Genomic DNA, 288,358 nt, shown 5'->3' on the forward strand with positions numbered 1-288,358 from the left:
TTAGTTCGGTCACTGTTGTGGTAAAAGAAGGGGTAGTGAGCTCTGACCCTGCACGTGTGAATTACAGGGATTTACTTTTAATCCTGCAAAGCAGAAGGATGCCCAAGACAAGCTGTTGAGTTCTCTTCCAGACTTACTATGGTGTTATCCCCCATGGCATCAGGACTGAATACAGGGCAGAGATTCTAAGTGTAAACGACATATGATGTTATCTTGGCCAACAAAGGACCTTTCCCTTCAGTGTTTTTCCTGTGCTTTGTTTACCTTTTGCTGTGTATCTCCAGAGCTTCCTGCTTGTTGTAACAGCCCTTACCAAAGCCAGTTTTTCATTACATGCTTTCCCATAGACTATCTGTTGCCTAGAAGAATAGTCTGAGAAAGTCAGGGGACTGAAAAGAGATCTAAAATTAAATCCCTGCAGAGAAACTGCCTTTGTTCTTTCCCAGAGAAATTAAATAGGAATATATCCTTGCCAGAAGCAAAGGAACCTGTCCCATAGAGAAATGACACTGCTGCTGTCCCTCACCAAGGGAACACAAGGGCCGAATGCTGCTCTAGACTGTGAGAGACTCTGGTATGAAAAGCAAAGTGACCGTGCCATGCTCTCTGCTTCCTTGCTGGGCACTCAAGGGAGCTCAAGAGCCGAGTGGCCATTACCCTTATCCTCAGGACATCAATCAGAAAGCACTGCTTCCATTTTGAAGCTCAGGTTTATTTAGGTTTTTCCTTTCTTTACATTTCTAATTCAGATCCCAAGCTTTTCCATAGCATGAGTTTCTTTGTTATAGTGATGTGCATACCCAGGCTGGTAGACTGCACAGGCCACTCTTCTGCATATCAAATAACCATGCTGTGAGAACTGTTAATTTTCCACACAATGTTCCTCCTAAAACAGCCATTTTTCAACAGCTTGGCAGGGAGTGAGGCCAGCCCATTTTTTCCTCTGGCTCCTCCTCTCAGAAGACCCAAGGTTTTTGACAGAAAATAACTGAGAAGCCAAAAGCAGCATCCCGCCTTCTCCCTCCCAGAGCTCTGTAACTGAAAAGCACCGGCGTACAACACGGACACAGACACTAGGCTTGTCTGCTGCCATTTCAGTGCCCGTGCGCAGGGCAACGCCGAGGTGGGCCGCATGCCAGGCCGCGGCTGCCAGCCGTGCAGGGAGGTGGGGGGGCTGCCCCCCAGCCCGCCTCACCCCGGCACGGCCACAGAATCTTCCAGATCCTGGTGCGGGGCAGTGCAGGCACTGGTCTGCTCCATGTGCCGGTATTGGGGAGCAGAGCCGGGCAGGGCCTGGCTCCTGTCAGTGGTTTTTGCCTGGACCATGTAGCAGGGGGAGCAGACAGGAGCATGCTGCCTCAAATGGACTTCCAGCTGCTCCTGGCAGCACAGCATGCAGGTGCGTGGGCACTAGTGGGGCTGGGGCTTTTAATTGCTCACTTGGGGCATTGGCGGTTTGTGCTCATTTTGCACAGCTGTGAGTAATCAGGTGTACCCTAGGAGAGAGGTTTCTTGCCTCCTAAATCTGTGGGTTTAAAATTCTGGGTGTGTTTGCTGTGGAAGGGCTGATGTGCTGGAAGATCACTCAGGGCAGAAGATACTTTTAGGGGTACTGCAGACTTCCATGAGTCTAAATTGCACTAATCTGTGCAGGAAATGAGTATTGCTTTAACTAAAAATATTGAATCTTCTTGAACTGGTCTGGGTAGGCTTCTCATATTAAAGTCCAGTAGCTAAGTTGACTTCTGATATCACTGACTTTGCTTCCTTCATTTTGCCAATACAGGGGTTTTCAGTTGGGTAGAACCAATTTAGCACTGCTATTTTAGAGGCAAGAAATTGGATTGGTCTTTGTGTTTGAATCAGTAACTTATCTCTGCACAAGAATAAGTCTAGCTCTCTATTGCAAAACTTCAGCTTGGTGCCTGTAATAATTTCCTCTGTTCACAATGGTTATGGACTCAGTGGAGTAGCAGTTCTGAAAAACGTGCAAGTCTGAGAGGTGTCTCCAGGTAAGGGCTTGCGTGGCTCTCTGCAGAGGTAGTACTGGGATCCAGTAGGACTGATTTGGTCAGTGCCTAAACTGTAGGTTTTGGTCCTAGCTTGGTAATACTGTAAGTGATTTGAAATTCTTTTGTCATTGTCCAGAATCAACATCACCTGGCCTTTTGCCCTTCTGGTTGTTTCAGAAGCATTAGGAATATATTGCCGATGTCCAGGAAGCAGTGCATTTCAAATGAAAACAAAATAAGGTTGTGTGTCCTGTCCAGTTTCCCCCTCCACACCCAAGTTTCTAGATAATGTTTGACAAATTATGTAGGAGAACTAGGTGTCTCTGTGAATCTGAAGTAAAGAGTTGGGCATATAAGTTATGTTCCCTGCAACTATACCAATGTGGTTGCTTTCATAGTAGTAGAAGTCACCTTCCTGGAAACTCACCTTGTGATAAGAATGTGCCTGCCATGCAGTGGAGATACTCTCAGGTGGTACAAAACTGGAAAATCCCATTTTTTTCTTACTTGGTTTTATTGCTTTACTTCTGGAGTGTTCTGCTACCTCTGATTCCACGTTAGTTGTCTGCTGCCCTTACTGATTGTTACACATTAGAAATTAAGGGAGAACCTTAATTCACCCGTATAAGGCCAGGCTGCAGTGCAAATTAAAAGTTGCTGTGTTTTGCACAATGTTTAGAGAACTCGTTGAGAAACTGTGAGACCTGGATATTAGCTTTTGTTTCAAACAGGATCATAATTCCATTATTTCAGGCTGTTAATTTGTGAGAGTGGCTCTTCTTCTAGAGATATTTTTTTCTTTAAATGGGTTTGAAAAAAAAAAATGAACTTATAAAACCCTTTCGTGAAGACAGGGAAAAGCCCAGAGACTGATGTCACATTGACTTCCTTCCAGCTTTTTTCTTTTCCAGGCACATCCTGCCTGGTAGTCTTCTATAGCATGGTAAATGTGATCAGAAAATGTCTTGAGCCAGAACAGGCCTTCATTGCCTTACTGCTACCTCCCCTTATCTTGGGAGCTAAAAGGAGTAAAACTTGGAGGGAGAGCATGTATGAAGACTGTTTCTTTTTGATATTGGCCCTAGCTGTTACGGGAGGCCTGTGGAGGTGTGCTGACAGGTGAGCTGCTCAGTGTAACAGCCAAAAAGTATTGTACAATGCTGACAGGTAGATTTTTTTTTTTACTTAAGCTTGGACATCACATATGATGATGCAATATGAAAATACAGGGTGCCAGGCTTTGTTGTAACATTATCCTTCTCAAATTGACAGGTTTCTCTATGTCAAATTCCCCATAATTTCCCACTGTTTTTCTAGGGATGGGGAAACATGTTGGAGCAGGATAATCAAAAAAATGTGTTTGGAAACTAAAAGTGTCTTAGCAGATCTTGTGGGATTTGAATTGAAGCTCTGATGAGGAGGGGAGGTAGTCATTCTCTCCCACGGAGAAAAGCAAAAGACCTGTTAAAAGCTATATGACACATTAGGTGATTTATACTTCATGTATTTATTCACTTTGTACCTTTTTTGCTCATCACCCACGATGCTGCTGGTGCAAAGTCATTCTGGTTAGCTGTAGGTTTGCTCCTGCTGGGTACAGCAGTAAATTTGAGGAAGAGAGCTTTACTAGCTATGTATAAGCTGGCAGAAAATTGGTACCTCTTGCTATGGGAAGATCAGGAGAGATTGAAATGAGATGAACCCCTTCATCTAGTTTCAGGGAAAAGCAAAGTATGTAAGAATATCTTTGTGCCACCTGGGAGTACTTTAGCATCCTAGACTGTTCCGTTTGTACTGGACGTGACATCTTGGTAATTCTTATATGCACTACTGCTACAACAAAGTTCTTTCTTTTTCTGATGGTACTGTTTTACAATTCCTTTTAGAAACATTTCTTTTTATTATTTGAAAGAGACGACCTCTTGAAGTATTCTTGAGAGAGCTGAAACAAGCAGTAAAAGCTTGCTCTCCGCTTCCATCTGTCGAGTTACGGTTAGATCTCTAATGACCGGTACCATGAGATTTAGTCATTTTTGTTTGGGTTCTGATCTCATGCTTTTTACGACCTACTGTAGCCTGGAACTGGCACAGATATATAAATTAAAGGATGTGCTATGAATTTATTCAGACTTTTGTCACCAAGTACTCCTGTGATGGCAAACCAGCCTACAAATTCCTGATGTCAGCTGTTGCTCTTTTGAGCTATGACAGTACTGATCTTTGGCAATCTCTCAAGTGTTTTTATTCAGAGCAAACAGTTCCTAATCTAGCAGGGTGGAATATAGTCTCACTGAGGCTTGGAGTTACTGTGCACGTTGTCTAGGTCATTTGGGCAACTGGGACTTGTTTTTGAATGACTGATGCTCCAGAGATCTTTGGCTTGACCTCAGAGCTAAGCTAAAGTGTTAAAATGGTTACTTTTAGTAATAAGTTACTAGCCACGAGATCAGATTGGCCTACTTACAGGCACAATGTCTGTGAAGTCAGGAAGCCTATATATAGTTCTGAGGAAAGATGTCTCTAAGAGACAAATAGATATTAAGTTTATGTGGAGTATACCTCTTGTTTCAGGCTACACTACCAGACACCACTGCTGCAGGAGGACAGGGTTCTGCCTCTGGAGGGGACCGTTACTGACTTGCACTTGTCTTCCGGCCCCTGCCTCTCAGGAAATGTGCTTAATGGGGCTCAGATCACTTAACACTACAAACTAATAATCTGGCCATTGGCCAGTCTGCAACTGGTGTCTCATGTGGCCCTTTGTCACAATATGTGGTTACTCTTAAGCACCCATCCAGAATTGCACTGTGATACCTGACTCTGTCAAGTGAAACCTTTCTGGTCCTTGCAGAGAATTTCCTTTGCTGCTTGTAAACGTTTATAGGTCCTGTGGAAACACTAATTGATGTTAGGCCTAATCTGCATACTTCTTTCCTCAGGTCTTGGCTTTGTTAGAGAATTTGCTTTATGCTGAAGGAGACTTTTGTGTACAACAGGTGCACAGTATCAGATGGGAAGAAGACCAAGAGTGATCACTTGGGCAGTATCTTTATATTAATGCTTCTCACTTCCAGATGGGAGCTCCTGATTCTCTCATTAATTCATTTGCTATTAATATCATTCCTGTTCAGTTCCTGTATGCATTCCAGAAGCCATAATGATAGTAAACCCCTCCTCCACATTATTCATCTAAACAAATGCAAAACAGGCTAATAAAACTTGATGGAATTGCAAATAAGCACTTTTGTAGGGTATATAAATAAAACTTGTGAGAACTGATTTTTCTGTTTTTTCTTTATAAGAATGGCAACAGAACAAGTTCCATCTTGTTTGAACTTCTAGTCCTGGCATTTATTATTAATGTGATGTAATCTGGCCACAGTGTGCCAAAGGCAGAAATATGCATTCCTGACAATATAGACTTTAAGAACCAAAGATCATGATTTTACTATTTTGTTCCTTTTTATGTTTTATTTTTAGATTTTTCCAATATATTTTTTTACCCTAGGTTCACCGGAAAACCAGGCCATTTAAAAATGTCTTCCTGTAAAGTATACCTTTTAGTGACTGTTCTGATCCTTTCATTTAACTATTTAAGGGTAAATAAGGCAATATCTTCAAATTGTTTGATCCTTATCAAAATTTTAAGTCTCTACTTCATCTTTTGTTGTATTGCAGATATGGTTGTAGTCAAAATAGAAGACTAAGTGCCTTTCGTAGCCTGTTTCTTACTTGGCTTATTCTATCCAGTGTTTTTAGTTCAAGAGCTTTCAGGAAACTTAGAGAAGGCTTAGGACTCCAGGTATGTTGGGACTCAAACCTAATGGCAGAGCGAATACCTGAAGTGTTTGCTGGAGCCTGCCAAAACAACATTACCAGGGTTGGAGTGGCTGCTGTCAGTTCATTACGCTAAATGTTACTGCTCCTGTTCTGTAGTTGTGGGGCCCCATCTTGCAGTGTTTAGTCTCATTGCTGCTGCTCCTGCTATCAGGCTCCCAGCATGGGAAGTCACCGAGAGGAAGGTTTGAAGAAACCTCTGTCCTCCTAAAACTTGCTGGAAGATCAGGCAGACTGGGGCTAGGAATTCTAATGAGTCAATTTTTCCTCTAAGCTCATTATTTTCTTCCACTTTCCTGTTTATGCTTGCCCACCATACCCTTTGCACTTACAGTGCAGTTTAGGATTCAGCTTATTTTCTTGGATTGCTCTCTCACTGGAGTACAGTATGTTTGTCGCCCTATAACATACAGGTTTTTTACTTGTCCTCTGGGTGTGTCTTTCCTCAAGTCACCACAAAGGAGGCATGTCAAGCAGCCCCCTCTATCGTATACATAGAAAACATGGTGGAGGCATTAATTCTGACAAGGCACTGTAACAGCAGAAAATGTGGGACCTGGAGATAACTTTCACCCTTCAGTGTGGAAACTGACTCCTGCTGCATAGTCTTAGGTCAGCGTATAGACCAGTTTTGGGGTACAGGCTTTTCTCTTTTGCACCATTTCCTTGCAAACACTGAAATACAGATCTAATCGGGTCAGGTTGCAGCACGTGGCTGTTCTGGGGGTTCCACGACATGGCTCAATAAATTGTATTGATTTAGAACCACCTTTTTCTCCAAGTCAGGTGATTATGAAAATTACGTTTTTAAGAGATGGTTCTGCTGAAGGCTTGATATTTAAAACTAAAGCTAGGGTCTTGTGACGGTCCGATGAACACACAGTTGGTATTTCCAACATCCGATGAAGAACTTTGGCGGCGGAGGCGGCAGCCTGCAGCCTGGGCTGCGCGGCCGCGCCCTTGTGAGGCTGGGCTGCCTGTCGTGACTGACACCTCAAACAGCCAATCGAGCAGCCGCTGCCACCACGCATGCGCCGAGAGGAAAGGTCAGCCACCGGTCACATCCTCGGAGGGGATTGGGGGGGGAAATAACTGCCTGTTTCCAGAAAACTCTGAGGATACAAACTGCGCATGCGCTAAAGCCAAGCGCCCTTTTGAAGCACAGGGTGTTTAATTAGCCTAATGATTTTGAGCACCTGCCGAGAGGAGGGGCAAGGCACTATAAAAGGTTGCGTAACCGAAGCCCTGCGTGGTGCTCCCTCCTGGATTCGGACCCCGGGAAGCACTACAGTGGAACCAGGGCTGGTGAGAGCTTAATTTTTCATCTCTCTCCCTCACTCTGTCGCCCTCTTTACCTTTCCCTTGCTCTTTTTTCTCTCCCGCTCTGTGTCCCTACATATATACGACAAGGCTTGTCGGGGCATGTTAACTTTGCGGTTTGTCGGTGTTCGTTGTGGGGTTTTACCGCTTGTTGCAGAGGTTGCAAGGCTTACTGACAAGGTTTCTGTGCCGTTTATCTGGTGGCAATAAGCAGAGTCTAGGTTTTGAGATGAAGAATCCCTAATGTTGTTGTACCTTAATCGTGATTTGGGAATCAGTGAATCTGAGTTGCCATCCCGAGAATTGTGGATGTGAGATGTGTTAGGGTAGCCACACTTTGGAATGCTGTTTTAATTGCCTGTATTTTTTTTTTTTTTTTAATTTGCTGGTGCCACAGTCTTACCTCACTTTTCTGTGCTTGTAGGTCAGAAGACATTTTTGTAAAACTGAAGGTGTTCAGGAATGTATTCTTGGACTGAAAAATCACTGGATGTAGACTTTGCTGCTTTACTTGTCTGTAAAGTATCTGCTGCGCTGCTAATATACCCAGTGTCCATCTTGAAAGGGCTGTGCCCAAAGTTTTGAGTATTTGCAACTCTCCAAATACTGTATCACTATGAAAAGAAATTAATACGCTGATCCTTTGGTGCTCCCTGGAATTACCCCATTGGTTTAAATGGCACTGTTGATAAGCAATGAGTTTGTATGACCAGGTCTGTAACTTTTAAGTGTGGCCCTGCAGATATTCTTGGACTGTACTTTATGACAGTTCTACATGAGCTGAGATGCTCTAACTATTTATAAGCCCTTAAAATGTGCTTATTAAGCTGGTTCTGCTACAGAAGACATGACCTTTCTGGTAGCTCATTAACCCCTTGGAGAAGTTGTGTTAGCATTCCGTTCACAGGGTGAACGTGGTCTTTAGGAGTATCATATTACTCCAGTGTTAAAATTCATCTAAGGACTTAATGCCATTCTGGTTTGAGACTGGCTATAGCCATGAAAAGGCTACATGTTGGTGACTGGAGCATGACTCTTTGGTACTGAACTGCCATTTGTGGTTTCATCTTTGCCTTATCTAGCATATGTATCTTGAAAGCGTTTTAAATTGCAGGCTGAACAAGGCTGTGCATGGGCTGAAGAAGGGTATCCCTTCTCTGTCTTCAACTAGTACTTTGTTCGGAGGAAAAAGTTGAGATGCGAGAGCCCTCTGAAGTGGGTCATTGCTGCTCAATGATTCCTTTGCACTATTTTTAAACTTCCTGTGCATCATATTGGGGCACTGCTTCGCCATAGGTTGTGAGACTGTAGGAATTCATTGATTTGGAAGATGTATTGTAATAAGCCAAACAGTATTTTTCTGGCTGGATTACTTTAGCCTGAAGAAGCAGCTTAAAACCAGGGCTACATTTAGCAGAGTTTTCTAAGTGGACCAGAGTTTTGTGGTGGGGCAACAGGTACATGCACTGCAGGAGTCATAACCAGAGACAGACAATCTTGGCATATTATTAGTGCGTTACGCCCTTCAGCTACTTTAAGGAGCGTACTGTTAGGAAACCAGTATGTGGAGGAAAAAAAAGACTTTTTTTTGAGTTGGAGATGTCAGCACCCTTGGGGGTCAGCGTCCTACTTTTAATTGATAAAAAATTTGCGCTGCTTTGGACATGGAGATCAAGTCTGAAAAGGATGTATCCTGCGAAAAACATTATAGTATTGTAAGTAAGCATCATCTGTTGTACTTGAAATGTGGCCTGTTTAGGACTAGGCAGTCTTGTAAAAAGCAGTTGTTCATTATACCCTACTGCATATGATTCTGAGTAGAGAGGGGACCCGTCCATGTCACCAGCAGAGTCATCTCGTTCTACTGGAGCACAAACCCGGTTGGATGCTATCAAAGGCAGGGAACAGAATAAGATCCCTTCCTGCTCAGTAAATCTGTCCAGTGGTAGTGGTCTGTGGTATAGGTGAGACACTGCAGCTGGTTTCTTTTCAGTTACTGGGATTGAAATTTTTTTTGGTCTTCTCATGGAATGCATATGAACATTTCCATGCATCTCTTTCTCTAGAGAGAATAAATATTTGGAAAGGAAATTTAAGATTAAAATAGATGTTGTTAGCTGAATTAAAATCTTGTATATTTTGCAAACTACCTTGTTTGTGATACGGTTCTTGGGACATGTGAGGGGACCTGGGCTATCATGTTACAGATCTTTCCATTTTGTGCATTAAGTTTTCAAAGTCTGCAATTCAGATGTGGTGGGAGGTTGGAAACCTTACTTTATATAGAGTTAGAACAGTAAATAAAATTCTGGGCCATGTAGTGTAATACGGCATACTTTAACTCAGGCTGTGCAATCATTTACAGCTATATCTAGAGCAAACTACGTGGGGATTGAGGAAAACAACCGGGGGTGGGGCATTGGAACTGAAAGCATGAGAGGGTGGGGGAGAGACATACACACACACACATCCACTGAAGTGGAACAGGCCAGCAGGCCTCTGTATTCGGTGATAATCAGGGAAGGTTATAAGGTTATATACATGGCGGGAGAAGAAACTGCTTTCCCTTTTAAAGCATACTATGGAATATTTGGTACATTTTTACACTTGATGTTTCTTGCCCGTGTCAAAAGTGAATCTAGGCACTTGCGGTTTTGTAGGCTAGGAATTATTCTGTACAAGAATAAATACTTGTTAACATAGTAACTGTATCACTGCTGTGTTGCAGAAACAGCTACTTTCAGATGAATTGTATAGTGTACAAAACCCAGAAGACTCTAAGCCATATTTAGCTGTCCTGGGTTTGAGTGAGTGGTGGGGTTTTTTGGTGGCAGGGGAGGGGGCAATAGGGGTGGCCCCCTGTGAGAAGCTTCTCGAAGCTCCCCCAGCTCCAAGTCAGCTCCACCTCTGCATGAAAACTGAGCCAATTGACTGCACCTCTGCGATAATGTATTTAAGAAGGGACGTGGTGACAGCAGTGGGACTTGTGAGGAGGAGTTGCGGCAGCTGCGTGAACACCAAGGTCAGTGAAGGAAGAAAGGAGGGGGGAGGAGTGCCAGAGCAGAGACCCCCTCTGTATCCTGTGGTGAGATGGCAGGGTGGCCCCCCCTGCCACCCATGAAGATCTACAGTGGAGCAGATGCTGATTTATGGCCTGTGTTTCCCGTGGATGATTAAGGTGTCTGTGCCTTAAGAAGGCCGGGGTCTTGTGGGGAAAAGGTAGCCCCGCTGTTGTAGTTCAGCGCTGGGAGGATTGCAGCATGCGGGGGAGTCCCATGACGGAGCAGCTTGGGAAGGGCTACAGCCGTGGGAGGGAATCCAGTTGGAGAAAGTTGGTGACCCACGATGGAGCAGTGTAAGGAAGTGCTGAAGCCTGTGGGAGGGACTAATGTTGGAAAAAGTTTGTGGAGGACTGTCTCCTGTGAGAGGGGGACCATGTTCTAGAAACTCCCCCTGCTGAAGATGGAGAAAGCGGCAGCACTGACTGCACCCCCTATTCCCTGCCCCTGCGCTGCTGTGGGGAGGAGGTAGAGATATTGGGAGCAGAGCTGAGCCCGGGAAGAAGGGAGGGGTGGGGGGAAGGTGTTCTCAAGATATGGCAATGCTGTCCTACTCTGTTAAGTGTTGTTAGTGTCTGTAATAAATATATGTTCGTTTTTTTTTCTTCTAATGAGTCTGCCTTTTGCCTGTGACCACAAAGGGTGATTTGCTCCTCCCGGTCCTATCTCGAATCCCAAGCGTGGCTCATCTGTCCCTTCTCATTGCTGGAAGAGAAGGGAGAGTGACTGGTTGTGTGGTGTTTGACTGCTGACCAGGCTCAAACCATGCCATTAGCTTATTGTTATCTCCTATTGGTATCAGCTGATAAGCTGAGCTACTCATGTAACTTAGTGCAGCATCTGAAAATCACAGAATCCTAGAATGGTTTGGAAGGAACCTTTAAAAGCTCATTTAGAGCAATGTGGCAGGGACATCTTTCACTAGATCAGGTTGCTCAAAGCCCTGTCCAGCCTGACTGTGAACACTTCTTGGCATGCACAGCTTCTCTGGGCAACCTGTTACAGTGTCTGACTACCCTCATAATAAAAAAATATATTTTTATGCAGTCCAGGATATGACTGGCTTTCTGGGCTGCAAGAGCACATTGCCAGCTAATGCCCAATTTTTCATCCACCAGTGTTCCCAAGTCCTTCTCAGCAGGGCTATTTGCAATCCATTCATCCTCCAGCCTGCTTTGATCTTGGGGATTGCCCTGACTCAGGTGCAGTGCCTTGCAGTTGGCCCTGTTGAAGTTCCTGAGGTTTGCATAGGCTCACTCCTCAAGCCTGCTGCAGTCCCTCTGGATGCAGCTTCCCTTTCCTCTAGCAAATCACCTGCACCGCTCAGCTTGGTGTCATTTGCAAGCTTGCTGAGGGTGAACTCAGTCCCACTGTCTACATTGCTGATGAAGATACTAAATAATATTGGTCCCGGTATGGACCCTCAAGTGACATCACTCCTTACTGGTTTCTGCTTGGACTTGGTCTGTAACTCCATCCAGCAGTTCTTTATCCATCTAACAGTAATCCATCAAGCCTGGATCTTGCCAGTTGGTGGCAAGAATGTTGTGTAGGACTGTATCAGAGGCCTTACAGAAGTCCAGGTAGATGATATTCATAGTTCTTCCCTGCCCATTGATGCAGACACCCCACTGTAAGAAGGCCACCAGATTAGTCAGGCTTCAGGTGCTTCAATCTTGTTACCATACATAAAATCTTTTTTTCTTCCACGTTTCTACTTTGCATCCTGCCTACAACCCCAAGAAAAGGTTGGGGCTCGAAGTGCAGAGTGAGGCCTGAGCGAGGCCTTGATTTTGACAGAGCTCAGATTAGACAGTTTTTATTTTTTGTCTTCTAGAATTCAACAGACACTGGTAAGCTCTCTGTCTTTTCTTTTAGCTTTTTCCTAGTATGACAAGATCTACTCTGTTAAATACTGTTTTCTCTGGTCTGAGTAATAGGACGGTGTTTCCAATAGCAATTGGTCCTGGTCAGCCAGGGAAGAATTGGAAATGCAGAGGTGAATGGAGTTCCCTCCTGGGTTCAAGTGTTCACATGTAAATTCTATCCTGGAGAACACTGCTTTTGTCTGACACTAAGACTTGCTGCTAAGGTTCAGATTTGGAGTGTGACAATTTTAGGGGTGTGAATAGTTGAATCTAAACAAGTAACGAAGCTAGGACCAGTTCCTTGTTAAGTGATGCAGCGTGACTGACATCCAAGTGCCTAACCTGTCTTTTTCTTCTTTTTTCACAGAGTAGCTGTGGCCAGACTGTGTTGAAGATGAGTACTAAGACAGCTTGCCCCATAATGCTGCACCGGGGCACTGTCTGGGAGAGTGCTAGTTGTTGTGGGCCAATGTGAAGGACAGCTATGCTAACAGGTAATTTGGGTGACACTAGGTACTGTTCAAGCTTGTACCATGCCTCTGCTTTGTTTACAAATCCAGTCAGCAAGACTGCTTTATAGCCCGAGAGCCTGTTTAATGTGAACATGCAGGATGGATACAGCCTGAGCGATGTAGAGATGTGATGCGTCTAAAAGTGGGATTTAAGCTTAATGTGTCTGAAGCCTAAAACTGGGATACAGAAGAAGGCTTGTGTTCCAATAGCTGTGAAGTTCGCAAGATGCTCAGTCACCCGGTGCCAGCGCTGCTCAGACTTTGCAGAGCTGTAGCTGGAGGCACCAGGCAGTCTGTGTGGCTGGGCATGACTTCGTATGTGTATGTACAGAAGACTGGGGCTAGTATCTGTCATTTAGTGCTCATAGAAACAAACACTGACAAGAGACAGACCAGAAAGGATGAGAAGAGCATTAGGTACTGAAACAAGATTCGTTTATTTCAGTGCAGTACAAAGAAATAGGAGTGAATTTGCTTTGAATGAAAGTACTGAAACTAAAAAATGAAGCAGATGAAATACATTCATGTAGTACTAGGAATCCTTGGGTATCAAAGCAGTGAAAAATTATAGCTATGATGCTGCAGCATTAAAATAAATATATACATAGCTTTAAACTAATGCATTACTTCCTTGATTTAGTGTTATGTTATTGGTTATATTATATAGTTTCCAGCAGTATAAAATACTACCACTGACAGTGCTGTCTTTAGCCATCAGTCCTTCAGCCAGGGATTTCCTTACACTTAAAACGCACTGGTACAGCAGCAACCCTCTGTACCAAGCCACCTCTTCAAAACCTCAGCAAAACCAGAGTCAGCCTCATTTTTATTTTTTTCTTCAAAAAGAATGAATCTGCTCAATTCTGTTAATTACATTGAACTTTGGTTACCTATAATAACAATGCAAACAGTGGGCCCAGTTCACAATCAAATAACATTAACTCATTGTGTTAAGATCTTGAGAAAGTATTGTTTAAAGAAAAAAAAAAAAAGATTGCTACATAGTCATCCTGCAGCACCAAACACAATAGTTGCTCAGTTTTGGAGTTTTTCACTTAGAGCACTATTTTTCAACTTGAATCAGGACAGGTAATTTGTTTTCCTAGTAAATGCAGATGAGTTACATTTTCAAAGGTATCAAAACATACTGACGTAGTGGTTTGCAGCAGTCAACAGCCCCGTTTACAGACTCAGTGATTTTCTTTTTAATAAGTAAACATTAATTACACAGGTATTGCTGTGAACCAAGCCCATTGTCTAAAGGAAGCACATTTCTTGCCAAATTAAGTCTTTACATAAGAACATGTTTTTTTTATAATGGATTTGGATAGCTGCTGTGTAAGTTATTAAAATCATGTGTCTTCCTGCTTGCACTTTGTGCCAACACAAAAAATGCATAAACATGCAGTAAAATGTAGCATCATTTAGAAAATAATGTGTAAAAAACCCATTCAATATTTTATATTAAAGCATTTTACACTGCATAGGCATTCATATAAGGATATAGTATACTAAAATTCATCAAATATACAAGCATGCAGCAGTTGCCTTATATTCACAGTTCTAGAAATGACCACACATCGATTTCTTCAAATATAAATTGGAATATCTAAAATAGATTTTGCAGCCACTCCCCTTTGCAGTGGCTAACTATGTTCTCGTGTGCATTGCAGATGCTGACCTATATAACAGGCCTAAGCTATGCTGCTGTATTGTACACATCTGTGATAAATACTGTGTTTTGAAATAGGAAGGATAATGAGAAGTTACCCAAACTTCTCGTAGTAGAACTTGGAGACTACGCAGTGCTTGAATTGAACAAAATATATAAGCATATTTATTGTATTCTCCTTAGAGAGTAACACTGCAACCTTGCCACATATCTAGCTACTGCATAAGCTGGCCATGCAGTTTTCAAAATAAGTTTAGACAGATTTTTCTATTTGATATTTTATTCCATCAGCAGAGGTATAGTAGTAAACTTAAATAATACCTATCCTTTTTGCTCTGAAGACTTTACAAAGGACTCCTGCTACTTTTAGATTGTGTAAGGAAATGCAGTGCAGTAGCAAAGTCACAGAGATTTAAAATATGTTTGCAGAGAGGTCTTCTTTCTTCACTTACTCTTCTGAAGGTGGTGGTGTTATACAATGGTGAGCTTGGACCACCTTAACTGTCACAAGATCAGAGTACCCAGATAGACCCCCCTTCCTGTGGCCAAATGCCACCTGGAGGGTAAAGTTGAGGTCATGTGGCTTGAAGTTGTGTGTGGTTTTGACTTGCTTGTTATTGCCTAGCTTGGCAGGTTAACCTGGTGTGTGATTCCAGGACAACAGTGAACAAAATACCTGGGGGCAAGGCTTGTGTTAGTTGTGCAGAGTTTGCAAAATTGGGTTCTAGATCCTAATGCAGGTTTCAGACATGCCAAGGAGAAGTCGGATTGAGGAGTATGACTTAAAACCCTTTCCCCATCTAGGTATTTTTCCAGGAGTGCCTGCGTTCTGCTTTTTCCCTGGCTCCCCTTGTCTTCATACATAGTAGTTTGTGTGTCTTTAAGCAACATGTGTGGGTACGCCCTTCTGAGAACTTCAAGTAAAGCTAGCAGAAGTAACCTTGTCGGATGTTACAGCACCATCCATGCAAGTTGCAGGGATTCATCCCCATGTACAAAGCAGCAAGGGATTCAGAAACAGTATTTAGGAAATGGCTTGAAAAGCAAAGAAAAGGACAAGAGGCAGAGGGGGAGAGAATACAAACGTTTGCCAATGAAAAAAGGGAGTGAGGAAGGGGAAAAGAGAATTGGGGCAGTGGTTGCTGTTCTCTCTGTTTAAAAAAGAAAAAGTACAGTCCTCTCTGGAATGTTCAGTTCAGAGAGAAACATTGCCCTTTGTTTCTTAAAAAAGTGAACTTTGCACACATGTAATGTGGGAATGAAAAGGTGAGTAGATGGCTTTGGTATGTGCTGTCAGAAACTGGTACATTAATGGACTTCTGTGCTGTGGCCAGGAGTTTACTTTTGTAGTTCATTATTTTGAGTCTTTGCGCATGTTCCTGTTTCTTAGCAAAGGCTATGTGGCTGTTTCTGGAAAGAGCTATACTATTTTCTGTCAGTCCTATTTAAGAGTAGGACAGTAGTGGAACAAGTCATTGCACTAGAGAGGTTCCAAGCTCTTCGGCACAGATACTCATTTTTCCTTTGAGGATGTGTCTATCTGCATTACGTGTGTGTGGAGCCTCAGCTCTGTATTTGGAATCTAATATCAGGACATTTGGAATCTGAGATGGATAGGGGGGCATCTGAGTGCTTTTATTGTATCAACTGGCACTTGGAAAATGGGCTTGCAGTTTATTTTAGTTGGCTTGCTTGCTGCCACAGATGTTGCTTTTCTGCCTTTCTCCAGATTTGTTCCCCAAGATCTCTGTGATGACATCCGAAGACACAAATGCTGTGAGAAATGACTATTTTTTAATGACTATTTGGCAGTAGGGTCTGTATAAATATATGCAAACCCCCAGGTTTTTTTGCCTACCTTTTAAGCTGTATACATCCATAGATGGACATAAGGCTTTGAAGGCTGAAAACTTTGAACAACATGTCAAAGCTAATGATTTACAGATTCTTGACTGCATCTCGGTCATATTAAGAGCAGCAGTTTAGATGTGGGGACTGTCCACAAATGTAACAGTGTTTTGGTTTATAAATTTCAACTTCATTAATCTGAGGTCCTGCAAGTAGCCTCTCATTCTTTCCCAATTCTCATTTGTATTTTTAAATGTTGGCAAAAATGGGAATGCGTTCTGGTTTTGATCGTGATTTCTTACGCATTTTGATATTTGTACTAGGTTCTTTGGGTTCCTCGATCTACCATTAATTTCTCTTTCCACAGGGAAAATTTTTATAACCTAGTTTGGAAAGGTCTTTGAAGAATCTGGAGATTGTTAAAAGTAGATGTCACAGCTGTCTTGAGTATAGTGAGAAGGAGGAAGAGGAGTGCTCTTGAGAAGCCTAACAGTTTGCCACAAAAAAGTTGGTACTAAGCTTTGAGCCCCAAGTTTCCACAGGTATGTAGCAGCTTTTCTGAATTAATAGAAGTTGGATGCATGAGATCTTACATTTTTTTTTTAATTTTTTTTTTTTTTTTAGAAACATTATCAGCTCTATTTCTAGTAGCAACCTGGGCTATTCCTTGAAAAGAGGAGACAGTGCATTTTCCATTTTTTTACCTGCCTCTTCTACCCCTCCTACAAACTGAAGAAATTAATTCAATTCCCAAAGACAAAGAGTGTTTGACCTCTTACCTTTTCTTGCTAAGGTTAGCTGCACGTATCAGGTTGTATGGTAAAGAATTGTTTAGAGTAAAAAGAGGCCACCAGAAGAGGTATTTATATCTCCAGAAGAATATCTGCCTCATTGAAAGTTTGCCAAATGTTCTTACCCCCCAGCAGTCTCCTCTTCAAGACTTTGTATATGTGTCTCTCCAGGTGAAGAATCATGTCAGGCACCTGGAATTATGTTTGACCTCCTTTATTATGCTTTCTCTGATAGCACATTAGGTGAGGGATCTGTCAAAGGGCAAAATCACGTTGAGCAGCAGCAAGTAAAAGTGTTTTGTTTTCTTTGCTCCTCAGGCAGTGACAACTGAAAACCTGGATTGCGTTGCTGAAGAAGCAGGAGACAGTGAGAGGACAAGTGAGATTCGGAGAACAACCCTCTGACCTTTAGAAGGAAACAGCTGTCACTTCCGGAAGCATCCTGCTTTTCTGTCAAGTTTGAAGAAAAATGTTGAACAGGTACAGTGTCATTTGAAGAAATACAAATAAGGAATAATGTAGAGTAATTGAATAGTGAGCAAATCCACTTGAAAACATTTGCTAGCAAGTCAGTCAATAGAATGTTGTTCCACACGTTTCCATTTGAAGAGATTCTCATTTTATGTGTTATATGCTGTCTTGCTTAGATAATGCTACATGTTTAATCTTTCATATAAAGATTCCTTCCCCTTTAAAATCCCCATTAAGTCCATCAGAGTTACATTTGAAAATAATTCCAGCTTCTAAGTCATTCATGAACTTCGTATAGTTAACACTCTCAGGGAGGATTTTTTTTTTTCATTTGAGTATGATTAATTTGTCAAATTTGATTGCCTCATACTTGGGCTTAGTTTTCACCAGTGTAATAGGAGTTCAGAATGGTATCTGACTTGACTATATTTGTATATTGAGAGAATATAGGCAAATGCTGCATATGATGTGAAATTCGCAGGCATGTGCCACGTTGTAAATCCTTACTTACACAGCACTAGAAACTTCTAAAGCATAAGGAATAGCCTCATTTCAAAACCTGCTTTAATTGTCAGTACCTGCTACCTAGAAATTGATGGGCTTTTATTCATGCTTATTTCTTTCTGTTAAGCATAAGTTGGTGGCTGTTAAAGGTTCCCTCCTCAGTCTGGAAACAGTCATGGGAGTTCACTCGTAAAAAGAAGAGCAAGGTGGATGCGTAAGAAATATGGGATTTTGCAGGGAAAGGAACAAAATAAGAACATAGTCCAGAGCTTGTAGGCCAGCACTTGGTTTGATTCAAGCTGATTTGCCTCTAGCTACTTTTGCCCCTTCCTCTCTGCCCTTATTACATTTGATGGTGTTGCAGGAGGCACGGATATTACTGTGTGAGATGCAATGCCCACTATGTGTTCATGCAACACCATTGCAATACATATAATTTGTACTATCCATGTTTGTGGACATGCAACATAAAGGAGCACAAAATAATCCTCTGGAATGCTACAGTTGTTGGCCATTTTGTTATATTTTGTTCTATTCTGTAGCCTGAATCAGCCATCAACCTTATTTCTGTTCTTAAAGGGAAAATGACCATGTTCATTTTACAGGATTAAAAAGATTGAGTTTTCCTGTAAAATTGCAGTGTAGAATTTGTTGTGAACCAAATAGAGCTGACTCCATTGACTACAGCAGAATAATTTGCAGCCAGAATTGAATTGTGCTCTTAAAATCTAATTTTAACAAGGTTTTCAGAAATAGGCTGAAGTAGCTTGTTTTTTGTCCTCTGTGCATTTTGAATTTTAGGGAAAACCTAAACTTAGTGTGTTAATGCAGTTGTAGCATATGGTTATGGAATAGAAATGGTTTTTCATGAAAACCCAGTTTAAGTTACTGTGTTGAACCTCTCAGTACAGCTGGATTCTTCATTCAGATTCTCTGTAAATTCCTGATCTCAAGATAATTCAAACACACAATTATCACAGAGGTTTTTTTGAAGCCCATGCGGGGCTACTCCAAACAGGAGGTGCAATAGGAAGCTCCGCTGTATTATAAAATGAGTTTATCTACTGACTTCAGCATCCACAGTGTGTAAAGCACGTGAGTTCTTCTTTTCTTGTCTAAACTATTTTGAACAAGGTCTCTTCTACATGCTAGTTTGGCAAGCTTCTAAGGCATTTGTGCAAAGTGATGATGCAAGAGCAACCTGATTCAACAGTGAGAAATTCATAAATAACATTCAGCAGTAATTAAAGTGAAAAACTACAGCTAAGAAAAGCGATTACCCTGCAGTATCAGTTGAGCTACTATACTCTGCAGTGTTAAGTGGAATATGTTTACTGGTGCCTTTGATTTAGGAGGTATTGTCGTGAATTTTAAATATACCAAGGATTCATTCTGTTTTTTACATAGATTGAATTGGATTAACAGTGATTAAAAAAACATTACTATATACGTAAAGAAAGGATAAGAGTGGAAGAAAAACACAGTGCCAGAAATTACCATCTGGAAACATACTATACATGTAGTCAGTATTTTTGTATTAAAATGAAGAGTTAATTTTGAAGTCAAAATGGTTTCAAGATAACCTAGTGCTCTCTGTAAGGCCATTTTCAGGAGTCAAGTGCATGATATTCAAGATGGGGATATTTATAAAGGACTTCAGTTTGAAGAACTGGAATAGCCAGCTGATGTCTTTAACATCTTGATGAGAAAGTCTGTGCTATTTTCAGTAAGTACACACTAAAGTCACAAAAAACCACTATAAACTATTTGTCTGGATTTCTCCTTAGTTGAGGGTTAAATGGCAGGTAACATTAACACAGCTTAGTTTTTCAGATTTTATGTATGCAAAATTTAACAAAGTAGTAGAATTTAGGTAGCTAGTAGTATAGCAAATAACAGGTAGGTCTTAAAAGTATCATCCTGAGACTTTTTTTAACTTGTTTCTCAAGCTCTCTAACCACCTGCAGAGCCTGGATTTACTGGAAGGAACACTTGGCCCTGTATTATGTAAAACTTCGTACAGCATAGCCTCAAATTAAGTTCAAAGATGCGTGCTTTGGTTTGTTTTTTTCTGTTGTTGTTGTTTTGTGGGGGTTTTTTGTTTGGTTTTTGTTTGTTTGTTTGTTTTTTAGAAGAAGGTGAGGAGAAAAAAATCAGACAAAAACTTAAATCTTTTCCTGTCAGGGTACAGCTATGGCCGTTGTGCTGTGGCACATAATCCATGCTTTTCTGGCCTTCAAAAGGGAAGGTGAGAGTAGTTGTGGATACTGTCTGTGCTTCAGGCAGAAAAAAGTGGTAGCCGGCCCAAAGCAACTTGAGACTTAACATAAAAGATCTGTAAAGTAGCCATTGCATGATTTTTGGACCACCCTGTGCTTACAGGAATTTCTGTGGTTGTGCTGTTGGTATCAGCCAAGCATTGGGGCAATTCAGACTTTATTTTTGTCTTGGCAAGACAGAATAATTCAGCTGTGGTATGGATGAGTTGATAATGCAGACAGGAGTAATTTGTGAAATTTAGTTCTAGAGCTGGGCTTGGATAAAAATGCGCAAGTTTGGATGTGCTTATGGTTTGGACCAACATCTCACATTCAATTTTTGTCTTTTTGTGACTCTAGTTTTAGGTACTGACCTGTAAACATCACAAGATGCAGTCTTCTTAGAAAGTTAGTTGTATGCCTCAGTACTAGATACAAGATCTTTAGCAGGACTTCACGTGAGGAACAGTTAAACAGAAGCTTGTATGAATAAGGCACTAGTAAATGTTTGCAGCAAACAACAATTACAGTCTATATTCTTTAAGAATAAAACTGTTCTGTTTAAGAAATTGCCTTTAATATGACAGAGTTACCAATGCCGGTTAGAAGTGGGGTTAGAGAAAGTGCATCTTTTGGATTATGCCTGTGAGGTCTGAGAAACCAGTGAATGCAAATCCCTGTTAAATTTGGAAATAGCCTGTGCAGTGGTTATACTCAGGAGAGCTAAAGCAAGAGGAACCTGGTCTAGATTCTGCTCCTGACTAAACCAATGTGAAATCACTGTAAGGGATTTTGCTCTGGATTTCTTTGCATTGCTGGAGGGATCTGAAGCCAGAATCAAGGCTGATGTGGCAAATCTAGTTAAACAGTAACAATGCTAACTCAGACCAAATAATCGCCTACAGTCCCCTTAAACGGCTTCAGAAAAGAATCTGCTGTTTTAAAATTTCCTACTTGCTGAAGTCCAAGGATGCACTTTGTCTTTTAGCTAATGAAACAGACCATAAGCCTTCCGTACTACTTTGGAGCTGCTTCCATTCTAAACAGTTACTAAAATACCAGTTCTTACTTTATACCAAATGAAACTTGAGTCAGCCGGTCAATTTGCGGGATGGCTGACTGCTACTTTGCATTAAAAGTTGTTCAAAAACCTCCAAACTCTTCCATGCATAAAACCAGAACATACTGCCCCTTTTAAAACATACTTTTATGTATCAGCTCTTTTGGGGTATGGGGGTCATTTAATCACCAGAATTTGTTTATCGAGCCAATAATAATGCATTTGTAAACTAATGGATCTGGTTAACATTCATGATTGTATTTCCCTAGGATCTGTCCAGTAAAACTACTACGTCCAAATTATTCATTTGGTATACAAAATAGAATGTCAGTGGTAACTCCACAGTCTGATTTTATCACTAAATCTTGCTTTGTCAACAGACAACTTAGCTTTATCACCTGACAAATTTCTATTCCACTCAGATCCTCCATTATTTGTACAAGATGCCATTTAAAAACTTAACACATTTCTAGTATCCATAATGCAACAAGGAAAAAAATACATTGATTCATTCTTGTACGTTATTGCCATCAGGTGCTACAAATAACAACTCTGAACAGTGGGGTTTTTTTGTTTGCTTGAGGTTTTTTGTATCTTATGTAAGGACTTCATACGAAGTTTATCTCAAGCTTTAAGATCACCCATCCGTGGACACCTCAGAAGCTTTACAAATATCTCAAACAGCTTTTTAAAATGTGGTGGTTTTTTTGTTTGTTTTGGGTTGTTTTAGCTTTGACTCAAAAGACTAAATTTCATTGGTGGTACAATTTAGCTGAAATTGTCACCAGAAATTAATCTGGACTAATATTTCTTTCTTAGACAAAACAAAAAAACCCCCAACAAGTAAATTAATTTCTAGGGATCTCTCTCCCATACTTGCTATACATATTCTAAATTGTACACAGAAGGAGGAAAATACAGGAATTTCTCTTCACAAAGATCTTTCCTTCATAGTAACTCGGGAAACTTTTTTCTTTTCGATATTTGTTTCTTAGATGAATGTCAGAACATGTGCGTGTGTGTGTGTAGGCTAATAAATAGCATGTGTTTACCTGAATACTAGGAAATGTTATTGAGCATGACAGCTGTACAGAATCTTTTCTGTAAAAGTTGACAGCTTAAAATTTTTTTTTATGTCATTATTTGCAGTAAGATGATGTAAATTTTGGCAATTGCAAAAGAAATATTCTTTGTCAAAAGTGTGCCTTTTGTAGTCCTAACTGCAAAAACTAATTTTATTGTGTGTCTCTAGTTGGAATTGGAAGTTGTGCATATGCTACTTATTAGAATTTCCTAAGCTATGCTTCCTTTAAAATAAATCTGATTTTTTTTTTTTTTAAAAGTAAAAGAAACCTGTGTTTTGAAAGTCAGGGTTAGTTTTTAACTTGTTCTTAAGATTAAAATAGTACGTTGGGACATGGTTGGTTTTCCTTCCCTTTTTGCCTACTGCTTTTGAAGTGTGCCTTCAGTATCATACAGCCAGGTGAGAAAAATCTGCATTTTGGAAAAAGTTCTGTGAATATTTAACAAAATGCAGAAAGCAGTTTGTTTTCGTGGCTGTATTTCTTCAACAGAAACAAAGGGATAGTAATGAAACATTTTTATTACAAAACTAAGATATTACAGCCCTGACTGAAGAAAAATCCTTTGTCACACAATTTATATGGACTTTTTAAAGAGCAAATTCACACTTCTACAAAACAGTTGCTTCTTGGTACAACTGAGTTGTGTTTGTAGAGGCACACTATTAACACCAACTAAAACTGTGGCCTAAATGAAGGCATCACACTTGGGTTTGTGCTGATGGATGGCATATATTGATGACATTTTAACAAAAAATGCCATTTCACAATTTTTTTTAAAGTAAAAGTTAGGAAAGAAAAAACTTTCCGTTGTAAAACTCAACCAAATGACTATTTGATAATTTAACAACAACTGTTTCATGATTTTGCATCACTCTTGACCTTCCTAAAAAGCAGTAATTGATTTTTTTTTAATATATGCAGTGGTTTGATAATGAGTCATCATGCAACTGCTGACTCACACTTGATAAATACTTTACTTAACTTGGGAGAGAAATTTTCTTGAGTACAAAAAAAAATATAAATCAGTCCTAGGTCTTTGCTATTAATTCAGAGATTTTTACTGTTAGCTGAAACATGTATAATTGGAAGTAACCGTTCTGTTGAAAGGAATCTGTGTTACTTTGATTAAAAAATCCATTTATCTGAGAGGCATTAGGGATTATGACAAATCTGATGAGGCCAACCCCACCGCCTCAAAACAGTCTACTTTTTGGAGATGAATGAACTACCAGTCATTTAACTCTAGTGTATTTTAAGGCTAGTTAGAAGACGTGTAAGAGTGTTATCTCAAACTAAATGCTCAAAACTAGGAAGTATTTGCATGACTGGGTATTTAAAGGGAATGATTTATATGGGTGAAAGTTTGTTTCTTCCTTTATGTTTGCTAATACAGTAAACCTACCATCTACTTGTACATCAGTAATAACTGATCTTAGAATGCCATTTCATAGCTTGAATCTTGGGTTTACCTCAAGGTTTGTTCTAGCCAGGATGGCAGTTAGGGAAAGTCCTAAAACTGAAACACAAAAATTGACACATGCTGTTAAATTCAAACACAAAACATTAACATGGAAGCAGATATGACATTCAATGTCAGAAGTAACAAATTTGAAAGTCTTAAATAAGTCAATATAGAGAATATAGTTCAGATATTTTTTTATGTAAGTGTGCTTTTTCCTAAAAACACCCCCCCAAACCAAACTTTTTTTTTTTGCTTTTTCTTTAAGTCTTTTGTCTGTAAGTATGAAAGAGGGCTATACCCCACTGCAATTTTTCATTGCCATACTAAACAGTAAAGCAGTCTTTCTAATTCACATTGATCACGGCAGTCTTATTTGATGTTGCTTTATTAAGTTTGTGATTAAAGCAGTTTGGGATTTTTGTTGGTTGTAAACTTTTGGCATAGTGTGAATACCAGTCCCTTTCAAAAACAGCCTTGAGTTGCTTAATGATGCTTGTGCTGTTCCCCGCGTCTGCTTGGTTGATAACAAGGCCAGCTCCAGCATTCTGCGTAAAAGCATTTCCTACCCAATCAAAATTACCTACAAGTAAAGGCAGGAATATACAATGAGTTTCTAACATTAAAAAAAAAAAGTGATCTCCCTAAAGGCAACCCAGCATGACACAGTATCATTTTCCCCAGTGCCTGCCTGGGCAGAGAGAGTTTTCTAAACTAGCAGGAAAGAAAAAACGCCCATTACGTACCAGTGTGTGGTGCAGATTGTTTCTGGAAGTTGTAACAGCTCTAATCCTTCAAAACTACCTTGCTCTTCCTTTTGCATATATCGTATTATTACTCCATTTACTTTCCTCATCAGCCTTTTCAGTGCCAAGAATGAAAATATTTTTTTTGCCATATAAACAATTTAAAGTAGATAGGATGGAGAGTGGTCGCTCTATAATGCAGAGCCAAATCAATAGATCTTTTATAGGTTACCCACTGACAGATACTATTTCAGGAAAGAAAAACAGGTTTTACTGGTTTATGCCAGTTATTACCACCTTTGAAATCTAAGGTAATGAATGAGCATTTCAGATCCTGATGATCGCAAGGCAAAGAGGGTATAACTGGATTAATAGAACACAGGTAAACCAAGTATTTCAGTTATTTCTTTTTATTTCACTAGAACTATTAGCTATTTAAGTTGTACATTTATAACACATTCAGTATTTTGGAGAGAAAATGCTGTTACTAGAGGTCATCTTTTAAAGCAATATTGGAACATACATAAAACATGAAGGTATATGAGAAATTTATACCCTTTTTTCAGTGTCATTTCAGCTACTTCAGCAGGAAATGTTAAGGAAATTCTGAAGTTGTCAAGGATGGTAGATTGAAGCCTCATCATAAGGGACATGTTTTCCTATGCTTTCAAGTAAAAGATATATCAGATCCTTAACACGCATTTGTATTTCACACAGCTTTGATTATTTCTTTCTTTTATTTATATATATCTGAGGATATAAGGACAGTGGGGAAATTAAAAAACCAACTCAACTAAATCCATGCTGTGTAGACAAGTTATAAATAACTGAAATTGGATCAGGCTATTGGATGGAATTTAAAAGGGAGTTAAAAAAAAACTATTTGTGGGGGGCTTGTAAAACATTTTGGAGACGAGAGGAATACAGTGCACTGTTTGAAATGAAAAGTAAGATTTGGATGGGTTGAGAGGTGTGTGTGCTTAGACCCCGTCAAGGTGAGCTTTTCAGAGTAGCTCTTGGTTGTATCTCTACGCTATTTGAGATTGTCCATTCTTCATGTGTGCATGGGTCTGCTGCTGAGTTGCAGCCTCTGTGATCTCTGGCTTAACAAGCATATCAGCTGTAGATTTCTCATGGTTATTTCAGGCTTTTGGCTACAAACTAGAATTTCTTGAGGTGTGGTTACTTACCGATGTATGCAGCTCCATCAGTCACCATATATTTGTTACGATTTAATTTGGGAAGGGAAGTGTTCTTCTGTTCTTTAAGAAAGCATGCACTTTCCTCCTCAAGGTCAAAGAATTTCTGCCATAAAATAGAATGGAGTGCAGGTTAATAAGACTTGTTCTACAATGGACAGAAAAAAATATGGTCTGTTCTCTATTGAAAAGGAGTTTGTGCTACAGAACAACTTGAGCCAAGCATTAATTTTAATAAGACACTACACGTTGCATTTCTTACTACATTCTCATAGTTTGTGATACTCACTGTGCCTTGGCATTCTGAACTATACAAAATACATGGCTACTGCATACTAAAGGCAATGCAGGGCCAGGTAGTAGAGGCTATGAAAGGAACAAAAAACCCCTATCTTTGTGTTCTGCACGCTAAAAGCTAGGAACCTTTCTTTAGCTCATTTCCTCATTCATTAAGGGACACTGAGGTTTGAAGTCTGCTTCGGGATCTGGATTGGCAGGCCCACCAACGGCTGAATTAACACCTTTATCCATGTTGCATAGTTTCCAACAGGAAACCTGCTGATTTCAGAAACTTAGAAAATTCTCAGGATTAAGTCTGATAGGGAGAGACCAAATTTAGCAGACAAGAGGAAAATGCACCTGTCTTACCCTGAAGGGTGAAGTCTGAGTTAAATTTTTTGTTGTTTTGGGTTGGTTGGTTTGTTAAACTTTGGAGCTATATGCACTCCTTGTCTGCATCAGTGCCAGACAAAAATGAGATTTCCAGTACAAATCTTAAGTATTGCTTGTTTCATCAAGGAAGCTAAGAGCAAGACACAGATTCTAAGGCCACAAGTAGAGAACAACATGATGAAGGAAAAATTAAATATTTACTGCATGACTAGGAAAATTTGATTGAGGTGATAGTGTAGATCCTCAGAACAAACCTAATTCACAGTTTATTACTGATCAAAGTAGCTGGCTACGTACTGCACCCACTTTTAAGACATTGAAAATTAGTATTAAAAAAACCCACCTCAAAACTCCTTGATCATTCTGGGGAGTCTGTTTTCCATAATGCAAAATTAATCTCTTGAACCAGTGCTCTTTTTGATACAAACCTTGACCAAATCCTTTTACGTTATGGAAATATCTTTTCAGAATAACCCTCTGCTTTGAAAACCCAACTGTAAAATACTAAATTCCTTCTTGAAATGTAGTGATCTCGGTGGTAGACTACATCATTTGAACAGTTTGATTAAATCAAATAAGCGTGTACGCTCAGCACACAGACAGTTTTATAAAGCATTCTTCACCCAGCCGATGATGTAGGTGGGTTTCAAGCAGGTTTGCAGTAAACTGCTTGACTATTGCCAGCTGTGTTGTTGCTGATTACCAGGAATGCCAGCTTTAGGTTTTATACCACTGGTTGCTTCAGAACTGCATATACATACTCATTCAAAAAATTTATCTTCTTAATCATCAGTCTTGATCATGACAGTTTGGTTTTCCTTGGAGAACTCTCCTCTCAGCTCTGACCAGGCTTATCTGCAATTAGATTTACCAAACCTAATAAAAATGGTTGAGTCTCAAACAAAAGGTAGAGTAGCCCAGCGGCTGCTGTTTATCTAATGCTTTATGCTGTGGACTCTTGTCAGAATCTCTCTTGCCCAGTGGAAAAAGTATATTGGGGTGAATTTTATGCTGTCAGAGGTTGTACCAAAACTGCTTGGAAGAGCTCTGTGCAAAATATCAAGGCTGGTTCAGGCTCCTGCTGATTCCAGCATTGAAGAGTCTCTTTCCTTGGACTGACCCACACCCACTCCCTGTAACAATGAAAGTTTATTCGGGCTGAAGCGGGTTTTTAGTGCATTAGAAATAAGATTCATAGAGTTTGTGTTTTTTCAGTGCACAGATACCGGATGGTACTGCGGTGCAGTTTTACAATCAATAACTAGCACAAAGTTGTTTCCTTAAACAGTCTCTGAATTTTACATGTCACCACATGCTTACTTACCTGTGCAAGGCATTGTTACCTTCCACAGCTTAATTTTTGTAAGGAGTTCAAATATTAACAAAATTCCAAAGGTAGATTTTTGAATTTAAAAACAAGCATGACCACCCAAACTTTGAGTGATTGCTTTATAAAGGGCATTTAAAAAGATTATTCTTTGTAAAACTCTAGTATCTGTCCTTTAAATGAGATTTATGTTGTGTATTCATATCTAAGCTGTGTGGAGAAATCATAGCTTTAATTACAGATTTTTAACATTGCTAACAATTATAACATTACACCTTTTAAAAAATTAGAACAAACCATCTTAACAGCTATGAAGGAAAGTTTACTAGATACTAGGAGTTAGTGCTTAGACAAAATCAAGAGTGCTGCTCTGTGCCAGAGGAACTGCTCTACAAACACACCACCACCGAAAGTAGGTACTTAGCAAGCCAGAGATGGATCTGAATCTATCTGAAAGGGTCTTGAATTTTTGGAGCACACTGTTAAAATTCAGTGTTCACAGCTACGAAATTGCATCTTGCAGTCCCTGCCTTCCTGACCTCAACAGCAGACTGAAAAATTACATGCATGGCAGTCAGCAGCTGGGTTTGATCAGGACACTGCTTTTCTAACGCTATACTCGCAGTTAGGCAATACCAAAACTTCCGTTAGTCTGGTCAGAGACCAGGGGAAATGAGGAAGAGATTCCCATCTAACAGAGAAATTATATCCGTGCAGCCTCCTCCAAGATGACCGTGGAACTCGGGCTGCTGCCATTGGCAAAACAGTGTTCCCTGCAGCTGCAGCAAGCTGTTGGCACTTGCAGGAAACTTCCCAGCTGAACTGGTCTTTCCATAGGCATTAAAAAAAAGGGAAAACAATCACAATAAGGCATATTGCAGGGATCAAAAGCAAAATGAAAGAAAAGAGGTACCAAATATACTCCGATGGACTTGGGTATATTATCCCCAAGAGAACAGAAGTGGGGCGGGGGTGCCATTTCTGGCAGAACAGTATTGAGGCATTGGGACACCCTAGCAATTTTAAGTATAATTTCAACTAGAATTTGCAACTTAATGTTCCCTTAAAATGTCAGTGTTCTTGTATGCAAACACAATATGTGTCTGCGTGACACTATTTTCTGTACTGAGTTTAGGTTGACATTTGGTTCTGCTTTGGGTACGAGGAAACAAAGGGAAAAGCAGAATTTTCGAATAATTAAAAAGGTTTAAGTTTAGTTTTTACCTTGTCGGCCTATTCCTTCTCCCCCCTACACACACACACATAATTTTGTTTCACTTTGATCCTGGCTACAACAGATGAATACAAAAGAAATGCGGTTGTGAAAAAACAGTGCTCATCTGCCATGTTATGTGAAGTAAAGGTGTCACGATGGAGCCTGTGGCACAATTTCAGCCAGAATCAAGCAGATACCAGTACACTCGGAACCTTGGGCCCTTGCTCCTCCCGAGGCTTAAGGCAGCGACTGACTCGGCCTGTGGAGCACGTGATGCGCAGCACAGAGGTACTGGAGGTGCGTTGTACCTTCACAGCTCTTCAAAGCTGGGCCGAGCTCATTTTTTTACTGGAGGTTGTATTTCTATTAGCTAACTGCAGATATTCTAGCTAGACTACCTCCCTGGAATGGATGCCTAGAATTGTTTTTTGTTTTTTTGTTTCCCCCCCCCCCCTTTTAGCATTTCGTTCTTGACAAGATAAATTCTGTACTAAAGATTTTACCTGCTGTAAATAGATGGAAATGGATATAAGTACATAGAGCTTTAGATGTCACTTAAATAAAAAATAATCTTAAATGCAAAAATGGAATTTTGATGATAAATACACAACAAGCTAGAAGTTACTCAAAATTGAGTGTAAACAGTGTCAGCCACATAAGGGATTTTTGTCTTACAAACCATACTTTATGCTGCTTCTTACCTAGGAAATTTGTAATAACAGTGTACATTATAACAAAAATCCATATTTCTAGATATGAGTAAATATCACTTAGTGTGTATAACACAAATACTATTGTTTTTTTACAATTGTTACCAATTTTAAAAAACCAAAATGATTTAGTGGATTAACAATTTAAATAGTCAAAATAATTCAGCAGATTATTTAAGACAGTTATCTGCAAAGAAAAACAAAAAGAAATTGATCTAAGATGGCTGATTTCCAGTGCGCCTCAATTTCATACAAATGAACTAGATCAAATTGAAAGTAGTACTTACCATACACTCTGGTCTCTAACACAAATGTAACATATATGGTATTTCTGACTTTCCTGTATTGCATGTCTAATGTGGTCACATAACGGTTGTTCTAGTTTTCACAATTCTGAATTTGTAGCCTGAATTTAATGTAAAATCTTCATTGTCTTCTCTTGTACTTTGTACTTGACTAAAGGAAAAGCAGATGCTTACGCAGGTGAACAGTCAGGTTACATGAGTCCAGACTAAACCATGATTTTGTGCTGTTACATTTACTCTTATCAGCCAGTATAAACAAGACATAGGACTGCGGTTTGCTCCGTTAGCTTTGCTGTGAAGGACCAGACGTAGTGTTTTACACAGGCTGTCCACCACACAGACTGCCTTTTGGCATCGTTCTGTTTTTCTGTCTTAATTTCTATGTCTGTTCCTACTAGGAATAAATTCAGTTCGTTAGTTTACATTTCCTGTGTTACCTAATGAAATTTAAAGACTTTGAGAACAGAAAACAGTTGTCAGTTGTGAGGTTTTCTAGATTTTGGGAGGAGAGCGGGGTGGGAAATATTTTAGATTTCAAAGCAATATGGATTATACTTACAACTTTCAAGCTACAGCTTGGAACTTCAGTGCAAATAGCTTTCAGAGATGAAACAAAGTTAAAAGTAAGGGGATCTGTGTCTCTTGAGAAACTTATGAGAAGTCGCACTTTAATACTTCGTAAAACTAACGCTTCTCTTATCTTCCCATCTAAATATGGCCAGTACCTGCGGAGAAAGAATACAGTATATTCAGTTAACTTTAAAAACTTCTGGATTTTTATGCAGCCAGTCTGGACACCATAGAGAAAACTAAACACATGGGAATTTCATTTTCTCTGTTGAAGGAATGCTGTTCTCCTTTAAAGGGATCTGCCAGCATCCTTTCCCGTGTCATTCCGCCCTGCACCAAACCTGTCACTGTGGGAACAGCGAGGCTGCGGATGGTGGAGCACATCTCCCACCCGTGATGGAGCACGGAGAGCTGCCAGACACTCGTGTAGAAGACGGGCACCTCGTCCCCCCGTGTCCGGGAGCATTGCTCCTGCGGCGCAAGCGGCGGAGCTCTGGCAGCGCCTGACAACCAGCAGAATGAGCTACAGCTAGAGGGTGCTGCCTGCCCGGGACGGGACGGGACAGGTAGGATTTTCTGTTGGTTGCACCAGTAAGGGAACAGGAACACTGGATCCCTGCCTGACTGCCACCCGTTCTTCCCTCTGTACTGGGACCGTACAGGGTGGGGACTGGAATGCCTCCTGTAATTTCTTGCTTGGGTAAAGGAGAGCTGCTGCTGTGCAGGGTGCCTGCATCCTTCCGTAGCAGCTGAAGATGGGTTGTTTAAGGAGGATGTTACTTTTTATCCTGATGAGGATTGCAGAAATTCTATGCATGGGATGGTGGCTTCCAGGGTGCTATTCTCACAATTGCTAGTGAGCTTTGTGTTTCTGACCTTTGGTGGGAGCAGGTCAGGGCAGGGAGAATCGGGCAAAGAAAATGCACATTTTCTCTATTCCAGCAGCATCAAGGTATTCAGCCTAATGAAACCTGAGTTCTACAATGCCAGAAAATAACTTATAAGCGAGAACTGGGGAGCTGACTAGGTAGAGAAGCTGTGGCAGTGCCTCAAATGCGAAGCCATGCTGTAAGGAATATATTGAATTCACACAACTGGCTTCCCTGGATCTTCCTAAACCAGTATGTTTTTGAGTTCTTCAGAACAAAATAAGGAGTATAGGAAATAACATCGCCTGCAACACTGTAATGGTTCTACATACTAAGACCTAGTCCAGCATATAAAGGAGAAACACAAGGGATGCGTATTGTGAAACTGAGCCTCCTACAGCAGTACTTGTGATTCTTTCACTGAGATGGAGGCTGCTCATAATGAGTTAATTGGAAAAACCCTCTTTACAGAGTTGAAACAGCTTATGCTTGATATCAATCAAATGCTAGTTACTTTTTAAAAAATTTGAACGAAACATCTTTAATTATGCAAAACTGGAAAAAAGCACATAACCAGATGTTTAGTTTGGCTTAACTGTGTTCAAGCAAAGTGCATGGATGGAAGGGTGAGCTTTGCTAGATGCTCAGTTCATTGTGATATCGCGAATCGGAAGGACCACTGGCTGCTTGCCTTCTGAGTTGGCAGGTTTTACTACACTGTGGCTCCAGTTTTGGGTCGTGAGTGCTTTTTAATGATCCATACAAACAGGGTGTTTAAAAATTATTTGGTTTTGTTTGTTTTTGGAAACTCTCAGTTAACCAAAATGTGATATAATTCCAGTGTAATCTGTGTTAAATTTTGGAATTTTCATGTATCTGTATATTTCGATAAAATAATGACATCTCCCATGTTGTATATGAGAACTCACTTGTTACTTCTCTCAACATACACACACTCACACTCTCTCTCTCTCATGTTGAATATCTGTACGATACTCATGAAATGCCAGTAGCTGTGGTATCAAGATAGTGAATATAAAGTGTAATAGGATTGATGTATAAGCAGGTTCTTGTATTCCTGAGTCCCAGTCACTTGCAGATGGTGAGACTAGACAATTTCTGATCTCCTCCGATAGGCAGATCCAAAGCTTAGGACCCAGAACTGGAAATGTCTTCTTGGGTCCCAATTCTGCTCCCATTTAAGTCAATGGCAGAACTCTCACTGATTTCAATAAGAGCAGAATTGGGCCCCAAGAAATTGGTCCACAGTGGTAACTAATGTCCTGTGGGTTCATTCTCTCCAGCAGACCTCATTGGCATTGTGGTAACCTGCTAGTCCTGGGCATGGACACTCACCGTTTAGCATTGGTGTCAATGACGATCGGCAAGTAGTCCATGACAGCTATGTATACAAACTGTTTGGCATCATCGATAACACTGTATATAGCTTCAATATCCAGGACTCTGTCCTTTGGGCAGAAGAGTTTAGGTGAATTCTGTGAAAGGAAAAGTTCAAATACGGCATTTAAAATACGTGATTTATTTATTTTCTCTTCCCCTCATTCTTCTTGAGATGGCAAGTAGTATCCTTTAATTTAGTAGAGAATGTTAACTGATGTGGCACCTGTCCTGCTAGAATACTCAAAAGGTACAAAGCAGAGCCGTTTGCTTCATTTCCCTTTGAAAGCCTTACCATTTAGATGTAACTGTGGGTAAAATGCAGAAAACACAAACTTCAAGAACTTCAAAACATCCACGGGCATCAGAGAAGCTCCAGTTGAAGTTACATTTCAGTGAATCTTGTTCCAAAGAGTCCCAGGGCTGGCTGCTATTAGATGAAGAAATATCTGTGATCTTGCCCTGTGAGCCTGATCCATCAGTCGGGACTTGGAATTAAGTCTGTTATGTCAGTTCTGTTTAAAGGCCCGTGCAAAGTCACCATTTGCTCAGTCACTGTTGCAGGGAGATGCTGCGGTTTTGCAAGAAACTTCTCTGTAAGACCTAGCTTCAGGTATAAATGAACTCTTCAGCTGGTACTGAGCTGGTAAGCGGTAAGCCCGGATTTCAGCTTTTCTGCATCTTACCTAGGGCCATCAACTGCATCAGTCAGGAAGGTGAAGCCGGCAGGAATCGCCCATCCGTGGCAGAGCGGCCCAGGACTCTCTGCCCGAGCAGGGAGAGGGAAGTGGCAGCTGGTGGCAGGTTGCTGGCAGGCGGCTGGATGGCGCCTGGGAGCAGAGGTTGTTACCAGCACTGTCCCGAGCAGCGGGCCCTGCCAGACCGCTGCCTTCCTGAGGCTCTGTCGCCTTTGTTACCCGCTTGGTTTGCAGCTGACATCTAGATTAGTGTGTTCTCGTTAGGGACAGACCCTGCGGTTTTGACCAGTTTTTTTCTCTCAATATGATGCCTATATCACAGGTTTCTTAGTCATCAACTGGTGTTCTTAGGGATTTACTACAACCAAGTTCAGAAAATACTAGAAAATAAAGTGTAGCAAGATTTCAAGACCAGTATTCCAGATCCATTCCTGAACACTAAGAAAACCAACCAAAACCTCTTACATTTTATCAGCCAGTCTGGAAGACAATGTTGTTGCCAAGCAACACTAAGCCATGATTCCCAAGTATAACAGAAAAATTCAGTGACTGTATGTTATGCTTGTTTTATACAGCACAAACATTGAAAGTAAAATATATTCTCAAAGAATGAGTTTCAACTCAAGAAAAAGTAAAGTGATACAATTTATGTCTATTATTTGAAACTTCTAGGAGGCTGCTGCACTGAAATTTTCTTGCACTCTTACTATTTCCTGAATAGAAGTTTTAAGTTACAGAACAGCTAAAGAAAGGAATTCTTATGCATTGTCTTTTTCAGATGCATTCAATATAAAGAGCAGAAAGTGAAAGACATTTAGAAGATAATTAGAAGAAAAACTTCTGTTAAAGCTCCCACTCTAACACTTGTGCTTGGGCATTCCACTTGTTACCCTGTGGCACAGGTGATGCTCCCACAGTCACAAAATATTTTAGTACTTTTCTCCGTATTAGCTGTATAGTGCTTGCTGTTCTGATCAGATACCCGCCTGATACTTCTCTCCACCTAGCAGAAACAGGTCTTTTTCTCCCTGGGCAGGAGTACCTTGCCATGCTACCTGCTCGGGGGGGTTTGCCCTCCCAGGCTCTCCCGATGGAGACGATGCTCCCAAAGGGAGGCGACACAGGGCTTTTGGGGGAGGGAGGGGCACAGCACTGGGCAAGGCAGCAGCACCACCCCTCCTGCCCACAGGCAGAGCAGTGCTGGCAGCCAGAGAACTGCCTGGCTTGTGGAGATTTTCCTCTTATCGTTAGTTCGGGAGCAGACAGAAATGTTAATGCTGGGTCCACCACACCGGTGCAGTGTGGCTCCAGGACTGCCTTTCAGAGGGGCACACTGGCAAACATTAAGAACCTGCTAGTAGGTGAGAAATGTATTGAAGAGCCTGTTTTCAGGAAGGAAGGACCAGCCCAACTGGCTGTGGCTATAAATTCAGGTAGCTCTTGGAGCGGGACTTCACTGATCTGAGCTTCTGAGTACCAGTGACTCCTTCCTTTTGTTTTCTGAAGTGGACATTCAAGAGAGGAGGCTTTTGTTGACCAAACAAAGGGAAAATACAAATCACAGGGAGGAAGTGAATGTTCTGCAAACTGCAGAAGAGCAGCTTTTGTAGAGCCTCTCTCCACCTGTTTTTGTCCAGGATCCCAGATTCCTTAAAGTTGGCCTTACCCAGCTTTCCTTACTGTGTGCCCCTCCAGGACTGGCTTTCAGCAGGATTTCTCTATTTCTTACAGATTCCTTGGAAGAGAGTAGGAAGGAGTTAATTTCACAGCTCCTTAGCTAACTGTCCCAACAGTCAGTCTCTAATCTAGTTCTTAAGACTCTCCATAATCAATGGAAGCCTGTGCCTCTTCAGAGGGCTATTAACTCTGGCTGTCTTAGGCACTTCCAGGTTTTGTCTCCAAAATAGCTCATTGTCTCTCCACCAATTGTAGGAGTGTAAGAAGTCCCGGACACCTGACTGTTGCCCTGCTCCCAGCAGGTGCAGGTAAACCCTGCCCTCTATAACCACTCATCTGCACCATCCTCCTGTGCTAGCAGCTGTACAACTTGCCTTGGGTTGTTTCCGCCATAACTGGCATTAAAGCAGTGGGGGTTTGCCTCTTGTTTTCTACACAACAGTAGATAACTCTTAGCAACTTCGTTATCTTCCTGATTTTGAAGGGGTTGTTTTTACTCATGTAATTACCTCCAAAAGGAAAGACACTCCACATCTTTCATCATCTCACTTTATGTACTTTTTTCCAGTTTTGCTACATCACTGCTGAGATGGAGGACTGCTCCATTTCTTCCCATTAAAAATACACACACAGACAGTGCTTCCATGGGGATTGCCGCTTGAATTTTAGAAGTTTTAAAATGTCATTTAAAAATAAAGCTAAAGTAGATAATGTTCTACAGAAGTATAGATGCTTTCAGTGGTACAAGGTGAGGAGGATTAATCCTTATAAATTATATTGATAAAAATGCAAGCTATGATATCAAGCTTATTCTGTATCATTTTAGATGTCTGATCAACACTTCATTTACTCCCAAGACCTCTACCTACTTCTATCTACTAGTGTAAATAGATAACTTAATTCGAAGGGCCTCCTTATCATTATTTGAATGCAAGAGGAAGAGCAGTGAATGTTACAGAGAACGGGAAAAAAGAGCAACGCTCAAATGAAATCCTGCAATGCTCAAATGAAATCTTCAGTCCTGGCAAATTGCATGTATAAACAATGTCACAGAAATCAGAATTAAAAAAAATAAATATTGTGATTTGTCCATTCTGTACCACAGGAAAAGACAAATAACTTTTTAAAAATCTTTAAATTACAGACTTCCCCACAGAAGTATATTGGAATAATCTTTTTCCCAGGCAACAGAATGATTTGGTTTTCCAGCATTATGAGACTATCAAACAAGTTCTATCTTATGTAGGTGACGGTGTAGTGGTCTTCTCTCTATAGTTGTGTTTCCAGTCACTCACATAAATCTCAGTTTTGCTTTTAGTCATGGACATAGCAGTAATGTGCATCTTCCTCAGTTAGGGACAATTTAGAGAAATACTTAAGTACAGGCTTAATTTATACCGTATATATTCCTATTAATGGAAATTACTTTCCATGGTAATTTCTCCCTGACAGATACAGGGCAGAATAATGATGGACTTACTGCAGGGAACTGTGAAAAGCCTTGAGATTCTTTGATGGATGCTACAAACACCAGCCTGGCCTGGTCTCACTACTACGTAGTTCATAAAGGACATTATTAGGAGAGTAAGCAGATGTTGAATTTCCAGGTCTTCCAAAAATATGGTGGGTTAAATAAGTTTCTTCCCTTCCCTCCCTCCCTGCAACTCATTTCAGAACTTACCGATACAAATGCTTCTGATTTTGTCTCATTCAGCTGCAGTGTCAGTTTATTCTGAGTATCGTACACGCCATATAGTCTCTTAGACCAACTCGGAGGTATTTTATTCTTGTATCTTAATGAGCTATACAGCGCAAATATCCTTTGTAAATCCAGGACCAGGCAGCTACAATTGTATACGATGACGCCAAGTTCCTTCATCTGTGAAATTAAGAGTTCATGTCATTAGTGGTGTTTTGGCTGATGGCTCTGTGGAAGTACGCAGGAAGAACATAAGTGTCTGAGGGTCATCTTCCAGAAGGTGCTTTGAGCGCAGCGCTAGTACTGTTGGCTACAAGAACGTTCCTAACAACACTCTGTTAAAGGCAAACACATAAGCTAAATCTTCAAAGGCTGTAACAGGGTTTGCACGTCAGAGCTGTGTGTCCTGAGAGAATACAACACACCTTATGGACGGACACAACTTAGGGGTGATACCCATTTGTCATAGGCACCATTTCTGTTACAGGTGTTGCCCAAGGTTTACTATACCTAGCTAGAGTGGGGTTTATTTATTTATTATTTTTATATTATTTTGTGTTTGGGAAATGCATCCTTTCTGCTGGATGGTGTAGGACCACACACTGCTACCAGGGAGTTTCTTCAGGAGGAATTTGCTTTCCGTGAGTTCTGGAAAAGGTGAAAGAAATGCACTTCAGTTATTTCTGTGCTGGAGAATGAATATGATGCTCCAGCTTCAAATGAAAGGATGAAAAAACAGGTGTTTAATACGATCACTAGCTAGATTTATTGTGCTATTAAATCCAGCATGATCCAGTATATAGTATACCCAGTTAGGACACAAAAAGGTTGAGTTCTTAACTCCCCCACTGCTTTGGTATGGTACCTCACCTTGGCTACTCCAAATTTTTGGGTATCACGTTCCTTCACATGTAAAAGTGAAGATAGTGATACTCTTCTCTCATGAAAAGTACCCTGTAAGCATCAACATTCTCACATACAAAGTATGAGGAAAAATAGCCCAAGTAAATATAGACATCAGAGAACAATTAAAGACTTTAACTTTCTACAGACACCGTCTCACTTCTCCCTTCAAGTAAAGATGTGTCTCCTGGCCACCATAAATCATGGTTTGGCAGAGATTTCATTAATTGCATATCCCTAGTACTTCAGTTGTTGACAGAATTTCATTTATAAACATACTGCCGACTTCTGTAATCAAAATGTAACCGCACACACACTCTCTCCCTTTTTTTTTGCCTTGTAATAGCTCAGGAAAGCACTGCTGTGGGCACACATACTACTGACCTCTCATAACTTGCATTTCACACTAGTTCAGCCACCTCCAAAAATAAAGCGAGAAGAAAGCTTGCGTGTATCTGTTGGAAAACAATATGTAGAATAAATACTTAAATAATCTATGCTGTTTTTTCTGCAGGCAAACTCTCTTGGTAGCGTATCGCAGAAGTCTGCCTGGCATGATGAAGAAAATAAGGAGAGTATGAACTTTCCAGCACGCTCATCCTTTGACACCAAAAATTCCCCACTGGTTTTATTCCCTTAGATGAGATCTCCACAGTCACATGGAGCAGTTTCTGGTAGGAGTGTGTCTTTTGGTGAAGCCTGTGAGAACTCTGAACCCCACACTAACGTTATCTCAGAGCTTGTTCCTGCGCAATTCTCCCTGGCTGCAAGAGTGGGCAGAGGAAGGGAAGCGGATGATAGAATTGAACTTTCACTCTCTTTCTGTGGCGGGTGGGAGGAAACAACACATCCCAATATTCCAACGAGAAAGAAACTCGATGGGTGACACCTTCTTCAGGTCCCTGACCTGGAAATACCACATGCATAAGAATATATAACACTGAGCAATCTCATTCTCAAATGTTTACTGAATAGTTGCAACCACTGGAACATTACCTAATATTCTTATTGCCTAAATCAGAATATTTCTGCAAGCTTCTTTAATTCAGAAAAAAATACGCAAGTCGTTCATTAGCCTCTACAACCTCAAATTGGTGGATAGTTGGAAAATACAGACTACTTGCTGCACTGCAGCCTTTCATTTATGGATAAGCCAGTAAATTCATTTTGTTGATAAATCTAAATTATTTCATGCTATATGCTCAGCACCCTGGTCAAACAGTCTATTTGGAATAACATCTTTGTCTTTTCCCCGGGCGCTGGTATCTTTGAGGACAGTCCTGTATTCAGTTCTAGGCTGTTCCTGTACTCTATGCACTGTTTGTCTCCAAACATTTTTAACTATACATTATCACTGTTTTCACTGTGTGCTGCCAATACTGCTCTCTTAATTGCCAGGCATGCCATTGCAAAGGACTTACTAATAGTATTCTGTTGCATGTATCTGCATAATGTGGTTTAATCGGCTTTTCATGGCTGTTAGTTGATTCTGACATAATTATGTGGTTACAGTTTTCCTTTCATTTATCAGTCCCATTATTACTATTCCACTTCATCCCTTCCATTAAAAGTAACGATAAAATAGTGTCCTCACAACGCACCAGAAGCTGCCAGGATTGCATCTGCATGAGCAGCTCTCCTTGGAGCAGGAGCGCTCGCGGCGTGTCCTCCCCCTGCGAATTAAAGGACTGCCTCTCTGCCTAAGTGCTTCCTCATGTACCGAGACAGGGAGGAAGCTGGGGGCACTAACGGCTTTTTTTTTTAAGCGCAGTTTTTACAGATCACCACCTAGCCCGACTGTGCAAACGAAGCGACAGCCGTGCCTTACCGCCAGCCTCCCCCCGTGAGCAGAAGCACGCAGGGACCAGCCCGCTTTGCCCGGGAGCTGCTGGACCCTGCCGTGGGAGCGGGCGTCCGCCGGCCGAGGCGGTGCCCTGGCTGAGGCCCTGCCGCTCGGCCCTGGCAGCCGTTACGCTCCCACCGCAGGCGGGAGCCAAGCCCCTCGGGGAGATGCATTTACAGCGCAGCAGTGAACCTGCCTTCCCACCGCCTTGCCACTTGCAGTTGGCTGCTCTGGCGACAAGCGCTGATCAAAGCTTTTCCTGCTTCTGAAGCCGTGAGGAGTGCTCTGCCCCACCGGATTCCCTGGGACACGATACAGGCTGGGCTTCTCCTTTCCCTCTCTGGGAAAAGTCAGTTCCCGTCTTTACCCCCCAGCTGCCTGTTTTCATGAAGCTTTTATGAACTTAAGTTCAAATTTGACTAAACCTGAACAGTAGATTCAGAGTTCCTGGAAAAGGGCAGACGGCGACTCCGATGCTTACTGTGCAGACCTCATTTCCTTAAGAAACCAGGTTAGATGTCAGCCTGTCACCTCATGGCCATCTTGGTTTATGTGTGATGCATCACCTTGAAATGAGAACAATACAAACAGTGCACACATGTCTGCAGTAAAACCCCAGCAGTCTCCTTTCTTGTAGAACAGCCCCAAGAGGTTTGGAAACAAGAAAAAAATACTTGTTACAGAAGTGTCTTCCACGCTGAGCTTATTTTTACTCCCATACTTTGAGGTGAGGAGAGACTGCTCTTCCAATTAATCACAAAGCCTACCATCCTGGAGGCATTGCAGAGAGGGGGCAGCAAGGATGTGCTAGTGACAGATTTAGTATGAAGTGGTATGTCATCTAGATAAGGAAAAAGACTTTCTCTTCGGTTTGAGAACTGCTGTTATTACAGACTTTTTTTTTTTTTTTTTTTAATAGTCTCAGAGGAGAAGCAGAAAAACCTACTTATATTGAAAGAATCAAAATCCGAGTGTTGCTCTCTGGCTTGTAGTGACTGAAACCTGCATCATCTGAGATATCTGTTAAGGCAAAATCCTTCAGGGCAAGAGCTCTTAAGGCAAGGGAAGTATTTCTTCATTCTGAGTTTTAAAAGGAATTCACACAGTAATGAAAACATTACTTCGAAAGTTAAAGTGAAGAAGATCTCAAAAAAATCAAACCCTTAGTAAAACTAAGGAAGATAAATCTGAACTGAAAGTAAAGAGTCACAAATTTGATTACCTCAAAATGGAACTAAAATATTTGGATGTTAAAGTTGCAGCATTGCTTGTGAGTGACATTTTCAGGGCACGTGCTGGGGACAGGAGTGGTTTTCTAGATGGAGAATTTTGTGTCCTCTCATGAGTGGGTTTCTTTCCCCCTTTGTTAAGAACCACCATGAGTGCTCTTCTCAAAGAATGAAAAACACAGGAGCATTTTGCAGAGCAACTACTAACAGCTACCAAATCACTGTTTGTCTGTCTTGTCAATAAGGGCTTCCTTAAAGCACCAGAGAAATGAATGGCTACTCAAGACTCCAGACCTGGTGGCTTAAACCCACTGTACAGTGACGTTCTAATTACAGAAATCAGTTAAGCTACAAAGAGTAATATGGTCTAGCTAGAAAAACCAGTGATTTTTATGACAAGAGGGAGGAGGAATTCCTTATCAGACCGGACAAAGAACAGGATTCCACAAACAGGAATTTTTCTTATTCCTTTCCCTTGTACATCTGTAAGCATCACATATGAAATTTAAAAAAAGGTGGGAAAATAACCTAAATTATACAGGTTGTGGACCACTAACACTGTGAAGCTTCCTAAACTGAGAAACAGTGTTAGTAAGACTTTTCAAATACCTTTGGATCATGGGTTAGACAGGGTGCACAGTGTGTCCTTATCCTGCAGTGTGCAGACTAGACAGTGTGTTTGATATTTACCTTGAGCTACAGTCTAAGAGACAACCCCACTGTGTAGGCAAGGTACTGTTTGACCTACATAGGGGTGGCACAATCTGGTTCACAGCTTGCAGTATCTGAATTGTGGCAAATGTAGCAGGAGGCTTTAGAAAACTCCTTGTTAATTTCTTTTAAATAAAAAGTTTTTAGTAATTGTTCACACTTGAGTCTGATCCTGAAAACAACCGGCAGCTTTCCTCAGGCATTAACTGCCATTTGCCCAAAAGCTCTGGCCACCGGTGGGTGCCGGGCACCCACTGCCCGTGCTGCAGAAACTCTGGGTTAACTACAGGTAGTCTGCTGCACACTAGATTTACTAAGTGAGCTTTTTATATACAGGATTGTGTGTGCCTCTCCCATTTACCTGTGTTTGAAAATATATTTAATTATCCTTTCAAGCCTGTGACTTTTAATGACCAGTTTCCAAATGAATGACTGACAAACCCAGAATCACAACAGGGGCGAGTAATAGAGTAACAAAAAGCATGCTATACTCATAAATCAATTGCCAAGGCCTAAAAGGACCTAAGATTTTCAATAGCTTCTAAAGAAAGATGATATACAATGCATTAATTACCACCTTAGAGCCAACCACAGATATTACCTTTTCATAAAATGTTCTCTAATTATTTGGTTAGCCTGCACTCCAAACATACAGGTTTTTTTTACTTGGTTATCAGTCTTACCTGACCCCTACTGCAAACCTCCCTTATGTTTTCATCTGGTATCATTTAATGCTCAGTGAATCTTTTCCGCTCATACAGATCATGGTCTTTAGGCTGCCTTCTGTGCAGCCGCTCCTCACCTCTCACCAACACCTGCTGAGCAGCTCTGCGTGCCAGCCCCGTGCCAGGCACAGGCCAGAGCCGAGCGGTGGCAGCGGTGCAGGAGGGGAAGGGCGTCGTCGGGGGAGCAACCACCACCAGCGGGGAGAGACAGACAGATCTGAGAAAGCTAAAAGTGTTTCCTTGTGCAGCATTGTTTGATGTGACTGCTGTAGCAGACTTTGCTGTAACAAGATTACAGGAGTAGTGCTCATCACAAATTCATTAAGTGCAACAGTCCCCATTCAGATAGCTGTTGTTTTGACGTAAACCAAAAATGTAACCTGATGCCGGAGAGGCTGAGGAGGATGCAACACTTCCAGCTCTTCTCTTACAAAACCTACGTATTAGAGTCCAAAACAGCAAAAGCGTGTACCTCAGCTAACCGCTTTGCGAGGAATTGGAACCTACCCTCGTGCATCCTGAGCCAAAATCCTCCCTGCGTGCTTGGCTAGTAATACACGGTGCAGAGGCTTCACAGCTTTGTTATGTTAAAATCAAAAGTAATTCAGTGAAATCCAAATCCATCACTGTCCTGATTCTGCTCCAAGTTCTACTTTTTCCCCTCCATGTTGGTAAGAACATGGGAGCTACAACACTGACGGAAAATACTAAATAGAAAAGATTAATACAAATGGTAAAGCACTGTATTCTCAGGAAGTTAGTAAAACTCTGTCTAGCCTAAACTATCTGAGAGTGAATAAATGCAATATTTAAATTAGCAGCATCTTTGGATGTCAGAAATCACTTAGGGCACAATAAATGTTCTTACTTGAATTCCCTGTTACTTTGAAAACCTCAAACTGCTTTTGAAGATTACTTAAAGAATTCAAACAGATTAAATTTTGAGATTAACTGTTTCATTGTAACTATTGTTCCTATTTTCTATAGACACTTTTATTGAAACTCCTAGATGCAACTCTTAACCACTCTCCAGTGAATCACTTTGAGTCTTGCACATGGATATTTCTTGTGCCTGGCCTATGTCCCACCGTTGTGTGGGTTTTACATCGCTGTCATCTAAGGCCAAAGGTTAATTTTCTATCATCTTGGTTTTAAGTGATTTGAAAATACTCCGCGCGCAGAATTTCTACTGAACTAGAAAAAAAGTCCCTTTCACTTGACATAAGAATGCAGGCTCAACCGGAGCTGGGAACTCAATCCCATCTGTGAAAATGGGAAACTGTCATTCAGGCATCCGTGCTGGAAATAAATCTGAGCACGTGACCAAGAAGAGGTGATGCCTTCATTAGAGAGTGCACCCAGCATTGGCCTTGCATGTCGGTGTAAAGCTGTGACTAAAGGACATGAAGGGACGTAAGTAGATTGACTGTACCGCATTGGAACTGATAGAGTAGGTTTGAATTGGCAGCTGCTAGCAGTCCGCTGATCTTTAATTCTCACCTTTAGAAGGTATATTTGATAGAATTGGGTCTGTGGTTCTTGCAGAATAGAAGTCCCAGGGCAGTTACAACTTCATACGTTATTTTTACTTTTATTACCTAATGTCAAAAAGCTGCCATGATAAGGCAGAAGAGATATTTTGGGAGCTGATAGTTTTTGTGTCCCATTCCTTTTTCTGCTGGTCCACAGGTCAACAACACAAAACTGCACAGTGATGCTCTATGAATTCCCACTTCACCTTACATCCAGTAGATAGTCCCACCATTATTTTGCATAGCACCCTGATATTAAGAAAGCCATGCTGAAAAAAAAATCAGGTTCAGCTTTTCATTTCTGCTGAAAGGTACTGCCACCAAGATGCAAAGCAACCTAGACACCCAGGCAGAAAGGGGTCTTGTTTTAAAATGGTGTGGTTTCAAAAGAACCTTGTGAGGAAGAGATAGCAATGCATCTTCAAAGCAGAAAAGCAGAAACTCCCTATGTCCTTGTGACATTAGGAAAAAAAAAATAATTTTTCTTTTTCAGCCATCTGTTCTATTGATAGGGAAAACTCAGCAAAAATAAATCTGTTTGTACAAACAATACAAATACAATTTGTTTAAGCCATGGACCACTCTGTGATGATGTTCATGTAGAACCTAGCACAGAACTGAGAGTGCAGGTTTGGTCTCTCTTATTGCTGTTGATGAAGCTCCCTAACAAACCAAGCCTGACACATCGCTACTTGTCAGACCAAGCCAGGAGGCAGAACTGAATCAGTTAAAAATTCCTTGCTATATAGCCTATCAGCATAATTAATATCACTTGGCATAATCACAGCCTAATTTATCATTTTCAAATGACTTTTCAGTTTACAGTTTCATTACCCCCTCAAAGCAAGCACAAGTGTCTCTTTAGGGAAAAAGCAAGCTTGCAACTGCAAGAAACCATTTTTCCAGGATCATGTTTGATTTATTTCTTGTTTTACTGCAGGAAATCTAATTAATGTGAATTCTAATTTGATTCTGTTTCTCTTTTGAAACACAGTTTTTGTTCCCTATATGAAAGAAAAGTGCAGGCTGGGAAGGAAAAGGACCACGTTGTGCTGGCCTCCATCTCACTGCTGGCAAGCTGCATCACATTTCAGTACTGGTGTCATTCATATGACATTAAACAATTCACTACCTCAGTGCAGCCATAAAAAAATTAAAAGGTGAAGTGAAGGATCCTGCTAGCTTCTGGAAAGGCCTGGGCTCTCCTTTACCACACACATGCACATATCTCCTGCTGCCTCTTTCCATCTTTCCTGCATCGGAGCCTGTCCTGTCAGCCCTTCTCTTGCATCCTCCTTACGCAGCTGGAAACCGCAGCATGAGCTCTTAGTATTTGTTCTCACCCTATGTAATGCTGCGAGGGGCAGCCCTTGTACGTCTTCTGCTGTACCACACAGAGAGGAGAGGGCAAAGGACTGACCAGAGAATAAGGGCAATATTTAGGTCTAAACATTTCTTTCAAAATGCACAGTTCCTTTGGGGCTTTCAGACTCGTGGGCTTCAGGGAAATGCAACAGCACGGAGTTGACTAATTGGATGCATTATTTATAACATTACTGACACACACAGTGGGTTTTCCTTTTGCAAACCAAATAGGGATTGGTGGCAGGCATGCTGTGGACACAAACTGGGACAATGGCATTTCATATGAATTATTGCTGTAACTGTTGAGCCTTGCCAGACTACCTGATCTGAATTAGAAACCTCTTCTCTTGATGTAAGCAGAGGGCCAAAGGCTCTAATTAATTTTTGACTGAGCCTTGATTAAATACAGGATCTTGAGGTAAGCTAAGAACCCAAGCAGTTTAGATAGGTAAGGTAATTTAGCGAAACAGTACACAGGCACCCTCGGGACAATGGCTAGCCTATATGAAAATCTGTCTCAGAAAGCCATACTTGCTTTTTGTCCCATTCTTCTGAGTCACCACCTTAGATATTTGTGGGGTTTCTAGCTGCTTCAACATAGAAACAACGTCTCCTGTAAAGATGTGGTCCTGGTATAGGCTTCCAGGAAGAAAACTTGGAATTAAATTAATACATCATATCCATGCCTCCTGACCCTAGCAGTAAAATTTGGAACACACTGACTCATGCTTCCTTAATTCCTGCTTTCTGCTAAAGCACTCTGTTGCACATACAGGTAAAAGTCATATGGGTGATCTGAAAAGCCTCTTTGTACCTGGTGAAGTAGTGGATTCAGATGAGGTGTCAGCTGGCTGCTACTACATGAACAAATAGTAATAACGCGTGCTATGGTTATATCATCATGAGAAAGAGGAATATTAATCTGTTTATTGTGTAAGGTCATGACCTGGGTGTTTTCTCCTATCTCAAATCATGCCAGATGCTGCCTCTGTGGATTTAAAAATTGTTTATTTTTAAATAATATGTAATAGTCCCTGTGCAAGAAACAGAAATACTGTGTGCTAAAGATGTCAGAGATTTAATATGCTAATAAAAGTCAGCATAGCTCTTACGTAAGCTAACACTGAACAGAATGAAGAGCAAAAAACACACATAAAAGAAGCGTGAGACAACTTTAAGGCTTGGCTCCATTTCCATCTGCAATATTGGGCAATAACCACTTTATAGGAAAAGGAAAGAAATATCTGAAAAGATACCTGAAAACGTGCTATACCCATTGAGCGTTAACACTAACTTCCAGTCTTAAAACTAGAAGATCAAGTTTATTTCTCAATTTCTGTTTAAATGGCATTCTTTGTTACAGCACATAAAGAGTTGAAGGTAATAAAACATAAGTCACAAAGATGCTAAAAGATGTTTTCAATACATTTAAGTAGAACATACATCATGAAACTGTGGTATATGGTCACGGTGTATATATGTCTATATGGCATATGTAGGTTTTATACCTATGCTGCAGATGGACTTACAAAATTATTTGCTACCCAATCATAGAAATCTACCATACCATTACATTTGAAATAAATGCGTAATAAGTCATTATACTGATTAGAAAAACTTGACTGTCCAACACAGAGATTCTCATGACTTCTGCAATTTTCTGAAGATACACCTCACATTTCTGTTTGCATGCACCACCTGCCCAATACACCTCCCTCAAGCAAGGATTAATAGTTTGCCACTGAGCAGTTCCAGGAAAACATCAATGATTTCACAGTTTTGGTGACTGTGGTTTACCTAGTAAAGGTGACTGCATGATGACATCCAAACTAGGCCTTGATGCTTATGATGATGACATCAAAATCTGAAAAGGTTTAGTAATGTCATTAATTCTGCACATTCATATAGAAGGAATGCTTTGTCAGAATCTGTTTTGTTCTGCTTGATGACTTATGGATATAGACAGATGATATTTTGTACTGAACTGTAGAACCATTTTTCTTTCCCAAGAATGACTAGGATGATTGTCTTTCCTTGTCCTGACTCATGGAGATTTATGGCACAGTATTGCAGCCTGATGGGAGTCTTTTTCACAGGACATTATTAAATCCAGTTTCCTATGAAAGGATTCAACTGTTAAAGTGGGAGGTGCCTGGGCTGCTACATTTGGGAACCTTTTGGAGTTGCGGCAGTTCTGAAAGAAGATACTTATCTAGAAGGGAGCTATCGTCTGTGCAGTATCAAAACGCGCGTGGGTGGAACCACATATTGGGAATACACTTTCATGATTATTTTAATGTTGCTATTTTAATTGTTTAGTTGAACAAGACTGATCTGATGGCGTATGCTAATATCTAAATCCCTCTGAGAGGAATCTGCCTCCATTCATTAACATTACTGACCAAGATTAGTTGCCAGCAAGTTCTTGTGGGAGATGACAGAATAGACTGTGGTGCATTAGCTCCCTCTCAGAGAGTCAGCTGGGTTTTAATGAACAAGTTCTCTTTCAGCACAGCATAAATCACATTTTTGGGAAAGCGCTGGATTTACTGCCTTTCTTACATCCATGTAAGTTTACTGATTATTTAAGACTACCATCAGTTGTTGATGGAGATGCTGGAACCCCTGGACCAGACTGTTTGACCTGTATTCTTATCTAGGACAAACAAAATAATTAACAGTTGAGCCAACCTAAATGATTCAATTACTGTAAAAGGCCACGCTGGTCTTAAGAGCTCTGACTACAGGCATGCCTACCCCTTAGGTGCTGAACTCCAGCAGTAGGCCCTGGCACAGGAGTGCAGCACAAACACTTTTGCCTTGTCCATGAGTGTCTGGCTTGGACTTGAGAACAGCAGTGGGCAGGCCAGAGAGGTGCAAACAGGACAAGTTCTGCTGCCCCACTGCGTGCAGGCTGCCTGCGGGCCAGCTCCGGTGAAGCGACCATAAAGCCATTCTAGTGCAGCACCTGCATTAACACACATTGCTGCCTCAGCACATCTTACTGCTGCAGGCTTTCCTAATGAACACAACACAAAGGAAACTATGGGACTTAAAACTGCAATTGGTTGGAGGATCTATAAATTCAAATGGAGCCCTTCTGCTTTACTGATCACTGCAGTCAGGCCTCAGAGGTGTGCCTGGAATCCACTCTCATCACTGGGACCAATACCTTTTTCTTAATTTTTTTTTTTTTTTTTTAAAAAAGGCAAGACAACTGCCTGCTGCGCTATTTTTGACAAAGTTTCTGGGAGATCCTCTCAAACAGTTTTTTCAAACTTGAAGAGCTTAACTCTTAGGCTCTTGAGTCTTATCTCTAGGCCATGGGCTCATGCAAGCACATCTCACCTCCCTGCCTGCCTGGCTGCTTCGAGATAGCAGTAGGGGTCTTTAAAGCTGTCTCTAGTTTTGCACACGCTTGTATGGAAGATCTTCTATCTTCTGTGTGGTGCTGAACAGTGTGTGTTCTGTCACCAAATTTCTGCATGCCTCCAGTCCCCTGAATACTCCTAGAACCCAACTAAAACTCTTGAGGCTGATAATCCTGATGCACTGATATTATTTGTCAAGTATCTGAGGGACCACTCGTAAACCAAAACCAGACACACTCTCTTTGCAACATCTTCTATGATCCTTCATTATTTTAAGATGTAGCAATGGCATGGCAAGTATTAAAAATCAAGCAAATGTTTTTGAGGTTAGTTTTCCTGGAGAAAGAACCTTCTCTTTTCCTTTGGACTGTGGAGATCCAACTACCTGAACATCCCATGCTGCTTTGGAAATAAGTGAGTTTATCTGTTCAGATTAGATATTCTATCATTTTGGTCTGCAGGTTTATTATTTATTGTTGATTACTCCAGCGGTAGGTAAACCTGTTCTACAGAACTTTCACAGCAACTGAAAAAAAAAAAAAAATAAAAATGATGAGAAGAAAATAGATCTGCAATTTCAGAGGTCAGAGACAGAGTAATGAGCATGCTCCTACAGAAACCAAATAAGAATATGTAGCGAGCTGTATTTTGCCCTCTCTTACACTAAGAGCGAACACACAGTGCGGATGACGCATGCGGGGATGGAGCCCGACACGGAGAGGTACGGCAAGCAGGAATAGCTTCCTGGCGCCTTGGAGCTGGGAATCGGCTCTGCATCTCGGCAAGCTGGCCAAGCTGGGGAGGCACGAGGAGTCGTGCTGGCTCCAAGTGCAAGGTGGATATACAGCCCCACGCTGTTTTCAACCACTGGATCACAAAAGGAGAAGCACGCAGGAGTGAGGAGGCCCCAAGAGCACTACCAGGCGGCAGCAGAAGTACACGCCGAACACGAGCGGAGGAGCAGTCACGTTGCCCACGCTCCTGTCTGGCGCTACCCAGCCCTCCGTTAGCAGCACACAGCAGTGCCAGCGAGAGACAAACAGCCCATTTGCTTCATGGGGATTCATTTGTAAGTACTGGATGGTCAGGTAATAAATTTCAAGCAGAGTAAACCTAACGGGTGATACTGACTGTCCTGATTTACAGGATGTAACAGAGAAAAAGTGGCCTGTTTCAGTTAAAGAATAAACCAAAACATCACACCTCCAAAATTACAAACTTTATACCATGGTAAATGCATATTGTGAGTTCTGCGCATTTCCAAGAGCAATATCTCTTCCATGTGCCCCTTCTCCCCACTCCCCAACCCCCCCCCCCGCAAAAAAAAGCTGCTATTTTGGAGATGGGTAACCGTCATCAAACTACTCTAGATTTGATCAAAGACAGTGAAGACCCTGCCAAAAGCTCTTAGTGAAAATAGTAAATATATTTTCAGCCTCTCTTTTGAAGAACAAGCTGTAATAGCATCATAGCAGAGTTTTGACAATGCAACTAGCTTTCTCTGCAGCAAGAAATAAAAACAGAAAAAAGGTATTTAACTGTCAATACAGCTCTGTAATATCTGCTTAGACCTCTTCGCATCTTGACTCATTCACCTATGCTTGAAGATCTGGGTTGCACTTTATGTTATCTTTATAATATTAGCTAATTCTGGAAATAAACCCATTGAAATAAGATTAGCAGCATGAATTTTTTGCAGGATTGGATCACATGGTTAACAATACATCACAGCTTTTTAGAAGCAGATATTCTCTGTTGTATATAAGAGATTATTTAACACAGAAATATGAATTTAGATAAAATATACTGGTATCATTTTGTGAGTACTTTCAGTCTAACATTTACCCATCTGAGCCTGACTGAACCTGGGTGGATGACGAAGTTGAAAGAGCCTTGTTTCATGTTATAGGACACTTGAGACTATGCTCAATTTACTAATAGCAATATGATACTGAACACCACTGGGACAGTAAGAAAATTAAGCAAATTATTAGAAGATGGCAAGGATTGACAATGGTCTAAAGTGCGCATTAGGGACATAACTGTAGTTCCTACTAGAACAACATTATATCAAATTGAACCTCTCAATATAACTTCTGCTTGAGTGGAAAGATGTAATTCCACTACCCGTCAGACAAAGTATCTTATCTCAAAAGGACCAGATGCGCCATTACATAACTTCAAGAGACTCATTTAGATAAAAGTTCAAAAAAAACGACTGACTGATTATAGCATGCTTTTTGCTCTATACAGTTCTGTCGAGATAGGATGCAACTGTCATTAACAGAAATTGCAAATAAGCAGATCCTGTCTCAGTGATCAGTTTGGGAAAGGGACTCTGCTATAGCAAGATTTTGGGGAAACTGGAAACAAATGAGATTATCATGTTGTAGTTTGAGCTATATAGAAGTCCACTATTTATTACATATTGTTTTTACGGAATGACAATTTTGATCACACAAATAAATAGAAGCTACGGTGTTCAAGGACATACTTTGAGGAAATGATCATTCCCCTTTCCCTGAGAGAGATACATAAATGAAGCACATGTTGCATTTGCTCCTGGCAGCATTCCAGAGCTTCCTGAATTTGGGGAAAGTTTTGATCTGGATCTATATCCCCAGAAGTGGAGACCAAAAGGAGAAGAAATAACCCTAGGATGAGATTTGTCACTTCTTAAGTGCAGCCTTCGAGCTATGTCTCCTCCACACGAGTCTCCTCAATTGGGATGAGGCTTTTCAGAAAAAAAACACATGCATTGCTTCAAATTGATTTTACCTCCCACAAGTAATCAAAGGATTGCTCCTCCAATATTCCCACAATCCCAAATTGCCCCCAAAGTGCCCTTTTAGACAACTCGCAATACCTGAGATACCATATTCATCTCCCAACTTTTCTCATCTCGGAGTAGGAAGAAAAAGAGGTTAGGTTTTATCAGTCTTTTTGTCACATAAGAGGAGGAGGAGAAGGTGGTGGAGAAGAATTCTAACTGCTGCTTTTGTCTCCTTTTTTTCTGTGTTACAAGGAAGAGGGCCTGAACAACTAAACTGAAACCCCCAGGATCTCTCAATCCAGTTCTGTCCTGCCTGGTGATAACAGGCAAGACACGGCAACATTCTAAGTGCTCCTGGAGCCGTCCCGCTGCAAGCCTTCCTATAGCTAAATCCAAAATACTGATTCATACTAAAACAAAATATTGGATCATCAGTTTTTACTTAAAATTGACACACACATTTGACCAACTGGGGTTTTTAGTTAGTTTGTTTGGTATTTTTTTCTTTTTTCTCCCCGCGTACCTCCCCCCCCCCCTTTTTTTTTTTTTCTAATAGCTACAGGGTCTTTAGTTTCAGAAAATTCAGAATGCAATATACTTTCACTGTAAGTATGCACTAGATTATTCATATTTATCATAAAAAGCATAACTTTATCTACTGCATCTACACATGCTTAATAAACCTTTTTGGAATAATTAGTACTCGTAACTCTCAACATCTCACATAGCTAATTTGATTGTTGATTCAACTGAATTATTAACAGAATAAATGAATTGGGCAAATGTAATTGATAACTCATAATTGCTATGACTTTCATGTACTGTAGGAGTCAATCCTAAAGAGGCAAGTACACTTTACATAATAATAACCATAATGAAATAGTAGTCCATAGAGAGTTCTTCACGCACCATCACACGTCTCACCTTCTACAGTATTTTGGCCCTCCTGAATATTTATTTAATGTCTTAGGTGCATCAAGTAAAAACCTAACTCCTCAGCTAAAAGATGTCACTGTTTCCAATCCAATAAATAGTGTTGGGATAGTTTATCTGATTTTGTAATTATCTTAAATTATGTAGATAAAATCAGCAGTTTCTAACTTGTAATGCCAAGAGAGTAAGAGGAGGATGGAGAGGAAACTGCCCGAAAAGGAAATACTGTTGTTTAGTAGTCCTGTCAGATACCCAGCTGTCACATGGGACACTTTAGAAAGTGCTCCAAGGCACTGCTGAGAGTCAGCAAGAACAAATCATTGATCCTTTGCAACAGAGATGATTAGATAAACTACTGCTATCCAAAACAGTGCCTGAACTCATTTCATGAAAGAAGCAAGGTCAAAAAATTCTACTCATAAAACCAAGACTAATTTATCAAGAATTAATATGCCTTCATAAATAAATACATAGGTGAAAACATTGGGTATTATTTTTCCAGTACTCCTCCTGATGAATTTTTAAGATGGAGCGAAATCAAATGTCCTTACTTTGTATTAGTGCAACAAATCACACAAAGAATCCAACAGACATATGAAAGAAATGGGAAAGCAAGAGCAAGTTCACCTGGTTGTTTTTTTGCCCTTAACAAAAGTACGTTTTACAGCCATTCTGCTTCAACTGGTCTGAATTTAAAACAATCAGAAGACCGAACAATCCAGAAAATACATGGACTTAAGAGGTATATTAAAAAGAAAAATCCTCTGCCAGCATTTTTTACACAGCTACGGGAGAAAATCATGGGTCTTCTTAGGAGCCTTTCCTTGACATCAGCTGAGCCAAAATTTAAGTAGGACTTTTTGAGATAATGCTTTTAAGATGTCACAGGCAAGACAGAGTAAATGACTACCCTCACTAAATCTGAATATTGGGGTTTGTTTAAGAACCCACAAGATGAGAGCTTTTGCAAGTACTTGATTATCTTTCACACCTTCCATCCCTGCAGGGAGGTGGCTGCTGGCCCGGGATGCTGGGGCAGACAGTCAGGCCTGCCCCTGCTGCATGGCTGCTTGCTGTTGCCTGTCTTGGGCATCACCAGCCAGTGCCCTTAGGTGCCTCCCCTGGCTTCCACCTCCTCACAGCCCCCCAATCTCCAGAATCTCCTCTATTTTCCAGATCCATCCTCCAGTCTGCAACTTCACCTTCTTCTGTTTGGGTCCCCTTCTTTTTTCCAAGACCACTTCTTTCTAGCACCCCTTATTTTCCGGCACACCAAGACTCACTTTTCCCCCAAGCTAAACAGTTTCCATTCATAAGCACAAGGCATGAGCAGCCTCCTAACTGGTGGTTCTGTCTCATTTCTCTTCAGTAACTGGAGGACTCCAGACATGCCACCTTCATTTAGTCCAGGAGTTTACAGAATCCACCAATTACAGAGAGCAAGCAGCAGGCTTCTGCCTGAGACCTTCAGCATTCAGATTTGCACACTGACCCCCACACATACACCCAACTACCTGCCACCTGTTAGTATTCATATTTTCAGCTATTTTTTTTTTTTCCTACAAGAGCATTTAATATTAGCCTCATTCCCCTTCCAGTGAAGACAGTAGGATTAACTTTACTTGTTTCAATAATTTTCAGTAACAGAATTTTCCAAGGGCTGATTGCTTGTTGCACATAAAAGTATTTTTCTGAAGTGGTTCAGCTAATCCATTACAGTTGTTTGCCCACTGGATTCAATTATTCATGTGTGAAGAAAACTTTTCCAAAAATGTTGTTAGTATGAAGAGCTCCAGAAGTGTTAATTGAGCTGATTAAAGGTTTTGTCTGTACTATAAACTTCACACTTAACGGAATTAAGGAGCCAAATGTGTTTTCAAGCTTTGCTGGAACTACTGGAAAGAGTCATGGAACAAAAGAAATATATGACACTTTTTGTTAGCTCTTACTCTGCATTAATATTATGAATTATAACAATTTATATATAATCTGTTGCTTTTATGTAAGTACATTAATAAACTATCTGGTCAAGAAACTAGAAACTAGAATACAGCACCATGTATGTTGGCCACCTTTACTGTTACTAGTTCAAACCAGAGGCAAAAATTAATCAGTATATGTACCTAATTTTAGGCATGTTTGAGTGAATCCTTTTTCAGCCAAACATTTTAACACAGATGCACATATTTTGCTGAATAAAAATAGACTTCAACATGTCGTTTCTTAAATATATACTTAAGTAGGTTGCACAACTATGGCCTGAAGATGTTCCTTAGTCTTGTAACCAGAAAACAAGCCAACTTCTTAGTAGGTGAGAGCCTGGAAACCCTGGGAAAATATCAGTTGCATCCATTACCAAATCCATGTCAGTGAATTGGAGATGGAAATTGTATGGCTGATCACACAGATCTCCTCTATGAAACAGAAAGTTCAAAATGTGATTTAGAATTTTATGTTAATAATTCTCCTCTTCTAGTACCCCCTCAAATCACATTTTGAAGGCAAAATGGCACCACAAAGAACAGGAGACCTTTTCTCCAGATGTCTTTCATCAAGCTGGGAAACCTGTAAGACTTGTTCATACAGTTTTTGCACCATTTTATCAGTTTATAAAAATTTACCAGAAAAAAAAAACCAGACTGGTAGAAAGATTGTTTCACTGATAAAATCTTACACAGCTTACTGTAAGTAAGAAAGTGGTACCTGTCTAAGGAAGTGGTAAAAACTCTGGCTGTTCATAACCTGTAATTTACATGTTATGTAATTGGGCAGCAATTGCCATATATTGATAACAACAGAAAAAGATGCATCCCTGACACAAAATCTATACCTGTTTGAAGAAAAGATCAAAATATTTCGCTATGGAGGAAAAAACATCTAATTTTTGTAAAATCCTGCTTCTAGGGAGTCTAAACAGTATTTTTCATTTGCCTGTGGAGTTTATTTCAGACTGAAGCACATAGCTGGCATAAAAGATTTCAGCCAAAATTATTAGGGTTTTGGCAAACTTGCAAACTAACTGAAACATAGTTTTACTTGAAAAGTAATGATGTGCTGTCAGCCTTGCCCATAATTTCAAAGCTGAGACTCTGGCAAGTATTAAAACTTTGACAGCGAAGGCACAAGGATATATGCAACTTTAAAGGTTATTCCCTAAGTAATATATGCAGCATACGAAAATCTGTCCTTGATGCAGAAAAATTACTTTTAAAAGAAATACTAGCATTGCTTCTTGTCAGTGCTGGCAAATCAAGAAAATGGCAACAAAACTCAGTAAGCCTCATACGAGATTGATCTCTAGTGTCCAACTTAGAAATGTAAAGAAGAATTCTCCACAAAGATTGTAAAAACAAAGCTGACACCTTTCGACATGAAAGTCCTGATGTTGCTTTCTAAGGATCTGTTAAAAGTTAAATTACTGTTTCAGCTTTGGACTCAGGCTCCCAGGAGAATGACGCTAACAGATTTTTTTTTTTTTTTTAAATCCCACCGCAACGGGACAAAATAGCAATAAAATCCTGTTATATCTACTACAGTAACCTTGCATAAATATTCTCTGGTATGCTGAGCTGCTCTATGTTAAATGCTCTGTACTGCTATGTCACAGAAGCTCTTCTACATTTTTAGGTCCCTAGCAAGCAAGAAGTAGCAAAGCTCTGGGACTGTAGCCCAGGGTGAAATACTGTAAAGACCTGCTGCATCTCTAGTGCAACTGCCACACCAGCAAAGCAGGTAGGTGCTCCTATATGAATTATGCAGTGTACTAGCCTGAATGCATGCAAAGGTTCAGTACAGAGGAAGCAATAAACACGTACGTAGACAATATAGGGGAAGGCATGTGAAAAGATATTACAACACTGCACAGTTAAAATCTTAAGCTTTTTATTGCATTTTAGATACTATTAGATGTGAAACTGGATGCACTCACTGAGTTTACACTGGAACTGTGCTGCTGAATGACGAGACATTGTTAGCAGCTACAAGGTGACTGACTCATACTGGAAGTTTGAGTGAGAAGACAACTGCTGTGCTTGATTGGCCAAAATACCATATGTTTCTAGAACAGCAGAGACCTACCTCAATCTGTGATTTGCTGTCAAGACCTAGTAATACTGGCCAAAGTGGCTTGCTGATTCAATAACCACAGGCTCTGTTAGTCAGATGAGCTTTTAAAGGGACCATAGGTGACTAACCAAGAGGCCAGTCTGCCTTTTCACCGTCCTTTCCCCGCAGGTACACCAGGGTGTGACAGCAAATGTGCAGTGGCGCCCGCAGCCGGCTCCCTGCCTCCTGCCGCAACACCGCGGAGGCCGTACCCAGGCCCGGGCCTGGGCAGGCCTGGCACTATCTGCTGCGCTATTTCCCGGTTAAACTCATTCCGCACCCGTTTAGGCTGCTTTGAGAGAAGAGGGACCTGATCCCGCCTTTGCAGCTACACTGGGACTCTCAGAACGAGAACCTGTGGGAGATGTGTTTCCCCAGCGAGGGCTTGGCTCATCCGTGCAAAGCGTTTTCCTCGAGAAAAGCACTCAGAAAAAAATGACAGAGTTCTGTGCTTATTTTGCCCCTTATGTGAAAAGTAAAGTTCAAGACAGATTATTATTTTAGGACTGCATAGCAGATCTCTTTGACAGTTACCCTGATATATTAACCTGCAATGCTGGGGTAAGGGAATTGGATACTCATATCTGATGTCAACAGGAGCCAGGCATCTAATTCCTTTAGGCTCTTCTGAAATCCCAGTGTACATTTCTCAACTAATTGAAAACAGATTCTCTTTAACTGCAATTCACAGTGATTTCTTTTTGCTCTGCACAAATACTCTTCTGGGCTTCATCTTATCAGTACATACAAAAATATACTGTTATATGACAATGAGAAGGAAAAAAATGTCCAAGTGCATGTGGAAAAGAGAGTGATAAAATTAGCAGTAAGGAGACACATTTGAAACACTGGCCCAACAAAAAACTGGCATGAAAGTTTAACGTAGGTATGTTATAAAAATTAAGATCTACTTCAGTATGAGAAGATCAAACTTATAAGGAATTGTAGTATCTGTGATGAAGATCATAAACACAAACATTAAATATAATAATATAATAATTCATGTAGGAGATGTGCTGCTTTTCTCCACACTTATTATTTTCACCGGTACTCAAAATCTCAATTAGAAGAGGCTTCAAAGCTAAACTATTTATAAGCTAAATAGTCCTGTGAAGAGCTATTTTGTTATGACATACGAACAGTTTAGCTCATGAGGCACAGACAATATATAAACATTTCATTTCTAAACTGTCCAAAAGCCCAAACTGTATGTTCTTACATTAACTAAAAATACAACATCCTCTTGGCCAAGACTTTCTCTGGTTTGCTAACAACATCCTCTTTTCTACCAGTTTTCCAGATTTCTTCGTAAACATTCAAAAAGTTACCTTTTAAATAAATGAATACACATAGGAACAGCAAAAATGTATTTATTCACTCTTCCTTTACTAAAATGGTTGATTTGTTTTTATTCAGACTTTCAGTCTCTTAGCTCAAAACAAACCTTAAAAACTTCAACAAAGCCAACACACCCCTTCCTTCCAAAATCTTTAGAACCTATGTTCAGTATTATTCATGTTTTTCTGAGATTCTGCTCATATTTAGAAAGTAAGCTTTTTTACTGCAGCTAGTAACTACCTAGGACTGCTTTTTCCCATGTTGTGCATTTCAGTTACTGAGATCTAAAACACAGGTTCCACTCCCTAAATATGACCAACAGCAGCCTCACACAGTCAGTGATATCTAGCAAAAATCAACATGACAGCCGTTAATAATCCTGAGACTACTGCGGAAAGAAAAAAGCTACGGATACCTACAAGAAGGCAAATCAACTGCATTACTGATGAATTACTTCTTCAAAATGGTCGTAGACTGTACAGAGTCCTCAGCACTGGTTGCGGGCAGAGGCCTTAGTGTACCTCCTTCAACTCTCAAGTTTATGAGGAATCAAAATGTGGAATTCTCTCTAATACATACAACCTTCAAAAACCTTATGCTACTTGACTTTCTGTATACATAAATCTCTCCCTCCCCAAAGGTGGTTGGATATTTCCGGATAATACCCACTATCCTTTTGGACGTCTTTCCAAATTTTGCTTTTTCTTATTTAAATGGCAGACGAGAGGGAGTAGGTTATGCTCAGGACACTACCACAAAGTTTCTGTAGTGGTTTGTTTTCCAAAAGGTTTGCTCACTTTTTTTTTTTTTTTTTCTTAAATAACAAAACTAGAACTTGCAATCTTCAAACACCAAAATCATCACAGAAATCAATAAATGCATTCTTTTTTTAATTTAACCCAAAGCATAACTGTTGAAGATAGCTATTCCAATTAAAAGAAGTAAAGTTTATGGTAATATACTTTTGCCAACACAGAAGAGTCATCAAAACTGTGGCGGCACAGTTTTTGATGCTGACACTTTTGCCAGCAAATTATCAGAAAAAGCAAGCTATCCATCTCCACTTGCTGGCCTCAAAACTTTACTTTCTTTCCTCATTATACCCTCAGAGGGTATAGGATTACTTTTTCAAATAAATTACCTGTCCCAGCGATCTCCAGTCTAGGCTGGCACTTCCAATGTACACATGCTGTTTATCAACAATCCAGAAAGATGACTGAAGCCGACCTTCATTATATGCTGACATGTTCATATACAACACTTCAGCACCTAAAGATTTAAGGATAAAATAATAAATAGCATTGTTTAAAATAACATAATTTATGTTATTATAAAAAGAAACAGCTTCACATTTCAGGTCCTCAGCTTCCAAAACCAGTGAGGGATGTAATAAAACATAACATTAAGGTTTAAAATCAATGATAAACAGTGTTACTGTCCTGCTATTTAAGACCTTAATTAACATATATTCCAGAAAAGCAGGTATAGGGAACTTTCTCATTCATTATACTGTTTATTTAATTGTCTTCAATTTTAGAACCAGATAATTGGTATTTTTTTCCCAGCACTGTATGTTCCTAAAAATAGCTTCTTTTTAAAGGTCTATTCTGTAACTCAAACTTGCTACATATTATAATAATGACCTTTGAAAATATGAACCCAATCACAGCCACTTCCTGCAAAAAAGCAGGCTCTGCTTCTTTGCCCTGTGCAACGGTTCACGCAGGGAGCCTGTGGGGGCTGTTGCATGGAACAGACCCCGACATGAGGAACACAGGTGGAGACTTAAGGAGTGAGGAAGTAAGAAAAGATCTGAAGTATGATGAAACAGCTCTCAATCCTGCAAATCTGTGACATTCAACCTTCTGCTTTGCACAGTTTTACTAAGGATTATAGGCCACTGGAATCAAAGGAGCTACTCATAGGTAAAAAAGCATGCTGGCTTCATCACATCAGTAGGAACGTCTGAACTGGCCCCATCACTATGTTTGCAGGACTAAATCCAGAATATATGTAATGTTAGGTGAGCTTAGGGGATTTCTCACATCAGTATTGTTCTGTCAGTGCTCCCGTGTTTGTAAGATTAGGCGATTAATCTGAATTAATCATTGCCGAAGGTAATCTAAAGTAACCCAAACTCCTTTTCACATTTTAGTCATGACAGTAACTGGGGAAGAGAAGTGACAGTGAACAGCAGCCTGCAGGGCAGTAACGGTACCAGCCATCTCCTATTAAATATTCATGGGATCTTCAGTACCATGAATTCCAGTAATGGTTGGATATGAGTCACAACTTCAAAAGAATTCCAGGACACCTAGAGAACTACAATATATTTCTTTTCATCTAACTTCCATTTTCTGACCTCCTAAGAAACACCTGACTCACCATTTTAAGCAACAGTTACCGGTGCTAAATATTTCTTCTTATGAAAACTGTAATTCTCACTTGAACAAATGATTCTAGAAGTTCAGATGTCAAGGAAAGAAGGAAAATGACGTAAGGTACCACTTTTGATGAAGCACCAAACATGCAGCATAGGCTTTCGAGCAAGTTACAGATTTTGGTTTGTCATACAATTACATTTGCTGCAACCCAGTTACCTTTCCAGTTTTTTCTAGGTATCACCCACCCACATTCATCTATGCTTAGAAACAAAGGTATTTTCCAATTTTCCTTGGAATGTGTTGCTGCTGACTTTCAAACCATGTGTTAATGAGCAGAACTGTGCTAATTAATGAGATAATGTGTGTGAAATGGAAAAGAAATCAGAAAACACTGCAGCAGGTGTTAAGTGGTTTAAATTGTTTTCTGATGAATAAACAAAACAAAAGCAACTCTTATCAGCTAAGGAAAATTCTGTAAGGTGCTAAACTTCTAGCTGCTTATCTGGAAACTGCACTTAAAATCAAATTTAACATAGCAGTTTGCCTTGATCATATTTTCTTTCCATACATCAAATTTGCAACATTAAATAGCAGTATGAATTTAACACCCACAACACACCTACATCAAATAGGTTATAAATGAAATGTTAGGATTTTTGTATAGGAAAGGCAAAACAGTCAGAAGCAACAATGAGGTTCCTTCTTGTCACTGAGAGCCTAAAATAAACACAGTTTAAAACATTTTAAAAATATCTAATGCCAAACAAAAATGCCGATCAACAAAGTTACAGCAGGAGACTATTTAACCAGTAATAATAATGTTAAAACCAGCAGACATTGTCAGTAACCTGACACAAAATTCCAAAGTTGTGAACCGCCAGGATTCATGGGCGTGGGCAGTTTAGACATGGGTATAAGCAGTGGGATGGGACTATCACACTCAAATATAATCTAGGCTTCAGGTACCAAAATAGTAAATATAGCTGTGCAGGAGATACTGCTATCACGCATACCATTAAAATCAAAACCTAGAACCCAATTTCTTTTCCTTCTGGAAACAGCTAACTCATAAGGTTGAGGAAACAGTATCTCCAATTTAATTTTAAAAAAGTCATGTGTTGCAAACAGCAGCTGCTGTGCAGACTATTAATGAGCCCTTAACTTTCGATGAAAGGAAACATGCATCAGTATTGATAATTGCCTCTGTTCCAGAAGCCCTTGAGATGTTTTGTTAAAATCAGCTTATCAGGCCTTTAACACAATCCATCATCCCTAGCGTGGTCCAGGTCCCATGAGGAAATGAAATTGGACTGATCAATATGTGAAGCCCTAACAGAACTCTTTATCATGCTGCAGTCTCAATTACACAAAGCTGTGGGTCTACTGAGTTCAACCAGAAGACACAATTTGTAGGCTTGATTGCTAATACAGATGGCAGATTCTTAAAAAATAAATCTAACATTATTGTTTTACTGAAGATTAAACTGCAGGATGAGATCTTAGAGAAAACCAGTGCTGTCACTTAAAACTCAAGTAGATTTGCCTGTCCCATAAAATCGTGCATTCTAAAAGTCGGGCCAGATTGCTCTCTTTCTGAAGGAAAAAAGGACTGCTTTAAGTAACAGATATTATTCTGAGTACTTTTTCTTCTAGGTGGGGAGGTTTTGCTCTGTATAAGGGAGATGACTGATGCAGTCTGGGATGCACAGAGGGGATCTTGACATTGAAAACCTGGACCTTCTCCACGTGATGGGAACACAGCCCCTGGGAGGTGCCAGGCTGCCACTTAGTTTCTTGCATTGTCTCATAATGGAGGAAATAAACAGAAGACATTGCTAGTATTGCAAAAAGACGGACTTTTCACCCATTTCCAAAATAAATCCAATTCCCAAAATAATCCCAAAGAGAGAGTATGGCACAAGCAAGTGCCATTTACCATTTCTAGCTTTGCAACACCCTGTTCAAGCTGCCTGCTCTGATACTCCACTAACGATGTCGTGAAAGCTCCAGGGCAAGCTTGACTTCAAGAACATGATTTTAAGGCTAGGACCTTTTCTATATATTTGAATCAAAACACTAAGTTGCTAGCAGGTGTGGAATAATTACTAAAATGACCAAAATACAGCATTGTTCACACATAAAGGAAAGGTATAAAATCAAAAGGTGTCAAGGGTAAGATGCAGCTGCAGCCAGTATGAGAAGAATCCACCACACCATCTGCGATTCCCGGGACAATACTGCTTGCAAAGCACCACGGGGGGCGAGTGGGCTGGGGAGCTCACGGCCTCTCCCTGTGATGGTACAGCAGGTATGGGAACGAGGTGGTACCACAGAACTGATAAGCTGCACCCTGGCCACCCTGAGCCAACATCCTGTTGGATTTGGATGAAATGCTGTCCTTTGTGCAAACTTTGCTCATTATAATGTCATTAAAATACCAAAACACACCTCCATCCCAAAGGCTACCTGCCTCCAAGGTGTGACCACTCCTCTTTGAGTCTGCGCCCTGAGTTTTTGTAATCGATGCCTTTAAATGTGAGGCGAGAGAATTTTACAGCAATCATAATCAAGGTATTTATGACTAGAGTCACTCAAACTCCACCTTGAAGGTGAAAAATAGTATAAAAATAGCCCGGGGAAGAGGGGAAGGTGGGGGAAGACACCATCTTAAGAACTTCTGGAACCAGTCAATGGGCTGAGCCTCTCTTTCCCTCCCCATAGGGATGCCTTCTGATAAGACTTAAAAACTTAGAAATCTTTCTAGAAATTCTCTTTTCCATTTTTATAGCCTGGCTGTACTGTTATAACTTTGTTGCACGCTTTATATATACTCTTATTTGCACGTGCTTTGCAGACAGTGTATTTATCACTGGCAATCATAAGTACCTCTATATCTGTCACTTAAATAAACTGCACTGTTTAAGTAGCCAGTCGTTTCAATTTCTCACTGAACATGACCAAAGAGTGGCCGTGCTAGTTCATGAGCACGACTAGACTGAAGGTGCAGTCCACTATTAGTGTATCCGAATCGTAACAGTTTAATATATTGAACTCGATTGGGCTGATAGAGGTGAATTGGTTATCATTTGGATTTTTTGCCTTAACGATTTCACGTGACAGCAGGAGACTTCAATCAAGAGCCCATCACATACGTGCTCTATCATGAAAGCCTGTCTGTCACTGAGAAGGGCACCTTGGTGCACTGGTGTTGCAGCATATGCTAGCTGTGGATTTTACTGCCGCTCAAGAAAGGTCACCAGGCAGCTACACAAACTGGGAGACTCTTCTTCGTGGGAGAGTGCAGGAGGCCGGGGCTTACAGGGCTGCTACTGGGCCTCCAGATCCAGGTTTATGCAATGATTTGGAGAAGGTGCACCAGGAGGCTTGGGATCCAATACCTGTGAGCAATCTAGGATATTAGCAGGTTGTCCCGGTACAGAGGCAACATCACTGAGCCAAATCACCTCTCTGGTGGATATGGTAAATACTTTTTGTAAAGAAGACCCAGAAAGAGCAACTGTTTAGGCTGCTATTATCACAGCTGCCTTGAAAGCAAGCATGCAAATTCTGCCTGCAACAGTTTTCAACAGCACCAGTTCCAGGCTAAACTCACTCTGGAGTTAGCAAACATAACGCCCAAGAAACAGAAGCTGCATTTGCTTGTACCACGGCTAAAATTGGCCTTCTGTCTTCACAACTTTCTTACTTTCATTATAGTGTTTCCAAAACCAGAGAGAAAGAAAAATGGGAAAGGGGAAGGACTTAGGGATTGAGAGGAGAGCCAGACAGAGGTCTCTGGAAAGTTACAGCAACAGTGACGAGTGATTCACAACAGGAAGAGCAAGAGTGAAAAAAGCACCAAGAGCCCTGACCTCGTTAGCCCCGACAGTAGGAAACAGTACTGCAGCACAAAAGAAGGTGGAGAGAAATGAAGATAAATTATCTGATTGCCCACGTTCGGACTGTGCATTGTACAGAGCCCCAGGAGAAAGGGTTGTGGGAGCCAGGCTGGGCTCTGGTACTGCCTGGTAAGAACGGGAGAGTCGTAGAGGTGGAGGAGATGAACAGGGGCTTCTGAATGCCTCTCCTTCCCCATTTTTGGAAAATGGAGCTTGTCAAGTGCAAGCTGCAGAGGCACAGCAGGCAATGGAAAGGGGGAGCACATTGGGGCAGGGGGTCTATACAGGGCTGTTGGTAGGATGGGGCAGTAGGGAGGTTGTAGAGGGATTGCGAAGCAGAAGAGACAGCAGGATACAAGGAAGGGCTAGTATATGAAATGAGCTTGGCCAGTGAAAGCAGCACTGTTCACAGCTCTCTTGTACATTTGCAGTTTCAACCTGACAAATGCTTCTGCACCACATCCAATCCCCTGCGCATCTTCCAGCCGCCATTCCACATGTCAGCACCAAGCCGACCACAGTAGGAACAACTGCCCTTCTCTGCTTACCCCATTTGTGCTGTCCCTTCACTCTCCTCATCACCATACGTTTTGCTCACAGCACTGGTTGGTTGTTTTTTTTTTTTTCTTCCTAATTCTGTGTATTCACAAGAAAACACCCCAAGCAATGAGACATTTAAATAGGAGCCTGAGAATGTGAGCTGTGGCCTCTTTGTTTCACCCTGTTGCTGGCAGTCACTTGGCACACAAAGATGCATGTTTTGATCTACATCTTTTGGAGGGTGGCCTCTAGCCAGAGTCAAGAGCAGACTTAACTAGTCCCTCCCGTGAACTCTGGCGCTCACAAGCACGTGCACACCGGAGCACGGCTGGGGCTGGAGCTGCCCACACGCCACCTTGCACGGCCTCTCCCACGTGGGGCTACCACACGGCTGGGAAGCAGCATGCGGGGCACTTGCCATCGTGCCATAGACCTGCTGTATTCTTTCAGCTAAACAGCGGTTTCAGATGCAGTTAATCATCATGTGCTAACTCAGAAAGATCCACAAAAGATCCTTTATTACCCTTAGGTCCCAAACTTATGTTTTAAAATACAATTTTCTCACTAGGATATGGATGTGTACACATACAGATATATAAAGTGACTATCTCCTTCCCTATATTTTGCAATAGACACTTTCATTTTATTTATTTGCTTTCAATTACAAGCCTTAGCACAAAGTACACCCATGAATAAAAATAGTTTTTATTCCACTGAGACAAAAATCCAGATTTTTCCACACCCTGCTCACAGGTGGTAGAGTAGCTGTCTCATATTGGGCAAACTCAAGTGACCCAGGCAGAGGATCGTCTCCCCAGGAACTTTCATGCTCTTTTCTTGACTGATTACAAAAAGCCTGGAGTTGTTCCAGAAGCCCCATTAGCGTGACCTGTCAGCGTTCAGAGGAGGTCAAGTACAAAAAGCAGAGGAATTCACAACTTGACAACAAAGTTATTTTTACTATGTCTCTGAACGATTAAAAGACAAACTAGACTATTTACTATTTCTGTGCTCTTTATGGAATATTGGATTTGAAATGCAATTTTAAAGTCTGCCTGGCCCCAGAAGAACTAATGATTCAGATTTATTTTAAAGACATAACACTCAAGGACTTTTAGGGAAATCTCTGATGGTAATACTTCAACTTTGAATCATCTGTTGTGTTTACATTACCCTCTACTCCTCACACACACACTTCCTCTCCTTTTTAAAAACTACCAGGACTGAATGGGATCCACTCTGGAATTATGTGCTATTCATCCGTCCAAGACCACAGTAATTTAAAAAAAAAAACCTAAAATGTACAATAGAAACCTTGCTGCCTTTTCTTTAGCAGCTCCATATACAACTGCCACACTAAAATGGAATCATAGAAAGAAATTATTTTCTAGTACAAGCCCTAGCAATCCCTAGCCTTCTCAGTATGCCTCCTGTTACCACTGCTTTGGCCTGCCTTAAACCGTAACACTCAAACTACCCGCATGACAAACATTTCTTCTTCCTGAATGAAATTCCCACTCACTCTCAATGTACAATCAGCCATAAACTATGCGCACGCACAGCTTCTCAAAACAACGCCGGCCCCCAAAGTTAATGCTGCCTGTAGTAAAATGAAGCTGTTTCTGATGGAGATGCTTTCGTGAAAAATTACGGTAATGCTTACTGCTTTATTTCATGGCATCTGAGGTCACTGATACACAGATAATTTTAAGGAAATCAGTGCGCAGGAGAGGAATCTCTGACACTAGCTCCATGGGCCCCCCTGGCCTGTCTCTGGAGAGACATGGGTGCCTGCAGCACCCACTGGAATTGTAGTGGCTGGGCTCTCAGGGCTGTTGCGTGGGTGGTTCAGCACAAACACGCCGAAAACACTCTCTGCCCTCTGTGTGCTGCCACCGCTCGTCTCCACTGGCATGGTCCCCAGCCGGCTCATGTGCCCGTGCCTGGCTGGAGCTTGGAGGAAAGGCTGCTAGGAGGGAGCTTCTCTGAGCAGACGGGCTGCTGACAAGGATCTCCCTGCAGAGTTGCAGGTGTGAGAAGAGAGGTCTCCGTCGGTGCCGGCTGACTTCCCAGCCCCTTCTCCAGGCACTGAGCCAGCTCCTCGCCTGGTTCCCTTCCCTCCCCAGCAGACTGCAACATGCTGTCGGGCTCTGTCTTGCACAAATACCCTCTACGCTCGCCATTGTTTTCTTGCTTTGTTTTTCACTCATTCAGTGAATTAAAACAATTTCTTTGAACCATCACAGCCCCCAGAACTGCTCTATCCACACAGCTGAGAAAGCCAAGAGCTGAGTGTGGGGATCAGGGAGATCAGGAAAAAAAAGAAATAGCGAGGAATGAGCCCTACAAAATGCATCTCTTGGACTGAAAATAAAATATTACAGAATTAAAACTGGCATAGTAAAAAAAAACCCAAACAAACAAACAAACCCCTCCACACACACTAATAGTGGCACAATCAGATCTCATTTTCAGCAACCCTTCTCCTTCCCTCTGGCAACCTCATCACCTGGGCCCAAATAGCTTTTTCAGGATCCAAGGAATGAACTGGATCCGAAAACGGACCCAGGTTAAAAATAAATAAAAATAAAATGGTTGTTTCAAATATAGAACAATTCACTAGTCCTGCTCCCCACGTGGTGGTACACAATTCTTCCAACACAGCTGCAGGCACAGCACCAGTGTGGGAATGAGTGGCTTGTGGCTGGATGCAACAAGATGCAGGAACTGCTTATGCCGGTGCTGCCATTTAAAGGGTAGGTCCATGTGATCACAGCCTCTGTTCCTCTCAAAATCAGGCCTCTCAGAAATTCCAGGTGGCAAGCCCCAGTACTTGTTTGCCTTCCATCTTGCATAACCATTTGCCTCATGCAAACAAAGCAGATTGGAGGGCAATGCTGGCATTTGCTTGGGGTGACATTTCCCACGTGCTCACGCAGGGGACCACAGTGACACGGAAGATCCAGAAAAGACCCATCAGGGGATCCTCATGTGTGCAGAGTTTGCTGATGGGATGCAGGATGGAAGATTTTTGAGAACAAAGGAAAGGTCAGAATTAATTTATTCCAATTGATTGTTTGACTTCAGTGACATCTCGGGAGCTAGTTAGTTCCCAAGATAATGTTTATCTAAACAGGCCCTTACAGTGGCTTTGAAGATGTCAAATGTTGGACTTCTTTGCTAGTCCAAGTAATCAAAATACTGATTTCTCAGTGAGGTACCCTGCTGTAGAAAGAGTTGGGTGTAGGAGTGTTACAGCTCTCGCCCACACGAACGCATTTTGCACTGCCTTCTGGGCCCTTTTGGTTTACTCAGCAGAAAAAAAAGGACATATAACCAAAATGCTTCCCTCCCTATGTCACAGGAGAGACAAAAGAGAGTCCTGACAATATTTCTTTGTAATACTTACCCACCCAGCTACACATAATTTCTGATTCATGGAAAAAAAGCCAAAGGTCCATCTTAATTGCAGGGTGGGCAAACCATGACAAATATGACAGCATAGAGATAAAAGATCTCATCTTTACCCACAGAATAGATACAGCACAGGCACACTCTACTTGAGCTTCCCTGAAAATAGCAGGTAGCTCAGTTGATTAATCACGTTTGGGCATGTTTAATTAACCTATGAACAGAATTTTAGACTGTAAACAAGGAATAAACCTCACACAACTACAGACCTCTGGTCCTTTCAAAGATGGAAATCTGGTTTCCAGAGCAAACTCATGGCTTTCTCATTTTCACCAAGACAGAGGACTCCCACAAATCCATGAAGCACTGAGATTCCGTAAGGAAAACCACAAAATGCAGTGCAGCCCATGTTAAAAAAACCCAGTATATACAGACAGGATTTGAAGCCTGACACCTGTTTCCCTAATAGGGAAGATATAATAATATGATTTTTAAAAGTAAATTAACCTTGTTAATCTCATGGGGTTTTATTATTTGCACTGTAATAGCTCTTTCCTTTCTTCCCACTTCTTCTTCTTAAACCATGTGGTATGTACCTGACATTTTATTTAAGATTTTAAATTGTTACTGTAGAATATTACATTCTACATTTTCCACTGGAAAAACATCTATTCTATTCTTAATAAGACACATCTGTGTCACCACATCCTTGGGAGGCACATGCTGCCACTCAGTAGATATTTAATAAGCAAGTACCTCACAAATGCAAGCTGCCAGCATTATATGGAATTATATGGAACAAGTCAGGAAAGCAGACATGCTTCAACTCTATACTTTCCCACTTGGAATTTGGCCTCTGAAGTCAGTGATTTCTGTACTATATTTGCTACACAAACACTTACTGTTTAGGACAAAGTTTAGGACTCCCATTTTGGAGTATCTTTAAAACTCCAAAAACTAAAATGAGTCTGTGCACAAGAATTTAGTGTAACTTGAAAAGATCCAATCAGCTTTTCCTTTTTCTCTAATAATTTTGTTGAAAGTAGCAAACATTTCATGCCTCTTAACAGGTTTTGCCGCCTGATGCAGCAAACATAAAAGAAATCCTCATTTTGCACTGACTTGACTCTGACATCAGTATTTTTCAATCAAATTTTTACTCCTTTTTGATTTAAGGTATTTCATATCAATAGCCATAGATTATTTTGAATAAAGTTTTGAATAATGAGAGCACTGATGATCAGTTCCATTCTTTCCCCTTAGCAGAACTCAGCGTTCCTCTAAATAGCATTTTCTGAGTATAAATCTGTTTTGTGAGTCTGATGACTCAGTAGCGTCTGCAAGATAACTAGCGTACAATAAAGTTTAATAGAATATTTAAAAAAAAAATTCCACATATTTTTTTGCCCTTCATTATTGGACAGTAGGCTGTTCATTTACTAGATGAAGCTATAAAAGCTATCGCTTTAGAGATTGAGAAAAGTAATTTTCTTACTTAGTTGATTGAGGTGACAAAGCATATTAATGCTTAAAGGAAGACTATAATATTACCAGTAAGAGCATTACTAAAGTTGGATTGTGGCTTTCTTTTTTTGTCTAATTATAATTGCATGTTTTTACTATAAAGGAAAGCTATTTTAAATGTAATGGAGAGATTAGTAAACTCACATACTACTTACCCCACCCCCCTTCAAAGACCTTTTTTCTTTACTTGGATTAGCGTTATGAAGCACTAGATTTGTTTATATACTTTGTAGATGAAACATCCAAGAAGTCAGGGACATTTTTTTCATCTTAACACATGAGGAATTAGAATTGCAACCTTCTATGTATGAACAAGGCTAAATCCTTACCAAAAAAATGCAGTATTTATCCCTATCTCTCTTTTTAACTTATCAACATGATTTCATTCTGATATTTATATATTCTAAAGCCATCAGTATTGGCAAGTCACTTCTAAATGTGCTGACTAGCAAAAACGACACTTGTTCAGTCATCCCCAAAACATGGTCCTCAGACAACTGTAGCTCTGCTCTGGGTGCTGTTGGTTTCCTTCCCATGAAGGAGGCATCTCAGTTCTGGGAGCTGAGAAAGCACACTGCAGGGCAGGCAAGGAGCTGAGGATGGAGTGTGCCTCCTCAGAGAGCAGTATTATTTGGTCCTAAGCTACTACTTTTTATTTTTACAATACCTTCATAATATATATTTTTTTTTTTTCTGTGCTTTCATTAACTGATGCTCTGAGCAGCCCTAGAGGATTCTCTCCAGGCTACCAAAAGCCAAGAGCAGTAGCTGACCTGGCCAAGCCATACAAGGAGAGCAGAGCCACAGCCAGAACTAACCTGGGTCTGCCAGTGGCGCAGCTGTGTCCTTTCACTACTTCTTACTTGCCTCTCAGCATCTTTCCCTACCTCTTTCCTTTGGTCTTGTCCTATTATCTTGCCAAGTCAGCCTTTGACTTTTCTGTGTTTGTTTGCAAATCATCCCTATCTCAATTCCAATTATTTTTCTCTCCTTTCATCTATGTTGTCACAAGCCCATCAAGAACACGCTCCACCTTCTGCCAGCATTCTTTTCTGGTATTTTCTTAAATTAATTACTCAGTTTTCTGTTTCTGCCCTTCTCTTTTATCTGATTAATTCCTCTCCTTTATTTCATTTCCCCCACTACTTTCCCCCCACGTCATTCTTTCTCCTTCTCCTTCATTGCTTTCTATTTCATCCTCAGTTCATCACTTCACTCTTGCCCTTGTGCACTTGTTCATTGTTTCCTTTATCACATATATTCATTCAGTTATTCATTCACTCCCCCACTCTCACTTGAGGAACATATTTTATTCTATAACTACATTCTCCAAGCCTTTACAAATAAATTTGTGGAAAAGAGAAAACTCTTGGGAGTTTTAAGGCTAATCACAGTTTTGAAGTGCTCAGTTTGGTCCTAATTTTATTTTATTTAGCATGTGCTAGAACTCCTGTAGGCATTAACTCATAATACACAGCCCAAAGGTAGACGAAGATTGTTGACGGTTGTTGCAGATTGGGACTCGGGGAATTTCTTGCTTTCTTAGTCCAAACAACAACAACTGAAGCTGAGATTTTGTTTCTTACCATGGGTCTAAGGTTCTTAAAAGAACAAGGTACTTCTACAGTCTCTTCTTTTAGAAAAGTAAGCATGTAGAATAGACACTGTAGCTCTTCTGTAGCAGGCTGAAGACTCATGCTTGATTTCCTATTGTCTTGACCAGCCTGTCTGATGCATTTTTGAGGGCTTCAGCATTCCGCTTTGGTCACCCAGATACATTAAAATGGAGACATTTTAAAGAGATAAATGAACATACCCCAATGTCAAAAGAAGAAAAATCCACACAGTGCACTGAAGAAAAATAAAAAGCATATGAGGAAAAAATGCTTTGTCTTTGAGGAAATACATAGGGGATACAAATCAATAGCTTGTCAGCAGCTTTTTAGCACAGATTGACTTTCATCTAAACAGCCTATTTGAAATGTAGAAAGCAAAATAAAAGGAAGCCACAACTCCACAGATTCTCTGTTACTAGCTGAGTGAAGGACACCCGCAAATACACAGTCAATAAAAGTGACAGAACACTGAAATCACAGAGGATTTTAGTGTCCCAGAGGGACTAGACCACAAGTACTATCTCAGTTCTCCAGTGTAAATATCAACAACTGTTTGTGAAGGACAGGAACATAGCTATATTACTCCCCTGTGACATTTTGAACTGGTGAAAACCAGGTCTGTAGGACCGCTCTTTCTTCTCCAAACCACACAAGACAGACAGAATTAGCTCGAGGACACTAAGAGACAGACCAGTTCAGAGCCATCTGGGATGGCAGCAGGGTACAGGACAGGGGCTGCATAACCAGACTTCTTGCAGCTGCACACTGGGATCCCCACAAAAGCGATGCCAGAAGGGAGCATGTGCACTTCTAGTTCCAATAACGCCTTCAAGGCACTCTAAGCTGCAGGAGAAAGTGCTGCCATTACTCCAGAAGCCCATCTGAAGCAGCTAGCTGGACACACACCCAGGAGAGCCTGAAGGATGAAAGTGTGGGGCAGCAAGACAAGAGACAGGGAAATCTATTAGATTTACACTATAAAACACATGTAGACTGGAAATGATAAAGATTTGATGATGAACATGGATGAATATTATTATGAATTATAATGAACGCACAGGCGAGCAGGCAACTCCTGCATGAAAACAATGAAGGATCAAACTGAAAGCAGTACTAGATGCTACCAGGGTCACATATGAAGCACAGCAGACAGTTCTGCTGCAGGCAGGATCAGGAATAAAGACTGCTGCTGAAGGACCTCTCTCTTCTGTATTACAAAAGACAAAATGAACAGAGCAAATAAGGCTAGGATTCAAGAGAAAAAGGATAGTCTCGTATTTTAAGTTGCCTGAAACTACCCAGAATATTTGGATCCCACAGCTGACGTTCCACAATGTCACTCTGCAGGAGAGATGGCAGGGCAGGGCTGGTGCACGTCATATTTTGAGGACTTAGTTTGAGCCCTTGGGGTCTAATCTTGTTCACGATGGCACTGATACATATTAAGTGCTACACAGTGATAAATACTCTCTAAAAAAACAACCAAAACAAGCAACAGGTTGTGTATGCCACAAACTGACATCAAAGTAAGTGGATGTCCTGGCTCTTCCCTGTGTCTTATTTCTTCATCTATAAAATAGAAACTGAGCTATTCCTCCATTTCCTGAGAACACCATGAACATTTATTCTTGAATATTCATGAAGCACTCTTATTTCAGTGTTAATACCACAGGAGAAAAAAGGAAACAAATTTGTCTCCGGATGAGGTCTTGACCAGTGTTCAGTAAGTGAAAGAAGAGACAAGACAATGAAAATGACTGTGAAATAAAATACTCTACACATGCTTACATGAGCATAAGAATCCCTGTGCACTGAATTTGATAGGGTGCAGATTATGTCATATTCAACTAAAGTCCATATCATAACTGCAAACAGCTTGAGGTACAAAAAGACATGATACAGAGAATATATTTTTACATACCATAAATGGTTGCTTCATGGGCCAATTCGAGAATGCACAACCTGAGAAGTTACTCTTGATTTATTCTGAACAATGCATAGTGCTGATTGAAGCTGCAACTATCAAAAAGCCCTTGTAAAGATGACCAGACTGTACTCTAGCTCACTATCTTTGTAACAACAACATCATCTGTATCCCACAAGCCCATTCTGGTAATGTTTAATTTCAGAACGAAGACTGTCATAACATAAGGATGTTTGCTAAGAGAAAATAAAAGGCCAGATAGAAAAATCTTGACTAGTTTCCTGGAAATACTTGAAAACATTTTAATAGAGGCTCAGCATAAACATACATGATTAGCAAAACCCAAATGCCCCTCTCCCAAGAGATGATGCAAGGACAATTAAAAGAGAAGCTAAAGAAGAATGTTAGAGATAAAACAGTATCCTTCAATAAGCAGATCTGAGTCCAAGTGAGAAAAGGAAGGAGAGAGAAGGAAAGAAAAGTAAAATTAAACCTAGGCAAGCTAAACGTAAAGATATATAAAGTGAATAAAAAAGATTTTGAGGAAATATGGATACTGAAGTTGCAGAACACATTGCTACTGTGCATAGTGTTTTGTGGATGACAAAAATACAAATAGATTTAAAAGTGATAGCACAAATTAAAGGAAGAATTGTCCGAACACCACAACAGATTGAGGAACTCCATGACATGGCAGTTCCTAACCTACAAATTGCTAAAAGGATATATTGAGTAAGGGGAATATCATCCTCCACTTGTTTCGGTTGGTATACTCCTTCCGTAAGCGCGCGGTTCTGCTGACCCCAGCAGTGCAGAAGGCCGACCTTCAGTCTATTTCTGTTGTCTTATGGCTGAGAACAGTTGCTCTGTGACCCTTTGCTTATGAACTGTTATTTTTGAAAGCTTGACATTGCAACCATCATAATGTTCTTTTGACATGATTTTGAAGCTTAGTATAGACATTATGTAGTCCTATAGCTCTGCTGGTATTTTTCCCATCACTTTATGCAAACATGACTACTGAGATTAAAAGCGTCAAGAGCAGGGATCTGTTTTGAGTCACTGAAGTGACTGTCAATTTCTGCACTACATAATTACTAATATTTGCACACTATATATAGTTAATATTCTGTCTGAAGGAAGGAAAAGATGCTGAATGTACTCTGTTCTCAAGTGTAAGCATTAGAGACAATCACTCTGTAACAGTGAGCAATAAGAGATGGATATGATGGCGAATAACATCGAGATATCATTCTGGGCACTTTTCTTCCAGTTGAATTATTTTAGAACAAGTTTAATGTAATTTATTTTCCAACCACTAGGCTCTGTAAAAAGTCATAAAACACCAAAGTGCTGTAGAAGGCTAAACTTAATTTGAAAATTTATATAGGAGATTACCATAAAGATCAGTATTAGCATTATAGCAGCGACTCCTTGTTACAAAGATAAAGTGTGATAACTAATGCTGTATAAACTGGAAAGGTTTGGTCACATGGGGTTACTTTATGGTACAAGCATGCTGTATGCAACAACCCATGGGTAGGTAAAGCTGAGTAGCCTTTTCAAAGTGTTCCTCAAATGAAAACCAAATAGTGTCAGTCAAACAGTGTCAGCTTGGTTTGGACATTTATTAATGCTCTTAGATGCTTTTGACAACCTCTGATGTAACTGAGCACATGATACTTTAATTGCAGGTTTGAAGCAGAAGTGACTGAGCTAAGCAGCAAAGAAGCTAGAAGAATGTAAAAACCATGTACACAACTTTAGAGATCCAAGTGTCTGTGTCATGTCACTTCAGATGATGGTCTTCTCAGAGCTGCCCAGGTTTGTAGTTGCGTTTCGGTCTAGATGACATAAAAAAACTTGAACAAGGTAAGAGACCAAAGACTCACCATCATTGGGAAGGCTGAAGCCTGCTCACAAATAGTAGCAATCAAAAATATACCAAATCATACCAGCAAGATTGTGTGGCTGACTGAGGCACAGTTCTAGGAAGACAGTCAGGCTTCAGGTGGATATGAAACACGTGGGAACCACATGAATGGACTAAACAAAATTAACCTGCTGTTTTTGGACCCCTACGTGGGACCATTAGCCTTCATCTCTTTCCAGGATGAGACAATGTTAGTGCTTTCACATACAAGAGAAAGCACGGGGTGCCAACATTTCTGCAAAGGGAGCACAGCTACCTAACAAATGTTTCCTGAGCTCAGATGGCCCTGGCAGCTCTTACCAGCTCTTCTAGTAACTGTAGGTAGGAACTTGCACGCTATCCATATGTTTTAAAAATGTCAAAACTAATTTCTGCTAATGCCATCCGTTATTGGTTCCTCTGTACTAAAAAGTGTCAGTGACTCAAACCAACTACTGCCATACAGGAAGAATCCATTCCAGCAAGTAAGCTATCATGTGGTACGAACCTGCTATGTTGGACCTGACTACCAGGCAAGAGTAATTTGGATGTTCACAAGATGGCTGGATTACCAACACTCATAGTTGTGCTGGAGTTTATGAAATACAAAAGCGCCCGTTTCTGCCAAATTCATGAATACACATGCATTAGTAACAGACTCAAGTGCAAGGACAGTTGCAAACTGAAATTATGTACTAAAATGCTGATCAATCTTCCATGAAATACTTTTTCAATTACAAATTTCAAAGCAGAAGAATTATGATACTGTTTCTACTAAACACCTAGCATCTTAAAAGTGCCTTACAATACCTCTAGCCTTAATTCATCAAGAAAAAATGCAGCATTATTTACCTATGAGTCTTTGAAACAATAGCTACCAATATTGGAAAGCACATGACTGATATTTTATAATGCAAAAGTACACATGACCAATGGGACAGTACTGTCCCTGGGAACACAGCCATTCATCTCAGCAAAAGTATTAATTTCTAAGTAAAGTCTACAGACACAGATGCTGTAGACCTTAGAATTAGGATTTACTGCTTGTGTACCTGGCTCTGATGGGCACAGATTTTTTGGCTTAAGTGAACCTTATTCCCCTCTCCCTCTTTGCAAAACAAGCCAGTACAACCCAAGTCCCTGGTTGCCTTCAGGATTTAAATTATATGGAATTTTGTAGTTTTTTTTTTCTTCTATTTGTTGTGGATGTGACAGCCTCATACTGCTAATTCTCTCATGCTAGACAGCTCTGTAAGGCAGGCTATGCCAAAATCTTCTTAAACTTGGTGCGCTTCAGACTCATAAGAGAAAGTAAACTGTTTCACATTGTGATCTATCATGGTGCCTAAGTTGAGGCATATTTGTGTGTCCAGTAGAAGTTTTGCTCACAGATTAGGCATCTAGCTTCCTACAGAACTTATAATAAAAACTGGACTATTGGCAGCTTATTTTTTTGAGCTAAAAGACAAATAAACTAGGTAGCAGGCAATTCCAATGGAAGGTATGTTGTTGACCCCAGCCCCACATTTGGAATTGCACAGAAGGATCAATTCTCCAATGTTTCAAAATCCTGTCCTACAACCAGAAGCTTAAAATAATACTGTCACAAATAAGGGCAAGACTTTTCTTTCAAAATATATCTGGTGTCAGTAGAAGGAGCACAGCAGTGATTAGAAGCCACATTTCTTCCATCCCAAATGAATGTGTGACTACTACAGAGTCTTCTTTAAATGAAGACAGAAATAAGATTTTCTGCAAACTGTTAGAGCTTGAATAGGAGGAACTGAGGGAGAGCCATCACATAATACCCTCTGCACTTCTTAATCCTTTGTGACTGCAAGCTCTGTTTTACAAGTTTAAGGTTTTCAATACTAGCTTAAACAATTTGCTCTATATCAGATGCCCGGCAAGGTAGACAGCTCTTTAAGTTGACAATTTAGAAACCTTCAGTCAGAGTAGGATTTTTAACCTAATCTTGTGCAACTCAGGACGATGTTCTGTCTCAAAGACATTCTGTGTATCTATATGCGTGCCTAAGATATAACAAAAATGCTACCTACCTGCTCTTTTCAGCCACATTTCATCATGTTGGACATGGCCTACCTTACACTGCAGGATCTAGCTCCCCAACAGAAATAAGTGAGAAACATTGCATATGAGTTCTCATGGGATTTAGGCATAAAACCAATGCTGAACATTTCCTTGCTATCAAGACATTAGCGGATGTGTGAATGCTTAGCAATGTAAACTGAGGTAAGAGAGTTTAGGTGCCTAAATAGAAAGATGTTTACCCCCAGAACAACTATGCAGGAGTTTCTGCATGTTACTCTTCTGCAGGTGTTAGGTAGATACTTGAATGCTTGAGTCTCTGATGCAAAAGTGGTACCTGCTTTTTTCTTTTAAGATGGGATGCGACTAGTTTTGCAATTGTGCTCAGTATTTCTCATTATGCAGAACTCTTACAAAGTTATTATGCAGTTCTAAGAGGTAAAGAACATAATGAGAACTTTCATCTTGGAATTGACTTTAAGATTGCTTGTCACAGGCTGAAAGTTGTCGAGACAATATTGGGAAACACACTCCAGCAGCAACTAATAAAATCTAAATCAAAGCATGCATCTGCTCTGTTGCGGGTACCCACGGAATAAAAAAATAATAATAATCAAGGAACGAGGCCTGATTCATAATAAATCAAAATATAAAAATGAATTTAAAATTAGATGTCAAAGGCCTTGCCAGCACAATTTTCATTAGCTGCCTTTTGAACACACTCATATTTTAAGGTATGGCTTAGGCAGAGTTTTAGAAAAATGTCAACATTTAAAATCTGAAAGAGATGGAAGAAGGGATTTCTCCCCCTCTGTTCACATCCACCTTCATTCAACTCTATGAAACTCAGATCCAAATTACTTGCTTCCTTCAGGAGGACTCACCCCTAGTCTACCAGTCCTCTCAAAGGATCCTGCTTACTTGTTCCTGAAAAATCATAGGGAAAAAATTAGTCTACTAAAATTCAGCTACTGTTGGATTTTAACAGAGCAGGAGCTTATCCCATCTTCAGCACCCTTCCCTCACACAGTCTTGGAGAATCCAGTTTAGGAAAGACTGATCATGAAAGCAATGGAGCTACAACTCCATTCAATGCCTTACATAAAATCGTCAGCTGAACTTCAGCTCTCAAGAGCACTCTTTATTATCCTATGGAGCATACATCAGATTATATTATTTTTATGCTACATTGTGCAAAAACTGGCCATCTGAACGGGCAGCAATCTCTTCAAGACCCAGCTTCGGGATTCCTGCTTCCCACTGTGTGAATGGAGTACATCTTCTTTTTAGTCTTCTCAGTGTTTTTACATTGATTCTTAACATTATCTTCACATGAAGAGGAATTAAAGGCTTATTTAGAATCATAGAAAAGTCCAGGTTAGAAGGGCCTTCAGAAGATCATCTGGACCAACCTTTTGTGGGAAGGGGAGCCTATATGAGATTATCTAGCGCCCTGTCCAGTCACATCTTGAAAACCTCCAGCAATGGGGACTCTACCATGTCCCTGGGGAGGTTGTTCCAGTGAATGATTGTTCCTACTGTAAAAAAAATTCTTTCTTTCTTATACTGAGATGAAAGTACTTAAACACATAAGTTTATATTCTCCTCCAAAACCATTATGGAACTATTAAAACCATCTTTGGAACCAATCTAGACCTTTCCCGTACACCTGACCCAAATAATCATGAGGACACTCCTCACAGGGGCTTCTCTACTTTCTTAAAATTTCCAGTGGTAGCTCTTTCATAATACACTCACAGTCCACCATCGCCATATTTGAAACATTTTCTCTAATAATGAAACCAAATATTCTGGGCTGAATGTAAATCAATGTCATCATGGTTTACGCTACTAATGGCTTTCACAAAAACCCGTATCACCCAGATCCCAAACATCCTTTAGGCCCAGAGAAATTTACCAGGAAACACCCTCTCTTGCTCCTATAGCTTCACATTTTCCAAATAAAATGGCAGTTTCTCCCAAATAGTGAACTCCACATTCCTAGGGATTGCAGTAAACAAAGGCTCTAAGTTAAAAAAAAGTGCTTAACTCACATCTTGTTTCATAAGGACAAACTGGACTGATGTTTCCAGGTGGTCTCCATCTTTTGTATGACATAACACAAGTTTTTCAGTTCTTCTATAATATGTTAAAATATGACACCTTCCTCCCATTCTCCCACAACTAGACAGGGAAAGGGAACATAATTGTGGCCAAAGGTAAGAAGAACTCATGTCCCACAAGCATCACAGCTCTAAAACTATGCAGCACCTTAAGTGTGCCAGCAGAAGCAGACAGAGTATGGGACTAAACACATTCCATCTGATCTATAAATCATATTCACTATTGCTGTCCATCTTGCAACAATTTAATTAAAACAGAAGTACAGGAAAAACCAAAACCACTAAAAAGTCCCTAGGGATTACATGAATTCTGAGCTTTCTGGTGCCATGTAAGATTAAGTCTATCTAAACCAGGTTCCAGTGGTCCCACCTCCCTTGCTGACCCCAGCTACGTGTTTCCTATCCCTGTGTTGTAGCCATCATTTATGCCTGTGAAATCATACACTGAGTAATGCAAAAATCTAATGCAAATGACAATTAAGGCAGCCACAAAAAAACAGTCTGTAGCCAAATAAGCTGCCTGAACTGTCTTACATGACCACTGGTGCAAGGAAGAAGGCAGGGACAACATATGGTGGGAAGGGCAAAGAGGAGGCTGGGATCAGGCAGCTGCCCAGGTATAAACCGATGTAATTTGTCATGGAACTGTATGTGTTAGTGTTTGCAATCTAAAGTGCACAAAGAAAAACACAAAAAGCTTCTAGAGCTCCACTTTCTATTCCATTCTTTGCCTCCCTGCAATAACACAACTTTTCAGTTTCTCTGTTTTGGTTGTATCTGGTTAAGAGAGAATGTAATCCTGGCCAAATGTGCACAAGCTGCTCAGTGAGTAACAGCTGCACATGTGGTCTAGTGATTAAATCCTGCCCTAGCACAACTATTGTTCATTGCTAACATTCAATTGCTATTAGTTGAGTTAGCTGATTTTTTTTTTTCTTTTTTTTAAATCGCATTGTGACATGGACAGACTCCCCTTTTCATATCTGCCTCAGCTACCACTGAGAAAAGAAAAAAACATTCCTTGCAAATATATGAAAAATGATTAATGAAAAGGGAATACTGGGAAAAAAGCAAACAGAAAAGTAATGAAGCAATCCAAATTGAAGAAAGGAAATCCGTTGGCATGTCTTAAAATGCATTAACACTGTCAGCTAAAATAAAATCACAATTCGTAAGAGATTTAGATTCTGTACACGTAAGAAATGATACAACAGCCCGCTAATTGGAGACAATATTATTCAAATGTTACTGAAGAACAAAGACTGGTACATAATTATGTGCAAGGAGTGGGAGGGTTACGAGAAATGTTTCAATCTAGTAGACTGAACCACAGCTGAAGAAAGGATAAACCAATAACCTCGCAAACAAGCATTAATAAGCTTCTGTCACAGCACAAGGAACATAAAGAGAACATGTTTGTTTACTCAGTGAGCTAAATTTTGCCTACAGGCAGACCTACCTTTTGCAAGACAGTCATGTACATATAGGCATAGTATTTGTATACACATGTGAAAGTGAAACATAGCTTTAACATTATCTATAGAGAAGCAAGACTTCACACCCTAGGACGGCATATTTCAAAAGGACCTATGAAAATAACATCATAGTTTATAGCCAGTTTAGTAATAATTTTGACAACATGAACTGGGAGAACTTAGATGTGAATGATCTTTTTAAATTACTTATATACATTTTTTTATTTACGACTATAGAAAACAAATGCTTGTATCTGGCTTCTGGTGCCTGTGCTGCCATTAATAATCGCTATTGTCCCTAAGAGACAGAAACAGCAAGCGACCTCGCCTAACAGTGATGTTGTATAAAGAAATTCATTAATAGTGTATTTGCGGAACACTCAGATCTCACAGTGAGAAGCAGCACGGAAAAGTCTATGAGGAAATTAATCATTCCGCATTCAGTAGAGGATCTGGCAGATGTGCAGTAAAGAAAGCCTGGAGGCATACATTAAATATGAAGATAAAAAAAGATTCTAGCCATTACCAGCAGAAATAATATCCCCTGAATGAGCATCATCTGCCTTAGTTATTAAATGTTTGACGTATTCTCATTCAATACAAGGGGAAAAACTTCTGATTAACGAGTGTGGTAAGATTATAACAAGTACCAGCCAGGTATTCTATGCAAAATATAGAATCTGATAATGTAATTAAAGTCTATCATAAATATATGTTCTGGGACTAGTATTTCCTCATTTCTGCATGCTTAATTTTGCAACTAAATAACACTCCCACAGCGCAGGAATTATTAGCAAGTGTACATTATCTCAGCACTCAGAGGCTTCTGTCACCACAGCTCTAGGTGTGTTATGTGTTAGCACAGTAAACCAAACCATGTTTCATGCTGCAGCTGCTAAACTGCTTCTGTAATCAAGCTACCCTGTTTTACATCTAGCTAAAGAGAGTCAGGATAGCAAAGACAGGACAAAAAAAAAAAAGCTTAACAGTGGCAACAAACCTTCAGGTTCACAGCTAGCTCAGACAACTGTATTAACAGGGCAACTGTAAATTACTAATTTTATTTTACTCTACATCAGTTCAGTTCTGCTCTCCCATCCACATAAGTTATGGTTTATCTTGCCCCATCAGTTCAAATTTGAAGTCAGATTTCAACTTTCTCCTCTGTTAATCGGTAGGGATGGCTGCTGGAGAGGAAGGATGTGTAAGGAAGACACTAGGATGCACCCCGGGGTTGGAAAAGGTCTATCAAAGCTGCCTTCTACAGTACTTCAGAAATGGGAAGAAGAGGCAAGGGGGCTCCATGCATGCCTGTCTAGAAAAATGAAAGATGTGCTAGAATAATCTGGCTGGCAGAAATATTCTCAACATCTGTGCTGAGATGCCTCATTGCTGTAGCTATCATGGTTCCTAGTACCCCAAAAACCCCACTGCATGAGACAATATGGATGACCAAGTATAGTTCTTCAAGCAGCCACATATAAGCCCGTGCCACTGTGTTGAGACTGAGATTTTTACCCGGGCTGCTTAAGTCAGAAAGGGCACACTGCCTGAAGATGCAGCGTGAGTTAGATAACCACGGGCTGAGGAACTGCAGCATCCTTAGAGGTTCCCAGGCAGTATATCAACAGGTATATTCTGGGGATGACACCTCAATTATCCCACATCCTGACCCCTGGAACCAGCCTGCACAGCGTGGGGGCACAGCTCAGGGGTTGTGAACAGCCAGTCTGCTGAAAAGAAAGGCAAGGCTCTTCCAACTTCTTTGTGCAATAGCAACTGTCTCTCACCTTTAGATGGACAGCCCACTCACTACCTGGAGAGAGACTGACTCTCACATACAATCTGCCTTGGAAAGAAGAGGCTAGCCTATGCTCACCTAGCAAGGTGAAGGCAGGATGAGAAACGCATGAAACTCCCAGCGCCCCACGGGCGACGTATGTGCTTTCTCTCCATGCTCCTGCCCGTGGTTCAGGCTCTAAGCATTTTTGCTGCTTAGGAACAATCAGCTCAGTTTATTAGCTGGTGAGCCACAGGGTAGTGCTTGGACGCTCCTCTGCCTAATTCAGACAGACATCACAAGTGGGAGTTTGGGTCTGTTCAGCCAAATGTATTCAGGTTCTCCATCTTGAGAAACTTCAAAACTTGGCTGAACTATTGATGTATTTACTGCTTTCTTTCCCACAAGAAGAACATTGCTGTTAAAAAAAGTGCATGGCATACTTTCTGAGACAAATCTGATCAGTTGAAAGGAAAAAAATAATTAGTTATCTTCATGAATATGCACGTCCAAAAGATGATGTGCAATTCTCTTTCAAGGGTCAATTCTGACTGATTTCTGAGGATGCAGGTGGTCAATGCCTCACGAGCAAGAGATAAAGAATTTTAGTAACCAGATCTTCCAGGATAGCATAGCAAAGCTTAATGATATGTTTATCCTCAATCAAGGCAATGGCAGTAGGTAACTAATTTTTTTCTCCAGCAGACATGAAAAAGCCTAATATAGATATGTTTTCCATTTACTGTGTTATTAATATTATTGAACTAATAGAAATTGGCTTAGTCTTTTTTTTTTTTTTTTTTTTTAAGCTAGCCTACCAGTTAGCTTCTGTTTGACACAAGCAGGACGTACCATGAATCTGCTGTTCATTCAGGGTCTGCTCATTTCAACATAAAACAGCTAAATCTTACTGCATGTTAAAACTAACTTATCTCTTTTCAGGAATGCAGAACCAAATAAAGATTTACCGAGCTTTCCCGGAGATGAAAAACAAACAACAAACCTAAATGCAGGTGAAAGACTTGTAACAGAGCTGGCAATCACCACATTCTAACAAAAATATCCAAATTTGTAAAAATTAACAAACCAAAACATGGAATGAGAGAAAACATTCATAGTGAGAAAATCAGGAACTTATACTATTGATCTTTGAAAAAGGTCAACAGTATACAATGATATCTACAACTACAGGGTTCAAAGATGACAACAGCAAACCTCACACGAATTACTGAATAAGAGTGACTTTTTCTGATTCTTTGTAGCTCAGAGCACTCAAATATATTGATCACTTCATTTGAATACTCTAAAATATCCTGTCTTAGAAATTGAACAAGGCATAATGGAAACTGAAGCTAGTAAAATTGAAAAAGCCTATGCTCTGTTTGTTTGTTCAAAAAGCTAACAAGTTTGGTTAATTCCCACATAAACTGAAGGAAGTGTTAATGACAAACATCACTCCCTTTTCAAACTAAAATTTTTTGCTCATCTTTTTTTGAAAGAAGAAAGTTTTTGCTATTGGGTATTGTTTGCTACTGGTTATACTCAACAAATGATAGCTAAAATATCTATTGCCAGGTACATCAGTATAAATGTACAGGTCCTAGTTCTCATCTCCTTTGACTCATGGGAACTTGGGACATTAGAATCACAGGGAAAAGACACCCCTTTTTCAAAGACAGCTTCACTGACATTGATGTTAAAATACCTATTTATTTTTTAACATATCAGTAAAAAGATTATTCCTTACTTCACAGACACCTGACAAAGCCAATATATTTTTACTGGTTATCAAAGGATCAATATCACTTTTGGTTACATACCAGAAATAATCAAAGCCCTGGAATAGGGAGTGATGGGAAGTGACAGCTCTCTGTAGTTATTACATTTAAATAACATGTCAGTCTTAATCAAAAGATGATCTCTTTAAGGGACCAGGACTTCCATCAGTAAAGTTCTTTTACTTGCCCAGTAAGAAGATTACAAGGAATTTAAACAAATAAAGATTGATTTTTGTTGGAAACAGGCATTCTTTATTCTTTACCATAAACAGACTTGTTATGTAGAGTGCCGCTACATGTAGCAATTGCTTTTCTTGTTTCCTTTTTTAGAATTCCCTTTGTGATCCATATATTAATCTGTGTCAAAAATGATCATCATCAAAATATATAGGTTCTTTTTGACCTTTGAAAAATATATCCTACCCTTAAAATCATACTTTTATCAAATTATATATATAATTAATGTATTATTATTCAGGAGAAGTGTGTATGAAATTGCTAAAACTCCTAAGAGATTCTAATTTCTTTCATAGTTTCTTAAACTCTCTTTGCTATTTTTCCACACAGTTTTACATAAAGCAACTTTAGTCATGTGATGCCAGTGTGTAATCCCTCTTTGGAATGGATTTTAAGCTTCAAAACAACGATTAGGAAAGGCATCTAAAAAATACACGTAGCACAGTTGTAGCACAGTAGCTAACTTGTCAGCTAAATCTGACTGATGGTCTATTTCCCAGTGCTTCAGAATCATCAGTAGCATAGACATGCAGTTTTATTCATTTATTTTGCTATTGCTCAAAAGAGGAAACTATCTTGTCCCACAAGGTATGACAGCAGTTTTTCGGGTTATGTTGCCTACCACTAGAATGGCTACTGTGAGCTTAAACATATACCCAATCTCTGCACCACCTTTCTAACCACTTGCAAACTGCAGACTTCAACTACAGTAAGAGTTTCATATTTCTGATAACTATGAACCAGAGAAAACTGAAGGATTATAGGGTAACAATGCTAAACCAATAGTGTGCTTTTTATACATCATCTGAATCTGCATTTCCATTAAAAGGAACATTACATAGCAGTCAATGGCATAACAACATAAACACCTATGTCTTACCCTTTGTTTTCAAGTCGTTTAATACCTTTGATTCCACGGGCAGTATATCGCTCACTAGTTTTATCTCAATATTTCGGGATGCCAGTTCAAGCAATTTTTCAAAAAGACGCTGACCCTGGGAAGAACATTACAGGAGAGCAGAAGTTGAAAGACATAGAATTGTTCAAACAGCATATCATAAACCAAAACAAAAACATATTGTACAACAGCTGAATAAATAACTTCATAGATATGGTTAAATCTACCCAAAAGGTTAACAACTCAAAACAACTTTTTCTTGGAGAAATACTGTTTTGAAGGCCAAAGTTGTTTCTTCCTTTTCCCAGATTGTACAATACTACTGGTGACAGGTGACACACAGAGAATGAAGTGTCAAGGTTTTTTATGCTGCATAAACATATTTTTACATTAACTTTCTTCAAAATAATTACATTCTGTTAAATCATGATAAAAAGTGCAAGGAAAATAGTTTATTACACTTAGTCTGTACTGAATTATTTTTTTTTTTAAGTAGTTCTAACCATAGTACAATACATTCTTCAAGTGGTCACATGCTTATCTTGAGCTATACCAGGAAAGAAAACAATGATCTACATGTATATCATATGCTTTTCCTTCTTACGCTGTTATAACTTTACTATTTAAACCCTATTTCTAACACAGAATAAAAAAGAGAATCTTGTACTGAGCCACAGCATGAGATTTAAATAGCTTCATTTTTCCAAGAAACAAAGAAAAAGTAAACCTTCTGACTGCATAGTAAATGTTTAATTTTTAGATTCAGTATTTTAAAGAAAAATGCTTAGTTAGAAGCATCTAACTACACAATATCAAGAATAAAATATCCTGTGTATCACTACTGTGCTGTGTTACCATAACCACAGTTAAAGCTCATTTCCTTGCTGCCATTCTAGCTTACTACAGCAGACACTAGTTACGGTTAGCAGTTGGATACACAAAAACTTTGGGTTTACGCAGCTGACAAAGTGCCTGCCCTACCTACACAGCTCACTTTAGATTGAATATAATGCTGGCCCCAAGGTAAAGCTAAAACAAAAAAGCAAGTCACATCAACTTTCAAACAGGTAGAAGATAAAGCTTTCCACAGAACCATGTTAGATGATTCTCTGTACAAACTGTTACTCTAAAAATCTTAAAAGGGTCTTTCTGTTCAACAAAAATGGCCATAGAAAAGCAGTTTGGGATGATGCAATCTGGCATAGCATGGACTAACAAAACCTCAGACAGAAGCCCTCCTCCCACATAGAAGTCAGAAGCAGCAGACAGTGGTAAGCCACCCTTTGCATTGTAGCTGCCATCACAGGTTGACACTTTGAGTGTTGCCGGGCCTTAACCATTAAGGAGTCACAGAAAGTAGCTCTGTACCTGCATACAGTATAGACCTACTTTTTAGTATTCAGTTAGTTTGAATATATGTGGCAAAATAAGAATACCCAGCCTCCTAAAATCCAGCTTTCTCAAAATTACAAAGCGGCCAGAGGCTGCAATGGAAACACAGAACTACCATTTCTATTTTACTTCTGTAATACACGCCTGCTTGCTGACTCAAATCCATAGCACGGCTCCCTGCTCATCCCAGGGCTCACAGGAACTTAGCAATGAAATACTGCCATAATGATAGGGTTAATCTTCACAAGAAGCTGGGAGGGGGCACAGACAGGACAGGGTGACCTGAACAAGCCAAGGGGATATTCGACGCCGTGCTGATGTCATGCTCAGTATATAACTAGAGGAGCCAGCTGGGTGTCGGGGGGGTGGGGGAGTTGATCGTGGCTGGGAAAGGAGCTGAGCATGGGGTACTAAGTGGTGAGCAGTTGCATTGTGCATCACTCGCTTAAGTTATTAGCTTTATTAGTATTGTAGTTATAATTTTTTTCTCTTCTTGTGTTGTTGTTTTAAACTGTCCTGATCTGAAGCCATGGGGGTTTGCCCTTTTCATTTTTTTTTTTTTTTTCCTTCTGATTCTTCTCCCCATCCCACTGGGATGGTGGGAGCGATGAGCAAGCGGCTGCCTGGTGCTTTGTTGCCAGCTGGGCCTAAACCACAACATGGGAGCATTACACAATAGCTACCAGAGCAGGAAAACAAAAATGTGCTTTGCATGATGCTCCAAAACTTCTTATACTCCGATTCAGCATTTCTGGAGGTGACCAGGTGGTCCCATATGTAAGTAGTAACACCCGTAATTTGACTCACACACCCAAAAGCCCTGACTGAGTTGCTGTGCAAGTCAAGGAGTGGCTTTCTCTCACATTCCTCATGAAGCTAAAAGGATCCTTAATTTTGACATCAGTGAATGGTTGTTTTTGTTTGCTTGTTTGGTTTTTGTTGTTGTTGTTGTTGTTTTTTGTTTTTTTTTTTTTTTAAAGGAGAGGGGCAGATGTTACCAGAGGTAAGAATTAATGAGATAATAGCATGGAGGGGCAGATGCTGCATATGGAGTTGTGCAGCAGCTCTGTCGCGATGCCGGGGGAGCAGAAGAGCACTGGCCAGTATTCGTGGGTGCCCTGAGACCCAAGAGGGTTTCTCTTGCAATTGCTGCAGTCTAGCACTGCTAGACTCTAACTGAATCTGGGAACAGCACTTGCCACACTGCTGCCTGTCGGGTTCCCAGCACATGCCCTGCCCTGTCCCCTGGGTGACAGGCTGCTGATGTGCCAGAGCTCAGGCAGCCTCTGGACCTGCTTCTTCTGGGTCCACTGACTGGAGACACCAGCAGTTTTCATTTTCAGTAGTTATATATTTGCAAAAAGTGAGCAAGGAAAATCAAGGACTAAAAGGCTTGCATGACATCAATGAATTAAATAAATATATATGGAGAAACTGCTACTCAGAAAGGTTCTATACGTTGATTTAATTTACTAGGTAGAAAGACAAAAGACATGCACTGGTTTTCTTTGGGTTATCTGTAAAAACTAATTTTGACTAGAAGCCTAGTAGAAAGCTCTAACATACAAAGATAAACATGGAAAAAGCACTCATAAATTTGATGGAGAAGGATTTGAATTATCAATACAAATTAATGCATTAACTGTTCTGCTAAAGAAATGCTCAGAAAGTTAACATCTAAAGCTGATAAAATCAATTGTTTCAGGGGATGGTTCTTTATGTTTTTTTCCCCATGGTAATTATTTTTGGACATTATTGGCATTTCTACCTGCACAAGATTTATTTACATATGATTTACAAAAGCTTTGATAAACAAGCCTGGACTTTCTGCATTAAGTTTGAACAAAAAAGAACATGGCACTGTTTCCTGAGTTTTACCTGTTCTTAGTATGTCCTGATGTGACCCATACAGCATCCTTGATGGACCACCTGGATGTCTCTTACAGGCCACGCTGCCCGCTGAATGGCCTGTCCTATGGCTGAATATGTCACTTGGGGTGCAGCCCTGCATTCCAATGAAGATACCTTCTCTGAAAATACATCTCTTTTCCCATCAGGGACACCACAAGCCACACATTTATAATATCCTTTTTTGTCCAATTATGTTCATAAATGGTAAAACCTCAAACTGATAAAACATTTAAAGCATCTCTCTAAGTAGTGATGGTTAAGACTAGAAGTCTCACCACAAATATGTGTTTATACCACTATACAAAAAACACCACCTGGTGCCAGAGCCGGACCTCCGTTTCATCTCTAGCTGCATCATCCCTCAGCAGGCATTCATACACTCACCAAGGCTTAGTCTAGACACTCTAAACAACTATGAAAAATTCACAACTTGCCTTTAAAAATCTGTTCATACTATAGTAAAGGAGGGTATTAGAAATTCTTCCTTCCTTGTCGAGGTACCTGGCTTTCTTCACCATTAATATTAATTTGAAACGCAGTTTCTATACTTTGTGACATGTTTACTTGCAATTTTACTATTTTGTTCTATGAAAAGGAAAAAAGACAGGACAGAAGGTCTGAAGAGCTTTGTCACTGCTGTCAGCACATTGGAAATGCTTCTGTTGAAAACAAACCCTCATGCTGTCACTCAGACCACATTCCCTTTGCGAGACAATACCAGACTGCTGCATGACTGTGTGACAGCAATCAGAGTCATTTCTACATACCCAGCCCGTGAGGACTGAGAAATAGTAGAAGCCAAGTGCTATGAAACTGCAGCGTGCTACCTTACACCATATCTGCATTTTAACAAACAATACCACCAGAAATCTGCCTATCCTGATAAAATATTCTCTTATACTATTCACTGGGATGTTTCAAAAAACTACTGAAAGTGACAAAATAGTGTGTAAAAAGAATTTATCACATGAACAAACTGACATTCTCATAGTAGCTTTAAACCACTGTACATCTGAAACATCAATCCCAACTGTACCTGCCACAGTCACCTGGTGAATTTAAAAATCAAGAAAGTTATCATTACTAAGAGGCCCTGAAATTGCCCCCAAAGCAATTTTTTCAAAGTCACTACGTAGACTGATTCTAGCCTGGCTGATTTCCCTTGCCTGCTATTGTCTTTATCAGCCTGTGGTCCTCATTAAAAATAAAACAGGGGAGATATGAACATGAAAATGCTGTATTTATTGAAGTACTCTAAAATTGAATTATTGTGCTCTTCAGTGATTTAGACTGTAGGACTCTAAACTGTAGGAGTTTAGATGATTCTTATTTATTTTTTTTTTTTCCACAGAAACAAACCCGGCTACTTCCAGATTTTTCTGCTGAATTTATTCTATGTAATTCTACTAATATTTGTTCTAATATCTGTCTACTAATAGTTGTCCTATAATCAAGCCTCTGGGTGTATCTATAAAATATCACTAAAAATTATAGCATGCCAGCAGAAACCAACAGAGCAAATAAATCAAGAAATCCTAACTTTCACTTCTGCTATTTAATCTAAAACAGAGAAACTCAAATGCTCACCTCAAATTCTTCTAGCAAAACAGCTATTGAAAAGGGAGAGAATGTGCTTTAATTTTAAAAACTCTCCCTCTTCCTATGCCTCAGGCTGTATCAGGGAAATGACACCACCTGAAGAGGAGAGATATTTGGGTAAAGATGAGCTTATGTCAAAGAAAATACACTGCAATCTCCATAGTTGACTGTAGCCGATTTCTGATGGTAGCCATTAGGTTTGGAGATGTGCTCTTCTTTGTACTTATCTGTGTCTTTTAGCAATTGTCAAGGACGGGTACTTAAGCTCTGGCACTAACATTTGTTCTACCAAACAAAACACTTAACATCCTTGGGCAATGCACATCTGAGTGACACCTGACTCATCATTAGAGATTTCTTACAAAGATGGACAGCTGGCTTACATGAAACATTATCAGAGGGAGTGGGAGACTTCTCCCATCAAGCCATTTGGGAGCTGCACAAGAGGTAGGTAAATAGAGGTAAAGTCAGAACCATCTATTTTTCATGTGATCATTGTAAAAATCTGATGCAGATCTACCCTTTGATCATCTTATGGTCATCCAAATAGCTTTCCAGGGAGAACTGTTCCATATGCATGGTAACACCAATAAGCCATGATGGCATTAAATCTTATTGGTGAAACATAAAACTAAATTTGTGAGGAAGGACTTGCTGGAACTATAAAAGGTCACTCTAAATTAAAGTTTCTAAACATGAGATGAGCCAGAGAAAATTAATTGTGAAAACCATAAAGTTGGCATGATCTTATATTCACCTCTCTCTTCACTGCAAATGAATGAAAAAGCTATCCTCAAAAATTGTGTTTCCATTGTTCTCTGATATTTCTAAACATCAGATTGCCACAGGAGGATTCACACGTTCACATTCTGCAAAAATCTCAAAGCCTCTACATGATAACTACACTGCTATCTCAAAAATGCACAGACGACAACACAAAGTCGCCAAAACATATGGTTTTCTTCTGAATGTGAAAAGCAGGTTTAGAAAGTTCGCTCAGTATTTTGCCCAACAAATATTGGTTTACTTGACCACTTAAGTTGTAGACACACACAAAACACTGTAGCATCGTGTGTTTGCATTTGGAGACTCCAATTTAGCAAGATTCATGAACCCAGATAGCGGAGTACAGCAGCTGTGACCTGGACAGCTCAGTCAGCAATGATACTTTATTTAGATTTATAACAAGAAAACATAGACAGGTAACTGTCATGGACACTAACATACCCACAAACAAAAATGAAGAAAATACAGCAGGAAGCTCTGCAATTTTATATATGCACGTGTATACATATATATATTTGTCCAATATACATTTGGACAAAATGGACAGTATCTATAAATATGGATGATATTCATATTGGGCATGTATGTATATGCACATATGTACATAAAATTGCAGAATTTTCTGCTGTATTCTTCTTCAATACATATAGTGGACATATATGTGTGTGTGTATATATATATAACTTTACAAACATATATACAGAGAACCTAGCTAAGCTTTGTAAATAATTAAGAAAAAGCAATCTAGCCTACTCAGCTTTTCTCCTTCAAAAATTCATGCTTGTTGAAGTGCTCTTGTGGAGAACCTTGCTTTGCAATATCCCTTGAATATTCATAAAATGAAAATTGGTAGTTATAGAACAGGATGTGGGTCCATATGGAAAATGGTTCTGTCCTTGGTTTCTGATAAAACAAGTATCATTCAAGGAATGACTAAAACTTACTAACTAAGCACCATACTACCTGAAGTTTTGTTTCTCACCCCCTTGCCTTTCATAATGCTTCTGCTATTTTGAGGCAAATTTCCCTAAACTCAAATTGTAAAGAGCTGAGAACATCCTACCTACACTTCAGAAAATTACTAGATTACAATTATTGAAGCTCCTATGAAATTTCACTTCCATTTTGCAAGTGGAGAAAGCAGATGTAATGATACCACTTTTCTCCCTTTTCCTTTCACACACTAAACTTTGTGTACATTCTCTGGGGCAGTGATTTGCCGCCTCTTGGCAATTTCTTTAGTAATTAGACTGGCCAATAGCAGTATAGTGTTTTAGCATAAGTTGACAAGCTTGACAGAAAGATCTATCAGCTATTCAGCCCACACTGCTGTACAAATGAGGAAAAGACTGGAATATTAATTACCTTTAAACAGAAGTAATTACTCACTTTTGTAAGACTACTAGCAGGCAGAAATAGATAACTAGAATATAATATTATGAAAAATGTTTAATTTTTCTGGCTTTAACAGTGCATTTGGCAATGAAGGAGCAAATCCACTTCTTACATGTCTCTTCTTCATTTCCCTTCTCTGACATTCAGCAATATCTTACAGTTTTTACTTTGCATGAGAATGTGGAACAGTGAATGGATTTGATGCTTAACTACTGAAATCCCAGTTTCTAGTTTGTTATTTTTGTCTTCTGGGATTTGGTAGGCTCTGCTGACTTTGAAGCAAATGACATGTTGAATTTTTTTCAGACAAAACATTTTTAAAAGATTCATGCACATACCAATTCATGCACATCCTAAAAACATCTAAGGTACTATCTCTTTGAATTCATCTGCTTGAATGGCAATATATGGGTTTGAAGTTTCTTAGGCAAGAAATTGAAATACAACTTAGTTGAAGAATTACATTGTGAAAAATCTCAATATTTTGATACTCGATAAATTTATTCACAAACTATATACCAATATTTATAAGAATTCTAAAAGGAAGGGTTTGCACTACATTTTCTATTTGGCTGCTCACTTCAGACTTTCACTCTTTTAAATAGACACACAGCAGATTTATTCTGAAGAAAAGTTAACATATGCCATTCAACCAGACTACGGACTCTTTCAAAAGAAGTAGAATCCAGTTCATGACTTGAAAACACAGGCTATTTGCAGTACCATCTTTAGTTGCTCGGAATACCAGTCTTTGTCTATCATCTACCAACAGGCATTTTTTTACTGCAGAGCATCGACAGAACTAGAGAGTAAAGTGAAGAGTTTATGACATAGTATAATAGAGTTGATTCCTTACCATTACCTGGCCGTCATTTTAACCCCATTTCATGCCAGTTGAGTGGCTTCTTTCAGCAAGGAATCCATTTTGTGGAAAAGAGGAGATACTCTCAGCCTATCAGTTCCTTGATACCTTAGTTTCACAAGTGACACTAAGTGGAAACCTGACCTTACCATATTTCTATGGGTATTTCTTTCAAGAATAAAGTGTTTGTTGGCACAGCACCATCGTAACGCATGTCTGTCTCATTCACTTTGATTTATGTTTTTTTCCTATTGCTCTTAATTGCAGAAGTCTTGAACACCATTCCCTCCAAAATTAATTTTTAAAAGCTATGAGAAATAACCTGATACTATATTGTTCTTTAAGTATAATTCAAACAGAAAATAAGTGTATAGATTTGTGGATATTCCCAAATTACGGATGTGTTAAAGTAGGTACAATTTTCCAGATTTCTTAAAATTACAAAATTATATCCTTTCTTAAGATGGAAGCGATATGAATATGTGTTGGGTGTATTATCTAGTCCAAGTGTGCCATCACTCTCAGAAAACTATTGTATTGTCAGGAAAATCCCCATAAGAAAATGTTTTTTTTAGACTACCCAAACATATAGGTCTGCTACAGGGAAGAGCTGTATAGTTCTAAAAAATTAATAGTGAAACAACAAGAACAGATTGTTAAAGTCCCCCCCTTTTGTTAGGCTAGAACATACCTGGCATGCTGATGGATGACTGTGATTGAGGTCCCACTGGGAAGATACTATGTCAACAGATTTTTCAGCCATATTAAGCAAATTCATCCAGCCTTGGAAAAGAGACAAATGGGATGGTGCACTGTCTGAATAGTTGATCCCTTCAGGAATATTTTCCACAAGAGCAACCCTGAGAATAGATAAGGGAAAAAATAACCACTTAACAAAAGCACTTTTCTTTAGTAAAGAATTCCAAATTGTAAAAAATGTCAGGTTCTGGGCCCGTGGTTCAACATCTGCTCCCAGAGGCTCTCAGCCACCCTGCAACTCACTCTGAAGTTTCTGACTGCCATACTCTGCATTTCCCAAAACGATCAAATGCGGAAATGACCTACTGTTAATGCAGCAAAGCCAATTAAGCTTTTGAAGCTCTGAAAAATTAGCTAAAACATGGAAAAACTTATTTCTTATAACACAGTAGGCGGGAATCACTCCTTAAGGTGAGGATGGGAAGAATTAAAAAATTTCTTCTTGCTTTGCCACTCTCATCTATGCATTTAATTTCATCTTCTCTCTAAGCAATATGGCAAGACGTACACTGCCTGGCATTCTCTTCGGTCTGCTTTTACAGCTGACATTTTATTACACTGCAGTCTCTATAAATGAATCCTTCCTTTTTGACTGCTCTTAAGCTACATAATTTTTCTGCTTTTGTTTACCTGTACAAGGGTCTAACTGGGATACAGTGGTTAAGAAAAGAATAATTATGCCTTTTTAATTTCCTGTTCTTTTTGGAAAGCTCACACAAGTTTCCCAATTCTGTCTTTAGGTAAACTGTTGAAATTTTCAACTTATTCAAGTGGTACTTCTATAAGTGCCCCCAACATCTGCCACTTTTACTGTGAATCATACAAACCAGATTTAGGAAAGCTGTAGTAGGGAGTTGGAGAATACTCCTTTTTGTTGTATACAAGTACATCAAGTATTTTCAGTCCATTTCTGTACTTATTAATAGCATTATCAACTCCAGCAATACAATTTGTAAACTTTTTCGAAGTAAATCATTAATACAAACCTGTAGTGTAAATGAGAATTGTACACTTTTTGACTGTTAGAAGAACAGATTAGTGCAGTATCTTCAATTAATTCAGTTAATCCTACAAGGCCACATGGAAACTTTTGCATCTATGTCAGAATATCAAGCATGTTTGTGAAGTTAACCCATTAAAAGACTGAAAATTAGTGCTCTTAACAGTGTGAAGAAAACCCAGCAAGAACTGTGATAAAGTTAACCTGTGGTAATTATGTCATTCTTACTTTCCTGGCCTGGCAAAAATTCCACCCACCCCGGACCCCCCCCCCCAAAAAAAAAAAAACCACAAGCACAGCTCCTCCTTTCATTAAACATTTAAGTAAGTTCTCTTATTCCCTAAAATTTATCAGACAATATCGCTAAACTATAACTATTAATAATGTAATAATGTTCTCCACAACATATTTTGAACACACTATTCTATTCATTAACGTTAAACTTAACTGCATTACAGCAGCGAGTTGCAACACCGGTAAATTAACTGTAAAAGGATAAAAACACAATTTGATTTTTTTAATGTTTTCGAAGTATGCTTTATTCTAAAACATTCTACATTATTTACAAACTTTTCAAAATAACTAATACCCTAAAAAATTAGTGCCCTTATTAATAATGGCATACTTTTAAAAAAGAAACTATTTTACTCTAAGTCAAGGTTTTAGACTTATTTCTGCTTCATCTAATTCCTGTTACAGAACTTAACAAAACTTTTGTTAGATCCCTCAAAAGTCCGGTTAGTTATTTTTCAAAACTTAACATTACTAATAATATTGCAACTCTTAGCAATTTCCATGTTCCCAGAGCTGTTTTATAGAGAGCTGTAGGATGGCACCTTCGAAGAGCAAGAAATTGAAGCACAGAAGATAAAGTGATCTCTACAAGGACATAAAACAACCCCAACAATCTAGTGACAAAATGAGAAATTAATCTATGTCTTTCTGGCCTCCTCCATCCCCTACCCAATCACATGTAGATACAGGAGAGAGTTATTTAGAATATTATCCAAAGATATTCTTAGTATCAAATGATTATTCAAAAAATAATCTATCAAAAGTGGTTCTGATTTAGCTCGAATTTGAAAGTGTACATCATTCCCTTAACACAAGATGTGACCAAAATTTCTCAAAATTAGAATATTGTCTGACATATACATTGTTTTCTGGTTGAACCTATGCAAATGAATATACAGGAGCCCACAAAATAACTGATAGGATTGAATCTATCATGGTCACTTCCAGTGGGCTGTAGTGGTGTTTCCCATTGGCTGTACTGAACTGCTGTCTCACTGGAAAGCATTAGTTTAACTTCCATTCTTCTTAGTTCTATCTTTAGCAAGTTGAAAGCTGCCAAAAAGGTAACATAGTCACAGAGTCACAGAAGGGCTGAGATGACCTGGAGAATATGTAGCTCAACCTCAACTGACGAAGCAGGGTCAATGACAGCAGGTTTCTCAGGATATTGCCCAGTCAGGCTTTGAATATCTCCAGTATCTTCAAGTTCAAGAAGCTTAACATGCTATATTTGAGATCATGGCCTTTCTCCAGTCAAACACATACATGCTTATTTCTGATGCATAGACTTCATGTTACTTAGGTCCAAAGTAGGGGAAAATGCTGTATCTCTATTATAAACCCAGATTCCAGAAGTTGCTGGAAGCTAAACCTTAAAGTGTAATGCAGGAAGACCTGTGGATGTTGGTCATTGCTTTATAGATACATTTGGGTACTGATACCATCAAGATATGCAAAAAAGTTTGGCTGTTCCTCCTGTTCCACAGTCTAAAACCATTTACTTTTTCAAATAAAGTAGCAAGGCAAATTTGCTGGGCCAAAGGAAATTCATCTCCCTTTTAAGAAAGGGCTCTCGTCAGGGACAATGTGCTTCTTGGTAAGGAAGTTTGTCCTGACTGTTGGGCTGAACTTCCTCTTCACTAGGAGATCAGTTCCCAACTTTTCAATCTGCATACAGCTCAGCAGGCTACACCAATAGCACTAAATAAGGAATATGACTACACAGCTCCTGCCATTTTATAATTTGGGTTTGATTATGTCATAGAGGCCAAATGCATTCCAGTTAGCGAAACTGTTACTCAGAACAGATATCATCTGCTAATATATTTCCCAGTCTTTTGTTTAACCAAATAGTATGTACTTTGTGTTCTTTAGTAGACAAAGACGCTTCATCTAGCTAGGGCACTAGTTAAAATGTTGTTTTCAGAGTTTTAGACTTCCCTTTAATAATGAACTGTTTCTGCCAAAACCCCCCCAGTATATTTCTCTACCCACTCAAAAACACAACACCAAGCTCAGAAGTTTAAAAAAAATGTCAATCATCAAGTTTTTAAACTAAGTGATTTTACCTTCATCATCTTCTCTTTTTCTTTGGCACAAAGTTCCACTGCTTAGTCAAGAAGAGTTTTGTTAAACCTTCTGTGCAAAAGTTTGAGTTTGCAAGCCCCAATTCCATCAATAAAAGCTAAATTTAGCTCTTATTTTTGTTCTGATATGACCCACAAAAGAGGTATTTAAAATATGCTATCACAAAATCTTCCAGAAGAGAAGGTCATTCACAGAGCTTGAGGAAGATCAGACACTGCGACATAATTTATTCTGCAAAAATGACATATTGACAAAGCAAAACAAAACAAATTTGGCATGGTGATTAAAACAGACTTTTTCTACACTCAAAATCATTAGCAGATAACCTTACACCTGTTGGATGAGATGTCCTTCCCTTCCCTGATTTCCTGGTACTCTAAGTATTTTATCTGATTAATGCAAATATAGGCTAGCCTGCTCAGCTATATAGCTGAATATTCTCTAACCTACCTCAGACTGAGAAACCTGAAAGTAATGATTTCTGTGAAGTTATAGAGAGAGACAAGGGTCAAAGCTGAGATTCAAGCTAACAGAAATGTGGTGAGCAATATAATGGTATTTAATGCCTACCAAAGAATAGACCTTGACCTCAATAATAAGACTCTTCTGAGCTCAGCTACATGACTTGCATTTAGCAATGCCAAGTGAATTCTGTCCCAGGCTAAGGATTCTTCTTCGACACTTCTTTGGTCAGAAAACAAAAGGTTTGTATCTGATCTCACATCAAATTTTTCCTCTGAAGGAAACAGAGATACTCTTAATTTAGCATCTGGGTTAATTAGAGTAGAAAGAGGTCTAGGGCAGTGAAAACAAGCAAAGGCTGTATGTCTGTCTCTTGAATAACCTTGGAGTTATTGGCAAAAATTTATAGCCTTGTCTGCTGAAAAGTTTAGCTGTAACAATTATATACGTATAAAAGGAAAGTTCTTTTGCTAATTCAAACTTCACACCATATAAGAATGATAAGCTGTACAACATTATTCACTCTGGTTTGTCTCAATCCAGAGTCATACACTAAAGAAAATCCAGGTCATATGCACTTGAGTGTCTCTACAGCATCTGAATTTACTCAACATTAAAGGGAGGAAACGTGATAAGAAAACACTGGAATAATCTCTATGAGATGATAAAGAAATGAAAGATGAGCAAAGGCCATCCTTGTCACAAGGCTGCTGTATTTCATACAAGGGAGAGGAAAAAAAGAAAGAAAAGAAAAAAAAAAAAAAAAAGACTGGGAAAGGTGTATCAGATGTGCCCCTACACCAGGATCCTAATTAAAGATACCTTCTTGTGATCCCTCTCTCTTTCTTAATCCAGAAGCCCAGGAACCACCAACCCCTTCCCTGAAAGACCATAGGTCCTTACTGAGTTTCAGCTCCTCCTTTGTTATATTCCCCAGAGTCTTAATATCTGTTCAAAACCTACCACCTTTCTCAGACCAGTGCTGTTGAGGCTTTCAACATGTTACCTTCAAGCCTTCCACTCCCTTCTTCATCATATCACTCCTACCACTCTTCTCTAAATTCTACTCATTAGCTGTCATGCTGGCCAAGACTATCTTCTCTTTAGCTCCTCAAAAGAACCAAGGCGCCTGCTCTTGATTCTGAAAGAAATTAAGAAATATCCTTCTAGACAGAGTATAATTACTATTTCAAAAACATTCAGAACAAACTCTCTTTGTCTCTCTTCTCTGGGTTCAGAGAAGTGGAAGAAGTGTCTTAAAAAAAAAAAAAAAAGAAAGAGCAGCACAACTTACCAATATATTTAGATATTCCCCTTACAGTCAGTGGTAAGGATTTGGAAGATCAATTCTACTTGAGATCAGACTGCAGAGCATGAAGGTATGCAGTATATTTGAATAGCTACATGATATATCTAGTAAAGAAAAATTCAACTGTGCATTACATGTATTATTTAATCTGCAATTATTATTTAATTATATCTAATTCTTCCAGTATGAGAAGTTACAAAATCTGCTAGCTCTTGATTTCAATTTTATTTAAAATATGTCTGACCGATGAAAGTAAATTCATGACAGAACACAATGGTTAAAACTGAAATGGAGAGCAGATAGGACTGAATTTAAAATGGACTGTGAACTCAAACTAAGTATTCAAAAGCACCAAGATTATTTGCATCTAACTGAGAATATCACAAGGTCTGTAACAGTCCTCTAACACTGACTATCACAATGGGTAAGGCACATGTATGTGCATTTGTACATGTGTGTGCTCCTGAATACATGCACACTACAAAAGCTCTTTGCTGACATTTACTTGTCTGCTTTTTCAATTTTAGTTATGAAGACTTTGATCTCCAGAGAGAAAATCTTGGGATGCTGAATGCTTGGTTTAAGACTATGTTTTGAATTAAATCTGCAGGGAATGCAGATAAATTCAGATTTACGATATTAAATATATTTTTCTGCAGACATGCAGCATTGACCTCCAGGTGCAGAGCTTTGTCTGAACACTTCTGAGTATGTGATAGAGCAGACCATCGTGATGTTTAAACTGAAAAGCTGCTCTCAAAGCCTCCCTGATGAATACATATATTCAACACGACTTGACTCCATGCACTCAATGATAAAACACTGCAATGAGCATATCAACACGTTACTTTAAGAATCAAACTGTGCAGGTATTTTAGAGACACATAGCTCCAGTCTCTGTACTGAAGGAAGATTACTCATCTCTTGATTGTCTTTGTATTCAGAATCTGGTAACCAGTCATGAGGGTAAAAAGGTAAAAACCTGTTGTATAGGAAGTCCAGCTAGATGTTCTAAAGGAGATTTCCTAACTTCCTTGTCCCTGGACATGTGAATTGCAGCCTAGTGGGATAAAAGGGGAGTGGTTTAACAGGGTTGATGGTGTGCATGTAGATGAGACTACTGGACTGTTGTGTTGGGGCATACAGTGAAATAGAGCTACAGCTACAGGGTGCAGCAAAGCAGCATTCCTTCTAGCCATGCTGCCTCAAGCCAAGGAGGCACATACTGGTACTGGGGTCCTGGTCTTCATCACAGCAGTCAGTCAGGGCTCACCTGGGCCAGCGTGGATGCCACCAGGGCACACTGACACAAGAAAGGACCACAGCATTTTACATTACAAATGCAAGACATGCAGATAATTTGCTAAGTGACAGGTAGCTAGAGCCAGTTAAGTCGTCCTGCGCCTACTGCAAACAGTTTGACAGCTCTCCTAACCAGTGGCCTAAATTCTGTGAATACCGTCTGTGACTGGACTCAGAAGTCCCAGGCTCCTGCAGGCAAGTAAGTGGCCTGATCTTATTTAACATGTGTCTGCTGGAGGTGGCTGTGGCACAAGAGTGAGAATAAACAGCCCTGCAAACTTCAAGTGTTCACTAAAGCACTTCAGATAATGCCTAAAATTAGAAGTTGCCTTTCAGCTTTCCCTTTCTATGGCTGCCCCTTCTTTGCACAGTCTCATTTCAATTTTTCTTATTGGTCCACAGAAGCAACTGAAGTATGCTAACTATATACCACCACATATTTTAACTACTTACCACTTGGCCTTTTCATATTTTCCATAATCAACTTGGAGATCACTTTGTCATTGCTATTCCCACATAATTGTTTTTGTGCCCACTCATCACAATGCCTACAAGCCAAATATAGCGTGCAGACAAGCACAATGCATCCATTAAGCTTGGCAAATTTTACGTGCCAGATTCTTGGTTGGTAAAATATATAAAAAAATAAGAATTTTAGTCAGCAGTTATGTCAGTAGAACAATATTGGTTTTTACCACTTGATTAGACACAATTCTCTGGGCCTACAGAATAAATAACTAGAAGCACTCCAGGAACACCTCTTCTCTTTGGACTGCCTCATGGATTATTATGTAAGAAAAAGATGATTCCCTCTCTCTCGTACTATCATCTTCAGAAAGAACATACCAAAAATAACATCATGTCATTTCACCTTGCCTCAAGTGACGAGGAACACAACATTTGTGTTGTAATATACCATAGACATAAAAGTTTCAAAAGAGGGACCCACTATACAAAACCACAAGTCATCTAAGGCTTAAACCTGTGAATAGTTTCTAATTCAACATACTTTAGGTGATAAAATTAAATTTACACTGTTGTATTTCAGATGCAACTTTCAGTTCTCAAAGGCAAAACTACATGCAAAAGAGGGAAAGAATTGACCAGATGTTTTACAATGTCACTTCAACCTACTGTGGACAGTATTTCCCTTGTGCCAAAGCAAGTCTGAACCTCAGTCAGAAATTCAATCTAGCCTGCTGTGACCATTTTAATACTGGAACCAAGATAGCAGTCATATAAAGTATAAAATGAAAAATAAGCACAGACATGGGGAGGAAAAAAAACCCTACAAGAGAGAATAAATAATAAACAGTAAAGATCTTCCTTTATTTCTACTCACATGATTGATATTTGCCTCAGTTCAAAAAAACAGGTAAATACAGTGCAGCTTAGCACTGAGCCTTTAAGGAGCCTTATTTATTTTCTTAGGACTTCTCATATGGTTGATTCAGATTTAAGCATTTCCTTGAGTTATGCAGGTCAGTCCAGCTCAATACTGATCTTTTCCCTCCACTATTACATATTCAGGTTCATACCAAAATAATCCTCATCAACTGCCTCTTGCTACATAAATAGGATGCTGAAATGAAGGTTGCTGATTTCATTGTATAATATTATTTATCATCATTAAGACTCAATAACAAATCCCTCATAAAGGAAGAAAAAAAAAATCCAGAATGCAAGTGAAGGGGATAGACAAAATAAGTGTACAGACCCTTCTGAAATAAAAATAATGTGTGGTTTTGCTTCAGGTACTTTGCTTTAGGTTTCTAGCTCTGTTAATGTTAAGTCTGACCCACAGCATTAGCACACCTGTTGAAAAATACCTGGATAACTTAGATATTTTTGAATTATTTATAAAGCAAATTAATATAACTGGTTACTAAAGTCCAGTCATAAGTAAGCAAAATAAAGCTGAAAACTATCAATCACTAACAGGTATTACCAGCTGAGATCCTGAAATCTCTCTCTACCGGGCAGAATTAACATCATAAGAATGCAGTGGACCAAAGAAATCTTTAATTTACTGAATTGACTTTAACTGACTGTTAATTTACTGACCAAATAGGATGTGGAGTTTGGTCCTCTGGACTTCAGTATAGTCACAATTCCAAATTTCTCAGTATAATTTATCCTCTGCAACCATTCGTTTACATACAGACCAAACAGGTAAAAATCTAGTATGTCAGAACAGATATATGTTTTATGGAATAATTATAGGAATATTTATAAATATCTCATGGTTTCTGATTGGGATAAGAAGTTTATCAACATGACCCAAGGAAAAATACAGCATCAAGCTGAGCAGCCAAACCATCAAACCAGAAATAAGTATACCTATATTTAATAAAGGCAAGTGTAAAAACATAATAAAAATAAAATCTAAATGATAGCAGTCCTGTACTACTCCTAATTTCAATTTTGTATATGAATTTGTCCCATGAAGAGAGAAGAACCCAACTTAATACCAGGAATTAACATTAATTAGCCACAGACTTAATTAAGGCTGGTTTGACCAGAAAACCAATACACTACCCAATGAAAATCCTACAGTTTATGGTCCAGGATTTCCTATCTTCATCTGTGACAATTAGTGCCCTATTCCATGAGGAAGGAAAGAATTATTTGCTAGAGGGAAGGGCTGCAATGGTAACACCTACATCTGAGTTTCCAAGAGACAGAATGAAGTTTCATTTTAAGAAACATTCAATTGTCTTATTTAATCATTTCACTTCAGGTGAAATCTTGCAAGAACTGATGAGCATTGGATCATAAGTATCTAAATCCAGCCTATATCAGCAGCTCTTGAAGTACCACTATGCTGTCTAAATAGTAATCAGAACTGAAATGTACCACAATTTTCATACTAACCTAAAAGTTCAGCACTCAGATAAATACATTTACTATTCAATGTAATGCAAAAATGTGCCTGGATTGTTTGACAAGGCCACTAGAGATGTCAAAAAGATATTATTTGAACCAAATCAGCACAGCGCTCATCTGAGTTTCCGCATATTCTCATGGGAGCTGACATTTCAAAATTCATAATCAATAGAAAAGGCATCATACTCCATGTTTTCAGATTCTTGCAATTCTTTGCTTGCTGTCAGAACTTTGATCTGCACCCTTTTTTAATGGGATAATCCCTCTAGTTTGATCGGAAACAAATTCATTATTTTTCAAGTAAATCCTATTTCACTGAACTTGTTTGAAATACTCAAAAATTGTTCTTAAATGAAATGCTGAGGCACTTTTATGTCACAGAAAGCAACAGTGTCTCTAGACACTAATCATCATTCATTTCAGAGTACACTGTAGCTGAATTTCACATACAAAAAGGCACAAGAATACAGAGGTCAATCATTGCAGTGTTCTGCTCATGGCTCTCTTCGTGTACCACAGATAAAAGCCTTGGGGATATGTGTGAAATCTATTTAATGGACGCAGAGTAAGAATGGAAATTGCCATCTGTTCCTCATATATATTGTTAAGGTATGAAGAGCCATGACAAGAAGCTCTAAGATTTGGCTGTGACACACCTCTGCCCTTGTCACATCTAAAACATGCTACAAAACTTTTCAGCAACTTAGCATGTGCCAGAATAAATTTCTCTTAGACTTTGATTTCACAACAGTGTTTCAAGACAATGAAGGGAAAACAGCTTGTGTTGTGATCTTATTAAACAAATACACCAATGAAGAAGGATGCCGTATCAATATTTGCATATGGCTGAAATTTATTTGAGGTCACAACAGCACTTCAAGATCTCACATATGCCTTGACAAACATCAGGTAGCATAACAAGTTTCTCCCATCAAAGCTTCTCTATGACTACCATAACTTCATTCTTTATTTCCCTTATTTCTCATAAAATCCTTCCCTCGTCTTTTTCCCAGATGCTCAGGCATTCATTCCAGCACTTTGTGACAGGGAACAAAGAGAATTTCTTTCACAGTTACCCTTCATTTTGATGATGTTTTATACAATGAAACTTAAACTTTACTAGTAAGTGCTCAAAATGCATCATTCTGAATGAACTGTTCACTCCTGGGAGATTTTCTTTCTCCTTGCTCTTGAGAAAATAAACGGTAGGAAGAACCAGAGAGTGGAGTCAGCACAGTCCTTTCGTAGGGATAATTAGGCTTTCTAAAGACTACAGGCTGACTCCTGTATTTTTTTCCTGGGCATTCTCTGCATCAGAACAGCTTGCTCCAACCATATGTCATCTTTCTTTTTCCTCCTTTTTTAAAAATCTTTTGCTCTTATTTTCTAATTTGAGCTCTTCCATTCCCCTGGCTCCTCCTACCCTTGCCCCTCTCTTCTGTGTATTACATCCTAGATGACCTCTTTGCTTTTGCTCCTTCCAGTTAGTCTTCTACTCATTAAATCTCTTCCAAACGACTTAATTGGCAGAAAACAGTATTGTTATTAAATCTGCAAGACACAGTTCTGTGCATTTTGTCCTGTTCCTCCACCATGTCTGATTTGCCTAGGTAGACTGAAAGCTCTTCATTAGTGGGACTCCTTGTTACTCTAACAGCAGTGAGAAACACAGTGGGATCCATCTTTGGTAAACTCCTAGGAATTACTGCATGAGGAAGCAGCAGCATGAGCCTCTCAAAATCTCCACTGACAGTACACAATATTCTGGGACAGACTTTTTAAGTACTGCTGCTGAAATTGTCATCATTCAATCTCTTTACATCAGAGGGATGAGGCAAGTCTAATGTGGCTTACTGTTTTCAGTGGGTTTTTTGGTTTTGTGTTTTTTTTTTTTTTTCTGTGTATGTGTTTTTGTTTGTTTGTTTTTAGTTTTTTTTTAATTATTATTTATTTTAGGGGAGTTTATGGATACCTTGGCAGTTTCCCAATAATAAGCAGCAAATCAGTAACAACTAAGGCACCTAATTACTATGCTAATGATAATTCATTGGAAGTCTTCTGTAGCTTACCTTTAGCTGCAGTAAATAGAAGAACAGACAGTGATTTGAAAACGTGGTTATCCTACCTACAAGCAGCTTACACGGTAACACAGTAAGCCATGGACACTATGTAGGAACTGAAGTAGAAGTTCCAAACTCAAATGGAAAAGGTTTCCTGGGTGATCAAGTCCCTGTCCTTCATACTTCAGGAAATGTTTCATATGCTTTTATTTTTAAATTATTCAGATGAGGAAAAGATAATGGAACAAGGAAGGGGTTTTATCACCACTTGTCATACTGGAATATTTTTTATCTTGCTGCTTTTGTAGGCAGAAACCTGCTTCACTCAACAGTCTTTTACCTGCTCTATTTTTTATTCTCAGTAACCCAGATCCCACCCTGGAATTTCTCTCTTCTGTGATATTTTTATGGATGACAGTCATTTAGCTTCTTAGCGTTCACCATGCACAGCCAAGTGTCTTTAGTGTATTTTTATTGAATAGACTCTTCATTCCTAGAACATCTTCCTACTCAGCATGAGTTCAACCTTCTTGATGTTTGATGGTCAGTTACACATATTATTCCAGATTAAAATTTATCAGTGCCTTTCAAAATGCTATTAATGCTTCCTTTGCACTTCTGCTTACATCTTGCCTGATGTAAATAGTATTGCATCTATCTCTAAGCAATTCTGCCTTCTTTTATTAGTTTCCCTAAGGAATTGCTTCCCTTAAACAGTATAAAGATGGAAAATCTAGTTAAATTACAGTTGGACTCCTGCCTAGGAGTGACTAAAATCAAGCTGTTAACCAAAATGGTACATATATCCCCATGAGAGACAAAAAGACGTATTTACGATTCATTATAACCTCATAAATTTGAAAATGGGTTTTCCCATTCTTAGTCTGAAAAAGGGACATTTTTGGATCAGTTGCATTTATTTTTGCCTTCAGATCATATATTTTCTCATTCAAATTTAATTCTAATGATGTCTGTGGGGAAATGTATCTTTAGGATGCTCTACAATCAGCTGTTACTTTATTCACATATTTAAGTCAGAAAACTTGACTAAACCAGGCCTCTGTCATTCCCTGCTTCTACATGACTGCTGTAATTTGTGAAGTTCAAAGAGTAAAACAAAGTAAAAAGATACCAAGACTAAAGAAACAGACCAATTAAAAGTCAGATGACTGCTGAAATATGTAACAGACATAAAAAAAATCTTTTTACAACCCTTTTCTTAAGCTGTAAGAAACACATTCCAACAGAACAGCCAAGAGTTGAAGTAGCTTTATTTCTCTCAAACTGCTTCTGAGGATGTTTTATTATTATTTTCAACTAATCCAAGAACAAGCTAACCACAGAACCTGAGGTGATACACTCCATGAAATATGAAACATGAGAAACGTGAAGCAGAGAGGACAAAAAGAAGGTGAAAATACAGAAAGTCTGCAAAAAGCAATTTTGAGGCGTTAACCATGTCCCTGATAAGAAATTGTATCATGATTGGGATCTGCAGCAAAAATCCTTGAAGAAACTCTGCTGGAAGACCCAGAATTAAACCTTAGCAAAGATATCAGAGATTGCCAGGATCACCTATGTCATACTGAATCATAGGGAAGGCAGACACCCCTCTGAGAAGTGGACTTAAAAAGCTTGCATAACTGTAAGGAAGAACACCACTGCAGAAGAGAGTAAGAAGCTTCAATTGGCATTCCAGCACACAAAACAAAACAGTGTCATCAAATAATTCAGGTTAGAAGGTAACTCCTGGAGGTCATCTACTCTAACTTCCTGCTCAAAACAGGTCCACATAGATCAGGTTGCTCAGCACTTTGTCTGGTAAAGTGTTGAATATCTCCAAGGACGGAGATTACACAATCCTCTCTGGGAGCCTGTTTTGATATTCAACCTCTCTCATACAGAGGAAAAAAACCCACAACCCATGTACTTTATTGGAATTTCCTGTGCTGTAATTTGTATTTGTTGCCTCTTCCTATCACTGTGCACCCCCAAGCTGACTCTGGTTCTGTTGTCTCAATCACTCATAAAGTAGTTGTAGACAGCACAAAGGTCTCTTCTCCAGGATAAACAGTTCCCTCATCCTCTGCTTGTACTCTTTGCACTTGAGTCCCCTAACCATTCTAGTGACTGGCCACTAGATCTGCTCTAGTGTGTCAGTAACTTTCTGGTATTGGAGGACCCAAAACTGGACACAGTACTCCAAATGTAGTTTCACAGTTGCTGAACAGATGGGAAGAATAATTTCTCTACACTCTTGCTGATAAAGCCCAGCATGCAGTTGCTCTCCTGTGATTCATATTCAAGCTTGTTGTCTACCAAAAACCCCAGATCCTTTTCTGCAAAGCTGCCTCCTAACCAGTTGCACAGGGTTATTCCAACCCAGGTGTGAGACTTCACATTTGCCCACATTGAATTGGTACTGATGATCACAACTGTGAGCACAACAGAACAGTTGCTATTCTACTCAGTTCACGCTCTTCCTTGATAAACTAACAATGACACTAACAAAAGCATGAGCCTAAACAAACAAAAGAAACAGCTTCTCAATAATTTACAAATGCAAAACATTCCATGCCTTTACGTAGGGGACATCAGTGTTGTCTGATTACTTGTTGCTACCTAACATCAGACATGGTCCATCCCAACAACTTTACAAGATTATTTTGCAACTTGTAACAGTGGGATTTGCAAACTACAAGCCTTGAAGACATTTTCTGGTCACGCACACTATCTCTGAATAGGTGACAAAAGCACAGCGCAGTTTCCTTAAGTCACTAGTACACAACATGAAAGTTCTTTAAAGACAAGAAAACTGCTGTAAAGGAAGAGAATAGATTTAGGAATAAAGATTCTGTGATAATGGCTAGTGATATTTTACATGGATTTCAAATGAACAGCAATTTGAGAAATCTGATAAAGCTTTTAATTTAATCCAAATCCTTTAAAAGTCAAGTAGTTTATGTTAGGAATAAATGCCTTGCCCTAGTACCCAGCCTCCTTCAGTTCTTCATTTGTAGACCCCATTGCTGCATTTCATCTGCAAATGAATGTTTTTTGTGCTTTGCAGTATTAAGCAACTTTTCTGTAACTCCAGACCATAAGATCACTTCTTGTCTTCTATATTACCCAATTATTTTGCAGAATTACGAGGTTCTTCCTAGCATTGACAATATTTCTCAAACTAGTTATTTAGCACAAAATAGACTAGTTAAAACATTAAATGGTATTGATCTTGAAGATCACTGATTATTCAAAAACACTGCTGTACTCTCCCTGTTCATGATTTTATGGTACCCACTGTTGTCTTCCCTTTTGGCAATTTCTCACCCACCAAATGGTTTGCTCAGACTGATAGAAAGCAGATCCACTGCCTCAACCTTGTGTTAAAATAGTCAGTTACCTTATCACTGGAAATATATTAGTCTGATACAACCTACCTTTTAAAAAATCCAGGCAAATTTTTGTCCCCTTTTTCAACATCTCTGTGCTTAAACATTATATAATGCTGAAGTCAAATTTACAGGCTGGGATATCTTTTTTTTTTTTTTTTTCCTTAAGTAGAGGTTCTGTTAACTTACAAGCACTACCTGGGAAAGCACAAAACTTCAAGTAACCTATCCCAAAGAGACCAGGTTTTCATCACAACAGATGAGAAGAATTTTACTTGACTTGTTCATATACATTATCATGATTAAAAAAAAAAAAAAAAAAAAAGCAATACCGATGGGATATGAAGAACTTGCTACAGTGAATGAGATTTATGGAAACGATTAATTAAGTTATTAAAGAACAAAAACAACTGTAAGACAGGAAAGGTAGATAAATAAGAACTAAAGTAAAGCTTATTTCAAAGAAACTTCAAATAGGAACACTGACTACTAAAGGAAAATATTCCCTAAGGTATTCCAGTTCAGCAGCTGTGTTTATAAAAGGATTTGGACATTTGCAGTTAGAAATTTCTCCGTAAAAATAGGTTCAAGGACAGAGTAACTCAAAATGTTCTATCATCTTACTTTATACAAAGTGATTGGATATGAAGGCATCTTATCTTGATCCAAAAAAGGAAAAAACCCCACATTTATTGGTTACTCATTACTCAGTCTATTCCTTTTCCCTACAAAAAAACCTCAAAATTATCTCATTTTCCCATCTCCAGTACTTTCTGGATCTATACTTTCTTAGTTAACATAACTAAAGGTAAGTTCATTGCAGCTGCCTGCAGTACCCATGTAGGCTAAACTACCACTCATTCTTTTCTTATTCTCTTTCAAATACTTATAAACTATGTGATATAGCACCTGATGGTAAATATTCTACCCAGGCTTACTACAAGAATCAGGACTGACAGGTCTACATTGCTGAGATGTTATCTTCCCACTGCAGGATAGAAACACCTGACAAAAACTCAGCAATATTTTGAGACAGGAATTGCTTTGCTCCATTCTAATCTCCTCAGGAGTTCCACCCACTCTAGCATAACTCCTCTGGTGGCTATTTTAGAAATAAAATGAAAGATTACTACATCTAACTTTCTTACAAGTTCAAGAGTAAGTTCTTCAGGGTACAAAATGTGTCATCTCATGTTTTTGTGCAATATCTAACATATCTTGGACAATAATATATTACAGACCATATCAGGACTATGTAAAATATAGATAGATGCAAGAACAGATTAAACCAGAAGGCTACAACTGGATTAATTTAGTATTCCTAACACTCACTAGTAGAAACACCTGGACCCTCAAGAAAAAACCCACAATTCAGAATAGATTCCGCTCATCTTAACATACAATGTTTGAAAACCCCTCCTGCAGTCTACCACTACAGAAGGAGGAAGGTGTTTTGAAAAGAAGATATTGATCTGAAGATTTCACATCAGACAAACCTCAGGGATGAGAACGAGCGGAGGAGTTTGTTTCTGTGAACTGGTACTTTAGTTATAACTGATTATAAATGTTTTTTTAAAATCTCTCCTGAAAGAAGAATTCCTATGACCTATTTCTCTTTAATCAAACTATCAATGGAGGCACTATGGCAGGACAAATGTCTTCAAGTGTGTCTCTGTCCCCATTTCTGTCTTTGGAGCATCAATAATAGTGACTTTGTTTTGAAGATGCTGTTCAGCTCATCAATGACTTGTGTTATTTATTGGGAATCACTGGGGCCAAGGGACAAAGCTACAAAGAATCAGACTCTAAAAAGGTTTATATTAATGGTGACAAGAGAGGGAAAGGCAGTAACAAAATATCAGGTTTTTGTCTCTTCCTATTTGTCCACTTGCAAGCAAAGGCTTCTGATAAAATTGATGGGTTTCCTCTTGCCTTCCCAGGTGCAAGCCAACTGTTTATGGAGATTGTACACTTCCACGGATGCCCATATGTGTTCCTCGCCTGAGGCGGCAGATAGTAGATTGTGGTGAAGCAAAAGAAATTAAAAACTGGCCTGGCTAAAGTGAATAACAAAATTCCTAACAGTTCAGTTGGAATAGAATTTAGCTCTAACTCAGTCATTTTAAGTAAGCTCCAAAAAAGCCTATACATAAAGGATTCTACAGTAGTTTACTTCTCATATCCATTAGCTGTCATTAATAGTCAACTTCAGTTAACTCTGGCCCAGCAATTTTTTTGTGCCTCATGGGTTTATGCACATAAAAAAAAAGAATAAATAATTAGTATGGAGGAGACCACAAATGTTTTAATTTGCAAGGAATGAAAACTGCAAGTGAACATTTTTAACAGTCAAGTTTAAATAGTTACTCATGAGCAAAACTATTGTAAAATAAAGCTATTAAATGCTGGTTTAATACCTACTGTAAGGGCCAGGATCCACTGGGAGTACCCTCATCAGTGGATGTGCACACACAGAGAAAATTAAAAAAAAAAAAAAACCCATACACTTTCTCTTTACACAATTGCTCATTGTATAGTCCTTATGAACTTGCAATATTTCCTACCCACATTTTTCACAGACAGCACAGAACACACCACAAAACACATACCTGGCCATGTCTCTGATATGGGGATTCAGATAGTCTTCTGAAAGGGAAGATGCAAAGAAAAGCTTACAGCTCAGCTCTTCTGCTTTCCACCTACTGCTTAGTCTATAAAGGCAGGCACCAACATCCTCACCTGGCATGGTTATGAGCTCAGTGGTGTGCGCTCTGCTTGGTTCAGTCTGAGCATATCTCCCAAATCTGTAATTACGCAGAGGAACATTTAATTGTGAATCCAAAGTTTGTTGGAGGATGAGATGGGAAACGCTACTAAAAAGATAGCAGTGTTAGAAATGCAGAGTAGGAGAAACCTTGCCTGGTTGGGATGGATTGTTTTATTGGGGTCATTTTTTAGTTTTAATTTTTAATAGATTTAAAAAATATATATAATTTTTATGGATTATTTTCTACACTTCAGCTCCCAATTTCTGCCTAATTTGCGTTTCAGTATACATGGTGCTGTTTGGGGCATCTATGTGATTTTTCAAAGGGGGTCATTTCCAGTAAAGGTTACAATAAGACAAAGTGAGAGGAAAGAAGTATCACAAGCCATTTAGAGTTCTCAAAATATGTTTAAAAACAACACAATGATGATATGACAGCATAGGCATATTGTCTGGTTTGTTCTAATTATAGCATAATTACAAGGTGAAGAACTTGCCCACAGGAGTAACCAAATGCAAAACCAAGACTGAAAGAATTTCTTCTAATTTAGCTAAACTACTTGTTTAGGACAGAACTTACTCTTGTGACTGGGGAAATTTATAACAATATTCCACCAACTTCTTTCAAAGGATGAAGATCGAGTCTTTGGTAAACAGGGTTTTCCCTGTTCTTCCGAGTACTGCACAGATGAGAAATATAGCATTTACAATACACTTTTGACTGGATAATTTCCACTCTATTAGCCCTCTCCTTATTAAGCTGTTTTCTGGCTCAATACCTGTACTTGTCAATACCTTATTTACCTTACAATGTATTCCTGAAAGAAATCTTTCAATATGAAGTTACCATTTCTTTGACAATTAACGGAATTGTTTTTCCTCCCACAATATGTTGCAACATAATTTCCTTTCCTAGTTTTCCTTAATCCTTCAGGTCTTGTCTGATAGTCCTCCAAATATACATTAAGTCACCAATCCGACTTCAGGAGTTTACGCTGGCACATCCTCACTGCTGTATTTGATTATCCAGGTTTGGGGAAGTTCATTCTGGAAATCTATCCTGAGCAAAAAAAGCACTTAACTTGGATAATAAAACAGCCATTACTGTGATTTAGAGCACACAGAAGTAAACAACTTAAATAACTCTTAATTTATACTCTGTATATTCCTTTCCTACTGTCCAGTTTCAAATACTAATTAGATGAATAAAATCACTATTTCATTTGCCACTAGCTCAAATACAACCAGAAAAATGCAATTTTTAAAACAAGCCTACTTATAGCAGCAAGGGTTTTTTTACATCTTACAAATGTGTACAATAAATATCAATTTAAAAATTGCATGCCTGGAAAATAACTAAATCCTTGGGAAACCAGTTTGGTCCCTGGAAGAACAAACTGAGAGTAACTGAGAGTTAGCATGACATTCTAAAGGGTTCACCAAGTAGTATGTCTATTTCAGAGCATCAATGTAAACAAAACTACAGAATGATAAATTCTGATGGAGGTTACCAAAATAAAAAGCAAGGCAAGCAGGACAGACCTAAGAAATACCAACAACAACCTTCCTCCCCCTAGACCTCCCTGGCCCATCCCCACCCCACCCCCCCCAAAGAAAAAAAAATCCCCACAACCCAAACAGGCGGAGGGTCTGCGAGCATAGTGTAAGAAGCCAGAGGTGTATTCTCAATTGCCATGGTACATTCAAGCTTTCAGGTTCAGGATAGACCTTTTAGGTACTGATACTTGGAAATGGATTTATCTTATTCCTGTCATTCTCTCTCTGCAGCATCAATGTAAACAAGCTGAAAGCAGCGAAATACGAGATGCAGACTCGGGCTAATAGTACTGTAAACAGCTTGATACAGTGGGGCACATTTTGTCCAAAACCTGCTTTTAAAAATAAATATCACTCTTTCAATAGCAAATAGACTCCAGGAAAAAAAAAAAAAAAAAAAAAAAAAAAACAAACCCCAAACCAAACAGAGATGGTCTTAATTTACACGAAAGTCACCTTGTCTCTTCTAGACACAACTGTCCATTAGTCACAGGACAGGACATTAACAGCCTAGCACAGACACTGAACATTCCTAAACTTGCTCAAGTTCTCAATAAGTAAACCCATAGTGACACCCCAAAATGGAACAGCACATCTGTGTTGTAGCAAACATAAAACTTAAGAGTATAACATAATACTACACAACCTCAGAATAAACAGAATAAACCAGTTTTGAGACAATTTAAAATTAATTTTGCTATGCATATAACTCATTACTTATTTGCCAATATTAAAAGAAATCCCAATAATTTTGCACATTGACACAAAGAAAATATAGTGTCCTTAGCAAGATTTTCTCTAGGCATCATGCATCAAGCTAAAGCAGGATCCTATATCATTTAATCAAATTAATTCCAAATACCGTTTAGAGTATTGTTTGATTTTTTTTTTTTAAGTATATAACACTCAATGAAGAAGAAATTAAGTAACATAAGTGAGGTTCAGTCTTAGTGGCAAATTAAAATTAAATTAAAAAAAAAAAAAAGAAGAAAAAAAAAGTGGTGTTTATTTTTCTTTTTTTTTTTTTTTTACATTTTAATGAATTTTTCCCCTTCTCCCAATGTTCTGAGTATCAACTGCAAATATAATACAAAACAGCAGTTTTCAATATCAACTGCAAGTTCATAATACTATTTTACACTTGTGCACTCTATGTATTCTTCTAGACAGTCCTTTTTCTTTATCTCCTTCGTTATTGCTAAATTTTAATTCAGTTTTTAATAATTGCATTGCAATTATAATTTCGAGAGCTTTGGTGGAAGAAGTCATAGATTCGTTATTTGAAATAACAATGTATCTTTCACGTCTTATAATTTCAAGGTAAACTCTAGTCAAGTTTTCAGCCACTGAGTCTGTGAACTGGAATACTAGAATACATGAGAATCACATCGCTAGTGTAAATCCATCTCTGTTAAAACATGGGAACATGAAAAATTTACCTGTTATATCCTGTCATTTCAGTTACTGAAAACAAGAAGCAATAGCCACATAACTTATAATTATAGCATGATTATAAAGTACATCAGTGAGCCATAACAATATGGTCTCATGAAAAAGAAATTACTTCTGCTTTAAAGCATATGAAAGATGAAAACGCACTGCTGTCTTCAGTACATAAACAGACTGCCTGATGAGGGTGAGACTGTTTATGAAAATCAAACACTTTCTGTGATTGCAAGCTTTCTATTATAAGTCAAATAACTAAAAGACAACAAACAGCTAAAAGGAAGATTAGAACAATAAAGTCACTTGCTGTAAAACAAAATAAATCATAACATACTCAATTTTTAAATAATTTTCAAAAACCGCTAAGAAGCTTTGCTGACATAGTAATTAATCTACACTGAACACTCCCCCCACCTGCCCACCCCCGAAACAACAAGCTCTGTACAAGTTAAGGAATGGGGATTTTTTTCAGTTTTCACATAGTTTAATTCTGTAGCTGGTGAGATGTCAAGACTGTATCGGGCTGCACTTGATTGACTGACCTACCTAGGGTTTTTCAGTGCCTTCCCTTCCAAGCATTCCAGAGGGAGATAATTTTTGTTAAAACAAACAAATTGTTGCAGGTAGAAGACAACTATTCTATCAAAACTCATCAAGGCCCCAATCCCAGAGACCTCATACACAAAGCACCTTCTTGTACAAACCCCAAGAACTGATTAGTTGCTTTATTTGCTACTTGAAATTTGGCCTTTCTATTGTGCTACAAGGAGCAACAAGAACATGAATGAACCCTCTTCATGAAAGAAAGGAAAATCACTGTAAGTTTTCAGCAAAATATTGATAAGTATTAGCAGAAATGTTTTGCTTCTAGTTAGTAGCCATACACAAAATAATGGTATTTGTAATGAAAATCACTTTTCCCAATGTTGTCTTCAAATTCATTGTAAGATTTCACGAGCTTTCTATTGCTTCAAATTGGTTCTTTTTCACTGGAAATGGAGCATGATTTTTAAAAACACAGTGAATGGTTAATGAAATAGGATCATTTGTGTTACTGTCACACTACTTTATTGGCATGCCAAATAGTCTTTAATTTATTACAAATACTTTGCATATGAAATACATTTTAGATTAAACTGAACTTTGTTATTAATGAGATAAATGTTGTTGATAAAAATTATCTTTTCACTGTCATATTATAAAAAGAAAAAAAACAGCTAAGTATTTAAAATGAGGTAAATTGGGGGGGGGGGGGGGAAGTAAATTTAACACGTTAACTCTTCAAACAAGCTTGGATATTGCAGGGGTCTTATGCTAATTTGGAAATAATTTGTGAGGTGGACTCTCCCTCCAAACGAGAGAGACGAAGCAGTCACCAGATGAGCAAGAGGAAATTCTGTGTTGCAGTATAATCTTCTCGTAGTATTTGCAACTTTCAACTCAGTAGTCACTGCACTAAATCTCATTCAAACATGGTAATCCCTACTTAGAGACAAGAAACAAGCACTCAGAGGGTGCAGATGGAGACAAGGTGCCCCAGCTCTTTGCCGGTCCAAACAGCGATCAGGGCTCATTTGCCCTCTACAGCCACGCTCCCCTCCTGCGTATGGCACACTACAGAGGGGAGCTTTGAGAAGCACTTTAAGAAGGAGATGACAGCAGTTTTACAAATAAGAAAAAGGCTTAAGAGTAAAAATAAAAAGGCCCAAAAGGGACATAAACAATGATGACTGTTTCACTTAATAATGTGATAGAAAATTCGGTTCCTCCATCTCTATGCTCTGTTCTTGTTGATTACTATCCTTTCCACTTAGATCTAATACCAATATTGGGCCAACATCACACCAAGCCAGCGTGGGGTGAGCAGTGCTTTGCCTTTCAAACTGTTAAATTGCAGCTGCTTAACCAAGAGAAAAGAGCCGTCATGGATATTAAAAATATAGTAAGAAAAAAAACTCTACTGGAAATATGGGCATCAGAAAAATAAGCAAAGATCCTTTCCTTATTTTTTCCTCTTTCTGATGTAGAGATGGGCAATTTTCATTTATGCTACATCTCATGCAATCAGGTATTCTGCACAAACAATTTCAAGGATGTCCACTGTGCATGCAAAGTGATGACTTTCTAGCATGCGTTAGCTTTCTAAAACATTGGCACTGAACAATAGGACAATATTTACAACACACATTCATAAGGAAAAAACAGTCATGGATAGGGGAGGTCAAAGTTTTGCTACTACTTTTGACCTTGAACAAAGACAAACATAATATTTCCTGGGGACTGAGGAACAATAACCAAAGTTAAGGTGTTTTTCCAGCATACCTCCAGCTATCTTTTACTCCTAAGCTGTCACTAATGTCTAGGAAGAGCATCCCGCACTACAGTCATTATTAATAAAAGGCCAATCAGCATTTTTGCCTCGATAGATGGTGAGAGGCATAGGGAGTCCATTAAGCTTGAAATAATATGTGAAACAAATGTCCCTCTTCATTGTTACATTATTAGTAACAGTATGAGTTCAGTGAATTCATATTATCTGAAACCTGGAAGAGGGGAAAAAAGTTACATACCATCATTGTGATGGATTGCTATTGCTGGAGAGCAAAGGAGAGGGAGAGAGAAGATGCAACAAAGAACTGTTTGTTATGAAAGAAACCTACTTCCAATGTGTAATAAGCTGGTTTTAAATAAAAGGTACCAGTTAGAAGATGGGTGTTTACTCTGATCTTTGCCCCTGATTAAACACCACATCTATGTACCTCCCAAAGAAATTAAAAGCAAACATTTATTGTTTGTGGATAAATTTATGAATTTGATTCAAAGCTTTTATTATCTTTAGTGGATTGTTCTGGGTTGAGTGAGTGGTGGAGTTTTTTGGTGGCAGGGGAGGGGGCTATCAGGGTGGCCCCCTGTGAGAAGCTTCTCAAAGCTCCCCCAGCTCCAAGCCAGCTCCACTTCTGTTTGGGAAATTGAGCCAATCGGCTGCGCCTCTGCGATAACGTATTTAAGAAGGGACGTGGTGACGGGCAGTGGGACTTGTGAGGAGGAGTTGCTGCAGCTGCATGAACACCAAGGTCAGTGGAGGAACGGAGGAAGAAAGGAGGGGGGAGGTGTGCCGGAGCAGAGACCCCCCTGTATCCTGTGGTGAGACGGCAGGGCAGCCCCCCCCGCCACCCATGGAGATCTATGGTGGAGCAGACATTGATTTATGGCCTGCGGCTCCTGCTCAGATGATCAAGGTTCTGTGCCCAAAGAAGGCCAGGGTCTCATGGGAAAAGGTAGCCCCGCTGCTGTAATTCAGTGCTGGGAGGATTGCAGCATGCGGGGGTGTCCCACGCCGGAGCAGCTTGGGAAGGGCTGCAGCCGTGGGAGGGACTCCAGTCGGAGGAAGTTAGTGACCCATGACGGAGCAGTGGGGGGAACCCTGCGGCCCATGGGAGGACTTCATGTCGGAGAAAGTTTGTGGAGGACTGTCTCCTGTGAGAGGGGGATCATGATGGAGCAGGAGGAACAAGTTCTGGACACTCCCCTTACCAAAGATGAAGGAAGTGGCAGCGCTGACTGCACCCCCCATTCCCTGCCCCTGCGCCACTGGGGGAGGAGGGAGAGATACCGGGAGCAGAGCTGAGCCCGGGAAGAAGGGAGAGGTGTGGGGAAGGTGTTCTCAAGATAGTGCAATGCTTCTCACTGTCCTACTCTGTTATGTGTTGTTAGTGTCTGTAATAAATGTATGTTCCTTTTTTTCTTCCCCTAACAAGTCTGCCTTTTGCTCATGACCATAAAGGGGAATTTTCTCCCCATCCCAGTCCTATCTTGAACCCCAAGCCTGGCTCTCTGTCCCTTCTCATTGCCAGAGGGGAAGGGAGAGAGAGCTGCTGCATTGTGGTTGGCTGCCAACCAAGCCTAAACCACGACATGGATTTTTCAGATAAACTCATCTAGGTTGTAACTAGAAACAGCAAAGTCAGAATTTGCGAGTTAAGGCTCTAGACATGACAGTTCCAGTTTATTTCCAGATGAAAGATATAATAAAAACAATTAAGTTTTCCATAAAGGATCTACAGCTAACTTTTTCTTAGAATTGCTACATGTGGGTTAGTTAGAAAATCGCATATTAGGTTAATATAATTAGGGCAAGTGGAAAACTTCTTTTTTTGATTATAACACAGAAATATTCCCCAAATATATCAGGACAATAATTAAGACAAGACATACAACTTTAATACCAGAATACAGATAACCGTTAAACCCTTTATCCTGGTGTATGGCTTCTCAGATGTAGCCTGAGGATGAACACGTTTGGTACAGCAACAGATTGTGCAGTTGACAGGCCTTTAATTACCACAGGATTACAAAAAAGCAAAGTCTGTGGTTGCTGAGATCTCAAAATACAAACCTACTCTTTTGTAATTTGTGCGCACCTTCAGGATACATTTGTGCCAATGCCACTGAGCCTCTCAGTCTTAAATGTCCCACCAAAATTTTCAGGCTTCATTCCCCTGTGGGTGGGTATGATTTCTGCTGCCTTCTTTATATTTCGCTCCTATTAATGGGGCTTTCGCACATTGCATTGAACACTGCAGACAGTTCTGTGTGACCCAGACTTTTCTCAGAATAAGTTGTGAGAATCTTCAAATACACTTGTATGCCCCTTTTCTGGTGGCTCGGACTAAAATTAGACAATATTGAAGTATATGTATTAACTCCACATTTGTTTACTGTTGATACCACAACGGAAACTTTACTACAAAGAGCTACAGTTTCTTGATTCTGCTGAATCAAGCAATGCTTGTGAAACACTCAGTATGCACTTTTGTAGTGTTATGAGAAAGTACCTGGAAAAGATGCATTTTTATTTCTTATGTTATTATATTCATTATTTATACTTGTGTAAAACATTCTGAAGATGGTAGTGATGATCCTCAGAGAATGTAACTTGCTGAACCGCAAAAGGCTAATCCTACCTGTCCTTGTTATATATCATCTGATGTAAAACTGAAAGCTAAAATGAAATACAGCAACACAAATACAGTAATTCAATATAGGTGACTGCACTTCAGAGAATGTATCGTTCCCATTATGCCTGAACAAATCATACAGGGCAAAGGAGGACTAACAGATGATGAAATAATTGCATTGTTCATATAGGAAGTGCATTATTACAGTAGGAAAAAGTAGGAATATAATCAACTCCTCCCTTCTTTTCAGCCCCTGGTTAAGGGAAGAAAATAACATCCTTCAAAACAGTCTTGAATATCAACTGTTATGTAGCCACTATATTATTTCAGCTGAGAGATGAAATAAAAATAATTTTAAAATTTTCTGATCAAAGGTCACAGCTTATTCCAAAATCTGGACAAAGCACTCACCATCTATTTATTTTGAATCAGAAACCAACATTATTTTAATTAAATCTTCTTGCTTTTAAAGAATAAACAAAACAATTTCTCCAGCTCAGTGCTCAAATGACAGAGTCAAGGGTGCAACTCTGTGCATTTCACTTGGCCACATCTCTACAGAGCATCAACGTGCACAAGAAGGTAAAATACCTGCTGAATGAAAGCTGACCCTTCTATCCTGGGCTTTTCTATAGAGCTTCTAAGTATAGTATTTGGGCAGGTGAAGACAGTGCCATTTTGGAGCCTACAAAGCAGTCTTTCCTTTGTGCACCAACAGAGCAGAACACTGTTGGAGAATGGCTCAGAGACAAGGGTCTTGTGCCTTTAGCCAATAGATTGTAAGCCTGCATGCCTAAGTTGTGCCTTGTCATGTATTAAGAAAATCTTTGAATGAACGTTGGCACAGGCTCTGCTCATACAAAAAGAAAAAGGGGGAATTGTTGGAGAATGGCTCAGAGACAAGGATCCTGAGCCCACTGAGCAATTGTATGATCAGAGCCTGTTCTAGCTGCTGATGCTGGGCCTCACTAGGGTTTGCTTGCAGCTGCTCGCAGCTGCTGATATAGGAGGAATGTCAAGGACGCTTCAGCCTTGTGTACCGTGGTGTGTCGAAAACAGGTTAAGGGGAATTAGGAATAGTGGTCTGAGAAACCTAGTGTTATGATAACGGTGGTCTGAGAAACATTGTGTTACGGTACTGTTGTGTATCGAAAACAAGTCAACAGGAATCAGAAATAGTAGCATGAGAAACTTAGTGTTATGAGAAGCTTGTGCTGTAAGCTAACTGCAAGTAGGTGGACCGTGCGAATACGACCTTTAGAGCTTAAGCCAATCAGCTAGTGACTGGTAGGCATAATAATTATCATTGTCTGTATAAATATATGTACCCTGGACCAATAAAGACACATTGATTGATGCTCTATCACCCACACTGAACCCGTCTCGGCGTGTCGTTCATCCGCGGCTCCGCAGAACACCACCTCTTAGCCCATTATTTTCCATTAAAATAAAAGAAGTACAGAAAGTAAACACTCTGTTCCAAAATCCTGAAGTGACTAAAGAACTAAAATATTAGTGATCCTACTGATGGTATAAACTGTGCTTAAAACTCTGCATTCCAGCTGTATCAACTCCCTTAAACCCTTATTCAACAGTGAAACATTTTAAAAAGCATTTCTTGGCATCTTGCCCTTCAGCAGAAGAAAATTTGAATTTTTACAGCATTTCTGCCTGTCAGCACTAAAACATTCTAATGGGTTTCGCAGCTGTGCACGGAGAATTGAGAGATGGTCAGCGGATTCTTATGGCACACTGCTAGGAGACAAGTGCCTGAGGGTGCTGAGACAGAAGAAACCAGCTGACCTGACCAGTCTTTACACTCCACAGAAAATTCAAACAGCAGCTTTCACCTCCAATGAGCATGCCAACACAAAGGCCCATCGCGATCCACATGGGCTCTGTGTAGCAAGGAACATTAAAATCCTTATTTTTTTGCTTGATCTTAACAAAGAAGCAGCTTTCTGTAATAACTCATTAAAGAGCAAAAGTATATCGAACTGCAACTTCAATTCCCACAAGCTGTACATAGTATATGGGTTTTAAGTCACAGATCTTTATGCTGTAATTACTGTATGCACTTTGAGAAAGCAAGCAAGAGCAAAATCGGAGAACCACTTCATCCCAGGTTTCTACTTGGAGGTGGTGACAGCAGTGTGTCTGACTTAAAGGTGCTTCTTCAGGGGAGGTTACTTAAATGTCCAAGTGAGGGGTGGGGTGAGAGGTAGCAGTAACGCCAGGAGCTGGTCAGTGCATGCCATCTCTGTAAGAGCAGTTTCAGGCTGAGGTGGCTGGTATTAGAGGACTGCAATACCACGAGCTGTCGTTCCTCAGGGGAGCCATCCAGCACTTGGATGCCCAGTTTCAAAGGGTGAATTAAGTCCAGGAATCCAAGTCCAAGTAAGGGGTTAAATGTACTTTCCCCTCTACTAAAAGCAGAATAGCACTTCTTCTCCATAGTATCTCTTGATTAAACACTAACCCTAAGTATTTACCCCCAAAAGACATCTCTTGGCCAACCCAAGAAGAGCCTGCCTTGCTGTTTCAGTACACCTTATTAATTGCAGTTAGAAAAAAATAATCCTTCGCAGCAGTAGAACAGCGTAAGTTTTTTGATTTCAGGTCTAATAAAACTGAGATCACATAAGCATATTCACTGAATTAACTATCTTATAACACACTCTTCTAATAATTACACCAAAACATTTCGTAACTAATTAGCCAAATTCTTCTGTTAGTTATACATAAAACTGTGGATTTGTTTGATATTTGCAGCACTGCGGCCAACACAGATTTATCCTTGAGATACTCTCTGTCTCCGAATATAGACTCAAGATAGTTCATCTAGGCAGGGAACATGCATGTGTGTAGGAGGGAGTCTGAAAAACTTCCAAGGAATGGAGTTTATGCCACTTCCTAAACCACTGGGGGATAGGGGAAGACCACAAAAAGGCCTGGAAGGAAAAACCCATGGGGAAGTGCAAGGACACTGTCAGAACTTCATAAAGCCAAACCTAAATGACATGACAAGGAAAGAGAGAAGGAACACAAAGTTACAGATGTCTGTCAAGGGGAAGGAAAGGAAATTTAAAAAGCTGTAAAAATAATAAATCAATGAGGAAACATCTCTACTGCATGACTAAACCTTATCAGAGTGTAAGCCAAGAGAAAACCATGTCCACATGAGCAGTTAACACCAACTACTTCATGTCAGAGTATGTAGATAAAGTATTAACAATTTAACACACCACCATTTATCATTCAAAACATTCGCACTCCCACTGACACTTGTTGAAATCTGTCTTGTTTCTCAGATTTGGAGTTAATGAGAGGAATGGTATTCCCCTACGTTAGTGCCTGCCAGTGTCCTGCCCATGCGACACAGCCACAGAGCCTCTGTCCTTTCCCTACCATCAAGATGTTACGTCACTCAGTGCCTTCAAAAATGAAAACATCCTCTTTGTAAAGAGTAGATATGTAGCTCGCATTATCACACTGTAGACAGCTAGATGCTATGTTGAAGGGCAAAGTATGAAAACATGAGGATTCTGAGGATCTGAGGTAAATTGAAATGAAGAAAGATGAGGTACATATTACAAAGCTCCTACCGAGAAAAGAAACAGTGCGACCCAATTCTGTTGAATTCAGAATAAGAAATTTGTCTGGCATTGCTGTTTATTATCTAGAATGCCGTATATACTATTAACCAAGAGACACTACATCATTTCATTTTCTCTGTTCACTACTATACTATAATTGAAGATCTACAGGATATGCTTATCGAAAACCCCACACAGTTGCCTTGTCTATATATTTCAAAAGCTCTTGGTTAATCTCTAGACATGAAAGGGCAAGGACACCATCAGAAGAGAAACGTTTTTAAACCCCAATTTTAATTACCAAAAGTACTATTTTTCCTCTCCCACTTTCTCCTTAGTTTTGGGAGAGGACCAGCCAATTTTGTTTTTATTTAATCACTTCTTCTCAATTAGATTTTTGCCCCCTCACCAGGAAGATGCAAAGGTTGGGCTTGGTTTTATTTCTGTTCTTCTAAATATATCCATTGCAGTTTGGTGCCACAGTACTGCTACATTCACAATTTATACACAAAAAAATTTCCTACTGAGTTTGTTTTCTTAACAGCTCATTTGTTTATACATTCTTAATTCTGAGCTAATGTTTTCAAGATTCATTATCTATAAATGTTGTTGGAAAACATCTTCCAAATACAGTAGCACACAATAGTTTGCCTCATATCAAGTGCCTATTTCCTGACAGTCACTCCAGGCAATATACCTACGTGGCAGCTGGAGCAGCTCTGCACCCCGGTCTATGGCAGGCAGTTTCCTTTCTAGCTGAGGACTGTAAGGCACACACAACTCGGAAAGTGCTGCCCTTCTTAGGTGAAGTCATGCTTGTTCCTGTCATGCATAAGGAAATCCAGGTGCTGATCTTAGTGTTAACATTGCATTTTTAAATTTAAATCTGAATTTTTTCCTCTTTTATTGTATGCATACTGCAGGGAACACCCTGAATATCCATCACTCAGGAGCTGGGAGCTCAGACTTCTTAGCATAATACAGTAAGCGCTGACTTGGTACCTGTTTAGCTGTTGGAAAGAATCTCAGCCTCTTTCCTTTGTTTTGTACCGTACTTAAGTCTTGGGTAAATACCATTACCTTAATTTTCAAATTATATAAAATTTAACAGATGAGTTGTTTACTCAGGGTCCTGTATAAAGCTGCGTAGCAGCCACACAAGCCCCTCATCAGCTAGGTTATATCTATTCAGCTCTTTTAAGCAGCAACCCATTCACCTTTTGTCCATCTGTAAAACACATCAAAATATCCTGTCAATTTTCTTGAACTTCTCAGAAGATCAACAAATACTGTATAAATAGCCATTGTCATATACATTAATTAGTCAGCGAGATGTTTTTATTTTATTTCTATATTCAGCTTGTGACCATGTAAGTTCATATATAACCTTTAAATAAGGCCTGAATATTGCAAATAAATAAAACAGGGATATTTAGACCTTTTTTTTAATGACAAAATATATCTTGTCTTTTTATTTCCCTCCACACAACCCCCAATCTTCTTATATGATCACCACGTAACTGCAACTAGCAACATTAATTTGGACTGAATAATCATATATTGATACATAAGTGGGAATATGGTTGCCACCTTCTTTTCTCCTGGCCTGAGCACCTTTCTAAAAGTCCCTGATTATCTTGGTATGACTTGGGATGGATAAACACGTTAGTTCACATGGTAGAAACCAGTCAACAATCAAAATATTATTTTTCCTCATAAATAAACACGATTTTATGGTGTTAACAATAATTTAATTAGAATCTTCTAAGTAAGAGATCTCTTCTCCAGAATAGGAACAAAAGTATATTCTATGATGTTGACATTTACACAATCCAACAATCCATTAAGCTTAATTGATGCCCTTCCTGCCCAACAAGAACAAGCAAAACTACTTTGCAAAACAATGAAGGAAAATTCAAGGTAAAACCTTTAGTCAGCAACTATTTGAAATCAGCACTGCAAATTCAGCAGATATAGTCAAGGTAGGAATGGTAATAAAAATCCACAGATGTAAAGAATAAAGGGCTCAAAGTATCCATTCCCAAAGGACATTGCCAGCACTCGACGTACAGACGCAGGATTCTATGGAAATGTTCCAGGACACCTTAGGAGCACTAAGATAGGTTTGACTATTGTTTGTTCCTTTTAGGTATCTATTTGTATGTATGTTTTTTGTTGTTTTGTTTGGGTTTTTGTTTTGTTTTATTTTTTTTAAAAAAAGGTAATTAAATTTAGTCCATGTTGAATTGCATCTGGTTAGCATTGCAACTGTTAAAACTTGTTGCATACACGTTAAAACTTGGGGGAGGGAGTGTGGAGGGGAAATGAAAATTGATGGGTAAATTTCTACACAAGATGAAGAAAGTGATGGGACCTCTTTCCAAACTGGACACGAGCTATGTAGCTTGATAAACTAATACTTACATTTCTACTAAGAGACTGTTCTAGTCTGATGCACTTATGGTAAAACAAAATAAAACCCAGAACAAAACCCCTCCCACTCTTTCAGATTTTAGTAGAAAGCATTACCTGAATTATTGGTAATTACTCTATACAATGAACTCTATGGAATGCACTTTAATTGCAACATCCTGACTCTCAAAAAAGCCCTGAAAACATCAAAATATCCTGAAGTATTAAAGTACATTTCTAACTGGAGCACTAGCACCTGCACATGCTCAGAGCAATGCCTCTGACACAGAATCACCTGGCTGCTCATCCCAGATATTTGCGTGACTTCTCAAGAGCAACCTTCAGCACCTCACTCTTCTCCCTTCTAGGCAGTCCTGAACAACTCCTTTCATATGCAACAGACACATACAACAAGTCACTACAAAAAAAAATACTTTGTCTGATGTCATACAGAGGTTACATCTCTACTGCTTTCCCATACCATTCCCCAAAGTTGCTGTTGTGATGGACAGGTTGTGGCAGCCTGTCTTTGCCCCAGCCTGGAAGGTATTTAGAATATCTTCAACGTGGCTCACATAAATCTATAATAAACATCAGCTTGGGCAACTCCTGGAGACTGTCACCATCCCAATAGTGCTGGCTGCATTCTTGAGAAGACATTTCTACTAGTCCAGCATTTCAGCCTCCCTTGCCCCAAATACATCACCCCTAGAATCCTCTAGTGCCTTTATTGAATGATAAAGTCTGTCCACTTTCCACCAGCATCTGTAATGAACTGCAAAACAAGCACTGCCAAGCTGATACAAGTGACCCAGAAATGGGTGAAAAAAGTACTAGTAGTTTTGACGGTGTTTGAACAAAAATCAAATGGCAGCTGCCCTCCTCATGATGGTGGCACATTCATTCTTTCTTTAAAGTTTTGTGATTAGTTATGAAGCTTACGCATATTTGTATTTTGCTAAGCAATTGGCAAAACTGCATTTTTCTCCGATACTCAGCCAGCAGAAGCTGAGCTCTTATTTTGGGGACTGATTCAAGTCCAGCTGACTGGAGGAGCTATTTCATAAATTACAACAAAGAAAACTAAAACCTCATTTTATTTTCCCAACTGGCTTTTTAAAAGAATTATTTTGGGAGATCAATGAAAATCAATTAGCTATGTACCTGCCAAACTGAGAAAAGATACCAGATTAACATCTGTGGTCATATGTATGAGTACAACATATTTATTCCAAGAGTTCCAAACAGATCTAGAGAAACAGCAAAAAGTAAAAGCCAACACTTTTAATGTGCCATTAAATATCCATCAGAAGTTTAGTCTGAGATAAGATGAATCCTCCCCCTCCTATCAAAGGGCATGCAAATCACCAGTGGCTCTTAAAAGATCCATTTCAACACTTAGTATGGGAAGAAAACAGATTTAAATACACCAAGTTATGATGCTGTCAGTCATGAAAACTCCTTTTGAGCTGTATGATAATTTTGTAGTTGTCTTATTTGGAAAGGACTGGTCATTAGAGAATAAATGACACACAAGGAATTGCATCCGTCAGGTGCCAAGGCTGGTTTTTGTGCATTATTTTTTTGTTTTCAGGTCAGGTTGATCGGAAGCAAATTCAATATGGAAAAAACCTAAAACGTAACATGAAAAAATAGTGACCGTAATAAAATTGATCAAGTCCTCCAATGCATTATTTCCTCTTGGTCAAGATAATTGGATATGGGTAAATTGAATAAGCAAACTCAGACTTTCCTAATTAACGAAGTTCATAAACAGAGAGGTTCAGCTGCCCAACACACAAGAGTACTTTGTATCTAAAGTGTTACTTTCCGTCTGCAGTGCTCTGACTAACTAGAGAGATATGGACATAGAGAGATCATATGAGGGAACACATAGAGGAGCCTCTGGCTCTACCTATATTGGAACCCACGTATTAATATGAGGAAAACAAATCAGGAAGAAAATCTTCAGCGTAACAAAGAAAATCCCAAATGTTTCACCCAAGTATTTCTTCCCGAAACATGTACAAAGCAGCTGAAAAAAACAGTCCTAACAAGCCTCAACCATCAGTTCTCCTCCGTGCCTCCGAGTCAGGCATGAACACCAAGAACTGCCGCTGCCTGACTACAACCTCGGTGCTACAACCGGCTAAGCATGCTGCAGGTGGCTGAAAAAAACAGTTGGCTCCAGCTCAGCCCAACGGTATCAACAGCTCTGACTTAATGCTTAGGCTTCAGTGGGCACCACGACTGGTATTTCTTAACGGCGGCACTGCCCTGGTGCTCTGGGAGGCAGACCCAGCCATGTAGTCAGCAGGTCACCAAAGGCAGCATCTAGGATGTTACACTCATACTCTTGAGGAGTATCAAACCGTGCTATCTGAGGAGACACTCACAGTACCATCTCAGGATTAGACACAAAACTCAACACATCTACTGTAAGCTGACAGGATAAGAAGTACCCTTTTTATATACTGCTCTGAGGGTGCAGAAGCAATTAAAAATAAATGGTGTCACTGGAGCAGGTTCTTGTTAGGGTCTGATGCAAAGTCAGCCTTGACTGAATGAACAGGTCACCCTGAAATGGGGCATGCATTCAGATAGATTTTAGACAAATTTTAGCCACTTTTCACGTCTTTCCCACAGAAGAAAGGAAGAATTATTTATCAAGGAACTTTATTAAGTTAGATCACTATTCTCATCATGCAGAATAAAAACCTCTCTGAAATGTTGCAAATCAGACTTCAAGATCACGAGAATGACCAGTAATTTTAGATTTAATAACTCTGCTTAGAGCAGACTTACAATATGGTAAACAAAATGACCTTGGGAATATTATGAGTCCTGCTGGGTTGAAATAATTTCCATTTTCTGAACACATTAAGAAAAAAAAAAAAAAAAAAGATATATTTGATCTTAAAGAAATCCCACCAAAATATAGAGGAGAAAGGCCATTCTTGTACATGAATTGTTCCTTATACCACCTACATTACTCAGGAAACTTAAAGTAATTGGAATTTGATTTCTATTAAGGTTGGAACATTTTCTCTGATGTGAGTACACAAATTCTCAGTAATCAAAGGAGAAACAAACATAAATATTTAACTTCCAAGAACACAAAACATGACAATCTTTGTATTACATCCTAAACAATGCTTAGCATGACAGGAAAAGCTGCCTCAAGGAGACTCTAAAGCACTCTGTCCTAAATTCCAAGGGAAACCATTAGATTTAACTGAACAAAGAATAGGAGAAAAAGAATGATTTGTGCATCTGGACAAAATGAGTTGAAGCCCAGACCTATTTAATACGATTTAATGAGTTATGAACTATCTACTGGTAGTAATGCAGAGTAAGATATAAACAGATCATAAGTTTTGGCACTCCTTTTTTAATTTGTGAAGACTTCTTTATAGCTGAAAGTAAATGCAAAACAAACAAAATGACCCTTTTTTTGTATCAGTGCAGGAACAGAGGAAAAAATAATTCTTACCCTGTACAGATACCGAGGAACTGTTAATATGGTATCTTTCCCATTGAAATACATTTTCTGAAATGAAAAATAAAAGGTAGAGCTCCTCTTATGCAAGCTTGTTGAATTACTGGATTTCCCTCTCTGGCTCAGTCTGTTGAAAGCCTCTGCAGGACATCTACCAGTTCTTTGCAGTTGTCCAGCCATAGAAACTGCAATTGTAAGGGTATTTTTTCTTTTGATGCAAAAAAATGACTGAAAATAGGCATCGTATTAAAAATTGAGTGTTTTTATAACTCATTCTCTTCATCACTCCAAAACAAGAGGACAACAATCATCATAGAATCAGAGAATCATCTAGCCTGGAAAAGACATTTAACATCACCGAGTCCAACCATTAACTTATCACTGCCAAGTCCACCACTAAACCATGTCCCTAGGCGTGATGTCTGCTTGTCTTTAAAATACCTCCAGGGACAGTGACTCAGTCACTTCCCTGGGCAGCCTCTTCAAATGCCTGACAATCCTTTCAGTGAAGAAATTGTTTCTAACACTCAGTCTAAACCTCCCCTGGTGCAACTTGAGGCCGTTTCCTCTTCCCCTATCACTTGTTCCCTGGGAGAAGAAACTGACCCCCACCTTGCTACCACCTCCTTTCAGGTAGCTGTAGAGAGGGATATGGTCTCCCCTCCGACTCCTTTTCTCCAGGCTAAACAACCCCGGTTCCCTCAGCCGCTCCTCATAAGACTTGTTCTCCAGAACCTTCACCAGCTCCGTTGCCCTTCTCTGGACACGCTCCAGCACCTCAGTGTCTTTCTTGGAGTGAGGTCCCAAAACTGAACACAGTATTCGAGGTGCGACCTCATCAGTGCCGAGTACCGGGGGACGATCACTTCCCTACTCCTGCTGACCACACTATTGCTGATACAAGCCAGGATGCTCTGGGCCTTCTTGGCCACCTGGGCACACTGCTGGCTCATATTCAGCTGACTCCAAATGAACACCCTGAGGTCCTTTTCCACCAAGCAGCTTTCCAGCCACTCTTCCCCAAGCCTGTAGCGTTGCATGGGGTTGTTGTGAGCCAAGTTCAGGACTCAGCACTTGGCCTTGTTGGACCTCATACAATTGGCCTTGGCCCATCGATCCAGCCTGTCCAGATCCCTCCATAGAGCCTTCCTTCCCTCAAGCAGATTAACACTCCTGCTCAACTTGGTGTTGTCTGCAAACCTACTGAGGGTGCACTTGATCCCCTCGTCCATCACGTTGACAGAAGGAATTTTTATGCCAAGTGGCGTGTTTTGTAAATAGAAATCTTCAGTTGCTCTTTAACAGGCTTGTTTTCAAAATCTGAGCATCTTGTTCTGTTTAGACATTTAATTATTATGCTGTCATAGTTTGTTTATTAAGTAGAAATCAGTCAATATAAACCTTGCTATGTTCAGAACCCACGCAGCTCAGGGAAATCTCCCCCACAATCAGTCAGGGGCAAAGCACTTCCAAGGTAAACCAATGTAAGCAGTATGCTTATTTAATAGTGCTTCAAAACCCTGCTTGGTGAAACAGTAGAGAGGAGTTGAAGGAAAGATTCATAAAGTAACAGAAAAAAACTTCCCAAACAGAGAATAAAGAAACACTCATGAAACTGAAAACAACATACACAACACATAATAATTGAACAATGTAAATAACTAAATGTAAATAATTATTGTATACAACTGGATTTAATCTATGGAACTCAGTGATGCAGGGCACTGTTGAGATCAAAAGCTTTCCAACAGAAAGATTCAGTTCCTCTGCAGGATACTGAAATGACAGAGGATACAAGCCCTTATTCACAACATTCCAAAAAATTTCCAAAGCAAATAAACACTGCCTAAGTATCACCACCCATATGCTATAGGGCAGAATTGGTCAGAGCCTGCCTACAATCACTAGGTGAACTAAACAGCTTTGCCACACACAAAACAAGAAAATCGTCCAATTATCAGAGAAAGATGAAATTTGAAAAAAAAAAAAAAAAAAAAAATTATTCGCTTCCTTTTCCACACTGCTGTTCCTTAGCCCCTCTCAAGAGACAGAGCCAAGCCCACAGCCAGGGGCAGGAGCTATGCCAGCTGCTACTACCGCTTCAATAGATATTGGAAAAGCTGGTGAGACAAGGATAATTAAGGGTATGTGCAAGCTCTGTAGGAACCCTAGCATGACTATCAGCAGTAACAAGCAGGAGAAGAAGCATACTGAACAGCTGAAGCTACTGGTAATAAATCATAATGACCTTGGTTCAAACACTTTGGGTAACAGAGACCATCTCTTAATAGTTGTAATTTCTTCTGTTTCCCAGATTGCAGTTTTTAGAGTTTATCAGCCAGTTTGAACAAAGCCAAGTCTTGACTGTTGTTAAGTCAGAAGCTAGCTAAGATTTAGGCATAATAGATTTGCCATTAAAAAGTACAATTTTCAAATTGCAATAATCTAAATTTATAGATGCAGTGTCTAATGGACCCTGAGCAAGACAGGCAAAACTCCCAGGCTGCTAAGCATATCCTCTTAACCAGTCTCATCCATCAGGGCTGCCTAACAACATTAACGTGAGTGTCTCAAGACAATTATTTGTATCCCATACCAAACACAAACTGCAAAAACCTAACTTTTCACACTCATTAGTACTTTTTTTATTCCTTAAATGTCAATCAGTTGACATTCCTTTTAATAGAAAGGGTCAAACGCCATTTGTATTTAAGTCTAGCATTCTGAAATAAAATTTTGTGGAATGAAGCCAAGAGTGCCTAGCACCCTCTGAAGTGAAAAGCTGCCTCTTATCAGACCTGGTCCAGTTGTAAAAAAATAACATAAAAAGTCTACTTTCAGTCAGCCAGTCTCTCCACATATAATATACATTATCAAAGTTATATGTGACAGTGTAAATAAGTACGAACAGCATTATTTCATCTACACCAATACAGTTTTCCAGCCAGTAGACTCCAGATTCTAATTTCAATTCTGAAGCCAGAATTTGTCTGCCTGATAAATTTTACAGACCTTCCTCCATCTCCCCGCAGTTATTTGAATTGCAATGTATGCATCAGTAGAAGACACAGTAGTTTTTATAGTGGTGCTTGTCAATTAATCTGGTAAGTACATTTCTTTGCCCTAATATTAGCCCTGAATTATTAGGACAGGGTTGTAAATTCTTTTAAATCACCTCTGTGTATTTTTGGATTATAACCTGCAGAGCAGGCTAAAAAAAAATTGTTTCTGTATCTAAATGTCAAAAGACAAAAAAATTAATTTCAGTGATTTTTTAGTTAAATCTCAAATATTCAAGTTCCTCTTGAATATTCTACTTAGTATTATTGAATATCAAGTTCCTCCGTGTAGCAAACAAAATGGGAAATGCAGCCCACAGCAATCTGAGTTTGCATCGTGGCAGTCACAAATAACCTGTAAAGCAAGATGCATTTCGGTTCTCAACCACAGGCTGAGTTTTTCGGCAAGAAGCTCAAAGCATTACAAATGATAATTCATAATTTTAGTTTCAAACGTATTTTCATCTCTTCAAAAAGCGCTATTTCCTATGCACCCTTTTAGATGGGTGGCAACAATCCCTTCAGCAATCGGTGAAGATATGCAAGAAAGCCTGCTTTTCCACTTCCCAGACTTGTTTTTGTTACAAAGCCCCCAAGAGAAATAAATGCATCAGTAAAGAGGAAGGTCTTTTTGGCAACATATGCAGTAAGTATTCCTTATGTAGTAAGAGTCTAAGGAATGATTAACTGAAGAGGAACCTCAAGTTGAATTACAACAAGCAGATCAGAAAGGATGAATTTGTATTCATGAACAACAATACAGTCACAACAACAAAAAAAGATGTAGGCTTTACTGGAAACTACTGCTGACAATTTACCTCAATGATTTCTCTCTCAGGCTACAAAAAGCTCTAGACTTCTAAAAATGTCCTCCTCTTACTTACTCTCTCTTTTAAAAAAATTCTCACTTGCTATTTTTTGGCACAAGCTCCAAAAATTTCTAGTCAAAGAAATATTCTACACCACAGCTCTATTTCAGACATATTTTCCTTTAAAATAAAAAGGCAGAAGTGAAATTGATTTTCAGAAGACAAAAGCCTTTAACAAATCATCAGTGAGGTTCTCATATTAACAGAAACCTTTCCCAACAAGCTTCTTCGCAAATTTGATCAATTAAAAACACAAAAGAACTCTAGGATCACATATGTAAACTTGTATTTGACAATTATTTCACCTAAAAAAGAGAAAAAAATAAAAAAAAGGACCATCTATTACCATTCTGTCTCAGCACATCCTGCAAACGTAAGCGCCTGTTCCTGAATTTCAGTGAAAGTACTCACACAGCAGAAATATAAGAATTCAATAATTCTTGTCTTACTTATTAAAAGTGCTTACCCCAAGTACTAAATAGATGCCAGAGGCAGCAATTGATCTTACAGCACTTCAGTTAAGTCTGCAATATATTTAACACATAAAGGAGCCTAGTTTCATCACGTAGAGAAGGATTCAATGTTAGCAGGTAGCAGCTGCCAGCACTTTGATACTGTTATTAGAAATGGTTTAGGCAGTTTATACACACAGCATTGATGCGCCTTCTGGTTCAGGCATTAGTAGCTAGATCACGCACTTGAATCACTCTGTGAAAGGTACCTTAAAATAGAGCTGGGGTCTGAGATCACTTTTATCACTGTAAACACAGAGCAGTTTCACTGACTCTTATGTTTAAAGTCAGTGTGCTGGATTTACTCCCAGGCTCCTCTAACACAGTCCAGGAAAGGCAAGACACACACACCAACCCCAACAAAAAACTGAGCAAAGGTGAGTATTCTTTGGAAAGGCAGGTTGGTGCAACCCATATAAAAAGACAAAATAAATTAATCTCTTACATGTGGAAAAACTAATATCCCAGTTTTCCATAGCACTACACATCGCTCCCACTCTGAATTTTTTAACATTCGAAGAATACAAAGTGAAGAAGATTAAGTTCTTCCTTGGCTAGGCCAATGCTGCTACCCAGAACAAAATTGGAGCCGCTAGTTGATAAAACTAAGAGGAAAACATGGTGCAGTAGTTGTTGCATGTGTTGAAGTCGTGTGCAGCACCTTGAAGCCAATGAGGCAGAAAAACTTTCCCCTCATCTGACCTAGTTCTGTCAAAGATTCACACATGGAGATAGTGGGTGTAGAGGTGACACATGCAGTATCTTTAAAAGTTTTGGAAGGCAACAACTCACAGTGAAGAATACCCAAGACCCTGATGGGGAAAGAAAAGCTAAGAAAGAAAATTCAGACAAGATATTAGAAGGCTGCCCAGAACTGTAGGCGTACAAGAAAGTGAACAGATTAGGGCCAAGCCATTTTACAAAACAAAACAATGCTGGGGAAAAAGTGCCAGAAGAATGGTTGGTTTCAGGACAAAGCTACCTGATGATGCAGGTCCTATTTGAAAGGGGGCTACAAATTTAAAGAATCTTTTTTTTTTTTTTTTTTTTTTTTTTTTAAGCAGCATGTAAAAAAATACTGTAAAAATTCAGTAAAATTGCAAAAATATAATCCAGTTTGCTGGATTGTGGATCACTGCTGACTGCACTGTGATGGGTGCAGCACAGAAAGGCACTGTCCCCAAAGAGTTTTCACACAAAATCAACATAGAATAGCAGAAATAAGGAGGAAAGGCTCAAAGTAACATTAATTTTTCATTAGATTATTCTAAAAAATAAATATCAATTGTCTCCAACTCACTGTATACCCAGCCACTGGTAGCTGGGTAGATTCTGTACAAACAATGGAAGAGGTTGCCCGGGAAGGGTGTGGAGTCCATCCCTGGAGTTATGCAAACCCTGACTGGGCATGTCACTGAGCAACCTGCTGTAGCTGACCCTGCATGGAGCAGGAGAACAGAGTGGAGAATGCCCAGAGGCCCCTTCCCATTCCAGCAACTCCCTGATCAGATTAGAATGGATTTATGAGAAGTTACTTAAGGATGACTGTTCTTCCACAAAATGAATTGGAGAGTGTGCTCTATATACAAGTTAAAGCCTTGGAAAAAAGCAGAATACAATTGTGAATGACGTCTACAGATGTCTGTTAAATCAGCCTTACTGGTGAACAGAAGAGGACCGTGGACAATGCCATGCAGGAAAAGCACTGGTTATTGCTGATGAACAGATTCATGGAGGAGCCTGACAGTGAAAAGCAGCAAAATGAAATTCACAGTCTGGAAATGAAAGGCCCAAGAAATCAAATCACCTCCTTAAATCTAAAGTTAAGAGATAAACACAACCATGGCAGGCGTCTGAGGCAAACCTTAATCCAACATAGTCAATACTCCAATCTTTCTGACGGTATCAATAATTTTCTTCACAGTTCCTAGTCAAGCCACTGTGTCTCTTAGGGGAGTGCAAAAAACAGGAATACATATAAAAGGTTGTCCTATATACAAGGGACAGCAGTCTTAGGTCAAAAGTGATCAGTGACCTTCTTGGAGAAAGAAATAAGCTCTTGACGAAAGACATAACAGAACTGGGAACTATGTGAGCACCTCAATACTCATTTACTGAAATTTAATGGGCTTTGACCCAGGCTTACAAAATAATTGAACTAACACAAGGGTCTTGCTCAAAACATACCATCAAAAATAACTTCAAAGAGTGTGTTTTATTTTGTCAGTCAAACCAACCTCCAAAACCAGAAATTCAAAACAAGAAATCATTTCCTCCTCTGTTACCTACTCTTCCCAATTATACCACAGGACTATGGTAATTACTACATGCCATTATATAACACATATATGTTCTTGTTTACCCCAAAGGAGAAGTTTTGTTTGTTACCTCTTACCGACAGTTATTTTGACAGTTCTTTTCTGAGAGTCCATCCTCATCTTCTCCCATAATATCCACTGCCGAAAATATCAGTGCAACCAGAATTGCAAAGCAGCATACCAGTGCAAAGATCACAATGCATCTTTGCTGGGACTGAAAGAGATTAAGATTAAAAAAGTTTTAATGGCGTGAGCACATTCCAGTCAATGATCTGAGACTCTAAAACTTTTACGTAAGATCTAAAATTCTTTGAAGTTCTTACTGCCATAGCTGTCAACATGAAAACATCTTAGGATGAAAACGCTCTCAAAACTGTCCTTCAGGTATCACCTTGAGATGTGTTTTAAATCTCTCAGACATTGTTAAATAATTCATGTCACAAATAATATTAATAATTTAAACTGTTTCCTGTTTGTACCACAAGGAAAACATTATGCATTAAAATAATGATTATTATATTAACTATGTATTTTCTGATTGCACCTCACAGGTAAAGTACACACTTAGGATGTCACTCAAAAGTCTTGAGAGTTTTGTTGTGTTTGGCTGAAATAAAACATGTCATTGGAAGAAGACTGAAGAGCAAAGTCTTTTTTTGTTGCTACGCAAAATAACTAACATTGTTATTATGATTGTCACAGCAACTGAGATGTTTTGGCAAGACCTTGCCCCACAGTACTTACAATATAAGGAAAACAAATTCACAGATGATAGATGGGATTCAAGGAAACAATGGGAGACTCTTGCTCAGTATAATCGGCAATGCCCTCCACATGTCAGATTAAATATTAAAACATGGCATAGTACTGCCTTATTCTACAATATAAAATCCTGAAGTACTAAATCCGATACAACCGTGTACAGCCCTAGATAAATGTGAAACCTCCTGAAGACAATCTCCTGATGTGCAATTTACATAGCTGCATGAATTTAAAGTATATTTTATTCTGAAACCAAATGTTCAAACAAATATGTGTATTTTCCTACTGAAAAAAATTTGCACAAACCCACATGTATATGTATATAAAAATATAAAAATCTAACTTTTGTTGCCACAGTTATTTTCTTAATTTCCTTTATTGCCCTGTAATTAAAATGTCACATAAAGAAAAAAAGCTTTATAAAGGAATGGAAAAGTCAGAAAGTATATAGGAAAGAAGGAAGTGTAAGGAAAATGAAGCAATGTCATGCTTGCAGCTGAAAACCAATGTCACAGTATCTCCATTGTTCCTGACATTTTGTTTAAGAGGTAATAAGTTTCAGTGTAATAAGAATTTTTTCCCATATGTATAAAGACCTGACTTATTTTTTTAAAATAAGATTCTGAAACTTCCCAAATAGTGCACATCCCAGAACAAACCAGATATAAGCATTTTATTTCAGCATGTGAAAATCTAAAACACAGCAAACAACTTCTTCAGACAAACAGGAACAACTTTTCCTGAAATTTAGTGAGAAATGTATCCTTCTACCCAACATTAACACTGAATATGCTGTTTAGGTTATATGCGTATTTTAAATATAATGCATATTAGACACTTATACATTTCAAATGTATGTTTAAACCTGCTCTTTTCTAATATGTTACCTAAAATCTTACAAGAATTCAGCATAAGAAAATCTTCTTTGACCATTTAAAAAGCCCACATCTGAAATAAATAAAATTTGGACCTTTTTTTTTTTTTTTTTCTGCTGCTAGGTATAAACATGGCAACATACAGAAAGAAATAGAAATGACTGCATCTGGCTGTCCAGAACTAAGTCTGAAGTCAAACACACAGTTGGACTTAAGAGAAAGATGTTGAAACATTGCCTCATTGCCTCATACTACTGTCAAGAAAAACTAAGAAGCGCCAAACAGAAAGAGGTATTCCGATCTGGGACAATGCTTTATGCCATTTCTTCATCAGGATGGCTCACACTCTTGCTGAGATGACCATCGTCTCATGCAGGTTTTTTTTTTACAGTTCTGTAAGTGCATTTGCAGAAACTGTTTGATGCAGCTTCCTCCAAGCAGTGAGCATATTACCATGGCAGCAAGATAGCAAAGCTGCCCCCCGACCAGTGAGCCAAACAGAGCCAGGGCTCATTCTCTAGCCCCTAAGAGCAGGGGATGCAACCCAGCACGGCTCGCAGCACTAGTGTTCTTTTTCCTCTCAAACCAGGACAATTGCAGCCATTTTACTCACTGGGAACAGTCCCGAGGCCATATTTTAGGCAAATTTGTAGCAACAGGCATCCTAGCCACCACACAGTAGAAATGACTTCATGCCATTTCTCCAGGGAATAACTCCCATCATCTTGCTGCATTGCCATGCAAGCAGCAGAACAGTGACGGAGTGCTGCAGGGTCACTGGACCAGCAGGGACCACAGTAGCCTTCAAGGCTGGGCCAGCACACAGGGACACAGCAAGGGATGTTTTGTTAAAAGGAGTCCACAGTACCTCTATATCACATGTCATAAGGCGTAAAACAGCCCTCAAAACCTTTTAACCAGCTTAAAACTTAAAGGCCAAAAGCTATATAAAATCTACAGTGTATCAAAAATTATATGGTATGACAAAAAGGAGAAAAGAAAGAAAAAAAGCAGGTGCAACAGATGCCTTAAGTGCCTTCAACAGCAGGAAATTTTATGGTAGCAATTTCTAGCTGGTTATGTTCAAGGAGTACGGAAAGGGGAGGCCAAAGTAATTATGAATGGATCCTCCTAATCAAGCTTTAACTCCTATTCCACATAAATTTGGGGAACATATTCAAGGTTTCTTGACTTCTGTGTTTAGTTGAAATTTGTATAAAGTTTAAACCCCTGTTCTTTCAGTTCCACACCTGTACAGCTCGTCAAGCTCTGCATTTTGACTGACTGCTTCTCACTATTTTTTCTTTTGTACTAAGGATAGCACAAAGTATTACATAAAACAAAGTAAAATCTACAAGTTTGCAAGTGTCCTAACACTACATTTTTAGTCACAGGTCTGAAGGGTCAGGTAAAGACCATTTAAAAAAAATGTATACAGTTAGTAAGTAGGATTTTGAATGGGTTTACAGTTCATCTTGAAATTACTCCTGCTGAGTGATTATTTTTGCTTGCTTTTAAACCTATCTATTACATTAGAAATTAATACTTGAAAATTGCGCAGATTCAAATTGATGTTTATATTAGAAAACAAAGAATAAAAAATAGCTACTGGCACCAAACAAGTCTTCTGAGCCCTTCTTCTGACAATCACAATAAATCTTAATTTTCATGCACTGATGCCATACTGCGGGCAATTTTCTAATAGGCTTTTTCTAATTAAACCAGGATTAGAACAGACCATGTCACTGTTCTGTTATACCATCAGTACATGCCTCTGTGTATGTATGTGTGTCTGTGTGAGTAATAGCAGGCTTCTTGAAAGAATTCAAAATAGAATAGCTCACGCCATAGTCAGACTAGAAAGAATCTGTTAGATTTGCTCCTCAGACTCTTGCGTCGGTGGGCTTGGGCAGACTCTTTCCTTGATGCTATGTTGTTGCGTATCCCCTTGGCAACTGGGATCCCTCAGGGTTTATCAAACCTATCCTCCTGCTTGCTTCAGTAAATGCCTAAAAACCCTCTGTGTTTAAGCTTTCAGTCTTCAACACTTAATTACAGAATACACGGTCAGGATGGATCTCTAAAACTTATGTAGTCCATCTGTCCACATACATGGTTAATTTATACAAATATTACTTCTAACAGATATTTGTCAACCTGGCCCTAAAAAATCTTCAGATAAATGAGATTCTACAGTCCTTTCAGGCAACCTTTCTCACATGTAAGTACCTTATTGATGCCTACCTTAAATCTCTTATGCTGCTATATAATTTTTTTTCCTTCCCATAATTGCTGAAAACTGAAACCAGAGGATTTAGTTCTTTCCTGATGCAGCCCCTTACATGTTTGAAGACTGCTAGAGATGCCAAGAGGCCTGGGCCTAGAGCATCTACTAGCTTGACTGGACCTGTCTGAGGACAACCACAGCTCAGATTTCACTCTTAACAGTGTGGAGATGTCTCTACTGTAAACCCAGAAATTATATTGCAAAAGTAAAAAATTTCTTCAGAGCTTATGGAAGATTGGGAAAGAAACTCCTGCAAGAACAAGAATTATAAAAAATGCTATTTTCCATTTCATGAACAAAATGTGTTTCTTTCACCTGCCTCATCTAGCTTAAACAATACTTACAGTAAAACAAATCCACTAAAACACTGCATTTGCTAAAACAAAGCATGGTATTTTTAATGCTGTTATACCCCTAGGTAAAGAATGAGAAAAAAAGCAAAATCCGCACAAGGGGTATTCAATACAGTACTATTCAGACTAGATTTTAATCTGAGAAGGACCTTGTTTGTTTATTATTAAGAAAAAGGATCATCTATGCCAGTTAAGGTTGCAGCAGAGCCTGTTATACTCAAGCAGAATTAAAAGTGAAAGAAAGAAAAAGGCCTCCATCTTTACTGCACTCCCATTGCTCAAAAGCCATTAAGAACACCTCAGTGGCCCATAAAGCTTTCAGTTTCTTCACAAACAATAGGTATCTCTGTAACACTGAATTTAATCTGGAATTTACTTCTCCCCTCAATACAGCACAAAAATGTCCTTCTCTCCTCAAACAGGAGCCATGAAATTGCAATTCTGCATCTACTGAGAAAACATAACAACAAAACATGTCATGGCTTTGAACCAGTGCTTCATTTTTATACCTATTTAAAGAATAAAGGAGGTAATATTTATACAGCATACTAATATGGAGTTCATATCTGCTTGCCAGAACCACAGAGCTTCGAAGAGGTGGGTTTTCACATCTTCTGTCATATCGATAGTCTGTTTTTTCCTGCAACATCTCTGAACACCAGTGTGAGAACTAAAGCACTCATTTTCAACACTAATAACCTGTTCAACAGCTCTTAAAATTCTGCTTATGAGTGGGGTTTTAGGGTATGTTTGCAAAGATAGCAAGGAACTGGACTTCAAGAACTAGCCATCATTCTTGGATTAACCTTGGTTCTTAAAATCATTATGTGTGTTTATTAGAGAAAAACATCACTGTAAAGACTTGTCTTCCATTAATCTGGAATCCATATACACTAATAATCTTAATTGAAGCCTCAAGTCTCCCACATGGTATGATTAATACCTATCAGAACTTAAGTTCCTGTTAAACAAAAGTGAGAAGGAACTGATCCAAGAATGCAAAAATCCAATAAGTATTGTCAAATTGGCTGGGCCTAGCGAGCTTCATCCTTGGATATTTAAGGTACTGGCTGAAGATAATAGAGATCTTTTAGCACTTACCTCTAAAAACTCATGAGCACGAGTAAAGTACCTCAAGACTAGAAAAGGCAAAAATGTTACCCATATTTAAGAAAAAAGGTGGGCAGTCAATAGAAGTTGGGAAATAATAAACTAGTTACTTTAACTTCAATCTCTAGAAAATACTTGAACAAGTAAGTAATGAATCCATTATGTGTAAACACCTAGAAGTTAAGAAATTTTGTCAAGAAAAAAGTCACATCAATCAATTTTGGTTACCATCTTTCCTAGTCACAAGCCCTGCTACCGTGCTGGAGAAGCTGAAAATAACATATACTTTGATCTTTAATAAAAACTTTCATTAAAACCACAGAAATTATGTCCAGAATATTATAGGAGAGGTGTAATGCTGGTTGGAATATCATGCTCATTGAAAAAAATGGGAGGACGTTTTAGAAAAGATTCAGAGGATTCTGATGTGTATCTGTTTTTGTTCATGTCTTCATTAACCATCTAAATTAAGGACTAGAAATGAAATGTGCTTATTAAGTTTTCAATCAAAGCCAAAGCAGTGCAAATTGAAAGCATGCTGAAAGACTAGATTAAAATTTCAAAATGTTCTTGACAATTTAGGGGGTATGTTGAGAAAAATACGTTGAAATTAAATTAAGGAAGATAAAAGTTACCAGCAGGTAGAAGCAATCAGTTGCAAAGATACAGGAACTGAGAAACCATTAGGAAAAAGAATAATCAAAATGATTAAGAGGCTGGAGAAGATGCTCCAGAGGACAAATCAAGAAAGGGTAGGAGTCTGTAGTTTAGAAAGGAGAAGGAATACGACCAGGGGGTACAAAATCATCACAAGAGCATCAGGTACAGTGAAGGCAAAATTACTCTTCACCAAGTACTACAATATTAGAAATAAGGGATGTTTATTGAAACTTGTAAGAGCTAAGTTTCAAAAAGATAGAGTACTTTTTTATGAAGTGAATATTAAGCATCTGGAATTTGTTGCCATGGGAGGCTGTGAAAGCAAACAGCAGCAGTAGGTTTAAAAAGAGATTAGACAAAGCCTTCAAAAACATATCCAGAGCAGATGCTAGAGAAAATAGGCAGGGATGTGCCCTCTAATAGAGATTATGGCCACTGTTAGACACACACCGCAGGACTAGATATGCCATAGGTCTGAGATGTATAATATATTTTCTACACTCTTAAAATAATTTACTTTTTTCCCCAGAAGGACCCATGAGTTATAGCAGAGTAGAATCTGAACATGAATCAATCATTTCACACTGTTGTGCTGACTTGCACCTCTCCATCCTGGTATAATGTTTGTACTGCATACAGGGCAAAAATAATCCTTAGCCTCCACTTCAAGTTGGCATATGCTGTTCATCTTTCAATACTGCACAGAGACAGTTTAGAGAAAAATCAACAATAAATATTTGGTTCTATAGTTACCCACAGAAATAAAAGAATTGACAGTTAATTCTACAAACAACATTCTTTAATTTCAATATTTTCCAAGCAGACAAGGCATATGAAGTCACACTGCCTGCCCAGCAGTCCCTGTTTGCCCAGTTTCTTTTGCATCTGTATTTGAAAGAAAGGTCTGTAGAAATGTAATTATCTCAGATATTTTAAAGAATCCAGTATGAATATAGACTTGGCTGAGAAAGACCCAAATTAGTGCCTCTACCAAGGGAAAGATGGTCCAAAGTGTTGCCGTCCAGCACACGCACAGAGCTCAGCACCATGCAGCCTCATGGAGACAGGGATGGGAGGAATCACTGCCGTGGCAGTACGCAGAGGGGCTGTGGGCCCTGAGCACGTACCCACAGCGAAGCAGCTGTGCTGGTTTCACTGCTCACTGAACAAATGTTTGACCTAACAGGTCAGGCATATAACATATGGACAGACACCTTACCCTAAATAGAAAACAAACTACTTTGGAAGAAATCCAAAGCTTTAAGGGTTACTTATCTGAACCTCCTCCACACAAAGTGCTATATTACAGAAAGCTATTAACATTCAGAATATGAGCTCTATAAGAAGATAGGGTTTACAGCGCACGATAGACTAACGTATAATGCATTTTGTTGACCAGTATTGGCATAAGAGGAGTGAAAGCCTGAATACCTTTAAGTGTTCATGTGCCATTTTCCGAAAATTGCACCTTAACTTCTCAACGTGATATATCAATTCAGTCTTCAGCATAATATAAGTAAGTAATAATGTAAGTAGTTTGGGAGTGCCAAAAAAAAAAAAAAAAAAAGCCATTGTCTACCCTAAAAACAACAGTGTACTCAAATCCAATCTTTTCTGTATATATAAAAAAACCAAGGTTATTGAAGAATTTGAAACTGGCCTGGACAATCAATTTAGAATATTATTAATACTTCAGTAGTAAAACCCACTGTAAATAGGATTTCTCTATTCTGATATCTTTTTACAGAACTTTAAATCGAGATGCTCTAGGTAAGGACTCTTAATAAGTCAGCTAGCATTAGACCAATTACTCCACCAGGAATTTTGCAAATAAAAACCGCTGGGCTAAAGAAAGCTATAATCAATTTCTTTTTGGATCAGCACTTCACCATATAATAAAAAGACAGAATACCCTTACAAATACCAAACCAAGCAAAAAACCAAACCCAAATGCCAGAGCCAATGGCAACAGTATTGGATTAACATTTTGGGGTGACCCAAGAAAGAAAAGTCTTGAAGTACACTGAAGGGAAGGGTGGAAAGAAGAAAATAAATAAGAATGGAGGGGAAAAAATTATGTCCAATATGGGGAAAAAAAAATCCAATAACAGAAGTCCATAGTTCACCGTGGAAGCGTCGGAAAAAAAAAAAAAGGAAGAGGAAGAAAACAGAAAGATAAGAAAGAATGAAGGAAAAAAAAAGTTATAAAAGATAGAAGCAAGAGGTAGAAAGAAAAACTGCATACTGGAAATAAATACAAAATTGAAAAGACACAAAAAGATACAAGAAAAAAAATCAAATTAGCACTTGAAAGTCTACAAAGTAGAACACTGCAGTTAAAATAGCTACTAGCACATATACACATACAGGGCTTAACTTCATATATTAGATCTTTTATGTACAGATAAGAGATCTTCTATACAGAACTTTAGTTCACAAATATAATCAAAAACTGAACTCATCCCTCTTCAGAAATCAGGTGAAACATAGCAAATAATCACTGAGCAAATAAACATTTAAAGGTCTATTATTTCCCATCAAGAACTGGATCCTATAAAGGCAGCATTTTGAGAAAGAATGAAATTAACAAATACATCAAGGCGCAAGCTATTTATTATGTTGCAGAACAGTCCATTTAAAATCAGTTATAATCATCAGAAGATAGCTGGCAGGGGAGTATCTAACAGATGATACAAAGGCTTGCCTATAGTCTACAAGTCCAGCTATCAGCAGGTACCATGGATGGCTGATTGGTAGCAGAAAATGCTCTTTGCAATTTTATACCCTTTATGTATCACTCTGGAGTGTACAGCATAGCAGGACACTCAGTTAAAAAGCTCCAAGTAGTAGCCCTACTTCTCTCCACAGTTAGTTCAAATTTGATGTTGTCAGTCTGAACTCCTAATGGAAAACTAGACTGAAATACCAGAATCTCTACAAATCAAAATCTTCGTGGACACTGAACAAGAATCTGCAGTAACTTGCCATATTGCATCTGACTCTCGCCAGCAATTCTCTGGTTTTCATAATCAACAGAAAAAAAAAAAATAATACTCTACATTACTACTACCTCTTCCACACATTGTTTGCATACTTCATAATCCCATTTTTTCAACAAACCCTGTCTCATGAATTTCTTAAATCTCTTCTAGAATGAACTGTTTATTGTACACTTTCAATTTTTAATCTGAAAATTAATCATGTGAAATGAAAATTAATCAAAGTGAAATGAAACACTTTAGATCATGAAGAAGAGGAAAATCACACTTTTCTTAGTTGATGGTGAAACATGCTCAAAACTTTTCTTTTTAGACATTTCAGACTCATTTTAAACATCTCGCCAAGAAAGGAAGGACATCCCACATTTGAAGTGCTTGAAGTCATGCATTTAACAGGCCTAACACATATTTCAGGTTTTATTTCCACTTGGTCACATCTGTACACCAAAATGAGCTGGAGTACTGAGGTGTCAACTCAGCTGAGATGACTCCAGAGTGATTCCATCCTACTCCACCGGATCATTCTAATACACACTGCTCTGGCAGCACCATTCTGCCCCAAACTAGGCAGGACTGCAGGAACTAGAGGACAGCTTTAGCTCTTCAGGTAAGGTTCCTAAAGGAGCAAAATATAACAGCTATTAAGGCTCTAAATATTAATATCAACCCTGCCATACTATTAAGGCATGTTCCAGACTAAGGACAATCTGCTGAGATGGTAACATCCAGCAATTCAGAACACTTTAACAGTCTGAATCCAGGACAAGAAGCTTTTGGGGACAGAGGGCAGGATGGGGTGTGCTCTGGCTAACTACGGTATTTAGCCTTGCAACATTGAAGAATTGAAGGTTGCCTGACAGAGGCAATCAGCAAAACGTTAGGCAGCTATTTTGTGTGCATACAATAAACAAACTGTTATGTGCAAAGGACCTTTGCACTAAGCCTAACAGTAAGCTTAATGTCAGTGAAATTATGTCCATGATAGATCATTCCATATCACTTTGACATCCAAAAAACACCTAAACATCTGTGTGGGTCTTACCCATATCTGTGCCATGTTCCCTGAAATCAGTGAGTGTTTGGAATGTAGATTCTGATTCCAGGACAGTTATTAAATGTGTAATTCTTCTGTGTGTGTGTATATATATTTCTAAATATATATATTTATACACAGAAACAGATACCCCATATATATAATAATGACGGTTAACAGCCAACACAAATCTGTTTCTAAATCACAAGGAAAAATTAGTAGTATGTTAGATTCAGTTATGTACGCTTATTTGCAAAGGCAGAACAGACTATATAAAGATGAATACACTGATTTTGTATTTGTTATCTCTAATTTACAAATGGTAATGCCTCCGTTATGTTTAAAAGTATAATTTATTTTAGTACTTCAGGATCTGTGGAAAAAATACTAGTGATAAACTCAGTTAAGTAACCTAAAGCTTGATGACAGCACTGCATCAACTACAAAAATCACATTTCTTTTAAGAAAGTGTTTTATCAAATAATACTGCTAATAAGGCTTTAAGATAAACTAAATTAAATTTATAAGTCATGCAGAAATTTTTTTCCCAGTGTTTGCATGTGTTGTTTTTGGCACATTAAATGATTTTATGTACAGTCAACTCAAGCTTCTTGCACACAATCTCTCATTGTTTTTCTAAGATTGTTTCAAAAAGAGACAAGACAAAGAAAAAAAAAAAAAGACTGAAAATAAGAAGCTGTGACTACTAGCACATAAGCACCATCACAGAGGCTGTTAGGCACAAACTTGAGCTCAATTACAGTTCTGCAGCATAACAAACCCACCACTCTACCTGGAGCATGTTTTTTCTTTGTCAAATTAACAAGGCAAAATACATTACCTTAAACTTTTTCCACTGAGATTTAAGCATTTCATCCTATGATTGGGACAGGCTAAGAGTGCATGCGCCATCAATTACAGCAACATCACATTAAGTAAGTCAATTAATGATTAAAGCAGGTGGTGCAACTGCACGTGGAGGTACTAACTGAATCACAAATTGCCAGTTACCCTTTCATAAAGTGTAAAAAACAAATTAAGGACATTTCACATTCAGTTGTGTTGGTTTTTTTGTTTTTTTTTTTTTTAAAGTTTGCTTTTACTCATTCTGATGAGACACACTTAAGGAAAAAGCTTTAACACTATTATAAATTGACACAAGTTCATGAAATAAAATTATCTCATATGGGAAGCATTTATTTTTAGCTCATTCTGAATTTCTAACTACACTGTGAGTACATGTTGAAATAACAGATTTGCCATTCGGCCAAGCAAGTTAATTCCATTGTCACAGAGAACACAACCAATCTGACATTCACAATAGGAATTATATTCTACTTTAAAGAGAGATAAAGGAAAATAAAGAGAGGCTTATGATCCATAGCTAATCAGAGATATAAAGGTAAACTAGTTAATTACAGTGATTAAGTGTATCTGATCTATGCTTTCTTTCTTGTGACAGACTTGAGAGGTAATTTAGTTACCATGCTTTTTATCTTATAAAATTCTGTATTTTAATTAAATGACAGTATTTGCACCTTTTATATCTTAAGTAATTCTACTTGATGGATAATTCCTTTACTGTCTGGAAAATATGTAACATTATGAGTAAAGATGGGACTGCTGTATTGACTTTGGCTTCTGGGAGCTCAAAATTATATACACAAAACTGATCTCTAAAATAATTTTTGGAAATAGGAAACAAAGGCCCAGATTATTCCTTGCCTGCCCAATGCGTTGAAGAAATTCTCTACATCAAGATTCCTGAATTTCTGCAGAAAAGGAAAAAGAGACAAAAATCTCCCTCCCTGGCATCTGACACTTGTCTGTGATTCCAAATGACACTTTTTATGGTGAACAGAAAACTGAAGAGTGGGATGTTACCAAGAGCAGCACCATCCCCAACTCTGTGTGCAGAGCTCCAATGTGCAGAAAGCCAGGCGGCTGGACATACCCACTTGCACAAGCATCCCACAAAGGCAGCTTACTCTCCTTGGAGGGGGCTGCAGAGGGACATTTCAGTTTTTCTGGTTTTGTTTGGGTTTTGTTTTGTTTTGGGTTTTTGGGGGGGGTGGTGGTGGTTTATGTGTGTGGGTTGTTTTTTGTTTTTGGTTTTGTTTTTTTTTTTTTAAATGAAAGCACTTCCTAGCAAAGGAGGAATGATTTAGGTAAGGAAAAAATCAGTTCCTCAAAGTTATCAATAACTGGAATGTCTGGTGCTAGCTATTTATAATGATTGTTAATAAGTCTTATTGATTCAAAAATATTTGGTCAGAAAGGTGTTCCCTGAATCACAGCAAAAGAACAAAGATTTCAATATTTACAGTGAGAATAAATTTATAAGCACACATGAACATGTAACAAACAAACAACAAAAAAAGAGCACCAAGAGTAAATAAGAAACAAAAAGCAATAGGCCTTTAAGACCTACAATCTTCTACTTCCCCCCACCATAATCTCTTTCTGTATGAGATCTGTTACAGCGTTCTCAGTATACCTCATTGTTGTAGGTGTATTTTTCCTACCCCTAGTGAAGTTGACACATGCATGGAAGAAACAAAGAGAAGCCAATCAAGTCAACTGGCAAAAGTAAATTGTTCCTGCATGTCCTTTTCTTTCAATGTTCCAAATAGACTCACCCCTTCCTCTTTCCTTACTTGAAACAGCAAAATAATTCATAATTATCATGGTCTTACTCCCACTAACAAGCCCCCCATACTGTTCTGCCATCTTACATGTTTCTCTCTTTATACAGAGAAAAGTCCACAAAAAGGACATCAGGTTTCAAAATCTGCAGAAGATAACAGATATCTGGATGGGAAGAGAAATCAGCACAAGAAGGATCTAGTTTTGGTAGGGTTGAAGAGATTAATTTTCTGGAGAGCGCTGCAGCCGTGTTCCTACACCAGCAGAGTGCAGAACTACTCTGATTAACTTTTCACCTCACTGGAATTACCAGATACCTCTTCCACCAGCAACAATGCTTCCCCTGGTAGCCCTTCCCGTGCTGCCTTATCTCCATATTAATAAGGTCAGAATCCTTTGGGTATGTTAGGATATGAAGGTGTCCTGATTTAGAGCTTTGTTTCTCTGCCTTGTTTTTTTCATTTATTATCTTTTTTGAAAAGGCTTTGTCCTACTCTTTTCTTAGTCTAATAATATATTACAGTAGTATTCTACTGAATTGGGCTCATTGCCCATTGGTCTATTACCTAGTCAAAATACTTATTTTTGTTTTATTACTCTATTTATATGAGAAATAAATTAGTTTTATAAAATATTAAGTTCCACAACATTATACATAAGGATAATCTGTCACCATCATAACTGACTGAACATACATAAAAAAAAAATGTTAGCTTGGATTCCTATATTTTCTATTTTGTCTTTGTTTTTTAGCATCTAGAATCACTGAAAATCCAGATAAAATAGAGCCCAGTTATGTAAAACACTTTAGTAGGTGGCAGAGAATCTGCTCTTTCCCTCAACTCATCATCAATTTTCATGACACCTGACTTGAAAATCTCTTGAAGACCTCCACCTATTACTTAGTTTAAGTCAGCCTATGGATTTAGAAGGCATTGAGAAGTGAAAAGATGCGTGCATTTGAATATGCATATTTACACATACAGCCTTGATCGCAAAAATTTCAGTTTAATAGGAAAACAGTCCTAGAGACTAAATATGATATCCAATATATAAAACTGTTATGGTTAAAATGAAACAAAACAAATATCCATACAGATACATGGCTGTTCCCATGAAAATCATCAAGTGTTCTGACCTACCTGAGTTTGTGTCTAGTTTTATTATTGTTTCAAATTAAAAATTAGTAGTGATTACCTAATCATTGCCAATTTGGAAGTTTAATCATTCTGTAAAATACAACATAGAATGAAGCTACTATGAAGTTCTGGCTTCTTATTCTCAGTTCTGTAGCAGAGAATCCCAATAAAGTAAAAAAACTGAGAGAGATGAAGACGAACTTTGAATACAAAATAGCCACACAGCAATTTGACATGGTGGAGGAACACATCCCTCACTGATGTTTTGATGTTCCTGAAAGGAGAGGAGGTGTATTGCACCTCACCAACAGAAGTGATGATGTATCAGAGAAACTTCCAGAAAAGAGTAACTTCCATGCCAAGGAGTGTCACTAAACATTATCGCATTTCATCCTACTGTGAAGTCCAATATTTTTCTGGAGATTCAGCTTTTTTTTTTTTTTCCTTTTCTTTTTTGACAACAAACTTCATGGGGAATGCTCTCTTAGGAGGAAAAGAAGCAAAATTATTTGGAATTAAAGCCTCTTATGGCAGATTATCAACTGAGGAAAACTGCTCTGGGCACAGGTTTGTGCTCACAATATCTTACAAGCCCTTTCTAAGCCACAAAATAACATGTAGCTTAAGTTTTCAGTTAAACATCAAGGCCCTAACACAGCAAAAGCATCTAGAGAAATGTAGATTTATCTGGGAAATCTCAGTCTCAGGACGATACTCATGCGCAATCTAAAAATAACAATAACTCAGTAGAAGTTCTCCGTCAAAAAAGTAGGCATTTTGTTTTATAAAATTCACAGACATCCACATTTCATCTGCCCCATTGTCAGAAATTTTCATATAATAACATTCCAGGGGGTCTCAAAATATGGAAGTTTGTTCATTTTTCAGAAAGCAGCAAAATACTATCAAATTGCTAGCACTTTGGAAGTAATTTGAGATATGTAGATCTTACACTGTCATATTATATTGATTTGCATTTTAAGTTTTCTCCTGAAAGCAACAGCTGTAAAAACACATGCACACTGCACTTATGAAAACAAGCATAGAGTCTAAATAATTTTTGTATGCATTGCTTAAGGCTTAAATGTATTTCACATGAATAAAACCCAATACAGTGTTTATTGTGTATTCTGGTAAAATAATAAAATGAAATTCAAGTAAAATTAGGTACATGTTTGATTTCTGAATGTATAATCTTTTAACAAGAACAATTTTAAGCAATGCATGTGGATACTGTACTACTCATGAATAACAAACTCAGATAATATCGGTTGGTAACACTTCCAGATTATGCATGCTTGTGGAGATAACAGTGGTTCTCAGTTCTTAACTTACAGATTTTCCCTCTATAGGAAAAGTAAGCCTAATGGCAACAGGCTTGCTTTTCTTAGTTTCCTAGACATTTATAAAGAAAATTCATAAAACGCCCAGTGGTATAGATACGCTATGTATGTGCACATTCAAAACAAACTATTTTGATTCTTTCTGAGATAATATACAATATCAGAACAAAACAAGACAGACTTACTGCAGAAGCTATATGAAAGGCTGTGTATATGCACATGCTATCAGCTGATTGATACTCCAGGTTCACGTCTACGCAGATTTTATTTTTAAATTGCAGGTATTTATTCCCATATTAATCTATTAAGAGATTTCCACAAAAATAGTTACAGGAAGCATTGCTCCACAAAGTAAAAAAAAGTTTATGTTTGTTGATTGCCATGCAGTGAATGAATTAATGACAGACAAACAAATTAATAGATATCTTTTCTGGCATTTGTAAGAAATATGCACATATACACATACATGTCCTACAAAGCTTATTTCTGGGGAAATGTCACTGTATATCAAAAGCATAGTAGTTCCCAAACTTTCTGGGTCACTGAAACACTGCCAGACCTCAAGAGCTGTAATAGAAAACCACAACTATTTATCAACAAATCAAAATTGCAACAAAAGTGAAGTAAACAATAATATTTAATACAGTTCAGTGTCTCAGCTACATATCATCTACCACAATTTTTGCAGGTCATCAATGCTGCTTGGACTATACCTTACAAAGTTTCACAGTGTCCTGGTTTGGGCTGAAATAAAGTTAATATTCCTTTTTGGGAACTAGAATAGCGCTGTGTTTTGGAATCAGCATTGGGTTTGGTATGAGAAGAATGCTGATAGCACACTGATGTTTTCATCTGCTACTCAGATTTCAAGGACTCTCCATGTCCTGCCCGTGTGCAAGTGCACAAGAAGCAGAGAGGGAGCACGGCCAGAGCACCAGACCCAAACTGGCCAATGAAATATTCCATATCATGGAATGTCATGCTCACTATATAGAGGAGGGGTGGTCGGGAAGGGGCGCTCTCTCTCTCTCTCTCGATTCCAGGATTGTGATTGCAGGATCTTGGTATTTCGGGATTGCTGGCCGGGAACGGGCTGGGTATTGGTCAGCAGGTGGTGAGCAACTGCATTGTCCATTGCCCGTTTATATTTTCTATTATTGTCATTGTTCTTGCTTTATTACCATTATTAAACTGTTTCTATCTCAATCTGCAAGTTTCCCTTTACCCCTCCAATTCCCTCCATCATTCCCAGGTGGAGGGAGGGGAAGGGTGGGTGATCGGCTGCGTGGTGTTTGGCTGCCAACCAGGCTCAAACCACAACAGTCTTTCTGGAGCCCAACGTGGGGCTCGCAGGGTTGAGATAACAACAGATTTGATTTGTGTGCTCTACCGAATTTGTTATAATGCCGACTGCTCATCCTGCTATAATGTCGATTGAATGGCTCCTAGAATCGTGGCTTTCATTTTTACAGTTGTGTTATACGTTACCTTGTTTGCCATATTTATTCCCCATGCTGCTGCTTATCACCCATGGGAGTTGGATTCAGGTTTTTGCTTTGCTATACTATGTAACACTGATTTATGGCACGATGAAGTTGTCAGCCCTGAGATTAGTCTGGTATTTGTACTCAGCATGGTCATCATCTGTGCACGTCGGGGGTCATCTAGCAGAATGGGTTAACAATTACACTCTACCTTTTCTCTGCGGAGAGCCAACCCATGGGGGAGATACCTTCTTCCATCTCCCTCTTCTCCAGGCTACTTGCAATTGTGTTTGAGAATGTTGGGAGTTTTGAACATCCGTGGAATGTTCACACCAACATTGTCTCTCTGCTGGGCGCTGTCGTGTTCCTGAAGGCTGTTTGGGTTTTGTTTAGGGCTAAGCGACCATTTCTTAGTATCACTCAGAGATCTACCCCAAGGTTGGAGAGTTATGAGTGGCTGGGAGCGTGGGATAGCGCGTGGGATAGCATGGGCAAGTACTTAGGACAGTGGGCACCTCCGATGTTTTGGAACTTCATCCCTGAACAAGTGCAGGATCCTGAGAAGCTAGTAAAATATTTAGAGAAGGTGTGCTGTCATCCTGGTCAAAAGAGACACAGATCACAGCAACGTGCTGAGGCCTGGCCCATGACTACCGAGCCCTGCTCACCACTATGCAGCACCCTCAAAAAGAAGAGGTCTCTGGATCTGAGAACAAAACAACACAGCACTATTCTAGTTCCCAAAAAGGAATACTGACTCTATTTCAGCCCAAACCAGGACACACAGACAGGGAGAGCTTAATGATCTGGTGATAAGATACTTTTCCTATAGTGGAGAGATATGGGGAAAATGCACAGGCCCCACTCAAACCCAGCTCTCCAAATGTGCAGCAGAGATGTTTGCAGTATGTATTCTCAATATATAGCAAAGGACAAAATTTTGTAGCAGGTTTGAGCTAAAAACTTGCGTATGCATGCATTATAGACATAAACGTCCATGAACACACCAAGACATCATATCAGTAAAAATGACAAATGCTTTGCAGTAAGCTTATCAAACGAGCCAAGCTTGTTGCTGTTTAGTAAGGAGTTACTGGAGAGAGGGTTCCTCTGAAATGTTATCCTTACCCACTGAAGAGCCACCAAGCTTGCTAGCACACTGCCGGTGCAGATTTAAGTCATGGTACAAGCCACAATCTTCTATGTCATTTCTCATGTTCCCCAATTTAATACTGGTGGCAAACTTCCCATCTGCTCCCGCCTTTCTCTGGTCCCCACCTTTCTTTTGTACTGAATCTACTATTGGCTTTGAAGAAGCTGCTGTGTATAATACTGATTTTGCCACTGTCATTAAAGGGAACAAGGCTCAACTCAATCTTCAAAAAGCTTATATAATTGTTTTTATATTGCAAAAGACAAAAATCCACTCTGAATAAAAATGTGATAAATTTCTTTCAAATCATAAAACTGTAGCCCTTCTCTTTCAAGGTGCATTAAAACGCAGACTATAATCACATAAAAGTCACTCATTCAAAACAACCTTTTTCAGGGACAATACTCACTTCATTGTTTCAAACCTTTGCCTTTTCTTCAGTTCATTCTGTTTGGCTATGAAAACTCCAGTTCCCTATGGACCTAGAGGCATAATTAAATATGTGCCTAAGCCAAAACTCATATACTTCACTGAACTCAAATTCAGATTTTGCCAAGAACATAAAAGTGCAGCTATAATCTGCCACATTCATTTTGCCATGTTCAGAATGTACAGCCAGGTAGCAACCTCATAGCTCAAGCACTTCTCCTGTTTAACATGGTTCTCTGCTAGACAAACCTCTTGATCTTGAGATTATGCTAAATACATAAACACTATCAGAGATGGTGTAAAGTCATCAGCTTGATTTATACTTTGAATACAAAAGTCTTGATCAAAATTTAATAGATGATTCAAAGCATCTGGCACCTTACTAAATATTCACATATTACCCTATTACATATTACCAGTAAGAGATGGCATTTTGATTTTCCTTTGTTGCTAAGAATTTTTGACAGATTTATAATTTTCTTTGACCCTTTATTCTGTGTCATTCTTTAAAGGCCCTTCCACAACATGCAACAGTTCTAGATTTTGTCTGTCTTAATACAATTATACTCCTCTAGGGGACACACCAAATGGCAAGACATCTCACTTTGTCTGCTAGGATTGCAAGGCTGGATTTGTTTCTAAAAATTAGCTTTGTGCTCAACTGCTGAGCTTTTTAGTGAGGAAAGTGAACAACCTGAACAATAAAGCATAACAGCAATGTCTTGTACTGTTTGCATGTGTTCTATTATCATATACATACTGCTAAAATAACCTTGCTAAATTCACTGACTTTCTTCAAAATCTGCACTAATAGAAACATAATTTGTCCCTTGTTCTTTTTAGCTCCCCCATGGCTGACAACTTCTATAAAGTTATTTACTAAAGATGAAAATGTTTAAATAAATGTCATTCTTATATATCTGTTTCTTGCATGGCTTTCATCTTAGTTTTTACATTAAAAAAACTCAAATGAGTGTACTGGAAACTAAGCTTGCTATCTCAACTACGTACTAATAATTTTGCAATAAACTGAGATACTTTGCAAAAAATTATTATAAAGCTCAACAGTTTTGCCTGAGAAGCATAGAAACTATGTTTTTAAACATGAGTGAAAAAAAAATTATTAGTTTCCATCTAAGCCACAATAGTTCAAACTGAAGTAAATTACCTAGCAATTTATAAATTCAATAAATATGCTTGCACTTATCCAGAGATCCCTTCAAGGACATTGAATCTATTCGCTCTACCTGCAAAAAATAATATATTCCCTTTCTGATGTTTTGTAGCTGTGCAAATTACTCTGTAGATGGCAACTTCATCAATTTATTTCTTTACTATATAAGAGTAAGCTCAGAGACTGTAAATGATTATTTGACAAAAAGCATCTCTGAAGTTTTTTGGCTCACTGCAAGAATTTTCCAGTGCTCTGTTCCCTGCTAGACAATCACAACTCTCCTTGTAGAAAGCTGAAAGTACATACCCAGGCAAAGTTCTTGACTGAAATGAAGATCTACAGCAAGTTTGAGAGAAAGAAGAAATTATCTGAAGGTTATAAAAAGAAAACAAAACCAAAAAGCAGTTTGAAAAATTTTGCTGTCATCTTCTACTTATTTTACCTTAGATAAACACAGGGCAGAACACAGCATGTGATCTAACAGTTGTTTAAAATGGTGTAACTAATGGATTGGATTGTATCCTTTTTGAAAAGCAAGCCCTATATCTCTTCTCTCCAGCCTCTGTTGTCATCCTTCAGCTGGGCTGCCATAAAGCTAGCAGAGCTACTTCAAGGAGAGTACCTAATGTGCAGGCAAACTAGGCTCCTCTGCTGTGGCAAAACAGAAGAAGGGAATGGCCCTGACCCATCATCATTCTAAGAGCTGGAAGGGGTACAAGGCAACACCAGTGCCATCAAAATGAATTAATGCTCACTAGATGATGGCATTCCAAAGGCAGCTGAGGATAATGAGGTTGCAGAAGCTGTTTAAGGCCACTTTTCTCAACAGCAATCTTGGCATATTGCACACAGTGATTAAAACTGAGTTGGCAGATAGTGGGCTGTCTGTAACAGCCAGTGCTGCTAAGAAAAAATTTTAAAAATCTTAATTATTTCTCCAAGATACATGCACAGACAGAAAAATCAGGAATATGGTTCTGTTAATGTAGTAATACAGGATCCAAACTGACCTTTTCAGCCTCTCCGACAGAAGAAAGCTCTATGGGCTAGAATGAGACAGGTCTATGGGACGAAGGAGATCAGGAAAGGAAGACTGAAGATGGAGCTCACTAAACAGAGTGATAAGACAGAGGAATTTAAAGAACTACTTTTAGAAATGTGAAGAGACAAGTATCACAAAAATATTAATGGTATTTGATGGTGAATTGCTCCAAAAATGATACCTTGACCCACAGGCAAATCTAACAAAAGACCTAAACAGTCATGTTTGCATCCGTAACGCCACCCAGGGTGAGTGCTCCAGCACTATCACAGTAACTACAGTACTTGTGCTCACCCTCTGTGGCCTTGATGTTGGAGCGGAGAGCGTAATGAAGAAAACATCCTGTCATGGTACATCTGACATTCAGAAACCTCTTCCATAATGAAGTTATGCTCAAATTCCTTTTATCCTTTTTTTCTCCATTTATCATCCGAGTATCTGGTATACCCAAGGAATATAAGACATTATTTCTATATAACAATGGCAGTATATTTTGCTTTTTCTTCTGCAATAATATTATATTTTTGCTACCACTCACTGATTCTCCCTCATTTTCAGAAATTTCCCTGTCTCATCTTTGAAAAAATATCTTTGCACTGGAGGACAAAGATGCATTTAGACTTTGTAGCATGCCCCAACACCTTCACTCAAAAAGCCAGCGAGTCTTGAGTATGTTCTACAAAAATCTTTTGACTGCTGTCAGAAGTGTCAGAAAAGAACATCAAAGTCCCCTGAGAATATGGTAGGGTGCCAAAAACAGGAGCGGCAGAAGCAATTTCCATCTACCATTTTAGATTGTCTTACTTTTCAATATGTGCTTGGAAACTTTCAATAGTTTCAGCTTGTCCCATCCTATGACCATAGCAAATAGCTTACAATGGCTATTATTATGACTTACTCCACCTATAATTCTGTATAAAACTCCATGCAACTGTGGCACCTTATTCCAAAATACCAATCATACCAGTCAAAACAGTACATGCTGACTACCATGAAGACCTCTCTCCCTTTTCTAACTGAAATATTTTCCCCTGGCTTTGTTTATGAAGGTACAGAGAGTTTCACCTCCTCTTTGAATGATACACTAAGTCCTCCCACTGCTGTAAGAGTCTTCTTAAACCACCAGCCACATTTAAATTTTACTAATTAATATTTCAGATAGACTTAGTCAATACATGCTTTGCATATACATAGATAGCATAGAGACTTAGCATACCAGAACCATAGAGGAATTCCCTCTTTCATTTTAGCCTCCTGGCCTCAGTAGCTCCAAACATTATAATTTCTATTCTTAATCTCAGTCCAAAAAATGCACAGATTTGGGGAGTTCATTAAGGGAAGAAGAAAATTTTTTCATTCAGGGAGTTCTGAAAATTGTAAGCTAACAAAAGCACTGTTAAGCTAAACATTAAAACAGTGGTACTCAACTAAAATAATTTCTATATCTCTTTTATCTTTTAAAAAAATATCAGAAATAATCTGGAAAATCACATCAGTGCATCATTGAAGAATCTAATACAGTATCACTTTACTAAAGTTAAGATTTCCTCCCCCAACACTAGCAAGTGCACTTTTAACAAACATTCGTTATTGCTTTCTTTGTTCATTTTCTTAGTTATGTGACAAAATTTATCCTAGTGGGCAGACAGTTAGCTGATGACACAAAGTTAGTCACAGATTAGCAAAGAAGGCATCCAAAGGCAAGAAATGGCAGTAGGATCTACTGATGCTGAGTGACTGGATAGTACCAGAAAATTATATAGCTGCATATAACATAGTGCACATCAGTACACATGACATTTCTGACTTTATTTGACTCAAAATTATTTTTTAACTATTACCACCTATGAGCAAGATCATAGTTATAGTACATAACCTTATGGAAACATCAACTTAGTGTCTGGAAGTCAAAGAGGTGAAATGAATTACTAGAAAGGGAACAGAACACTAAAGAAAATTTCTTCACATTGTGAATTTTTATAAATTTGTGTATCCACAACTTCAAAGTCACATGCAGTTATGGTCCACTCATTTCAAGAATCACATAACAACTGGAAGAGGCATGGAAAAAGGTAAAAAGGACAATCAAAGTCTAGAATGTTTCCATATAAAGAAAGATTAAATAAACTAGCAGTCTTCATCTTGGAAAAATATATGACTAAGGGAGGAATATGACAACTATAAATTCATAATCTGTGTGGAAAAGATGACTAAGAAACAGTTATTCACTGTCTCCTCCAATAAAAACATTAGAGGGCATTAAATTAATTATGTTGGCAAGTTCAAAATGGACAGAAATGGGTACTCTTCCACACAAGACATTGTTAAGAGGTAGAACCCCCTTCCCATGAGACACCGTAGATGTTAGAAGCTTACACAGATTTGAAAATGGATTTCTCTGGGTTTTCCTCATGAATGGAGAAAAGTCCTGGGAGCTGAGAAAGATAAGGATACCAATTCCAGTAACTGGAGATTACAATGATCAGGTCTATTTTCTTCCCCCTTTGCCAGTATCCTGTCAGTCGGGACACCAGGCTGACGGATGTTCAGCCTGAACAGTACAGCTGTTCTCAAGTTCTTGGTATGTTTTTCCTGGGGAACAACTCTAGCTAAACACTCCAGGACTGCGTTTCAGGGCATTACTGTTGTAAGACACACTGCCTGCTCAACATTAGTAATATACTCATAAGGCAAAATACCAATACCGAACGTCCACCACTTGTATTTTCTTTTGAGTTCAATAGCTTCAAGGGACATAACAGAAGTCCCCTGAAGCTGTTGAACTCAAAGCTTGGGTGTTTCCTTAGAGGTGTCCAGCACTAAGGAAATACACAAATAGCACAGGTGGCAGCAGGACCCTGAGGGCACCCACGGGCCTTACAGGTCCCGCCCGGCCCCCTTGGAGCTCCCCACACCTCCCCACAGCTCAGGACGCCATGTCAGCTCCCGGGGACGTCAGTCCCTGCCCCAGCGATGCCACAGCAGGGCCAGCCTCCAGCTCCCCGTGGCCCTGCCGAGCTGGAGCCACCAGTGCCTAGCACCAGGGCTGTCCCCACCTGCCCTCCTCCCCAGCTGGGGTGGTGGGACAGGCCCCATGGGGAGCCCCCGCTCCGACTGGGCCCTGTTCCCTCAGGGAGCCCCTGGTCCACACGGCGCCCTGGCCAATGGCGCCCACGGCGCAAAGCAGCCTACACCTCCCACAGCAAGGCAAATACCTTCCTGGAGAAGGAAGATGATTTTAGTGCAGTTGTTGATCCCTCAAAGTCTACACCCAAGGATGACCTCACCGATCACAATTTTTAGCGCCATGCCTTGTGGACACAGGGAGGTTACTGCATTGCACGTGGGCTGTCACTGATGACAGAGGGGTCTCAGCTGCTCCTCCTTAGGGACCCCGAGCTGTCACTTCTGAGTGACTGCACATAAGCTGTCCTAATGTTTTAAGTGAAGAATGACCATATGATCTGATTCTGTAGCTATTTAACTTAAATCACATCAAAGTCACACTACTTGTATGCCCTCTGATTGCAATAAACCACATTTACCATGATTTCAGAATGTGTATGTGTAGTAACTTGTTAGGTTTTTTGTGCGCCTGAACTCTCACCATCCAGGAGACTTTCACTGGAGCATCTATTCTGAAGGCCTTTTCCAAGGTTTCTTTCATCCTGCACATCACTGTAGACTGAACTTTAACATTCATCTGTCAGCTTTATCTAGTCACCATTACAAAAGGGACGTATTCCTTGAAAAAATTTAAACCTTTGGGCTGTTCAGTAAATTTTATTCATGGCATAGGAAGAAGAGGAAGATTGAGACATTCCTTTACATAAATCTTTAAAATTTTAAGTCCATTTGTACTTGGATTTATGACAGCAATAACCTACTTGTGTTGCTTGGGTTTATTAAAATTAATGGCCTCAATAAAAACAACAGCAATAGCTACATATAAACAGCACCAACATGAATTCAGAAAACTGGCTCCAATGTTAAAAAATAAAGTTAGTGTTAGCATTGTCTGTCATGACGCAAACAACATCCAAATCAATCTATCAAAAAAGATGCTATCAATCTAAACCCAGCTAGTAATGTATTAGTCCTAGCTTTCAGAAGCATACACTTTTTCTTTATTATGGTACGAGACCTTGGAGTTCCCCGTCCCACACAATGCCAGATATTCTGTGTCAAAGCACAGATTCCAGAGAGCACGTACACTAGATTCATGAAGACAGCAGTTTGATTTTCTACTTGTTTGTTATCTTAAGAACTAAGCTTATCGAGAAAAAGTACTGTTTGTCTAGCATAAGAACAGCTCATATATACATATGAAATCACATAAATCCATAGATATATTTCATATAAACACAAGCAGCAATGCAAATGAGTCTCCATAACTGCATACACAAAGGTAGTATGTATTTTGGCTATATAGCCTGCTCCTCTTTCCCAAATAATAATGGAAGATAAATTAATTCTGGCAGTAACTCACAGCCACCTGAGAAGTCTAGTCCTCAGAATTCTCCCTATTATGCCTTTAACAGACATATTACTACCTCAGTTTTTGCTTGTTTTGAATAGACTCTGATTATAACAAAAGGTAGAAATACTCAGCAAGCTCCCTGAATTGGTATAATTACAAAAGATTTGTATGACTCTCAGTAAATAGGACAAATCATATACTCAGTGTGAGTGAAGCAAGACCCATTGAATTTAATGGAACTGGCACAAAATTCTCTGTGTTGATATCATTGCAGTGAATGAAAAAGTTCTGCTAGTCCCACTGGAAATTTGACAAGGCTGTAATCGATACAGGTCTCTACTAAACAGAATTAGCAACTACCAAATCACACAGAGAAGATAACTGTCGTCACCATCTTAGGGCTAGGTAAAATGTGTCTGTTTGTGGTTGGCCAACACAGAGGACAAACAAATAGAGGCAATCCATTGCAGCTGGGCAATTTCTGGCTATTTCTTTGGCCAGTCTCAACAGAGTAAACATGAATCTGTTCTCTTCTCTAATTTGACAGCAGTCATGCTCTAAATCTAGTCTCTTTCTTCCTTATTCAGGTTTGAGGGCTATTTGCAATGGGTAAACCACCCAGCAGTGAAAATACATGATCTACATCAATTCTGTGAATAATTCAGAGTGTACCCAGCCATGATTCTAGGACCACGGAACCAGCTGTGTAAAAATGAGGTTATTCAAACAGGAAAAAAAAAAAAAAAAAAAAAGAAGAAGAATAAAAAATTTAAAATCAGTTAACACCGTTAAAATAAGGTTCACTAGAATTCAAAAATGAAAATTTTTACAGTGTTATGAAGCTGGATCTCAATCCTAATTTATAAATACATTCTAACATCTCTGTAGCAGACCCACGTTCCTTACACCTACAAATGCAAATCCACTATGGAATTCTTTTCTGGATGACTGGTTTCTAAAACTTAAGAACACCTAATAGGCATCAAGATAGCAAAACATAGTGCTCCTTGCCTTCTAAAATATTGATTCTTCAGGTAGGAAGAATATATTCTAATTCAGATGATGAGTGAGATGTTTTCCATTTTCTCCTATGCATTCTCCCTGCTTTTTTTCATTTAAAGAAGATGCAACATGTGAGACCAATGCTGATAGCACAATTACAGTTACATTAATGCACCATGAGTTTCTTAGAGTAACATTAAAAGCAGCAATGAATCTTGAATTTAGATGCTGAAAAGTTTCATAAGTTTAGAGCATCAGTAATGTAAGCATCTTTGTATTATACAATCTGCAGGAGGAAAGCCAGTAGAATTTACAGCTTTCTCAGAACTTAAGTGATGAACTCAAAAGTATAGCCTGATAGAAAAAGATGTGAAAAATTATTTGGTAATTCAAAACAGCAATCAAAGAACAAGAGTCCTCCCCAAGTGGCTTTTGTGACCAGACAGTAAATTCCAGTGCTTTCTTTTGTGCTCTACACTACCTTAACGTACTGTCATTTTCATTTATGCTTAGCAATACTCTTGCCTTTACAAGCCAAATCACAGATTCCTTGCCAAACTGAAGTCTGAAAAACTCTCTCCTGCAGTAGACAATGTCTTCCACCCCAGAAGTCCAAATCTCTTGGTTAGTTTTTAAGCAAGCAACTCCCAGAACCAATTCATTACATCTGTTGGCCCTGGCTGGAGGAAAAGGATGCGGCTGCATGTCCTGAGGCAGGGCAGTAATATGCAGCCTGGATTAGATCATTTAAGCTGCTTTACAAGCACAGCTTGAATAAAGATGGTCTTGACAGCTTCCTGGATAACCTCTCTGATAAATACAGAAGCTGCATAGAACAGCAGTGATTATGATGCACTGTGGCTATTTAAGCCAGATGCTTGAAGTTGGATGATGTGAACATGCCTTTTATATTTCAGTTTTCAGTAATAATAGAGAGCAAAGATTTGTGAAATTAAAAAATCTCATGGATATGCTCTGTTCTTATTGCCTTCTTATTTTTGTTGAAACATTTGTTAATTCACAGTGATCACTGAAGAACAGAGGTATGATCCTGTCAGTGATCTTCCATGACTTTTAGGCTACTAACTGAACAAGAAGGCCTGTAAACCACTTAGAAAGCAAATACACACTTCTTTGTTGAAAAGACTGAGTGCTTCCTGGATGATTTTTCTAGGAGTGATAGGTGTTTTATAGCTATCAAGATTCATATTATACATCTATCTCAACAGAACTTATCACCAAGACAAACTGAAGTAATAAATCGTGCATACTCTGATCAGTATTTGGAATGTGAAGCACAATAGGCTGCAATTTTAACATTTTGGAGTATTTTTCAGATTTCCCACTTCCACTTCTAATTTGCAAATATCACCCCAGGACTTTTTGCTGAAGGCTTTAGCACCAGAACTCTGGTGAGAACTTTAGCCTCAGCACTGAGCAAGAAAACCCTGATTAGTTCAGGAGATCATCTGTCACCAGTGCCAACTGCAACACAGCAGCAGGATCAAGGTTGTGATCTTGACGATGGTTTGCACACTGCATATAGGTTTCCAGAGCTTGAGTTCATCCAATTTTAGTTGTATAGTTTTCTATGCTGGAAAGAAAATACAGGTCATTTTTCCTGACAACGCTCACATGTTTTGAAGGCAAAGACTTGATGGTACAAGGACCCTACCCCCTCCTCCAACTCATCCCCTCTCCACCCCCCACCCCCAAAGAAAAGTTGTAGCACACTGAAAAAAACAGCATGAGGAAGTTTGGACTGCCACTGTCTAGGGAGCACATATTCCGTGGGCAGGCAGACTATTTCATTTGCCAGAGCTGTCAAGCCAGCCCTTTCTACAAACACTAGCTTAAGACAAAATAAAAGAAAAATTATAATAAAATGTTTTAAAAGCTGCATGCAGAGTGCTGAAGCAAATGCATAGTAATTAACTGGTTTCCTGGGTAACCAAGGGCAAAACGATCAAATCTGCCTGCTTAAAATTAGATTCTTAAATTTACATTTAGACATTTAAGACTTGCACAACTTCCAGGTGTTCTGAGCTGCAGCTGTTTTTATTAACTGCACCTCTAGCAAAGTATGCAATAGTCAGTTCACAGTCTGGTGAAAATAAGTCAGTAAGATTTCTTTTCCAGTTGTGACTTCAGTGTAAAGGATATAAAGGGCTTGATTTGCCAATATGTCGGCACTCACAACCTTCCAGAGTCAAGCAGAAGTGACCTTTCAAAAATCTGAACAAGGTAAGACTCTAATTTTAAGAATTAAGACTAGAGATGTCTGCCTACCTAAAGACAGGTATGAATCCAGTCCTCTGTACTAGAGTACATAACATGACAGCTTAAAATCTAAGTGCCTGATTTAGTGGGGAAATTAATGGCACAAACCCAACAAGAAATCTTGGAAAATTGCCCTTCCCATCCCCCTCTATGTATCTGCATTTCTTGAAAGGGGCAACAGGGAAATAACACGGACGAAGTGGTTGTTTAATACCCTGCATACATCCACTGAACTATTTCCCTCTCCATGATGGACTTCACCTTGCAAGCTTCATATGGGTGCTCTGCATGCTTTGCCAGTCCTTTTGCTTTCTGTGTGTCAGCGTTAGCAAGTATGAAATCTCTGTAATGAGCTGTGCAGCAATGATTTAAAGAATTATTTAGAAATTCTATTTACCACATGAAAAATGAAATGCACACCCTGACAGATGGGCAATCATGAAAGAGGTTTCGGACTATCTACATCATCTTTATCTGAGGAATAGATAAGCTCTTGTGTAGTTTTCTAAACCAAGAATCAGACATCTGGAGCTTTAATTGTTGTAGCTTAAAACTTATTTTTATGCTATTTTTTTTGCATCCTTCTGTGTGCGAGAGGCTGTGTACATGAGAAAGAAAATGGTATTAACAGGCTAATCTGTGATTTCCCATTACAAACAAAACCAATTACACATGCTTTTCTTTGGTTTGTATAATACCAGCCAATTCCTGGTGTAGCATAGTGAAACGAGTGGACTCCTACCAGGTATGCATTTGTCCAGGTGGGTTACAGTGTTATAACAGAAGTAGTATGTTCACGTAGTTCACTAACTAGGATTCAGAAAACAACCTGCCAGTAAAAAAGGAAATAAGAGGTTCTCTCTGCAGTTAACTCCTTTTATTTATTTACGAGAGAGAGAAAATACTCACTCTAAAAATAAAATTAAAAAAAAAAAAAAAATGACAGGTGGTAAACAGCATCTGAATTATGTTTCAACTCTTTAAGGAACTGAGTCATGGGAATTCTCATCTTTCAAAATAATTTGAAATCTTCAGAATGTTATTCTCTATGGTGTTTCCTAGAAGCTTTTCTTCACTAATTTAAGCAAGAACAAACAACACTGTATTTTAATTAACTGTCAGGTACATCCGTTTATATTCTAAGCCTCCTCCAGGAAATAACTATTTTAGAATTTAAGACAGAAGAGTGGGTATGACACAATAAATAATATGCTTCTTGCTGCAGCCTAGTGAGTGTCAGGCCCTAAAGGTAGTAAATAATCTTAAACTAAGCATGGTTTCCTATGTCGTGCATCCATTTCCCTAGAGTACGGTGTCCATTCAGAATTCATGGTTTTGATTTAAAAAAACCCCAACATACATATTTACACTACATAATCTGAGATCAGAGACTAAACAGAAAACACACGTGCCACTACTGAAAATACAAGAGACCTATGTAAGCTCAGGATAGGATCTCCATATCTATATTCTGTTTGCCATATTCAGCTGTGGGTCTCACTTTAACCATTAAAACCAACAGTACCTACTTTTTTTGAAGTTGGCAGTTATATAGGTTTGGGTTATGAAACCTCTTATACTTGAGAGAAATTTGGCTTCATGGTTTTGGGTGGGATTTCTCTTTGAAATTAATGCTGACTGAATGCACCATCCTTCCCCGCAGTTGCTACGATGCAGTCTAGGTCAAAATCTCTGCTCTGTTTTTTGTGCAACATTTAATACCAAAATGTAAAGTAGAACTGTCAAGAACGCTCAATTCCAGTTACTAGGACGTCTCAGTATAGCACAGACAGTTGCAATATACTAACATAATTCTTACTCACTAGCAAAATTTACTGTAAAGCAAACTGTAAAGAGCCTGTCTTTAAAAAAAGAGAACAATTGCTTAACTCTAATTTTTTCAGTTACAATGACATGCATTACACTGGGGTTTGTTTTTTTAAATAATAGTTGAGGAAAGTTATTTGATAGCTTTGGTGAACTGTCTCCAAAGGTAAACTGCTGTGCCAATTCATTTTCACCGTGTGCTTTCCACTGCACTTCTTCAATCAGGCCTGGAAGCAAAATGCCACACAGGAACCTCTTAGCAAAGCAAAATATTCATCAGTGGTGGGCACAGGCAGGGGCAAGGTGTGAGCACAGCGCGTCTTCGGGAGGCTTCAGGTACTCCTGCTGAAGGCTGCTTTGGACAACACCAAGAGCATAGCCCACAACATGTATTTTTGACCAAGAGTTTCCAGGTACACCTAAGCTGTCCATTCTTGCAAACAAGTGTTATCACACACACTGCCTACAGCTTTGTTTGGAGACAGTGAAAACAAAATCCACTGAAGCCTTTTTCTTTCCACAGAAAATAGAAGAGTAGTGGGGAGGAGGAGGGGGAACTGGAATATTTTTTGTGTGTTTAGGATGTGATTAATCCCAGGAAAGTCACAACACACCATACCCAGTAGTAAGCGCTTGCAAGATTTAGCCCTAAACAACTGACTCATTTCTGATGTCTGAGTCACTTCTGAATTACTTTCTAAGTAGCATCGTATATTGCAGCAGGTGAATTAACATCCTCACCTCTTCTGGATGCCTTTAAAGAAACATAGGTATGATCCACAACAGTGGCAACCACACACACTATTTAAATTGTAGTAAACAGACAGGAAAACCTATGTCTTTTGAAAGTTTTCATAGTTCCCATACTTCTGCAAGAGCAAATAATTTTTAAGCTATGAAACAAACCTTTGCAACAGTGGCCTGTATTAGTTCTGTATTAAAATTTAAGTGTAATATGCCAAATAAAAATGTTGATCTAAAATTCCTTTATGAAGACACAAAGGTTATTAGAAAAAATACTGTGTTACAAAAAGAAAACAAAGTAGTCAGAAAACCTTTACACCACTGGTAAAATAATTACACATACTATAATTCCAGAGAAGTATTTTTTTCCCTACAATTACCTATTTCTATAAAGTACTTTCTCAAACAGCATCTTGCAGGTATCTTTTACATACATGAATTATATTGCTCATGAAAAATCTGAAAAATCCTCCTACTTCCTCTCCATCTCTGACTGGAGGCGTATATTATATGTGCTTCCCCACCACCACTGACACAGATCAGAGTGAATATTTCACTGGTTTTGGACCATTAAAATGATCCACAGCAAACACATTGCTTCCATAAGCTTGCACTAGAGAATCCATAAGGTTGCTACAACTGGTAAGACTATTAAGGTCATTCCACATCAACATGAATTAGCAGTCTTTTAGCCTTTATTCACCCTTCAGATTCTTCTACAAATATTTTTACATTTCCTTTTACTAAAAGGGGACTCTTCATAAACAGTGAAGCCAACTTCATTAGTAAATTTATGAAAGAGGTACAGCATTTTGGAGAGTTTTGATATGCTAACAAGCAAAAAATAACTACAGGCATTAATGTAACACGAAGTCATATAAATTCTAAAGTATTGTATATAAAAATTCCTTCTATAACACAGGTAAAAAATTGAATGTTCTCTCTTATGATGCATGGCATAAAAACTAATTTATTCAGTTAGATTGTTTGCATTTGCCATGACTTCAGGGAGTTCAGAACGTGATACAGTAGAAAGATTCATGTTTATGCTGGTATACACTTAAATTTGTTTATTTTTTCCAAGCACTCAACTATATGCGCATGTGTCCTATTAGATTGCAGTACTGCTCCCTGTATGAAGTAAAATACATAAATACTGACCCTGTGGAGAAGTTTTGCTTTGTTTTTTTTGTTTGTTTGTTTGTTTGTTTGTTTTTCTTCAAAGGAAGGAACAAACATTGGGTTTGTGCAACAGCACACACGTAAATGCTGTTATTGCCAGCATCAGAGGAATGAACTGCTGTCACCCTAGAGCACATTCTCAATCCATCCAAAACTACATCCATAGTAACAGTTTCCTAGCATTTTCTTTTCCTTCAAACAAACTTTTAACCCAAAATTATGACTGCCTCCTTTCTTGGAACCTAGCAGTACAGCAATTACTTGTCAACTCCGAAACCATCAAATCCAACAGGATCACCAAGACAAAAAATTCTTTCAGGACTCAATCTGTTAAACTCTTCTGCAACTTCCCAGGAGCCCAAACCGAGCAATTAGCTTTGATGATGAATACATAGATGACCTTGAAACAGAAGGTATACATGAGGCACAGTCAGAGATGAGGGAACTCCCCATCACTTGCTGGTTACAGGACCAGCCCAGCACTGAGGGACAGAGGAAAGACAGTCCACAATCAGCCCAGGCACACAAAGAGGAAGCAGCTAACTACAAGCATCATTTCATGGTGACCTCTGCAGCAAAAATGCTAGCAGAGAACTTAATATATCCTGCCTATAGCATTCTTAGTATGTTGTATTCCTCACTCACGTAGAGCTCATTTTCTCATGATTTGCGTGTGCAAGGAAACCAATTCTCTCTCTACCTGTGCTGTACTGGAAGAATTATTAGATGCAAGTGTTGCTTTTGTGATCGATCCTCTAATAGTGAAATGAAAAGTAGGACTGAAAAAGGTTTCTTTTTAACATGTCTATCACTTTTGACAATCCTACAAAGATAAAAGTAGGAAAAATAACAGTAGTGCATGCAACAAGTTTAGTAGAGTCAGAAAAGAACCTAACAAACTTTAATTAACTTTTAGGACCTTTTCATCATGGAGTTTTCCAGCACTCTAAAATTAGTCACTTCTGTTTTCCCCAATGGAAAGAAAAAGAGGTGAGAAACATTTGTTCTTCTGGCATAAATTTTACAGGACTGTTTCAGCCAATGGAAGATCCTTCATTCTTACCTGAATGAGTCAAAGGCCTGCAGAATACTAGCTCTTTGGTTACTCAAGACTCAATGGCTCAGACAGTTTGCTTGGGCCAAACTGAGTATATATTCTTCCAAAACTTTCTCTCCAGAACTAATGTTGATAAAATCTATACTACATTACACAGATTTTTCTTTTCTGAACAGGAGGGACTACAACAAAATCTGTTAAAGGTATTGACAAGGAAAAAGTTAAATAAAGAGGTGTGTAGCCCTACAGGATCTTCCTTCTTGTCATTTTTCCCAAATGAATCTCCAGTATCAGTCATCACCTGAGCAAATAAATACCCATTATATGACTAAAACAGGGTTCTCTCTATTACTGGATAGGTGTATGTCCAGTCATAGGAAGGGACATGTCAGCAGCCCCTAGCCTAGCAGCCTGACACACAGGCACCACCTCCTATGCTGTGCCAGGGAGAATTGTCACATAAAAGTCATGTGATGAAAGCCACATTCCATCACATAAGGGGAGAAGAGGCTGCAACACATGGTCTCAGAACATCTCTGACCTACCTGAAAGATGAGCACTACTGAGTCAAAGTCATGACTACTAAGAAAGCCATCCTACTATGGCAATGGAGGTAGAGGTGCTGTGGGTTTGAACACAGGATTTTTCTGTCTTCAACTGAGTAAGGATCTACACAAAGCTTGCTGACCTTCTGCTGTGAGTCCCCTTCCAAGATCTTCATGGATCCGAAAGCTTCAGTCATATACCTGAGGTACGTCTTGGTGAGCCTCCGTCACAGTTCCAGGAGAGTAGATGGCATTCACCTCTGAGTTGTCTGCTTCATTATCAGATGATACAATAGGGCTGGCTGTGCAGCTGTATCCCCAGGTGACACAGCAACATTGGAAAACACATTCAAATAAAATGGTCTTAACAACAGATTTACAGTAGACTGAAAACTCAAGTGCAGGATCTAGAGAATTCCTTTAGGTATGGCAGCTTCCCATCACCACTCTGTGTAGTGGAACAAGCCTGGAAATCCAGCCAAACTGTGCATCGTGTCTCCCACCACCACATATTACGCAGCCTCTGTTCTGACTGGAGCACACTCCTTATACAAGCACTGGAAACATCCTTCATGGCACAACTCCATAACTGGCTCTTCTTACATCTGCACACTATCAAGTGGGTATAAAGTTGTCAGTACCCTTTTGTTTTCTCCAAACCTTTTTATGTAAAAGGTCCACAGTAGGTCTCAACCTTAATTATTTACAGTATTCTCAATATGGTCACAAAGCATAAGAACAATTATGTACAGCAAAACATTGCATTGCTATGAAAGTTATAAGATATATGGGCAACAGGATTTTGTCCAGATATTTCAAAACACTGCAAATGCTGCAATGCGAACATTAACCAGATGCAGAAAAAGAGAAATTATCCAGCGACCTTCTCACTTTAGCTTTATTTCTCAGGAAGCTACTCCCATCAATTATTTTACCTAGAGATCAGATTGACCTTTTCCCCTGTCTTCACTTTTCCCAACCTTCATTTTTGGTGGCATGATGGGATAAAAGCCAGAAGGACAGACTAATGCTAAAAGCATCCCTTTTTAATACTTTCTTTGCATTTCACATGGATGAAGGAATAAAATCCTGACTTGAACACAGATGCAGCAGACATGCTAATGCATTATGTAAACCACAGAAATAATTTATAACTTCCTGAAAGCAACTCATTTTAAGTTGTACTACCAGTGTAATGGCATAATTTAAAAGATGGATTTCAGAAAGCAGAACCTGATCTACAGAGTATATTGATAATTAATGAAAAGGAAAATGGCTATAAAAAAAAATAATCCACCATCACAAAAAAAACTATTCCAGTTTAGGAATCCTTGCTTAAACTTTGTTCGCTGTCATGTTTTGTTCACTGAAAGTATTTAGTCTCCATAAACATGGATGCTGAGATTTCAAAACACAAGCTCATTTCATTATGAATAAATTCTAATATATACAAGGAGATATTTCAGCATTACATTTCAAGTAAAGGTCAAAGAGGTTATCTTTATTCTTCAACAAACAATATTTATGGAGCATGCAAGTATGTATTTCACTCCAGAATGATGCACAGACTTACTGGTGCAGTAAACAGCCTGTCGCACGGCTATGACACATCACCTGAACCAAACTGTGCCAAAAGTTAGTTGAGGCATATAAATTAGTACTAAACTCACACACAAAACATGTGATTTCACCAAAGCTGTACTGCATCAGATTTCTTCTGACTAAATCCTTCAAAACTTTCAGCAGTAGCATTACAGGAGCCAGCATGACTACTTCTGAATGAATAAACTCTATTTTTTGCCAAAAAATTGGCAGGAGAACAAAGCAAAAAACTAGAACAGTAAAACCTGAAAATATTAAGGCTTGAATCAACTTCACAACAGATACGAAGCTATTTTTCCCTTCCCTAAACATACTTTATATTACATATAAACTACATATCCTACTTATTTATAGTATACCTCTTTAAATACAGGATCACATTTTCAGGCAGATTATCAGAGTTCTATTGAATCACTGGGATTAAAAAAAGTATTTAACCTAAATACATTTGGATGAATCATGCATCCAGTTGTTGAGTAGGCTTTTTTCAATTTTGCACAAGACAGACACTTAAAACAAACTTTGCTGTACCCAGCATCTCTTGCACTAATCCTAGATGATACTTTATTAAAATTTAGCACTGCAATACTCATGTTAACAACTTCTCAATTTTTCAAGTAAGGCCAGTATATTATTTGTAATTTTAATTTTGTTCCTTATATTTATTAGAAAAAACACTTTGAATAATTAAGCCTAGGTATCTAAAACATTTGAAAAGCTTGCAATTCTGACCTCTTTAAGACCATTTAGTATTGACATTCTGAAAGGAATTGTGTAATTTTAAAATTGTAATAAAGAGACTTGGACTAGCTGTGCCATTTATTACATAGCTGATTACTACTATGGGTGGGGTGGTTCTTTTTTCCATTTTTTTTTTTTCCTCATTCTTTCACAGAAAACTCTTGCCCAGGCAATCTGACTTGAAAGAAATAGATCACTTGTGAACTGCCTGCACTATTTATCCAACTAATCCACGCCAAGCAGGACACAATGCAAGTTTACTTTGGCTTAAGCTTTTTCAAGAGCAAATATGTGGCAGTGCATGAGTGTTGTATTTCTAGAAGGAAATGTTTTCCTTAATTTGCTGTTACTGAAGCATATCTGTATTTGACATACATAGGAACTACAGAATCACACACCTGGAAATATATATAACCTCATTTGTTAATACCAATTAACATAACAGTTAAGTTCTCTGCTTACAATAGAGGTAAGCAGTCAGACCTTGTATCCAATGTTTTCCTGTATCAAAATTTAGATACAAGATAATATTAACTATGAGCACATACTATTCTGACAAGAAACAAAAATGCATTAAAGTCTCTTCAGTACCACAGCAGTATTTAATGGATACTCAACTTTGGGCATTTTTGTAATGAAAATAGTAATAATCGTAATAATAACCACCATGTTTAGATTTATACTAAATATCCTGCCAAGAATCTTACAGCCTGGTTGCCATTCAGTTATTGATTTTGTAATCTATGCTGACTGTTGAGAAGGAAAACATAAATCTTTAACACCCCAAAGTGTGTTTGCAGTCATAACTTGGAATATATAGGTCAAGATAACATTATTTACTATCTACTGTACTTCAGTATTTTATTTCTTGCCACTCAATGAAATCACTTAAAAAAGGAAAAAAGATCAGAAAGCATTCAGTGATAGTTTTAATTCTTGCCTTCTAATTTTCATACTGCTGAGCAACTACAAATACACAACAAAGATAAAAAATACCCAATCAGACATAGTTTCACATCTGCTGTACACTTTTCAAACTCCCATAGTTGCTCTTTTAAAAAATCTCCTCTTCCATTTGAATCACAAAGAGAATAATTTCCCACACATCAGCTGGGCTGTCAAGTAAGCATATTTCAGTAGTCTTCAGTCTTATTTAGTAATTTGTTTTTCTTTCACCCTGATGTACTGTAATTTCATAATCAATGTATTCCTGGTCTTATTATGCACTTAAAATTAATGGCTGAGTTCCCATACAGGAGATTGGGCTTTTTTAAATTGAAATGTGCATCAAGCCCAGTCTTGACAAGAAGTCTTGGGAGTAAATACTCCAAAGATTTGCATCCCCCCCCTTCCAATTCTTTAATACCTAGAAAACTGCTAATAAGAATATCTTTATTGTATCTTCAGGCATCGTTTAAACTACTAACAATATAGGTACCAATTTACAATAATTTCAGATTTTATATTTATGTGGTTTATATTCTACTCCTATCGTTTTAAGATTTAGATCAGAATATTTAAATTGTTACAAAGAATAAAATCACTATCCTAAAAAGTTTTCCTTGATTATTTTTCCCACCAAATAATTACACTAGAGAAACACAATGTGATTAACAGGTCTTCACTGATCGAAAATCCAGAAAAATAAAAACTTCCTGGCTCCTTAAAAGTCAAAGGTATTTACTGAGCATTTCTGCTTCTTTCTAAAAAACAAAACCAAGACCCTAAAACCCCAACAAAAAACAAGCAAAATAAAATATATAAATACACAGCCTGAAGAGCAGTCAGCATAGGTTTATTTGTATGTGTAAAGTCTATGTCAGTGGTTATTAATGCAAAATTATTTTAAAAGCCAGTGCAGCTGTCCTTCTGCAATAAAGCAAGTAGACTGGCTTACATTTTACATCAAATCCTAGTCAGCAGTGTTTCCCAATTTTAAAAGATTTTATATAAGCTGCACAACATGTTCAGTGCCAAAGATATTTGTCACCAACTTGCTTTCCTGATCTCTTCCAGCAAAACATTGATAATGACACTGTATCTTACACACTGTTTTCTTGATTTAAATGCTGATCCCTACTAATTCCATCATCACCTTTTAAACATTCTTTTCAAAGTAATATTCTAGATCTGTTGAAAAGTAAAGAGCTTCTTACCATTCTGATCCAGTATTTTCCCCGTCTCTGGAGTTCAGCAGCAAGGAGCTGTTGCTGTTGCACTGCTTACTAGAGACACCCGAGGCTTTGGAAGCAGAGAATGTTTTATGTGGTTAAAATGTATCACCACTGATTATATTTCAGTCCCTCAATTCCTAGCCTTGATGCTCTGGAAATCAGCCAATCCAAGCGATAAAGAGGTTTGCAACAAGAAGTTGCAGAATTTTCACAGCGAATGCTTCATGGAAATGTTTTGCTTCTTGATACTTGTTTTTTATATCCACTAAATGTTAAAATAAATCCTGGCTCCCTCTTCCCTCCTCCTCTTCTCTCTCTTTTTTTTTTTTTCTTTTTTTTTTTTTTTTTTCAAAATGAGATTCAGATATTGTTCACAAGGGACTTTAGCACTTGCTACAGCTAGGCACAGTGCAGAAAGGCATCATGCCAGATTACGCATACATCTCTGCCAAGATACCTGAATTTTGACTTGCAACACACCCTGTTATTCCAAACATGGATCTTCCTAAGCCAAAGCTCCTAACTTTGCCAAAATACACAGTGTTTTTGTGAGGCAGCCAAATGCCCCTTCAGATTAGCTAAGAGCATCTTCTATTTGCAATGTGGTTGCTCTTTGTTGATTTCTTTTTTTTTTTTGCAAACACTTTTTTCCTAGTGAAGACAAGGTGGTAAATTCCAAAGGGATGAAATGATCAACTGGCACTTCTAGTATACGCTTCTACGCCCATCCGTCTCAAGAATATACATCACAGAAAATTTCTCTGCAGTGCTGTAACTATCATTAATTACTTAGTTAATATTATAACTGTCTTAATGTTCCTAGTGATAACCGAGGATGGTGCTGTGCTGGATGTGATGCAAAACAAACAAACAAACAAGGACAGTCCTGACTACATGGACCTTGCCATTAAAGAACACAGTAAGATATGACAAAGGAGGAGGCAGAAGGAACCAAAGCAGACAATACTGGCTAGTTTGATATGTACTTAGAGTAATATCTCAGCAACTTGACCACTTCCAAGCTTTTGGTCATGACAATAAAGGAGTTTTAAAGAAAGTCATCAAGAGGCTATGAAGACTATCTTGGAGATGTTCTCAAGAAGAAAGCATATTATTGTACTAAAAGAGCATGAGACAGCCTGAAATTTTAATGTATGGATGAAAGAGGATGAAGCAATGCTTCTGCAATGACTGAGAGTTTGTAAAAGTGTAGAAAAGTTAAGAACATGCTCTGTGCAAGGAGGGAAAAGAAATTCAGAAGAGATGCTCATAGCTTTCTCCTCTTCTCTTTGCAACAGGATACGATAATGATTTTCACTGAATCTATTTGAACGGGTATGAGAGTGCAGGACTGGCCTGAAGAAAGCAAGGGAAAGGACACTGGACTAATTAGCAAGCTTGTTTAAAAGGTGAAGAGCAGCTGGATTGAAGTTTTGATTGTTGAAACAGCAATCAAGTTATTTTAAGAAATTACACAGAGAAATAACATTTAGTCATCAATAATGCTGACTATGCTGTTTCTGAACTTAAAGACAAAGTAACTGAGACACATGTAATGGACATCGTGGCAAGATTGTTTTCCAGAGTGACAAGGAAGCAGCAGTAGAGGAGTCTACAGTAGGTCTGTTTTAGCCATGCTGAGCTGTTGATATCTAGCTGAAGAGTCACAAAGCAGCACTCTCTAGTTCTGGCCGAAGAAGAAAGGCCTGGAATAAAGAGATTAATTTGCAAGCCATCATGACAAAGATGAATTTGATTTATATTTACATATGAGATTATCTGATACAAATAGAAGAAAGGGACCAGGGTTCAACCCTTAAGAAACACAGCAAGACAGAGTAGAAAGAGGCACTGAAAGAGTGATTAAGAAGGTAGAATGGAAAAATTAGGCAAAACAGGTTCTACAAAACCAAGAGCGACAAAATTTGAGAAAGAAAATGGACAACAGTATACAAGGTAGCTTACAGAATAAAGAAAATCAGTGTAGAGCCTTGGTTTCACTGATCAGAAAGCTGTCTGCCGAGACTTTGCCTTGAGCAGTTTCAGCAGCATGGAGGGAGCAAGAGATGCACTGGAAAGTGCCCAGTGTCCCATCAGAACTTTGTCAGTGACAGTAAACAATTCATACAGCCATGTCAGTCAGACTGCTCATGGGATTCCCATCGGGGAGGCTCCACTTGTGATGTCACCGAGACCCAACAGACAATTCTGTGAAACAGTTCAGTTACAATCAATCAGGCTACAGAGGGCTTGCTCATTTCAGAAATAAAACCTTTTTCATCAGAATGCTTTCAGCCATCTTGCTAGTCTGTATGAATCTTACCTGCAATTCTTGAAATTTCTGAAACCCTTATATTGACAAAAGATATCTACTGGGATGGTGATCAGATGCTGAATACAAAGACATGCAGCCAAGTTTTGGCCCTGTATGTTTCTACTCAAAATGTGTATGGAACAGGGTGATATAGCCCTATGCATACATGCAAACAATTTTCAACTCTGCCTTTCAGTCAATGAAGCCAGGATGCTTCCATTTTTACTGAACAGTTAAGAATTAACTGAATGCATACAAATTTCAGAGTGAATTCTGGAATAGTCTTCACATATTTAAAATGCACACCCCTCCCAAATATCATCTCCTAAATTCAACTAAAAGACATTTCTATACAGGACAAGCACTATTAACTTTAAACTCTTTCCAACACACACAGAAAAAGGAATGTCCACAAAGGGAAAGAATTGCATACTGATATAACTGCAATAGCTTAAAACTGAACTTCAACTTTTACATCTACATAAGCCTTAAAGATGATATCCTCCCCACCCCCTTCAATTCTTAAAGGATCAACAAGCAAAGGGAGCTTAAATATTCTGGACAGGTCTAGAATTTCTCTTCTTTATAAGAAGAGACCATCTTCCTCACAAGTTTGAGTTAAAACCCTTAATTCAATTCTTGCTGACTGCTTACGACCCTCTCATGCAGGGGCAGGTAAATATTTGCCAGACTTTAACCCTCTCAGCAGATTGTCATCAGGAGCCCCATACTTCAGAAGCTATTTCAAAAACAAAACGTTCTCAAAGGTATCTGATCACATTCTGTAGGCACCTGTAGAAACAGTCAGCAGACCACATAGTTTACACATTTATTGCCACATTTTTCTTAAGCAGTGGCATAATGAATGCTCTAAATGATTAAGGAGCACACACTGAAGCTGAAAAACTGAAGTTGAATTAAAAGTAATCTATTTTTGTGATGAAAAGAACTTGTGTTGCCAGATCTACTCCATTTCACACATGCATATTCTTTGCAGCACGTAAACCTTCACAATAGAGCCCTCAATCTGCAGCAGTTGAACAGTTGAAGTAAGAGGTACCAAACATAAAGCAACTGATCAAAGAAATGAATTTTTGTCCTGGTATAATTTCTTCCATTTTGGCATTTGATTGCTGTCTGAAGGCAGGATGGAAAAACAAAATACTTTGATTTTTCACTAAATGAAAAGTCCCAATAAATTTAAATGTAAAACTGTTCAGTCATTATGAAACACCATCTCTCCCCATAGGTTGTAACAAATAATGAAAAGATCTATGAACAGCTTGCTATAAATAGTTAGAAATAAATTACAGCTCTAATAAGACAAAAGCATACAATATTATTTGACTTTGCAGAATGAAGATAAACTAGGTTACACGTCTGCAGGAATTCTAAAAGTCAGCAAACCAAAACAGACACAAAACCTCAAAGACATCTATACAAAATAGGAAATCTGTCAACAAAAGACTTAGAATTTTCAAATAATTTGATATTTCACAAAATACATAGTTTTTTTTCCCATTCCTTCTCCAAAATCTTCACTCTCAGAAAAGGTCTAAATCCATCATGACAGTTGAGATCTACACAGAATAACAATATGCACTTCTTAATTTTAGCGATATTCCATTTCATCAGGAATGGGATAGCAGTAAACCAGGGCATAACACAATGAAGACTTTTCCAAATTTTAAGGCACCCAAGTAGCTTAAAATCCAAGCCAAACATTTTCAGTATGGAGTTTAGCCTTTCTTAGCCAGATAAACTTGAACAACAAAAATCTGAATTTTATTGTTAAACACTTAGAGCAAACAAAAACGCTCTTAAAAAGTTCAGTGATAATAGAGAGATGGCTATGCAAGACAGGAGAATGGCTATGGTAGTGAGTATCTCTGTGCTTTTTGCCTTTCTGTATAGAAGCCTGGCAGATGACCAGAGCCATAAGACCTACTACTCTGTGGGAGCAAGAACTCTATTCCTATTTTATTTTACTGTGGCATTAATTTCATACTACAAATGTCAAGATTGCACTTCAGATAGCACCTTCTCCATTTGTTCGGGTCTTTTCACCAGGCCCCTTGTTTCAAGATAACCTCTTTCTAACATCCTGTCAAGCTCACTGTGTATTTTGGCTGTCATTATCAAAACTGTTTTTTGAGAATCAAGTTGTTTTTTCCCCAAAAAAAAGTAAGTGCCTATCCAGCATAGCTATGAAGAAATATGTCCAAAGTGGACTCTGAGTGTAAACTAGTAAATTGCTGTACTTTTACGTGCTAAAAAAGTCATGAACATACGCTCAGAAACACATAAATTATCCATTACTACAAAAATCTAACTAGCACTGGAAATCCAAAGCTGAATGACACAACTATAAATGTCAGTTTTTCACTGCTCATCAGTTTCATTGGTGACATGGAAAAGCAACAGGATTTGCAAGAAAAAAATAAGCTGTTGGAGAGAGAGAAAGAAAGAAGAAAGATGGGAGGAAGGAGAAGAGATGGGGAGGAGGTAAAAAACAAAACAAAACAAAAAAACAGGGGCAGAACAGCAAAGTATCTTAATCTGGACCCCCTTCAAAGCTCACTGGATCCACAAATCAATAGCTAGCACAAAGAACCAACAACCAACACCACCAAAATCAAAGACATCACCTAATCTGTTATTCTTCCACACAGACAGCAGTATTTCTCCTTGCAAGAAGCTTTACTGAAATCTCACATATAAGCTACATCCTGAAACCCCCTCACTCATACAATTAATCCATTAATGTCAACGAGACTTTCCAGTGGTAAAGTCCTGTTCTCCAGGAGACTAATATAAAAGCACAGCTTCAAATACTTCAAATTATGTTGTGAACCAAAAATAGAGGATTAGAAGTTCTACTGGCCTTGCAGTAAAGAAAACTTTTATGGAAAATTCTGTTTGTAAAGATTAGGACTTCACACTAGAAGAAACATAATTTCAAATCAGTGTAAATGCATTCAGATATTATGAAACTGGTACAGCATCTATAGAATATCAGAAGCTACTTACTAATTAAGACTACTCAGCAGCTGCCAAAGGATGAAACATGGCCCTAAATGTTTAGCTGTCTTGTAAAGACTGCATGCATTAATCAGCCCTAAACCAATGTGCCAGCTCACAGATCATAACTGGAGCATGACCCTATCCACAGCAGGTGCTTGCTATTTAAATAGGCAGTATCAATATACGGAGGAGGATGGGTCTTCACTGCCATCAAGACCAAACATTCCTTAGAAGTTTCAAAGAAATATTTTTCCATTATTTTGTGAAGTGCTGAAAGCGAAAGTTAAAGGTAAGAGCAGTTACAACAGTTGCAAAAGTAATGCCATCACATTAGGGAAAAAAAAAAAAAAAAAAAAAAAAAGACTAAGAAGAGATAAAGCCTTCTTATCTATCAGATGCAGCTGAAAAAACATATGAGTGCTGCCTCCCAGAGTCCAGCTGCCTGGAAACAACTCTTTCGATTTTGCTGTGGTACACTGATTCAGAGTCCAAGGAAACAAGCCCCAAGAGCTGTGAAGCAATAACTAGACCCTCTGTTTCTGCCAGCCACGGTACCGAGGGGCTCGCACCGGACCACCCCAGCTCGAGCTGTGCAGAGACCATGGCCCCTGCGTTGCCCAAACAGCACAGCCACGTAAAAGCTTCAAAAGGGGGTTGAATCCCTCTCTCTGTCATACGCAGGCGAACGCCTGGCCGCACAACCTCAAAAGGAGAACACGGTTAGTGGGCCCTCTCTCTCCACAGGCCCCAGGATGGCTGCACAGCGCCTGTCTCCCCCCCCCCCCCCCCCACACCTGGAGCAGCCAGGTGGGCTGCAGGAGCCCCTTGGGCCCCCCGGGGAGGTGCCTGGGGCAGGGCAGGCGCAGGAGCTGCCCTGGGAGGGTGGGCAACTTCCCCCTCCCAGCACCAGTACCAACAGGGCCCATGAGACTCTTTCTGCGCGTACTGCAGCCAAACGACTTGGGCCAGCACAGCATTTCTTGGTCTAACCACTGAAATTAGCACGCAACTGTAATCGTATTCCAGAGCAAGAAGCAGATGTTTAAGGGGCCCCGTTTAAAGAAGTTTCAGGCTCAGTCTGTTGTATTTTGAGCACTAACTGGGGATCACTATTTTGCAAGTTTACAGAATGCCCACGCCGAGCATCCTGCCATCATAAAGCCAAGAGATGTTTCTAAAAAAAAAAAAAAAAGCCAGATACGAAGAGTATGATCCTAATTTATTAGACAAAAGGGGAGGAATTAAAAAAAAAAAAATGCCTATTCTCATATATCCTCTTGAAAATGGGGCACGGCCTGTAAATACCGTGTACGTGGAACACCGCGGGTGGAACACCAGGCCGGCCGGCCGGCCGCCGGGGAAGGCGGGTGCCGGCGCCCGCTCCTCCGCCCACCCGCCGGCCCGAGGGCCGCGCTGGCCCCGGTTCAAAGCGGGAGGAAAACGGGCCGGGGCCGGAGGGGCGCACCCCGCCGCTGCCCCCCCTCGCTGCCCCGTCACCCCCCCTCACCCCCAACCACCCACACCCCCTCCGCGCGCCGCCAGGGGGAGGCACAGCCTCGCGCGGCCGCCGGACCCACGCGAAACGCGGGAGCGCGTCGTTAACCCCCAGCAACCGCTGCCGTTAACTCCGTTAAGCTAAGCAAGCACGATCACCGTATGTGCTCTTGAGCACTTAATAAAACAGATTTTTGTACAAAAAGCCTAGGTAATGTATACACTGAAAAATGGCCAATCTCAAAAGCAGCGAATCATTACACAGGCATTAGCATTTGGTCTCCTACGTAACAACGTTAGCTGTGTTGATGTAACTCAGTTTTGTTTCCATGTGAAATTCCACTTTATATAATTTTCCTAGGTTATAAGAGGTATTTAATTCTGCTGCAGTATTCTACCTAACGCCAGTCTCAAACTCGGACAGAAGAGGAAAGAAATGGCAGAAAGACCAAAGGTACTGCCACTAAGTTGAGAATAGTTTGAGACAGATGTGGAGAAATAGAACTGCAGCCAGGGAGACCTTCAGGGCTTGGTGTGACCTCAGGGCTACAATAGATAAGGGTGACCTACATCTGCAGGACTTCCTTGACCGTGACACCCCTCCAAAGCTGTTCTCAGAAAGCCAGTGCCTGCCACAGGGATACATGCTAGAGATGGACGGCTCTGGAAAACTCCAGACAAAGTACAGAGGCACAGCAGAGGACTATTGCGAGGCCATGTGTACAAGAAAATGCTCAGAAAGGCACTGGGTGGCCAAGGCTCACCCTCCTGGGTGACACAGTACCTGACAGGCATGGTGGCACACTCCCAAGCAACAGGGCCTGGAAAGTGACAAACTATTCCAGTGTAACTAGCTCAATGACAAACATAACCTGCTTTAAAAAGCAACACCCAAGCCTCACAAACTGGTTCTCGTGGAAGGGATTGATCCTAAGGAAGAACTGAAAAGTAGCTGACCGGCACCAGCATTTGCTCAGGTACCAGACACTGCAATGCCAAATGAAGTAGGCAGTGCTGATTAAACCCACCTCCAAATGAAAACTGCCGTGAGCAAGAAATTAAGCAGGCAAGCGACTGCTACAGATTTGTGAAAACTTGAGAAGTGTAGGTGTACACAGTGTGCATCTCCAGCACAGGCTGAGCAAGAAATGGTCCTGCACCATGCTGAAAGACATATGCAAGATCAGGATTCCCTTTACCATGAAACGAGAACAGCAGCAGCAAGGTATACCTTAATGTCAACACATACTGGGACTTCCGATCCATGAGCTAGCATTCTCCCCACTACAAGCTCCGTGAGAAAGATGAACTATGAAGATACAATGTGGAGACAGCAATAGGCTTAGAAGCTTATAGAAATAAAATGCTGTGGGATTTGGCCTAGAAATGAATCCTAAAGGGCAGTCATCCAAGGTGCACTAGGGAGTTATCAAAGAAGCCCTAGACATGACATCCAGTCTCCACCAATCCAAAGTGAAAACAGAAGAGCAACACCAAACAGATGACATCAAGCAGCCATATACTATCATGCAGGTATATTATAGACACTTCAGAAAGTCAAGTAAGTGGGTAAGACACAGAAAGACCTGCCTCAAAAAAAAAACACCACCAAAAAAAAGAAAAAGGAAGAAAAAAACCCAAACAAACAAACAAAGAAACCCCCCAACTTTTACCAGTATTAGAGAACAGATTAACAAAGACATTCAAAATAGTAAAGATAGCAGGGACAAACACTCCCATACTCCAAAGGCTTTCTTGATGCTACAAGAAAGTGACTTTCTGAAAAAGTAGTTGGAGAATTACCAAAACTTTTACCAAAACAATGGACTGCAAAACCTGATAGAATCTTACGAAGCAACAGAGCAAATGGTCAGATGGCTGAACAGAAACTACCTTTGGAAATGACAGAACATCTGAAAAACTGCTGATAGCAGCAGATGATCACCTGGCCCACTTGCAGCTAAGCATACAAAAAAGAAGACTGTGGAAGAGTTGATTTTAGTGACAAGGTCTTTTAAAGGCTTCTTAGAAAACTACACAAGCTTCTGAACTAAATTCTTTAACCAAAATCATATCCATGTTGGAAAAAGGAGAAAACTGATTTAAAGGTGGGCCATTTCCTTCAAATACAGAGGGATAGTGTACCTGGAGCTTTTTCCTTTATTAATTGTGGGCAGATAGAGTGAGATCAATGGAGAAAGTCCTTTACTCATTTTACCGAGCTTAAAAAGATGTCCGTTTAACAAAGGATCACAAAAATAGATTATTCCTTGTCCTGAGTGGTATGAGGCTCCTACCTATGAAAATGCAAAGTCAAGAGTCTCACAATAAACTCTGCAATTTGATAGTTTCAAAATTTAAAAAAAAAAAAAAAAACAAAAAAAAAACGTTGCTCAGGAAGAAGTTATCTTGCTTTGGAAACTGAGGGACAGAACTGCCAGTCCAATGGCCAAAAGCTTCAAAACGAACATACATGCAAATCAGATTGACAATCTGCTGTTATACAGCTAATTTTGATCTACCTGGTACACAAAACAGGTGTCTGGACAGCAACATTGCTTCTCACTACAAGTCTGCAAATGATTTATACTTACATAAACTACTGTGGTGGGACAACCCTGGTCAGAAGACAAACACCCATATGCTCACTTCACCCCCTCAGCGGGACATGGGAAAGAATAGGAAGTACAAAGCAAGGAAACTTTTGGATCAAATAAAGACAGCTTAACAAGTGAAGGAAAGAGAGAACACCTCAATGCCAAACCAGCAAGTGACTCAAAGGAAATGTCTCACTACCTCCCACAAGCTCACCAATGCCCAGACAGTCCTTGAGCAATGATGTCATGGTTTGAGCCTGGTCAGCAGCTGCTCACTCCTCCCTTCTCTTCCAACAATGAGAAGGGACAAATGAGCCAGGCTTGGGATTCGAGGTAGGACCGTGAGGGGCAGGTCACCCATTAAGGTCACAGGCAAAAGACAGACTTGTTAGGGGAAGAAAAAAAGAACACAGATTTATTACAGGCACTAACAGAGTAGGACAGTGAGAAGCATTGCAACACCTTGAAAACACCTTCCCCACACCCCTCCCTTCTTCCCGGGCTCAGCTCTGCTCCCGATATCTCTACCTCCTCCCCACAGTGGTGCAGGGGCAGGGAATGGGGGTGCAGTCAGTGCTGCTGCTTCTTCCACAGTCCTCCACAAACTTTCTCCGACATGACTCCAGCGTGGGTCACTAACTTCCTCCGACTGGATTCCCTCCCACAGGCTGCAGGCCTTCTCGAGCTGCTCCGGCGTGGGACACCCCCTCATGCTGCAATCCTCCCAGTGCTCAACCACAACAGCGGGGGCTGCCTTTTCCCACAAGACCCTGGCCTTCTTTGGGCACAGCACCTTGATCATCCATGTGAAAAACACAGGCCATAAATCAATGTCTGCTCCACCGTAGATCTTCATGGGTGGCAGGGGGGGGCTGCCCTGCCGTCTCACCACAGGATACAGGGGGATCTCTGCTCCAGCACACCTCCCCCCTCCTTTCTTCCTCCGTTCCTCCACTGACCTTGGTGTTCACGCAGCTGCAGCAACTCCTCCTCACAAGTCCCACTGCTCCTCACCACGTCCCTTCTTAAATACGTTATCACAGAGGCACAGCCGAATGGCTTAGGTTTGGTGCAGAGGTGGAGCTGACTTGGAGCTGGGGGAGCTTCAAGAAGCTTCTCACAGGGGGCCACCCCTGTATCCCCCTCCCCTGCTACCAAAAAACCCCACCACTCACTGAAACCCAGGACAAATGACCACCATGGAAATCACTCACACACACCCACTCCCCTTCTATCTCTACCTCCAGTTCTTACTGCCCAGTATAATGGTGTATGGTATGAAATACCCCTCTGGTCAGTTCGAGTAAGCCTTTACAGCTGTATCCTCTCCCAACCTCTTTCCCACCCTAGCCTACTCACTGTGAGGGGCAAGCAAGAAACAGAGAAGGCCTTTGTGCTGCACAAGTACTGTTCAACAATAGCTAAAATATTAGTGCATTATCAACACAGTTTTAGCCATGCATCCAAAACACAGTACCATGGAAAAATTAACGAATCCCAGCTGGACACAGTACAACTATTCTGCAACAAAGCTGACTGTCATTTCAGGAGACAGGGAAAAGGCAGCAACCTGAATAACATGGACAGCTTCGTGTACTTGCAAGGTCTTAACATGAGAGAGAACGTTACTGTCTGTCTGAAGTCATCATAGACAGAGCTGATGTTAACTCAGAAGGCACTATGGAGAAGTAAATTATTAATATCAGTTATAACTTAACACATGAATATTCTCAGCTTTGCTCTTTGTAGCCAAAACATTGCTTGCTTTTGAAATGAAATGTTTCTAATGGTTACCTGGGGCCAGCTGGTAAGATGACTTCAATAGCTATACTTAGGAAACAAGAGTGAGAAAGAGCTGATCAATAACGCAGCAAAAACCCCCAAACCAAAGCACTTTGACTTCTCTGAACACATCTTCCAGATAAAAGATCATCTGCTTGTAAGGCTGTGTTTTTCAGTCCAGCAGCAAGCAATTGGACTGTGGAACAGTGGCTGAGTAGCAAATTTAAAAACACTGTATGCTGAAGCATGAGACAGAACAAGAATATACTGTGTGCCTGGTGCATACAGTCATTATGCTGCACTGGAAGAGGGAGAAAGGAATAGTGTGCATTGATAGTAATTTAGATTAATACCCACATTTTTGCAGTGTAGCTGAAAGCTACTGTTCAGAAATTCAACATCAGGTAATGAATAACTTAACGAACTTATTACCAATCAAGCTGAACTGAAGGCACAGCTTAAGTTCATTAATAGTTTAATCACCTAATGATTTTAAGGCATCAGGTTAGTTCCAAGAGGCAAATAAGGCCTGGGCATCTTTCCTGGCCCAATTCTTTGCTGCTGTAGCACATCGACAGTAGTTTCAGCTGTGTTTCACCTGTTGCTGTGTTCCACTTGTTTACACAACTGAAAAATATGGCCTTGAGGGGATTGAAGAGTAACTTCAGCTTGACTTCTCAGGGAAAAAAAAAAATCACTTTTGAAAAAATAAGGGCTCAGGAATATATATATATAAAAAAATCCCGTGCATTACTGAATGAAGTCTTAATCCTCTCCCTTTCTTCTTTTGGGCAACAGTTCTTACATGACAAATACAACACCCCTCCACATTAAAGAAGCCCTGATGATATTTGCTTATCTGCAAAACATTAAGGACATGATTTCCCAGGTGACACTGGTCCCAAAACTCTGCAGAGCAATGGCCGAGTCCTCTCTGAAATTTTACAACTAAATCACAGTGTTACTGCTTCCCACTATTGACTCACAAATCTAGTGCATTCCTGAAGAAGCAGTTTAATTCTACTGCTCAGAATTACTGGATTTCAAAATGCAGGGAAAGGAAAACCACATCTGAGCACAAAGAGGAATGATTTGCAAAATATTACGTACCATGTTGAATGCTTATCTTTGCCACATCAAAAGTCTTGACTGGAGCTAGGAAAAGTAAACAACTTTCACCTGTATATAAAATAGGGGTCACAAAGTACCCCTAAACCCACAAAATTTATTAGCAATGAAAAGCAGATAAAGGATTTGAATATTCTGCCCCAACAACATGCAAAAACTGCGACTAGGAGATTAGTATCCAGCGGTGCTCTCCATGTTACATTTGTTGAGTGCTGTGATCTTCTCTCCAGCCTCATCTGGATAAGCTCCAGTAGGAAAGAGACCCCAATAACTCACGTAAGCAATTAAAAAAAAATCTACAAGTCAGACATCTGAATAGTGAGAACATAGTTGGAGCCACCTCCATATTGCAGCTGGTTGCTGCGTGCTCTTTGCTTTACAGCACAGAGAAGCTTGTCCCAAAAAGCATCACTGTGTTCTCAAATCACACATCTATTCCTGAATGAAGAATCTGAATGATCCAATACTCAGGTTGAATTGTTAAAGCAATTAAAACCCTCTGCATAGTATACAAAAAACTTTCTACCTTGATAATTTTGGGAGGAGAGAGGGAAATTTAACTGTTTTCATTTTTTACAAGGATTACACATAACATTTCTGTAGGCAACAGAATAAAGAATAAATTTCTTTAAGACAGTAGCAGTCTTTGAATCTGCTATAAATAATTTGACCACTAACTGGAGACAAAGCCACAGTATGTCCACATAGTTGAGTTGGTTTACAGGAACTATTAAAAAACATGAATCAGCCTAGACTGAGTTGCAAATTTCTTTCCACAGATTTAAATCTGTGTTTTTTTTTCCCTTTATTTAGTATTTTCAATTAAATCAATTACATTTGGATTATATTCTGATCTCTTAATATTTGGACACAGTTGTTGACATCTCTTTTACATTCTGTCTCTTTCTTTAGGGCTACCTTATCCTGGCTTTCAGACACTTAACACTTTTCCAGATAACAGATTAAAACTATGGGAAGCACATCTTTTCATCACTCTTCCCAGGGCCACATTCCAAGTATATGCAATATTGTCCAAAAGGACCTCTAAATTTCCCTATTTCCCTTCTCTGTTAATAAAAAACAAACAAACAAACAAAAAAAAAAAAAAAAAACCAAAAAAAAAAAAAAAACAAAAAAAAAAAAAAACAAAAACCACCCCAAACACAAAACCCTATAGATTGGGTTTGCTCTTAGTCTCAAAACAAGTTCATTCCTTCATCAAAAACAGTCTCTCAGAGAACAAAGCTATACTTGGATATACTCCCCTTGGAAATCTCTTCTGACCACTTTTCTGTAGGAAATTTTCAAAGCTTTATTGAGCCCTTTGAACACTGAAGAACCTCCAGCTAATTTAGTTCTGATTTAAGAAGAAAATTGAATACATTTGTGTAGACGAAAACAACAGACCCTCCCCAACCTGAGGACCAAAGCTTCAACTCCATGAAGTGAAATTGTCAGATCTCCTATGCAAATGTAAGCCCTACTTCGTTTCCCTGATGATCTTATTTTTTGTCTATTTGATGGCTATATCTAAATTAGCATTTTAGCTTCCTTCAAGAGTGTACTTTTGTAAAGGTACAAGTTTCATGACCATCCCTGTCTTGTACTGGATCCCAACAAGCAGGGAACAAAGCCTTTCAAGACAGGCAATTATTTATTAATATTTCAGAAAAAAAGTGACAAGAATATAAAAAAACCCAAAAAACTCAAGTATCTTCTGATGATAGGAACCCGGAGATGATACAGATTTGGATGGACCCCTAGTCAGTGCATGGCATAATGCATTAATCTTCTGCATGGTGATGCTGACCAATTCTGCATTTCCTTGCATTCTCATAGGGCCTTGCTTACAAGACAGATTCATCTATATCCAACAGCAATCAAGTCTGCAAATAGGGATTTAGCTTTGAAGAGCACCTTAGTGGTAGACCCTAATATTCTTATCTCATTAATAAACCAACAGGTCCTGGCAACAGGTACATATAATATTTAAACATTGATTAGATGCACATTGCTTAAGTAGGTAGGAGTCACACTGTATTCATGACAGGGAGGCATACACCTGAATTTGCCATCATAAAGATTACTAACTCCTACAACAACCTTCTGGGCCAGCCACCATAACCTCCGATTAAATTTGTTTCACAGCATGATCTAGGAATATGCTGCTGGATTTACCTGGATTAAACCCACACGTGCATTTCAGAAGTGCAACTAATAGTCAAAAACTACTAATAGGTGTTCAGTCAATGGAACCAGACTATTGCTAGTCCTATTTAAACCTCTCAAATGGTTACAGCATGGACAATCAGCCTGAGCACCAAATATTTTGCTTTAAAGATCTACTTATATAGCTCTGTACTCTTTGCTATTGTAGACATAGTCTGTGTTAGTGCCAGGGACAGATGAAAACAGGTCAGGGTGTCTCATTTTACAGACACTTGCAATAAAAATAAGACAAGACAGAAAATGAAATACAGTGGCTAGTACACCAACCTAGGAGTCAAAGAACTAATTTAAATCCAAAACCAACAAACTGAGCCAGACAAATTGCCATTCTGTGCCTTTATTTCATTTCCCTAGCCTTCATGACAAGACCTGTCTCTCACTGCATTTGTACACTGCATGGCACAAAAGGCCCTAATCTCAGTAGAGAATGCTAATCCCTGGTATCAGACAGTATGTTGTTAAAAATATAAAGGTGACTTCCAACTTTCTCTATATGCTCTCATACAAGTAGTTTAACTTCTGTGGGATTAGGGTACATCCATATTGTGTTCATAAAGTATGACTGTGTCACACAGCAAGCCTGGAACCTGACCAGCCTTGCCACTATAATCTGCGAAGCCAAAGTCCCTGAATATTCATTCATGAGGCAACCCAATAGCCAAGTCTCTGCATCTTCATTGTTACCATAACTGCAAAATTGATGATAGATGCCTACGTGTCTTCAAAGGGGGTGTGAGTTCACCACATGTTGACTACTCAGTTTGAATTAAAATAACTTTTTCAGATTGATTAAAGAAACAATATAACAACCAGAATATGCAGATGCTCCAATGTTACAATGCTATATTTCACATTTGTGGCTATTACAGTCTCCTGAGCCAAAGGGATTTTCTTAGGTTGGAGATAAATTAAATCATCAAAATCTGTTTATTTGAATTCTTATTCTATCCAAAGTAAAGACACGGTTTACATACTTTTCTACATATATTTGTAAAATTATCCTTTGGACATCTGTCATAGAATAGTCAAATCTGTAACGATGTAAAAGACTGTTAAACTCTTATTATACACACATATATTTTACATGCATAAAAAAAAAAAAAAAGTATAATTATATCCTTAAAACAAGTGGAAGAAAGAGGAAAGGAAGACTGTAACCTGAAGTAGTCTGAAGGCATTATCAAATGAGAAAAAAAATGGTTGTTTTCAGTTGGATATGTGCCTGCACACAGGTGGAAATCAAATTGCTATTCTTCAAGGAAAAAAAAAAATAGGAACAGCAACCAAAGTTAAAACCAAATCTTTCTGTAATAGAAGTTTGATGAGCAGGATCTTAAAGTAGGTGTTGTCTGATGTACTTTGTACGCAAAGCACACTTATTGCAATCTATCACCCAAGACAGTCAATCAGTCTATGAATTACTGTATTCATACATTTTTACCTAGTGTCCATCTTCAACAAAAACTACAACTGTGGATGCATCACAATAAATTTTTACAAACAAGGTTGCTTTTTCAGCATCTACCTTGCAGAATAATGTTGACTCAGTGACTCTCATTTTCTGAAAAACTGAAACAAGAGAATTATCTGGCTGAAAAATAGGAGCGCAGCTATCACAATGGTTCTTCGAATATAGTCTGATTTATATTGCCCCTCACCTACTGCACAATGACTGCAGCACTCCAAGTCTGTAGGCACTGAAAACATCAGGACCGCAGATCACAAGCAGTGCAGCACCTAAACAGGTTCTAAATCACCCAACTAGCTCAACAGGTGTTAGGAAGGCAGGACAGTTAAACTTTCTGACTTTTTAAATTTTATTCTTAAAATCACGAAGTAGTACTTGCTTGCTTTGGCATGCAGACTCACAGAAGGGTAAAATTACTTAAAACTAGATGCCCTACTTGCAGCAAAATGTATTTTTCAATGGAAAAGAGATAACGTTCATTTTCTGCAAAAGCATGTAATTATGTTAGGTTTCTGGTTCACAGCCTTATGTAAAACACAGCTTTCTGTTATTATAGTGTGTCTCCTTTGACTAGTGGAGAAAAAAGCTATAAGTATGGGTTTACCCATTCATGTTTACCTAGAAAGAAAAAAAAAAAGCAAAACAAAAAAAAAAAAAACACAAACCACCCCACACACAAAACCCCACCCCTCAAATAGTTGTAATACAATACACTTATAAAGAAAAGGTCTGTCTTTAAAACTATGCCAGACTAAATGACATTAAAACAAGTCAGTATCTGTGCTGAATATGCTCCTAATGAAGCACAGACTAAAGCCCTCAAACAAGGGCTTCACAGTAATCAGCACTACAGAAGCCATCAACATGTCTTCCTGCAGAGCTTAAAATTGAGAATTTTAAGGCCTTGATCGCAAGCTCATTGGAATTAACGGAGTTTTCAGTGGCTTTGGATTATGTCAGAGAAATAAACAGGAACAAGCAGATAGGAAGATAAGGCAACTTAGCAGAAAAAACACATTAACAGTAAGGGTGAGCTTACTTTATGTTCTGAGAAACAATTTGCACACCTGCTTTATTTCAAAATCCTAATACAATTATACTGCAGGCTACATTTGCATACAAGAGGCGGCACTTTCTTTGTACTGAACTACTTTAGCTAATTTCAAGATAAAACAGTAAAAATGAGCATAAAAATTAATAATAAATGTATTAATAACCCACAGGGACTTGGTAAATTGATACACAAGAACATTATTTCATAACTTTCATATGAACTGTAAAGAAAAAGACCACATACATTGGTCATCATTCCAGATAGCAAAAATGCAAGAATAGTAAGTTCTAAATATTTTCTTTCCAGAAACCACTATTTTCATTCTTTATCCTGATGTTTAAGGTATAACTTCATCCAAAATTAAGTATTACACTTCGTTATAGCTAATACAGTCCAGAGGCATAAGCATGGACTATGTGACTCAATATTCCTTTCAGTCTTGTTTTTTGTGATTTACTTGAGAGGAACATATTTCATGGGCATGCTTCCAACTTTAAGAGTTGATAGCAGGTTTATACACTATCTTACTACACCACTTTCTTTTTCATGTTTCCCAGCAAAGCAACCTTTACATTCTGAGAAAAACTTGTATAAAAACAAAAATACATCTAATTGGTGTATAAGTGATCTTTCACCAGTGCAACATCTGTTCATATTAATATTGCCTTTCAAAACCAGAACCCAGACTGTCCTTCAGCTCAAATTCACCTTGCAGCCAAAGGAAAGCGCTTGTTTAGTCAAATAAGTCCAAGAAGGAGCCTTAACAAATGCTAATATGTAATACGACAACATTTAAGCTTCCACCTGTCAAAACCACAATGATACACTTCAGTTTGCTCTTGGCTCCATGTTCTGCAAGGCAGTGAGGACACATCTTCTAAATTCAAGAATTTCCAAGCAAGTCAGAGCCCCACCTCAGGAACAAGAAGGAAGGTCTACAGAAATAACCTAGTTTTGTAATTTTGGGAAATATTTTCTCTGTAATGCTTTGGATTTAGGTCAGTAGAATTTTACCTTCTGACAGCTACCTGGATAATGGTTAATGCTGATACTGACATGGGACAAACATTGTAATTGAAGTAATCTGTCCTCAAATACCATTGTTTATTGCAGTAGGCTGCAACCTTGGGCTGTAGCCATCTAGGTTCCTACTCTGAAAGAGACAGAGACCTACAAAGAATAGTCTGTAGGAGGCCATGATGAAGTCAAACACATCCCTAAAGCTGCTATTTTGCTTTGCATTTCAACCAACCTGCACATATCAACCATCAAAAAGGAGGTTTCTGATAAACTCCTCTCCTCACATTCCTGCTCCTTCCTGTATATCAAATTTGGCACCCTGCAACAACATGATTGCTAGATCAGCTCACCTATCTGAAACAAAGTTAGCATTTTGATTTGGGAAGAAAGGTGAATAAGTTTTCTGTAAAAATCAGCAAGTTGATCTGGCCACGTGATCATTAACAGTAACACAAGGAAGATGGCACACCCTGCAACATAGGAAGCCAAGCATCATTTCTCAGTATCAACCTGTCACTGGGCCAGAAGAGATGTGCATAGAATTGTGTCTGAAATTACCAGTGTACCACCTATTCTGGAGAGCTGAAATGAACAAAGTTATATTATAATTAAACTAAAGTATTCATAAGATTCACAACTTGACCATGTGTATATTTTATCATCTTCCCTGGATATACCCTCACAGCCCTCATAAAAAGCTGAGTAATGCTATTAGTCCATTATACATGCAGAGAAATGAGTTGCAGTGAGAGTATATCTTGCTCAGGGTCACATGGAAAACACAAAGCCTGTTTTCACTCTATCTTTGAAAGGAACAGTAAGTCAAGCACTGTTCTGAGATCTTACTCCCTGTCTATGCCCAAAACATTTCTTTAAGCGAGGCCAACTTTAGGAGACTCAATCTAGAAACCGAATATCAACTCTTAATGAAGTGAAAATTCAGTATTTCCTCTGCTCAACTCAGTTACATTGCCCTTTCAAAGAGTGGCCATTTTCCTGTAATCAGGCAAATTTCAAGGAAGTTAAACTGAGCTAACTTTGCAACAGAAGAAACCTCTGGCAGATGAATAAATGTAGTCAACATCTTGAGTCTCAAAGTAGCACTGCTTCCCTTAGATACTCCTTTCTTTAATGCAAAAAATTAGTCACAAATATGGTCTCGATCTCTTAATCAGATTAGCAGCCAGTCTAACTGTAGACATCTTTTCTTGGGAGTCATCTTGTCAAGGTAATATCCAGGTGTGCTAAGAGGAGGAATTTACATCCACTTCTCTCAGAGTTGGAAACAGCAAACATTTCCCACAGTCAAAATGAGACCAAGCTCAGGAATCAGCCACTGAGAGGCCAAATGGTCAAACTTTTCGTACTTCAAGAGGGAAGGCAACAAGTGAGGAAGATGATGTGGACATAGCTTGGATTTGCCAAGAGCAAATTGTATTTGACTAACCTGAGTGCCTTCTATATGAGATGACTATGGGCTCTGTGGACTAGAGGAAAGCAGAACACACTGCGTATCTTGACATTAGCAAGGCTTCTGACAGTCTCCCATATAAGCCTTACAGAGAAACTGGCAAGATGTGCACTGGACAACCATATAAAACGGGTTGGAAACTGGATGACTCATTGGGCTAAAAAGGTTGTGGTCAGCATACAGAGACCAACTAGTGGCCAGATACTACATGAGTATTTCAGGGATCGCTGCCAAGGCCAGTATTGTTTAATGTCTCATTAATGACCTGGACAATTGGACAGAGTGACTTGAAGCACGTTCATGGGCCATACGAGGCTACTATTCAGACAGATTCCAACAGTCTCAAGAAATGGGCTGACAGAAGCCCTTTGAAGGTCGAAGGCAAATGTAAAGTCCCACACTGGGGACGGGAAACAGTACAACCACTGAAGAATAAGCTTCCTTTTGAGTAAGTAAGCAAAATTAGTCCACAGCAAAAGCATGTGGATTAATTGGTTGGCATTGATAAAGGCTTACACAGTCATGCAAAAGATAATGTTATGTTGTCTAGAAATTCAGAGCAAGAAAAATGTCAGAACTTTTCACCTAAATTCTTAGCTAAATAATATAAAGATTTCATTTTTCCTCTAAGAGGAAAAAAGGGTGTGGTAGTGAAAAAAGTTAAAAACAAAGATCCTTAAAACCACATCAAATCAACTAACCAAAAAAATGGCAGTTCAGAAACAGGTTTTCAAGGTGGTTTATAACTTCTTGTGAGGTCTATGAGAACAAGGTGTCTGTCATTGCCTCTAGAAAAGGAAAGAAAACAAAGTAGTCCTATGATCGAGATCCCAAAAGATATGACAAAATGAAAAGGCAAGTGTAAAATCAACACCTCCACTCTGTCAAAACTGAATATATACGGAAAAGCAGCTTCCAATAGTGTTAGAGAACTTTTTGCAGACAGTTTGAGCTTTAAGTAATACCTTCTTCTCCCCTTAAAATTAGTCCATAGTGGATTTTCCATTAGGACGTATACATAGTCATGAATTCATGATTGAGAAATTGAAAGAAACAGTATTATTTCAAGTCCAATGCTTTTTATCTGCAACTGTAAATTAGATTTATTAACAAGGAAAATCTAGCAAAAGCCACTGAAGAATTTAAATTGTTGCTACTGCTATACCTGATCTTTGTGGTTTAAGCCCAGAGAGCAGCTGAGCACCACGCAGCCTCTCACTCACTCCTTCCCCCTCAGGAGGAGAAAGAGAAATTTTCTCCACAGGAGGAGAAAATAAAGAAAAATGCTCTCGGATCAAGACAAGGACAAGGAGGGATGACTCACCAATTATGGTCACAGGCAAAAGACAGACTCCTTAGGGGAAGAAAAATAACATTATTTTAATTCAAACGCCACCACCAACAACACTAATTTACCAATCAGAGTAGGATAGCAAGAAATACAACCACATCTTAAAAACACCTTCCCCTCACCCCTCCCTTCTTCCTGGACTCAGCTTTGCCCCCAGTTTCTCTACCTCCTCCCCCACAACAGCGCAAGGGGCAGGAGATGGGGGTTGCGGTCAATTTGTCACCTACTGTTTCTGCTGTTCCTTCCTCCTTAGGGGGAGGACTCCTTACTTCTCCCCTGCTCCAGCATGGGAGCTCCGTGCTCTCTCACAGGAGACAGTCCTCCACGAACTTCCTCCGACATGAGTGCTTACCACAGGTTGCAGCAATTCATGAACTTCTCCAGTGCGGGTCCCTCCCACAGGCTGCAGTCCTCCCAGAAACAGACTGCTTCAGTGCGAGCTTCCCTTGGAGTTGTGGCTTTCTTCGGGCACAGCCACCTGCTCCAGCGTGGGGTTCCTCCCCAGGCTGCAGGTGGGCATCTGCTCCACCAGTGACCTCCCCAGGCTGCAGGTGGGCATCTGCTCCACCAGTGACCTCCCCGGGCTGCAGGAGCACAGCCTGCCCTCTCACCACAAGCTGCAGGGGAGTCTCTCCTCCAGTGCACCACCCCCGCCTTCCTCCTCCTTTCTTCAACCGACCTCAGCGTTTGCATAGGTACTTCCCTCACCACCCCTCCCAGGTTTCCCCTCTTAAATATGTTCTCACAGGGGCATAATCACCATTGCTAATTGGCTCAGCCTTGGCCAGAGGCAAGTCCGACTTTGAGCTGGAGGAGCTCCAAGAAACTCCTCACAGGAGCCCCCTCTGTAGCTCTCTCCCCTGTTACCAAAACCCTGCCACACAAACCCAACACACGGGTATTAATACTGTACTTGGAGGCAACTCCAGGCCATAAAACACTTGTCCCCATTGGACCTGATGATCTTATCCATACTCTTTATGTCTTCCTGTCCCACTACATAAAGGAGAAGAAAGAAGGTGAAAAAAGAAGCTTCCTAACTATCTAAAATATCCACATCAACTTGTGTTTCCCATATCAAGTGAAAGTGTTTATGAAACACCATAGAAAGGAAAGAATTTCAATTCTCTGGAAGACAATGCTGTCACTCAAATGACAGATGGAGGCTAGTCATTGCATGCAATGGGTTATTCACATGGAAAAAATTATGATTGAAGTGCTTGTGGTGTCCTTTCTCCATGCTTCAAGTAGTACAACAACCATACAGATTATATGGTAGTCAATAACTAAGTAAAAGCATTATTTCGTTTCTGTAGTTTAGACTCCTCAGGAAGGTATTCTACTTCTAATGCAGTTTTTCTTTGCAAAGCTGTATGAAAACTGCTTGAATCTTTACAGAAATCAATGGCAATTTACGTGACAGACTGTAGAAAGAAACTAAAAACACTGCATCTCAGAATATATTAAAACAAATCAGGTGAGATCATTACAAATTAAAATCAACATTTGGAAAAAAAAAAAAAAAAAAAACAAAACAAAAAACACACCACCCCATTTTACCTCTGTTTCTCAGTGACATCCACATAGACATTTTGAATGGTTTTCTTTGGGGTTGAAAAAAGCTCATCTCAGAAATATTTGTGCAAGCGTACATTTGCAAAGGCTTATGTCAAAAATGTTAGCATAGCCATCCAGAAATTACTTATGTGCCTTCTCTGCAGATAGCCAACATGAAAAAAAAAAGCAAGCTGAACACATGATTATTTGTGTTCAGTCATACACAGTGAATTGCAAATAAATAAAAATTTGAAACCAATAAAAACTACCAAACAACTTGTCAGCTTAATTGGGACTTTAATAAAATTAATTCCCAATTAAAATATGTCCAGCTTTTGGAAAGCGAGAGTGGCCCCTATTCAGACTAAATACTTCATATTCCCCTTTTTGATGGTCTTTGTAGCTTCCACATTCCTCACTTAAACCTATGTAACAGAAGCTAGTTAACTGAGCCAATGGCTTCACATGTCCCAGGGAGACACTGGAGTCTGTGGTTCAAATATAGATTCACTTATTACAGTACAAAAAAAAAAAAAAAAAAATCACATCTCTGCATCAACATTCACTTATGTTTTCAGAGCCCACTATTCCAAGGAGTCAAGCACAAAAGTTGCTTTTTCTGTTCTCATCATGCTACAACATTTGGCCAGTTTGTACATGGACATTCATGACAGAGCTTCATTTCAGTCAGAGTCTTCAGGTGAAATCATCGAGTATACCAAAGTGAATATACTGAAAGAATAGACAAAACCGAACAGAACAAAAAAAAAAATCCCAAACATAAAACCCACACCTCTCTATTTCTAATTACTAGCACAAAAATCCTAAACTAATACAGAATCCAGAACTCAAACCCACTGCATGGAAAATTCTGAAAAACAAGTTTTGTCCCTGTCGTTTTGCAGGGCAGGTCTTTTCATCTGATTTGGCTATCTGAGCCAAAAGCTTTCGAAGGCTGAGTTGAACAATCCCCATGCTTACACCTCCAGAGCGCTATCTTTCTGTCATTACCCTACTACAAGACAGTTCTCTGCTCCTTTCAGGAATCGTCCAGCCTACTGCTTCCTTCAAGCTTCCCAGTTCCTCTCCTCCTCTGCTTCTCCCACCTCCATCCTAAAAGCTTCTCCAGGCCTCATGGCTCAGTTGCTCTCAAAAATCACTCATCTCCCCCTTCCTGCAAAGCACAGCAGCCAGGACAATATAAGGCAACCTTCCTTTCTGCTGCCAAGCATTTTTTTCTCTTTTTTCTTTTTTTTTTTTTTTTTACCCAAAAAGGGAAAAAAACCAACATAATGCATGATAAACATGCAATAAATACAACTAAACAAAATGTATCAGTTACAGTATCAATCTCAAAAGCATACACATATATAGGCATGCAATTAAAATTAATTAAGTAGAACTAAAGCAAGCTACTATAAATCCAATATAACTCATAGAAGAGAGGCCGCTACCAGCAGTTATGTTGTTTTCAGATTACATCATCATGATGTCCCTAATTAGACATGCAATTATTATCTAGAATGGTATTTTGGGAAGGTGTTTCCGTCATGGTGGTAATAATCAAACACCCATAGGTAGCTGGCTCCTCATCGAGATATTCTTCTCGAGTCAGAACCTCTATGCTCAGAGCCTGAAGAAATTAGCCAGATATACTATCAAAAATTAATGATGTCCAGAAATAAACTGAGACATCTGATGACAAACAGAATCATAAAGTGAATAAACAAAGCAACAGGTATTTGCAAGGGTTCTTATATATATATATATATATATATATAAAAAAAAAAAAAAAAAAAAAAAGGTAATTTTCCAAATACTGAAGAAACAAACATTAAACAAAAAATTTAAAAATCACAAATAGCTGTTGGGGAGATACTTTTATCAAAAAAAAAAAAAAAAAAAACCAAACCAAAAAAACCCCATAGAAAGCAACAGCTCAAATACAGTCACCAGATTAGTTCAAACAGGAAGGGATTTTACAGTCTTTAAAAATACCACTCCCCCTTATTTAAGCAAAGTATTAAAAAAACAAAACAACAGAAACACAGCATACAGTGGTAACCTGAGAGCTAAAACATACACAAATTTCAGTTACTTCATGTGCCATACTGTGGCCAGTAAATCAGAATGTATTACTATACAGTGGTGCTATAATAAACAAGGTTTTCTATATCTGTTGAAAATTTCTCCCTAGATCAGAGAAAATCCTATTTACTACCTGCACAAACTGACTTCAAAAGATGCACTTTCTCTCAGTTGTCTATTTCTGGAAAAACAAAACAAAACAAAACAAAACGCCAAAACATAAAAATCAAAAACCCAAACAAAAAAAAAACCAAAACAAAACAGTGCAATCTCTTGGAAAACAGATTCCACAGTACTGCGAAACAGTTTTCACATCCCTTTCAAGGCACAGTGATACAGTTGCTTGTATTTCTCTGCAATGAAAACATCCCAGCTCTCATTTAATTACAAGGAGAGAAGATTCTGACAGAACAGGCTGTTGGCTCACACAACAAAGTCACACTGGTGGCAAAAGAATTTTGTTGTTCTTAGTGTAATCATGGCCTTTTATATTACTAGATCTATAGACTGCACTTGCAAGACTGTTGCCCAACTCAAACTGTCACACAACTCTGAAACCTTCCATTTTCATTGTAACTTCAGGGTTTTCAAAAGGGCATACTCAGGAGTTGAAATCACTTAAGAACTTCAGAAAGTGCTACCCTGCCACTACAAAAATTATGTATAGAACTTGTAAGAGAACTGTACTTCTGCAAATCTTACATATATTTCACTCACCATACTTTCCCTGGGAGTTCCACACAAGGTGCATTGCAGAAGGGGGCATGCAGTACCAAAACAGGGCTGTGGATTTGTCAATGAAGTTCGGGGGGACACAGCAGCAGGGTGGGGACAAGGGAATAAAGAAAAATAATTTAAAAATTAAGCATTGAGAAAGAAGTGATGGGATGAAATTATAGAAAAAAGGAAAAACCGAAGGCCTTGGTTTGGTTAGGCACCTCCAACCCTGGAGAAGTAAAAAGGGAAACAGTTGTGCGATACAGTAGCTTTCAAAAACTGGATATGAAGTAACAGTTATTTAAAGCCAAACAGAATGCTTGGAACAGCACCAGCACAGACAGACTAGGAGAACAAAGTACACAAACTGCAGAAAACATATTTTTTAAAAATTGAAATTTCCAGCAGTCCAAGGTTTCAGCTGTCATATGGTTGCAGAAACAAATTGATTTAGGCTGATGTGCATTACGACCATACACCACACAGCCAGAGAATACAGGCTGGCACATTCCAGCTTTCCGCAGCAGGAGTTTGATGCAACTAATCCATGACAACAAAGCTCAGAGAGAACAATACTGCATAAAATGGGATAAAACAACACAGAAAGAGTTAGGTGATATCTCCCTGCCACATGCCCAACAGGGAATTGAAATAAAAGTCTACAGGGACAGCAGCTCACATTGACAAAGGAAATTGCTTTGTTCAAAAGGGTAACATTTTCCAAAACACTTAAGTGACTTTGTTTCATGCTAGACCCAAAGGAATTGTAGTTCTTATTCAAACCATAAATCATACTCACTGTAAGGACCTGAAACAGCATTTGGTGTATTGATATCTTTTGATGCTCACAGCATCCCAAATAAGCAACAATCAGGCTTCAGCATCACAGATTTGGCATAAGTCACGTTCTACAAACAAATCACTACAAAAACAGTTTCAAATTGAAAGTATTTTCAAAATTGTTGGGCTTTCATTTATAGATGTTCTTTTTGTTTGTTTGTTTGAAGCCATTAATTTTCAAGTTGTCTTTCCTTAGAACCGTCCCCTCAGCTGCACAAACCAGGGAAGCTATGTAATCTTTATTTGTGTAGCAGGATTTACTCAAAAGATGCATCTTCTCAGGGATCTAAACATCACAGATCCAACAGAGACAGCACTGAATATACTTCATCCTATACTGTTTTAAGCAGCACTTATGCCCAGGACTGTATGCATGACTCCAAATGATATTTTTATCTAGCAAATAGCAAAAGTTGACTCTTCATGAAACATACTGGTTTTCTATGAAAAGATATATGGAGAAATAGCACAGTTTAGCAAACACTTCAAACTGTGACTGAATTCGTGTCTAAATGATGTGAAGGATAGGCTCACTATCCTACTAGAACTCAGCATTACGAATCCTGTTGAAAACTTAGGGAAACTTCTTTTTCATAAGGCATCAAAGACCACAAAAGTCAGTAGATAGCATAAAGGACTTAGCACACTGCTGCAGGATATAAGACAATTCTTTAATAAGCAGGAACGAGTTATTGAATGTACTGATTTAGGGGAAGAAAGGAAAAAGTATGATGGTTATCTCAGCCAACCCCTTGGCTTAAAACCTTTGAAGCACTTTAATCCAGAAGGTCACAGTGAACAGGCAGCACAGGGTTACAAATGCGTATCAGCTTCAGTTTATAAAGACAGAAAATCCCCACCCATCAGACTGCATAGGCTCTTAGAGCTGTTCAGGTCCTAGAGCAAACTGTCAGAGCTTCAGCCTTAGCTTATTCCATTCTGCTCTTCTTCCCAACCCAATTTATGCTGGCTATTTTATCACTGACCATGAAGAGGCTGAACAGGCCAGCTTCTGTCAGCAGCCACCAGAAAGCCACAGGAAAGATGCTGTTTCAGAATTTCTATACATTCTCTGATCACTTGGGTTTTTCCTAGTGTTCCAGGAACACAAGCCTTTCTAGGTGCGCATGGGTCCCCCCCTCAGTACACAACTACAGGTAAATAGCAGAACTTGACAAGAATCACCATCTTCATTGTAGCCACTAGTCACATCCATGCACATTCTTCTATTTGTTCACCTAATTAACTTTCCACAAAAGTCAAGAAGTTTATTATGTTTTTCCTCCAATTATTATCATTAAAGCAGGTGCACATTTCCACTTAAATGAGCACAGAGCATGAAAACAGATGATGACCGCTATCATTAATCTGATATCATATTCCGGTTTAGGTTTGATTTGGTTTTTAACATGATGGGCATTTTTTTCACCTAAACTTTCTAATGAGGAACTGAAGTATTCTAATTGGGAGAAAAGAAATAATTTCACAAGTATCTTTGTTTTTCTGAGGTCTTGTTTTTAGATATCTACTGTCTTGGCAGATAATTGATGTTTCAAATGTACCTGTCTGACTTCCTTCTGCATTCTCCATTCTGAAAGAAATTAAGGTGGACTTAAATGGTAGACAGCTGGATCGGTATAAATTTTTTGCATGCTCACATAGACCTTACAGTTTCTTACATCCCATATGTTACATTAGGATGCCTTCTGTCTGTTCCATAGCCTGTCAAGGATTTTACCCTGTGCTAACTGCAAAGCATTCTCAAATAATGTATCCAGCAACTAGCCTGATGATCCAGAGACTTAAAGCTTAAGAAAAAGCGGGAACTCTGAGATGTATTTTTCCTCCAACTGCTTAGCATGATATGTTGAACTTGCTTCTTTGCTCCAAACCCATGACAGCTGATCCGATCCGCAGTCTTCTCTCAAGGAGCTTATAGACAACTGAAATCTGTAGCAGTGAAGTCAATGGAGACTCTACCATGGCTTTAGAATGAGCTCAAACAAAAGTGCACAAACTGCACTGAGGAAGTAGAGTTCAAATCACTGTCACCTTTAACAACACTCCTGTAAATAAGTAGGTAGCTTCAGTTGAGGTAATGTTTGAAATTTATTCAGCACACATAATGCGTATTCCCTTATCAAAAAATTCCTACCTAGAAAGGATCAGTCATGGAACTTAATGGACAGCAGCACAATTTCTGTAACAGGAAAAGCACTAGTGAGACGCGTCATGTTTACTGTGGCTGGAAGTGCTGAAGATGTTACTAATTTTTACTCATTCATGTGTTTCAAAACAAATACACATCTGCTCATTACGATAGGCTTTTCACAGCATATGCTAGCTTTTAGAGAATTAAGATAGAGTATAACCCCAAGTATACATGCCTTTATTGCAGTAACAACAGGATTATGGAAGTAAAACTGGTCACAATCACTATCTCACCACTGCTCCATGTTCGTTCTGCTCCAAACAGTTTAAAACGCCTTGGGGAAATCCAGCCTATTTAATGTATCAGAATGGTAGGAATTATCTGAATCACTATTTGTTTTAATAGTAGTAATTCTCAAATACATAAGCTTTCTTATTCAATTGAACATTTCATTACAACTGTAAATAGTGAAATACAAATAGCAACAAAAATTAGAATAGAGTAACTAGTATTTATGAGCTGCAACAACTATATAAATTATAAAACAAGCTGCTGATTATGTTGGCATCATGCAGTCAGAAATGGAACTTACTAATTCTTTTTTTAATTCTTGGTTTTAATATGAAAAATTAATAAAATGCAAAACTGTATTCACCTACAAATACTGCACGTAAAGAAGAGGGTTTACAGGTTGTGGACAAAAAAAAAAAAGGTAAATTTTTCTCTGTCTTCAGAGAGCAAGTCAATGAAGTATTGCTAAAAATACCACTCTGATATTTCTCTGTCCAGGGCTAGATATTATCTACACAGTCAAATTATACAATGCATTGATCAAAACAAAAGAAGCCAAATCCCCATAAGAATATCAAATCCTATGCTACATTTGGAAAGCCCTTATCAAACTGAAAGAATTCTGAGGAACAAACCTTATTAAAACACAAAAAAATCAGACTATGTTTTGATGGATAAGCATAAAAAAAAATAGGAATGTGTGATTTAATAAAAATTAATTTTTGATTAAATTAATTCACTTCATTGGCACCAATGTGTCTTTCATTCCTTCTCTTCCTCCTGAACTTCTGAGGTTCTGCTAACTCCCTGCACATACTTCTTCGCTTTTAGCTGAGCAGCCCTTCTGCCCACTAAGGTACAGTAGACAGACAATCACAAGGCCACCAGTATTTAAGTCACTCTGCGGGAACAGTAGGCTAACTGGCTTCCTTTTTGTCGCTAAAGACCAGTGAATCTGGGAGTTCCTCAATTCTCAATTAATGTCTCAGCTGCATCCCCACCAGATAACACAAGACTTGGATACACATTCACTTTATTTTTTCCACCGTTCTGGAAATATGGGCGTACAGGTCACAAGCAAGCAGCAGCACAGGTCCCCTGTTTGGCTGATTAGGGGATATGGATCTCAGCAAGTACTTATTGCCTAATCTAGATATATCCTCAGATAGTCTACTCTAGTTCCCAAGAACTGTGAAGGAAAGATTGCAAGCAACTTGATTGTCTACTCAGACTACACAATGGTACAGACACTAAAGAAGTGTCACTGCACTGGAAAATTAATGTTACACTTTTTCTCTCTAACAGCTGTCATCTAGTAATGCAAAAATTTTTTAAAAAAAGCAACTAAATCTCATTTTAAGAAGGCTTCTTCCAGCTTCTGAAATATGACAGAGGGAATACGAGGTTTAAGTGTATATATGGACCTTCCAAGACATTTGCAGAGCACCTCTTGTTTCGTTATGTTTCTCTCTCAGTAATGAGACTACATACAAGGCCTGGGAATCAGACCTTAAATAATGTTACAAAAAGAGCAAGGCAAGAGGTAGGCAGTCATAAGCATGGCCCCCAGGAAAGGGCTCCATCAGGGAGACAGATCTAGGGTGTCTATTGCCAGCACAGGACTTTCTCTGTTAGGAATGATTAAGAGTATATGGGTTCCCATCTTGAAAAACAATGAAGTTGAGTTTATTAATCATTGGCAGGAGTCAGTATGTTGTTTCCATCTTTGGATAGTCTGGTAAAGAGATATTTACTGCAGTATTTTAGCATTCCTTGTTCTGGAATGGAGAAAGGAATAAGCTAAACACACGTTCAGACACAGAGACTAGTTTCTTTGGGCATCCTCTACAGGCAGTGACACAATTGAATTTGAGAGGAGATATTCATGACAGAACTTCCCTAGTCTCTTAAGTACCCCTGCTATCTTTAAAAGTGTTACTGTCAGTGGCCTGTTACAAGACCAAACCACCAAAGACTGCAGAGTATTCGTTTGTGTAACAGATGAGGAGATTAAGTTGCAAGTTTCTGAAGCTGCTATTTCAAAACCCTTAAACAGGATGGTCAACACTAATAAAAAGAAGAGGTGACGCAGCAAAAAACTCATCTGGATTTTCCTTAATGCTGGTAGCATAAGGAAAGGCATAGCAGTAAAAAACATTTCTCCCATATCTTCACTGAAGTCAGCATCTGGAACAAACATAGCCTAAGATTTAGGTCTTTTGTTCAGAAACTAGAAAACTTAGTTTCTAAAAAGTTTTAAATGGGTTGAATTAAATTTATACATGCATATATAAATCAATTTTAAGTGCAACTTTGAAACATCAAGTTGTTTTGTTTTCTTGTGCAACAACATGAAGCCAGATACTATAAATTAAGTCTGTTACAGTGACTATGCCTCTCAAATGTTTTAATTTGAGCTTTAGAGATTTGGACTTCCAAGTGATTCACATTGAAATCATCAGAACTGATTCATTAGATTAATGCCATGTTGAAAGTTTTTCTCACATGCCAGAGAAACACTAGTCTTAGAAGCTACTCGTCTATTGGGCTTACGTGGCTAGGTTTTGGCAGAGGGGAGAGCTGCAGGGGTGGCTTCTGTAAGGCCAGAGCCTGCCCCCATGTTGGACACTGCCAGTTCCAGCTGGCTCCATGCCATACCCACTGCAAGCCAAAGCTGGGTCCGTCAACAATGCTGGTGGTGTCTCTGTCAATAACATATGTAAGAAAGGGTTAAAACCACTGTGCAGCAGCTATGTGAAAGGAGCAAGAAAAATACAAGATAAACAGCCCTGCAGATACCAAAGTCAGTGAAGGAGAAGGGGCAGGAGGTGTTCCAGGTGTCAGAAGAGACTCCCCTACAACCCACGAAGACCATGATGAAGTAGGTTGTTCCCCTGCAGGCCACGGAGGACCGCACCAGAGCAGATACCCACACAGCAGCCCGTGGAGGACCCCATGTCAGAACACGTGGATGTGCCCTGAAGGCATCTGCAGCCTATGGAGAGTCCACACAGGAGCAGGCTCTGGCCTGAAGAACTGTAGCCCATGGAAAGGAGCAGTTTTTGAAGAGCTGCAGCCTTTGGGGAGGATCCACATTGGAACAGTTTAACACGGACTGTATGCCATGGGAGGGACCCCACACCACAGCAGGGGAACAGCGTGAGGAGGAAGGAGTGGCAGAGACAAAGTGTTATGCCCTGACTGCAACTCCCATTCCGCAATACCCTGTGCCACTCAGGGGGCCGGGGGATAGGTGGTAGAAGAGGTCAGGAACAACAGGCTGAAGTTATGCCTGGAAAGAAGGGGAGAGGGGGGAAGGTGGTTTTAGTCTTGTCCTTGTTTCTCACTATCCTACCTTATTTTTAATTGGCAATAGAAGAAATTAATTTTCCCCAAGATGAGTTTGTTTTGCCTGTGACAGTAATTGGTGAGCCGTTCTTTCCAGGCACAACTTCGGCCTGTTGTTCCTGACTCTTTGACCTCCTCCTCCCCAACCCCCTTGAGTGGCACATGGCATTGGGGAATGGGGCTTGCAGTCAGGTCTTAACACTTTGTCTCCCTGCCGCTATCTCAAACTATAGCATGTTTTATCTCCTTTTCGGCCCCTGTCTTGCTGAGGAGGGGGAGGGAGAGAGTGGCTTGGTGGGCAGCTAGCAGACAACCAAGGTTAACCTACCACAACTAGAAAGAGAAAAATTAAGTATCATATTTTCACTGCTTTGCAATACAGAATTACTTTTATTCATGGTAACTACTGAAATAAGCTATTCTTTCCCCTCCAAATGTCAAGATTTCAAATTCCCCATACTATTTTCGAAATAAACCATTTTACATTTTCTGCCCTAAAATGCTATTCAGTATTTTCCCAACACTGTTCAATTATTTTGGTCCCCTTTTTACATTTCCCTGAACATTTATTTTTTCTAATTATATTTGTCTACAAAACATTACTAGAGAAAGACACCTTCAAGGAAAGCAGCATTTCAACAGAACTCCTTCACACACAGTCTGTCAGCAGTGAAGCAAACTGCATGCTACTACTTCAGCAAGAATCTCAGTGCACGCCAGTACCACTGTTGCAGGCAGGCAATTCCAAATGTCAGTCTTCTGTTGAGAAAAAGCCAAAGTTCCTCTACTTAATGGAGTTTGTTCCCTTGATTTTAATGATTAAATATAAATATAGATAACTATCTCCAGGCCCAAATAGACATTTGGAATTATAATCTGCAACCATGCCATCAAAAAGCTCCAAATGCTGGAAAGCAACTCTTTAGAACCCCCTGAAGTGTCACCACTATGTACCTTCATACATGGTGCACTCCACCCTTCCTAACATCTGACATTATTCCAGATTACAAATTATTTATACCTGCATAAGGTAAAAGACTCTGTCAACTCTTAACTCAAAAAAAGCCATGTGTTTACATTTACCACAAGACAGGGGCCATTATGGGAATGGGTGTAATGATTTTTTTAATTCTGATTTAGATTCTTCTATTATTCTACCTTAAGTTAAAGTTGTTGGCTCTGTCCAGCGACTGCTTTGGCTTGACTGAGTTCTACTGTTACTTGCTTTACATCAAGCTATGTCCACATTGTTGTTTACGTGTTATGGCTATGCACATGCTGTCTTCTGCCATCCTTAGGATGTCAAATTCTGAAGCCTACCAATTTGTCCTCTGACTTTTAACACTTGTTTTAATTTACATGCAAGAGCAGAAATGCAATTTTAAACTGTCCAACAACGGCTTTGTTAACAATTTCTTGTACCATAAGGAAAGGAGAAAAAAAAAAAAAAAGAAAAAAGAGGGGAAAAAAATTCTGCCGAAGAGAACTATAGTTTTTGAAAACTAAAGATGAACTGGCAGAATTGGATTTGAGATTTCACCTTTTATAAAGATGTTATGAGAGGTGAATTAAAGTTACATTTTATTTCTGATTTGGTCACAAGGCTCTGCAAAGTACCACAACCATGCTTGTCAGGCAGTGTTGGAACATCTGCAAGTGTGATATCTGCCTCTGTTGCCATGCGACACTGCCTTCCCTCTACCTCATAGTCTCTTTTCTCTCTGGGTATCAATGCTGCCAAAGGGACAGCAACATGCCTGACCAACTGCATAACATCAACTGGTCAAGTCAACTCTTATAACAGCAAGAGTACTTAGGATCTGAAAAACCCAATGTTGCCTTTGCTACTGATCAGAACATAAGTAAAAATAAGTAAAAACAAGAGATGATGCAAGAATTATCAATAGCTTCTCCTAATTATGATAATATTAAAGGTAACAGACTGAGGAATTCCAGGAAATAAAACCGCTCTGATACCAGGTCTCCCAAAAAGTTACTGTCTTGAAACAGTTTCTAAAAAGACAATTTCTAAAATTTTTTAGCATCATTAAGTAAATAAATTTAAAAGCTACTAGGGAAAGGCTACCACTGCGTCTTTGAGAAGGAATACTTGTATTTGTCATAAAAAATAATACGTGCTTGAAGCATATCTGTTGTAGCTTAAAAAATAATCTGTTCCATTTTTGTTTTAAATTTTGATTATATAAAAGAAAGTTCTCTAGAATTCTTTGCTGAGGTACTAGGAAAGCAGCTAAACAGTAGTTGTCATTACTGAAGGATACACAAATGCGCCGAAGGGCTACTGTAAATTAAACCAGACACAGGTAACTCCCACCAGCTAAAGTCTATCAGGTTAACCAATCTTTCTCCCCATCCCTACGTCCTATTTCTCTTAACCAATTCATATTTAATTAAAAAAAAAAAGGCAACACCAAAGACAAACAAACAAAAAAAAAACAGTATACAAAGGAAGACTTTAAGAATATTTTACACAATGTTTTTCACTCCAACACTTCCACTACCAGACAAAACAACTTAACAAAAAGGCATGAGAAACCACTGGAAGCACATACATAGAATCGGAACAATCTCAACTCTGCAGGAATTTCAGCCACAGGTTTGCAACTTCACTGTGGTCACCTCCGCAATGTCAGCGTTCCTCACACCTCTAGTAATTTCCTCCATTAAAAGTATGGCTCTGACACCTTAGCTACAGCACACACATAGGCTGAGGCCTCACTTCAGCAAAAACTCCTCATTGGTTTATCGTTAAATATGTTACAGCAGATCCACCTAAGATTAATTACAGCATCTGAGTTTACAAAAGCAAACAGGTGAGTCGTGTTCAAATCATGTATGGTACAAATTATTTTACTGCCACTTGGAAGAAGACAGCCCACATTAACAATTAGCCAATAAGGAGACACACTATATTAAGATCCATTTGAAGAACAATCAATTAGGAAGACGCCAGCAATACATTCCAGATTTTGACTTCCTCTGTGGTCAGTCAATAATAAAGTATTGAACAATTTTAAAGAAACTGTATCATATTTGTGCATCTGAACTCCTTCTGTGCTTTTAGAAGAGATATGGCAACCGTTCAATTTTGAACTTTACCACACTCTTCAAATTAAGATCTGTTTAAAAAAAAAAAAAAAAACACACACATAAATCAAAAGACACAACACCAAAACCCACAACTCTGTTACAGTTTTGAAATCTAGAAACAAACCGTTTGTGTATTTGAGATTTTAATACTTTATATAAGCAATTTGATAAAAATTGGCATCAGAAGATGTTTCTTAGTCCCTCAAACTATATATGGATTAATTGGGAGTGTCACACATGAATAAGCCATGCTAGCCACTTTAATGAAAGTCAATATATTATATCTGCTGTGGTCTACAAGGATTTACTGGAAGTAGCATACAAAATATACTGGCCCAATTTTATCCCTATTACAACCACGCTGAAATCAATTTAAGAAATAATTTAAACGAAGCAAGACCCAACACCCTCCACAAGGCCTAGAGTACATTTGAAACTTCAAAATCTGTTCATGCATATCTTGACTTACACTCACTATACACCCTTCTGCCTACAACTGTCATTATGTAGCATCAAATTTATGACGACATACTTTCAAAATCAGCGCCTCCATGAATGCTCACTCGTATTTTGATTTTCTTTATAGGTATCAAGTAACATGATTATCTCAGAGGGAGCTGCAATGAAATATTATTCATGTTCTCTGCCCACCTTGTGAAGTTTGTGTATCTTCACCATCCAATACTGGCCATAAACTATTGTATGTCAATGACTATACCATTCAAAATGATGTGTCCCGAATTAATTGGTTTGCCTTTTGGAGTGGAAGAGTGGCATGTAGGAAATAACTTATTTGGCAAGAAAACACTCAAAACCCTTGAAGATTTATCTGAAAATAGAAAATAACAAACTTCCTCCAAAACTGTATAAGCAAAATGTAATCTACAAATTAATACACATTTTATTTATGATCATTAAGGGGAGCTATGCAATAGCCTGTCTGTTACATCACTCATGAGTAATGCAGTTACCTTAAATCATATAAACAAACTATTTTCACGTATATACTGCTGGCATATCTATTGTACTGCACGGTATTCACAATAAATGTCAATGAAATAAACATACCATGGCAAGCAAGAAATATCAATGTTCCAATTTTTGCTTTACATTGTTTATAGCCTCCAGGAATAAAAATAACTGGATCAAATGAGAGGGAAACCCCCAGAAGAACACGCGTTCATACCAAGCTGATTACAGAAAAAGCTTTTCACACCAATGCTGCAGGGTTATTGGAGATTACTATTGTGACAAAATACTGACTTCATACAACAGAAAAGCACGACACACCCCACACCCCAAATAAATATTTTGCACTTGTAATCTTCAAACAAGTTAATGCCGATTTTCCTTGTCCATGCTAATATTGTAGTATGATTTAAAATACAGATACCTGAACATGCTAATATTCAGCTGCCAGAACAGTAGTTAGCTATCAAATTGTTGACAGATTATCCCTCCAATTAGTAATTATTCATTCAATGACACATATCAACATGTAAGAAGGAATAGCAAAAACCTGTTACAAAAGCCAAAGCTCAGATTTCTGTGCTTTCTATGTTTTAGCTGTTCTGAGAGAAGACATTGACCTTTCTTCTTCATTCACAATGGGAGAATACTCTGCTTACAAGCTTACTACTGTGAAGCCTTGTTGTTAGTGTGAAGAATCACAAAAACATGTGTAAGAAGGCAGATAGGATTCAATACCTTTCTCAACATTTGAAATGTGATCTTTCCAACAGTTCATCGGTTTTTGTCATTTCCCTGGAAGTGTAAACAACTCAAGTTTAAGATTTCACTATCGGGGATAAAATACACCGCACGTTAGTGGGAAGGGAGGGTATTTGATAGAGGAGCTTTTTTCAGGGTTCATCTTTAAAGGACTCTACTATGCCATCTAGGATTTTCACGTAATAAAGGCAATTTATCCTTGTAATGAGACCGTTTGTATCCAATGAGACTTCAGGTGGCTGTACCACAAAAAATATTTTTCTGTGTATCTTGAAGTCAATGTGCCTGTGATTGCAAATTACTCACTAATGTAAAGAATGGCAGACTGTTGCATTATGCAAACCTATCCACATCCTTTTGCATCCCTGTAAATGCAGATACTTTCTCCTGTTTTGATTGTACTGTACACTGTAACAATGGGTTTCAACTAATAAGCTATTCAGAAAACTCTTACACAGTATGCAGGTTACCTCAACCCATTTCCTTGCTGTTAGATGTAATGTGAAAAATGCTTTCAAACATCATCTGAGACAGGAATACTTAGAAGCACCTTAAATTCTCATAAAATATTCACTAGAGCTATCCACAGTATCAGTTCTATTGTGGTCCCAAACACAGTTAAGTCATATACTACTGCTGCAGGAATAGATGTCTTGAAGGAAATCTCCTAATCCCCACATAGATTGAGTATTTTCAAAGTCCCGTGCATGAAGAAGAACAAGAAGAAGGGTGGGGAGGGAAATCACAGCTAGAATTTAAAAAAAAAAAAAAAAAGCTATTTTCTTTTAGCAATTCTAGATCTACATTATAATCACCCTGAGATAAATGCTCTAACCTCCATCTACACCATCCCAATCTTTCTCCTCCCACATCAGGGCTGAATTTGTGGGAATAGAAGAATGAATAAGCCAAGAACATTAAAAAATATTTCCAGTTAGGAAGAGACTTGCATGTGGATTGGGAACAGTACCTACATCCTATTTACCCTCATATTTGACCAGTCTGGGACCTCTAAGTTTCTCCTTTCTCTACCATTTGGGAAATGCCATGCCCAATTACTGGAGCAACACTTCTCTTCTGGAGTCCAAGCTGGCAGAGAGGCTGCCTAACAGAGTACCTAGACAGAGGTGTAGAAATAAAAGAAAAAATATATATATAAAAAAAAAAAAAAAGGGGGGGGGGAAATAGAAGCTGGCTTACGTGCTCCAGTTTGTCTTTCCTCCTCAGCCAGACACTGGCACTGTAGTCCTGCTGCTTGACAGTGCTGTAGAAGTTCGCACCTACTCTGGTGAGGCTTGGGGAAGGCTCCCTGGGTCTGCTCTTCAGCCTCATCTGCTCGAAGCCCTCATGGGGGGACGAGGAGAGCCAGTCATGCCTGACTTCCATCTTGACATGACAAGGCAAAGTCCAAGGAAAAAAAAAAATCAGAAGAAATCAAGAAATTAGGAGGCACTAGCCGAAGAGAGTCCAAAAAAGACCAGGATGGGGGAAGAAGAAAGAGAAGGAAAGCAGAAACACCCCCCAAACCGGAACACGGCAAGAGAAGGGGGAGAAAAGGAGAAGTGAGAAGGTAGGAGGAGTGGAGGTGGAAGGAGAGGCTGCAGGTGCGAGCGAGGAGCGGGCTGAGCGAGATGAAAGGGCACTCGGGAGAGAAGAGGCTCCAAGCTGCCGCTGCTCGTTGCCCTGGCCGCCGGCGAGGCGCAGCCCGGGGCCGGCGCAGCGGGCAGCGGCTGCGGGCGGCGCTGCCCGGGACGGCGGCGCGGGGGGCGCGGGCGGGGCCGCTGCCTCCGGCCCGCCCGCAGGTTGGCGCAGTGGAGGGGCCGCCGCCCGCCCGGGAGGAAGCCGGCTCCGCCCCCCCCCCCCACACACACACCCCCGGCAGCCTTCGGCGAAGGGGAAAGCGGCGCGGAGAAGCCCCGCTTTCGCCTCTAGGAAAGCGGCTGCCGCCGCCTCCCCGCCTCCCGGGGGGCAGGAGGCTGCCCGCGCACGGCGGGTGGTGGTGGGGGAAGTTCATTCGTCCCCTCTCCCCCCATCCCGACCGACACCCACCCGCTCGCCCGGGCCCCGCCGCCGGTTGCCACTCCCTCGCCGGGAAGCCTTTGTCCGACCTCCCCAGCGCGGGGGCTCCCGGGGCGCCGCCGCCTCCCTGCCCTGCCCGGGGCGGGATGCGCCCCCCGCCGCCGCGGTGAGCGGGAGCTGCGGCCGCCGCGCCGGCCTCCTCTCTCCGTCCCCGGGCAGGGGCTCCCGGCGCTCCGAAGCGTGACCTGCCCGAGCCGCCGGTCCGTCCCCCGGGGCGGCCAGGAGGCGAAAGCCGCGGCCCGGTGCGCTGGAGCCGGGCCCAGGGCGGGCGGGCAGGAGCCCCGGGCCGGCGCCGGGTGCGGGTCCGGGTCCTGCCTGGAAGCCCTCAGCCCCGCAGCGGCTCAGCCTCAGAAATCAAATCCCTTCTGGGGTCCCGGCCGGACAATACCGCTGGAGTGGCTGCACCCGTAGATACCTGACACCTTAGTCTTTGTCTCCTAAAATAAAAGATGTTTTGGGGTGGGTTCTATAGTCCTCTGCCATCTCCTTTAGTAGAAGTTGGTATGTGTTGCTATTTTGCTCAAACTTGTTTCAGCAGAAAGAAGGACTTTCCTTTTTCACACTATGAAAAGTGACCTCACTAATTGCCCACACGCTCTGCAAAGCTACATTGGGCACAGACAAGAGAACTTTCTCACATAATACCAAAAAATAATTATTGGAGCTCAGAACAGTACTTCAGTTTCTGGTGAATATTTGCTGGCAGACGATTTGTAGTTTGTCAGAGAACTAAACTGTTGTAGCTATTCAGATAAAGTGACAGTGAACTAAAAGTCTACATTGAATCCAGTTACCTGAAAATAGCTTCTGAATGGTAAAACGGTTCATTTGGACTACTTGGAGAGAACACTGTAGAAGAGCTCTCCGCCAGCCACTTGATCTGGAGTGAACTCTACTGCCATGTGAACAAAAGGCAGATTGAAAATATGATTGGGCTCAAGGTGTATTACTACAAAATATCATTCAGAAACAAGACAGGTAATGAAGTTTTTCCTTTCAAAAGTCTAAAGGATAAAGGCAAACCTCACATCACACCTCATCTTTGAGGGTTATTATTTAGTACTAGTGTCTTCATGAAATTCTGGAAAAATAAGGTGAACAGTAGCAGGGGTTTAACACAAACATAAAGTACAGCATTTTCCACAACAAAAGTAAGCAGCCAAATTCATAACACGTTACCTAAATACTACAAAAAGTAATAATAAAAGTGTAACAAAATAGCAAAAACCAAAGCCATCAACGTCACATGAAATATTTTTTACTCACCAGTACAAAGGACTTGCAGCCTTCTTTCTAGTAACTTCCTCTCTAATTTCTTCAGTTACTAGAGTAAATACGGGCATCTCCAAGATATCAATACACTCCCATAACACCTGGAGCAAAAATGAGGACCATGTGACTCTGCTGCATGCAGGACACACCTGAAGGCACTGAAGTTTAATGTATGGCGTGTTACAGCTGCAGTAGTTTTAAGCTCACACAGGATAACTTGATTAAAAGCCTGACGAACCGAACTTTAGCTGCAGGTGCCCGTTTATGAATTGCATATGCTCATAGATGTACCTACTACCACAGGACTGAAACACATGCAAATATTCAGTCAAAAAAAAAAAAAAAAAAAAAGAAGAAAACGCCTCTGAGTTTCTTCAAATATAACATCAGGCTGATGTTCTTAGAAAAAGTTTGCATGTGCTATAAATAAGGACAGCCTAGTTTATGCTGCTTTTGCATAAGAAGTTTCATACTGTTTCCATAGCGGTATATAGAAGCAGTATATAGCGAAGCAGCACTTCAACCTCTTCCTTATTCCTCTGGGCTTTCTTGTTTATGCTGCTTGCAAATATTAAAAAATAAGAAAAGTTTTTAGTAGCACTCTGCAGTTGCCACCTGCTTTCTTTACCATCCCTTAATACTATGACAGACCAGAACCAATATGGCACTGTCCTTCAGTACAATATATTGTCCCATTCCTCCATATATGTTGTTTGGATTTTTTTAAATGTAGACCTAGCTTTTTCTGGAGAGTTAGTCTATCTTACCTTCCCTAGCTACACCAGCAGCAGCCTTCTCAACTGTCAGATAAACTTCTGCCTATCCAGAACAGTCACAAAATGGAGTGCTGAAGCTGCTTTTAGCCCCTAGGCTATAAAGTTGGTTTGCTCATCTTTCTAAACACCTTACTGTTTGGCACCTAGGTGTGCTGCATGTGCCTTTCTGCTACTACTGCTGCCAACATTAATATTACCCCAGACTTATTCTCATTAGGAAGGAGAGAGAAAAAGAAAAAAAGCAGCCTGGAACAAGTCTATTAAAATCATATAAGCAAGCTATGCTTACGAAGCCTTTGTTGCTTCCTAACCCCAAGCAGGAAAGAGTAGGAAAATGTAGTCTAACGACTATAAATTTTTGTGTTTTCATCAAATTTTTACTCAGGTAAAGTAACAAGCTAAGAATATAATGTCAGTCTCTAGTGAAGAAAAGAGCTGTTTCCAGATTTTCTCTTCCAATTTATTTCCAGTTTAGACCTATGCAGAAAACCAAGCTTGTTCAAACCACAGCCACAAGCATATCAACTAACTTTATCCAGAGATAATTTCTGTAGTAGGTAGGCAGTTCCAATCAGCTGTATGAGCTGGGTTAAACTGGCGCCTTTCTCTTCCATGCAATTTTCAGAATTACCCAAACACCTGCTCTTGTCAAGGCCCTTTGCTTCCATAGCTACTAGATGACTACAGCAGTAAGGATGACTGAAATTGCAGACATCGTGCTTACGTCATTAGCAACAGATGCAACTCATGCATATCATAACATGATTTTACTTTACTGTGGTTCATGCTACAATTTTCTCTAATTCATTGCCCATCTTAACATCAAGACTCAGAGAATCTCCTTCTAGGCAATCTACAGAACCTTCAAATTTCTATACCAACAGGATGAATGCTGTAGGGGGCAGAGTTAACTCAGACCAATGCAAAGAAAATAATTAGGATGTAAGTGGAAACATGTAGGTAGGGCTACAATATATTTATTTTCTTTTAAATGGCATCTTATTTTTCCTCCAGAAATCTTGTCCAGACAAGCTTTAAAGGAGCTGCTGTCCGCGTTACCACTTTCTAAACATTATTTTTTTTTATTAAGAGGTTCTAGCAATACAGTACATATACAAGAGCATTTGACCCTTTATCAACAAATAGCTTATACCCAGAAATACAAAAATTCCTCTTCCAATACTCTGTTATGGCTGGATAGCTAGTATGTATGCATACATGCATGCATGCACCTATAACAAATTCAAATAGAAAATACTAACTTATGCTGCAGAGCTGGACTGCACACAAGCCCTGGCCCACTTTTTAGAATTTACTACACCTCACCAAAACAGCAGGCAGCAATTGCCTGCAGGCTTCAGCTGGTGTCCAGCTGTGACTGACACCAGCTACAACAGCAGCACTGTGCCTGGCAGCCAGGCAGGAAGGTAACAGCTACCTTCTCACTCTGCTCAGCTGAACTTGCTTTCTCACTTAGGAATTGCCAACAAAGCTCAGGCAGGGAGATCTTTGTAACCTCCCTATAACACTGGAATGTCCCAGATTAAATTAATGGTCTTTCAAACAGTTTTAGAATTACCAAATCATCAGCTTCTGCCACCCAAATTCTAGCAGCCTACGAAGAAAAAAATCTGTTGCAGCGGTCTGTTCCATCTATGCTGATGGGCTTGTAATGAATGTCTCCCAGCCTATGTGCTCCTGCCTCCTGGAAGCAGCTGCCAATCACTTAGACATGGGTTTACCTTAGGGAAGGACCATAGGGGGAGAAAAAAAAAAAAAAGGTGCTTTTTCCCTGTAGTGTGATCTCCTACAGTACCATGCACAGGGTCAGAATAGTAAAAATCACTGGATGTGAAGTAGGAAAACAGAAAATAAGCTGGAGTTGTGAATAATTTCTGCATCATTGCTTTCCCAAATCCTATGTAGCATAATGTGCAACCTTTGTGCAGAATATCTGTATCTTCAGTTTATAGACAGGAATTGAGGTTACAACTATGTAATGGTAGAGTAGAAGCTAGTGTTACAGTGAAGATTTGGAGTTGGAAGTGCTTCAGATTTCAGGTTATGAACATATCAGACACCTACCTCAGAAATAACATGGAAACATTGTCTAATACTGGTAATGTCCTGTGCTTTAGCCTCCCCATGTCTTTATGGATTCAGCTATTAACCAAACTTTTCTATGTCTCTTGTCTCAAATTTTAACCCCAAACTCTTTCTTCTTTGCATAATTGCCAATTAAAAAAAAAAAAAAACCAAACAAACGAACAAACCCAAACAACAACAACAACAAAACCCCAAACAAACAAAAACCACACACAAAACAACTGCCTGTTAGGAACATCGTTATTCTTGAGACATCTCCCCTCTGTTGGATCTGGTTGAAATCAGCCATGTGTTTCAGAATTTATCAGTCTGTGACTAACAGACAAATAGTATAATTATATAAGATTTGTTTCCTTTAGAAACCAAATAAAAATATCTTGGAGATCAACTAGTCCATCTACCATTTGAAATAAAAGATTATTCTGTAAATATAACCAAAATATCTAATTAACATAGAACTCTAGGGCTAGAATTTTTCTCCTATGGCAGCCTTTCCACCTCCATGTAATCTAAGTGGGCTCTAAACGGGACCCTTGGCTCCATCATGTGCTGAATGCATACCAGTGTGGACTGTGATGCTCTCACTTTACCAGGGGTTGTGAGAGAATATATATCTTTCATCTCAAATCCAACTCTGTCTTCTCTCTTTTTCCTTTCTTTCGTCCCTCCCTCCACACCCATCCACAGAACATTTTCAGTCCTGGACCTCAATAATCTTGTCCAGACAAAATTTCAACCTGCACCTTAAAATAACATTCATTAGTGGCACATACTAATGGGGCCAAATTCTGTCCTCCATTACACCTTTATGTCCCCACCGGAGTCACGAGACAAAAATAATCGTATAATGAAGGTGTAACCAGGGGGCAAAATTTGACCTACATTTCTTTAAAATAAATCTGCAGCAAGTAATCCCTGTCCACCTCCCCTGACAATGAGACGCTTTACATCTGCATGAAGGGCGCTGGCTTCTTTTGTTGTTTGCTGGGTATGTTCGTATTTATCTCAGCTTGGGTCCTTTATGCTGAATATATCTGTTTGGTGCAGATAAGTGCAGCAGGCAGACCACTGACAAGATCTAAGCTCTCGAGTACTCTTGCTCTGAACTGAGTAGTTAAAATTGTTCCAGAGGGTAGTAGTCAGCAGAGAAAAAATACTGTAAGGGACAGTGTTTTTTATACTGAACTGGAACTGAAAGCACAGCAGGTGAGGGATCTGTACCAGGGGAAGGAGGGATCTCCAGGGATAGAGGAATGCTTTTTCACTTTTATTTTCAATGCATTCATAAATTATGGTTGATAACAAGGGATATATTCTCCACATCTGTAAAATATGAAGTGTAGGAAGGGAGGAGAGAGAAAAATTGAACAACCTTTCATGAATGTTACTACATAAACAACAAAGAATGTAAAGAAAAGAAAATCGAATTACAGGGTAGGTGAAGTAAAACAAAGAGAAGAAAACATTTGTGAATGCTTTTTTGTGTCTAGATCGATATGACCATATAGGGAAAGAACACGTTCTAAGATTAGCACTCTGAAACTTCCCCCAAGTATTTTCTCACAACGCATTAATATAGGTCAAAGAAATAAATATATTTCAAAAAGGATAAAACAGCACAAAGACTTTTTTTTTTTTCTTTTTAAAATAACAGAGTACCTCTGTAGTGTACATTTGTACTTACTCAGGAAAATTTTCAGTAAAAAAAAGTATTAGATCAGGAAGTGTCCAAAGAGATCTTTTACACGTAACACTATTTTTTTTTTCCTATAAAATCTTTTTTCTACCATACAAAAAGAGTATACTTTAAAATAATCCAAAATCTTTTAATGCACAAATTTGTATACCTCAAAATTATTCTTCAGTATGTTCTACCTAATTTCATAGCACAGAATTTTTTTGAAGCTATTTCTGTGAACCAAAGAAAAATGCCTGAAATTATAATTGCTCTTTGGAAATTAGCTCAAAATTTCCTACTCAGTAATGTCAAACTGCAAGCTACAGTATCAGAAGCTTTAAAACAAACTGTTTTCTAATCGCAATAAAACTTAGAAGTAAGAGTGATTCATCTGTATTTGTGCCATGCTGTGTACTATAGATAAAGTTGATTTAAAACATTTTGCACTGAAGTGTTTATAAGAATTTGGATGTTGGCTTCCAGTGAAATACAGGTGAAAGGGTCATTGTTTACTGAAATATTTCTCACTGAGAGCCAGCAGAAAGTTATGTCACAAAAAACATAACTTTTTCCCCCCCCAAAAGAGATATGTCACATTACATCAGACATCAGACTTACTTGTGTAACCAGGAAGATGTTTATTGATGTGACAGCACCTAAAAGAAAATTAAATAAGACCCATGAGACAATATGGCATGAGCTCTTTAACTTCATGCTTATCTTCGTACTCTGATCTGACTCATCTAACAGCATTTAGGTTGATTGTCTTTCAATCAGACCAGCTAGGCGTAGAAGAGCAGAACGGGAGGGCAATGTTCACACATGGTGCAGGAGAGAAGGACAGGCTGCAGCAGTTTGGATTTAGAGTGGTCTGACATATGGAGAACCATGTCCTTACAAATATGTGTACATTATGTAAAGCTTGTCTGACCTATAAGGATTACGTACATGATTAACATTTCAGGGTAAGCTTTCTGAAGTTTAGTATTCATCAGTGACTAGCACACATTATAGCACAGGTACAATATAAATAAATTACAGACTGTCACATTCAGTTTTGCTGTGACAGAGATCTTGGGACTCTGTGCGAGGTTTTGCACAGATGTATTCTGAGTGATACTCTGCCTCTCAAATTCTCTATCTAAATAAACAAGATGGAGAATGGAAAAAGGAAGCAATGTTATTCCAATTTAGCAGGTACAATTTGAGGTACAAAGAATTTAAGTGACATGCCAAAAGTTATTAAGTAGCCTATAACAGATCTAAAGATAGAGATAAGATCTCCTGGAATTCATTCCACTATTTAGCTAGAAGATGCACCATGCTTTTGTCTTAATCATTAAACACTCCAGGTGAAATTTCACCCCACTGGTTGTGTACTAAAGTTTTTCACTATGTTTCTCTGCTAGGGATTTACTACCATACCAGTGAGGATGCTGAAAATACTATACACATGCCGTCAAACTAGTATGTCATCAAATGGTTTTGGTGATGTTCATTACATGATTTTGGCAGTTGCATTGCAGACTTCCTCAGACTCTTGATTACTTTACAGTCCTGATGCTATTTCACAAAAAAAAAGTCTGAAAAGAAAGTAACACAGAGTGAAGGAGCAGTAAGGTACAGAAAAACAAAAATCCAGAATGTATCAAATGTTATTTGCAAGGAGGGGAAGAGGTGGGAAGGAATAACTATCAGTGCCAAAAGCTAACAGGAAAAAACACCCTCTAATAAGATGGTGATAAAAAGCGGGCAATCTGGATCAGTTTGTGAGCTGTAACAATAAAAGGCAAAAATAAAAATGGTGTTTAGATACTGGGAAGGTGAATCTACCTTGACAACAATCTGAAAACAGCAAAACCAAAGCACATTGCTAGTGCAAAAGATACACTGTTAGAGGTCTAGGTAGTTTTCTACCAAGACAAACTAGTTCAAAGAAGGGAAAAAATGCAAATATCAAAACTCATTGTTAGGTTTTTCACTGGTGTAGATCACCTCAGCTGGCTCAACTGTGTTGCTTGCTATATTAGGGGCCAAGAGTCAAAACTGCCAACATTCTGACCCTCACAGACTCTTTTCCACCTAGAGCAGCAGTAGTTGCTTTGAAGATTGAAACACATATGTATATAGTGTCCCACATATCAGAAAAATGGGGAAAAATTAATTACGTAGTCTTTTTCCCTGTCCCAGAAGTATTTTTTTTTCAAAACATATATTTCTGTTGCATTTAACATATTCAAAAGAGGACATGCTGGCCAGAAAAACAGTTAGTTCATACTTAATGTTGTGCATTTACATATGCTGACTGATGTACTGTTGTGTTAAAGTTATGTGACCGATACTTTGCTGAATCATTGGTGGCTGTTATTCGGAAGGACTGAATCTGTCTGTGAGTTCCTCCATAGGATGATCTTACTTTTTATGAACTTCGGGGATGAGATTAACATAATTAAAAACAATACATTTTGGCTTTAGGGCCACAGCTTTAAAGAAACAGTCTTAGCACATCCCCACTTAGCTGTATCCCCACTTGGAGGATATAGTGGTAGACAAGGGCTAAAGGAGGGAGCATAGATATATATCCCTGCAAGCTGTGCTTCTTCCATTGTATCATACGGTTAGGCCCTTGTACGCAGTGTCAGGCAGCATTGGCATAGCTCCACACTGCCACAGCCACATCTGAGACATGCTCCTATTGAAATTTGCTGACTTCTTGTACAAAATGTGTTTCGTTCTAGCAAAATCCACAGGAAACATATTCTAATGAAAGAGTTGGTTTTCCTCATGAACGCTCTTGATGGCTTAAAACAAGTCTTCTTGAAATGAAAAAATAAAACTCCTGTGAAATTGGAAAACTTGATTTCTTAAATTAAATCACCAGAACTGCTGTAAACAGATGAGGGAGGAACTGCAGTCATCACACACTTTGCTTAGTCTACTCTAGATATGAAAAATTCCAACTTTCTTTGGGGGACTGAAAAATTAGGAATTTTTAAAACTTTTTGGAAAGTGGAATACTGATCATCTGCAAGGCCTAGAAATTACTATGAATGTTCAGGACATACTGCACTACCCTTTCCTGAGAATTGGTTGTGATGTATATGATCCCTTTTTTATACTGCACAAGAAGGATTTGATTAATTCCTGAGATGTGCAGCAAGTAGTTCATTGACACACTGCCTTGTTTTAAAGATGACCATATATGAGATAGACGTCTTATCTACATATTTTGCTTTCTTCTGTCAGTAAGACTTTTTTATGCAGAAAATATTTGTAATTGTGATAGTCCCGAGGAAAATGTAGGCAAGCAGTAATATTTATCTTAATATTTAGCAGGTACATTGAGTTATTTTTGTTTGTTTGTTTTCCAGTGAATTTGCAGCATTCTACTTCCCTTCTATAAAATATTCAACTGTCCTCATGTAATGAAAATGTGCTACTGTATGTATGTTCAGCATACATAAAATTAGAAGCTGAAAAACCTGATGCAGTTACATAAATGCTCAAACCCTTCAGCCAAGCTTAACAGGAGTTCTAGAATTTACAAATTCAGATACAAATTCTTGAAACGTTAAAAAAAAACAACATAAGGCCAAATTGTGTACTGACAAAACTGCACAATAGCAATTCAATTATATCAGTTTTACACTTGAGTCACAAAAATATCATTTCCTTTAGAGGCATATCATGAAGAGGAAACAAGTTATGCCAATTCTGCAACCAATCATTAGGTGCTCCAGTGAAACTGCCACAGAATCATTAAATTGCAGGGCAGGGAAGACATTAAGTGATCTTCTACATCTTTTCCAGTAATGACACCAAACAATTGCATTAGATTCTCTGGCCTTGCCTTAGTGGAAGGAGATTCCATAGCCTCTCTCAGTTGCCTTTGCCAGTGCTTATACGTTGAAAGAGTTTCTTAGTATCTAGCCTGAATCTGCTTTCTTATGAATTCTCTTTTTTTTTTTTTTTTTTTCAGCAAGTGCATAACACTGACAGTGAATAACTGATTATTGTCCTTTTTCTAATACTCTTTCCATGTTGGAAGAATGGATGCATGTCTCTTACCACTGCAGGTTTTTTCTCAAGGTAGATGTCTTCTAAACCTTATATTCTTATTGCTTTCTTTTTTAGTGTACTTCAGTTGGTCTGTTTCTTCCCTAATATATGTTGCCAAAGACCTGATGAGATGCTCCAGATCAGACCTCTCAGAGGCCAATTACAACAGAATATTTTTCTCTTACTACTTCTGTACAGTGCTGCTTTTTCTACAACCGTGAGGTTCATCTTGCTTGCACCAGAATCTCTTTGTTGGGTTATATTTCAGTCATGTTTTCTTATAAACTGCCTGTCATTCTCTGCTGGATGATAGCATAAGCAATTTCCACTTACATTTTGTACATGGACTTTTGATTGTATTTTTTTTTTTTCCAAATACAAAGCCTTATTAATTTCAATCTGTTCGCTTCAGAATACTTTTCCAATTTATCAAGATCATTTTGAATGCTGATCCTGTCTCCCATATCAAATAGAAGTCTTGTATCTTCCACAGGCTTGATGGTGGTAATCTACACTTCATTATTGCCGACATTAAAGGACTGGTCATAAGGCAGACTGCTGTAAGACACTTGACATCTCCACTCAGTCTGACACCAAAACATTGGTATCTGCTTTTCCAATATAGCTTTTCAATCAGTTGGGCCCCTATTCTATTTTACATATCCCTCTTGTTTTTCAGAAGGTGGTTGTATGTCAATTGCTTTTTCCTTACCCCCTCAGTGAATTACAAAATAAGGCAAAAGTACGTTTTTTCACTGAGGTTGCAAGACACAATTATCCTTATTAAAAAATCTTCTCAGGTTAAGTAATTTGGGCTGAAGTTTTCCATTCTTATCCCTGCACACCTTTTTTTTTTTTTTTTTTAATATTGAAAACCTCAGCACCTCAGCTAAATCACATTTCTTAGATCAAGTTTAGGAAAACAGATTGTGCAATGCACATTAGGAATATTTTTTGAAAGGCTTTAGTATGCTCCGTACTTTGGAAGAGAAGTAGAATTTACAAGGGGTTGATTTTGTACCAGGAATGTGCTTCCTCATTTCTTGTAAAAATCCATCCACAGTTAACCATGTTGTACTTTTAATTCATAGAGTTTGCCCATTATACACTTCTTAGAGCTCACATGAAATTCCAAGAAGCTATATAGGTAAAGAATATCCCAATATTACACACTAAGCAGAGTTTTCCCATATTCCTTGTGTGAGGTTGGGAACCAGAACTAGAAAATGCTCTCTCCTTCTGTGAATCCCTGTCTTACAGCAAGACATAAAAGATAGAATATACAAGAGTCTGTTCAAAAAAGAAAGGCAGGTTAGAAATAGGATGTTGTGTCTGAGAATGGGAAGTGCAAAGTGGAAGTAGAAGTGGCTTTCTAGCAATCAAGACAGTCACAGACTTTTCACCAGAAGAGACAAGAGTTTGCTTTTAGAGAAGACCAAGGCTTATCTTTCTGCAATTCAGTACATCTTGTTTTGGGGCTCCTGAGGCTATCCCAGAAACGCTACATCTCTACAATCAAAGTGTTGATCAGACATAAGTTCCTTCTTTTTGTTCAATGGATACTTCTTCAAGAGCTTTCCCTGTAACTCTACCTTTAGGCAAATGTGGTACTGCCTGACTAGCACCATCATAAAAACAATAAACTGATCTCAGAATTGCATAGAATCATAGGCTATCTTGAGTTCAACTCCCTGCTCCTCACAGGACTACCTAAATCTAAACCGTATGACTAAGACCATCGTCCAAACACTCCTTGAACTCTGTCAGGCTTGATGCTGTGATTACTTCCCTGGGGAGCCTGTTCCAGACAAACCACCCTAACAGTGAAGAACCTTTTACTAATATCCAGTCAGAACTTCCCCTGATGTAACTTCATTCCATTTCCTCAGATCCTATCACTGATCACCAGAGAGAGATCAGCACCTACCCCTCTGCTGCCCCCCTTGAGGACATGTCTTACCTAAAGTGAGCACCCTATTAATGACTGTGGGACCACAGTCTGAGAATGTCAGACAAAGAGGATGGACTACCTTGATGAAGACTGAGCAGTGTTATGGAAGCTGGTAATTGGACTGAGGGCAAAAGGGACTTAGAATGAACAGAGAGGCTGGGAAGAATAATGTAACCCTTAGCTGTGTGTTGCTTTGTAAAGATCTTCCTAAGTGGAGTTTCTCTATTCAAACTACAATCTGTCTTTTTCAGTCTGTTGTGAAGGATCCACAATTCAAGATGAGAATGTCCCTACTTACATTTAATTTTAGAGTAGAGATTTATCCTTCAACACCGTTTTAATATACTTTAGTTTTATCATCTAAAAAGAAAGGAGAAAAAAATCTGTAAGAATTTTATATTTAGTTTTCTGTGCCGGTAATGTAGTGAAGCCAACTTTAATATTTATGAATATGTTAAGGGAATTAATTTTGAACAATTTTTCACAGAATAATTTCTTCAAAGACTAGATTATTAATAATGAATATGTCTTGAAAATCTAGTAAAGCAGTCAACCTATATAATCTCTTCTTATAACACAAGCTGTAAAGCAGTTCAAAATAGAGAAGAGAAAACCATGCTAAACAGTTAAAAATTATGGTGATGTTGCACTTTAATTCTAACATTTAGTCATAGTATTTTTACATTAATCTGTTCTTATATTTCAGGTAGGTAACTCAGCACCTTTTACAATTGTTTAAAATTCTTCTCCTTGTTATTCTGTTATATTTTTATCTTATCACCTTTACATGGACATTTCCTGATGTTCTCTGTGTCTTCTCCCTCACTAATATGTATGTACAGCACCATTCTAGCAGGGTGAAAAGGCCTTTCAGTTCACTATGTCTTTCTAGCATGGTTCATATTGTTCTTAGCTAGCCTAATTTTATCTGTAATGAGTCACTTTTCTTCACCTGTGTGGAGTCACTTCTCCACACAGAGGAACCCATGACTTTGATTGTAGAAGCAGTTTTTTGGCCAGGACTTGCTTGTTTACTTAACTGATAGGGTGGGCGAACCCTAAATTCTAACAGCCTAACATGTTGCTCATGAGCTCAAGAGTCAGACTAACTGAGCGCTGATATTCCTCTAGTGCTCTTCCCAAACATATCTTTCTTAGAAGTGAAATAACTGGCTGGGAAAGACATCTGGTGCACCTCACCTGAATGAACTGTGGGATATGCCTTCAGATACTTCCACAAGCACAAGGAGAAACACTGATATGGGTAGGGCTTTGCAGAGCAAGCTCCCATTCAGGATAAGATGATCCAGGTACCTGTTACCTGAACAGACTGGGAAATAGAGATTAGCCCTTTGATATTTTTTATCATTCTCTTCTGCTTTAGTACAGCTTGTGTTTTCTCTTCTTTGAGACAATATAGGTTAAAACATTATTGTGATAAAATGAATAATGCAGTAACAAATAATTAGCCACAAAGAATGAAAAAAGTAATGAAAGAACAGGTTGGGAGTTTTTCCTAAATTTTAGTTGTAAAAGGCTCATGGGGAGTTCATCCATTAAAATGATTTGGGGATAGGATACTAGAATAATAGGTTTGTAATAAAAGCACACACAAAAATAATGAAGTTCTTGATATTGTCTCAAATTCTCATCCCGTAACAGTTTCATTCCTTGAAGGAAGGTGGTGTGGTCACCAGCCTCCTGACTCTTGAAGCCTCAGAACCTGAGATACTATGACAGTAATTCTCATGACACTAACTTTTCAGAAGAGCTGACTGTTAAAGGAAGAGTATTCAAACAGCTCAAATAACAGCCAACATGTGGGTATAGTAGAGTACTTTTTCTTCTAATATGCCTTCTCTACTGTAAGAAGAAACTGGGTAAGAAAGAGAATGTGATAGGGAGGGCTGGGACTCTGGTAGGAGCATGAATTCTCCATGTTATCTTCCTTAACTACTCCCTGGGGAAAAAAAGTTGAGATGTTTGGGGGGAAGGGGAAATAGAGTTGAATAGAGAAAAATAGCTAGCTCAGGCAACATGCAAAAGCATGTGGGAGAAATGGTATTCTGAGAAATGTAATAAGGAGGAAAATGTCCAGAGCTGAGGGAAGAGGTATCTAAAACCATATGGAAAATACAATGAATGCAGAAAATTTGCTTATACTTCAGAGGGATACTTGAAGGAAGTAAGTTTTGGAATCATTACTATGTAGGACTGGTCACTATATCCAAAAAAAACTGACAGGCTTGCTTTATCAGAAAAGTAAAGATTACTAAGATAGTAATTAATAATTAAGTTGAAGTCAAACTCTGGTATTCTGCCACAGGCTTCTGGCAAAATGGCTGCATGTTAAAATGTCTAAAGGGCCCTTGAGTGACAGGTCTTAACAACAAGTTCTGTAGACCGTAAACAGAGAAAACCTTGAAGAAATAAACATCCTGGTTTGTTTGTTTGTTTTTTTTTTTTTTTTTTTTGGTTTTTTTTTTTTTTTTTTTTTGGTCTTTCTGAAAGAGAAAAATTGAGAAAATGGATCCTAAAAAGACTTATCATGATGCATACATCTGTTACTAATCTATTAATACCTGTTGCTGGCCAGGATGCTGCTTGTTTTACTCATTCACAGAGTCCAACTAACTCCTCATATGAGAAAACTGGGTAAGATCTGTACCATTTTCCATTGTCTTTGGGCTGAATTATACAGAAAGGTCAAGACCTAATGCATAACTACTGGATCTGAACTGCAGGATGCCAGATTGTCTCCTTACCTTATGAGGACAGCTGCTCTAGCCAGCTCTCTGATTTAGAACCATCCCTCACTATGTAGTTTAGAAAATCAAATATAAAAACTTCAAAATTAATTAACAGCTCCCCCCCACACACATGGCTTGTCCTTAATCTCTAGAGCCGCCCCCCCCCTCACAGGGGACACTGTATCTCTTACAAGAATATCCCATAGCCATTCTCTGTCATGTCTTTATTATCCAACCTAAGGAGGTTGATCTAAGGAGGAAGCTGAATAGCTTGTTGACCCCATGACAGTTTGGAACACCATCTAACGGCATTCAAAATATTCACTAAAGAAGCAAAGAATCCAATCCAAAATTGTTTCTGCAGACAAGTAAGAATTTTCTATGTTGCATATTTGGGGGAGGGAGGGGATTAACATTCTAGGTTTGAAGAAGAACCCCTGAAAACATGACAGTTACACCTCACAGTTTTTGAAAAACAGAAAGTTACAAAAGGTCAGTTTTACCTAGAATTTTGGCAATTTGGAGCTATATTATGATTCATCCTCTTTAAATTATTGGATTTGTCACTAATATTACACAAGACTTTTTTTTTTTTTTTTTTTTTTTTTTTTTTTCTGGATAGCATACAGACTTCATAAGCCACTTGCTTTTGTCTTACTGATTAGACTATTGACAGCAGTTCTATGAGTGATTTATGGTTTCCTAGAATGTCTGTTTTAGGAGTGGAAAACAATATTATTACTTTTGTAGTTCATGGAATAGCTTGTCATTAGGGCTTGGAAATCAGCTGCAATATTTGTTCCTGCAGTGCATAACTGTAGCTTCTGTAGTTTTGTACAGTGGAATAAAAACATGTAGTAGCTTGTTACAAAGCCAGCCTTAAAAGCTCAAACTTTTGCCAATTTTCTGCTTGGCATTAATTGGATGTTTGGTATCAGAGAAGAAAAACAACACACTGAAAAACAAACAGAGAGAGCCTGAAAATAGAGAAGAAACTAGGCAGAAAATCTTCGAAATAAAGATATTGATAGCATACTACTGTCTGGGACTGCAGTAACTTTATTAAGTGTGTTTCACATGCTTCTGTATTGTATGATTCATTCTGTACAATACAGAGAAGAAAGAGAAGGCAAGGCAAGGCAAGGCAAGGGAGGGGAAAGGAGGGAAGGGCAAGGGAGGGGAGTTGAGGGGAGAGGAGGGAGGCAAGGCAAGAAAGCATGGATTTGTTCAACTCTTCTATGTTTCTAGACAAGGACAAAGAGCAGAGAGGATTCCTTAACAACCCAGAGGATAGGAGCAATAACTGCGCTGTATATTTGTCTCTCCTATACATAGAAAAATAGCACTATATATTGTAGTATTATATACCTTCTGTATTCCCAGTGAGAAAGACAACACAAATGTGGGAACAAGGGAGTGAATGCAAGGAGCTCAAGTGATTTATTTATGTGGTATTGCAGGGGAAACTCTGTGAGAGTGTGCTCGACTTTCACAAATAGTTTAGCTGAAGGGCAAGAACGTGCACTATTACATTGTACACATGACTACTTCAGTGGTGCTGGTACATTGTTAAATGCATATGGTTTCTGTGAAATAATTGTGGGTGCCTGAGTTTCTGTTAAATTGCAAGACAATTTTCAGCCAATACTATGCTAGAAATTTCCCCAGATAACTACAGTTGCATGGTGCTCAGAAATTCTCAGGCAGTTTCCTCTGGGTTTTAATTTCTTTGTTTTCATAGGAGGTTAATCATATACCATCATATACTCACACTCTGCTGCTTTCTAAGAGTCAAGCTATATTTTGGTGTTATTAGTTGTTGGGTTTTGGTTCTGGGGGTTTTTTAACTGACCAAAGTAAATAGATGTGGAATAGTTAAAAAAGACATTTTTGTAGGAATCATTGGAGACAAAGACTTTTCTGCATCAGTGGGAAAAAAAAAAAAAAAAAAAAGACATATGCAAGAACTCCTTATAGTAATATAGATGGGCTCACAACTATGCATGGACTAAGAATTCTCCTTGAACTCCTGGTGTGTCTCCTGTACTTTGAAATAACATTCTGCCTATTATCCACTGGGCTTCTCACACAGGAGAGGGACCAAGAAAGAAGGAGGAAGGATATAAAGAAAAGCAGCAGCAGCACAAGCACATTTTTTATGCTGCTGAGCTTTTCTTCCTGCAAAAGGAAAGGAAATGGCCTTTCATTCCCATTGCTGTCTATGGCACTTTCCTCTCTGTGGATCCCATTAATTTTAACACACTGGTCTTACCATGTACATCCAAGCTCCTGTCTCATTTTTGGTGCCTTTTGGTGCTCTGAAGATTTGTAAGAGGAAGTAGGACATAGTTACACAGGACAAAAGAGGGCAAAAGTTCAAAGTAGGTGAGAATTTTCTGCAGAAATGATAGATTGCTGACAATCTTGCAAAGCATGGCAATACTTTCCCCTTCCTCTCTTCATTCATCTTCATTCCATTTACTGTCAGAAAGGGGAAAGGTTTTCCTGCAGAAGTTGAGCTTCTGTCTCCTTCCTAAGTAGTTAGAACTTGTAATGATATAAGTGATCATTTCTGGACTAAAATAAATGATATTTCTATTCAAGCAATTAAAATGTAATTCACAATCATAATGAAATAAAAAAGGTGCAGATGTTTCTGTGCAGTTTTATTCAGTGACTTTCTGTGTGTTAAAAATTATATTCTTTTAATGCTTAAAAAATTCAACAAAAATTACAGTTAAATAGGTGGTCTATTAGCTAGTATTGATGATCAATTACTAATAATCACACTACACTGTAGTTCAAGAAATGCCTAGTTATTTTTATAATACAAATACACAATTACATGTTAGTTGGAATGAGTGAGTTCTAAGTAATCTCTTTTTCTGGGGGAAGAGTCTCTCTACTTCTGTTTCCTGATATACAAAATAATATCAACCTAGAAAAGTTTATATTTTAACCCTAAATTTTCTTAACTCTCTTTCCCTGAGATTGCACAGGACTTTAAATTATGCTGTGTGGAAAAAAGTGGGAGAAAATAATACAATTGTAATCTGCAACAAATCTCAGATTTTTTTTTTCACATTTGATTAACAGTATTCTCTCCCTGTTCACAAGGGGAAGACCTCCTATATAGAATGGAGCACAATTCTATTTTTATGGAGATCAGTACAGACAGGCACTTACTGTCTTTCTGTATTGTCCTCAAAGTCTTCAAAGACGTGATTTTTGAATGTCAAATACTTTTCATATCATCAGAAAGTAACATATGCAATAAAAAATTGACAGAAATATTCATTCTTTAAACTGAAGGTAGTTTAACATGAGCATTTGACAATCTATTTTGCATTCTGCTAACCACATCTCTTAATTTTCTGAAAGAATATGCCTGTATTTTATTTGAACTTCTGGGCAGTATCATGATTAAATCCATACAATTCCAAAGACAGATAAAAAAATAAAATCTGACTCCCCCAAGGTTAATCAACAGGCAAGATACAAAGTTAACTCTCCCCTCTCTTTTCTTTCTGCTATTTTCCATCCAGCATAGTTGATTTAAAACTTGAGGAATTGAGGACATCTCTAGCTATAGGGAAAGAACAGTGCTTTTGAGTGAACCATGAAAACTGCAATTGCTCCATCACCTCTCATGACGAACAAATTATAACTCTAACTCACAGTGATTTTTCTAAATCCACAGAAAAAAAAGAAGTACTTCTCACACTTACAGAAGATGCACTAAAGAAGTGATGGAAGCAGAGATTGCTGACATGTCCATGGCCTCCACATTATCGTTGTCCCATATAATGCATACGTTTATGGTCACATGACACTGAAAAGTTTATGCAGCCCCGTATGTTCCCCTCCATCACCATCACAGCATCTGTACCTGCTACTGCATAGGCAACAATTTTAGTTCCCCTGTCAAAAAAATAAAAAAGTCAACTGAAGTGATTATGGAAAAGTAATTTGCAAAGGTAGTTCTTTTTTTTTTTTTTTTTTTTTATGTGGGACTGGATAAAGCTCAATATCCACTCCAACTAGCTAAAACAATATTACTATGCTATATTCAAGTTAATAATTCAGTAATACTAGCCTCATAAACATGGTTGAATCAAAATGTCCATTAATATATCATTGGTATTTCTTTCATGCATAGTATATACTATCTCAATATGGTTTTATGCATTTCTTCTGCCAAATTAAAAAATATGACAGGAAAATATTCACTAAAGTGGTATATTTGTTAATTTAGGATGCTGACAGTACTCAGATTCTTCAACAGTTTCTTTGCTGTCTTGCACTTTACCACCAATTTGTAATAAACCTGATTTCATTGCTGACTTGTGAGGCTTATGAGGAATTTACAAAAGAAAATGAGAAGAAGCTGGAATTCTTATAATGTGATATAATTGTTTGTACATGTTATTAAAGCTAGATCCAGTTTAGTGAACTGCTATCTAATAAATTCTTGTATATTAGAATTTATGCAGAGTTACAGAGCATTTTTGATGTACCTCAGGAGCTAAATGCTGATTTCTCCTTTTTCATTAATGATTATTATACAACTTTTATAAAACACCCTCAAAAAGCAAGTTGGTTTCTCACTGCTGCTCTTCTCTATGGTCAGCTACAGCAGTGCTCTTGTTCTGAGGCTCATGTTTGTTTACAAGATATCTCAGTATACATTGAAATGTTGCTTTCATTTTTCCAAAACCTTATGGTGTTATCACCACAAGTTAAGCCTTAGAGCATTATTGCAAGCTATAAATGAGTCAGTAAGAACTGTAGTTGTCCAAGACAGTAATTTAAGAATACCCCACAAGGGTTTCTTAGTTAAGTGCAGTTGTAGTGTCCAACTTTTTGAGTTGCTGGCAGCAAAACAGACAGCACAGTAGAAGGCACAGGCCACTTTAAACAGAAAAATTGTGCCTTTTGACAGGAAAAGCACACAAGCTGTAGAATACAAAAGCATCAGAATCAGACTGATGCCTATATTTGAACAGTAGTGTGAAATTCATTTTAAAATAAGTGCTTTATTCATATAATTATTATCAGATACTGCTGGGTTTTCTTAGTCATAAGTAGTGGTCACAGCACTGGCAGTCTTAGTCATCACTTTAGTTAGGAGGGTCAGGTGTCTCAGCACCTCAAGACTGTATTTAATTTAGATAAATTAATGAACACCAATGTTCTGGTCATTGAATTTATCTCACCCACAATTTTTAGAATCCATGACAAAAGTATCAGTTGTAATTCTAACAATCAATCAAAAAGAATCACTTTGATGACCCAAGGGCATTGTATATGTGCATTTTCATATTAAGTATATATATATTAGTAATATATACAGCGAAAAAACATGAATATCCTAATTTTCATCTCATATAAGCCCAGAAGAGTTGAAGACAGAGCAAAAAAAAAAGTATTACTACTGACAATGCATTAACAGTAAGCTGTTCCTGTTTTCCTGACACAGATTTGACTACTACTTCACCTCTGTTTAGTAACCTAGTAATCTTTCCGAAGTCCACAGGGTATATGAATTCTTTATCAGACTTAAGTTGTACTGAAGTAAAAAGGAAAAAAATGCAAGCTACTGTTTGTACCCGTGCCAGAAGCCCCATCTAGTAATGCCATACAGAGCAAAAAGATAAAATAATGGAATTGTTCTGGAGATTAAGTGGGAAGTTTCTTGCCATTTCTGTGGACATTGCTACCTTGTAAGATACTGTAACTAGATTTGCATTCATGCAAGACTATTTCTACATCTCTCTATATAAAAGAAATAAGCAGCCTAGTAAGTCTTAAGTCTACAAATTGCTTACTCTGGACTCCAGGTTCCCTCTGCATACAGGTGCAGAAACAGTTTAAGATTATTCTTTGTCTTTCTGCAATCTATTTCATCAAAGAAATCCAGGATAAACCACCAGGCTTTATAGCTGAGAGAGGCATCTGGGCACTCGGGAAAAGCTATGCAAGCTTCCTGGGTAGTTCTTTGTCCTGGTGTAGCCAATCAAATTTTTACCACATTTGTCATAATACATATTCTGAGATTGCCACTACTATCAGAAAAATAAACAAAAACATTAGGAATTCTTTAAAAATACACTCAGGAACACGTAAACCATGTAAAAAATTTTGCTATCACTACACTGAAGTGCTCCATGATAAATCAGGAGAAATGGCTTGAAAGAATTTACATGAATCAGTTCAACTGATGTGAGTGCCTGTAGACTGATGCTACTTAAAGTTAGTACTAACACTGCTCTCAGAAAAAAAGGCCAAAACATATTACATCAGTTTTTATCCGTAGTATAATGCCATTTACTTTGACGTCATAGCCACAAAGATATGCACCATTATTTAAGCTGCAAGTACTGAGTTGCCATCATAAATAATCTCATACAGAGTTTTCTTAATATATTTTTCCTTGCCTAGAACTGATTAGTATAGAAACATTCTCTACCATGATTAACAATGCCCCATAGGTAATGGATTTTGATTGTTTACCTAGTATCTTCTAAGCATACGTAAGAATTAATTTAAGTGTCTGAGTCAACATAATCTGGTCTGTTCTCTGACAAAGGAAAGATTTTATCAATTTATTTTACTTTCTATTATGTGGAGACTAACCTGAATTTGTTTTGTATACCCATTTGAAATGACCACCAGCAGTACTGTACAGAAGCAGAAATGAGGTTTACAAAAATTTACACTCCAGAGTCTTCTATTGGCACTCATTTCATTTGCAATCAGTGTGTTCCATTTCTTATCAGTAGCAAGTCCCTTCATAGCAATAACTTCAGAATATGTGCTAATCTGGGATGCAATACCACAAATGGAATTTCGGCTGGAGGAAACCCAAATATTACAATTTATTTCTAAGACTCAAGTTGTCAGAGTAAGAGGCATTTTAATCTGAAAAGTCACCTTAGCTGTAGTGTTTAATCCTCAAAAGAGATCTATTCAATATTGCAGTTGTAAATTCGAACATGGCCAGAAGGCCAGAAAGAAGAAAAGAAATATATATCTGCAACTCTTTCAAAAATAAGTAATGAAAAGACCCTTCATTCTCTTCCTCTCATTGCTTTTAGGGCATACCAAGAAAATTGAAGTGTAAGACTGTGCTGCAGTGAGTGTAAGAACAAAGGTAAACTTGAGGGCAGTTTTCAAAAAGAGAGGCCTGGTAGGGAGAAAGCAGAGAATTAAGGTTCTTTTATTACTACATTAGGACATGCTCAAAAAATATTATGCATATCATCTTGTTGGTCTTTTGGTTATGCTCAGGTACAGCATCAGAATAGTATCTGATATACTGTCTCCTGAGACCATTTCTCCACTGGTCTTGAGGCTGTTTCTTATGTTGTCTACAAAACTTTTTCTTTCTCTATTTTCATTCTGTATCATCACTGTTGCATTTCAATCTTACCGAAGTTACGAAGAGAAAACCAGGATGCAAACTCAAATGCAAAAAAGAAGGTGGAATATCTTTCTGTACATAGTTTTTCTTGAGGTAAACCCCATTCAGACCCATTCAGTTTTCCCTTGGAACAGTTGTATCTTAACTTAAGGTAAGCAGATAAGTTACCTGCTCTCAGCCTCTCTGTAAGCACCACAGAACTCAGAATGTTATCACAACACACTCTTCTATAGGGTTTCATCTTTATTCCAAAAGAATTTATGGGTTAGATAAATGCTCATCAACAGATTATCAGCTCTTTGTCTATGCTAGTACAGTAACAGAAAGTTGGTATGATCATATGGCTTTTATCAAATGATGAAATGGTACAACATACTTGCTATCTTTCTGTCTTTTGTTTTTTAAACAGATGGGCTTCAGATACTTTAAAATGATAAAATAAAAATTCCTGTACCACACATTGGGTATGTGAGCATAAATGATCAATTGTTTGGGATTATTTTCAAATGGTTCAGAAGTAGAAAAATAATAGTCATTTGGAGTTTGTATTTTAGGATCTGATTTTGAACAGTTGTACATCCACCTGAGAAGTCGTCATTATTTTTGTTAATCTAACTCAGTTAAATAATGTTTTTTGTGGCAGAGAATAAATTTCATTCTATACTGTATTTATCCCCATGAGAAGAAGAATTAAATGACAATGGGATAAATGATTTTCCATGGCCTCAAAACTGCACAAATACCTGCGGAAAAAAAGTTGGGTTTCCCAAAACAGTGAGCTATAAACACCTTTGTTGCTGTTCCTAGGGGGGAAGGAAGAGGCTTAGTTTTGGACTGAGACCAAATGTCAAAAGAGAGATGTTTAGGAAGATTTTTCATTATTATTATTGGTATTATTTATTGGTATTAGGTTTCAACTGCCTTTTGTTTCCTTCAGCTGCTCTCTCACCTTAAAAGTGTCAAGCTCAGGAGGTCAAGAAGAAGATTAAGGAATTTTACAGATAACGGGAATTTGAACCAACAACTGAAATCTGAAGTTAGCAGAGTTTAAACACCAAACATGGTGTTGGAAAAACAACACCATGTTTAATAGTGAGACAGTGAGGGTGATGATCATGGACCATGACAAATTCTTCATCACCTACAGCTAGGATTTATGTCCTTCTAAAAGATGCACTCAAATGGAGCTTATGAAATCAGATGTAGCAATCATTTTCAGGAATTCTATATTAAGATTATCTCAGAGGTCAAACAGACACTTGAAATAGTTATCTGACTTTTAATTCTATTAATACTATTAATATATATATAGCAGAAAAATCTGATACATGCAATATGATAATTAAAAAAGAGTAAAAAATGAAATCAACTTTAAAGAAACTGATTTTATTTTTTATACTTGTTCTCAAAACGAAAATACGTTGGATAATTATATTAGATAATTATAATTAATTGTAATTAGCGTTGTAAAATAGATATATGCTAAAAATCTCTATACAAATCATAATTGCAATAAATATGCTTTAGAGGGTAAAAAGGAAAGTGTCTGTTAAGCTTGTTGAATTACGTATTTTAGGAAATATGTAGAAAATAGCAGAGGTAATTTGAAAAGAATTTATCAAATGATACTAGTTCAAGCTATCTTCTCACTGGAAAATGCTGAGGGACCCATGAACTATTCAGATGGCACAGGTCACAGAAGCCACCCCCTCTGGGTTGGAAGGCTCCTTAAAAAACCCCTTGGATTAAGCTTCAGAAAAAGGCAGCACATATGTGATATTCTCCATCTGGAGGGTGTGATCAAAATGGGTCCATCACAAAGTAGCTGCAGCCTGTAAGTGCTTTCACCATGGTCACAGCTGGAGGCTGAGCTGTGGATTTGTAGGTCAAGCTTTTATACTTATTGCTGATAACTATTAGAATCTATGTGGAATGCTGACAGGTTCTTTCCAGGCACTGACCTAGATTTAGCCTGATGCAGTTCAAAAGCCTTTTTGCAGGGAGAAAACCCTAACCTTCCTAATATTCTGTCTAATATATGCAATTCATTTAGTCTAGAAGACTCTACATCTAGTAGAATAAGAAGACAATTCAAAGCATCAAGGGAATACACTAAATATGATCATACCCCAGTTTCATCACCTCTGTATGACTGACTGCAACAAAGATTATTCTACAGAATTATAAAACTATGATTCCTGTGAGTTATTCTCAAAGGACATCAATCAAAGTTTCAATCTCATTACAGACTTGAGAGCTTTTATCTTCTTTGGCAAGTTCAAGTTCAGGATGATGACTTTGACCTTCTCAGAGCACCTCTAAATCCACAGAAATGGGGGTCTTTATCATGGGCGCTTATTTCTGTATATCCAGCAGAGCACCTTATGGAAATTTTCTATTGCATTCACCATAAGCTTAGATTTCACTTTTCTGTGGTATTGCTTATAAAATTCCTTTTCACATCTACAATCTCAGGGAGATGTAGGACATTTACCACTTCTCTCATCTTAATACTAATCTACTAAAAATCTACCTTTCCTTAAAATATCAATATCACATTCTAATGAGTACATTCCTACTTAAATCCTTATATCTAAACAAAAAAATCCCCTGTGTTTTTCTTAGTAAAAAGGCTGTTTCTCAACCTTAGCTGGCCTTAGAGATAAGAAAGATGTTCCCAGCTACATAGGGAGTTTGTGACATTCTGCACATTGATATACCTTCGACCTTCATCCTTTCCAAAATATAAGGATTTTCTGAAACTCTTGAGATTACTGATATCACATAGTGTTCTTACCTTTAAAATCTCTTAGTAGCTATCTAGCAGAATACACAATCAGAAGCAAACATATATTAATTTTCAAGACTGACAATGACTGAATGCATGTGGTTTTTTTTTTTTTTTTAATTGTAATACTTTTACATCTTCCTAAACTACCATACTTCACTGGAACAGCTTCTCAGAATGAATGCTGAGTCCAAAATTTTTTAAATTCCTGTTCTTTCTGTGGTAACGTTTCCTTTACATAATGAAGCACTAATTTAAGTTGACTGACAAGCACCAGACAAGGGCTTTTGTGCAAACCCTGTTGCATATCAATATATTAGAACTCAATTTTATAAGGATAGTGCGAAAAATTCCTTTTTGCATACTGAGGATATACTATAGTATAACTTATCAGTGAGAAAACTAGATTCATTCAAAATTTCTATTCCAAGATGCTTCCTATTTTTCAACATGGTACATTGGCCAAATCATTGCACACGTGTTGGCTCATCTTTGCAGTGAAGATTGTGCACTCACTGCTGATCTATGCAGGCCATTGCATCTTATGCTAATTCATCTAGAATGTTCAATAGCTCTGGAGGCCATCAAAATGGCTTCCAAATGCCATTTCCAGAATCTTCAGGGGTTTCTATGCTCACTTTATATGACATCCAGGAACAAACTTCTGAAATAGGAAGTATACACAGTAATATAAATCAGTTGATTTCTAGTTTTGGCTCTCTTGGAAGATACTCACATTAGATCTGGAAGACAGGTCAAACTACTGGAGTGGAGCAATCCTTAGATTTGGAATGTCTGAGTTTTAAATATGTATTTCAGCCCCACTGCTATTTTTTATGCTTAAAATCATGTTCTTGTTCTTTCTTATTTTTGGCTATTGTCTTCCTAGGCATCTTGTCTTCCATAAGTTCTTACTAATCAGAAGTTTATATCACTTAATTTCAAGCCAAACTCTACCTATCTGAAATTCAATTCAACGCTATATCACATATGAACACATCAAATGAAGCACCATTTTTTTCCTATTATACTCTATTTTTTGACGATTCTAAAGCCATACATGAGCATATAATCTGTTTATTTTTTGTCTCTTGACCTGAAGTCTCATTTACTAATTTTCAGCACTGAGGGGGAAATATTTTTTCTATACATCCTTAAAGGGTGCATTTATTATCTTATTGGCAACATCACTGAATTTTTTTTTCCTTTTTTGGAAAAACATGACAAGCATCTAAAGACATGAAAGGAAACACATTTCAGTTCCATCACTCTGGAACGGAATTTATCTATTTAAAGAGAAAACAGAATATCTAAAAAATATCTAAGCCACTGTTCTGTTCTTTTCAAAGTTATTAATACCTGTAATAAAATCTATATTTTGGTATGTTAATCTTTAAACTATCCACAGTTCCTCTTTCTTGAATTCTGCTTGTCACACTGCCAATTTATGTAGCTCCTTTAAGTTTTTTTGAATCCAGCCCTTTCTAGTTACAAGTAATGTAAACAGCATCTACATGTTTAACCAACTTAAATAATATGCAATAAATTCCTGCTTCTTAGATTGTCACCAATGTATACAGTGAAAATGAGGGCAATTGTCCAAGATTCATGCAGCTAAAGGTCTTTAACTGTGAAAGAGACTGCAGTTGTCTGTTTAATGCATGCATAAGATTCATGGCCTACCTGACAACATAGGTGTGTAGCTCTTGTTCAAAAGTTACAGCCAGTCATCTTAATCTCACCACACCATTCAGAAACATTTTAATTCGATCAAGCCTCGAGTTTGAATAGCTCAGCCAGACAGATTGGGAGTGAGGCTCTCAAGCCAACAGCAGATCCTTCTGGTAGGAAAGCCATCCTGGGACCAACAGGGAGACAGTGAGCATGGCTCAGTGATGAAGTTAATAGGAAGGCAGAAACAAAACTAAGGATGAACCAGGTAGGAAAATGAAGACCAAGCAAAGATATAAGCTCAGTTAGGCCAGGCCTAAGGAACAAGAAAGAACAGTGGTGTAGAGAGGCTACAGCCTGAAGCCTGAAAGGCCAGTGATCTAGCAGCTTTTGACATATGCTCCAGATTCCTGAGATGCACCAAGGTCTGATGACTATGTGGTTCACTTGCAATGTCATGTGGGTAGATCCACCACATCTCGTGAGGTCACTATGAACACAGCCATCTGAACGACTATTAGCTCCTTCTAAACAGTTAGCCTTAGGATACTTGACAAATTTTTGGATGCAACAGGAAAATACTAGTGCATAAAAGGTGCATAAGTACCATGACTATACATTGCTTTGCCTGGAAACAGGAAGATCCATGGAGACACTCAGCTGAGATGCTGCCAGAGAGAGTTGTTCACAATAGTTTGAAACTGGACAATCACCCAGACACTAGTGGTGGTGAACAAAATAGGAACAGAAGCAGAAAAGACTGACCTGGGTATTAGAAGAGAATGTGTCATCCTTTTCTGGTAGAGTTCTGTCTCAGCTGAGATCTGTAACTTTTGGCTTGAATCTCCTTCCAGTGCACAGCTGCGATAGCAGAATACTGAACAAAATAAAATCAAAGTTTGAATGAATGTAAATTATGTATTTTTGTTATACTCTTATAATAATATATTTCTAACATTTTCAAATTATTTTGACAAATAAAAGATCACTGTTTATCAATACAACTTACAGTGACTCCTGCTTGGCAATATATATCAACAATCTCTTCACTGATTTTTTTTTTTTTTTAATTATTCATAAAGCTCTACAAATTATGGGGATTTTTTTTGTTTATAGAACTACCTCTTAAAAAATAAGGACTCAAAATATATACATATGACTCTTAAATGGTTAATGCTTTTAGTAATAATGCAAGCTTTTTGCCTAGTTAGAATTTTATATAAGCAAATGACACACAATTAAAATAATTCCAATTCCAAAAAAAAGTTTTCATCTGGGTGAAGGAAATGTGTTTCCTTCAGAAGCTGGCAATGTATTTGGAAACAAGACACGCTTGCCTTGTGTGTCTGTGTTTTGCCAGTTGACGGGGTTAACACAAAGGACACAGACACCAAGCTAAAGAAATAGGCTTATTTTACTTTAGTAGAAATAGAAATTTTACTATAGTAGAAATAGCAGAAAGAATAAGCAAGGTAATGCACCTAGACATTACTATTTAAAGCTGGCTATAGTGATTAAGAAAGATACATCACCAATTGCCCTCATACTTTACCATCACCCCGACCCGTGCATCAGCTGGGGAGCCCCGTCACAGCGAAGGATCAGAGAGCCTTTCCCAGAAATTGGGAAGTCCTACGCAGTGTGTCCACTCGTAGGTGAGGTCTCCGTCTTTGCTGTGAGAGGGTCCAGCTTTTATACAGTTTAACAAACAAGTCTAAACAAAACGCACAGGAGATACCTGGTAGATTGACATGCCTCACTCAGGCGTGTCCGGATCTGGCCAGGATCCGGGCATGTCTGAGGAGTTCCTGTTTTTCTTTACATTTGGGATTTATAGTTACTTCCTATTGTTTACTTATAGTTCCCAGGGATTGTTCCCAGGGTTACATTTTCATGCTGATAAAATACTGGTTGCTTCAGTCTGCTGATAAGATGCTGATTGCTGGTCGGGGAATTCACTCAGAAGTCAACTTTGGTTTGAGGCCTATTGTTTGGGCCCCTTTTTATTTCAGTCTGCGGAAGGGGAAAATGTGAATTGTACTACTGCTACTTAACTGCCATCATGCCAGAGCTGTCCAAGCAGGGGGAGCGCAATCCACATGTTTGTATCACAGTAACTTTTGGGGCTGTAACTTTCACTGGTGTTGTTAATGAAACCCTCATGGAGCAGTGGCAGCAACCTGCTTCCACAGAGAAGCAGGAAGGGCTGCAAAAATGCAGGTAATCTGTACATAAAGCTCCCACCTAGTAACAACCCCCATCTCACTGTTGTAGATAAGTCAAACTGTTTGCTTCTTTCACTGCATAAGAAATATTCTGCCAGGATGAATCAGAGTCATTCTAAGGACCAGAAGTTTTAAAACTGTTTATGACTGCAGTGATAACTGCAGCTGTTGCTCTGGACCACCTCCTTCAAGGAGCTAGAGGGGTTGCTCCTGCAGTAATACAAGCATCTCAGAAACTGCCTTGTTGGCTCAAGATGTAAGAAGAGGGTAAGGGTGACATACATGGCACAGGGCTGTTGAGATACAACATGTCTGAAGCAGCTGAAGAACTGAGGTGCAGGTCCCAGTTTGGGGAAGGAGAGCAGGGATGTAGAGAAGTAAAGGGAAATACCAGTGACTATGGGTTATAGACAGGAAACACTGACCTTGAAGGAAAATGGTTAAGGAGATAGAAGATAGTATGCTGGGATGGTGGATTAACAGGTGGAGTGTGCACTGGGGCTAGAGGATATATATATATGTATGTATGTATACATACATGTATGTATGATTTTTTTCTTAATTTTGCTATAGGATATTATTTTCTTTGACTAGATCTGTCAATAGCTATTAGAACCATTCCGCAACAGGAATATACCCCTACTTACATTCAGGCTAATTTATCATACAAATTAAACATCATATTACCACTCTCCTTTTAATTACTACCCCTATTGAAAGCTGCTGGCCTGATTTACAGAACAGTACAGCATATACAAGATTACACAGACTTCATTATTAGCTGTAAGCACCTATGAAAATGAGGTCAACTTTATACTTGGGCATTGCACAACCCAGAGCTAATGAACCAACCACATTCCTGAACATCTCCTGTATAAAACATTAATGGTGAAAACTACATGCTGAAGTGCTGAGGCTGACATATTTTGAGAGCTTGTTTCTTTTAATCACCTACATTTTCCTGAGCTTTTAAATATCAATGAACATAGAAAGATGGCAAAAGACAGTGACTTTGATTTTTGGTGGCTGTAAGCATGACACTGATGTATTTTAAATGGTCTTTAATGTGTTGGTTTATTTTAATACCAAATTATTGGCACAATTTGCTAAAACACAAATTATGAAGATAGAAAATTTTCTAAATACAGACATGTTAAACCAAAATATATAAAAGAAAATATCTTTCATGAGAAAGCTAGGTTTTTTTCTTTGATTTTTGATGGTGAAAAAAATATTTATGTATATTTTCCAAATTTCATAACTTCAGATGACATAATGAAGTCTGCTCTGCTTACTTCTGAAGTCAGGATGTGGCTTATATTCTGAACTTTGCCAAGCTGCCATTTCATCCTGCTTAAATTCCTGTAGGGCTTGCACAGCTTCAGCACAACTTTCTCAAACTCCAGCCACACATGCATTTTAAGAACTAACATCTTAGAAGACGTTAGGAAAAGATCACTTTGCATGACATTCAGCCCCAGTCTAAAACGTCTGAATTCTTCTGAAGTTGGTGAATGTTAGATTATACTCTAGCTAAACTTGACCCATTGTTTTTGTAGGAACAAAGGTGATTTGTGTAGCAAATGTGTTAGAAGTTATTTGGAGCTTATAGTTCTGCTTTAGTGTTTGGAAGTCTTATTGTTCATGTCATGCTTGTTGTTTGACATTGAGCAAGTACAAATTTAGAGTCAAAATTGCCAAATATTCTGTAGTATTTGTGGAACAAAAATCTTTTTTTTTTTTTTTTTCCAAAATCTAATCTAATGCTGCTTGCAGGATCCTTGAGAAATGCAACAAGGGATTTATAAATGCAGTTGCAGTTCATACATGTTCAGGAGAATTTAGTGCCAAACAGTGATTAGGGACTACTCCTGTAATCTAATGACATCCCTGACACTGGCCATGAATGTGTTAATAGAGGAAATGTTAATTATGTGTAATGGACTGTACCTCCTCTCTGCTAAATTCATACCATTACAAAGCACTGATATATTAAAAAGTGTTAAGAAATAATTAATCCATAATTGCATGATGGAAAATAACTAAAAGAAAGTGGGAAGGAAAGGATAACCTTACCAGAATATCAGTGCTTTGCTTTTAAAATATATCAATTTAATTCACTGGACTACAGCATCTTTGCTGACATAAATGGGAATTTACAGTAGATTTCAATTAACAAGAGACCTTTTTTCTTGTTCAACACTGTCAATTGAGACATGAGAAGTACATTAAAAAACTCTAAAACCACCAAGCTTCAGAGTTTAAATAAACTCCATCTCCTTCATTCATATCAGCATCTTTGCATGCTGCTGTACTTTGTGTAAATGAGGCTGTATTTGTACCCTCAAAAAAGCCAAAAATTATACCAGACTTTGAGCCTAATTGATTGCAATAAAAGCTGTGATTATTTAAAGACTTAAGCATAATTCACAGAAGCCTGAGATGGGCCACTCTACCCACACCCAACTGCCGAAACATGGAAACATAGTATAATTTAAATTGTGATTCCTTTGTAGCATCTGTAGAAGAGTATGCCTAGAATCTTTCTGTTTTAAAAAATTCTTGAGACCTGCGTTTCTCTTTTGAGGAGACCTCACTCTTTGCTTAACTTCAAAGTAGTGGCATAATCCATCACTTGTCCTTCATCAAAAATGGCCCAATTACATTAGATATTTTTAAACTGAAGATTACCCTTACAGAAAAGATCAGTCTGAAATGTTTTAATTGCATCAATTTTCTTAAGTAATTCATTGAAATGTCACAACACTGACAGATGATGCTTTCCAGAGTTCATGTATATATGATCTTGGTTGCTTTAATGTTTATTTTGTAACACCCATAATCATTTTACTCAGCAAGGATGTTTCTGTGCGTATGTAAGGAGAACAATGAAAAATTCATTGTTTCAGGGCACATAAAATCTGAAGAACTTCTGCACAGACCTGAAAACACATTTTTTTCTCTTTTATTTTCATTTTTTATGAAAATAAAAATCTCCTAAACAAATCAATGAGAAGCCATGAACTATGTAATAGTGTAATCTCTCACTCTGACGTATATTTACCAGTCTTCACAGAGAATGTGTTTTGGCTCATTATTCAGTGCTCCATTAATTATTTCAGATCACAGCTAAAGCTTGTTTGAGCTTTAGTTTGAGATTTAGAGGATACAAGGAAAAAAAGTGGCAGCTTGATTTCCTGATCTCACCAAAAAAGTAAGAAAGACATTCATTCATTAATTTAAATTTCCCATTGCCTACAAACAGTGTAAAGAATAGAACAGCTTTCTGGATGATTACCAAATTAAAGCTATTCTTATTATGCAGGTTAGAAGAAATGACTTCAGTTAAACTGAATAGACAACTTGTTTATTGATAAGGGCATAAGATTAGCAGATAGAGCTATAGGCAAGACTTGTTGAAGACTTGCACTTTGACTAAAAGCAAGGTTAATAAGCTAAATCAATACAATATTAACACTGCATATGTTAAATATATTGAAACCCAGTGACAGGTTTTGAAATGTAGTGCTAACTTAGATACAAAGATCAGCAGGCACAATTCATGTAGGCCCTTAAGAGAATCACGAGTTGATTTGATTTCAACTCCTTCCTACAGGAATCAAATTTTGGTCCTTGACTACTTCACATTTTTATTGACCTCCTTTCCAATGACAAGAAGATGAAGAAAGTGGTAAAAAATGAGGACAGTCTGCCGGTACAGTGACACTCATTTGGTTAATAGGGCATAGCCCTTACCTCTACATATAAAATCATATGTCTAGGACAATAGTGAAGGGAAGTGCTTACTGGAGACGTACCTCTATCCTTGGAAGAAGTGAGTGGAAAAGCCTCCTGAAATCAGTGGATGGTCATGTAAACATGTGCTTGTAGTGTTTTAATCAGTAGTCAAACGAATTATTACATCTACCAATAATTTGTGAAAAAAAGGAAAACACATAAGAGGGAAACATATAACAATAGAATGATTACACTGGTACAGCTGAGGTTACAATACAGTTTCACAAAGTCATAGAATCATAGAACAGTTTGGGTTGGAAGGGACCTTTAAAGGTCATCTAATCCAATCCTCCTGCAATGAACAGAGATATCTTCAACTAGATCAGGTTGCCCAGAGCCCCGCCCAACCTAACCTTAAATATTTCCGGGGATGAGGCATCCACCACCTCTCTGGACAACCTGTTCCACTGTTTTACCACCCTCAACATAAAAAATTTCTTCCTTATATCTAGTCTGAATCTACCTTCTTTTAGTTTAAAACCATTAACCCTTGTCCTATCACTACAGGCCCTACTAAAAAGACTTTTTATAAGCCCCCTTTAAGTACTGAAAGGCTGCAATAAGGTCTCCCCAGAGCCTTCTCTTCTCCAGGCTGAACAACCCCAACTCTCTCAGCCTGTCCTCACAGGAGAGGTGTTCCATCCCTCTGATTTTTGTGGCCCTCCCCTGGAACTACTCTAACAAGTCCATGTCTTTCCCATGCTGAGGTCTCCAGAGCTGGACACAGTACTCCAGGTGGTGTCTCACCAAAGCTGAGTAGAGGGCGAGAATTACCTCCCTCAACTTGCTGGCCATGTTTCTTTTGATGCAGCCTGGGATATGGTTGGCTCTCTGGGCTGTGAGCACACATTGCTGGCTCACATCCAGCTTTTCATCCACCAGTACCCCCAAATGCCTTTCAGCAGGCCGGCTCTCAATCCCTTCAATCCCCCACCTGTACTGATACCAGGGGTTGCCCTGACCCAGGTGCAGGACCTTGCACTTGGCCTTGTTGAATCTCATGAGATTCACATGGGCCCACTTCTCGAGATTGTCCAAGTCCCTCTGAATGGCATCCTGTCCCTCAGGCGTGTCAACCACACCACTCAGCTTGGTATCATCTGCAAATTTGCTGAGGGTATACTGGATCCCACTGTTTATGTCATTGATGAAGATGTTAAGCAGTACTGGTCCCAGTACAGACCCCTGAGGGACACAACTCATCACTGATCTCCATCCCCAGAGTTCCCACCTCTTGTGTCTGCACATGAAGAACTCTGGAGCATGGAAATAGGAAAGAAACAGTGTCTCACAGTCTTTGGGATTAAATGTCATGGATGACTTTTAGAAACTCCTTAAATTCTGTTTTAAGTTGGACTTTTTACACAATTATAATCTAGGTTGTTCTAAAGTCTCACTTCTCTGATCCACAGGAAAAGAAGCACTACTACAGAAAAATGAAGAGATACCAAGGGATTGTGAGGATTTGATCTTTTCAGCTTAATCAAAATATGACGAGATGTGCTAGTTTTGTCTGGGATAGAGTTAATTATTGTCATAGTAGCTGGTATGGGGCTGTGGTTTGGCTTTGTGCTAAAAACAGTGTTGATAATGCAGAGATGTTTTCGCTATTGCTGAGCAGGGCTTACACAGGGTCAAGGTCTTTTCTACTCCTCACACCGCCCCGCCAGCAAGTGGGCTGGGGGTGCAGAAGAGGCTGGAAGGGGGCACAGCCAGGATAGCTGATCCCAACTGACCCCAGAGGTATCCCATACCGTATGACATCATGCTCAGCATATAAAGCTGGGGAAGAAGGAAGGAGGGGATGTTGAGAGTGATGGCGTTTGTCTTCCCAAGCAACCATTACGCATGATGGAGCCCGGCTGTCCTGGGAATGGCTGAGCACCAGCCTGCTGGTGGGAAGTACTGAATTAATTCCTTGTTTTGCTTTGCTTGCGTGCACAACTTTTGCTTTACGTGTTAAACTGTCTTTATCTCAACCCACAAGTTTTCTCACTTTTGGTCTTCCAGTTCTATCCCCAAACCCATCAGTGGGGCAGGGAGTGAGTGAGTGATTGTGTGGTGCTTAGGTGATGGCTGGGGTTAAACCATGACACGTGATTACACAATGCATAAGTATTTTTCTGAGAAATATTTTTGAAAACAACACCATTAACCTAGTAGATGAAAGCATAGAATATTTAAAGGCCAAAAGATTAAGTTGTACACCATCAAGTAAAAAATTAGTTATTTTCAACAGTCAAAATAAGTAATGCTTTGAACACTTTAGCAAATATTTAAATTTTTCCCTCAGAAATCATGCTTCAGGGTTCACATTCAAGACATAGTATGTAGAGATTAATATGCAGAATGTGGGGCCATTGAAACACAAAAGACAGAGAGAAACAAATGCCAAGGCACGCAAAGGCTCTGAGGCTGAATCAGAACACTGAGCAAGAGTTCAGAACAATCTTTACCCTGTGAGTTTTCTGCAGAACTTAGAAGATACAGGGAGGAAAAAACCCACTTAAGGAAATTCCTTACTGTCTACAGAACAGAACATAATACTGTATATGCAAGATAAAGGGAAGGACCAAGAAAAAGGTAAGGAATAAAGTGGAAAAATGCTAAGCTCACAGCTGTGGTATTTCAGAGAAAATAAATTGTTAATTCCTAACAGTAAATGCAACTTGAAGAGATAGAGATGCGATTGAGACTTTCAGCTTTCTAGACTTGCACTCTTTGCACCCAGCAAAAATAAAGGATAATTATTTAATGGGCATATTTTCAGAAGAATTGACATCAATTTCAGATACTTTGCACCAAGGATGTAACTTGTGCTGATCAGTCCTTAAAGATGTCTGTCAAAACATATTTTCATTGTCCAGAAACAAGACCATATCTAACCAAAAACATGTCTGCATGATTATAACTCTATCAGGCATCAAAATTAATCTGAGAAAATAGTTTTTGGTCTTCCCTGTTTTCACAACTCCTAGTAGAACAATTTTGCTGTTCAGATTTTATTCTATCCTATCTATAATTACTAAATTGTATTTCCAGTTATATATATAAATATATAAATACTGAATTGTGAGCACATATAAAATAGTCATGTATATTGAATGATATAAGAAGATGGAATACCTTATTTGTTTGTTTCAAGGGTTTTACTTTTATTGTTACTATAAATGTATACCCCAAAACTATTTTAATTTGAAAATTTTTAGCATAACTTGAAACTGTGATAATATATTTCACATCAGTACTTCTCAGTTTTTTAAAAGCAGAACTGTCTGCAAATGAAGGTAACTGAAATTTCCACCTCTTTCACTTCTCTACCTCTCCTTCAAAGACAGACCCATCTTAATGTATGAGTCATACTTCAGGCAGTTCTCTGACTCCCCAGTGGGTCTTCCCATGCCTCTAGAGAATATGGACAATGAGAAAGAGGAAATTATTTTACTATAGAATGATGAGGAACACAATGAATTTATAAATTTATTATGTATCTTCTGTGAAGAGAGATAACATTGTTGGAATCAGTGTCATCAGATAAATGATAAAATGAGTAGTATATATAGTTTGGGGGACTTTTTAATTAAACACTGCAAAGACATGGACATACATGACAGATCACTGTATTTGCAATATCTGCTTATAAAGAGATGTGAAATAAGTAGCACTCTCAATGGTCTTAAATTGCCTATAATAATTCATCCACATTAATGAAATCCTAGAAATTTTGCATCGTCAGTGGACTACAAGGAAAGTAGAATTTTTATACCATCTTAGTGCTATATCAAAGCATCTATGCTGATGAAAAACATAGCTGACGACAAATCTTCTAGTAGAACTAAAGAGACTATCAGACGAGACTATGCATGCAACTTTTACATCCAAAAGCAGAAGAGACTCTTACTTTCCAATAACAGAAGGATGGAACTAGAAGAAATTGCAACATCTAATCAGAAATAGGTGTATTTTTTGCTACACACAATCTTTAATTCATTCAGATGGTACATATATCAATATTAGAAGTATTACATAATCTGAATTGTTAATTCTAGGCAACTGTAGGCAAGTCTATGCCTCTTATCTGTTGAAAGTGATATTTTGATTATTTTGGCCAAGATTTGGAAAGTGGTTTTATTTAAAAATTCAAGTAGATCTCAGGTTTCAGAAACCAATAAACATGGGTTTGTAACCATTTTAAATCATCTTAACCTGTCCAAATTGTTAACATAAAGAGCAAATCAGTGACCATTTGAGTTTGTCATCTTTCAACTGGGTACTTCTTATAATCAGGAGTAAACTATTTTTATTACATTACTGCTACTACAGCTAATAAATACAAGCAGCTATTAGTCTAATCATGATCCAATTGTACATACAATACATGCAATCATTCACAGAGTACCATATGGCAACTCTGCATCTGACTAAATTTTTGGACTGGAAGGGTATTAATTATACTTCGCTTTGTGAAGCAAAATGGTGCTTTGGTTAAATACAAAACTGCCTGTTGGAAAACTGAGAAAGCTACTGCCAGTGGATCTAGCATAGTTAATTATATATATGTGAGAAAAAGGAAAGAAGAGGGAAATCTGACCTAACTAGAAGGAACTTCTTATAACCTACGAATAGTGAATGCCTAATCTAAATTTCATTCTCACAGCTGAGTACTAATGGAGATAAAGGAAAAGAAATGAACAAATAACTTCAAAGCCAACACTGACAGACTGCTAAATTTTAACTTGGAGATAATCAGGTTTCCATAAACATGTGAAAGATTCAGTGATCATATCAGTTGATTTTACTGCTGTCTCTAATACCTAGGAAAGATACTTTGATTAAGCTGATTTTGGCCTCTCTGAGAAGTGTTTTGGGTATTAAACAAGTATCCATTCTGTAGTATTATTACTAGCAGCCCAAATGTACTACTGATAACTATCAGTTCAGGGATTAGAAAAGGTAATCTGAGCCTTTCATAGGACAAACATTTCACTTTTGCTCAGTCAAAAAGGCTAGATAATGTTTATGAAAGGACTACCTGCCTCAGACAAACATTAGCAAACTGTTCATGTCATTCATCTAGAATGGGCTTTTTGATATTATAAAACTCTTACAAGGTAATGAAGGTTAATAAAAATTATGTTAAATTGTTATGGGTTTGTGCCAATTCAATGTAGTCCTGTCAAAAGCCTTGTAACATAATATCGGTTTCATATCAAGGACCATCATATTTCATAGGCTGACAAAAAGGCTTTTTGATTTGCCAAAGCAAGCTGAACAGTTCAAAAAAAAAATCTGAAAACCACTGATGCTATTGAAATGACAAGTGTTTAAAAAAAATCTCAAAACTGACATCTATAAAATTAAATTTTATTTTAACATTATTTACAGCAGTTACTATGTTTTTTCATGATCAAAAAGCAACAAACATATTTGGTCAGTAAGAACTCCGACCTTAGATTAATGGAGATGAGAAACAGGAGTGAACAAATAAAATATCTACTCAGAAAGAAAAATTTTCCTCTTATGTGTTTTCCCGCTTCATATAAAAGCAAGCTTTGAGGTTTCCAGGTGGAGTACAGTCACATAGATACATACTCCTCAAAGCAAAAATAAATTAAAATTCCAGATTTATATTGGTTTCATAAGAAGTTTCACAACAGCTTGTAAAGTTGTCTCTTAACGTTCTCACTACATGTTGTTCAGCAGCACACTAAATTTTGTTTTGGTATTTTAAAAGGCAGATCTCATTATGATCTTAGAAAGAGAATACACCAAAAAGGGATTTTAAATTTAGCTGTTATCATCAGCTATATGCAAAATTCTAAGTCTTCAGGATTTTGGCACATGCAAAATGAAATCATAAAGGAAATTTAAAAAATTCTGAAACAACAGAAAAAATTAAACAAAACAGTGAGTAGTTCTGATTTCAGTCATAGAATTGTAACTGATATTTTAGCTAATTTCCAACTTCTGGTCTATGTAGCAGTTTCTTCCCTGAGTTCTACTCTCATATTGTAAATATGTTCACTGGAAGAATTTATTTGTGAAAAACATCTGTGCAGTATGAAAACTGGAATGCTGATTTGAAGAGACAGAAATATATTTAAATAATTTTAAAAATTAAAGTTTAATTCCATGTGGTATTTGTTTATACTGTAAACAGATTAAGAAGTCCCTTCAGAATAACTCCTAATTAAAAAAACACAGACAGAAGGTAGAGATGTTGACATTAACATGAAGACATTTTTGGGTATGCTGTCTCATATAACAATGAAAGCAGGAGAAACTCCACTAGAGGCAAGGGATTCAGTCCTGCACAAGTGATTTGAAAAGAGAATATAGACGACTCTTTGGCATCTTTCCATATACAATTTTTATCCTAGCACTGCATGAATTATTTTATTCTAGTCTGTGGCTCAATATATGTTATAGATTGAGAGATCCTCCTTCACGCTCATGATATATATTCACAAGATGCACAAGAAAATAATAACAGCAGGATATGTACAGGAATATCTGATATCTGCTGCCACTGGCAAAATGTTCTATCATGTATCAGACAGCTGCTCTTTAGAAGTTTTGTGCCCCCTTGTCTCAATTACAGATGTTTGCTCTCTTCTCCCTATCTTCGATTGCCTATATCCCATTTTCACATTTGTTCTTGCACGGTGTAAATTCACTGGCATTTGTGAAGTCACTCAGCTTATACTGGGAGTGTTTACATTAGCCTTTGAGTTTGGCTCAAGAGCGTGCTTTTGAAGTAAATCTCCCATTCATGCTCTAAATATCATGCTTTGGTTTTCACACCACAGAGCATCTGTATTATATACAAGAGACTTCTTATACAAAACCGAACTGAAAGATGCCCTACAGGAATGTACCTCCAGCACACTGGACATTGGGTCCTCAGCACCAACTGCTTCTCCCTACACACCCACTCCTATTCAATTGCACTACTTGCTAATACCCACAGCAGAATGTAAGCAGCAACAGGCTACAAATATAGCCTGCTTTCCAAAAGAACCTACTTCTCTCACACATAGCTGATTTCCTTTTGTGATAAAAGGACATGATGAAGGGTGCAGCCTCTTGACACAGGAGTCAGAGATGAGGCGGTTTGGGAGCATGGTGCAAGACAGTAACAGATCTTTCATCCAACCTAAGGTAACAAATGCACATGAGGAGCAAAACATGCAAGGTGAGTATTGCATCAGTGATGGAGAGGGCAGGGTGGATTCCGTCAATACCTGGAAATACTTCCTCATGTCTCTCCTCTCCCCACACATACCTTACTTCACCATCTTTTTTTTTTTACTTCACCTTAATTTTTTTAATAATAGTCTTCAAAATGAACTAGCAGTAATAATAGAGATCCCCTGTATCACCAACCAAAGCATAGTATCTATGCTTGTTCCCAATACTAATTTGGAAGGATGGTGGAGGATAGGGATCCTTCCCAACTGTGATTGACATATTGAAATAAAGAGAAAGAAGTGACCCTATGATTGCTAATTCTGACTGAATAGATTGTCATCAAGCTATATATGTGGCTAGAAGTAATCTAAGCTCCTTCTTTTATGTTGCTAATTTCCTGTGCTGGACTTTGTTTCCCTAAGATTACACTGAGATTTGGACTTCAACATTATTTCTGAAGGCAGCATGTTTACACTGAGTCATCCATCCATCCTGATGCCCTCACCTTTCTCAGAGATTCTTTTTACTAGAAGTTTTGTTCTCTTTTAATTTGCTCGAAGAGTCAAATGTGGTTTTGAATTAACTTCAAGGATGTTAGCAAATGCTGCAGGGTCAACTAGAGTGATTAGAGGTTGATTCTGAGGAGCAGCGGAACTATACATGTGGTGGAGATCCTCAGGCTGAATCAGAGAAATCCGTCTTGATCTGATTTACAACCTGAATGTTTGATGCTTATGATTAAAGACAACATGTCTACCCTTGCTCTTTCAATGGCCTCAACTCAGGCTTCAGACACTTCCTATAATACTGAGAGGGCAACTGAACACCATGCAGCCAATCAGTACTCTCTTTCCCCTCCTGGCACTGAGAAGGAGAAAATAAGCAAAGGCTCGGGATTTGAGATAGGACAGGGAGGGATGACTCACCTGTTATAGTCACAGGCAAAAGACAGACTCATTAGGGGAAGGAAAAAAAGAACATAAATTTAATACAGGCACTAACAACAACACTTGACAGACAGAGTAGGACAGTGAGAAGCATTACCACACCTTGAAAACCTTTTCCCCTACCCCTCCCTTATTCCTGGGTTTAGCTTTGCTCCCAGTATTTCTATCTCCTCCCATCAGTGGTGCAGGGGACAGGGAATGGGGGGTATGGTCAGTTCTGTCACTTCTTCCATCATGGAGAGGGAGAAACTTCTTTCTCCTGCTCCAGTGTGGTCCCCCTCTCACAGGAGACAGTCCTCCACAAACTTTCTCTGACCTGAGACCCTCCCACAGACCACAGTGTTTCCCTTGCTGCTCCAGCATGGGACACCAACTTTATCTGACTCGAGTTTCCCCCAAGGGCCACAGCCCTTCCTGAGCTGCTCCAGTGTAGGACACCCCTGCATGTTGCAACCCTCCCAGTGCTGAATTACAACAGCGGGGGCTGCTTCTTCCCACAGGATCCTGGCCTCCTTCGCATTCAATCATCTGAGATGTTGTGGGGCCCCCCAGAGACCACAGGGCAGTATCTGCTCCACCACAGACCTCCATGGGTGGCAGGGCGCTATGGCCCTGCCATTTCACTATGGAATACAGGGAGATGTCTGCTCCGGCACACCCCCCCTCCACTTTCCTCCTCCATTCTTCCACTGACCTTGGTGTTCACATAGATGTCACAACTCGTCTTCACAAGTCCCCTTCTTAAATACATTATCGCAGAGGCACAGATGATTGGCTCAGCCTTGGTGCAGAGGTGGGTCTGACTTGGAGGCAGGGGAGCTTCACGAAGCTTCTCACAGTGGGCCACTGCTGTAGTCCCCTCCCCTGCTACCAAAAACACCCACCACTCAAACCTAGGACAGTAGCCCTTGCATTGGGATACTGCCAGCATCAATGTAAAGCTGTGTCTAAGCTCATACATCAAGTAGAGCTTGAATTCAATTGACAAAGAAAAGCCTGTAAGAGAGGAAGAAAGCCATCAGAGGCTTTCTGTCAGGTACATCAGAGGTCTAGTGGCACTGAGACCAAATGTAACTAGCTATTAATAGCTAGTTACAGCTAACTAGCAACTCCTTCACTTAATCTACTTCAAGCCCAAGGTACCTTTTTCAATTACTATTTTAAAATAACACAAAAGCTCTTCCTATCTTATTGCTCCTAAACATGCCACTTTCCCTCTATCCCCATGCTCCAATGGACTAAATTCTCATCTCCCTCCAGCTGTCTACAAGTCTTTGCAGAGAGCCTCACCTGCTTCCTTTAAAACCTCATTCAATCCCATTAGCATGCCTTGATGTGACCTTTTATATCTAGCTTCCACTTTGCTCCCAGCTTGATTAATTTTGTCTGGTTTTCCTCCTCCTGTGCTCTTATTAGCACATACTACTCTCTTATACAATCTATGTGGCCTTGTCCTCTATTTACCCTTGTCTTTCTCTCCAGCTCTCTGCATCCTGCCTTCTATTTACACTCTTTCAAAAGGAATAGGGCTTTCCTTCCTGTGCTCCAAACGTTATTCTTTCTTCCATGACAGCCTTTTGACTGTCCTCTTTTGCAAAGCCTTACTATAATAGATTTCTCCAACAGTGTTCCTGACCTTTTGTTTTCTGAAGAGTTAGTCTGTAAAATTGTTTAGCAGAGAAACCTCAAGGATGTATGCAATGCTAAAACGAAAAGGATCAAACCTTATTGCTTGACCCCTGACTGTGTATAATGCTTAGCTGTTCTTTCTCCCCCAGGGCTTTGCCTAGACTCTTCAGACCAGTTTTCTCCAAAGCATCCCCACTTGATTGGGGATAACTGATATCAGAGATCACCCTGAAAAAGAGTAAGCATGAGACTGCATCCATTCTGGCTCTCCCCACCCTATACAATTCTCCACCACCCCATCCTCAGCAACCAGAGTACCACAGGGCCCATCATAAACAACATCTGTACCAGGTAATAAAAACAATATTCTGGTGGAATGTAGAACATCCCTCACATTATTTCAAACACTTCCAACATAAAAATCATTGTGATTTAGGACTAACAGGCATATTATATAGGCCAAGTGCTAAATAGTTGCTGTGCTCTAGAAGAAACCAACACGAAGCAAAGTAGACACAAGTCCATACAGTCAATTAGGCTTTAGGGACAGGGATCTTTTCTGTTCCTTTTTATTTCACTGTATAGATCTCTTCTTTTTTTATTATTATTTTTTCCCCGTGGAATGAACTAGGCATAAGGCACAGTGCTTTATAGACATAAGCTAATCCACCATGATGGTATCTTTTTCATCATCACAATTGTGGCACCTCCAAGTTACAACTAATACTCAAGAGAGACACTTCTTTTTTTTATTCAACACTTTTTCTATGAAGGTAAGTTGTGCTATGTTTGTACTCAAACAAGCATGCATAACATATGGGTGAAAATAGGAGTATACTGACTTTTCCAGCTGCCCAATTTCATTAAGCTTCCTTCTGCAGCTAAAAAGAGTAATGACTAGATGCTGCTGCTTCATCCTAGTGCCCACAAGATTCCACTCTCCTGTTGATGTTAGGTCATGGTCTTATTCTGAGATCAACAGAATATCGCAGGACTGCACAATTTATTACAAATGGGATCCCAGATTGTATTCTAATAGTTTATTCATTGGCCAGATGGCAAATAAATCTTTAGAGGTTACATACAAGTACTGCTGGAAGAAGAGATACCAGATGGAATTGTCTTTCTGGCCTCCAACTGAATGATCATAACTAGACTAGGGAAAAAAAAGTCATCTCGTTTTTACCAAAATCAGTGAAGGTCTCTCCATGAGGAGAGAACATATGGCAGTCATAGTTTGAATGGAGAAGAACTGTATTTTTTTAGACCAGATGATACAGATGGAAAAAACAAACAAGCATTTTTGCACAGATATGTTTTTTTTTTAATCAGGTCAGAAAAAAGAAGCAACAAACTTCAAACAGCTTGTGAAAAATTGCTGAGTTTAATTTAATTATGCTCATCAGTCTGAAAAAAAAAAAAAAGGTAGGAGTTAGTAGTCATAAGTTAGGGTGATATGTTAGCAAAGTGGGGAGGAGACAAATTCAACAGCTCCTGTGAAATTACAGAAAAAGAAGTAATTATCACCTATGGATCAATGAGATATGAGTGATGTTTGGTACAAGGGAAATTCTAAACCCTTGATCTAAGTATATGATTTTTTGTGTCTAAAAATTATGAATTTCAATTCTTAGGATTGCCTTTTAATGATATTTTGAAAGTGTTCCTTGAGGTCAAAGACGTAACAGTTATTTTGTGAATGCTATGCCACTGGTAACAGAGCTCCTCTAACACCTGTGTTAATATGCCTTGCACGGAGTCTATTTGAAGCTTCCAGTTAGGTTGGAAGTTATGAATCTAAGAAGCTGAATGTAGGTTGAATAATCTGCTGGATATGTGATAGATAAAGTTTATTGCACATTCAATGGGTGATGAAAAAAATGTAAAGAAATAAAGAAATATTAAGAAAGGTGAAGAAAGAGGGGAACATCCTGTTCCTACAGAACAGTGGCAAAGGGGAAAGAGCCCTACCTCCTGCTCTCTCCCATCAGAGAAGGAAAAAAACCCAACCAACCAAAACAAAACAACAAAGGAAGGAAGTTAGACCAAGGGAAAGCGCGTGAGATAGCCAGACTCTTGATCTCTTGATCTATAAATGATCCTCGACTGATTTTAAAGATACCGCAGTGGTAAGTCTGAGACTTTGCATAGTGAAAAGCTATGCTTAAGGAAAGAAATTCTCATGGGCACTTATTAATTACTATCTTCCAACAGGCAACAGAGGAGTGTGATGCAGCATATGGCTTGGAAAATGCACTCCATTGCCACATGAGGCCAATTTAAAAAAATGAGCAACTTCATTATTTTATTGAGACTGGACAGTTTGACAAAGCTTACTGAAAAATTGTCCATTTGAATGTGTACGTATGCAGTCCATGCATACTAGTGGAAATGTACTGCAAAAAATAATTTTTCCTTCCTTAGTAGTCTATAAGATTACATTAAAAATCTGCATTAAGCACTCTGTATTGTGCATTTATGATTTTGTAGATCATTACTTGTTTACTTGCTTTTTTAATCCTTCATTCTAAGGCAGGTCACAGAGTGAGTACCTTATCATATCAGTAGTACAAGAATGTAATAAGCTGGTGGGGATTAAATTTAAGTGGGGAAAAAAAGAAGACAAGCTTTTAGTGGGCTCAGTTTACAGCAGCATCTAGGGTTTAAACTTTCTGAGAATGTAGTGCCCCTTATACATAAGTAAGCAAGTCCTTCCACTCTGTTTTCTCTCCTCAGCAGAAATGAGGATTGATATCGCTTCTGTGAGTTCCTTTTAAATTTTATGAGGGAATTTCATGCAATTGAGGTTAGAAATATAGAGAAACATTGGCTAGTTAGAATTAATATTTTAGGGTTTATGAAAGCCCACTTGAAGTAGATGTAATGTTGGATGTAAATGAGGGGATAAATGGGCCTTTGTTAATACTCCCAAGCAAAAGTACCCTGACTATTACAGGGTATAGGGAAACCCAATTGCTGTACTGGTTTGATGAGTGCAAACTTGATCCCTGCTGTCTTATTCCCTGTGAAATGGTGAACAAGCAATTTTTACTCTTTCATCGAGTATGATACTGAATTCAGAGTAAAAAATTAGAGAGAGAGAGAGAGAGAGAGAGAGAGAGAGAGAGAGAGAGGACAGTGTCAGACTAATCAAAATAATGTCCTTATTATGATGAGCTTAATAAGCCAGAAACTCATCTTAATTAATTAGCTTTAAATCAGATTCTAAAAAAAGGATCTTGGTTTTAAGTGGGACCTCAGATTAACTAATTAGTTAATGTTTGCAAAGTGTGGTGAGTATGTGGAAAGAGGAGGAGTCGGTTCTGTTGTGCAGGATCTATACTTAGTCTGAGGGAGTGTGGTCTCAGCTGAGGCCCTGTTTAGAGTCTAGGTTTGCATATAGGAGAGAATATAACCTGATGGTTATAGTCAGCTATTGCCAAAACGTCTTGGTTCTGAGCAGATTGACGTACTGTGAATGGGAGCAGGTCCATTTTGTTCCTCTAAAGAACCTGGGTAGTCATAACAGACTACTTTGGTAGGGCAGTAAGGTTCAGTAGGTTGATATGTGTGATGCCCTTGAAAGGCCATGGAGTGATATTAAGTGTGAACTGAATATTTTTATATCAGTTGTCATCAAACACAATTCTAAGGACTGTGCTGGTAGAGGGAGAGAGACTAACAAGAGTTCTCTGTGGCTTTCACAATGCCATGTGCATGAATGAATACAGTTATTTCTTTGTTTTGTTGGCATACCAGCAAACTGCTTTGATTTGTAGATGTACAACTGAGGTGAAGTGAATATAGTACAAAGGGAAGGACAGAAAAGATTAAAAGCAGAAGAGACCGTGGGGACAGCTCTCAGTGAGAGCCAAGAAGCACAACAGATTGAAAAATGAAGGAAGGCATAAGGTGGGCTGTGACATGGGGAAGTGCAAATGGGGGACAGGTACTTAATATTACTATAATAAGTAATTTTTACTTTCTTCCTTGGCAATTAACACATTCAAATAAACTGTATTCTCTCTGAGAACTACTCAGAAATAGAGAGGGGAAAATTCATGGATGTTTTACTGTTGTGGAGTAATCTGAGCACTCGTAAAGTATGGCAGAAAGAAAGAATTCTCTTCTTGATGTTGCTCTATAGACCAAAGGCATAAAAATATAGGCATGTTCATGTACCACTAAATTGGCTCTTTCTCACATACAGATGAAAATAAGGTGACACTCACTGTATTTTGCGCAAAAAATTGTGGCTGCTTGTTCTAGTTGTTTTCCTCTTTGTCAATCTGCCTCTCTATCCACTCCTAGACAAACAGCAAACTTGACTCACCATTGACTGTTCCAGGACTGACCATCTATGTGTCAGGATTCACAGTGACTGCCTCAGAGTTTGTGTCTCAGCACAGCTGGGCACACCTGTTCCTCACCAGCTGTATCTATGATGTTGGAAACTAGCTAGCTCTCAGGCTCCTTCACCAAATTACCAAGCATAACATGAAATACTAGTGCCAAAACAGCATTCTATGATGTCCAACTGACAGCAGCTTGAATTCAAATAATCCAAGTCACAGCTCCTTTCCATATCCATTTACTCACTTCCTCATATGCAATATCATGCATTTCTCATCATGAATCTTATTTTCTACTATAAGTTTAGTTTTCATTATTGCTCAGTTTCACTAAAATGAAGAAAACTTTAATCTTCCCTCTACAAAACACTGTTCTACAACGTCCACTATTTTAAATTCTTACAATGTATTTCCTTTATTAATAATTTCTCCAAACTAAACAGCTACAATTTTTTATGTCCCAGTACAAAAATGAAACTCCTATTACTTTTTGCCTATTTATAAAAACTTCATGTAATATTCCAGATGATAGCACACACAATTTATTAATCACAATTTCTACGTAATTAATTTCAGAATTATTTCTTTTTCATTCTTAGTATTTGTCTTTGCCTCAGTAAGTGCTGCTACATGCCACTAAGGCCTTCCTTCATTTGGAGCCATTCCTGTGTCTATACTTCAGTGTATCATCGTTTAGAACTCACCAATGCCTACAAATAACACCTAACATGCATTACTATGGATTTGTCAGCAATTAATTTCATCTTTTATCATATTGACAATTTATCTACTTTTTCTTCTCAACTGATCTTTAGACATGACTAATTTAATTACTCTTTTGTCCTTCAAAGCTGAGAACAACTTGACTTACCCGAGAAAACCAGGATCACTGAAATGGTAATGTACAATGAAGCTGGGTAACAAGGTAAACAAATTCAGGTGACATCAGTATCCTTTCCTTGAAATTCTGCCTTCTTATACTTTGTCTTTTGTATTTTAGCTATGTTCTGGCATATACTCAAAAGGAAGATTATGCCATATTCACAGAAGGTAGTAATTTAGAATTCATAATCATGATGATTCATACTAGAAACATCAGCCAACTAGAGTTACAAGAAAGTACAGCAACACCAGGGATCCTTACTCTTTCATGACCTAAAAACAAAACAGACGGAAATTGTAGCGGTTTGATGTGAGAGTGACATTAGAGTTTGACAGCTCCTTGGGCAGCTAGAAATGAGGCTGAGTACATCTTTTGCTGGCCCAGTGTCCTAATTATGGTGAAGGTAAATCTGCAATGGGTACCCTGCAGCAAGAAGGGCTCAGACTATCCTAAAGGCCACACATCCCCAGATCCCAAATTCCACATGGCCATCAGAGAATTTCAAATACTTAGATAAGGACAAAACTCCATCCCCACAGTTCCCACCAAAGATGCAGGAGATAGACCAACTTTATGGCCTCACTCTTTTTCTCTTCCAATCTCCACCCTTTCCTCCTAAAATAAACTCTTTATCCCTACCCATTTACTGCCAGCATCTCCATTTATTTCTTTGCCTCAGCATTTGTACCTGTGCCTATACCCTCTTTTTTCTCAGATTACAGTAAAAATATTTGCATGCACCCTTCACTTACTTTTCTAAAAAAGGCATACGCCCCTATCTTTTCTTTAAAGAATGTATCACTCCTTTTTTGTTGTGTGGCCCCCAATAAACCTGGAAGATGCAAAGAATCTGGCAAACATAAAGTCAAGCATACTGCATATGAATGACAGATTCTTTCTTTTGGTTATCTCCTTTTCAACAACCTTAGGCATTGTTTGTAACTAAGAGTAATTTTACAAATTGAGAAAATACATTGATTTTTAAATTGGCAATGCCCCTTTAAGTGATTCCAGCTTTCCTTTAAAAGATAGTAAAAAATTTGATAAAATGCCACTAGTGTGAGGTATGCTGTCAGGGGACATGACAGTGATAAGTTTTGAAGAGAAAACTCAGATAAAGAAGTTTGATGAACTAGAGCACATTTTCTTTGTTTCTGCTTAATTTGATTCAGCAGGGGATAGAAATATGACTCTTAGTATCTGTGTTCAAAGAAAAAGAGCATAGCAATCTCTTCTCCCACAAAACAAAATTGAGCTGAGCCAGTACTTCCAAACAGATCTGGAAGTTTCGATAACTGCCTAATTTTATCCAAGGTATGATTGTCAGCCCTGCATTTAGACCAATTTAATCCCATTTCAGTTTAATGTGATAAGCAAGAAATGTTTTTTAGGAGAAACACAACTCATGTCCAAGGCAGTTTCTGCTTTTATTGCAACTGGGCAGTTGGTAGCTAATCCCCTGGACATTTTGTCCATAATACAACCACACATAATTTTTTCAGTGCCTTGTCATGACAGACCCAAGGATAGAACAAGAAGAGAACAGTAAGTCAATTGACATGTTCAATGCTGTCAGATGCATAGTAAAGAAGACTTGTACAGGCTAGAGGTTGCAGAATTGTGGTTTTGCCTCTGACACAGAAATGTGATGTTATCTCCTGTCTCCCATGATATGAGCTTGGTTTAGAGAGTGAAGAATTCATTCTCACTAGCTATCGTGTTGAGGGGAAGATTCTCAACAACTCTCAAGGTGATATCTGGGCAAGAGTAATAATGATGTTTGTTTCACTCCAGATGATGTAATTTAAAATACAGACTATAAGAGTTTTAGGGGTTTAAAAAAAACAAAGCAGCAATCAATAAAATTTTTAAAATCTACTGAAAATATCCACAAAAGCTTGAGCAGTTTACCAAAATGACCTATCATTTTTTATTACCAACATTACTAATTAACTATTGATTAAAAAAATCTATGTAGCTATTAAAAACAAGACACTTAACAGACCTGTCAGATATTACAAACAGTAAAAAAGGAGCAGTGACTATCTAAACCACGTAGTTCACAGACCATCTATAATCTGAGAATTTTTTACATATGCTATTTATTTGTGGAAACATGAATGAGTAGCAAAATGAAAAACACAAAAAAGACTAAATTTTTCTTTAATTATATGCAGTCTACAGGCTGGGGAGTCTCTTTACGCTTTTTAATGTTTGCTTCCTTTTGTTCTCTTTCTTCATTGTAAAGATTTTAGAGACTAATGCCATGCCTTATTTTTCCAAAAGTCCCTTTTTACTTCTCAGCAGGAAGTTAACAGCTTACTATTGATATCCTCCTTCTTCAATCATGTTATTTTCAGAGAATCATTGCTTTCAAAAACTACCAGGTTTGAGCTTAAGCTGTGTTTATCCATGCGAGAGAGAAAACACGGCAGCCACATAAATTTCTCCTGTAAGTCCCATGCTTGAGGTCTCAGTGCAGGATTGAGATGACATTTTAAACTCCCAAGCACAAGCTTACCAATTAGTGCTAGAGGTGAGAGAATAATCTATCCTCTAGAAACTAGAAACAGACAGCCAAACATCATTTAATACAATCCAATATCACCCTAGCAAACTATGTAGCTATGCTGATTGAATATTTCCATATCAAGCCCACCTCCAGGGAAAGGAATTCTCTTCTAGAAGAATGTCATTGCAAAGGCACAAAGCAAGAGCAAAATTATCCCCTGTACCACTTCTTTCACGTATAGAAACAATTTACGGATGAAATAGAAATTGAGACAAACTTGAAACTCTCTTCAGATTCTCTCGGCCTGTTACTTAATCCCAGTTGAAATGTTCTGAAGCTCCACATTACCTGCTGAGATCCATCCTACAGGGAATCCATCTTCTGGTGTTGGCTGCAGCCTTCCAGTGTAACAGCCACTATAACAACCAAGCTCATGAGTTTTCTTTGAGACACATCTTCAGATATGTAGACTGTGGGAACTCAGATTAGCTGGGGCAATGTTTGACAATAACAGAGAGGGTGTCTGCAATAACTCACAGTGACTTCACCCACAGGTTTGGAGAAATCAATTCTCAAAGACTAGACTGTCACTTTTTCTTGCTATCCATAGATTCTTAGAGCCCTTGAAAAAAGACAGATAGATACATGAAAGTGGTGACCTTTTTCTACCCACAAAAGGAAGAATTCTCCCAAGTGTGCTCTAACTATACAAAAGGCTCTATAGCAGAAGAACAAAATAGTAGAAGGAATTTAAAAGTAGAAGCACAGAAGGAGGATTATGGCATTCTTGATATTAATTATCTCATGCTTAGAAGGGGGACCCTGAGTAAGGATGGCCTATGACTCCATTTGCTGATGAATAAACACTTTTATTTCATTGACTCTGTCTTGTACACCTACTTCTGCACTGATAATTGCAGCATTGGGCTTTGAGGCAAGGTGAAATGAGGTCTCTGTATTAGGCTAAGTTTTGCTACAGCAGCTTCTAGTAGGAAAAAATAAGCGTCACAAGTTTGTTTCAATACTGGATAAAAATGAAATTTAAAGTCACATTAGTATAGAAATAATACACATTGTGTTAGCTACAGAGCTTCATTTGCTAAGAGGCCTGATTCAGCCAGGTACAAATTCAGAGTGGCTTATCAGCAAGTCAGTGTTTGGAATGCCAGCTATTGTCACTGTATAGTTTGACATTGCTTTAGCTCACAAACCCGTTTCATGGAACCTTCCAGTATTGCTAGTGAGCTAAAATAAGGAAGGATACCATGTCTTCATGTCACAAATGGAATCAAAATGCAAAAGCAATGACAAATGAGTAACATACTTCATAATCCTACAGAGGCAAAGTGTATTTCTGGCAGAAGCTAACAGAATAAAAGAAGACCTGGAAATATTCTCCTGTTCATGGGAAAGTTGTGAGAGGTCTTTTTCCCAGTGAACTTAATTTTTTCTACCAGAAATTCATGTTCCACTATTTTGTTTGGGAGGAAAATCTGAATGGAAATAGCCACAGAAATCAGAATGTATTAACATATATATATTCAACAGTAGAAATTGTACCATTTTCCCACAACAGTTACAATAGGTATATAATTTCAAGTATTTTTTGGAGTGTGACTTCATAAATCTTTTTTGCACTAATTTCAAATGCTAAATGTCTATTTCCTGAGACATTATGCATTTCACATCTTTGGTTGCAAGTTTTCTTGATGCTATTTTTAAAACTCTGATTTTGTTTTAATCTGTTCTTTTTTGTCTTTGTTGGTTAGCCCTAACTAAATTTATTTCCTTCCCTTTAAGTGTTCTGTCATTCTGGTACTCTTTTCTCTACAAATACCTTCAGGTCTTTGGAAGAGAAAACTTTCTCCAGCATCCTGGTTCCATCTTTATAAATCTAGATATTGGTATCTGTATTTTGTTCCATTTCGTCTTTCTTATCCTTGGCAAGTTTTCTAAATTTTAATTCTCCTCCTCTTTCTATTTTCACTCAATGTTTGCAGAAGACAACTTTTGTTCACTTGCAATAATGCATTGTGTCAATAAAATCTGGAGTAATTAAAATATATACACAGAAGGAACGCGTATTTTTATTACAACATAAAATTATATGAAATAGAACTGCTATGTTATTTTGTAAGAATTTTATGTACTTCTCTGTCTAGCACAAGCACATGAAGAATCACAGATTCCTAGACACCTCTGCCAAAAAGGATAATGAGCTTCAGTAAAATTCAGACTCAACAGTATTTCTCATCCTTCCCACAATTCTCATTTCCTAGGAGTAAATTTGAAGTACTGCAGAATCACGTATATTTAGACTGGACATTAGGAAGCATTTGTTTACTGAGAGGGTGGTCAAACACTGGCACAGGCTTCCTAGAGAGGTGGTCGATGCCCTAAGCCTGTCAGTGTTTAAGAGGAATCTGGACAACACCCTTAGCAACATGTTTAACTTCTGGCCAGCCCTGAATTGCTCAGGCCATTGTAGATGGTTGTTGTAGGTCCCTTCCAAGGGAAATATTCCTCTCCTCTTCCCCTCCCCTCCCCTCCTCTTTCCCCTTCCTTCCCCTCCCTTCCCCTCTCCCCTCCCCTCCTCTCTTCCCTCCCTTCCCCTCACCCCTCCCCTTCCCTCCCCTCCCCTCCCGTCTCCTCTCCTCTCCTCTCTTCGTTTAAACAAGAGTACTCTTCTCCCTCCTTCTCAAATGGAAAAGGATGATTAAGATGAGTAATCCCTCAAGTGAACAAACCCATTCTGATTCAGATGGGATGATGAGAAAAGATTGATTAAGTTTAAAAGCTTAGGACTCTGGAAGGAAAATGCAATTTTTCCAGTATCCTTAGTTGTATGTTAAGAAGATAATAAATGCTATACTCCCCCTAGGTTTTTCAAGATGACAGGAGGATGTAGAAGAGCCAAGGTGTGGTTTGCTGATATCTTTTTACTTGAAAATAAACCACTGGCAGACACTACAGATTTTAATAGCATAGATGTTGGATCCACCCTACTTTAAATGTAGCTGCCTCTTATGTGTCCAGGCTAGCCTAGCTATCCAAGTTTCTTCAAAAGTGAATGAAGAGATAGAAGCCCCTTCAACAAGTAAATTATCTCCCCCTAAAATAACTTAGAGAGATGTGGTGAATCACTTTCCAGGGGAATTTTCTCACTTCATTGATTTTAAAAGTGTACTTGCGTAGTTTAAATTGCTTTAGATGGTAACAACAAGGCAAGATGATTCTTGTTGACCAGGCCTGTGCTTTTGGAAGATGTGCTATTCAGTAAGTGGATATTATACACTTCTGAGTGCACTGTGTCTACTTTGGGGTCCTCAACAACCCAGAAAGGCACTGACAGACTAGAAAGACTCCAGTGCATTGTTACAATGGTGGTGAAGGGGTTTAAGCACATGACAATATGGCATATGGGAAGAAGCAAAGGGAGTTGCATCTGTTCAGTCTGAAGAAGAGGAGGTTAAGCAGGCATCTAATTGTAGTCTTCAATTATCAAGCTATGGAGAAAATGTATGGAAAAAGCCAATAACTTCTTGAAAGTGCACAGTGAAAGGAGTAGAGGCAACACTCAAAAGTTGCAGAAAGGGAAATTCCAAATGGAAAAAAATTCCCCAGAAGGAGTGTGCTTAAACACTGGACCTGGCTGTCCAGAAAAGTTATGGAATCCCTGTCAATGGACTCAAAACTCCTGTGCACAAGGCCCTGAGCTGCTCTGACTGAGTAGTTATCTGTTCTGTGAGCAGGGAGTTTATGTTGCCCTCCAAAAGTCCCTTCCAAGAAAGTCTCTAAATAGTATTTAGAATAACTTTATAGTAGCTGAATGTCATACTAAGTATAGGTCAAATGGCTGCATTAATGAAAAGCAAGGTCAAAAGGTACTACAAATGCATAGAGCTATGTAATCACAAACTCTCTGTCATTTCAGCATGAAAAATTAATTTAATTTACTTTGAAAACTGGGTCAGAGACAAATTGCTTCATGAATAAGGACCAATTTATTCTTTATGACACCAAAATCAGAAGCTCAGTTTATCTAAAAATAGTTTGGGAAAAAAAATATTTTTGTGCAAACACCACAATGAATAAAGTTTGATGTTCTATAAAACAAAGATATTCTCTGATACGTGCTTATACATAAGAACATTTACCGAACTGATAAAATATTGATTCAGACTATGACTTTGACAGTGCTCAGCTTCAAATGTTCTGCTTCAAAGATGTAAAGGCTATTGGGCAAGTCTAAAAAACCTGAAGGATGAAGACTTGATCAGCCATTAAGAGAGAGAAAATAGGCAAACAACTTGAAACCCAAAATTTTGTATTTGCTGTAATGCAATCACGGTTTAATAGAACCATGCAAACCATTTCCAATAGTATTATTTGCATTACACACATATACTTACATACACAATATATTTTATATTTTAAAATAAAAAAAATACATAGCCCATGTAATATTCAATAATGAGTGTACCGATGCCACACTACTGAGGAAATCATAAATGTATTACTCTGAAAATAAACACCATTCAAAACATTCCTTTTCACAGGATAATACTCTTATTTAAAGGGTAGTTATATGAATTCATACTAATTTAAGAATGTCTTAGCACTGTTTACACTGAGGATCTGCAACTAAAATAACAATAATGAAAAATTAATTGTTATTTAATGACCTGAACACACATCATTTCTCCAAACAAGATTTTAATAAAAATTAACATGCATGAGCAATAGTATCAATAGACTTAAATTTAATTCAAAGTTTGCCTGTTAAACCATAGCATTTACTACAGAACTGGTTCACTGATTAAATATTATAGACAAACATGAGTAATATAGATGCATATGTGTAGCATACATATATGTATCATTTTATATATATGTGGCCTAAAGATGTTTAAGCTTTTTGTCTTATACAGTTGTTGTAGTGCAGCATCATTTAAGGTATGTGAGCATAATCACATAAATAACTTTAGTCATACAGAAAATTTTTTTAATATCCCATTCTGTGACCAAGCAAAATTCTGTGTTAATCTGTTATACTAGCGTTGCCATTGTCTATTGTGGCAATAGAATCTGGTCCTATTAGTTTCTGAAAACTAGATGACTTGTATGGTCCATTTTCTCAGGATCATCTGTGCCCTTCTCTCTAGGAACTCTAGAAACAGGAACACAACAGTGTACAGTGTTACTGTGCTACTTTTGCCTCTGTCCCCTTTAAGATAATTTTGCTGAAAACCTTACATTTTCCTGCAAAGCTCTTTGTATCTAGTGTGCAACAGCTCCTATTTCTGAAAATCTTTTCTGCAGGATTCATTAGCATTCAAAATCATCTTTCTACATTTTAGAGGTTCTTTTCTCTTTGTAATCACAGTGTTTCACGCTAAAGAGAGAAACACATTAATTATTTATTCCTTGATTTAATGCAATGCTGAATAAAGAATAGCCAAATGGATTAAACTTACACTTTGCACTACAGAAAACAGTGAAAGAGGATTCATTTCAGTCCTTATGATTCTACAATGTGAATTCTCCATAGCAGCTGCATTAAACATTTTATCTAATCCTTCTTTTGCAGCTAATTTTCCCACAGATCAAGAAGAAAAGAGATGTAGTTTGAGCAGGATGAAGAATGGGTTACTCTTACCTGAGATTTATTCTTTCTGTAGATTAAGGTCCTCTCTTAATAACCCAACAACACGTTACATCAACAGAAAACAACCCCTCAAAGATAGTCACAGAAATACTCAGATGAGCTTTCATTATTTGTATTGTTGATTGATGACTTTCAAAAACATTAGATCAACCTCAAAAATAAATGTATTTTAAGGAGAAATATTTGCTTAAAACATTATAGCAAGTAAGCAGGAACTTCTTGGCAAGTAGTTTTTATTTCATATTACAAGAACATATGACACACTTGCAACAGTGTAAGACTAGTAGTAAATCATAGATCATCATCTTTTAGGTAGTTTAATGACATAGAGCTAGCTTTCAACCTTAAAGTATTTAAGATTTTTAATAATTAAAACATGTTTTAAACTTAAAAAGCATAACATATTTTACAGGAGGAATAAGAAAGTCCTCTCTAGACAACACAAAAGCACTCAAACAAAACCCACAGTCAGACTAGAGAGGGAAGCTGGGAAAAGCAGAAACAAGTGCACCATCTAAAAAGATTCCTGAAAAGTAGGAAAAAAATATTTCTTTTTCATTCTTGGCGATGAATACACTTTTCACTGTAATGAATTAAGTCATATAAATGCCTTATGTCCGCAGAACAGATTTGGTTTTAAGAGAAACAGATTATATTCCTTGGCTTTCCTGTTCTCAGCACCAATTAATTCCATACACTTTAAAGTTGTATTGTCCCATCTAACAATCAGCTGTAAGGACCAAGACTTGTTCTATATAGCCTGGAAATTTTAAATGCCATACATCAGAATTTGTAGATTATTTCTTTGGCAAGTAAAAGCTTTCATACCTAAATATTAACGAGATTGTCACTAATCCACTTTATTTAAAAACTAAACAGCCTTTCAGTGACTTTTAGATTTCTGAGGATAAGATATTGAACCAGAGTCAATATAATAATGTAAAACCTAACACTTGTTTCGAGCAGCTCATTTATTATAGTAAACATACCATGATTGTTATACCCACTCCAGTGTATTCTCCAAATGGCAGGATATATTTCATTCAAGTTGGTATTTACAGAAGAAATACCACATATTGTAGAGAAAAGGTTGGGGAAGGAGTAAGCATTTCAGTCAGTTGTTTTCCTGTGAGAAGCTTACTACTCTTGCCTGATGTAAAAAAATGTCAAAACTCAAGGTAGACTTCAGCTAATATTTCTCGCACTTGAAGCCATTTGCAAAGTGAAAAAGGTAACATAGCAACTATTTGTAATCATGTTTCTGAAAATATTTAGACAGATGGTATTATGACAAGGTGTTGCTAACTGCAGGTTTGAAAGAAAGCATACTTGCAAAATCATCTTAGTCCACTCATTTACAACAGCAGCTTAACAGAAACAATGTTGCACATATATATGAAAATAACAGAAAAAAAATCATTTTAAAAAAATCAGAAATTTTCCTCGCATAGCTGAAAGCAAGTATTGTTAGGTAGTTAAATTAGCCAATACAAGAATTAATGCATAGCTAAATTAGCCAAGGAATATCCATGAGGTACAAATATTCTTCTAAAAATAGATTAATATTGCAACATGTATAATTATTACATTCCAAAATCTAATACTTATGTAGTATTTAGTAATATCAAATTTTATGTAATTTTTATCCATTTCATAGATATTAAGAGATAGCAGTCTTTCCCAATCAAAATCTATGATGAAATTCCCCAAGGTCTTGAGAGAAGACAGGATTTCAGTAACATGTGCTTGGGAAAGGGTGACTGCTGGAAGTGTTTGCCATGGAGCCAAAAACGCTAAAAAAAATATGAGATATTTTTAAAAGGTAGATTCTTAGGGAACAGAAAAGGTGACCTGTCGAAAGCAAAGTGAACTGAGCTCAAGCAAAATTTCACTTCAAAACATTTGCAATATCCTTATGACTGGAAGAAAATATCTGTAGTATAAATGGAAAATTTTCACTGATGTACGAGCATAATTCTAAATGTATTTATTTTTAAATTTGTCTTATATTTTATTTATAACTTGAAGTTATTTTATAATGTCAGCAGACTTATGCCTTTATATCAGCAGTTCCATACTCATGGTAATGAAAATATTTGAAATTAGTAACTCAAAAGTGATACATTTTTTCATACATTTGAGTTCCACCATAGATGTTCACCAATTTGAAAAGAAGTTTTGTGAATTGGAGGCATGTGGACAAATCAGTCATCCTATGTTTGTTCAGTCATATGTTTCAAAAGCTCTTTATCCTAGTGGAAGATCTGGTATCTTAGGAAATAACTTTGCAACAGTTACATCACTCAGTGTAGCTCTGAGTTCATTGCAAAGACTGTAACTGAAGTCAAGTCCACAGCAATTGAAAAAACATGAAACAGAACAGTAAATAATATTTAATAAAGTAAGCATGTATATACAGAATTTCTACTCAGAATATCACCTCATGTTTCATAACTCTATGGAACTTTATATTTGAAGTTTATTTTATCCATGGTACTATTCAAATTACAAAAGTGTGTTTCTGACACACTAACTGCAGAGAAGAACATTTCTAGGATGGACACCAGGAACATGATTTTGTCTGTGCAGTTTCAAGCAGAAACTGTATCAGTCAGATAGAATAATATCAAATAAATCTGCAGTTCAATGAGTGCAATGAGACAGAAATTCTGTCCAGAGTGACATGATTCAATTTGAAAGTGACAACTCCTTGCTCTTTACCATGGATGTACCTGTGCCATCATCAGTTTCAGTGGTAAGAAAATTACATTTCTGTATCTACTAATTCTTCCACTTCTTTTCGATGCTGCCAGAAAGTGTTTTATATCTGCCATGGAGGTGACAGTTCTTTGGTGACAGCAGCAGTAAGGAATTTAATGTTGCAGACTCTGGTGCCATAAGAATTTAAAAACTGTTTTTCTTAGACACGCAAGCAAAACAAAGAGCTGCTTCTAGACTGCAGGCATTTGCAGGCATAGTGGCTCATCCACACAATGTAGACACTACTATGAACAATTTCACGTAGGGCTCATGAGTACAAACAAACATGTCCTTAAAGAGGGAGAAATCAAGGAAAAAGACTAACTGAAAACACATTTCATGCTATTCGCAAATATACTTTGCACTTTAGAAGACCATAAGATAAAAAAAGAATCATTAACCATCTTCAATAGGAATCTTAAAAAATATTTACTTTTGCTTTTTGAAAAATTTTTCCTTCTGCACTTGTTTATATGCCCTAGTGTATTTATTCTAGTTCTGAGTTCCTTAAAATCTTCTCAGCAAGCCTTCAACATCTTCACATAGCACACTTCAATTACATTGAGCTCATCACTTTGTTGTGAATAGATATGCAGCATACTAAGTACAGGAAGAAAGACTTCTCAACTCACTGTCTGCTCAGTTGGAAAACACTTTCTCAGTCTAAACTTTACACCAGGGAAGATCTGCCAGAGAGAGAAGAGGAGCCAGTTCAGTCTCACCAAACTGTTTGGTACCGAGTGCTGACTTAATAGCATCTAAAAGTGGAAAGTACGGTGCCAGCAGGGATGGAAAAGTAAACAGGTGTTGTCACTGCAGGAAAGTGCGATATGCAATGTTATCAGTATTCTTACTGCCTCCACTTCAGGTGGTATAAGCGGATTTATGAAATCCCATCGTAAGGAAGAAAGTCAGCAAGTCAGGAAGTAGAAAGACCTGCTGCTCCCTGTTAAGTCTGAATATTAAGATATATCCACTGTGTCACTGTTAGCAAAGTCAGACAAGTGTCAAGGTCAGACAGGCAAAAGAGCCATGATATTAATTGCTGGAATGGAGCTTGGAAATCAAAGTCTCTGTGCACAAGGCCAGGCAATCTGTATTCTAATATTCCTAACTCATGAAAGCTTGATTTTGCATTTATTTTTGGATGATTTGTGTTTATAATATTATCTATGTTACTTTGTCAAATAGTAAGTGATTCATTTTCCTTCTTAAATTCTAAATTAAATGTGTGTACTTGTTACCAGGCTGGAACACCAAGTTGTGCAACAACAGAAGATAAAATATATGCCTCAGCTGAATACATTCTAGCATGATAAAACTGGTTTTAATTCAAAGATGTCCCTATTTTCTTCAGTTGATTAGATCAATAGATTGTCTAGATATTTTCCAGCTAAATTATTGCTTCCCAACATACATCATAAATGCAATTAAGAACTGCCTATTGCTGCAAACCTGTTGTAGGTTAGGGACTATTAGCACTTGCAGTGATAGAAAATTCAATGCTACTCTAAATCTGTGCACAGTTTCACATTCATCTATACATGGAGTAATTGATCATTATTTTCAGTTTGCACGAGTTTGTATCAGGTAAATCAGCATAGATTATTCTGATCCAAATGCTTTCCTGATATAGACAGTGCTTTGCTTTCTTTTAAGGGCACCTCATTTTCTGTATCAGCCAGTAGCTAATCTATCAATTTAGAAACTTTGCCTAGGGAAAACAATTAAAATAAACTTAATAACTTTTCTATCATTTTAAAGTCTTCTTTATTAAAGTTCTGACTGAGGCCTTGAGGTAAAATTCCAACAATAAAAAGTTGTATTCAGGTCAAAACTACACTGCTAGGAAGTTCTTTAAAGTAAAAACCCAGCATTAAAAGAGGGGAGAAGGGGGTACAGGAAGAAAAGTAAGAAGCCAATACTCAGAATACATGCAAAGAGATAGGCACCTTGACCTTGAACAAAGCAATTTTGCAATATATTATCAATGCAGAAATGAAAACACATAGTGCAACTGAGCTAACACAGTCCACTAATTTCCTCCTTCACTGCTTAATTGAATGTTATTTCACAGGTTGTGAAGAAGAAAAAAAAATGTAAACAGCATTCCTTGAAAAAGGATGTGGGAACATAATGTAGATCAACAACTTAACATATGTCAATAACAATGTGATGCTGTGAAAAAAAAAAAAAAAAAAACAAACCCAAAACTTATTGCATCCAATTATTAGCAGTTATTGTCTGTAACACTCATAAATCTGCTCAACATCGGTACAGTGTACCAGTGGTACCACTGGTACAGTGGTACAGGCTGACTGTTGATCACTGTAATGTACAGAAGATGCACAACAACTAAAAAGACTGCAGAGAAGAAAACATCATCTCGGGTCCCAAAATGATCTACAAGCTATAGTGGAATGAAATGAGTTTGCTTGGTCTACAGAGAGAAAAAAGAGCAAATATTGTTGAAATACCTAATATTTTAGAAAATAAGAGAACAAACGTACTGCAAGTTTACTCTGAATATGATTTACAGAACTAATAGGTTTAAATTACAGTAAGAATTATTCAGAATAGGTGTTAGAAAACACCTAGTGGGAGAGCCAGGGTCTAAACAATGGCCTGGTTGAGAAAACCCTATAATTTTGAAAATGGTTATATAATCATTCAGGAATTATGTTGGGCTGGGAAAGATCAACGAGATAATATCTTGATACTCTTCTAGCCTTATCTAAATTATCCAGTGAATATACATGTGCACATATGTACAACTACATATTGCTTATTCACATTTTCATGAGAGGTCTTTCTGATTCAAAGAACAAACCAGCAAAAGCATGAATACAGTGATAACTGAAAAACCCTCGAGTCTCAACTCCTGACTATCTGATTTGTAAGTTGTTCTTTATAAGCTTTACAATGAGGTAAATAATTTCATATTGTTTTTCAAAATATAGGTATAAAATTCCAATTATCTGTTTCATTGTTAACATTCATGCCACAGTACATTTAACAACTGCAATATTAACATACAACTAATCATGCTCACATATGATACACTGGTCTTTTTGCTAGTTTCACCAAGAGATATTATGTCAACATTTAAGTATGCTCCCTATTGATTTCAATCAGTAGTTCTGCTTGAAGTCTGATGACACAATATCACCTACTGATAATAATGGCACGTACATACATTTTAAGAAGGAAAATAGCCACAGAAAATGATCAAAATCATGAGTTTTGTAATGCTGCTTTATTTCAAAGTGGCTAAAACAGGAGCATCATATAAAAATGTTTTAACTGGTGATAAAACAAATTGTAGACCTATATAAAAAGGCATATAGAATATAAATGGAACACTTCAGTCACATAAATATTAATTTTAAAGGAGATACTAGATCCTATCCACCCTCTAATATCCTTGGAAGACACTAATTATTATGTTGATATCACAACTGAAACTGGGCAAAAACTTACTTGCTTCAGGACATTTACTTTTATGTAAACACACTATATTGTCCACAATGTATGATCCCCATAGATTTGTACTCTAATGTTGCAAACCTTGTAAAACTTATTATTTTGATCCTATAGTCAGTCATAAGAGAGCCAATGACTGCTCAGGTTTTGACCAAATATTGCCTGTAATTGGCTTCAGTTCATCACAGTATCTACTAAAGTTCCAGAGTTTTATTAACTTCAGATTACTAGTTGGACCCTGCTTGACTGAAAAGTGGAGCCACGACTGTGTAGTAAAATAAAGGGTCATCTCCAACTCTAAAATACAACACTGGCCAACAGGTGTCACTTAATGTTATCTGTACCATCTGTCAAGAAAACAATAAAATAAGCTGGATCTGCTATTTGCCTTTGAGAAGCAAACATGGTGTGCACTGTGATCATCCCTATCTGTCACCTATTTAGAGTATGCTGACACTCTCATGTGGCCTGTGCACTTGCCTTTCCTTTTGGGTGGATATCAGGAGCAGAGGAGTTCTTGGTCACTGGGACTGTATCCCATTTTGTACTTAGATATGGGTGTTAAAAACATGCTTGGGTAGAATAAAATGCAACACATAGGTAGAGATACCAAACTGTGGAAAAAGTTTCAAAAGAAGATAACAGTGAAAAACTTTGAAAGATCAGTCTCTCACTATATCTAGACATTTTTACACTTCACAGGGCTTGACTTCTGTTGTTTTATATCTTACATTTTTCATTTACACCAGTGAAAAACTGAATGGAAATGTGCTTCAGACCTAGAACTGTAAAAAAGTCCATTCAACTTGTATAAAATTGTTAGTGAGAGGTGATATAACCAGAGCCTATAAGAATCTATATGGTTTAAAAAATAGAATACTCTAAAAGAGGTACAAAGGTAAAACAACAGCCGAAATCTACAAGCAAATAATTGAGAGATTCAGACTACCATTAAGATGCAAGTTTTTAACAATGAAGGACTACTAAGCTATTGTCTCTGAAATCTCAGAAAATCTAAAAGCTGAAGTGAGTGTAAAGAAATCAACCATTCTGTTTCAGTAGTATTCAGCATTCTATTTGTCTTTATGTGAATGATAACTTATCCCACACAACCACTCATATCCTTTATAGAACAAGACCCACACTGTCCTAAATTCACTTTTAAAGAAATCTTTTTCCAGATAAAATATATAAAAGAATAAGGAAATTATATGTACCTTCAGACAGGGAAATCCCACTGACTGGGAAATTCAACGTGGAAGCACATATACTTAAAACTCTTCTAACAATAAATTACCAACTTTGATCAATTATTGTTTTGAAGAATAGAAGGTAGACATTTCTTTAAACTTGAGGTACAGTGCTTATATTTATTGGCAAATACTGCCTTTCTGATAGCCATTACTGTGCTTCTTCATTTCTCTGGCTGCTTTTATTCCTATTAACCAAGCATTACTCAGCACAGAGAAGCAATGTTTTTAAGAGCTGATTTATCCCTGCAAGTCTAAAGGCTTTGGTACTAGTAATCTTCAAGGACAGCCAGGCCTAATTGAGCACATGTGGAGCTACAAAATGAGTAATGCATCAACAGGGATGGTAGTTCTGAAAAATGCAACCTGACCAGTAATTAAATACAAGCGTATGTCTGCTTTTTGCTGAGTGTTGTGAGGTAATAGTCACAGCTCTTGTTTTATCTAACTTGTTCCTGATATTACTCTGCTTTGGAGTACTGAAAGAGCAAGCACCCTGAAGTCACCTAATTGAGAAACTATGTATCTCACACTGTTAAAATGGATTTTCTGAAGCATGGAAACGTCTTGTCTTTTAGAGGAGTACATCTGTACAGAATTGTCTCTGACATGACCTCATATGTATATCTGCTAAAAGAAATATATTTCCCTAATATGATTACATGATCTGGTAGAAATCCACCCTACTTCCACAATTCATTCTGAATAAACCTTTGCGGACAGCATAAGCCAAATAGTGTGAATGTGAGAAAAGACTCTTTATTCCTGTGGTATTTAAATATCTTTAGGAATTAAACAATATAATGAATGTTAGCAGAGACATATCAAAGATAAAATAAATACTTATTTTTGTCAGTTTCTATTACACTAATCAGCAAAGCTATTAATTTGCCAAAGTGCCTAAATGTGTAAGGCAGAACTGAATTAAGTAAATTGCCATGATTAATTGTGAAGATACTTCTCAAGCTGTATTTTGGCTGACCTTCATGATTTAACTGGCAGTGCTGTAGAATATCCAGTGTCAGATACAGAACGGGTTGAATAGTTGACTGCAAGTGTTGGACAAAATTTTCAAACGTACGTAATTAAGGTGGAAATGAAACACTTGCATTCATGTTTACTCATATATAGGACCACACCACTGACATTTGGATATTTCAGCTCTCAAACATGTATTTTGGTGCATTCAGTTAAGCATCAAGATATAAAAAGTAGCACTAATATTTTCTTTCTGGATTTTTTGTATTTTCTTCTAGAATGTATTTTCTTTCATGTAATCAGATCTCTAGCTAACAAAGAAGTTGCAACAATTTGAGTTACTGAGTTGCTATCAAGGATGTGGGTATTAATGTGCTCTCTAGTAAATACTGTTACTTCTCGTTTTAATGCCATTATCATCTTAGAAAAGCTCATCTGGCTTTTCAGAGAAAAGGTGACTATTGTAATTGAATTTAATCCAAAGATGCATATCTGTTTCATGACTTGAGAGTGTAAGTATATTGAACCCCTCCAGACATAAAACAACATAAATAGAGGCCAATGAGAATTATGCATATCTACAATTTTATTTTGTCCTTTGTGCCTTTCATTTTTAGTAATAGCCATCCCAAAAGCCAGAGAAAAATGTCAAGTAAAAAGTGCTGTATTAAGTATCTGTAGCTTTTGCAACAAGAAATAACTAATCAACATTTATGAAGTGAATTAGACACATTAAAGCACTAACTGATTCTAAGAACGATCTTTTTGCTGTTATTCTTCTCTAAGACAAAAAAATAGAAACCTCTGTTAAAGTTCCTGAATCATCCCGAGGTTACTGTGAGGCCACAAATCTCTGAAGTGAAAATTTCTTCATTCCTTGAAGAGCAGCTACCTGAAAAAAAAACCTGTTCTGAAAATGACCTTCTGTCAAGGATATATTCAGAAAGATTTCTGTACTTGCCTGTAAGGTAACAGGCAGGAAGAATTAAAGTCTTTTACTTTTCAAAAGCCATTATATTTGGAGAGCTTTAGATGATCTATTGCTTCAGAGAGTGAGACACAATTTCAAATTAAAATTTCCATTTCACAGCTCGAAAGAGATGGATTCTAAGACCATCTTCCTGTTCTGTTCCCCACTCCCCAGCCTCCCAAAGCTTTCTTTGCCTCAATAAACTTCGGCTAATCCTTTTATTTTCTTGCTTCCTTGACTTCCTATCCAAAACAGAAGGGAAAATAAAAGAAACTGAAAAAACCCAGAGGGGTGAGCCCAGAAAAAAGACATCTCATACTCCTGTCTACACTGAATAGTCTCCTGTGGTTACCAGTGAAAGAAAGGGAGACTGCTAATGTCAAAAAAGGTCTCACCATCATTCACTAGACAGACAATTGAACATGGACACCATCATGTCACGTGTTAGTATATCTGTGCTTTGCTTCTGAAATCACAGGGTAAGACATTCTATCACAAATTCAACCCTGCATGTATTACAATTAGGCAATGGTGATCCATCTTTACACAAATAAGACTTCCAAGCCTCTTCCTACTTGTGAAGAAGCAGTAGCTCATAATACTACATTTAGTGGATTCTCAAGGGTTCAGTTACAATGCAGGTATTCTTAGTGAAAACGGTGAGGGCAGAGACTGATAACTGGCATAGGTTACTGCTCTATATGTTGATACATATATATCTCTCCGGGGACACCTTTCTGTGGTACTTCAATACTCAGAGGAGGCTTATAAGAAAGATGGGGACAGACTTTTTAGTAGGTCCTGTAGCAACTGGACAAAGGTAATGGTTTTAAACTAAAAGAAGGTAGATTCACACTAGATATAATGAAGAATTTTTTTGTGATGAGGGTGGTGAAACACTGGAACAGGTTGCCCAGAGGAGTTGTAGATGTCCCATTCATGGAAACATTCAAGGTCCGGTTGGACAGGGCTTTGAGCAACTTGATCGAGTTGAAGATGTCCCTGCTAATTTCAGGGGGGTTGGACTAGATGACCTTTACAGGTCCCTTCCAACCCAAACTATTCTACGATTCTATGATTTATTTTAAATTTTAAAATACAAAGATTTTAACATTCAAAAATATTTTTTAATTCTCTCTGTATACTTGTGAGATAACAAGAGACCTACAGATCTTTGTAGCAATGTCACTGTCCCATCATCAGTTCTTCTAACCTGAATGCCACTGGAAATCCAACACTGGCAAATCAAAACACAGCCAGTGCTCAATTTTTCTGTTGTCTAAACTACGGGGAAGAGAGTTTCTGTATCACGACTAACATTTGAAGTCTCTTCTTCATAGTGATGATCACAGTATCTAAACATGACAAAAATAAATCCTCAATTCAAGATCTTTTCTATTAGCTGGCTTTAAAAGTGGCTTGGTTTAGAATGAGTTCCAGTTTGGATGTAGATGAAGAATGTCAAAATGGATTTTATGAAGGTAAATAGACAAGCTACTAAGAACTGAATTCTTTTGTCCCACAGAAATCATAAGTATGCTTAAGCATATGTTAGAAATGCATGAGTCTATGATTATGAAACCTTGCTCTCTTGTTTGATTGGTGATGCATCTGTTTTAATTAAGATCTTATGAAAAAGGGAAGAAAGTCTTGCAAGTGATATTAGGTAATGTAAAAAAATAATTTCCTCAATTCTCTCACAAAAAGCAACATTCAATATAATGTTCCTTTAAGGTGATTAGGCAGTTGGAACATATTACTTGTGAGAGGAGGCTGAGAAAACGGGATTTCTTAAGACTGGAAAAGATGAAGGGGAGGCTTTAATTGCTGTCTTCATCTACTTAAAGGCGTGTTGCAGAGAAGACAGAGCCAGTCTCCTCTTACTGGTTCACACTAAAATATATATCTTCCCCTTTCTTGACCTTTAAAGGATATTGCAAGAAGATCTGGTTTGATTTTATCTCTGATCTTTTAGTAGACTGCAGTCAGATGGTCCAGGCAAAAATTCTCATGAAGAACATCTTTAGAAGAAAAAAGATATATCTGTAAGGACTAACTAATACCTGTCCTTTTTACTAGATTTCTAAAACATGGGGAGGTCTTTTGTTGAGAAATATCACTGAGAGCAAAGCACAGTTATGCCTTTTATGTTTTATTTGTTCTGCATTGCATACAGACTGTAAGCAGTTCTGAACCGTATCAACTAATGCATTAAAATGAATTTGCAAATATTTTTTAACAGACTTACAAAAGACTTATTACTATTTTATTTATTATTACAACCTAACTTCTTCATCAGTATCTATACACAGTTTTCACAACCTAGAAAATGATCTAAATTAACAGGACTTTATCTTTACTAAACAACAAATAAGGTCACTAAAAGTTTTCTGAATAGTAAGAAAATTTCCGCATCAGAACATAAATGGCAATCAATTTACATCAAAGTTCCTAGGTTTAGTATTTCATCCATAAACTTCTGCAAAGCTTTTCAACAGGGTCAATGGGACATAATTTGAGGGAGCACCTGGAACCATAAACTGGTACTACAAAGATCTGAAAAATAGGCAGGACTCCTAAAGAGTGGTTTGAATAATCCTCACTATGCTAGGAAATAACTAGCTAGGTGCTCCCCTACTGTACCTAGATCCCTCCAGTAGACAACAGCTGTTCAGGACTGCATCCTTATGATGGGATTGGTCTCTCTCAAGCAATTTTTACCTTAGGCTTCTACATCAGCACTTCATGCCTATGATCTGCATGGTCAAGACCAGGATGACCAGAGATGGTCTCGCATTTCTAGTACAATCTAATTCTGTCTTATGACTCTATAACTATATCCCCTATGTCCTGTCAGTCTAGCACAAGTTAAGCTCCATTTATATGTGGCCTATTTTTCAAGAATTTAAAACTTGCTTTGATTAGATCATTTACTGTCTGCCTGCTTAAATCCATCCTGTAGACATTTATGTTGCAGTAGCTACTCCTCTGCTTTCTTGCAAATATTTAATGGCTTTCCAAAATAGCTGCTATATTTCACGTAGCTCTATTGCCTTTAGTGATGGTAACGCCAGTCTCTGTTCATTTCCACTGTGTAAATACCTATACTACAGTAAATGTTATCTCAATATAAGCATTACCAGATCCTTCTGCATGAACTACTACAAATCAATATAGATTTCTACCAAGTAGAACAAATGCAGAATACATGGTAACTGGGCCTTTCTACCACTGCACACCATAAACACAATTTGTTGCATCATATCTCATAATGACCTCATGGCTCAAAGGGAGACACACGGGTCATGAAATTTTTTTACTTCTCAACATTTTAGTTACATTGATACACATGTAATGTATTTCAAGCAGTTCTTCAACTGAGGGGAAAAATACTGCATTGGCTAAAGAATAAAACATAGAACTAGATCCTGAAGGAAAAATAGAAGTGTGAAAATATAGTTGTCTGTTTTATTGCAGAATATATTTTCAGTTAGGAATAATACCAAAAAAAAAGACCAACAATTAGGGAAAAAACCCCACAGGCATTATCAATGCAGCCAGTGACTGCACAGAGTTTAAATTATTTAGAAAATTCAAGATGCCCAAATGTTCCTAATGAAATTAATTGGAATGGTAAAACTCCTGGAAAAATATGCTAAATTTCTTCAAAAATCTACTTTAAAAAGAAATGTAAACAGTCTTCCTTGTAATATCATCACTTATTTAAAGAGGAGGTGCAGTTTGCAGCAGTTTTACACAGTAATACATAATTTTCTTCACATATAACCAAGAAATGGAAACACTGATGTCCAAATAGAGCACAGTTCAGGCTTAACTACAGAGCTAAAACTGTTGCTGCATGGCAGACACACACACACATTCATTCAAAGGGAAGATTCTGGTTTCCTCGAAAATCTTAACACTGAGGTTGCATATGTCTAGACACGATTTTTTTGTTGTTTTTTCTTTTTACATATTCCTTGTTTCTCATTTCCAGAATCCCATGCTGTTTGGCTGAGCAATGATAAGGAGGATAGCTAATAGCTGCACAATTCATTGCAAATAAAGCAGCACCACAAGTAACTGACAGAAGGCACTCAGATCAGCCACTTTGAAAAGGCCCACTAGAATATCTTGACATTAGACCTGAAAGGAACAGAACACCACTGAGGAAGTCAAAAGAAACACTGTTCCCAACACATTATCTGGTTTAGAAATCTTTGAGTATTAAAGCCATACAAGCTGACCACACTTTGTTCAATAGTATGACATTCCTCATTGCCAAGTTTGTTGATACGCTGTTTTTATTTTTTAATATTTTTATTACACTATATTAGCTAGTTACCAAGCATATACAAAGAAAATCTGACCAAATTCATACTACTACTTGGATTCTACTTAATGCAATTCAGTATTCATTCTGTGGGTTGATTAGCTTTATCTCCTTGGTTAAGATCTTTGCAAAACAAGAGTGGGAAGTAGCAGGAAAATGATTCAGGAAAAAAAAAAAAAAACCCAAAAAAACAACCAACGCCCCCAAAGCTTTAAAATATCTGTTTCAGCTCAGACAAAAGGCTGAAAAAACCACTGGTGTTCAAAGATTCAGTGAGTCCAGGTCTGCCTAGTCCCTGGTCCCCTCCTCTGTCACCTACCAATCCTTTCTGAGTCTATCCAAGCCTCAAAATTTCTGTTAGAATTTCCTTGATTATGCTTCTGCCCTCCCCTTGCCATTGCACTGGTGCTGCCTCTTCTTTCATACTTCCTTGAGCATTATAGCTTCACTGTGTAATACTGTCACTAAAACTGAATTAGAAAAAACTATATGGGCTATCTTGAACTGCTACAATAATTTCCATTTACCAGAAAAATTGTTGAACTTTGAATATTGCATTATCTGTGTTTTCTCCCAGTCTGCTGTTTGTTAGTTTGCATAAAAATGTGTGTTTGAGCATCGCAGGATACCTAAAGACCTTTTAAGGAACGCAGGTCACCCATGTGTTAGGCTTTGAGAAATACCATCTGGAGGACTGGACTCTGAACGTGAGCTCCTCACTGGAAGCACTCTTCAGAAGTTCTGGTGGCAGCTGTTTCTCACAGATCTCCTCGCACACTGCTTTTGCTCCTTCTGTGGCTTTCTCCTCATAAGAACCACGCAAGAATTGTGGAGCAACTCTTGTGAAGCCCTTTTAATTTGTGACCACAGTAAGTCCAAACTAATTTGGTCTGAAAGCATTTTCTTCAGTTCCCAGTGCAAATAGGGATTAAATTTGTTTTTCTCAGGTGAAGTTTCTGGCACACACAGATGCACAGAAATATATTCTGCAATATGCATTTTAGAGCAATCATTTTATAGCTGATTCTCCTCCCAATTATCAATGCTCCACAAGTCTCATGCCACTGCATAATTTAAAGGAAATCTCAGTGAATACTTTAAGCAATGCAGAGGGGAGAGGACTTCCAAAAGCTGAGGTGTGGCGTATCCAGTTATATATTAGCATCTTTATTAGGCAACTGAGATGTCCACATTCATTCTGAACTAGCTGTAAATATTTCAATATTCAGTTCTGTTTCCACATAAGTAAGGAAATCCACTGAGGAAATTAAACAAAGAACTCCATTTGGGAAGCATAATCCATGGAAAAATCTAACAGGCAAACATTTAACATCCATTTTTCAATGTGCATATAAAGTCAGTAAAAAGTACTGTTATCATTTTATACCTGGAGAAATTGAAAGGAGCAAGTTAGCCTGTACATGGTCTATCTTTTTACAATCCTAGATCTGCTAGTTCAGGGGTTCTCATCCTCTTGATATCCAAGTCTCAGCTGCAAAAAACTACCAGGTGAGTCTAGGTCTGCCTAGTGTCTGAGCCCTCCTCTGACATCTACCAATCCTTCCTGAGTCTACGGGAGCCTCAGTATGTCTGTTACAATTTCCCTGACTATGCTTCTGCTCTCCTCTTGCCACTGCATGGATGCTGACTCTTCGTTTCCCTCCTCTTTGCTCTCAGTTGTGGCCACACTGGTGCTGAAACCAGAATAATGAGTCCACTGAGATGCTTCTGATTGTGTCCAGGGTCATTTTGATAGCTCTGCACTGGAGCAGGGAACAGTGCAGAGGCCCTGACACCAGCCCTGCACAGAGCTAGTACCGTTCCATGAAGCTTGTTGCTTGGAGTGCCTCAGGGGAAGGGTCTACTCAACAGAAATCACTTTCCTAGATCCCATCATTTTCTTTTGTGGGCTTTCATGTTTCTGCAGAGATAGTAACTGTGCAAGAAGCTGTGCAAAGTAGGAAGTCAGTCTTCAGTAAAATATCTGCCACATGTGAAGACAATGATTTCTCTCCAGTTGGTTCATGGGGGAAACAAAATTCACTGGTGATATCTAAAGACACTAGAATTTGACAAATGTATGCCACATCAAAATAAAATTGTGAGAGTATAAGTTTTTTAATAGACTTCTAATGCAGTTCAGCTTGCAATATAATTATTTGCTTCTAAGAAAGATGCAGCTTTCCATACAGACTTTAAGAATCTAACAATAAAACTGTACAGAGAAAGAGATATTTCTTTTTGCTTCTTGCATATTATAAAATGCTGTTTTACAAAGAAGTATCTGACCTTGTCATGCAAATGAAAAATGTAATCCGTGCAGCTGTAGAAATCTATGTAACTTTTAAAAACTGAATTGTGTAATACAGACAAAATCAAGAGCTTCCAAAATAATTGTTTTCAAGCTATTAAGTTATAAGTAATTAAAATTCCAAAATGCTAACAGCTACTCCCACAAGGTATTGCACGTAAGACTATACACTGAGTTTATACAATAAACATTCTATCTACTTGCAAGCATAAAATAGAAAACACCATATATTGCACATAACTCTGTATGATTGATATCAACTAATCCACTACTATAATACTCCAAAAGATGAAAAGACAGTGGCAACTATGTCATCCTTTCCACCCACCAGCCTGTTTCAGAAGAGCGTTATCTATCTTTTCAGGGTATCTGGAAACTAAATGAAAGTGAGCATGAATAGATGTCTGATGAGTGACTTACCTGGCATTAATGCTTTTTCCTTGGTGTGGAAAAGGAGCTAGTGTATACTTAGCTCGGGGGTCAATGGGAAACAAAAAGATTGACTGAGTAGGATAATGAGTGCTATCTGCAGGAGGGGTTAGGGCTACTGTTAAGAGTTTGTGGACTCAGTCAGCAGAGAGGAGTGGAACAGTAAAATGTATGATTTTGTGGCAACAGTGGGAGACCAGTCTATTTTATTCAGAAGGCAAAATTGGACTCACTGAGCCATTTGCACTGAGAAAGGAGCACAGATGGCTTATTGACACATTTATCAGACACTCCAGTGACAGGTTAGCAACTTTTATGCAACAATGAGATTTATGTTTCTGAAAAGCATTTCAGTAAGGATCTGATTTTTACCAAATTCACCCACAAATGTGTGCATACAAGTCTCACTTCCTTCAGTCAGCGTGGCTGAAGGGAGATGAGGACCTCTAAGTTGTACTATGCTAAATACTGAAATATTAATTAAAAACACTTTTTCCTTCCCACCATCACTGTAAATCTCACTGGCATTACTGGGAGTTTTGTGAATAAATAATAGAAGAGTATTTGACAGGCAGAAATTCTTTCATTGTTCCAGGTTTTTGCAATACACAAAGAAGAACAGAATAAAGTGATAAATGTCATCCAAATTTGGATGAACTAGTGAAGAAATACTAGGTTTTTTGTCACAAAACCAGGTAAGATAGTGATGGATAAACTGATAAAAAGGCTTGCTAGAGCTTTGTATGATGTAACAGAAAGCACATTCTTCTTAAATACTTATCATTGTCTGTACTTGCATAGTACCTTCTCATTGTCAATGCTGCAGTTTCTTAACTATGAAGCTTGAGTATACATTGAGAAAATGAAGGAAAATCAGCTTTCAAAGAGATCACCTCTAGTGCAATTTGTATTTTATGTGAAAAAAGTGATTATTCAAAGTAGTTTTTTTCTCATTCTTAGTTAAACTGCCAAACAATTTTGCACTGCAATGTTGAAGAGAGTGGCACAACAGAAGACTGGAACAAGAGGAGAATAGCAAGGAGCTTTGCTGTACTGCAGCACCTTGCTGATCAGTTCACACTCAGTCTTTGTTCTAAAAGAAACTTGAAATCCACCCTTTTACTAATCTTGGTGAGCCACAGAGGTTTACAAAATAAAATGGCCTTTGGAGAGGAGAGCAACTTCTTTTAATTTCTGAGTAAGGCTAATTTGTGAGATACTGATTTTTTTCTCTTATTTCCAGATTCTTCAGAACTGATCACATTTTTTTCATGTTTACTCTTTTTTTGAATACTCTTCCCATAGGGAATTTGTCACAAGTATTCAAAACTTGCAATATACTGCATAAATATTATATGTCAGTAGTTTCCTGCTTCTCAACTCAATGAATGTTTGAAACAGCTAAAACATCAGTTTTTTCAAATTAAAACATTCCTCCATGCAGCATTAACATTCACTTTCTGTGAATGCTTCTGCTAGCAAAACCCTATTTTTCAAATGCCAGTATAAACCAAATGCAAATAAAGTGCAAGCTCAGCTTAAACTACTTTGCCATAAACACTCTAATGAGATCTACAGAGTATGTAATTTAAAAAAATTTAAATTCTGTCTATTTGATATAGCTTCTGATACCAGCAGTGAGATGTAAACATATATGCCAATAGAAGAACGTAGTACTTCAGTATATATGGAAACAATACCTTTTCAATGAGAATAAGGAAGGAGGTGTCAAATAGAAATAATTTATATGCCACTGCTGATCAAAACAAAAGAATAGGTATGATAACATTGACTGCATATTAGAACAGCATATATCTGATGCAAGAAAAGTAGATTTTTCATTTTTAGATTTTATTCCATCTAAAATACCAAAAGTGTTTTGTTACGTTGAAATAAAAGACCTACATGTTTCTCAGGTAAAGTACTAGATCTGTCCTATAGACTGTGCATCCACAGCAATGACTATTTGAATGCTGTTCCCTAGTTCAGATGGAACAACTAAGATCAGGAGCCGAGGTCTCTTCCTTACACTCAGCCCTGTATTTTGTCTGTCTTAATTACTTGTTCCACTGAAAATGTCTTCCTTTTACACAAAAAACTTTTTTTTGTTGTTTTGGTTAATCTGAAACCTAAACGAGTAATTGCTCAGTTTAAAAAAAAAAAAAAAAAAAAAAAGTGTTTCTCATTGAGCATCTTTACAGGCCTTGTCAGTACCCTACCAGAAACGATTCTGTTTAAAGAGAGAAAATAACCAGTATCCAGCATATGGGCCTACAGAATTCTTCAAGATAAAAAATGTTGCCAACATTCTGTCTCTTTTAAGAAAGGCATTGTACTCTTTGTGAATAGATGTACAGCAGCTAAAGCATGTATGATAAACCTTTGGGATACCACCAGTCCTTGGAAGACAGTAACCAATTCTAATTGGTTTTCAAGAGATATAAGAAACGAGAATAGGTAAATCTAAGGATTAACAATAGACATAGGTCTCTTCTATGAAAACACATCAAATGCAACTGAAATTGGCTGTTTTTATCAAAATGATGGTTAGACTGATTTCTGGCCAGCAGATATGGTAAAAGAATTCATATTCAAGACGGGAATTGAATCTTCTCATCAAAGCCAGCCCAGCATATAAAGTCTGAAACAAGCACAGCTAATAAGATGTATTCTGTTCACTTGAATGTGGATGAGGAGAATTATCATTACCTAGCAGTGACGATAGCATTGAATTAAGTTTAATCATAACAACCTTCTATTCCTACAGAAACCATGGTTGATGAATAAAATATGGGTCATTTTCACATGGTCTAGCACAAGCTGAGGCAATATATGCTCCCTTTGCATTTGCTTAGCCCACAATATGGTGGAGTATATGGTGACATATGGTACCTTTGCTAAAAATTTGTGTCCACTTAAAAGCAGGAATCAAATGCTAAAAGAAAGAAACAAATTGGCATTGGGACTAGAGGGGACTGCCAAGTTCAAAGATTCTGCTTTCACAGGCAATTACATCATGCAGTGTTTTTCATGAGGCGATGACATACCACTTTACAGTAGTTAAGGCCTTCCACCACTACTCTAATTATTATTGTGAAGCTGTTTCCAACTCTCACCACTCTGATTGTTACACTGGTGAAGTGTACTCATGGCTATTTTATGTTTAGTTTTTCTAGTACAAGGAATGACTTGTAATTTCAATATCTCATTTTCTTCCCTGGAACAACATTTTGAAGAAATCCTCCCTATTTCCTCTATTGTTATGGTAGTCATTTTAAAGTAGCCATTTATATTTTCTTAATAAAACATATAGTGTTACCTTATCATGAGAATTAATTTTCTGTGAACTTAAAGGTCTGGATATTAGTCTAACTCCACATATAAATTAGGATTTTGTCCATTCATGTTAACCATGCCGCCAATCTCCTCTGCAGGGCATTTCTCTCTGCTGACAAATTATATGTGCAGATAGGATATTGGTCTATAA

The 288,358-nt window shown here is 38.5% G+C and overlaps 1 protein-coding gene and 1 long non-coding RNA gene across 7 annotated transcripts; one reads left to right on the forward strand and one right to left on the reverse strand.

Moving 5' to 3' along the window:
• Window positions 1-16,609: 16,609 nt before the first annotated feature.
• Window positions 16,610-18,939, forward strand: LOC116965501. Its single transcript, XR_004409409.2, has 2 exons — window positions 16,610-16,670; window positions 17,238-18,939. It is a non-coding gene; the product is annotated as an uncharacterized LOC116965501 (long non-coding RNA).
• On the reverse strand, window positions 16,666-212,350 carry PLD5 (phospholipase D family member 5). Of its 6 annotated transcripts, XM_033008968.2 has the most exons (11): window positions 211,800-212,350; window positions 135,787-135,923; window positions 93,856-94,024; window positions 85,202-85,316; window positions 58,811-58,938; window positions 36,825-37,022; window positions 32,727-32,866; window positions 30,491-30,656; window positions 25,693-25,807; window positions 23,767-23,813; window positions 17,287-17,369 (listed from the first exon to the last, which is right to left on the reverse strand). In XM_033008968.2, the coding sequence occupies exons 1-11, from the start codon at window positions 211,983-211,985 to the stop codon at window positions 17,328-17,330; spliced, it is 1,443 nt and encodes a 480-aa protein (XP_032864859.1). In that variant the 5' UTR covers window positions 211,986-212,350; the 3' UTR covers window positions 17,287-17,327. The 6 variants fall into 6 exon arrangements, with proteins under 6 accessions (XP_032864850.1, XP_032864859.1, XP_032864839.1 ...); XM_033008959.2 differs by lacking the exon at window positions 23,767-23,813 and having other exon boundaries at window positions 16,666-17,369; XM_033008948.2 differs by lacking the exon at window positions 17,287-17,369 and having other exon boundaries at window positions 23,774-24,339.
• Between the last annotated feature and the right edge of the window lie 76,008 nt (window positions 212,351-288,358).

Source organism: Tyto alba, unplaced genomic scaffold (genome assembly GCF_018691265.1).
Source record: "Tyto alba isolate M040663 unplaced genomic scaffold, T.alba_DEE_v4.0 Super-Scaffold_22, whole genome shotgun sequence".
Lineage (NCBI taxonomy): Eukaryota > Metazoa > Chordata > Aves > Strigiformes > Tytonidae > Tyto > Tyto alba.

What these genes read in the sequence shown, in the direction of transcription:
- PLD5 (XM_033008948.2), bottom strand. Translation starts at nt 211,985, where the DNA reads ATGGAAGTCAGGCATGACTGGCTCTCCTCGTCCCCCCATGAGGGCTTC. An exon ending in GGAAAGACAAACTGGAGCAC is followed by an intron (nt 135,924 to 211,799) that starts GTAAGCCAGCTT and finishes AATCTCTTTCAG; the next exon opens with TCCCAGCAAAGATGCATTGT. An exon ending in GTCATCCATCAGCATGCCAG is followed by an intron (nt 85,317 to 93,855) that starts GTATGTTCTAGC and finishes TGTTCTTCCCAG; the next exon opens with GGTCAGCGTCTTTTTGAAAA.